At 42.2% G+C, this 288,358-nt stretch overlaps 7 protein-coding genes and 1 long non-coding RNA gene across 20 annotated transcripts; 4 read left to right on the top strand and 4 right to left on the bottom strand.

Moving 5' to 3' along the window:
• Positions 1-14,373: 14,373 nt before the first annotated feature.
• Positions 14,374-19,074, bottom strand: LOC126087203 (uncharacterized). Its single transcript, XR_007519683.1, has 2 exons — positions 18,991-19,074; positions 14,374-15,592 (listed from the first exon to the last, which is right to left on the bottom strand). It is a non-coding gene; the product is annotated as an uncharacterized LOC126087203 (long non-coding RNA).
• Positions 19,075-19,189: 115 nt separating this feature from the next.
• On the top strand, positions 19,190-46,073 carry LOC126087200 (putative oncomodulin-2). Of its 4 annotated transcripts, none has more exons than XM_049904410.1 (7): positions 19,190-19,277; positions 22,715-22,813; positions 24,730-25,611; positions 42,501-42,568; positions 43,465-43,597; positions 44,013-44,122; positions 45,781-46,073. In XM_049904410.1, exons 4-7 carry the CDS (start codon positions 42,508-42,510, stop codon positions 45,804-45,806), a joined length of 330 nt encoding a protein of 109 aa, XP_049760367.1. In that variant the 5' UTR covers positions 19,190-19,277; positions 22,715-22,813; positions 24,730-25,611; positions 42,501-42,507; the 3' UTR covers positions 45,807-46,073. The 4 variants fall into 4 exon arrangements, with proteins under 4 accessions (XP_049760367.1, XP_049760365.1, XP_049760368.1 ...); XM_049904407.1 differs by lacking the exon at positions 24,730-25,611 and adding an exon at positions 26,010-26,083 and having other exon boundaries at positions 19,196-19,277; XM_049904408.1 differs by lacking the exon at positions 24,730-25,611.
• A 13,878-nt stretch (positions 46,074-59,951) lies between these two features.
• Positions 59,952-101,755, top strand: CCZ1 (CCZ1 homolog, vacuolar protein trafficking and biogenesis associated). Its single transcript, XM_049902840.1, has 15 exons — positions 59,952-60,134; positions 61,027-61,124; positions 61,218-61,311; positions 61,593-61,670; positions 62,063-62,110; positions 63,180-63,263; positions 65,017-65,192; positions 68,832-68,913; positions 71,579-71,640; positions 71,933-72,044; positions 90,224-90,257; positions 91,180-91,297; positions 99,622-99,780; positions 100,077-100,204; positions 101,402-101,755. The coding sequence occupies exons 1-15, from the start codon at positions 60,021-60,023 to the stop codon at positions 101,455-101,457; spliced, it is 1,443 nt and encodes a 480-aa protein (XP_049758797.1). The 5' UTR covers positions 59,952-60,020; the 3' UTR covers positions 101,458-101,755.
• Positions 101,756-104,868: 3,113 nt separating this feature from the next.
• Positions 104,869-193,576, bottom strand: RSPH10B (radial spoke head 10 homolog B). Of its 9 annotated transcripts, none has more exons than XM_049902832.1 (20): positions 193,383-193,576; positions 190,688-191,039; positions 189,501-189,576; positions 177,959-178,027; positions 174,865-175,038; positions 166,273-166,358; positions 165,257-165,377; positions 159,316-159,492; positions 158,069-158,225; positions 157,739-157,860; positions 152,990-153,179; positions 151,800-151,914; positions 150,583-150,662; positions 148,892-149,040; positions 144,235-144,342; positions 133,644-133,787; positions 120,841-120,969; positions 118,931-119,024; positions 106,435-106,633; positions 104,869-105,146 (listed from the first exon to the last, which is right to left on the bottom strand). In XM_049902832.1, exons 2-20 carry the CDS (start codon positions 190,942-190,944, stop codon positions 104,975-104,977), a joined length of 2,619 nt encoding a protein of 872 aa, XP_049758789.1. In that variant the 5' UTR covers positions 190,945-191,039; positions 193,383-193,576; the 3' UTR covers positions 104,869-104,974. The 9 variants fall into 9 exon arrangements, with proteins under 9 accessions (XP_049758789.1, XP_049758791.1, XP_049758788.1 ...); XM_049902834.1 differs by having other exon boundaries at positions 193,438-193,576; XM_049902831.1 differs by lacking the exon at positions 193,383-193,576 and adding an exon at positions 192,507-192,873.
• Positions 193,577-194,258: 682 nt separating this feature from the next.
• PMS2 (PMS1 homolog 2, mismatch repair system component) lies at positions 194,259-241,473 on the bottom strand. Its single transcript, XM_049902820.1, has 15 exons — positions 241,218-241,473; positions 237,501-237,640; positions 236,132-236,218; positions 235,865-235,967; positions 234,726-234,909; positions 232,204-232,371; positions 231,648-231,745; positions 229,604-229,703; positions 228,046-228,130; positions 226,794-226,949; positions 222,406-223,291; positions 207,805-207,972; positions 202,942-203,042; positions 202,446-202,615; positions 194,259-195,512 (listed from the first exon to the last, which is right to left on the bottom strand). Exons 1-15 carry the CDS (start codon positions 241,325-241,327, stop codon positions 195,369-195,371), a joined length of 2,700 nt encoding a protein of 899 aa, XP_049758777.1. The 5' UTR covers positions 241,328-241,473; the 3' UTR covers positions 194,259-195,368.
• AIMP2 (aminoacyl tRNA synthetase complex interacting multifunctional protein 2) lies at positions 241,444-250,361 on the top strand. Of its 2 annotated transcripts, none has more exons than XM_049902823.1 (4): positions 241,444-241,674; positions 247,152-247,358; positions 248,940-249,171; positions 249,958-250,361. In XM_049902823.1, exons 1-4 carry the CDS (start codon positions 241,540-241,542, stop codon positions 250,344-250,346), a joined length of 963 nt encoding a protein of 320 aa, XP_049758780.1. In that variant the 5' UTR covers positions 241,444-241,539; the 3' UTR covers positions 250,347-250,361. The 2 variants fall into 2 exon arrangements, with proteins under 2 accessions (XP_049758780.1, XP_049758779.1); XM_049902822.1 differs by having other exon boundaries at positions 248,937-249,171.
• A 105-nt stretch (positions 250,362-250,466) lies between these two features.
• On the bottom strand, positions 250,467-284,248 carry EIF2AK1 (eukaryotic translation initiation factor 2 alpha kinase 1). The gene is made up of 15 exons (XM_049902821.1): positions 284,046-284,248; positions 276,011-276,169; positions 274,751-274,884; positions 273,426-273,463; positions 272,664-272,763; positions 272,084-272,164; positions 271,118-271,217; positions 268,850-268,907; positions 267,233-267,542; positions 265,287-265,398; positions 262,046-262,146; positions 254,289-254,403; positions 253,988-254,070; positions 252,756-252,989; positions 250,467-251,468 (listed from the first exon to the last, which is right to left on the bottom strand). The coding sequence occupies exons 1-15, from the start codon at positions 284,161-284,163 to the stop codon at positions 251,364-251,366; spliced, it is 1,848 nt and encodes a 615-aa protein (XP_049758778.1). The 5' UTR covers positions 284,164-284,248; the 3' UTR covers positions 250,467-251,363.
• On the top strand, positions 256,534-261,250 carry ANKRD61 (ankyrin repeat domain 61). The gene is made up of 3 exons (XM_049902824.1): positions 256,534-256,816; positions 257,765-257,859; positions 260,308-261,250. Exons 1-3 carry the CDS (start codon positions 256,601-256,603, stop codon positions 261,248-261,250), a joined length of 1,254 nt encoding a protein of 417 aa, XP_049758781.1. The 5' UTR covers positions 256,534-256,600.
• Positions 284,249-288,358: the final 4,110 nt, after the last annotated feature.

Below are 288,358 nucleotides of genomic sequence, written 5' to 3'. Positions count from 1 at the left end.
CCTCAGGGAGTTTGGATGTATCTATGAAGCTTCCATGACCTTGCCTTGGTCAAGTTGTGCAGGCTTCCCCAGTATTGTGTACTGTCTTAGCCTTCAAAATTACCACTTATCCATTGTCAATTTAGTGTTTTTCGCTTCCGCCCCTCCCCTCCTTTGTAACCATCAAAGATTGTTTCTTTCTTTTTTTTTTTTTTTTCAGTTGTGCTTTAGGGGAAAGTTTACAGCTCAAGTTAATTTCTCATACAAAAATGTATATGCATATTGTTATGTGACATTAATTGCAATCTCTACCCTGGGACAGCACATTCCCTCTTTCCACCCCAAGTTTCTTGTGTCCATTCAACTGGTTCCTGTTCCTTCCTGCCTTCTTATCCTGCCACTGGAAAAGAGCTGCCCATCTGGTCTCGTATATCTGATTGAACTAAGAAGCACTCTTCACGAATATTATTTTATGTTTTATAGTCCAGTCTAACTTTTGTCTGAAGAGTAGGCCTCGGGAATGGTTTTAGTTCTGGGTTAACAGATCATCTAGGGGTCATAATCTCGGGGGTTCTTCCAGTCTCTGTCATACCATTAAGTCTGGTCTTTTTAGGTGAATTTGAGCTCTGCTCCACACTTTTCTCTCTCTCCATCTGGGACTCTCTGCTGTGTTCACTGTTAGGGTGGTCATTGGTGGTAGCCAGGCACCATCTAGTTCTTTTGGTCTCAGGCTGGTGGAGTTTATGTGGACCTTTTATCTCTTGGGCTAATATTTTCCTTGTGTCTTTGGTGTTCTTTATTCACCTTTACTCCAAGTGGGTTGGGATCAAGTGATGCATCTTAGATGGCTGCTCGCAAGCTTTTAAGACCACAGGCACCACTCACCAAAGTGGGATATAGAACATTTTCTTAATAAACTTTGTTATGCCAATTGACCCAGATGTCCCTCAAAACTATGGTCCCCAGAGCCCAGTCCCAGCTACTCTGTCCCTCGAAGTGTTTGGTTGTGTTCAGGAAACTTCTTAGCTTTTGGTTTAGACCAGTTTGTGCTGACTTCTCCTTCACCTAGGATGATTCTTGTCTACTATCTAGTCAATGTATTCCTCTCCCCCTCCTCCCCATCCTCATAACCATCAAAGAATGCTTTCTTCTGTGTTTAATTCTTTCCCTGGGTTTTTATAATAGTGGTCTCATACAATATTTGTCCTTTTGCGACTGGCTAATTTCACTCTGACTAATGCCCTCCAGATTCATCCATGTTGTGATATGTTTCAAAGATTCATCACTGTTCTTTATTGTTTCATAGTATTCCACTGTGTGTATGTGCCATGGTTTGTTTATCCATTCATCTGTTGGTGAGCACTTAGGTTGCTTCCGTCTTTTTGCTGTTGTGAATAACGCTGCAATGAACATGGCTGTGCATGTGTCTATTTGTGTGATGGCTCTTATTTCTCTAGGATATTTTCCTAGGAGTGGGATTGCTGAATCGTATGATATTTCTATTTCTAACTTTTTAAGAAAGTGCCATATCGTTTTCCAAAATGGTTGTACTATTTTGCATTCCCACCAGCAGTGCGTGAGAGTTCCAATCTCCCTGCAGCCCCTTCAATATTTGTTATTTTCTGTTTTTTTGATTGGTGCCAGTAATGTTGGGGTGAGATGATATCTCATTGTAGTTTTAATTTGCATTTCTCTGATGGCTAGTGATTGCAAGCATTTCTTCATGTGTCTGTCAGCCGTCTGAATGAATGTCTTCTTTAGTGAAGTGTCTGCTCATACCCTTTGCCCATTTTTTAAGTTGGACTATTCGTCTTTTTTTTGTAGAGGTGTCGGGTTTTCCTATAGATTTTAGAGATTAGACTTTTGTTGAATTTGTCAAAGTCAAAAAAATTTTCCCAGTCTTTGGGCTCTCTTTTTACTCTTTTAGTGAAGTCTTTTGATGAGAAGTGTTTAATTTTCAGAAGATCCCAGTTATCTAGCTTATCTTCTTGTGTTTTTGTATTGTTAGTTATGGTTTGTATCCTATTTATGGAGTATATTAGGGCCTCTAGCATTGACTCTATTTTTCTTCTATGATAGTTATAGTTTTCAGTTTTATATTTAACCTGGCTCCACGACGTCTTCTGAATCCAGCTTGAATTTCTGGCAGGTCTCTGTTGACGTAGTGCTGCAGCTGCTTTTGAATAATCTCCAGCAAAATTTTACTTGAGTGTGATATTGATTTTTTTTATAATTGCTGCATTCAGCTGGATCACCTTTCTTGGGAATAGGCATAAATATGGATCTCTTCAGTTCATTGGCCAGGTAGCTGTCTTCCAAATTTCTTGGCATAGATGAGTGAGAACTTCCGTTTGTTGAAACATCTCAACTGGTATTCCATCAATTCCTGGAGCCTTGTTTTTCACCAATGCCGTCAGTGCAGCTTGGATTTCTTCCTTCATTTCATATATACGAGAATATATAATAGTTGTTTTTTTTTTTTCATTTTACTTTGTTGTTGAGAATATACACAGCAAAACATACACCAATCCAACCATTTCTACACATACAATTCAGTGACATTGATCACAATTCAGAGACATTGATTACATTCTTCAAATTGTGCAATCATTCTCACTCTCCTTTTCTGACTTGTTCCTTCTGCATTGACATAAACTCACTGTCCCCTAAGGTTCCTATCTAATCTTACAAGTTGCTCTTGTCAGTTTGATCCCATATAGACAGACCTTGAAAGAGCTCAATGCCCAAACCAAACCTGTTGCCATTGAGTTGATTCCAACTCATAGCAACCCCATAGGACAGAGTAGAACTGCCCTGTAGGGTTTCAAAGGAGCAGCTGGTGGCTTCAAACTGCTGTGCTACCAGGGCTCCCAACACTCAGAGAGACATTTTTTACTTATTAAGTTAAACTATTGTTTGGTCTTAAGAAGACTTCAGGGGATGTTTTTGGTTTAAGATTTAAAGATTATCTCAAGGCAATTGTTTCAGGGGTTTATCCAGCCTCCATGGCTCCAGAATGTCTGGAGTCTATAGCAATTTGAAATTCTCTTCTGCATTTTCCCCCTTTTGAACAATATTTGGTTTCATGTGTGTATGATTGACTTATTTCTCTCAGCATAATCTTCTCTGTGTTCATTGTCATGGATTGAATTGTGTCCCCCCACCAGAAATTCAGACCGGTATCAGAAGAGGACGTGGAACCAGGGATATCATTGCTGATGTCAAATGGATCCTGGATGAAAGCAGAGAATACCAGAAGGATGTTTACCTGTGTTTTATTGACTATGCAAAGGCATTCAACTAGGTGGATCATAACAAATTATGGATAACAGTGTGAAGGATGGGAATTCCAGAACACTTAATTGTGTTCATGAGGAACATTTACAAAGATCAAGAGGCAGTTGTTTGGACAGAACAAGGGGATACTGTGTGGTTTAAAGTCAGGAAAGGTGTGCATCAGGGTTGTATCTTTTCACCATACCTATTCAATCTGTACACTAAGCAAATAATCCAAGAAGCTGGTCAATACAAAGAAGAACAGGGCATTAGGATTTGAGGAAGACTCATTAACAACCTGCGTTATGCAGATGACACAAGCTTCTTTGCTGAAAGTGAAAAGGACTTGAAGCACTTACTGATGAAGATCAAAGACCACAGCCTTCAGTATGGATTGCACCTCAACATAAAACAAAAATCCTCATAACTGGACCAATGAGCAACATCATGATAAACAGAGAAAAGATTGAAGTTGTCAAAGATTTCATTTTACTTGGATCCACAGTCAACACCCATGGAAGCAGTAGTCAAGAAATCGAAGGATGCATTGCATTGAATAAATTTGCTGCAAAGGACCTCTTTGAAGTGTTGAAAAGCTAAGATGTCACCTTGAAGACTAAGGTGTGCCTGACCCAAGGCATGGTATTTTCTGTCGCATCATATGCATGTGAAAGCTGGACAAAGAATAAGGAAGACCGAAGAATTGATGCCTTTGAATTGTGATGTTGGTGAAGAATATTGACTATACCATGGACTGCCACAAGAATGAACAAATCTATCCTGGAAGAAGTACAACCAGAATGCTCCTTAGAAGCAAGGATGGCGAGACTGAATCTTACATACTTTGGACATGTTGTCAGGAGGGATCAGTCCCTGGAGAAGGACATCATGCTTGGCAAAGTTCAGTGTCAGCGGAAAAAAAGAAGACCCTTAACAAGGTGGGTTGACACAGTGGCTACAACGATAAGCTCAAGCATAACAATGATTGTAAGGATACCGCAGGACTGGGCAGTGTTTTCGTTCTGTTGTGCATAGGGTCACTATGAGTTGGAACCGACTCAACTGCACATAACGACAACAACAACAAAATATGTGTCAACTTGCCTAGGCCATGATTTCCAGTATTGTGTGACTGTCCACCATTTTGTCATCTGGTATGATCCTATGTGTTGTAAATTCTACCTCTAGGATCCACGGCACTGGGTTTTGTTTTATGATGTTAATGAGGCAGGATTAGAGGCAATTATGTTAATGAGGCAGGACTCAATCTATGGGATTAGGTTGTATTTGAAGTCAATCTCTTTTGAAATATAAAAGAAAGAAGTGAGCAGAGAGACAGGAGGACTTCATACCACCAAGAGTCAAGAACCAGGAGAATACCACATCCTTTGGAACCGGGGTCCCTGCACTGAGAAGCCCCTCAACTGGGGAAGACTGATGGCAAAGACCTTCCCCCAGAACTGACAGAGATAGAAATCCTTCTCTTGGAGTGGGCACCCTGGATTTGGACTTCTAAACTCCTGGACTGTGAAATAATAAATTTCTCTTTGTTAAAGCCATCCACTTGTGGTATTTCTGTTATAGCAGCACTAGATAACTGAGACATTCATCCATGTTCCAAGATGATTCAGGAACTCATCTTTCTTTATTGCTGAGTAGTATTCCATTGTCCTCATTTACTTTTAACTGGACAATGTTTTATTCAGTTGTTAATGATAATATTTGTTTTCATAAGGGTTTCACTCTATCCTTGTTAGAAATTTTGGTTTTGTGGATTGGATTTCTTGATTTAAAACAAACTCTCTTTTATCTTCCCATTCACTCCCTGCCCTCTGCTTTGGTGCTGTGATTTTCACTGTAGGATTTTTGTCCCCTCTGACTTACCTTCCTCTGGTGACATCTACAGGCAGTTGCAAGATTTATGCCCACAAGTAAAGAAGAACCAAGAGGCATGGAGAACTCAGGATTCCCCTGGAAATAAATATTCTGGTGCTCACACACACAAAAAATTTTTATAAGAACTTTCATAGTTACTTCTCATCAAAAGCCTTAATACTTAATAGTGGTGGAATAATTTGGAAGAGGGTAGTGGTGGTGGATGTACAACACGAACTAATGAATGTCACTGAATTTTGACATTGTGAAAATTGTTGAATTGGCAAAGGCTCTGTTACATATATTTTTCTTTTATAATTTTTATTGTGCTTTAAGTGAAAGTTTACAAATCAAGTCAGTCTCTCACACAAAAACCCTTATACACCTTGCTACACACTCCCAATTACTCTCTCCCTGATGAGATAGCCTGCTCTCTCCCTCCACTCTCTTCGTGTCCTTTTCGCCAGCTTCTAACCCCTTCCACCCTCTCATCTCCCCTCCATGCAGGGGATGCCAACATAGTCTCAAGTGTCCACCTGATCCAAGAAGCTCCCTCCTCACCAGCAACCCTCTCCAACCCATTGTCCAGTCCAATCTATGTCTGAAGAGTTGGCTTTGGGAATGGTTCCTGTCCTGGGCCAAGAGAGGGTCTGAGGGCCATGATCACCGGGGTCCTTCTAGTCTCAGTCCGACCATTAAGTCTGGTCTTTTGATGAGAATTTGGGGTCTGCATCCCACTGCTCTCCTGCTCCCTCAGGGGTTCTCTGTTGTGTTTCCTGTCAGGGCAGTCATCGGTTGTAGCCGGGCACCATCTAGTCATCTAGTTCTTCTGGTCTCAGGATGATGTAGTCTCTGGTTCATGTGGCCCTTTCTGTCTCTTGGGCTCGTAATCACCTTGTGTCCTTGGTGTTCTTCATTTTCCTTTGATCCAGGTGGGTTGAGACTCATCGATGCATCTTAGATGGCTGCTTGCTAGTGTTTAAGACCCCAGACGCCACTCTTCAAAGTGGGATGCAGAATGTTTTCTTAGTAGATTTGATTATGCCAATTGACTTAGATGTCCCCTGAAATCATGGTCCCCAGACCCCTGCCCCTGGTAAGCTGGCCTTTGAAGCATTCAGTTTATTCAGGAAACTTCTTTGCTTTTGGTTTAGTCCAATTGTGCTGACCTCCCCTGTATTGTGTGCTATCTTTCCCTTCACCTAAAGTAGTTCTTATCTACTATCTAATTAGTGAACGCCCCTCTCCCAACCTCCCTCCCTCCCCGCCTCGTAACCACAAAAGAATGTTTTCTTCTCAGTTAAACTATTTCTCAAGTTCTTATAATAGTGGTCTTATACAATATTTGTCCTTTTGCATCTGACTAATTTCACTCAGCATGATGCCTTCCAGGTTCCTCCATGTTATGAAATGTTTCACGGATTCCTCACTGTTCTTTATCGATGCATAGTATTCCATTGTGTGAATATACCATAATTCATTTATCCATTCATTTGTCGATGGGCACCTTGGTTGCTTCCATCTTTTTGCTATTGTAAACAGTGCTGCAATAAACATGGGTGTGCATATATCTGTTCGTGTAAAGGCTCTTATTTCTCTAGGATATATTCCGAGGAGTGGGATTGCTGGATTGTATAGTAGTTCTATTTCTAGCTTTTTAAGGAAGCGCCAAATCGATTTCCAAAGTGGTTGTACCATTTTACATTCCCACCAGCGGTGTATTAAGTGTTCCTATCTCTCCACAGCCTCTCCAACATTTATTATTTTGTGTTTTTTGGATTAATACCAGCTTTGTTGGAGTGAGATGAAATCTCATTGTAGTTTTGATCTGCATTTCTCTAATGGCTAATGATCATGAACATTTCCTCATATATCTGTTAGCTACCCGAATGTCTTCTTTAGTGAAGTGTCTATTCATATCTTTTGCCAATTTTTTAATTGGGTTATTTGTCTTTTTGCAGTTGAGTTTTTGCAGTATCATGTAGATTTTAGAGATCAGGTGCTGATCGGAAAGTTACATATATTTTTACCACAATTAAAAAAAAAAAAGCTTTAATGCTTTATATAGACTTTAACTAGAAATTTCCCTTCTAGGAACTTACAATTAAAAAAAAAAAATTGTGGGAGACTGTCATAGTTATCTAGTGCTGCTATAACAGAAGTACCACAAACGGGTAGCTTTAACAAATAAGTTTATTTTCTCATAATTTAGACTAGAAGTCCTAATTAATGGCTTCAGCTCTAGAGGCAGGCTTTTTTTCTCTCTGTCAGCTCTGGGAGAAGGTCCTTGTCTCTTCAGCTTCTGATTCCTGGTTCCTTGGAGATCTCCATGTGGCTTGGCATCTATCTTCCCCCATCTCCTCTTGCTTAATTTGCTCCTTATATCTTGTAAGATGGAAACCCTGGTGGTGTAGTGGTTAAGTGCTACGGCTGCTACCCAGAAGGTCAGCAGTTCAAGTCACCAGGTGCTCCTTGGAAACTCTATGGGGCAGTTCTACTCTGTTCTATAGGGTCGCTAGGAGTCGGAATCAACTCGACAGCAATGAGTTTGGCTTTTTTGGTTTTATATCTTGTAAGAGATTGACTCAAGACACATCCCACACCAATTCTGCCTCATTAACATGACAAAGACAACCCATTTCCAAATGGGATTATAACCACAGGCGCTTGTTGTTGTTGTTAGTTGCCATAGCATCAGTTTCAACTAATAGCCACCCTGTGTCCAACAGAATGAAACACTGCCTAATCCTGCACTATCTTCACAATCATTGCTAGGTTTGAGCCTGTCGTTGTAGCCACTGCATCAACCCATCTCGTTGAGGGTCTTCCTCTTTTTTGCTGACCCCTACTTTACCAAGTATGATGTCCTTCTCCAGGAACTGATCCCTCCTGATAACGTGTCCAAAGTACGTGAGATATACTTCGGTTTACCACACATATTTTAGGGGGAGACAATTCAATCCATGACACTGTCCAAGATCCGGGAAAGAACCATATGAAAGAACCAGGCAGAGCAACTGCAGAGTGTTCAGAGAGCCACGAATTAGTTTGTGTACTCAGCAGCCAGAGTGGGAAAACCTCATTATATTCGAGCATCAAGAAGAGTACTCAGGGTATTGCCTCCGTGGTGGGACAAAATTGCTCCTAGACCAAAGACTGCTCTGGTTCCACCTAACGAAGCTCAGAAGCAAGCCTCAGAAGGATCCAACTTGACAGAAAATTTAGCAACAGGTATTGGTGGTGGTTATACAATACGACTGGTGTTTCTGAACTGTACACATGGAAGATGCTGAGTTGGCAAATACTGTTATCTGTAGTTTTACAACTTAAAAAAAAAAAAAATCAACTATTTCCAAGTAACTTAACTATGTCCCAGAATAAAGCTCAAGATTTTTTCTTTCTGAATAGAAAAATATCCAGCAACCAACAAGGTAAAATTCACAGTATCTGGCATTTCAAAAAAAATTACCAGGCATGCAAAGAAGCAAGGATTACAACCCCTAATGAGGAGAAATAATCAAGTAAAATGGCCCAGGTGATAGAATTAGTAGATAAAGACATTAAACAGTTCTATACTATATTTGGGAGCCCTGGCGGTCCAGTAGTTAAGAGCTTGGCTGCTAACCGAAAGGTCAGCAGTTTAAATCCACCAGCTGCTCCTTGGAAACCCAATGGGGCAGTTCTACTCTGTCCTATAGGGTCATATGACTTGGAATCAACTCGACAGCAATGGGTTTGGAGTTTTTTATACTATACCTGACATGTTTAAGAAAATATAGAATAGGAACAAGTTAAGGGGAACCATGGAAGATATAAAAGACCCAAGTTGAACTTCTCGAGATGAAAAAATACAATGGGTGACTTTATTTTTTGGAGCAGTTTTAGGTTTGTAGAGAAATTGTGCAGAAAGTACAGAGAGTTCCCATGTACCTCCTCCCTTGCATACCATTATCATTAACATCTTCCAACGTAGATGCAGTATCGTTAATTAAAATCCATAGTTTACATTGGCATTCACTCTTTTGTTGCACATCCCATGAGCTTTGACAAATGCATAATGTCATGTGTCCACTGTTACAGTATCACACAGAATGGTTTCTTTGCCCTAAAAATGCCCTTGCTCCACCTATTCATCCCTCTTGCCTTCCCCAGAGCTTCTAGCAATCACTGATATATGTACTATTTCTATAGTTTTGCCTAAGAAGCCGTGGTGGTACCCAGCTGTTAACCAAACCTACAGTCGTGCTTTCTCCAGAGGAGAAAGACCTGGCAATCTGCTCCCGTAAAGATTACAGCCTAGAATAACATATAGGGTAGTTCTACTCTGCCACATGGGGTCGCTATGAGTTGGAACTGACTGGACAGCACCTAACAACAACAACATAGTTTTGCCTAAGGAGCCTGGGTGGTGAAAGTAGTTTGTGATCAGATGCTAACACAAATATTGGTAGTATGAACCCACCCAGGCCTGGTGATCTGCTTCCATCAAGATTAAAGCAAAGATAACCTTATGGAGCAGTTCTACTGCGTAAAACATGGGTTGCCATGAGTCAGAATCAACTCTACAGCAATGGGTTTTGGTGTTTTTTTTTGTAATAGTTTTGCCTCTTCCAGAACGTCAAATAGTTGGAATCATACAGTACATAGTCTTTTCAGGCTGGCTCCTTTCACTTGGCAATATGCGTTTAAGTTTCCTCTGTGTCCTTTTGGAGCTTGATAGCTCGTTTCTTTTGTTGCTGAAGAATACTCAATTGTATGGATGCACCACAAGTTTGTTTTTTCAGTTACCTAGTGAAGGAACATCTTGGTTTTTTCCAATTTTTGACAACTATGCATAAAACTGCTATAAATATTCATGTGCAGATTTTTATGTAGATGTATGTTTTCAGCTCATTTGGGTAAATACCTTGGAACATGGCTGCTGAATCAATGGCAGGCCTATGTTTAGCTTTGTGAGAAACTACCAGACTGTCTTCCGAAGTGGCCGCACCATTCTGTATCCCCTGCAGCAACGGAGGAGACTTCCTGTCGTCTCACATCCTCTCCAGCAATTAGTAACAGGTTTTTGTTGTTGTTGAGAATATACACAGAAAAATATATATACATCAACTCAACCATTTCTACACGTACAATTCAGTGGCCTTGATTACATTCTTCAAGTTGTGCAACCATTCTCATCCTCCTTTTCTGAGTTGTCTATCCCCCATTAACATAAACTTACTGCCCCCTAAGCTTCCTATCTAATCTTTGAAATCACTGTTGTTACTTTGATCCCATATAGACTGCTGTTGTTACTTTGATCCCCTATAGATTGCTGTTGTTACTTTGATCCCTTAAAAAAGCATAATGCTCAAGGCAGACAATACTTTTACTAGTTAAGCTATACTATTGTTTGGTTTTAAGAAGACTTCAGGAGATATTTTTGGTTCAAGGTTTAAAGATTTTCTCAGGGCAATAGTTTCAGGAGTTCATCTAGCCCTCGGCTTCAGAAAGTCTGGAATCTATGATAATTTGAAATTCTGTTGTATATTTTCCCTCTTTTGATCAGGATTCTTCTATAGAATCAACACATTTTGTTTTTTATAATCAACTTTATTTAGATGCCAATCCCTCCCATTCTGTCATGGGGTGGAAATTCAGTCTCAGTTATTCTTGGGGTTTTATGCTCAGTGACACTCTCTCCACTAACCCCAACCTCTGTCATTGTTCCTCAACCTCTGCACTATTAACTTTTGGGGAAGGGTAATTCTTTGTCATGGGGGATTATTCTGTACACTGTAGAATGTCTAGAAACAACTACCCACTAGATGTCAATAGCATCCTCCCAAGTTGTAACAACCAAACATGTCTCCAGACAGTACCAAATATCCCTTGGAGGCAAAATTACCCCCAGCTGAGAGCCACTACAAACGAGTACCTTCAAGTGAATTCTGACTCATAACAACCCTATAGGACAGAGTAGAACTGCCCCATAGGGCTTTTCACCACACACATTAAGCTGTTTTATGACTCTGAGCCTTTGCTTATGGTATTCCAAGAAACATGGAAGAATGCTTCACAAGAGGAGATATATAAATGACCAACATTTGAAAAAGTACTGAACCTCATTAGTCATCAGGAAAATGCAAATTGAAGCCACAATGAAATACTAATGCACACACACGCCATAGAAGAATGGCTAAAATTCCAACTACAGACAATTCCAAGGGTTGGCAAGAATGTGAAGCAAATGTGAACCATGCTGGTGAGAGAGTAGATATTATGTACTGAAGCTGAACATAAACATACTCTATGACCGTATATTCCATTCCTAGATATACACCCAACAGAAATGTGTACATATATGAAGCAAAAGATATATAAGAATGGTCATAGAAGCATTATTTGAAACAGTCCAACTAGCAGTAACTCAAATAACCATCAACAATAGGATGAATAAATATATTGTGGAATACAATAACAGTGATGAATATAAATGAGCTGCTGCTATATGCAACAACATGGTAAATCTCACAAGCATAATGAGAAATGACAGCAATGACACACATAAAAAAATCCCTGTTGCTGGATTTGAACTGCTGACCTTTTGCTTAGCAGCCAAGCACTTAGTCACTGCGCCACCAGGGATCCTTATGACACACATAAAGGTACACATACACAAAAGCACATCCTGTAGATTCCATTCACATAAACTTCAAAAACTAATCTATGATGTTAGATGTCCAGATAGTGATTATTTTTGGTAGGAGGGAGAGAGTAGTGACCAGGAGAAGGGATGGGAGCTTTTGGTGTGCTGGTAATGGATGTGGTCACTTATTTCATTAAGTTGTACACATAATTTGTGTACTTCATGTATGTATATATGTTACATTGGAATAAAATTTCATATACAAATGAAATAAACACAGTGCTGGGTATAAAAATAGCGGGCATAAAAATTCTTTAACAGCTTCTGAGGTAGATTAAAAATGGACACAAATTATTTTTAGCTCCTACTTCCAAGAGGTAGATTCAGACTGGCCTGATGATTTGCTTTGTCCAATAGAATGCAGTGGAAATGATCAAGCATTTGTTCCAAGTCCAGGTCTCAAGAGGTCTTACTGATCTCTTCATCCTCTTGGAATACTGAGACAACCATGCTGTGAAGAATCCCACTTTAGTCTCCTTAAGAATGAGAGACCAATCAAAACCAAAATGATATATCACCTCACCCCTATTAGAATGGCAATGATCAAAAAAACAAAAAAGAAGTGTTGGTGAGGTTGTGGAGAAACTGGAGCCTTCATCTATTTCTTGTGGGAAAGTAAAATAGTGCAGCCACTGGGGAAAACAGACTGGCAGTTCCTCAGAAAGTTAAACGTAGAACTACCGTATGATCCAGCAATCCCAGTCGTAGGTCTATGCTCAGAAGAAATGAAGGCAGGAACACAAACACTTTTCATAATGGCCAAAAGGTGGAAACAACTGAAATGTCTATCAATAGATGAATGGATAAACAAAATGTGATACACACATACAATGGAATATTATGCAGATGTAAAGAGAAGTGAAGTCCTGATCCATGCCACAACATGGATGAACCTTGAAAACATCATGCTGAGAGAAATAAGTGTCACAAAAGGATGAATACTGTATGATCTCACTTATAGGAAATAAGCAAATACATAGAAACAAAAGATTATTAGTGGTTACCAGGGAGGGCAGAAGGGTTAAGGGGGAGTTTTTGTTTGGGAGTCATTGAGTTTGTGTTAATGGTGGGGGAATATTTTGGAAAAGGATAGTGATAATGGTGGCAAAACAAAAAAACCCATTGCTGTTGAGTCATTTTCAACTCATAGCAACCCTATAGGACAGAGTAGAACTACCACACATAAGGTTTCCAAGCAGCACCTGGTAGATTTGAACTGCTGACGTTTCAGTTAGCAGCCCTAGCTCTTAACCTACAGCACCAGAGTTTCTGATAATGATGGCACAACATGAAAAATGTAATCAGTGTCATTGAATTGTAAATGTGGAAGCAGTGCTGGTGAATTTTTTGGTGTGTATGTTTTCACCACAATTAAAAAAAAAAAAAAAGAATGAGAGACCATTTGGAGACAGAGGCTTAGCTATCCTAGCTGTCTCAGTATTCCTGACTGAGACCCCATACATGTAAGTGGGTTTAGCTAATGAGCCATCCAAGCTGAGCCCAGTCCAAATCACTGACCCACGAAGTTGTTAGCAAACAAAAGGTTGTTCTTCAAAGGAGCTAAGTTTTAGAGAGGTTTTTTAAAATAGCAATAGAAAACTGATACAACCTCTCACTGTGTTTAGGACAAGATGTATTTCAGGGTCTTCACATATATTGTTGCTTCTGTCTGGACCACTCCCCCAATGACCAACGCATCCCAATGCTCCCCCACTCCAACACCTTTGCCTGGTTAATCCCCTGAGCACCTTTCATATCTCAGGTTAAACAGTATCTCCTCAATGAAGCCATCTCTGAACCCCAGCTGTTACTTCAGTCATACCAACCTCTTCTTTTCCTTCACACCGCTTGCCATATTTATTTGTGTATTTAGTGGTTAAATGTTTCTCTAACCAGCTGTTAAGTTCCTTCAAGGGAGGACCTTTACAGGCATACGTCATTTTACTGCACTTAGCTTTGTTGCACTTTGCAGATATTGTGTGTTTTACAAATTGAAGATTTGTGGCAACCCTGCGTCAAACAAATCTATCGGCTCCATTTCTCCAACAGCATGTGCTCACTTCATGTCTCTATGTTACCTTTTGGGAACTCTCACAATATTTCAAACTTTTTCATTATTATTGTATCTTTTATGGTGATCTGTGATCAGTGATCTTTAATGTTACTGTTGTAACTGTTTTGGGGCACCATGAACCACACCCGTAAGACCGAAAACTTAATCGATAAATGTTGTGTGTGTTCTGGACTGCTCCACTGACTGGCAGTTCCCCCATCTCTCTCTCTCCTCGGGCCTCCCTATTCCCTGAAACATGAAAATATTGAAATTAGACCAATTAATAACCCTACAATGGCCTCTAAGTGTTCAAGTGAAAGGAAGAGTCTCACATCTTTCACTTGAAATCAAAGGCTAGAAATGATTAAGCTTAGTGAGGAAAGCATGTTAAAAGTTGAGATAAGCTGAAACTAGACCTTGTACACCAAACAGCCAAGTTGTGAATGCACAGGAAAAGTTCTGGAAGGAAATTTAAATGCTACTCCAGCGAACACACGAATGATAAGAGAGTGAAACTGCTTTATTGCTGACATGGAGAAAGTTTTAGTAGTCTGGATAGAAGATCAAACCAGTCACAACACTCCCTTAAGCCAAAGCCCAATGCAGAGCAAGGCCCTGACTCTCTTCCATTCTATGAAGGCTGACAGAAGTGAGAAGGCTGCAGAAGAAAAGTCTGAAGGTAGCAGAGGTTGGTTCATGAGCTTTAAGGAAAGACACCGTCTCCATAACGTAAACGTGCACGGCGAAGCAGCAGGCGCTGATATGGAGGCTGCAGCAGGTTATCCAGAAGCTCCAGCTGCGACAACTGATGATGGCGGCTGCGCTGAACCACAGGCTTCCAGTGCAGACAGAACAGCCTTCTATCGGCAGGAGGGGCCGTCCAGGACCTTCACAGCTGGAGAGGAGACGTCAACGCCCGGCTTCAGAGCTTCAGAGGGCAGGCCGACTCGCGTGTTAGGGGCTACTGTGGCCGGGGACTTTAAGTTGAAGCCAACGCTCATTTGCCGTTCCAAAAACCCTAGGGCCCTTAAGAGCTATGCTAAGTCTACTCTGCCTGGGCTCTGTAAACGGAACAGCAAAGCCTGGCTGGCAGCACATCTGTTCACAACATGGTTTACTGAACATTTTAAGCCCACTGTTGAGACCTACTGCTCAGAAAAAAAGATTCCTTTCAAAATATCACTGCTCACTGACAATGCACCTGGTCACCCAAGAGCTCTGATGGAGATGTACAAGGAGATTAATGTTATTTTCATGCCTGCTAACACAACATCCATTCTGCAGCCCACAGATCACGGAATAATTTTGACTTTCAAGTTGTATTATTTAAGAAACATTTCATAAGGCTATAGCTGCCACAGAGATTCCTCTGGTGGATCTGGGCAAAGTAAACTGAAAACCTTCTGGAAAGGATTCACCATTCTAGATGCCATTAAGAACATTTGTGATTCATGGGAGAAGGTCAAAATATCAACATTAACAGGAGTTTGGAAGAAGTAGATTCCAATCTTCATGGATGTCTTTGAGGGGTTCAAGACTCATTGAAGGAACTAGCTGTAGATGTGGTAGAAATACCAAGAGAACTAGAATTACAAGTGGAGCCTGAAGATGTGACTGAATTCATGATAAAATTTTCATGAATGAGGAGTAGTTTCTTATGGATGAGAAAAGAAAGTGATTTCTTGAGATGGAACCTACTCCTGGTGAAGATGCTGTGAACACTGTTGAAATGACAACAAAGGATTTAGAATATTATATAAAGTTAGTTGCTAAACAAAGGATTTAGAATATTATATAAACTTAGTTGCTAAAGCAGCAGCAGGGCTTGAGAGGATTAACTCCAATTTTAAATGAAGTTCTACTGTGAGTAGAATGCTATCAAACAGCATTGCATGCTACAGAGAAATCCGTCGTGAAAGGAAGAGTCCATTGATGTGGCAAACTTCATTGTCGACTTATTTTGAGAAACTGGTACAGCCACCCCAACCTTCAGCAACTACCACCCTGATCAGTCAGTAGCCATCAACATCAAGGCAAGACCCTCCACCAGCAAAAAGATTACAACTCACTGAAGGCTCAGATGATGGTTAGTATTTTTTAGCAATAAAATATTTTTTAATTACATTGTCTATTTAAACATAATGCTATTGCACACTTAATAGACTACAGTATAGTGTAAAATGGATAAATAAAATGTGGTCCATTCATACAATGAAATATTATTCAGCCATAAGGAGGAATGAAGCTCTGATGCATGCTACCGCATGAATGAACCAGACATAAAAGGACAAATATTTTGTGATCCCACTTACATGAAATATTTAGACTAGGCAAATACACAGAGACCAAAGTTCATTCAAGGCTACCAGGGGTTGGTGGAGGAGGAAGTGGGGAGTTACTACTTCAGTCATACTGAGTTTCTGTATGAGTGATGAAAAACTTTTAGAAAAGGATAGTGGTGATGGTTATACAATATGGTGACCATAATTAATGTCACTGAATTGTACATTTGAAAATGGTTAAATGGCAAACTTTTTGTTACACGTATTTCACCACAATTAAAAAAAAACCTTGGCCTGAAAAGCTCAGAGAATGACATGGCCCCCATGGACTAGCTTCGTGATCTCTAAAAAGCAGTGGCTTTCGGGCCAGGTGGGGATTGCTGTTCTTTGTTCAATTAGTCAGGCTTCTCTTCTCCTCTGTGTTCTACGATGCTAGTTCCATTTGGTATTAATGTCATTTGGTATTACCACCTTTCATTTTGGGAGCAATTGCAAATTGTTAGAAAAGGCTCATCACCTTTAAGAAACAAAACCAGAAAGAAAATTCACCGTGCCCCGATTTTCTAGACAGTGTCCTCTAAGATCGCACCCAGGTGTTTAATAATTTATCCTTTTGGGCCAAGTTCTCATTCGAATAGATCAAAAACGTAAATAATTCAGGTATTTGTGAATCATACTTCTCAATTGTGCTGACGCTGGCCAAAAAGCACCTTTAAGCACTTACAAAGAGGCTCAAGGTGGCAAGATCGGGTTACTGGGTCATGATGACACCAAATTTGGTTAATGGGAATCCCAGGTCAAGTCCAATGGTGTCAAAATACAGCCACAGCCCGCTACATCTTGCAGGTCCTTTGAGTCTGAAATTCTGACTCGTAGCAACCTTTTAGGACAGAGAAGAACTACCCCTAAAGGGTTTCCAAGGCTATAAATCTTTTTTTTTTTTTTTAATAATTTTTATTGTGCTTTAAGTGAAAGTTTACAAATCAAGTCAGTCTGTCACATATAAGCTTATATATACCTTACTACATACTCCCATTTACTCTCCCTCTAATGAGTCAGCCTGCTCCCTTCTTCCAGTCTCTCCTTTCGTGACCGTTTTGCCAGTTTCTAACACTCTCTACCCTCGCATCTCCCCTCCAGACAGGAGATGCCAATATAGTCTCAAGTGTCCACCTGATACAAGTAGCTCACTCTTCATCAGCATCTCTCTCCAACCCATTGTCCGGTCCCTTCCATGTCTGATGAGTAGTCTTCGGAAATGGTTCCCGTCCTGGGCCGATAGAAGGTTTGGGGACCATGACCGCCGGGATTCTTCTAGTCTCAGTCAGACCATTAAGTCTGGTCTTTTTATGAGAATTTGGGGTCTGCATCCCACTGTTCTCCTGCTCCCTCAGGAGTTCTCTGTTGTGCTCCCTGTCAGGGCAGTCATCGGTTGTAGCCGGGCACCATCTAGTTCTTCTGGTCTCAGGATGATGTAAGTCTCTAGTTCATGTGGTCCTTTCTGTCTTGGGCTCATAGTTATCATGTGACCTTGGTGTTCTTCATTCTCCTTTGATCCAGGTGGGTTGAGACCAATTGATGCATCTTAGATGGCTGCTTGTTAGCATTTAAGACCCCATACGCCACAGTTCAAAGTGGGATGCAGAATGTTTTCGTAATAGAGTTTATTATGCCAATTGACTTAGAAGTCCCCTTAAGCCATACTCCCCAAACCCCCGCCCTTGCTCCGCTGACCTTCGAAGCATTCAGTTTATCCTGGAAACTTCTTTGCTTTTGCTCCAGTCCAGTTGAGTTAACCTTCCCTGTATTGAGTATTGTCCTTCCCTTCACCTAAAGTAGTTCTTATCTACTAACTAATCAGTAAATAACCCTCTCCCACCCTCCCTCCCTCCCCCCTCTCGTAACCACAAAAGAATGTGTTCTTCTCAGTTTATACTATTTCTCAAGAACCAAGGCTGTAAATCTTTACAGAAGCAGACTGCCACATCTTTCTGCCACAGATTGGCTGGTAGGTTCAAACTGCTGACCTTTTAGTTAACAGCTGAGTGCTTAACCACTGGGCCACCAGGGCTACTCTAAAGTGCTCAAAGCAAGTAAAAATTTCTGCCAGGAAATCATACTCTACACTCACTGTTCTTTCTCTCTCTCTCATTTCCCCAGACCACTCTTCCGTTTCTGTCCTGTCTCCTCAAAGCCCCCTCCATCCTCACTCCTGGCAGATGCCCTTGTTTGCTCCTTAGGAGAGAAAGTAGCAACAATCAGAAGAGAACATCTCCAGGGTCCCCAGACCACATCTGTCCACTATCAACATCTGCACCCAAACACTCGGCCTCCCGCCTTTATATAGATGAATGTCCATATTCTGTCTCCAGCCACCCCTCCTGTGTCCCATGCCCTCGGGCTCATTTACGGGCTTCAATTGCATTCCCTTCCTTCTCCTATATCATCAAATGTTCACTCCCTGGGAGGTATCTCTGTCAGCCTACAAACATGCTTTTATTTATCCTATCTTAAAAAATAATTATCAGTATGGTTGGCAAATAAGCTTATGAAAAGATGCTTAATAACATTAGTCATTAGGGAAATGCAAATTAAAACTACAATGAGATTCCACTACACACCAATTAAAATGTTTAAAAGACTGACCATGAAACAACGTAAACATCCATCAACAACTGAATGGATAAACAAAATGTGGAGCATACATGCAATGGACTACTACCCAGCCAGAAGAGAAATGAAGTCCTGATACATGTTACAACAAGGATAAACCCTGAAGACATTATGCTGAGTGGAATAAGACAAACGTATAGAGAAGGAAGTCTATTAGTGGTTACCAGGGGTGGGGGTTTGTAATCGCTATGGAGCACTGTTTCTGCTTATGTTGTTGTTGTTGCTAGGTGCCATCAAGCAGGTTCTGACTCATGGCGACCCTACATACCACAGAACGAAACACTGCCCGGTCCTGCGCCATCCTCACAATCGTTGCTTTGCTTGAGCCCATTGTTGCAGCCACTGTGTCAGTCCATCTCGTTGAGGGTCTTCCTCTTTTATGCTGACCCTCTACTTTACCAAGCATGATGTCCTTCTCCACAGACTGATCCTTCCTGGCAACATGTCCAAGGTATGTAAGATGCAGTGTCGCCATCCGTGCTTCTAAGGAGCATTCTGGTTGCACTTCCTCCAAGACAGATTTGTTCATTCTTTTGGCAGTCCATGGTATATTCAATATTCTTCACCAACACCACAATTCAAAGGCGTCAACTCTTCTTCGGCCTTCCGTGTTCATTGTCCAGCTTTCACATGCATATGATGCGACTGAAAATACCATGGCTTGGATCAGGTGCACCTTAGTCTTCAGGGTGACATCTTTGCTTTTCAACACTTTAAAGAGGTCCTTTGAGGCAGATGTGCCCAATGTAATGCGTCTTTTGATTTCTTGATATGCTGCTTATGGCGTGGGAAAATTGGCACTGATTGAGGGTAATGGTTGCACAGCCAATTAATGTAATTAATGTCAGTAAGTTGTATACCTGTAAAAAGTTGTACAGGCATAAATAATAAAAACACTGACCCTGTCAAGTGTTGGTAGGGATATAGGGAAACTAGAACTCCTATTCACTGCTGACTCACTTTTTCTAAGTCAACAGGAAATGAGTTGCCCAACTACTAAGCAGTTCCCATGGGTTCTTAGGTTACTTTCAACATGTCTTACTTCCTGAATTTAATTTTCTTTGGAAAACAGTTGGCAGTGTGTTACAATGTAAATGAAAGCATATGTCCACACAGAGACTTGGACACAAATGTTCACAGCGGCTTTGTCTTCAAGCCCAAAGCTGGAAACATTCCAAACGTCTATCAGCTGGTGGGTGGATAAACAAACCGTGGTATATTCATTTAATGGAATACTGCTCAGCAATAAAAAGGTCTGAACTATTGACACATACCGTAACATGGGTGGATCTCAAAATACACTGAGTGAAGTAGGAAGTTTTAAAAGGATTACATACTGCATGATTCTATTTACATAAAATTCTAGAAAATGTAAACTAATCTACTTGGGGAGAAACAGGGGATCAGAGGTTAAGGGAATCAGATGGGGGCTGGTGGGAGGAAGAGATTACCAAGGGGCACTAAGAAACTTTTGGGCCTGATGAATATGTTTACTACCTTGATTGAGGTGACGGTTTCACAGGTGTTATGGATTGAATTGTGTTCCCCCAAAAAATGTGTCAACTTGGCTAGTCCATGATTCCCAGTATTGTGTGATTATTCACCATTTTGTCATCTAATGTGATTTTCCTACGTGTTGTAGATTCTATCTCTATGATGCCAATGAGGTGAGGTTAGTTGCAACTTTTTTAATGAGGCAGGACTCAACCTACAAGATTAGTGTCTTAAGTTAATCTCCTTTGAGATATAAAAGAGAGACGTAAGCAGAGAGACAGGAGGACCTCATACCACCAAGAAACTAGTTCCAGGAGCAGAGCATGTCCTTTGGACCCGGGGTCCCTGTGCTGAAAAGCTCCTAGTCCAGGGGAAGATCAAAGACAAGGACCTTTCCCCAGAGCCGACAGAGAGAAAAAGCCTTCCCCTGGAGCTAGCACCCTGAATTTGGACTTTTAGCCTACTAGAATAAACTTCTGCTAGTTGAAGCCATCCATTTGTGGTATTTCTGTTATAGCAGCACTAGGTAACTAAGACAGCAGGTATGTACATATATCAAAGCTTATCAAATTGTATACTTTAAATGTATGCAATTTATTGTATGTCATGTATACCTCAGTAAAGTGGTTAACAAATTATTTTGACCTCACTTCCCTATCAGCTACCATCTTTCTTCTCTGTACCTCAGGGCAACAAAACTTCTTGAAAAAATTGTTCATACATTCTGCCTCCAATTGCTCTCCTACTTTTGCTTCTGCCCACTCCAATCAGGCTTCTGCCCCACTCTTTCGCCTAAACTGCTCTTGTCAAGACCAAATGACTACCACATTTCTAAATCCAGTGGCTTACTTTCAACTTCCTTGGCTGTTAGCAGTGGGTCCTTCCCTCCTTCTGTCTTCACTGGGCTCCCAGGGACCCACACTCTTGTTTCCTTCCTTGCTCACTTGTCCTTTCTCTCTCCTTTGTAGATTCTTCCCTAGGGCTAAGTCTTCTCTCCTCTGTTCTTCTCTATCCACACACACTCCATTTATGATCCTATCCAGTGGCAGAGGTTTACATTCTACACTCCTTATTTCATTAATTCTAGGACACACATTTTTTCCCCACATACGAGCGTCTCTGAAATTGGCATCAGTTTCACAATCAATGATATATCATTATTTAATGTGATTTTTAAAAATTTCTTAATGGTACATAAAATAATTATGTGCTTTACATCTTAGATTTGATTATACATATATGCCAATGACTTCCAAATTTATATCTCCAGCTCAACTCTCTCTCCTCAACTCCAGATTCATAGTTCTCTAACTGCTTACTCAGCATCTCTATTTGGATGGTTTTGTGGACTGAATTGTGTCCCCCCCCCCCACCAAAATATGTGTTAAAATCCTGACCCTTGTACCTGTAAACTGACCCTGTTTAGAAATAGGGGTTTTCTTTGTGATGTTAATGAGGCCAATTCAGAGTAGGGTGGATCCTGAATCTAATTACTTCTGAGTTACAGTAAGAGCAGAATAGACACAGAGACACACACAGGAGGGAGACAGATGTCAAGGAATGCCAAGGAACTTCCGGGGCTACTGACAAGGAAGGACCTCCTCCTAGAGCCACATCCTGAAGTCAGACTTCTAGCCCTCTAGACTGTGAGAAAATAAATTTCTGTCTCTTAAAGCCACCCACTTGTGGTACAGGTAGCCCCTGACTTACAATGTATTCGAGTTACAACCAACTGCACTTAACGACTGTCGTTTGTTTGTTTTTGTACATCTTATCATTAGTAATAGATACTATATACAATGGTGCAGTGTGTAATTTGCTGATGTTATCATTCTCAGGTGTTCCCTCACAGGTGTTCAGTGTTATGATTTATAAAGATACTGATAACAAAAGGCAATAATAGTGAAAACCAAAAAAAAAAAAAAAAATGAGGTATTCGACTTATGACAGAACTGACTTACAATAGAGTCATCGGAATGGAACCCCAACCTAAGTTGGGGCGACCTGTGTTTGTGTTAGAGCAGCATGAGGAAACTAAGATGGATGTCTAATAGATTTCTCAGACTCAAACTACCCAAAATGAAATTCTTAATCTTCACCCCTCAACTCAACTTGCTCCACCTGTGGCCTGCCCCGTCTCAGTTGATGGCCTCACCATTCCGCTGCTTGCTCAAGCCAAGCACCTTGGAGTCACCTTTGGCTCCTCTTTCACTCATACCCACATCCAGTCTATCAGGAAATCCTATTGGCCTTACCATTTCTCATCCCTTCCACTGCCACCACCCTGGCCTGAGACTGTTTTGCATACAGTGGCCAAAAAGATTCTGTTAAAACCTAAGGAAAATCATGTCACTCTCCCACTCAAAACCCTACTGTGGTTCCCCTCTTTTTCAGTGTCAAAGTCAGAAGTTTGCTGACCCTCAAAGCCCCACGTGTTCTGGGCTCTGTCACCTCTTGTTCGCTCTGCTCCAAGCACACTGGCCGTGTTTTTCTGTAAGTACGAGATACCAATGTTCACTGCAGCATCATTCACAATGGCCAAAGGTGAAAATAACCCAAGTGTCCATCAATGGATGAATGGATAAACAAAATGTGGAATATCTATACAATGGAATATTATTTGGCCATAAAGAAGAATGAAGTTTTGATAGACGCCATGACATGGATAAACCTTGAAAACATGATGCTGAGTGAAAGAAGCCAGATCAAAAGGGCAAATACTGTATGACTCCACTTATATGGCACATGTAGAATAGGCAAACGCAGAGACAGAAAGTAGATCAGAGGTTTTCAGGGGCTGGGAGGCTGGGGGAATGGGGAAGTATTGCTTAATAAGTCCAGTGTTTCTGTTTGGGGTGATGGAAACGTTTTGGACATGATGATAGAGATGGTTGCACAATAACGGTGAATGTAAGTAATGCCACTAAATTATATACTTATAAAGGGTTGAAGTGGCTAGTTTTATGTTATATGTATTTTACCACAATTTTTTAAAAAAGCAATGGAATAAAAATAAAGTGGAATAATTAAAACAAAAATAATTCGTAGGCTTGCACACTCGGTGTCAGCAGTGGGTGAATTTTGCCTGCAGGGCTCCTGTGTTCAAGATTTCTTGCCAAGAAGTTCTTGACCATTTTTCACTAAAAACCTGTCCTTGGAGTTTTTGCTATCCAACCAACAATGTGATTTATTTGATTAATTTATTGATTTTTGGCCAAAGGCAAAAAAAAAAATTATTTTATTTTTTTGTGAGAGCCCAAAACTGCTCAGGCATTTATGAAATGCTGCTTTTTTTTTTTTTTTTACTGGAGAGAAGAAACAAAATGCTCTAGGAAGCTGATTTTTTCATGAACGAGAAATGTGAGCAGCTCCAGCTCGGCTTACAGATGGGCTGGAGGCAGCATTTAATGGAGATCTAAGTGAGTTAATTAAGAAATCGCAATTAAACCCAGCATAATGACAGAGGGCGACATCTTTGCTGCAGTGCGCCCTGTTCTTGTCTGTCTGCCCTTCCAGGGGCACACGTGTTCCAGGGGCTTGCATTGGGCAGACATTCCCGGAGAATCAGGCCCCAAGGAAAACCATGCAATAAGACAAACTCCAACCAAGGGGTATTGCCATCCAAAAGCTATGGGGATCTCAGATAGCAGTGCCAGGTCCAAATCTAGATTGTTCTCCGACCTCAGGAGCCCCTCACACTCTTACCTGGACGTGGCTTGGCATAGACAGAAGATGAGGGCATTAAACCCCATCCCCAGTCTGACGTTTCCCAGCTGTCTGGCTTTGGGGACTTCATTTCTTAGAACATTAGTTTTCTTGTTAATTTATCCAATAATTTTATGGAGTGTTTACTATGGGCATTGGTGGTTCAGTGGTAGAATTCTCTCCTTTCTCACAGGAGACACGGGTTCAATTCCTGGCCAATGTACCTCACACACGGCTACTGCCCATCTGTCACAGGAGGTTTACGTGTTGCTAGGATGCTGAACAAGTTTCAGCAGAGCTTCCAGACTAAGATGCACTAGGAAGAAAGGCCTGGCTATGGGGACCTCCGATAGCAGTGCCAGGTCCAAATCTAGATTGTTCTCCTACCTCAGAGAATTTATTGGATGACTAACTATCTAACTAAATAGATGTTGTTAGTTGCCATTAAGTCTGTTCCTACTCATGGCGACCCCATGTGTGCAGAGTAGAGCGGCTCCACAGGGAAACCCTATAGGGCAGTTCTACTCTGACCACAGGGTCGCTATGAGTTGGAACTGACTCTAAAGAAATGAGTTAGGTTTTGGTTTTACCTGTGAATCTGACCTTATTTGAAAATAGGGTCTTTGCGGATAGAATTAGTTGAATTAACATGAGGTCATTAGGGTGGGCCCAATCTAGTGTGACTGATGTCTTTATAAAAACAGAAGAAAGACACAGACAGACACATAGAGAGAAGACGGCCATGTGATGACGGAAGCAGAGATTGGAGTGATGCTGCCACAAACCGAGGAATGCCTGGAGCCACCAGAAGCTGGAAAGACAAGAAAGGATCTTCCCCTAAAGCCTTCAGAGAGAGACTGGCCCTGCCAACATTCTAAATTCAGACTTGTGGCCTCCACAACTGTGAGACAATAAATCTCTGTTGCTTGAAGTGACCTAGTTAGTGATAATTTCTTATAGGCACCCTAGGAAATGAATGCACACATAAAGACAAAAGCCAACCAAATGCTCAGGCCCTCATGAACTCATGGACTTTTGCCATCAATTCTACTGAGTAATTGAGAGCAAATCTCAAAGAGAAAAAGAAAAAAGACATTTATATGAATCCTGTAGGCTCTTGGATGGTTTTAAGGCTTTAGAGAGAAAGGAGGAGAGAAGTCATCTTTTCCTGCAACATTTGTGGAAGCAGTGCTGTAACTTAGGCCTTCCTTTGAGTGCCAGGACATATTCCCTCAGTGTAATGTGGTTTTTCTTAAAATCTATCTTGACACAGTTTTGAGGGTCTGACTTGAGGGTGGTCAGTTCCCTTTCTTGAGCAGCTGAATAAATCCACTGTCCACCCACTCCACTTAATGGGCTCTCAGGCTCCTGGGTCACTAACCACCTACCCTGATGGCCCCAGGGCCAGGTACTCAGGCCCCGTGCCTACAGAATTATTCAAAACAGCCAATCCCCAGGAATCCTGAGAAAGCTAGTTAATCTCAACTTGCTTGCCGTATAGAAGCCATCTCCTACAGTTCCAGATTGCTGTTACCTGTCCTGTGTGGCCCTGCCTCGTGGTGTGCTGTGTTCTTACCTGGGGAGCTGTGAGTATAATGTTCTTGTTAGCTATCGTCCAATAGGACTCACAGTGACTCCATGTATAATAGAAGGAAACGCTGCCCGGTCCTGTGCCATCCACACAGTAGTAGGTAGTTTGAGCCCATTGTTGCAGACACTGTGACAATCCATCTTGTTGAGGGTTTTCCTCTCCTTCGTTGACTCTTTGCTTTTCCAAGCATGATGTCCTTTTCCAGGGACAGGTCCCTCCTGATAAAACATCCAAGGTACGTAAGAGGAAGTCCTGCCATCCTCACTTCTAAGGAGCATTCTGGCTGTACTTCTTCCAGGACAGATTTGTTCATTTTTCTGGCAGTCCGTGGTTTATTCAGTATTCTTTGCCAACACCATAATTCTTCTTTGGTCTTCCTTTTCAATTGTTCAGCTTTTTCGAGCATATGAAGCTGTTGAAAACATCACGGCTTGGGCCACGTCCTCTTTCGTGACAGTCATTTCCAGGTCTGTGTGTCTTACTATATCTGATAACATAAATCATGGGTACATTTCAAATACTCAGAATGCTCTGGGAGTGTGAGGCTTGACTCCCCAAAAGGGACCTGGGTTTACCCAGAAGCCAGCTGGTCCATTACTCAAGCCAGGAGCTGCTGCTGTTGTTGTTAGGTGCTGTCGAGTTGATTCCAATTCATAGCAACTCTGTGTACAACAGAGCGAAACGCTGCCTGGTCCTGCACCATCCTCAGTCGTTGCTATGTCTGAGCCTATTTTTGTAGCCATTGCATCAATCCGTCTCCTTGAACATCTTCCTCCCTTTTCACTGACCCTCTGCTCTACCGAGCATGATGTCCTTCTCCAGAGACAGGTCCCTCCTGATAACATATTCAAGGTACTTAAGAAGAAGTCTCGTCATCTTCACTTCTAAGGAGCATTCTGGCTATACTTCTTCTAAGACAGATTTGTTTGTTCTTCTGGCAAACCCACTGCCATCGAGTCGATTCCAACTCATAGCGACCCTATAGGACAGGGTAGAACTGCCCCATAAGGTTTCCAAGGCTGTAAATCTGGAAGCAAACTGCCCCATCTTTCTCCTGCGGGGCAGCTGGTGGGTTCGAACTGCCAACCTTTCAGTTAGAAGTGGGGTGCTTTAACCACTGCACCACCAGGGCTCCTTGTTTTTCTAGCAGTCGATGTTATATTCAATATTCATCGCCAACACCGTAATTCAAACACATCAATTCTTCGGTCTTCCAAATTCATTGTTCAGCTTTCACATGCATATGAGGTGATTGAAAATACCATGGCTTGGGTCAGGCACACCTTAGTCTTCAAAGTGACATATTTGCTTTTTAGCACTTTAAAGGGGTCTTCTGCAGCAAGCGCTACTGGGTGCAAAGTTCCAAACAGCTGGGCTGATTTTGGCCCATTAACATTCAGAACAGGGATCTAACAGAAAGCTGGAGGAAGAACAGAGAGAGAAGAGAGACTAAAACCCAGGAATCATTAGTGTTCCTCACAAGTGGGGCCCTAGGCCCTGTGGGTGTGCTGCTCACAAAATAAATAAATAAATAAATAACATACACACACACAAAAAATTGCTGTCGAGTTGATTCATAGCAATGCTATAGAACAGAGTGGAACTTTTCGATAGGGCTTCCAAGGCTGTTACCTTTAGGCAGAGCTGCTAACCAAAAGGTCGATGGTTTGAATCCACCACCTACATCTTGGCAACTCTTTGGAGCAGTTCTACTCTATCCTATGGGATGTTTTTTGTTTTTTCTTTAAATTTTTAAGAAAGCAGACTATATCTTTCTCCTTTGGAAGAGCTGGTGGGTTTGAATTGCCAACCTTTTGGTTGGCAGCCAAGCACTTAACTACTGTGCCACTAGGGTTCCTTTCTGTAAAGATTCCAAAACCCCAAAAACCTGTTGTCTTCGAGTAGATTCCAGCTTAAAGCAACGCTATAGGTCAGAATAGAAACTGCCCCATAGGGTTTCCAAGGAGTGGCTGATGGAACTGCTGACCTTTTGGTTAGCAGCTGAGCTCTTAACCACTGCGCCACCAGGGCTCCGTAAAGATTACAGCCTAGAAAACCCTAGGAAGCAGTTCTACTCTGTCATACAGGGTTGCTGTGAGTAGAAACCAACTCGATGGCACATAACAACAAGAACAAATCTTCTTAGATCCTCTTGTGAACCTGAACTTTATGTGAGGCCACTGGCAGCTTATATCCAAAGAGATTTCCACAGTAGTGCATCCCATCTTCTACCCACCATGGGCTCCCTCCCACCTGCACGGCCGATGGACTCCACTTACGCCATCCATCACCTGCAGATGCTAAACTTGATGGGCATTTTCAGCCCCCATCTTAACCTTTCAGAGGCATTCAACACTGCCGGCCAGTGCTTCCTTCTCAAAACACATTCACCCCTCTCGTATGCAGCTGATGTTTGCTGGCCCACGGTACAAGCACTGGAGCCCGGCACCATATGTCTAAATTGGAAGTGAAGCTAAAGCACAGTTGTGCTCTCCTCCAGGAGACCCTGGGTGGCACGAACTCTGCTTTTAACCAAAGGCTTGTGGTTCGAATCCACTCGGAAGAAAGGCCTCGTGATCTACGTACTTCTGAAAGATCACAGCCATGGAAATCCCAATGCAGCACGGTTTTACTCTGACACACATGGAGTTCCCATCAGCTGGAATCTACTTGACGGCAACTGGTAGTTGGTGCTTGTCTTAGTTATCTAGTGCGGCTATAACAGAAATACCACAAGTGAATGGCTTTAACAAACAGAACTTTATTCTCTCACAGTCTAGGAGGCTAGAAGTCTGAATTCAGGGCACCAGCTCTAGGGGAAGGCTTTCTGTTTCTTTTGGCTCTGGGGGAAGGTCTTTGGGGCTTCTAGGGGCTTCTCGATGCAGGGACCCAGGATCCAAAGGACACGTTCTGCTCCCCATGCTACTTTCTTGGTGGTTATGAGGTTCTTCTCTTTGCTTGATTCTCTCTTTTATATCTCAAAAGAGATTGACTCAAGATACAACCTAATCCTGTAGGTTGTGTCCTGCGTCATTAACACAACTGCCTCTAATCCTGCCTCGTTAACATCATAGAGGTTAGAATTTACAACACACAGGATAATCACATCAGATCACAATACTGGGGATCATGGCCTAGCCAAGTCGACACACAGTTTGGGGGACACAAGTCAAACCATGACAGTGCTCTTCTCCAACCTTGACAAACATATTCTCAGCAACAAGCCCAAAGCTATGGCTTTTTTGTTTAGTTTTGTTTTAATTTTTGGAAGAGGAGTAGGAAGATCCTCCCCTAGAGACTTCAGAGAGAGCGTAGCCTTGCCACACCCTGAATTCAGCCTCCTAGCCTCCAGACCTGTAAGAGAATAAACTTCTGTTGTTTTAAGCCACCAGTTTGGGACACTTTGTTACAGCAGCCCTTAGAAACTCAAAAGAGTCCCTGCATGGTACAAATGGTAAGCACTGGACTAACTGAAAGGCTGGTGGTTCAAACTCACCCAGAGGAGCCTTGGAGGCAGACCTGGCGATCTGCTTCTGAAAGGTCCCGGCCTTGAGAACTCTATGAGCAGCTCTACTCTGCACACATGGGGTCGCCATGAGTCAGAATAGACCGCAGCTGTTGAAGGAAACACATCATAGGGCAGGTCAGCCCTTACAGACATGGGCTGTGTGCTTTCCGGGATCCGTTATCCCTTTGTTCTTTGTTCATTTAGTTCTGAAACCTGCAAGCTGCCTTTTCATTCAGCCCTAAGACATTTTATAGTTTTTTGAAAAAATTTTATTTATTATGTTATTGAGAATATATACAGCAGAACATACACCAATTCAACAGTTTCTACATGTACAAGTCAGTGACACTGAATTGAGTTGTGGAACTATTCTCACCCTTCTTTTCTGAGCTCCTCCCCCATTAACATAAACTCACTGCCCCCTAAGGTTCCTAGCTAATCTTTTGAGTTGCTGTTGTCAATTTGATCCCGTATAGCTAGATCTTGAAAGAGCACAATACTCAAGGCAGACATTCTTTACTAGTTAAGTTGAACCATTTTTGGTTTTAACAAGACTTCAGGGGATATTTTTGGTTTTAACAAGACTTCAGGGGATATTTTTGGTTTAAGGTTTAAAGATCATCTTAGGGCAGTAGTTTCAGGGGTTCATCCAGCCTCCATGGCACCAGAAAGTTGAGTCCATGAGAATCTGAAATTCTGTTCTGCCTTCTCCCCCTTTTGATCAGGATTCTTCTACAGAATCTTTGATCAAAATGTTCAGTAATGGTAGCTGGGCACCATTCAGTTCTTCTGGTCTCGTGGGAAAGAAGGCAGCTGTTCATGGAGGCAATTAGCCCCACATTCCATATCCCCCTCCTATTCCTGACCCTCCTTCTTCCTTTGTGGCTCTGGGCTAATAGAGACCAGTTGTAACTTGGATGGCTGCTTACAAACTTTTAAAGCCCCAGGAACTACTAAACGAACTAGGAGGTGGGACAGAAGCTCTAAACACATCATTAGGCCAATTAAGACAATTGATAGTTTTGTATTTGGTAGTAAACAGCTATAACTTTGCCTCATGAAGGAGCTGGTTCCAAGGCCCCATGTGTAAATTTATTTAACAAATTATTTCTGTGTCTCTGTGAGTGGGAAAGAAAATCCTCGTCTGGGAGAAGTGTCTTATTTATAAATAAACATACTCCAGTAACTCTAGATTTTCCCCTCCTGTCACAGTTCGGAGACCTCAGCTAGAAGCTGAAATTCAGATTTTTTTTTTAGGTTTTTTAACTTGTCAGTCAGGAGTTGCTTTCCTGTGGGCCTTGGTATTTCATTGCTGACATTTAAGAATCTTGGCTTTTAATGTTCTCTAATAGTTTTTTTTTTTTTAATAGTTTCCTGTAACAAAACGTTTGAAACAACCCAGGTGCTCATCAACAGATGAATGGATAAACCCAGTGTGGTCCATCCATACAATGAAATGTTATTCAGCAGTAAAAAGGAATGAAGTTCTGATAGATGCTGCAACATGACTGAACCTTGAAAACGTTATACTGAGTAAAAAAAAACAGACACCTAACGGACCACATCTACCACGGCCTCCACCAGACTGAGTCCAGTACAACTAGATGGTGCCCAGCTACCAACACTGACTGCTCCGACAAGGATCATAATAGAGGGTCCCAGACAGAGCTGGAGGAAAATGTAGAACAAAATTCTAACTCAAAAAGAAAGACCAGACTTGCTGGCCTGACAGAAATTGGAGAAACCTTGAGAGTATGGCCCCCAGACACCCTTTCAGCTCAGTAATGAGTTCACTCCTGAGGTTCACCATTCAACCAAAGATTGAACAGGCCCATGGAACAAAACAAGACTAAAGGGGGCACCAGCCCTGGGGCAGTGTCTGGAAGGCAGGAGGGGACAGGAAAGCTGGTAATAGGGAACCCAGGGTTGAGAAGGGAGACTGTTGACATGTCGTGGGGTTGTTACCAATGTCATACAAAAACTAACTGTTTAATGAGAAACTGGTTTGTTCTATAAACCTTTATCTAAAGTGCAATTAAAAAAAAAAAAAAGCCAGACGCAAAAGAATGAATTTTGTATGATGCCACTTAAATATAAAATATCTGGAATAGGCAAATGCATAGAAACCCGAGTTTATCATCAGTGGTTACCAGGGACTGGAGGGAGGAGGAAATGGGGAGTTATCGCTTAAGGGGTACTAAGTTTCTGTTTGGGGTGATGAAAACATTGGAAATGGATAGTGGTGAGGGTTATACAATAGACAAATATGACTAATGTAGTTTGTCATTGAATTGTACACTTGAAAATAGTGAAAATGGCAAATATGTATATTTTGCCACAATAAAAATTAAATTATATAAATAATGACCAAAAAAGGCTGCAAGGCTAATAACAGCAATAGTTGTATTATTACCTCCATGTAAAAAGCGGAAATTGAAGCTCAGAGTAGAAGATTTGCTCAAGTTCGCACAGGAGTTCATTCATTTGTTCCACAAATGTATTTGTTGAATACCTACAATGGGAGAGGGATGTGCTGGCCACTGGGTGTATCGGGTGAGCAGAACAGACCCTGAACCTACCCTCAAGGGTCTCATTGTCCAAGTGGGCAGAGAGTTGCTGTTTGAGCCGCCACAACTGGACACGTGCAGCTATGACTTCATTATAGGGGGGAGGAGGCACAGTGGTCTGACAGCCTGTGAAATGGGGATGACCTCGTCGGGAAGCCAGGGAAGGCTCCCTGGAAAAGGTGATGCCTGAGCAGGGGGGTAAAGGCTGAGTATGGGATAACTACGCAGAGAGGAAAGAGAGTAGCATTCCAGGCAAAGAATGCAGAGCATTTCAAGGGCCATGGCTGGAGGGCGGGGGACAAATTCAAGGGACTGAAAAGACAGCCAGAGGGGAGGATGGTGGGATGTGAGGCTGGAGAAGTCAGCAGAGGCCAGATCATGTAGGGACTTCAAGGTCATGGAAAGGACTTTTTTCTTTATCCTAACAACAAATGGTAACCAGTAAGGGGCTTGAACAATGAGAGGAAGGGGGAGGTAGGCACTTGGTTTTAAGAAGAACTAGCTGGCAAGGTTGGGGAGAGCCAAACTGGATGGAGGTTGACCAGTTAGGAGTCTGCTGCAGTTGTTTCCAAAAGAATGATGGTGGCTGGGCTAGGGTGGGGACAGGAGAGAAGATGAAATCAAGAGATGTTTAGGAAGTGACATCTATTGAGAGAGTACGAATTGCTCGTGATCTTAACTTGGAGCCCCTGGGTGGTGTAAACAGTTATGTGCTCGGCTGCCAACCAAAAGGTTGAAGGTTTGAGTCTACCCAGAGGCACCTCAGAAGAAAGGCCTGGCAACCCACTTCTGAAAAAATCAGCCATTGAAAACCCTATGGAGCACAGTTCTACTCTGACAAACATGGGGTTGCCATGAGTTGGAACTGACTCAACGGCAAGTGGTTTTTTGTGCTCTTAACTACCACGTTATACATTTTGGAGACAATCTCAGACGCAGTTCAAGAGGTTTGTCTCCAACAGGTGAGCTGTTGGAGACCTGGGACAGGCCCGTGGGGACTAGGAGATGGGCCAGGCCAGCATGGCCGGAGAGAAGCCACAAAGCTACACAATTGGGAGGGGATTTGTGTGTGAGCACTGGGTAGAGGAGGTCTTCGGAAGGAAGAGGTTGGTGGGAATTTGGAACAGGCGACTGACTGGGGACAGCATCCAAGCTCCAGTAAAGAAGTTTGGTCTGAGTGTCCAGGGTCACTGGAGGTAGCAAAGGCCAAATACATAGCTCCCTATCCCCAGGTTGCCAAGTTTCCTCACTGCAGATCGGTCCCAGAACCTGCTCTCTCTTGGCCAGACAAAGCCTCAGAATTGACTTTTTTTCCCTTTTTTATTTGTTGTACTTTATTTTATTTTTTATTGTACTTTAGATTAAGGTTTATAGAACAAACTAGTTTCTCATTAAACAGTACACATATTGTTTTATGACATTGTTAACAACCCCACAACATGTCAACACTCTCCCTTCTCAACCTTGGCTTCCCTATTACCAGCTTTCCTGTCCCCTCCTGCGTTCTAGTCCTTGCCCCAGGGTATGCCCCTTTAGTCTTGTTTTTTTTTTTTTTTATGGGTCCAATCTTTGGCTGAATGGTGAACCTCAGGAGTGACTTTATTGCCGAGCTGAAAGGGTGTCCGGGGGCCATACTCACAGGATTTCTCCAGCCTCTGCCAGACTGGCAAGTCTGGTCTTTCTTTCTGAGTTAGAATTTTGTTCTACATTTTTCTCCAGCTCTGTCTGGGACCCTCTTTTATGATCCCTGTCAGAGCAGTCAGTGGTGGTAGTCGGGCACCATCTAATTGTACTGGACTCAGTCTGGTGGAGGCTGTGGTAGATGTGGCCCGTTAATCCTTTGGATTAATCTTTCACTTGTATCTTTACTTTTCTTCATTCTTCCTTGCTCCCAAAGGGGTGAGACCAGTGGAGTGTCCTAGATGGCCGTTCACAGGCTTTTAAGACCCCAGATGCTACTCACCAAAGTAGAATGTAGAACATATCCTTTATAAACTATGTTATGCCAGTTGAGCTAGATGTTCCGGAGACCATGGTCCCTACAGCCCTCGGCCTAGCAATTCCATTCCTCAGAGGGTTTGGATGTGTCTATGGAGCTTGCATGACCTTGCTTTGTACAAAGTGTGCTGGCTTCCCCAGTGTTGTATACTGTCTTACCCTTCACCAAAGTTACCATTTATCTATTGTCTATTTAGTGTTTTTCCATCCCCACGCCTACCTCTTGTAACTATCAAAGATTCTTTTTGTGTATTTATTGTGGTTTAGGGGAAAGTTCACAGCTCAAGTTAATTTCTCATACAAAAATTCACACGCATATTGTTATGTGACCCTAGTTGCAATCTCTATAATATGACAGCACACTCCCCCTTTCCACCCTGGGCTTCCCGTGTCCATTCAACCAGCTCCTATCCCTTTCTGCCTTCTCACCTTGCCTCTGGATAGGAGTTGTCCATTTAACCTTGTATATCTACTTGAACTAAGAAGGACATTCCTCACGAGTATTATTTATGTTTTATAGTCCAGTCTAATCTTTGTCTGAAAGAGTTAGCTTTGGGAATGGTTTTAGTTCTGGGTTAGCAGAGAGTCCCAGAGCCATGTCTCCTGGGGTTCCTCTAGTCTCAGTCAGACCATTAAGCCTGGTCTGCACCCTACTTTTCTCCTGCTCCATCAGGGACTCTCTGTAGTGTTCCCTGTCAGGGTAGTCACTGATGATAGCCAGGCACCATCTAGTTCTTCTGGTCTCAGGCTGATGGAGTCTCTGGTTTGTGTGGCCCTTTTGACTCTTGGGCTAATATTTTCCTTGTGTCTTTGGTGTTCTTCATACTACTTTGCTCCAGATGGGTTGAGACCAATTTATGCATCTTAGATGGCCACTCGCAAAGTTTTAAGGCCCCAGACGTCACTCACCAAAGTGGGATGCAGAATATTTTCTTAATAAACTTTGTTACGCCAATTGACCTAGACGTTCCTGAAACCATGATCCCCAGACCCTCACCCCTGATGCTCTGTTCCTCGAAGTATTTGGTTGTGTCCAGGAAACTTCTTAGCTTTTGGTTTAGTACAGTTGTGCTGACCTCCCCTGTATTCTGTGTTGTCCTTCCCTTCATGTGTATTCTCCTCCCCCTCCCTCCCTACCCCTGTAACCATCAAAGAATGTCTTCTGTGTTTAAAACCTTTTCTTGAGTTCTTATAATAATGGTCTCATACAATATTTGTCCTTTTGCGACTAATTTCACTCAGCATAATGCCTTCCAGATTCATCCATATTGTGAAATGTTTCTCGGCTTCCTCATTGTTCTTTATTGTTGCCTAGTATTGCATTGTGTGCACATACCATAATTTGTTTATCCACTCATCTGTTGCTGGGCAAGTAGGTTGTTTACATCTTTTTGCTATTGTAAACAGTGCTGCAATGAACATGGGTGTGCATATATCTATTCATGTGATGCCTCTAACTTATCTTGATGGATGGTGTGGCACTTCTATTTCTAGCTTTTTCAGGAAGCGCCAAACTGATTTCCAAAGTGGTTGTACCATTTTACATTCCCACCAGGAGGGTATAAGTGTTCCCGTCTCTCCACAACCTCTCCAACATTTATTATTTTGTGTATTTTGGATTAATGCTAGCCTCGTTGGGATGAGATGGTATCTCATTGTAGTTTTGATTTGCATTTCTCTAATGGCTAAAGATCATGAGCATTTCCTCATGTATCTGTTAGGTACCTGAATGTCTTCTTTGGTGAAGTGCTTATTCATATCTTTTGCCCACTTTTTAATTGGGTTATTTGTCTCTTTGTTGTTGAGGTTTTGCAGTATCTTATAGATTTTAGAGATTAGACTCTGACCGGATCTGTCATAGCCAAAAATCTTTTCCCAGTCTGTAGGTTGTCTTTTTACTCTTTTGGCGAAGTCTTTTGATGAGCATAAGTGTTTGATTTTTAGGAGCTCCTAGTTCTCTAGTTTCTCTTCTGGTGCTTGGGAATTGTTAGTTACATTTTATTGTTTATGGCATATATTAGGGCTCCTAGTGTTGTTCCTGTTTTTTTCTTCTATGATCTTTATTGTTTTAGATTTTATATTTAGGTCTTTGGTCCATTTTGAGTTAGTTTTTGTACATGGTATGAGGTATAGGTCTTGTTTCATTTATTTATTTTGCAGATGGATATCCAGTTATGCCAGCACCATTTGTTAAAGAGATGGTCTTTTCCCCAACTAATGGACTTTGAGCCTTTGTCAAATATCAGCTTCTCATAGGTGGATGAATTTACATCTAGATTCTCAATTCTGTTCCACTGGTCTATGTATCTGTTGTTGTACCAGTACCAGGCTGTTTTCACTACTCTGGCGGTATAATAGGTTCTAAAATCAGGTAGTGTGAGGCCTCCCACCTTGTTCTTCTTTTTCAGTAATGCTTTACTCAGGTCACCTCCCTGATCCAAGGTAAAGAGAGTTTCCCTGGGGTGTGGCCTGCACCATCGTTTATCTCTATAGATAAAAGGAAAGTAAAGCAAGAGAGAGTTAGGGACTTCATACCACTAAGTAAGCAGCACCAGAAGCAGAGCACATCTTTTGGACCCAGGGTCCCGGTGCCTGAGAAGCTCCTCAACCATGGAAAGATTGAGGACAAGAACCTTCTTCCAGAGCCGACAGAGAGAGAAAGACTTCCCGTGGAGCTGACGCCTTGAATTTAGACTTTAGCCTACTTTACTGTGAGGAAATAAATTTCTCTTTGTTAAAGCCATCAACTTGTGGTATTTCTGTTATGGCAGCACTAGATGACTAAGACAATGAGCTTCTTGGATAGATATCTTTGTGTCTTTCACGATATCAGGGAAGTATTCTGCCAGCAAATCTTCAACAATTCTATCTGTATTTTCTGTTATCCCCACCTGTTCTGGTAGGTAACTCCTAGGTTATTCCTCTTTCTTCATTTTTTTGAATTATTTTATCTGATTTTTCCTCAAATAAATTGGTTCAAGTGCTTTATCTTCAATCTCACTAATTCTGACTTCTGTTCCTTCAGTTCTCCTATGACATTCCATTGAGTTGTCTAATTCTGAAATTTTATTGTTAATCTTTTCAATTTCTATATTGCTGTCTCTCTATGGATTCTTGTAGCCTGTTAAATTTGTCATTATGTCCTTGTATAACCTTCTTAAGTTCCTCTGTTGCTTTGTCAGTGTGTTCTTTGGCCCGGTCTGCATTTTGCCCGATCTCCTTCCTGATCTCTTAAAGAGCTCTGTATATTAATCTTTTGAATTCTACCTCCAGTAATTCTAAGACCTTCTCTTCTTCTGGGAGGTTTTTGATTCTTTGTTTTGGTCACTTGCTGAAGCCATCATAGTCTGCCTCTTTATGTGATTCGATATTGACCGTTGTCTCCAAGCCATCAATGAGTTATTATATTTATTTTACATGTGCTTACTGTGTCCTAGCTTCTTGTTTTGTTTTGTTTTAATATACCCAAATAGGCTGGTTGTGTGAGTTACTTTGATTATTTGTGTCTTTGAAGCTCTCATGTCCTGTCACCAGGTGGTTAGAGCTGCTACTAGATACGTGAGCCCAGGATTCCGTTTACTTTTCTTGGATGGATTCAGCTCAGATGTCCAGGTCATCGGTCACCAAGTATGTGGTGCAGGCTCTCACCTACAGTCCTAGGCAGGCAGGGCTAAGTAGGGGTGATTGGAGTAGGTGCAGGTGTCCGGCTGCAGTAGGGGGTTATGTGCTGAGCAAGATAGGGGGCAGAAAGTTGCCCCTGAGTGCCTGGGTGGAAGGCATGTCCCTGTTCTCTAGAGCTCACAGGTGGGTGGGTTTTGCAGCCAGATTTTGGGTACCCAATGCTCTTGGCTGTAAGGACTGGGAGGCGCCACTTATTCTGGGACCATTGTTGTGGGTGGCTAGGTGGAGTAGGTGGAGCCACCAGTCTCATGCCCCTGATGTGTGTAGGTAAGGGCCCTACTTAATGGGCAGGGTGGTGTCAAATGGCAGGAATCTGCCACTTCCTCTTAGCTGTGGCACTTGAAAATAGGCTTCAGGTGTATACCCTGTTGTACTATACTAATGAGGGCCTACACTTTTGAAATGGGCCCACACAGGTCTAGGCAGGGATGAAAGGCATTCAAAGTTCGTAGACCCCTTATGCCTATTCTAGGCCAAGGGGCTGTGCCTGCGCTGAGGTCCTGGCTTAGGAGAGCTGGCAGATAATTTTTTCTTGTCTGTTATTTGTTAATTCATTCCCTCTCCAAAGCTGGGAGAATGGCTCAGGACACACAACGGGTCCCACTTCCAGCCCAGGGGGTGCAGCAATCAATCACTGAAGCCCGCCCAGGACCAGAGCAGAGTGGGGAGGGGGTGGGAGAATGGGAGAGGGGTACTTCCCAGCAGGGAAAGGGTTTTTCTGATCCCACACGGTAGGTTAGACACTGGCACTTAACTTTCACAGATCTAGCACCACTTTCCCCTGGTTCCACAGGCTTATGCTGACTCTCCGCCTCTTGGTTTCTCCCGATGTGGAAAATGTGTCCTGAGCACTACTGCTTGTCTCAGCCCGTGCTTGCTGGCCAATCCAGCCTACAGGGTGCTGGCCAGGTCAGGTCTGGCAAATCCTCGCTACTTCTGAACTGTCTCTCCCTCCCCCTGCTGCTCAATCCAACTCCTGAGCTTTTTCTTTGATGTTCAGGACTCCTAGATTGTCATATATAATCGATTTACTTGTTTTTCAGGTCTTCCTTGTAAGAGGGACCACAGGAAGCATGAGTACTTCACCATCTCGGCCCCGCCTCCTAAATTGTTCTTAACGCAACACACCAGGAAGGCCCTACCAATCGATTGGAACAGATACATGAGATAAAATCCTCTTGCAGTCCCAGCATAGGGAGAGAAATCAACAGGGGACTCTGAAACCTCTCCAGATGTTTACAGAGCACTGCACTTGATCCTCTAAAGAACACTGGAAAGTTGACAGAATGGGCATTTGTATTGTTCTTAATTTCTAGAGAGGCCCTGGTGGCGCAGAGGGGCTCTGGTGGCGCAGAGGGGCCCTGGCGGCTCAGAGGGGCACTGGCGGTGCAGAGGGGCCCTGGCAGTGCAGTGCTTAAGTGTTTGGCTGCTAACCAAAATGTCAGGAGTTCAAATCCACCAGCTGCTCCTTGGAAACCCTATGGGACAGTTCTCTCTGTCCTGTGGGGTCATCATGAGTCAGAATTGACTTGACAGGCAATGGATTTGTTTTTATTTCTAGAAGAGGAAACTGAGGCCCAGCATCACACAATTAACAAAGAACAGAAAAAAAAAAAAAAAACCATTGTTGTCAAGTTGATTCGGATTCAAAGAAACCCTATAGGAAAAAGTAGGACTGCCCCATAGGGTTTCCAAGGCTGTAAATCTGTATGGAATCAAACTGCCACATCTTTCTCCAGTGGAACCATTGGTGGTTTTGGACTGCTGACCTTTCATTTAGCAGCTGAGTGCTTAACCACTGCACCACCAGGGCTCCTTCAAGTAAAGAACAGAGCTGGCCTCTGACTAAGGTCTTCAGCTTCCAAGTCTTTCACCCGAGCAGCCACAAATTAGTAGCTAAAATAATGAAGACTAAGGTCCCTGAATATTTAAGGTCCCTGAGTGGCACAAATGGTTTGTGCAAGAGTGCTAACCTAGGTGCCTTGTTGCTTGAGATGACACGCTTATTAGGTCTCTGTGTTGTCTTCATTTTCTCGCAGAAAACATCATGAAAATCTAAAGTCTCTGGGTTTAATCCATGTGCTATTTTCATTTAAAACGGACAGATTTTATTTCTGCAGGAATTGTAAACACTCCCGTGGAAAGAAAGGGCTTCGGCTAGTTTCTATGGCAACTTAATGTCAGAAACCTAATTCAGAACTCTCGAAATTTATTTTCAGAAACTGCTTTTTAAGGGCCAGGCAAGTAGATGCTGGTCTGGAATAGTGTTTTCAAGTTCTTTTTGCTATATTGATTTATTTGTTCGTCAAATAATTACCGAGCAACTCACTCGAGGTCAGGCACTGTGCAAGGTGTTGAGTTGCAGAAGAAAGGCCTGGCGATCTAATTCTGAAAAACAAGCTGTTAAAATGCCTGTGGAGCACAGTTCTGCTCTGACACACACGGGGGTGCCAGGAGTCAGAATCGACTCAAGTGCCTGTGGAGCACAGCTCTACTCTGACACACACGGGGGTGCCGGGGGTCAGAATCGACTCAAGTGCCTGTGGAGCACAGTTCTACTCTGACACACACGGGGGTGCCGGGGGTCAGAATCGACTCAAGTGCCTGTGGAGCACAGTTCTACTCTGACACACACGGGGGTGCCGGGGGTCAGAATCAACTCAAGTGCCTGTGGAGCACGGTTCTGCTCTGACACACACGGGGGTGCCGGGAGTCAGAATCGACTCAAGTGCCTGTGGAGCACGGTTCTGCTCTGACACACACGGGGGTGCCGGGGGTCAGAATCGACTCAAGTGCCTGTGGAGCACGGTTCTGCTCTGACACACACGGGGGTGCCGGGAGTCAGAATCGACTCAAGTGCGAGTGACCCTGACAAGACAGAAATGACATCGGCTTGAGGTTCAGTGATTTAGGAAATGTTGCAGGTGTTCCAAAAGAGAACCTTTTTGTTGATGGACTAGGAAGAGTACAATGCTGGGCTCGGGCTGGTGGTGTTTTAGTTGTTGTCGAGTCGGTTCCAGCTCATAGTGACCTTATATGTAACAGAATAAAACATCGCCCTGCGTCATCTTCATGATCCTTGACACCTGTGAGCCCATTGTTTCCACTGCTGTGTCAATCCATCCCATCGAGGGTTTCCCTTGTCTTTGCTGACCTTTTCCTTGACCAAACATCATGCCCTTTTCTGGCAATTGGTCTTTTCTGATGACGTGTCCAAAGTAAGCAAGGTGAAGTCTCGCCATCGTCGTTTCTAAGCAGTATTCTGGTTGTTTTTCTTCTAAGACTGATTTGTTTGCTCATTTGGCACCGTCCACGGTATATTCAGTATTCTTTGCCAACACCACAGTTCAGATGCATCAGTTCTTCATCTGTGTTCTTTTTTCATTATCCCACTTTGGCATGCATATAAGGGGACTGAAAAGATGACCACTCAGATTGTATTCCCCAGAGAAGAGCCCGAGGTCCCTCTCTAGATCTCTTACGTTGTCTACTTCTAAGCCACTGTAGGAGCCCTGGTGGTGCAAAGATTAAGCATTCGGCTGCTAACCAAAAGATCAGAACCCTGGTGGCTCAGTGGTTAAGAGCTCGGCTGCTATCTACAAGGTCAGCCTCTTGAATCCACCAGTCGCTCCTTGGAAACCGTATGGAGCAGTTCTGCTCTGCCCTATAGGATCGCTATGAGTCGAAATCGACTCAGTGGCAACGGGTTTTTGAGTAAGCCACTGTGTGTTTCTGATTGCAACATGGGATCTGTGCTCGTACTTTTAAAAAACTTGAGGTCTCAAGTCCTGGCCGTACAATGTTTTTTCCTGCAAATTTCAGCTTTGGGGTTGGGAATAGTGGGTCGCTTTCCTCCTTTTGCATTTTTTAGTGTGTGGCATTCAAGAGACAGCCAGGAAATGCCAAAGTCACACCTTTCTAGGAAAATCACCTCAACGGTCACATTTCTTTTGCCCGACAAGTGCTGTGTATCCACCTAGTGACAAAGACTTGGAGTCTATGTCATTTCTGGATTGAGGTCAGCCTCACATGTCCACAGTTTCAGAGGCTGAAGACAGACCTGGCTCAAGCGGCAGCCACAAACACCTGGGGGCCCTTTGCAGTTTACGGAGCACCCCCATATGTGTCGATCTTAGCCACTGCTGTCTCTTTACTGGGCCGTTAGTATCTTCCCCACGCTTCGCCAACAGCGTTCATTTGCAGAATTGAAACCTTAGTTAAGGTTTATTGAGTTTTTTTTTAATTGGCTGTTCCCACCCACATTCCCTCAAGATATAAATAGAATTAAAAAAAGAGGTTTAGTTAGTAAGATAAGACATTCGAGCTATGTCCACTTGATCCTTGAAAAGGAAATCTAAGAGGCTGTTACTATCGCTTTTCCAATCCTATATAAGGTAGGTCAGCAATGCAGCACAACCACCTGTTTTTTAAAATTTTTATTTATTTTTTGCTTCTTTACTTCTTTTTCCTGATTTTTCTTGGGGGAAAATCTAAAAAGGTAAGTAGCTGGTGGGCCTCCCAGACCCCAGGCTCTTCTTCCCTACATGCATTCGCTCTAGGTTTGTACGTGCTGTGCTCAGATTTCTCTTTTCCCATGGAGATGACACCCAGAAGGATTTTGATCTCTGGTAGCTTGGCTTTTTATTCACTGGATTCCCATCCTTCAGGGCAGATAGAAGGTAGCATCTCTTCCCCAGAAGTTCTGCAAGCAGCCCGAGCTGTACGCTTTCCCGTGTAGAATTTGCAACGCTGCATTTGTCTGGCTGGTGTATGAAAATGTAATTGCATTTGTCACATGGTTTAATTCTGAATGGTTTGTAGATGACTGTGTAAGTGACTGACGATATAAAGGTGATTTTCTTATCAGAAAACTCCATTGCATAGTTATTTAGGTTATATTTTTTATTTCTGCTTTGGAGTGTATTCAAGAGAGGGTACTGGGATCTTTTCTGTATTTGGCTTTTAATTTGTGTATTCTATCCTATCACTTAATACAACACCGCACATGCTGCTTTTTAAAAATTCTGGACAAATAAGTAAGTGGTTTCTGTGGGCCCCAGGAGGGTGTGTTCCCCTGGATGTGGACGCCCACACTTGCCATTGACCCCATCCCATTTATTGGGTGAACAGGTGGACAATGAGCATCACGGACGTTCTCAGCGCTGACGACATTGCAGCAGCCCTGCAGGAGTGCCAAGGTAAAGGGAGACGTGAGCCAGAGAGGCAGGTGTGGACTCTTCACCTGTTCATACCTTTGGTGAAGCAACAGAAATGAAAATGTGAACTTTGCTGAAAATCCACAAAATTAGAGAATAACACTGTTATTAACTAGATGACTAATATTATGAGGACACGAGACCAATGTGATTACATTTCTGTAATCGTTGCCATCGAGTCAATTCTGACTCATAGCAACCCTATGGGACAGAGGAGAACTGTCCCCCAAGGTTTCCAAAGCTGTAATCTTTACTGAAGCAGACTGCTGACCTTTTGGTTAGCAGCCACCAGGGCTCCTTTGTAAGGCTAGAGAACCTTACTAGAAGTGACAAAAGACATCAGTGAATGTCATTTTGCCTGGTTGAATCCAGTAATTGCGTTTTTTGGCCACCAGTCAGACCAATGATGTTGGAATCTTGGATGCACTGTGGGCAGGAGATGGGCCTGGAGGAGGGAGAACAAGAAATGGACAAATCAAGTGGAGCGGGGGCAGGGGATGCTGTCACAGAACCATTTGGTCTCAGTTGACTCAAAATCTTAGACCAGTGACAGCTCTTCTTTGTCCCTTAAAAAAAAAAAAATGAAATAGAGCGTTTCTGTAGCTCAGGGAAGGAAACCCTGGTGGTGTTGTGGTTAAGAGCTATGGCTGCTAACCAAAAGGTTGGCAGTTCAAATCTGCCAGGTGTTCCTTGGAAATCCTGTGGGGCAGTCCTACTCTGTCCTATAGGGTCACTATGAGTTGGAATTGACTTGATGGCAATGGATAGCTCAGGGATTCTGTGATAAGTATTTTTAATAGCCTGTGTTTTCAGCATCTTGGTCCAAAAACAGACTACAACCCAATGAGCTTCAGAATAACTCATTCTCTATTCTTCAGACCCAGATACTTTTGAACCCCAAAAATTCTTCCAGACATCAGGCCTCTCCAAGATGTCAGCCAGCCAGGTGAAGGATGTTTTCCGGTTCATAGACAATGACCAGAGTGGATACCTGGATGAAGAAGAGCTTAAGTGAGCCTGGTCCTTAGCCAGTCTGGTGTGTGGGTGGGGGGCAGTAGAGGCCAGCTTTCTTAGAATTTCTTCAACAGCCAGGCTTGATGCTGGTCACTCAGCAAAACCTCATTAAACCAAAGAACGTGAGTCCGTTGGCCACACATCTACCCACCTAAAGCACTAACCCGGAACCCTCCGTTTGAGGGGTTTTCATTGGCCAATGGACTTATCAAAAGCAAGCGAACAACTCTTAAAAACAAAATGCCCATCATTGTTTCCTACAATGAAAGTTTCTACCTCTGCTTGCTAACTTTTGCTTGCTAAGACCATGAATGATTATTGCAAACAGATGGTCTACTCAAAAAAAAGAAAGAGTACACACAGAAACGGATAGTTTTTCAGAAAATCCCCCTCAATCTTTGTCATCCTGTAGGTTTTTCCTCCAGAAGTTTGAGAGTGGTGCTAGAGAGCTGACTGAGTCAGAAACCAAGTCCTTAATGGCTGCGGCAGATAATGATGGAGACGGCAAAATTGGGGCTGAAGGTATGCTCACACCTGTACGTAGCACAAAGCACGGCTGGTCAGGGAGTGTCCACGGGGCTTGGGCTGTGAAATCAGACAGATGGGGATTAAAATCCCCGTTCTTAACCGTGCTGAGCCTCAGTCTTCTCATCTGTAAAATGGGACAAAGGTGATGCACGTAAAGACTGTGGCATGATGCCTGGAGATGTCTCACAGAAGCTAGTTTTTCTGGTTATAGTCTGTGAATTGAAAATGCCCCTCACCTGACTAAGGAACTAGCTGATCCTCTGGCCAGTTACTTGCAAGACACCCTGAGGGCCCTAGCAAATAATGCCAGGAATTACCACCACTGGGAATTGAGCCCGTCTGAATGAGAGAAGGATTAGCTTTCCCAAGTGTATGTCCTACCAAAGACTCTAAGGACCGGAGTAGGAAGGCCTCTTAGCTTTCAAGGGCTTAAACAAATAATTTTTATTGGATATTAGCCCACTGAGTGGACAATATCAGACAGAGAGCAAATAATTCAGCCACCACGTGTGGAGTCTCCTGTGTGCAGAGCTCTGTATTCAAATTTTAACACAATCGCACGGCTGTAGGATTATTTTCACTTGCTTTTGTCAAGTTGCTGACGTGTTTTCTAGCTACTTTGTGCATGCCAGCTCAGGAGAGCTTATGTGTGGTCCTTCTGGCAGTGCTAATTTGAAATTAAAAACTGCTACTTTAAAAGCTTATTTTAAAAACCTATTCAAAATTATGCCACTATAACTTACTAACTTACTAGGCAGGAGTTAATGCAGCTTCTGTAGGTAGAACTCAGAGAAATCTTTTAGGTAATGGAGATTGATTTACGCATAACCACGAAAGACTTCCAAAAAGGCGAAGTTTACCAATAAATATAAAGCCAATCTCTAATGTTCCATTTCCGTCTTTAGCATTCACACAAGATTAGTACAGTAAAACCTGTGAAAGCTGGAACCTGTGTAAGTCTGGAATCTGTCAGAGAATGAAAACTCAAATATTTTCCACTAATAAAGTGGTAAGACTGCACCCTGTCAAAGGTGGAAAACTTGAGAGACCCAGAAACACAAGGCAGTCCCATTGAGTTCCAGCTCTCACAGGTTTCACTGTATTTGAGTCCTCCTTTTCTGTCAGGTTTCCTGCCTCACACAGGCTCTGACTTTCACAGGTTTTGCTGTATAAACTTTTGGAGATAGGGTTAGGGTTCAATATTGTTCTTAAAAATGAGACAAGTCTGTTCAAAGTCTCAGCCTATTAAATGTTTCCTGAAAATGCAACACACAGCTACAGAAAAGGAAAAGAAAACCTCCCATCTCTGTTTTAAAATTAACCAGACAAAAAGGTAAACGTTCACAGATGGTGCTAGGCAATTATAATGAAGTCATTCATGATCAGAAACAAGTAGGCAGGTGGACAATTCTCGCCCAAGGGGCTTTACTGTAAAGCTGAAGACAGCTAGTGCAGAAAGATGGGACACTTTGATCACCTTGATCTACTGTCAGCGGCACCCACTTCTTCCTTTTGTGCTCTCTGAGGGCGCCGTGCCTATCATCTGGCAAGTAGCTTCATCTCCTTTCCTCTTCCTTATCACTGGTTGGCCACAGCAGGTCTTTAAAGCACTGAGCCTTCTTCACTGAGTGTTTTCACCTCTTCTGTTCTAGAATTCCAGGAAATGGTGCATTCTTAAAGGCCCCAGTCTATGGCCATAGACAGAGAAAAGAGAGAAAGGGACAGACAGACAGCTGGAAGACCTCCAAAGCCCCAAGAACAGAAACCATCCCCAAGCCCCTGCACCCTACCCGTAATCTATTTATTAATGTCCCCTGACAAGCTTCTGCAATTGGTTCGTTGTTTGTGTGAGGTACTGACAGCGTTGGAGACTATTTTGGTGGTGGGTATGCCCTGATGACTTCTGTAAGGCCCTCAGTAGACAATGCCTTTTAAAAACCATCCAATAAAGACACGTTTCTCATCATCCATGGCTGTGTGGGTGTGTTTTTTCTCAGCAAGGTTCAGGGATGAAAGCAATTTGAAAACCAAGGGCTTGTCGAAAGAAGTCTGGTCCTACCAAGCGCTGAGCAAGCCACGCTGGTGTTGGGCATCAGTGAACAGGGTGACCAGGTTTTTTTTAAAAAAAGGTTACAAATTAAATGGCATTGTCACCCTAAAATTTTCTCAGCAAATCATCTGCCTCTGAAATTAACATGAAGAGATTTTGGCCAGCGTAAAATCTGCTACTGGATGTTAGATTGTCATGAGAGAGATTTCAGTAAAAGCAAACGGTGTAAGGCAGAATTAAGTTCAAGCCTGTGTTGTTGCTGTTAGTTGCTGTTGACCCAGCTCCAACTCATGGCGCCCTTATGAATATCTGAATGCAGCGTTGTCCAGTTTTGCTCCATCTTCATAATCCCTGGTATGTTTCAGTCCATTTTTGTGGCCACTGTATGTTTTGAGTGCCTTCTAAACGAGGGGGCTCTTCTTGCAGCACCATACCAGACAATCTGTTGTGATCCATGACGTTTTCATTGGCTAATTTTTGGAAGCAGATCAGGTCTTCCTTCCTAGTCTTAGTCTGGAAGCTGTACTGAAATCTGTCCACCATGGGTGACCCTGCTGGTATTTGAAGTACCAATGGCATAATTTCCAGCATCACAGCAACATACAAGCCACTGCAGTATGACAAAATGACAGATGGGTGGTGGCTATATGGGCTATAAAGCAAAGGAGCATCGCTAGACTAAACCAGTTGCCGTGGACTCCGACTCATGGAGACCCCATGTGTGTCAGAGAAGAACCAGAGCTTTTCAATGGCTGATTTTTCAGAAACAAATCAATAGGCCTTTCTTCTGAGGTGCCTCGGGGTGGACCTGAGCTTATTAACCATTTGCACCACATATAGACTCCATTACTATGCTGGTTTACTGTAAACAGACCCATTTTCAAGCTTTTTCTTCTTCTTCTTTAGAAAAACAAGCTATTAGAGACTCACCTGCTCTCACCCAATGTCCTGTCACCTCACCCACTACTTTCCTGGCACTCACCTGATACCCCTTAGATACACCTAGCATTGCCCTAACATTTGAGGCTAACCTCAGGGGTCCTGTTACGGGGTTTTCACTAGGGCTGGGAAACCTCCAGCCAGGAAATTCTCATTAGGCTGGCTTCCAGGTGGCAGGCTAAAGATGTTCTCTGGTTGACCTTGAGAGTTGAGGACACTTAGAAGTCATTGAGGCATTTTCCTGGAAGCTGGTTCAAAGTCTTACATTTCTCACCTGAACCCCAAACTTACAAAGTCCTGGGCTCTTTCATCTTGCTTTCCCCACACTAAATACCTTAGTGACTTTTGAATCCCTGTTTTTTAAAAGATTTATTTTATTTTTGGTGAAAATACACAGAGCAAAACACACACCTATTCAACAATTTCACCACGTACAGTTCGGTCACATTGGTTACATTCTTCATTTTGTGTCAACAACCTCACTACTTCTACCAAATTGTTTCCCCACCTTTAACTTAGACTCATTCTCTCCTGGTCTTCTCTTATACACTGTAGGTTTACTGTTGTCAATTTGGTTTCACATATATAATCTTTCAAGAGAGCAGAATTCTCAAAGCATATGTTCTTTAGTAATTGAGCTAAACTCTTGTTTAGTCTCAAGATGACTTCAGGGGATGTTGTTGTTGTTGTTAGGTGCCTTCGAGTCAGTTCTGACATAGCGACCCTATGTACAACAGAACGAAACACTGCGCTGTCCTGTACCATCCTCACAATCGTTGTAATGCTTGAGCCCATTGTTGCAGCCACTGTGTCAATCCATCTTGTTGAAGGCCTTCCTATTTTTCGCTGACCTTCTACTTCACCAAGAATGATGTCCTTCTCCAGGGACTGATCCCTCCTGATAACGCGTCCAAGGTATGTGAGATGTACTCTTGCCATTCTTGCATTCTGGTTGTACTTCTTCCAAGACAGATTTGCTCCTTCTTCTGGCAGTCCATGTATAGTCAACATCACAATTCAAAGGCATCAATTCTTCCTTGGTCTTCCTTATTCATTGTCCAGTTTCCACATACATATGAGGCAACTGAAAACACCTTGGCTTGGGTCAGTCACGGCGCAGTCTTCAAGGTGACATCTTTAAAGAGGTCTTTTGCAGCAGACTTGCCCAATGCAATGTGTCTTTTAATTTCATGGCTGCTGCTTCCTTGGGTGTTGATTGTGGATCCAAGTAAAATGAAATCCTTGACAACTTCAATCTTTTCTCTGTTTATCATGATGTTGCTTATTAGTCCAGCTGTGAGGAATTTTGTTTTCTTTATGTTGAGGTGTAATCCATACTGAAGGCTGTGGTCTTTGATCTTCATCAGCAAGTGTTTCAAGTCCTCTTCAGTTTCAGCAGTCAAGGTTGTATCACCTGCATAATGCAGGTTTTTAATGTCTTCCTCCAATTCTGATGCCCCATTCTTCTTCATATAGTTCAGGTTCTCGGATTATTTGCTCAGCATACAGATTGGATACAAAAAAAAACCAAACCCAGTGCCATCAAGTCATAGGTATGGTGGAAGGATACAACCCTGATGCACACCTTTCCTGATTTTAAACCACAGAGTATCCGCTTGCTCTGTTTGAATGACTGCCTCTTGATCTATGTAAAGGTTCCTCATGAGCACAATTAAGTGTTACGGAATTCCCATTCTTCACAATGTTATCCATAGCTTATTATGATCCACACAGCCAAATGCCTTTGCATAGTCAATAAAACACAGGTAAACATCTTCCTGGTATTCTCTGTTTTCGACCAGGATTCATCTAACATCAGCAATGATACCCCTTGTTCCATGTCCTCTTCTGAATCTGGTTTGAATTTCTGGCAGTTCCCTGTTGATATACTGCTGCAGCCACTTTTGAATGTATCTTCAGCAAAATTTTACTTGCATGTAATAATGATATTGTTCGATAATTTACACATTTGGTTGGATCACCTTTCTTGGGAGTAAGCATACATACGGATCTCTCCAGTTAGTGGGCCAGGTAGCTGTCTTCCAAATTTCTTAGCATAGATGAGTGAGCACTTCCAGTTTTGGTTAAAGGTTTAAAGAATATCTTAGAGCAATAGTTTTGTGGGTTCCTCCAGTCTCAGTGGATCCAGTAAGTCTGGAATCTTTAAAAATCTGAAATTCCATTTCACGTTTCTCTCCCTTTTGATCAGGAGCCATCTCTTGTGGCTGTGAGCAAAATGTTTGATAATGGTAGCCAGGCACCATCCAGTTCTTCTGGTCTCAAGATAGAGGAGGCAGTAGCTCATGGCAGCAATGAGTCCTGTAGTCTATCTCCTTCTCTGTGAAACCCTGCTTTTTAACAGGCTCATGTTAAAGCAGTTTTCAAAGTTAAAAAAGAAAAAAAAAAAGCAAACAAAAACCTATTGAGACAGTTTCAACTCATAGAGACTCTACAGGACAGAGTAGAACTGCCCCACATGGCTTTCAAGGAGCGGCTGGTATATTCGAACTGCCGATCTTTTTGTTAGCAGCTGAGCTTTCAACTGCTGTGTGACGAGGGCTCCAGTTTTATGGGGAACATAGGAACGTAATACAAGAAGGGTTCAAGGTGACTTTAAGGGGACAGGGATAGACATTCTTTTTTAATACGCTTTATTTTTTAGAGCAGTTTTAGGTTTATAGAGAAAGTGTAAGGAAGTAACAGACAGTTCCCAAAAGCCCCTTCTGCTTCTTGCACAGTTTCTCCTATGGGTCAACGTTTTTAAGAATCATGTATTTTTTTTTAATATGCATTAGAGAAAAGAAAAGTAATACAAATATGTGATTTCAATATTATTGCTTAGAATGAGGCGAAAGAGAATATCGGGTTTTTGAAAGTACATCCACTCAAAAAAGATTATTAAGTAATAGTAGAGATGGTATTTGGGTCAACAAAAACCATAGTTTTCAAATGATTCACAGTTGAGTACAGCTTTAAAATGAAGAACTCTTTGGGGAGGGTCAAAGAATGAAACTATTTTTGTGGCAGTCTCTAGTGTCACTTCTCCCTGCACACACCTGCACCCCCATTCTCTACCTTTTCATCCCCCATTCTGGCACACATCAGGCTAATTCCTCCCACCAACCACTAGTTGCCCCTGGTGTGCAAATGTCTCCTAGATGCATTTGTGAAGGCAGCAAGAGCGCCTTCCTGCTCCATACTAAGGACCTGTTGTTGCTGTTGTTGGGTGCTCTGGAGTTGATTCCAACTCATAGAGACCCTATGTGACAGAGTGTAACTGCCCCATAGAGTTTCCTAGGCTGTAATCTTTATGGGAGCAGATCTCCAGGTCTTTTCTCCCAAGGAGCTTCTGGGTGGATTCCAACTGCTGACCTTTTGGTTAGTAGCCGAGCACTTAACCACTGCAACACCAGGGTTCCTTTTACTGATGGATGACCTAAGAGCCTTGACGGAGCCCTGGTGGCACAGTGGTTAAGAGGTACCGCTGCTAACCACAAAGAAAAGGTCAGCTTCTAACCAAAAAGGTTGGGAGTTCGAATCCACCAGCCACTCCTTAGGAACCCTATGGGACAGTTTTACTCTGTCCTATGGGGTCGCTGCGAGTCAGAATCTACTGCAGGGCAACGGGTTTGAATGCTTAAAACAATCTGCATTTTGCCTCTGGCCTTCCTACCCCCGACAGGTGCTGGGAATCTTCCCCTACTTTGGTTTTCATTCCACTAAGCGACAGGTGCTGGGAATCTTCCGCTACTTTCGTTTTCATTCCACTAGGTGGCGCAGGATCGGGCAGAGTCTCAGTCTGTTATACACAAGGCTGCCCCAAGGCGGCAACTAGCAGCCCTCCCCAGCTACTCTGTCCTATAGGGTTGCTAGGAGTTGGAATCAACTCACAGCAACAGGATTGTTTTGGTCTTTCACGTGGCATTATGTTTTCAAGGTTCATGTATGTTGTAGCATGTATCAATGCTTTACTCCTTTTTACAGGCAAATAATATTCCATTGTAGTGCATACCAGTTTTTAATTATGCTGTCTGGATTTTGTTTGATTATGTTGTTTGGATTTTGTTTTATTATGTTGTTTGGATTTTGTTTTATAGGGTGTGCTCCTGGGGAGGGGAGGTCATTCCAACTCTGAGTGGAGGTCACAACAACTCTGGGGGCATTTGTGCATATTTGTTAATTAGAACTTTTGAGGTTTTTTTTTTTTTTTTGCCATTTTCCTAAGTTCGGATTTTATAGAAATATTAGCATTTCCAAATCTTTGGTGGTAACTCTAGTGGGAAACCAAAAAAAAATTTTCAAAAATTACCTGAGTTTAGTCATTATATAAAGTTCATACAAACAAAACCAAGCCAGTTGCCATGTTCTAAGGAGTATGTTCCTCTTGGGTGTTATTGTTTATTTTATGTGTTTGTCTATTGTTTGGCTGGGAGAGGGACTCTAGGAATGACTTCATTTCCAGGTAGAAGGGCCATAGCCTCAAGGTTTCCTCCAGTCTCTGTCAGACCAGCAAGCCTAGTCTTTTTTGTGAATTTGGTTTTTGCTCTACAATTTTCTCCTGCTCTGTCCAGGACCCTCTGTTGTGATCCAGTCAAAGCAGTTGGTAGTGGTAGCTGGGCACCATCTAGTTCTTCTGGTTTAGGGATTACGTAGGCTGTGGTTCATGTGCTCCATTAGCCTTTTGGACTATTTGCTCCCTTGAGCCTTTGGTTTTCTTCATTTTCCTTTACTCTAGACAGGAAGAGACCAATAGTTGTATCTTAGATGTCTGGTCACAAGCTTTTAAGACCCTAGACACTACTCACCAAAGTAGGATGCAGAACATTGTCTTTAGGTACTATGTCAGGCCTCTCTTCTGAGGTGCCTTGGGTGCATTCAAACCTCCAGCCTTTCGGTTAGCAGCCAGCAAGTTAACCATTTGCACCACCCAGGATGCCAAAGTTCATATAAAACAATTCATTTTTTTTTAAAAAAGTTCTATTCAATATGTATCTCACAGAAAAAGACCAAAAGGATAGCTAGCAAGAGGTTCACAGTAGTTATCGCCAGCCGGTAGGATTACAGAACAATAAGATAAGACTGAGTCTTTTTTTTTTTTTTTTAATAATTTTTATTGAACTTTAGTGAACGTTTAGTTTACAAATCAAGTCAGTCTGTCACATATAAGCTTATATACACCTCACTCCATACTCCCACTTACTCTCCCCCTAATGAGTCAGCCCTTCCAAGGACTGAGTCTTTTTTAAAAGTGGAGCAGAGTAACTAGAGAAAATGAAGAACATAGATGTAGAATTAACCCATTATCCCTAAGCCAAAACAGCAATAAATTGATTTTAACAACTCTCATGCAAACAATGTGTCTGACACTCAAATTAATAAAAGCCCTGCATACTCCTCTGTTCCTGAAAATTGTTCTCATTTCTTGACTTGTTTCTATTTTTATATATGGAGGAAAATTTAAAATGTAACATAAAACCAAAACCAAACCTGTTGTTGTCAATTCTAACTCGTGGCAGAGTAGAACTGCTCCACAGGGTGTTTTTGGTTGTAACTTTTTTTTTTTTAATTGTACCTTAGATGAAGGTTTACAGAGAAAACTAGCTTCTCGTTAAACAATTAATACACATATCGTTTTGTGACTTTGGTTGCCAATCCCACGATGTGTCAATACTCTCCCCTTCTCAACCTTGTGTTCCCTGTTACCAGCTTTCCTGTCCCCTCCTGCTTTCTCATTCTTGGCCCTGGGCTCGTGTGCCCATTAAGCCTCATTTTGTTCTAAGGGCCTGTCTAATCTCTGGCTGAAGGGTGAACTTCAGGAATGACTTCAGTACTAAGTTAAGAGGGCGTCTGGGGGCCATACTCTTGGAGTTTCTCCAGTCTCTGTCAGACCAGTAAGTCTGGTCTCTTTTGGGGGGTTAGAATTTTGTTCTACATTTTCTCCCAGCTCTGTCTGGACCCTCTATTGTGATCCCTGTCAGAGCTGTTGGTGGTGGTAGCCAGGTACCATCTAGTTGTGCTGGACTCAATCTGGTGGAGGCTGTGGTAATTGTGGTCCATTAGACCTTCCAACTAATCTTCCCCTTGTGTCTTTGGTTTTCTTCATTCTTTCTTGCTCCAGACAGGGTGACACCAGTGAAGTATCTTAGATAGCCACTCGCAAGCTTTTAAGACCCCAGATGCTACTCACCAAAGTAGGATGTAGAACGTTTTCTTTATAAACTATGCTATGCCAATTGAGCTAGATGTTCCCCGAGACTGTGGTCCCCACATAGGCTGCAACCTTTTTGAAAGCAGATCACCAGGCCTTTCTTCTGCAGGGCTGCGGTGTGGATTTGAACCACCAACCTTTCTATTAACAGTCAAATGCAAATCATTTGCACCAACCAAAAATACCAAACTAAACCCAATGCTGTCAAGTCAATTCCGACTCACAGCGACCCCATAGGACAGAGTGGAACTGCCCCATAGACTTTTCAAGGAGCACCTGGTAGATTCGAACTGTTTAACTTTTGGTTAGCAGCCATAGCTCTTAACCACTATACCGCCAGGGTTTCCAAAACTGGAAAAGCTCTTTAAAAAATCATAACAATCCAGGAAATGGATTAATACGCATAGAAACAACTTTATTTTCATGATCGTCTTCTCTATTTTTGCCTACTTTGCAGATGACCACCGACCCACCTCAAGAGAACATGCTTTCAGCAGCAGAATGATGCATATTCCTGACTTTGAAACAAGGGCCTAGATTTCATCAGTGATTGTAGGGCTGGGGAACTAGGCCCCTCTTATTTTTCTTATTGCTTATAAACTAAGGCTGTAACCGTGGCTCTATGTAGACTATTTTTCTTAATTATAATTTCACCTTACAGTTTGGCATGTTGTTTTTTGCCATCGAGTTGGCTCTGACTCATGGTGGCAACCCTGTGTATAAGAGACGGAAATGTTGCCTGGCCCTGTGCCGTCTTCACTATCATCAGTGTGCTCAAGTCCACTGTTGCGGCCACTGTGTGTTTTGAGTGCCTTCCAGCCTAGGGGGCTCGTCTTCCAGCACTGTACTGAACAATATTCTATTGTGATCCGTAGCACTTTCATGGGCTAATTTTTGGAAGTAGATAGCCAGGCCTTTCTTCCCAGTAGGTCTTAGTCTAGAAGCGCCTCTGGAACCTATTAACCAAGTTTTCAAAATACCGGTAGCATAGCTTCCAGCATCATAGCAACACGCAAGCGACCACAATATGACAAACTGACAGCTGGGTGGTGGGTAGTTTGGCATGGTAGTTTATAATTTAATGAAATGTGATTTTAAAGCTAGCTTTGCAAGTATGCTTAATTGTTGAGACTAATAAAAATTATTAGACTACTTCAAATATGTCTACTATTTTGCTTCAGCATCTGCACATTAGAAGCCCTGGTGGCTCAGTGACTAAAGTGCTCAGTTGCTAACCAAAAGGTTGGCGAATTGCACCTACCAGTTGCTCTGTGGGAGAAAGATGTGGCAGTCTGCTTCCATAAAGTTTATGGGCAGTCTGCTTCCGTAAAGATTACAGTCTTGGAAATCTTATGGGGCAGTTCTACTCTGTCCTTTAGGGTTACTTTGAGTTGGAATCAACTTGACAGCAACATCTGCACATTATGAAATGTTTATAAGATTTGTAAATATGAGAGTCTTCAAAGTAGTCCTTTCCAGCTCAAAAAAAAAAAAAAAGTGTAGCAAAACAGTGAAGACATGAAATGCTTGTCCATTTGTTCAGGTTTACAAGCGACGTAGTTAATTCTGTGCAATGACTGCAGCTTAATGTTGTATAATGATTCTTTAGGAATTTAATATCAAGCAAAAAGTTATCTGCGATCTCTTCTGCTACCGTTAAAGTGAGGTGTCACATTGCAGACACTTAAGACGACAGATGAAATTGGAATCACCAGGGCAGTTTCCACCTGGCCTGTTAATTTATTCACCGGAAAGACTATCATTTACTCAACGTTTTAACTGTTTTCAAAAAGTCACCTTTTTTTGGTAGTGAGTAGATTTTGACATTTTTTTTCCTAAGGGGTGCTACAATGAATGTAAATGGGTGCACACCTTACATTTTTTTTAATTATAAATTATTTCAAACATACAGATGAGAAGTCAGAGCAGCATAACCAACACCTGTGAACTACTGCCTCCCTTCACCAAATCTTGGCTTTGTCTGGGTGGTGGCTTTGCAACATGTCAGCTTGCTAAGGCTGTAGGCATCCACTCGGAGGGCCACAAGGGACATTGTGCCTGAGATATAGAGGGTGGCAGTGAAGCAGCAGCTGTAGTATTTTATGCTCAGGAGGTCTGCACTGGGTGGTGGTCACTCACCTGTTGGCTCGCCTGGTCCCACCTATTGACATGGGATCCTCCTTGAGCTCGCCAACTCCATGTGTCTCCCTTTATGACTAAGGGTGCCAGCTTTTCCTGGAGGACGCCCACATCATCAATGCTGGGGACACTAAGAGTTTGTCCACATGGGTTCCAGCTTGTCCTCACTGTCCCCCACTTTATATCCATCTTCCCTTTCTGACTTCCTGCCCTGCAGACGTCAAACTTCATTGTCAGATGTGAAAGCAACAGCCTTAGAGACTGTTCAACCAGTGCTGGCAGGGACATAATACCTGTAATTTATTTATATGTATTACATAACACATAATTGCATAGTACTCTGACTTACATACATAAGGACTAAGGTGTGTCTGACCCAATCCATGGTGTTTTCAATTGCCTCATATGCATGCGAAAGCTGGACAATGAATAAGGAAGACAGAAGAATTGATGCCTTTGAATTGTGGTGTTGGCGAAGAATATTGAACATACCATGGACTGCCAGGAGAACGAACAAATCTGTCTTGGAAGAAGTACAGCCAGAATGCTCCTTAGAAGCAAGGATAGCAAGACCGCATCTCACATACTTTGGACATGTTATCAGGAGAGACCAGTCCCTGGAGAAGGACATCATGCTTGGTAAAGTAGAGGGTCAGTGAAAAAGAGGAAGACCCCAAAGCCAACTCTTCAGACAAAGATTAGACTGGACTGTAAGACATAAAATGATACTCATGAAGAGAGTGCTTCTTAGCTCAAGTAGATATATGAGACTATATGGGCAGCTCCTGTCTGGGGGCAAGATGAGAAGGTAAAAAAGGACAGGAGCTGGTTGAATGGACACAGGAAATCTGGGGTGGAAAGGAGGAGCGTGCTGTCAATTTATAGGGGGAGCAACTAGGGTCACATAACAATGTGTGTATAAATTTTTGTATGAGAAACTAACTTGAACTGTAAACTTTCATTTAAAGCACAATAAAAAGAAAAAGAGGAAGGCCCTCAATGAGATGGATTGACACAATGGCTGCAACAATGAGCTCAAGCATAATAATGATCATGAAGACGGCGCAGGACTGGGCAGCGTTTCGTTCTGTTGTACATAGGGTCACTATGACTTGGACCTGATTCAACAGCACCTAACCAAAAAAATACATAAAAATCACATTAGTTATATGTTTACATATGTATATGGAGCCCTGATGGCACAGTGGTTAAGAGCTAGGACTGCAACCAAAAGATCGGCAGTTCGAGTCCAGCAGGTACTACTCAGAAACCCTGTGGGGCAGTCCTACTCTGTCCTACAGGGTCACTATGAGTCGGAATCGACTTGACAGCAATGGGTTTGGGTTCTTCTATGTTATATACACATATATATACACACACACACACACATATGTATATGTAGATACGTTTTTGTTAGCTGCCATTGAGCCAGCCCCCAACTCATGACAACCCCATGTACAATGGAATGAAATGCTGCCCAATCCTACACCATCCCCATGATTGGTAGGGATCGGGCCATTGTGATCCACAGGGTCTTCACTGGCTGATTTTTGGAAGTAGATCACCAGGCCTTTCTTCCTACTCCATCTTAGTCTGAAGGCCCACTGAAACCTGTCCAGCAGCCTAGCAACACACAAGCCCCCGCTGACAGACGGGTAAGGGCTGTGCATGAGGTACATCAGCCGGGGATCTCACCCAAGTCTCTCGAGTAGAAGGCAAGAATGCTACCGAACCACCGCTGCCCCTGTATACATTTATAGAGGTACGTATACAGTGAAGCCTGTAAGAACCAGCACTTGACAGGACCGCCTTGTTTTTCTGGGTCTCACAAGTTTTCCACCTTTGACAGGATGCAGTTTTACCACTTTTCTTTCACTCCTTTTAGTAGAAAATAGCTTTCCCTCTCTGACAGTTTCCAGCCTTACACATGTTTCAGCTTCTGCAGGTCTGACTATGTGTTCTAGTGATTCTGCATCTCTGGTTGAACCTAGTAGAACTTGCTTCAGATTTTAAAATTGTTAATAAAAAGAATCATACCTTTTTAAAGACTTTTTACAGGTCCTTATGTGACCACAGGAGGCGATGGAGATCAAGGACAATTTTAACTGCAGGAGGCAGATGACCCCTCATGATGAAGGTCACCTCTGAAGGACAGAGTCTCTGGCCTGCACATAAGAGAGAAAAGATGGGTTATTAATGCACTGGTTTGTTGTTTCTGCAAACAATGCAGAATGAAGTGGGCCTTTGTACAGATGGCCTTCTTGTTGTGTGCTATCTCGTTGATTCTGAGGGATGGCCACCCTACAGAGCTGAGCAGAACTGCCCCACAGGGTTTCCTGGGCTGTAATCATTTTTTTCACCCCCTTCTTATTGTACTTTAGATGAAGGTTTACAGAGCAAATTAGCAGTGCGTCCGCCCAGGCCACAGCAACCTCTTCCTTGCCCTGCCTTTGTTGCCTCTCAGGTCTGGCTTTCTCTCATTACTTCTGTGCTCCTTTTGGTACACAAGTAAAACATTTGCTGCTTCCTGCACTAAGCAGGGGTTACCGCCTAGACAATTGTGAGGCTATGACCACAGTTGCTGCATCATGCTTGACACAGAGGGGAACTCTACAAGGCTGTCACCTCCCCCAAGTCCACTGGGAAGCAAGGCACACATCTCTTCTACTCTGAGATCTCTAAACTTGTCTGGGTGTCTATCATCACTACCATACCTGCCTCACACCCACACACACCCTAGGACTAGGCTAGGAGAAGGGGAGCGTTCATCAATGTCTAAGCTTCCTTGCTTGGTTTGCTTTTGAAACCTATAAACATCTTCTTTCTCATTTGGATTTTGTTTTTGTATCATCCATTCCCTGTGGCAATTAATGCAACTGATTAAATGGGGGGGGGGAGACAAGCATATAAGGAAATAGAAGTGCAGGAGAGAAATCTTGACTGATACCTTAAAATGTTATCTCATTTATACAGTATTTTGTACTTTACAAAGTGCTTTCATTTATATCATCTAATTTAATATTTGCAATAACCCTTTGAGGTGGGTATTAACCTCATCTTACAGAGGAAGCAATCGAGGTAAAAACCTGTTAAGAGATTGGCCAAAGGTCATACAACTATAAACAACTAAGCCAGAGCTTAAATTTAGGTTTTCCAACCTAAGTCCTGGGCTCTTTCTCCTAGTCTTCTAGAAGCATTTGCCCTGAGACAAAGGAAAGAATTCTTGAACCTGAAGTTTTCAAACTATATTCCCCCAAGTCCCAGGGTTCTGTGCAGGTGTTCTGTGTTCCAAAGGGAGATGACGATGGTAGGTAGCTCCTGGGGTAAGGCCAGGGGAAGGTACTCTTGGCCCTCAGTACTACCACCTGGGCCCTCATTCGACCTGTGTCCATTTTATGTATTCAAAGTTCCGTACAACTTTTTTGGGTAGAGGGGCAGAAAGGCGGGATAGTTACCTTCAGGGTTTTGGGAAATTATTGCTTTAATTTCAAAACATGTATTTCTAAGGAAGAATTTTCATGCACCAGAGCAAGCAAGTTCAGGTCTTTCAGAAGGAAGAAGGCAATCATTTGTTGAATAATGATTTAAGTGCCAGACACATCATTAATTGTCCCACTGAATTCTTACAGCAAAATTCCCCCTAGGCAGGCATTTACTACCAGTCATTTTACAAATAAGAGATGGAGACTGGAGAGAGGCTAGGTAATTGGCCCAAGGTCCCACAGCTAATGGTGACAGAGCTAGGATATGCACCCAGACCTGTCTCATGTTCAAATTCCACAGCATCGCCTCCCTAAAGGTCTGTTCCTAAGCTGAAACAATGACAGACGAGGCAACCAGGGTCTTCTTGAGTTTGACGAATCGACCGGCTGCAAGGGCTTGAAGTCCAAATAACAAAAGTAAAGAGCCGTTCTAGGATGTCACCATTCCCACTACTCAAAAGCAAGTGAAATCCCTAAAGCCGGAAAGGTGCACCAAGGCCCAGGAATTGGCACCCGCTTCAGCCACACACGGCTCCTCACAGAGGCAAGCGTCTGCACACTAACGTGGACTCTTTCTATTCGCGACCAAAGAACTAGGGGAAGGGGCACACCCCGTCGGTTTGGTCCAGAGGGTAGCCTGAAGTCTCTAGAACAGGAATCAAGAAACATCTAAATGCCCAGGGGGACCCACAGGTGATGCAAATGAGGGCGAGTCTTCCAACGCAGGTGCTTAGTTAGCGCCTTCTGGCTTCCTTGTACCAAAAAGCTATACCCGCTTCCATTTCTCTTTAAACACGCAGCCCTCGTGTTTAGTCATAACAGAAATCTGGGAGCAAACAAAAAAGATCTCCTCTCTCCCCTAACTCTTATAAAAACACGACAACAGAGGAAACAGATGGGAATCAACCACCCCGGGGTGCCAGGAGAGGACGCTGTGCTCTTGGTCCTTCTTCCGGGCTGGCCATGACCACTTCCGGAGCGACGGTGCGCGAGGCGGAAGTGCAGGCTCCTCGCGGCTGCTGCTTCTGGGCGGGCGGAGGGAGGCTCGCGAAGCGGGGGCCGGGCCGGGCCGGGATGGCGGCAGCGGCGGCCGGGGCCGCGGCCTGGGCGGCCCAGGAGAAGCAGTTTCCGCCGGCGCTGCTGAGCTTCTTCATCTACAACCCGCGCTTCGGGCCGCGAGAAGGAGAGGTGCGTCGGCTTGCCGCTGAAGAGGGCCCGGGGGGCGAGAGAGCCGGCGGGACAGCGCCGGTCCGGGGGAGCGGCTGGGTGGTGCATGGGAGGCGGCCCCCGACTGGAGTGCTCGCGAGCAGCACCTGTCATGCTGCCCTCCGTGGGCGGCGTTTACCGAGCTCCCGCTTGGTGCCAGCTGTGGCGCTGGGGATACGCCTGGAACCAGAAGACACCGGGGGATAAAGGCTTAGTGTATTGAATAAAGGTTTATCAGGTTAACCTCTCCCGACGGGTTGAGTCTCTTTGCACAGGTGCTGGTCATTCAGGTTGAGCTTGTGTCTTTGTTACTGGAAGTCCCTGAGTAGAAAGGAGCGTGGAGCAGGAGTGGCGGATTGTAGCCTTAAAGTAATGCAAGCTTGAAGGACCCTCGAAAAGTTTTTTTTTCCCCCCGTCCAGATTAATAAGTAAAGTCCAGGAGTTGTGGTTTTTTGTATTGCCTTGTTTTGGTTTTTTGAAGTCGGGACGATTTCTTCCCCGAAGGATGTCCGGAGCTGTTTTGTTGGCAGCAAAGCACGGTCCTTTTGAAGGCTGTCAGTTCAAATGCCTGTGAACTTGCTGGATTTAATTTGCAGGGAGGTGTAGGTCTAAGCACGTGTGCGTACGCTGTTTCTTCTTCCCTTTTTTTTTTTTACACGGGCTGGTGTATTACACATTAGCCTGAGAGAAAAAATTTAAAGATTGAATTTTCAGAAAAATTGGCTAGTGTTACTCGAATGAAGTGGGACTTACATACCGAATGTCCCAATAGCCGTTCGGGCTGGTCGGTAGTATTTATACAATAATCTCTGAAAACAGCGTTTTCAATGGTTGTGCTGCTTATGTTAATGTCCTTCTGTTTTTTATACTTTAGGAGGAAAATAAAATTTTGTTTTATCATCCAAATGAGGTAGAAAAGAATGAAAAAATCAGGAATGTTGGATTATGTGAAGCTATTGTACAGTTTACAAGGTAATGCCTTTAAATGTGCTTTTGTAGAGCTGAGTGAATTCTTAAAATCTATCCTGGAGAATTGTCCCTAATATAGTCTTTTAATCTTTTTAGGACCTTTAGTCCCTCAAAACCTGCAAAATCTTTACATACGCAGAAGAATAGACAGTTCTTCAATGAACCAGAAGAAAATTTCTGGATGGTCATGGTAATTCCATATTCAGTGTATCTTTCTGAAGCTGTATAGTAAAGTAATGGATGATGTTTACTATTAGAATTTAGAAAAGTCCTCTGGCTATTGCATAAAAATAGGCTTACAGTAAAGTTGGCTGTGATTTTAAAACCAAGTTCATATTCATTGCATTTTTTTCTTGGGGGCTGTTTTAAGAAATCGTTTCTAGTATTACAACATGTTCAAGTTTTGTTTAGTAGGGGAAAATTAAAATTATATAAGCCAGTCATGTAATTTCAGCATATCAAACTTCGTAGGTTGTTCGGAATCCTATAATTGAAAAGCAAAGTAAAGATGGAAAACCAGTTGTTGAATACCAAGAAGAAGAGTTGTTGGTAATGTGTTATTTTTTCATTCCTGTTTTTAGAAAAAATGTAGCACTAAATATGTTGAGTGACTTAACTAGAGTTAAACAAGATCACCCTGGCAAAAGTTTCTCAGGGTACATAGCAAAGTTTTGAGTTTATTTGCATTGTGTAACTTGTTAAAATGTATACATACAGTATCACACTAATACCTACTACTGATCACCTATGTTCAAAGCCTTCCTGAAATGAGGATTCCTGAGTCACAAATATAAATACCCTTTCAGCACAACTATTACAGGCCCAAGTTTATAAGCATTAATTGCTTTGCCAAGAGTAGACCTTTGCTGTACAATATACTTTGTTTTTTTTTTTCCTTCGTCCATTGAATTAAGGCCTGTACTATGTTTTTGTGTTTATAGGACAAGGTTTATAGTTCAGTGCTACAACAGTGCTACAGCATGTACAAGGTGAGTGTGACATTCTTTTTAAAGTGAGAGTCTAACAGATACAAGCTTGTGGCTGCAACAGTGAACTCAAACAGCAAAGATTGTGAGGTTTGCGCAGTGTTTCGTTCTTTTGTATACAGGATCGCTGAGTCGGAACCGACTCGATGGCACCTAACAACAATTTACAAGCTCAGGGGTCTTTTAAAAATAATTCTCTGATGACTGCCAAGTGAGTACGTATTTGTCTTAAGGGAAATAGTGGGACTCTGAAAACAGGTATTCAGGTTTATGCATACATTAATTGGTAATTACTTATCAAACTGCCTTTTCTGTTCCGGACTTTGTACTAGGTGCTGTATCCCCACTGGTGAGCAGTACGATTGCACATACTTTTAAAATTTACAAAATATGGTGATATCATTTATGTAAAGTGAAACTTAGATGTGAGTGGAGATTAAAAAAAAAAGGCCAGGACAATTAGGTTGTTTCATAAAAATAACATCACCTAACAACGTACTTACTTTTTTGTAATTTATTTTATAATTCATGATTTTGTACGTAAACATTATATATTTAAAAAGAACTGGAGCGTTAAATCAGCTGAATTAATCTAAAAGGAGAAGGACTTCTCGTGTTGGAAAATTGAAGGGCGTCAGGAATTGACTTATATAATCTTTTACACCATTAGCTTTTTTTCTAAGTGACCTTTTTTTTATTATGGAGTCCCTCGGTGGTGCAGTGGTTCATGCACTTGTTAGCTAACTAAAAGGTTGGAGGTTTGAGTCTACCAAGAGGAACCTTGGAAGAAAGGCCTGGCAGCCTACTTATTAAAAAGCAGCCATTGAAAACTCACAGTTCTACTCTGACATACATGGGGTTACCATGAGTTGGAATCAACGTGACAACTGGTGTGTGTGTGTTTTAGTAAAGTTAATAACACTAAACAAAGGAAATTTGGAGAATACAGACACAAAGAAGAAACAAATCAGATAATCTTCTGTGGTTTGCGTTTTACATTGGAGTTATATTGCATATGCATATTTGTGTTCTGTCTGTTTAACTTTTTAAGCATTTTTCTTTACACCTTTAGCTTTTTAATGGTACCTTTCTGAAAGCCATGGAAGACGGAGGTGTCAAGCTCCTAAAAGAAAGATTAGAGAAATTCTTCCACCGGGTAAGTATTTTGAATTTCATTTATAATTTTAGTAGTATGCAAACAGATCTTTAGAGATAAATAGATAAAAGTTTGTTTCTCAGATACCAAAACCTAGAATTTGAAAGTGGCAAAGAGCCTAAGACAGAGCGTGGCAAAAACAAAACCTGTTGCCATCGAGTCAATGCCAACACATAGTGACCCAACAGGACAGAGTATAACTGCCTTATTGAGTTTCCAAGGCTGTAATCTTTATGGAAGCAGACTGCCATATCTTTCTCCCGAGGAGCAGCTGGTGGATTTGAACTGCTGACCTTTTGGCTAGCAGCTGAGTGATCAGCCACTAGGCCGCCAGGGCTCCTTGACAAAAACAGACCAGTAAAGAAAGTCATTAGGTTTGAATTGTTGAGGCTGTCTTCTAAACTTTTGTGTATAATCAGAGCATCGTCCTCTTTCTACATGGCTCCTTAAAGAGTCTTGGAGACGTCTTTTGATTTCATTCTTGTTCTGCATTTGTCTGACCGTGTGGGCTCACTCAAAAGCCATCTACCTTTCTGTGGATTGGTTCCCTCTCATTCTAATTAGCAAAATTTATACTCTTTCCTGAGTGGTACATTCTTAAGGGCTGACTGTTTGTTAACTGGTATAATCTATATCGACTGTAAGTAAAAGTTTTTGACAATGACAGACATTGTTATTAGTGTGATTTGTCCCAGGTGAATAAATGACTGTCCCTCAATAGTTGCCATTTTCTCTTGCGTTGTAAATTGGATTTTGCCTATCTTGCCCTGGACCCATTGTATCCGTTGCTATTGAGTCAGTTTCTACTCACAGCAACCCTAGACCCTAGAGGACAGGAAGCAGACTGCTCCATCTTTCTTCCCTGGGGTGGCTGTGGGTTTCAATCACCAACCTTTCAGTCAGCAGCCAAGTGCCACCAGGACTCCCTCCTCTCGTCAAATTCAATTTATCTTGGAGGGATAATCTCAAATTATTTTCCCTCTAAAACACCTTTGGTGTCTTTTTTTTTTTTTGTTCTCTTATTGTTAGGCATTAGTAACACTTTTTGTTTGTTTCTTCACTTTAATGACCATAAGTGTTCGCTCTCATACTGTTTGCTAATTCCCTGTTCTTATCCTCATTACTCTCCTCCCTGTGAACAAACTGTTCTTGCACTGTAGTCAGGACTTCGTGTCCTCACCACATGGCCTTTCTACCTGATTTTGGTAGAAAATGGTGCCGCCTGTCTATGACGTTACCATGTGGATTCCTAAATGACCAATCTAGTTTGAAACAGGTCAAACTAACATAAGGAATTAAATACTTTAAAAAAGATAAAACGCAATACTCAATAAACATAAATAGTTTTGTTTGAAGGAGCCCTCGTTACATAGTAGTTAAGCACTTGGCTGTTAATTGAAAGGTCAGCAGCTGAAACACATTAGTGGCTCTGTAGGAGAAAAGACATGACAGTCTGCTTCCGTAAAGGTTACAGCCTTGAAAGCCCTATGGGCCGGTTCTACTCTGTCCTGTAGGGTCGCTGTGAGTTGAAATTGACTCGACGGCATGCAACAACAACAGTAGTTTTGAGTTTTATGTTTTGAAATTGGTACTGATTTCACATCTGCTTGTTGGTCTTATCAGTTAGTGCTGTTAGTCAGTACGGAGTTGTACCGTAAATGTTAATCTAACAGGATTAATTATTTTCAGTTATCCAAGAGCAGGGCCGTCAATGTACTGTGAGTAACTTTTGTGCTTTGTGTTTTCCCTGCAGTATCTGCAAACACTGCATTTGCAGTCATGCGACCTACTTGACATTTTTGGTGGAATCAGCTTCTTCCCATTGGATAAAATGACTTATTTGAAAATCCAGTCCTTTATTAATAGAGTGGAGGAAAGCTTGAATATAGTCAAATACACTGCCTTTCTCTATAACGATCAGCTCATCTGGTAGGTGCACCCCACTTTGGCGTGTAAAGAAGAAAGTCTCTTAGGATGATAAAAACAGCAATGGCGGATTGGCAGCATGTTGCCAAATAGGAACTCATAGCAAGGGGCATGGGTGGGAAGCATCTTTACAGATATTATCAAAATAAAGCAATGGCTATATAAACCCAAACCAGGGTACTTTTGACTAAAATTAGGGTTGAAAATTAGTTTTATGAAAGCATCAGGTAAGATTTATAAATTGTATTTTTATGTTGGCAGTTTTCCAAATGCAGAAATCAATAATTTTTCATGCTTTTTATTTAAAAATATCCAAGAAATCAAAAGGGAATTGCCCCTGTCACAGAACTATGTTTGAGTCCTATAGTGGAACAAAAACATAATTTCTTCGAAGAAAGTGTTGATGATCAAGAAGCAAAGGTAAACTTCAGTGAAACCTGTGAGAGCCAGAACTTGACAGGACCACCTTGTTTTTCTGGGTCTCACATTTTCCGCCTTTGACAGGGTGCCGTCTTTATTACCTTTCTTTCTCATTTTAGTGGAAGATATCTGAGTTTGCCTTCTCTGACAGGTTTCCCTTACACAGGTTCCAGGTTTTGCAGGTTTTATTGTATTACCAAATGTCCTCAGCCACCTAAGACCAAACTCTGGGAACACCACGTGAGTGTGCTAAGACGGCAGCTGCCCAGAGGATCGATCCTGAAGAAAGCGTGTCCCTCTGTGCTATTTCCTGGTGGCTGAGAGGTGCTGTGTGAGACGAGCTGCAGAGGTCCAGGCTCCTGGTAGCACTTCTGCTAAGAGAAGTTCTTGAATGAAAGTACTGTGCGTCTGTACCAGCACCAGCGGTGGCGTACCTTAGTGCATTGCAGACTGCTGACTCCGCCGTTCATGGCTGGCCACTTTGGAGTTGCTGTTTCACTTAGAGTACGTGTGGATCTTGGAGTAGAATCAACAGAAGTCCACTTAGTACTGAAATAAAAACAGTTCCCAGAGTAACAGACAAAGCAAAAAGAAAAGTCAGTCTCGACGAAGTAGTAGTGTCTTATTATGCAGATGAAAGACTCGGTATGTGATGTAAGTGGAAGGAAAGTTTTTCGTTTTTGTAAAAGGAAAGATTACTTACTGTGCTTGAGAGACTTGGAGACCGTCTGAACTTCCAGCATGAGTGTGCTGTTTCCTGTTTGATAGCAACCATTGATGGAACCCTGAATTATCTGGGCCTGTCAGTGCAGGGTTTTGCTTGCATTATGTGTTTATGTTTTGTTTCTTGCACTAAGCAAGGAATTCTGTTTCAGTTTTTTTTTTAACTTTTTATTTTGAGATCATTGAAGATTCACAGGCCATTGTAAGAAATTTTCAGTGGTAGCAGCTTGTGTAACGATAATAATCGCATTGTGTTTTTTAGGGGAGGGCATAAGAATGGAGGGTGACAGATAAAGTGAGAGAGTCGCTGTGGTCAGAGTGAATGGGGATTTTACAACAGGCAAAGTGGGAATTGGCCTCCTTGGTATTTTGTACTCTGAACACCTGGCTTCAACTGCTTTTTTTTTTTTCCACTCTGAAAATTGACACTGAAATATTTAATGCCTAGCAGGTCTTACACAAGGAGCCTAGGTGGCACAGTGATTAAGTGGTTGGCTACTAACTGAAAGGTTGGTGATGAGAACCGACTTAGTGGCTCTGCAGGAGAAAGACCTGACAATCTGCTCCTGTAAAAATTACAGCCTAGAAAACCTTATGGGACAGTTCTACTCTATCACACGGGGCCGCTACGAGTCGAAAGTCGACTCAATGACACCTAACAACAGGTCTTTAGTGGTATAAAGCCCTAAGTACAGTGTACGTGGTAAACAGTAAGTGTTGTCTTTCATTTCCTTTTCTAGCTTTCTCCCCATGTCCTGTGGTCCAGAGCAGTGGTGTCCCACAGCAGTACAATGCAAGCCACACACGTAATTTTAAATTTCCTAGTAGACATGTTAAACTAAAAAGAAACAGGTGAAATTAATTTTAATAATGTAGTATTTTACCCAGTGTATCTAAAATATTACTTCAGTATGTAAGCAACATAAAAAAATTATTAAGCTGCTTTATTCTTTTTTTGTGCTAAATCTTTGAAATCCTGTGTGTATTTTACACTCACTTCGACTAGCCACATTTCAAATGCTCAGCAGCCACAATTCCTGATAGCTGCTGTTACTGCACATGGAAGAAACCCTAGAATACAAATTGCCCAGCCCATTCATTCTTCATATCTTGCCTTCTACTTATCATCCGCCTCCCTCAGTCCTTCTTATTTATGTCTTAAAAGGAAAATAGCATGCAAAACCTGTTTTGTTTTTGTTTCCATCTGTGTCTTCTCTCATCTCCATTATTTCAGCAAAAGTTCGAATTGGCAGTTCAGTTGGCCTGGTTGTCTGCCTTGTATTTCCACAGTTGATATTACTGTAGGAGAGAGTGTTTAAGGTGTTGAACCACTTCTCGTCTTTTGGCATTGCCTTTGGACCCAGAACTTCTCTTTCTACTTAGCAGAAAACAAAAGAAACCTGCTTAAGGGTATTAAAAAACAAAAACAGAACCTGTTGCTGTTGAGTGGATTCTGGCTCACAGTGGCCCTGTAGGACAGGGTAGGACTGCCCCATAGGGTCTCTAAGGCTGTGATCTTTACAGAAGCAGACTGCCACATCTTTCTCCCCCAGAGCAGCTGGTGGGTTTGAACCTCTGGCCTTCTGGTTAGCAGCTGAGTGCTTAACCATTGTATCACCAGTGCTGCTTCTTAAGGGTACTGGGCCCCCTTATAGTTTTAGTTTGGACAAGACATTATGAAAATGGAATCTGGAAAGAAGAGATGTAGTACAGTATAGGAAGAGAAAAAGGTGAGACCAGAAAGTTGGAAGCCTGGGAAAGTCCAGCGTTTATTTGCCAACACAGGCCAGACTTTATCTAACCTATACTGAGAAAAGAAGAGAGTGCCTCTGGAAGAAAGTGTAAAGGTCTGATTTATATAAAGTTAGATTTTCTTCCAGAATTTTCTCTATTATCTTGAATGGAAAAAACCCAGATACGAACTCATTGTTTAAAACCTGATTACGAATAGAGTCTGATGCCGGTAGTTCTCAATACCTTTTCCACATGCTACTTGTTCTTTTCTCATTTTAGATTAGATGGTTTGCCCAAAAGCTGCTTTCTTCCTCTCTCCTTTTGCTGACACTGAAGTCCAGAGAATTAAAATCGACATACATTTCTGAGACATAGCAGGATCAAGTTCCGTGCCTAGAGCATACCAGTATTTTTCCAGCGTGCAAGATGAAAGAATGCGGCGTTAACTGTAGAACCCAGAAAGCTCAGAGAAATCTTCTATCTGAAATGAGCATTGTGGTTTTTAATGCTTCCTAAATAATCTTAAGAATCAAACCTGTTGTGACTTTTTATTTAAAATGGTATGTAAAATAAAGGACTGCATCAGAGTAGCCTCTGGCAGATCAGGATAAAGTTCTAGTACCGAGACTGAAGTCTCATTCATCCTGTCCTTGAACTCCCATTCAAGGAAAGGGCTTATTGATATAATGATGAACTTTATCACAGAGCGATAGAAAGAGAGAGGACCAATTCCAAATATTTAACCATCCTTTTCTGCTGTTTCAGGAGTGGATTAGAACAAGATGACATGAGAATTTTATACAAATACCTCACCACATCTCTATTTCCAAGGCACATTGAACCTGAGGTATGATTGGGTACTAAAAGATAGCTATGTGTGTATATAATGTACATATGTTTATGTGTGTGTATTGGGGGAGGGAGGGGATGGAGTGACATGGTAATGGGTGGAATATTTGTGATTTGTATTTTATGTCAGTAGTGTGATATCTAGAGGAGGCCTGGTGGCGCAGTGATTAAGTGCTTGGCTGCTAACCAAAAGATCAGTGGCTCGAACCCACCACCTGTTTCACATGAGAAGGATGTAGCTGGTTCCATAAAGATTTACAGACGTTGAAATCCCATGGGGCAGCTGTACTCTGTCCTATAGGGTCACTATGAGGTAGAGTCAACTTGACAGCAGTGAGTTAGATGGATGAAAACTACTTACGATAAACTAAGTAAAGTAAAATTCAGGGTTGTATAGACACTGAGTTGGAATCTACGCAATGGCAGTAGGTTTGGTTTAGTGTGGTATTTAGGGAGCCCTGGTGGTGCACTGGTTAAATGCTTGACTCCTAACTGGAAGTTTGTTGGTTTGAACCCACCCAGTGTTTTCGAGGGAGAAAAGACCTGGCCGTCTGCTTCCGTAATGGTAAAGCCTAGAAAAGCCTATGGGCAGTTCTGCTCAGTCACATGGGGCTGCTATGTGTTGAAATTGATGCAACAGCACACAACAGCAACAGTGCAGTGTGCTATTTAATGATATTTAGTGACGTACCAGTTAGTAGCGCAGAAAACCACATTTGTCAGCTCTTCTTCAGTTTGTTACATTCAAATGCAATACCAAAGGTATGTTTTTTTGGACGAGGTATTTGTTGAGTTGGAGAAAAAAGCTGGGTTCTTAGGTTCTGGGAACTTTGAAAATTCAGGGATCTTTGATAAAACAGGTTAATCCTATAGTCTTTTCATCAACAAATACAAGCTCCAATTTTTAGTAAATGTCATGTTGGCCTGCGTAGCTTTTCCACTCTGCTCCTAAATTTCCCATCTTCTGCAGAGAACTTTAAATAGTATTGCAGCATCCTCTCCAAAGAATCTTTTTGGAGCTTTAATTAGGTTGGAAATGAGAAGTGTTCGTAGCCCATAAAAATCACTGTTTTGGCTCACATGCACGCCTTCGTTCTAATTTCGAAGGGCACATATTAAAACAATAGGAAATATCTCGCATAGATACTGACAGCAAGGTTTTAAAAAGGCTGTGCACACATCATTCTTTTCTAGGCAGTTTGTTGTTGCTGAGAACATGTCCAGCCAAACATACACTAATTCACCAGTTCTTCGTGTACGATTCGGCGACATTGATTACAGCCTTCCAGTTGTGCAACCATTCTCACCCTCCTTATTTGCTTTCTAGGCAGCTTTAATGCCGTAGTTAACATTTCTTGATGCTGCCGTATGCCAGACACTGTCCTAAATGCCAGTCTCATCGCATCCTGACAACAACCCGGAGGGTTGGGTACCTTTAGCTCCATCTTACCCAAGGGCATCTTACCCAAGAACTCCCAGCTAGTGAGTGGCAGAGCCAGGAGTTGATCCTGGGATCTGCCTCTGATGCTAAAACAACTACTTATTGCCACACCCGTTGGTCATGTTTTGTGTGGACACCATCCAGAAGGCTCACTTCAGAAGGCTTTTCAGTGTGAGGCAGTGCTGGTGCCCCAATAGCAGACCCCACTGGCCACTTTATTGTGTACCTGCAGGCTTAGGTTTATAGAATCAGAAGCCACACATAGAAGTGGCAGTGTGGATATGAAAGGCAGACTACGGGTTTTTTCCACTGGATTTATTACGTTTCTGAATTTTTCTTTTGAGGTTGTAAGCTAAAGTTTTATACAGACTAGAAGAGCATTAATGATTTTTAGAAGAATAACACGTTCTAGCTAATGTAACTGTTAGATTTGGATTTTTTTTTCCATTTCCTGTGCATGTTGACCAAGAGCCCTGGTGGAGGAATGGTTAAGCACTTGGCTGCTAACCGAAAGGTTGGTGGTTGGAATCCAGCTCTTGGGAGAAAGACCTGGTGACCTGTAAAGATTAACAGCCAAGAAAACCTATGGGGCAGTTCTCCTCTATTACGTGGGGTCACTATGAGTCAAAAATCGACTTGATGGCACCAAATGAGAACAACGTGCTCAGTGACATAGTTTGTCTTCCAGCAAAAGAAACTGGGAATGTGTCACCAGTATGATTCAATGAGGGGGCGTGATGTAACGGTTAGAGCAGGGCCTCTGACCTCAGACAGGCCTGGGTCTGGGTCCTGGCGCTGCCACTTAGGAGCTGTGCATGTTGGTTAACTACGAACTTCAGCTTAGTTTCCATATCTAGAAAATGGGAGTACATTCCTCCTTGGGGTGATGTGAGGTGAAATTAAGTAATTTATGTCCCGTGCTTAGCACATTGCCTCCAGATGTGAGCCACGTGGGGAGCTTCAGTCACTGTTAAAAAAGGAGCTAAATTGTACGTGGGGTTTAGAGCAGGATGAAGTTATGTTGTGCTGGTTCTGATTAAAATCAGTGAATTCCTTATGTTCCCCTGTAATCCCCCCTCTACTTTTTTTGTGTGGGAGGGAGATGGGGGAGTTGATACAGAAATAGGGCCTGGGATCAGCGAGTAGACATGAATGCTGTTTTTCAAAGCTTCGAGAGTAAAAATCCTAATAAGTCACTTCTCAACATTAAATTTGTTCACAGTTGGCGGGTAGGGATTCGCCAGTAAGGGCAGAAATGCCAGGAAATCTTCAACACTACGGAAGGTAGGACTTCTGTTCTTTGATGTATAACGTTGGGTTTTAGTATCTTCTCTGGTAAATATAAAGTCACAGACACTGAATTCTCTTTGTGCTATCTCATTGCAATAATCACAAAGGAAATTCTCTTGTTTCTGGGGAATTAAAACTTTTCATCATGTCCTGATTTGGTGTTTTGCAAGTGGCGTCTAGCTTCAAAAACAAAAAAACTGATGTATGTTAAATAGGAATGTATTCTGTTTCTTCCTGGGTGTGATTTACCTGATTGAATCGAGTCATCTCTGTGCTTACTTTTAAGGTTTCTTACTGGACCCTTGAACCTTAATGATCCAGAAGCCAAATGCAGATTCCCCAAAATTTTTGTAAATACAGATGACACTTACGAAGAGCTCCATTTAATTGTTTATAAGGTAACAACTGCTTTTCCGCCCAGCGTTACAGATTAGTACTGAAGTCGCTATTTCTTGCACGTGTACACACATCCATGAGTACAGACGCCAGCCTTCTCCGTGTCTCTTGGAAAAGGTGTTGAAAGTCCTAATTACTGTGAAGCTCAAAATGGGTGCCCTTCTGGAGTAGTACGTTTTATTTTCAGCTCCCTTCAAACAGTGTTATTAGTGGAACCATAACTGTCGAGGGCTGTAATTAGCAAACAGTTAAAGTCCTGCGTGCTCAGAAATCAAAGGCTGTCACAGGTTAGTGTCTGTTGATTAAATGCCTTCTGGACGTGGCCTTGGCCATACTTTGGTATCTTCTGCTTTTGCTCTGATTGTCAAGCTGTGAGCTCGCTAACTCTAAGGATAGGATTTGGTCTCTGCCGGGATAGTATATATATCTTAGGTTGGAATCTTTTTTCCAAAGACAGTTTTTGGTTTAAGAAAGAAGACTTGAGCACATGTGTTTGTCATCTTTCCCGCCTGGGACAACACTTAAATTTTAATTCATGAAGGTGTGAGAACTAATACTGTGAGAACAGGAAGGGGTGAACATCCAAGGGTGAGGGAGTCCTGCAGCTTTCTGGAAGAGGGAGAAGATGTAAGAGTGATGCCTGGGAGAGCAGAGCAGAGGAAGGTGCAGCTTAGGACATAAGTGGAGGGGGAGCATTAAGGCAAGAGCCATCTGCCCTGTGGAGCCCACAGAAGCTCCTGGCTTGGACACAGTCACCTCGGAAGTCAGGAGAGGGAAGTGACTGGGGAAAGAGGGAGGATAAGCAAATGTTGTACACAGACCCCTCTCCCTATCCTTAAGTCCTGGTGGTGCAGTGGTTAAGTGTTTGGCTGCTAACTAAAAGATCAATGGTTCAAACCCATCAGCCAGCCCGTGGGAAAAAGATGTGGCAGTCTGCTTCTGTGTGAAGACCACAGCCTTGAGAACCCTATGGAGCAGTTCTGCTCTGTCCTGTAGGATCACTATGAGTTGGAATCGACTCGATGGCAACAGGTTTGGTTTGTTTTTTTTTTCCCATCCTTGTACACGGTCAGGCCTGCAATGGCACAGCTATACTTGGGTGAAAACAGGTTTTTTTTTTTTTTTGTAGTAAAAAATATATAACACAGCATTTGCCATTTCACCATTTTTTACACGTACAGTTCAGTTCAGTGACACCAGTTACATTAATCATGTTGTGCAACCATCAGCCAATATCGCTCGTCAGTTTTCCATCATCATTAACAGATACTCAGTTCTTCCTAAACAGTGTTGTCCCCCCACCCCCGCACCCCCGCAGCCACTAATAAACTTTGGTCTCTATACATCTGCCTCTTCTACATATTTTGTGCAAGTGGGATCATACGGTATTCTTTTATGATTGACTTACTTCTCTCAGCATATGTTCTCAGGGTAAATGAGGGCCTTTAAAAAAATATTTCTTGTATTTTTGGTGAAAATACACAGAGCAAATCACTCACCCATTCATCAACTTGTGCTTGTACATTTCAGTCACATTGGTTACGTTCTTCACATGGTGTCAGCAGTTTTGCTTTCTCTACTCTGATTGTTCCACACCTTTACCCTAGACTCACTGCCTCCCTCAACTTCTCACTGTGCTTTAGAGCTATAGTGGTCAATTTAGTCTCATATATATCATCTTTTAAAAGAGTGCAGCACTCAAGGCATATGTTCTTTAGTAGTTGAGCTAAACTATTTTGTTTAAAGATGTCTTCAGGGCATGGTTTTGTTCGAAAGTTTGAGAATCGGGGCAGTAGATTTTGGGGTTAATCCAGTCTCAGTGAGCCCAGTAAGCCTGGCATGTTTAAGAATTTGAAATTCTATTCCGCCTTTTTCTCCCTTTTGATCAGACAAAACATTCCAAGGGTTTAAAAGGAACCAGGGGCAAAGGCCAAACCTCACTTTGGGTGAAGTGAATCCTGTACTGTACCCTAGTATACTGTTCACAAAGGAACCCTGGTGGCGCAGTGGTTAAGCACTTGGCTGCTAACTGAAAAGCTGGCAGTTCGAACCTACTAGCCACTCCATAGGAGAAGAGACTTGGTGATCTGTTGCCGTAAAGATTTCAGCCTAGAAAACCCTATGGCCTGTTCCACTCTGTCTTAACGGAATTGACTCAGTGGTACACAACAGCAACAGATACTCATAATCATCAGCACATCAACTTTAGAACATTCTGATCTCCCCAGAACGAAACCTAATACCCATTAGCCATCTCTGCCTGTCCCTCTCCCCCCAGTCCCTGGCGACTGATCTACTTTTTGTCTCTATATAGGTTTGTCTATTATGGACGTTTCATATAAATGCAGTCATGCAATATGTTATCTTTTGTGACTGGCTTCTTTCACTTAGCATGTTTTCCAGGTTCTTCAGTGTTGAAGTATTTTCTCAATACTTCATTACTGTTTATGGATTAATATTCTGTTATGTGAATATGTTTTTATTTATTCATTGATTAGTTGATGAACATCTGGGTCGTTTCTTCTTTTTGGCTATTAAGAATAATGTTGCTATTGACTCTAAAAAAAAAAACTGCAGGCTAATCTCTCTCTTATTGTGCTTTAGGTGAAATTGCAGCTCAAGTTACTTTCTCATTCAAAAATTTACACACATGCTGTTTTGTGACATTGGTTGCAATCTCCACAATGTAACAGCCTTTGCACCCCAGGTTCCCTGTGAGGTCAGTATCTCTTATGAGTATAAATGCAAAAACCCAACAAATTACTAGCAAGCAGAATCCAACAGCATATTAAAGGAGTTATACACCATGACCAAACGGATTTTTTCCAGGAATACAGGGATGGTTCAACATTAGAAAATCAGACACCACATCAATAGAACAAAGGATAAGAACCACATGATCATCTCTATGGATGTAGAAAAACCATTTGATAAAACCGAACACCCTTTCTTGAAAGAAAACCCTGAAGAAGATTGGAATAGAAGGAAAATTCCTCAGTATGATTCAGGACATACATGAAAAGCCAGTAGCCAACAATATACTTAACGGAGAAAGACTGAGAACTTTTCCCTTGGAAGTGGGAACAAGACAAGGGTGCCCGCTCTTACCACTTCTATTCAATATCACATAAGTAATTCTAGCCGGAGCAATAAGAGAAGAAAAAGGTATCCAGATTGGAAAAGCAGTAGTTACCTTTATCTGCAGAAGGTATGATCCTATATACAAAAAATCCCAGAGAGCCTACAAGAAAACTTCTAGAGCTAATAGAGAAATTTAGCAAAGTCACAGGGTCCAAGGTCAGCAAAGAAAAATCACTTAGGTTTCTGTATACTAGCAGTGAGAAATCTGAAAGTGAAACAATTCATTTAAAATAGCATTTAAGAATAAAATACGTAGGAATAAATATAACCAGGGTGTGAAAGACTTATGCAATGAAAACTATAAAACATCGCTGAAAGAGATTAAAGAAGACGTAAATAAATGGAAAGATGGTCCACCTTCATGGATTGGAAAACTTAATGTTAAGATGTCCATACTACCCAAAGCAATCTATAGATTCAGTACCATCCTGATCAAAATTTGAACAGTCTTCTTTACAGAAGTAGAAAAACCAATCCTTGACTTTATATGGCATGGCAGGAGGCCCCAGATAGGTAAAGAAATGTTGAAAGAGAAGAACAAAGTAGGAGAACTTATACTTCCTGAATTTAAAACATACTGTACAGCTGTGGTAATCAAAACAGCCTGTTACTGGTATAATGATAGACACGTAGACCAATGGAATAGAATCGAGAGTCCAGAAGTAAACCCACAAGTCTATAGTCAACTGATATTTGACAAGAATGCTAAGTCCCTTTGATGGGGGAAGAAGAGTCTCTTCAATAAATAACCCCCCCCCCCGCCCAAAAAAAATCCATTGCAGTAGAGTCAATACGGACTCATAGCAACCCTATGGGACAGAGTAGAGCTGCCCCATACAGTTTCCAAGGAACGCCTGATGGATTTGAACTGGTGACTTTTTGGTTAGCAGCCATAGCACTTAGTCACTATGCCACCAGGGTTTCCTTCAATAAATGGTCTGGGAAGATTTGCTTTCCACAGGCAGAAGAATGAAACAGGATCCATGCCTCACACCATACACAAAACCAAATTCAAAATGGATTAAGGACTTAAATGTGCACACTTAAACAATAATATTCTGCTGTCTGGCCCAGCTTTTAACAGTGTATTATCTAACATAACAAAAGCACAAACAGCAAAGGACAAAATAAATAAATGGGACCTCATAAAAATTAAAAACTTCTGTTCATCAAAAGACTTTACCAAAAAAGTGAGAAGACAGGCTGAAGGGTATCTTTAAAAGCTATATATCCAACAAGAATCTAATAACCAAAATACATATAAAACTTTGACAACTTAAAAAGACAAACAGCCTAATCATAAAATGGGCAAAGGACTTAAATAGACATTTCACCAAAGAATATTCAAATGGCCACCAAACACATGAAAAGATGCTCAGCATCATTAGCCATCAGAGATATAAATTTCATCATCAGCCATCAGAGATAGCATTTCACTCCCACTAAGGGGTTGTGGTCGTGTGGTGGTGAAGTGCTTGGCCGCTAACCAAAAGATCAGCAGTTCATATCCACCAGCTGCTCCTTGGAAACGCTATGGGGCAGTTCTCCTCTGTCCTCTGAGTCGGAACCAACTTGACAGTACCTAACAACAACAACAACAGGATGGCTAAGGTTAAAATAACAAATATTGGCAAAGTTGTGGGGAGACTGGAACCCTTATCCATTGCTGGTGGGAATACAAAATGGTACAGCCCTTGTGGAAAATAATGTGGCTGTTTCTAAACCATATGACCCAACAATTCCTCTCCTAGGCGTGTATCCAAAAGACTTGAAAGCAGAGACTCAAAAAGACTTGTATATCAGTGCTCATTGCAGCACTATGCACAGTACCCAATAAGTGAAAACAACCTAAATGACCGTGAACAGATGAATGGATAAACAAGATGTGGTAAGACATACAATGGAATACTATTTTAGCCAGCAGGAGAAATGAAGTCTTGATACGTGCTACAGTATGGATGGAACTTGAAGACATTATGCTGAGCAAAATCAAAATAAGCCAATCACAAAAGGAAAAATATTGTATGACCTCACTTATATAAAAAGACAAGAAAAGGCAGATGTGTAGAGACCAAAGTTTAGTCATTTTTATTTATTCTGCCAGGAGCAGAAGGGAGGGGGAAAGGGGGGTTAACAGTGATGGAAAAATTGCATTCATTAAGAGTATTGCACAGCAGGTTGTCATAATTGCTGTCAGTAAGTTGTACACCTGTAAAAAGATGAATTGGCAAGAGTTATGTGATAAATATCTTTGGGTTTTCTAGAGAAGCAAAACCAGTAAAACGTATGACTATATAGAGAGATTTATATCAAGGAAACGGTTCATGCAGTCGTAGAGGCTGAAGCATCCCAAGCCTATGTATCAGGATACAGGCTTCTCAATTTACACAGCTGCAGAAGCTGGCGAACCCAAGATTGGCAGGTTGGAGAGCAGGACTCCCACCCTCAGGCTGTGAAGATGGAGGAATTCCAAGATCTGCAGATTAAGCTGATAGCTCAAGTCCCAAGACCTGGAGGTCAGACGAACAGGAGGCAGTGCAGGGTCCAGAGTGAGCAAAAAAGCCAGAACATCTGCTTATATTTGGATGCAGGCCACACCCCCAAGGAAGCTCCCTTACAACTGATCGACTGCTCACAGCAGATTGAGTCACGGGGGAGTGATTACATATAAAGACTGAGAATCGTGGCCCAGCCAAGCTGGCACACAGTCTTAACCATCACAATATATTTACAACAACAACAAAAAGAGCAGCTGAGGCTGCTTATGTACACCCAAACACCTCATGGGATTTGGTTCCTTGGTTTGGAGGTTTAAGGTCGTGGCTTCATGGGACATCCCAGTTAATTGGCCTAATAACGTGTTTAGCGCTTCTGTCCTACCTCCTAATCCATTGCGTAATGCCTGGAGTCTTAAAAGCTTGCAGGTGGCCTTCCAAGACACTACAATTGATCTCTATTCACTTGGAGACCATTTGTTGTGCAACAGAGGAAGAAGGAGGGTCAGGAATAGGAGCAGGATATGGAATGTGTGGCTAACTGCCTCCATGAACAACTGCCTCTTGCCATGAGACCAGAAGAATTAGATAGTGCTCAGCTAGCATTACTGAACAGTTTGGTCAAAGATTCTGTAGAAGAATCCTGATCAAAGGGGAAAATGCAGAACGTAACTTCAAATTCTCATGGACTCCAGACTTCCTAGAGCTGGGAAGGCTGACTGAACCCCTGAGACTGTTGCCCTGAGGTAATCTTCAAACCTTAAACCAAAAATATCCCTGAAGTCTTCTTAAAACCAAACTAATAGTTTAGCTTAACTAGTAAAGAACACCTGCCTTAAACATTATGCTCAAGAAGAGACCAGTAGTTGTATCTTAGATGGCAGCTGACAAGCTTTTAAGACCCCAGACGCTATTCACCAGGGTAGGGTGCAGAACATTGTCTTTATGAACTATGTTGTGCCAGTTGACATAGATGTCCCCTGAGTCTGTGGTCCTTCACCTTTGAGTCTAGGAACTTCGTCCCTTGAGGTGTTGGGTTATGTCTAAGAAGTTTTCATGACTGTGCCCCTTGTGTGCTCTATTGTGTATGTTATATTTACATGCAGCACCTACAATTACGTATGTGGAAATATCCGCAACCAAACCTGTATCTGCAGGTGGACATGCTCCCTTATACCCTCCCGCACCTCTTCAGTATACCTATCTATGTATCCATTTGTAAATTATTATTTTTTGCTAAATAGGAGTTGCTTATTAAGGCTTATAGTCACCTAGAGGACAGTTGTTTGATGCTGCCTGTTACTGCACATGGCAATAAAAGCTCAGAGAAGGTGGCATCGGAGACCATGGAGAATGGCTCCCGAGCCCTGTCTCTGGTGCAGTGGGCACGTGCAGACATGGGGTGCTGGAGTACCAGGCAGGAGCACCGCTGCCGTGCACAAACCCTGGCTCAGCGGTGGCAGGTTTTTCAGTGGCTTCCTCAAGCCACAAAAACATGACAGCGTATCAGTCCTGAAAGAGTTTCGTTGTATGTTTTTTGCCCTTTATTTTTTTTTTTTACCCATTCAACAGGAAAAAAAAAAAAATCAGACCTACACAGTGAAAGTGACGCAGGAGCATCGTGGCCCCGTTTGTATGCCCAGCATGCCATAAAGCTCAGCATTACTGGTATGAAACTTAAATACCTGAGGCTTAAGTGAAGAGAAAAGGAAATTAAGATGGCCTGTAAAGATGGCCTGTAAAAACTACCACCACCTCAGCACTGAGCCAGAGCTAGAGCGGTTTCCAGAACCTCAGCACATCAAGTCACATCGTTGTTCATCTGTGGACAACAGAGCCACTGGGGGCTTGGTCATGTGCAGACCAAGGAACGGCTGGCATTCCCGAGAAAACACCACAGTTTTCTCCAAGTTTGAGAAATTAAAATTCGATTTGCCTTTTAGTCTAGTAGGCAAAGGGGCTCATTAGCCTTTAAGACAGATACCAACAGATAATAAAAATGGCAACCCAGAAGGTTCTCATCAACCTTCTGACTTCAGTATTTAAGGGAAGTATTTTAGCAGAATGCTTGAAATGACCAAACAATTCATGGTTTCTTACGTTTGCTATAAAGCAATAAGGGGCCGAGAACTAAGCCTCACATAGAGATATTAAATGACTAAATATAGTTACATAATTGTTGCCAAAATAAAAAAAATTCTTTGGGATGTATTACGTTCTTGTTTTTAAGATTCTTGTATTTTGCACTAGGTCAGTCTGATTGATAAGCCAACAAAAAACACCTTTATTAGTGAGTCTACAGTATTATACATAGAAAGATCCAAGAGCGCAGAGCCATCTGGGCAAAATAATCTACAAAGAACTCAGAGATACAACAACTCAACCCCTGCGCGAGAAGACCACACCAGGCGTACATTTCTTAAACTTTGTTTTTCAAAGTCAAATGTTAGAACATATACAAAACTGGCTTACTCTTAACTTTGTTTAGATTCCGCCATTCCTTGGACACCACCTCCCCCTCCTCCTGGCGCTTCTCCTAGTGGGAAAAGTCCTCAGCGATGGAGGCGGTGTCCTTGTAGGAAGCGATGATCTTCAGCACTTGCTTAGCTTCCTTCAAGGGCCCCTCCTGGGTGTTTTGGGACTTTGTGACAGGCTGCTTCTCCTCTGGCCAGGTGTGCCAGAGCTAGTTCTTGGGCATGCCCTTGACGAAAATGCACTTGACATCAAACTTGCCCTTCCACTTGTCCTGTGACCACACCCCTGCGGGGGTGCCGTAGTCCACCAGTGACATCATCTTAGCCACGCCACAGAAGTGCCCACTCCCATTGACACTGAAGAGCAGGTAGACGGCCCCTTGCTGCCCAGGGAGCAGAAGGCGCCGTCTGGGTCCTTGTTTCCGTGTTCCGTGCTGCACCAGTTAAACTACTTGATGGAGCGGTGGGTGTCGTCCTCTGAGTAGCCCTTGACGAACATGTGTCCACTCTTGAGGTTCCAGTCAAACTCATTAGGGTTGTAGCTACGGGCAACTTTCAGTTTCTCAAGAAGGGGGTGTGATTCTCCACTTGGGGCCAGGTTGGGCTGGGCATTTCCAGGAGAGTCACTGTCACTGCTGGCCCGTGTGCCCTGCCCAAATGCTGCATTCCTGTTGCACGGGGTGTTGTATACTGTGGCTGGGCCCGAAGCCGTTGCTGTGCTGAGCAGGCTGAACGACCTGCTGTGGCTTTGGGGCTGACTAGGGGAGCTGCCGGGGAGCTGGGGCCTTCGGCACAGGCGTCTTGTTGTCCCAGGTGCCGATGTCCATGTTATGCTTGATGGGCCCGCTTGTGGCTTTCACCTTGGGCTGTACTTGGCCAGCTTGGCAATGGCAGCCCTGGTTTTGAAACAGGCATGTTTACATTTTCTCCCACGTTACCAGAAAGAATGCAGGTCGTCGTGGCACTGCTCATTACAGACTCCATTGTCTTGACTGCGGTCATGAGCAAGTCCCCAATCTTCAGGCCCACGATGCACTGCCCGGGGCTGTTTCCCGCGGGGCTTTGTTGAGCGTGTCTCCGTGGAAACCCGTCTGTCTATCCACAGTCGTGCTGCCCAGGGTGGGTGTAGCTGCTTCCATATGCTGAGCTCTGAGCCTGCTGCCCTTGAGACCCACTTGTCCCTCACACCGAGAAGGCAAGGTTTTTGTGGAAGAATTAAATCCATGCTGATAGATGTTGTTCCCCAGGTTCCCGGGCTGCCCCCAAACAGCACCGTGCATAAAGTGATGGTCTCCGTTGCCGAGCTGTCTGTAGGTGGTGAGGTGCAGAATGGGAGGGCCCCCTCCGGTCAACCAGGGGGCTTCATCGAGGGAGTAAGGAAATCTGATGGACGACAGGTAGTAACTGGACAAGTAGGGGTCAGTTAGGTCATTGAGAGGTAGCTGTTACTCCAATTTGACTGTCCAGAAAGGTAGGGCTCAAAGTCATTGTGAACAGTAGCCTTCTGATGCAGTGAACCATTTTGTACTTTAGTATCTTGTTCTCCCGGGGTCCACGCTGGTTATTCGTGAACAGCCGGCCACTGGGGCATCTGCCAGCTGCCGGCCCCAGGTGCTGGCCTGTCACTTCTTGCATTCACGGCCCAGGCTCCCAGGCGGCAGCAGCGGTAAGCTGCCTTGCTGGCGGGTTGGCGGTGGGCAGAGGAGTGGCAGGCCCGGACACAGGTGTTCTAAGGAGGCGCAGACTCCATTTGTACGTTATTGTTTGTTAGTACAATGGTGCAGCGTTGTCTGTTATAGTAATTGCCGTAGTTGCCATTTATCCTTGCACTCCTCTCAGTGTCTTCCTTTGCTTTGGTCACGTGCTGACTTCCCCCACACCACGTATTCCCTTCACCAATATTATCACGTGTCTTCTATCTAGTTGGTAATTTTTCCTCCCTCCCCCTTGTGCCTGGTATCCATCAAAGCATGTTTTTTCTTCTGTGTGTAAACCTTTTCTTGTTCTATGATAGTGGTTTCGTATAATATTTGTCCTTTTGTGATTGACTTATTTCACTCAGCGTAATGTCTTCCAAGTTCCTCCATGTTGTGAGATGTTGAAGTCATCTTCAAACCATGGTTCACCTTAACTAACAAAAAATGTCTGCCTTGAGCATTAAGGTCTTTTAAGAACTATCTGGATGGGATCAAATTGATACAGCAGCTTGAAAGATTAGCTGGGAACCTTAGGGGTTCCTTAGTTAACATGATTTGCAAATATTTTCTCCCATTCTGTGGATCGTCTTTTCACTTGCTTGATGGTATCGTTTGCAGCACGTGAATCCTTAATTTTCGTGGTGTCCGATTTATCATTTTCTTTCATTGCTTGTGCTTTTTGTGTTGAATGTTAGAAGGCTAACATCATGAAGATTTACTGCTGTGTTTTCTTCTAAGAGCTTTATAGTTTTATCTCCTACATTTAGGTCTATGATCTATTTTGAGTTAATTTTTGCATATGGTGTGAGGTGGGGGTCCAGCTTTATTGTTTTGAACATGGATATCACCTGGTTCTAGCACTGTTTTCATCGCTGAATTATCTTGGTGCCCTTGTTGAAAACCATCTGACTGTAAGGACTTATTTCTGAACTTTCAGTTCTGTTACATTAATCTATATGTTACGTTGATCTATATGTCTTTATACCAGTACCACACAATTGTGGTTACCATAGCTTTGGTAGTGAATTGGAAATTGGGAAATGTGAGTCTTCCAACTTGGTTCTTTTTTCAAGATTATTTTGGCTATTCATAGGTCCCTTGAATTTCCAAATGAATTTTAGGATGAGCTTGTCAGTTTCTGCAAAAAAAAAAAAAAAATCTCTGGGATTTTGATATAGGGGTGGCTGTCTTAATTATGTGAGCCCAGTGACACAGCGGTAACGATCTCAGCTGCTAACCAAAAGGTCAGCAGTTCAAATCCACCAGCCACTCCTTGAAAACCTTAGAGCCCTGGTGGCGCAGTGGTTAAGAGTTCTGGCTGCTAACCAAAAGGTCAGCAGTTTAAATACACCAGTCACTCCTTGGAAACCCTATGGGGCAGTTCTACCCTGTCCTATAGGGTCGCCGTGAGTTGGAATCAACTGGATGGCAAAGCGTATGGTTTTTTGGTATCTTAGCTATGTAACGGAAATGCCACACCTCAGAAGTGATTAGGTTTAGGACATACTCTACACTAAGATGGCTCCATTAACATAATAGAGAAAATCCTATTTCCAAATAGGATTATCTCCACAGGTACAGGGGTTAGGATTCCAAAACATGTATTGGGGGTGGGGGCACAATTCTGTCCATAACAATGGTATTTGATCCGTTTATCAGTTGGGCGGTATTTCCATTTTAGCGGTATTAGCTCTTCAGTCTATGGACATGTGATGTTTTTTCACTTATGTAGTCTTTTTTCATTTCTTTCAACGGTACTTTATAGTTTCAGAGTAAAAGCTTTGTACTTCTTTTATTAAATTTATTCCTAAGTATTTTATTTGTTCTAATGCTATTGTAAATGGAATTGTTTTCCAGATTTCCTGTTAGGATTGTTCATGGCCAGTATGTAAAAATACCGTTACTTTTTGTACCCTGCAATTTTTCTGAATTCATTTATTCTGACAGTTCTAACAAATAGGGGTAGTTTTATTTCTTCCTTTCCAGTCTGAATGTCTTTTGTTCTTCTTGCCTAATTGTTCCAGTACAATGTTGAATAGTAGTGCCAAGAGTGATGTTAAAAATAAAACTCACCAAAATTTGAACATTGATTTATTCTGAGCAGTTATTCTGTATATATAGAGAGAGGCCGTTTTGATTCCAGAAAAAAACAAATGGCTTGAAGAAGGTGGGTACAATGGGGCTTATAAAGAGAACAAGAGGGAGAAGTAGAGAAGATCAACTGATACCAGTTTACTTTTGGCCTGGCTGCTGATAATTTGGCCCGCCACCTCTTTAAAGTATTAAAAAGCAAAGATGTGCCTTTGAGGACTAAGGTGGGCCTGACGCAAGCCATGGTTTTTTCAAATTGCCTCATATGCATGCAACAGCTTGACAATGTAAGGAAGGCCAAAGAAGAATCCATGCCTTTGAATAATGGTGTTGGCAAAGACTACAGGCAGTCCCCGGGTTATGAATGTCCAGCTCGCTTATGCACACCCCGTAGTTAGGAACAACACTCATAAAGCCTGTCATTTTAAAAATTTGAGGTACATACAATGGTTTATAATAACAAACAGGCGCTCCTTTGCGACAGGCATCAAAACATTATTGTTATTATGTTAAAGGTATTTTAGTGTATCTGGAAGTTTTTAATGTTTTTTATGCATAGAAAGTTATACTGTATTTTATATTAAAAGAAACATTTGACTGACATTAGATATGAACCATACCTAACTGTTCTGACTTAAGTACAAACTCGACTTAAAGACAGACTTAGGAACAGAACTCGTTCGTAATCCCGGGACTGCCTGTATTGAATATACCATGAACTGCCAGAAAAACAAACAAATCTGTGTTGGAAGAAGTACAGCCAGAATGCTTTTTAGAAGCAAGGATGGCAAGACTTCATCTCACATACTTTGGACATGTTATCAAGAGGGACCAGCCCCTGGAGAAGGACATCATGCTTGGTAAAGTAGAAGGTTAGCGAAAAAAAAAAAGACCTTCAATGAGATGGATTGACCCAGTGGCTGCAACAATGGGCAAAAACATAGTAACAACTGTGAGGATGTCACGGGACGACGCAGTGTTTTGTTCTGTTGTACGTTGGGTCACGATGAGTCAGAACTGACTTGAGGGCACCTAACAACAACCACCTACCTGCAGCCATCAGGCAAAAATTTTAGAGGTTTAAATTGGAGGTAATGGTTTGACAACTATCCTTTTCTAGCAGGCTAAGACAAATTGACATTGCTATGGAGCAGTTTCTGGCAGGCTTTTGCAGTTTGGGTCAGGTTTTTTATGGTTAATATTTGGTTTTGTGGATAAGAAAACCCAGAAATCAAAATAAGATGTCTGTTATTAATTTTCCTATTCAACAGTGAAAATTCTTGCCTAATTCCTGATCTTTGGGAGAAAATATGCAATCTATCACCATTAAATATATAGTTACCTTTGGGTTTTTTTTAGATCTCTTTTATCAGGTTGAGAAATTTCGCTTCTATTCCTAATCTGTTGAGTGTTTTTTTTCATGGAAGACTGTTGAATTTTGTCAAATGTTTGTTCTGCAGCTATTGAGATGATCTTGTAGTTTTTGATGTATTGCGTATTAGAATAATTAGTAGAGTAATTGATAGACTAGAATATTACATATTAATAGAATAAAGGATTTTCAGATGTTAAACCAACCTTGCATTCTTGGGATAAATTCCCTTAGTCATGGTGTATAACCCGTTTATAAATTGCTAGATTCTGTTTACTAGTATTTTATTGCTCTGTAGTTTTCTTTCCTTGCGATGTCTTTGACTTTGGTGTCAGGGTAATGCTGGCCTTATAAAATGAGTTAGGATCTGTTCCCTCCTAGTCTATCTTTTTGAAGAGTTTAAGAAGCACTGGTGTTACTTCTTCTATAAATGTTTGGTAGAATTCCCCAGTGAAGCCATCTGGTACAGGACTTTTTGTTGTTAGGAGGTTTTGGATTACTGATTGAATCTTCACTTTTTATGGATCTGTTGAGATTTTCTGTTTCTTCTTCAGTCCATTAGGTAGTTTATATGTTTCTAAGAATTCATCCATTTCATCAAAGTTCCCTAGTTTGTTGGTGTACAGTTAGTATTCTCTTATGATCCTTTTTATTTTTGTAGGGTTGGTTGTAATGTCCCTGCTTTCATTTTTTTAGATATTTGCATCTTCTCTTTCTTTGTCAGTCTCACTAAAGTTTTGTTGATGTTATTTATTGATCTTTTCAAAAAAACAACTTCCTGGTTCCACTGATTCTCTCTGTTGTTTTTCTATTCTCCGTTTCATTTATTTCTTTTCTGATGTTTGTTATTTCCTTTTTTCTGGTAAGCTTGGGCTTAGTCTGCTCTTTTTCTAGTTCCTCAAGTTGTAAAGTTAGGTTATTGATTTGAGATCTTCCTGTTCTTTAATGTAGGTGTTTACCACTGCAAATTGCCCTCTGAGCTCTGCCTTCTCTGCATCCCATCAGTTTTGGATCTTCTTAGCTGTCTCTTTCTCTAGTTCTCTCTGTTAAACTTCTGGTTGGTCAGTGGAAGTTGTTGCTGTCATTGCACTGTGGGTCTCCTTAATTACTCTCCACCAAAATATCCATTGTTTTGACAGGGCCCTTTAGGCTTGAACTTCCCCACCCTCTCTTCCAAACAACATGAGTCCCCAGTTGAGGATCTCTCAATTCTCATGGCCTGCCTCTCCCTCTCAGCAGAGACTCTGCACCACTGCTCTGGAGCTGGGATTGGGAGCAGTAGCCTGCCTTTCTATGAGTGACATTCTGCTTTACAAGAGGGGCAGCAGGTGGGTGTAGTCACTCCTGGTCTCGGTTGGCTCTCCTGGCATGGAACCACCGCCCTATAAGTGGCTGGGGTGATGGTGATTAGGGCCTAATATTCTCAACCTGCCATACCTGGGCCAGAGTTTCTGCCCTATGAGTGAGGGTTAGCTGAAGGAAGGGTATCCCAGACCTTTCTGTCTGGAATAGAGCTTCTGCATCATGGATGTGCTCAAGGCCAGCTCCACCCAGGGAGAAACTACAACCCTAGACTTTGAACAAGGGAGAGAGGGAGCCCTGTCTTCTTGGTGTTACTGGGCCTCCAGGTCCTGCTCGGCATGAGACTGAGACACAGGCCTGTTGAAAGCAGAAGAAGAAAACTTTGTTTGGTTGGCAAAGCAAAAGAGCTCACTGGGACTGGGGTCACCAAGGTGGCTTCCTGGTGGAGAGACACAAGGGTTAATGTAGGGTAAGAAAAACTGGGTGGGGATCTTTCTTCGGGGTATGTTCAGGAACGTGGTCCATTGGAATTGGTGAATAGTTTCCATGGTGATATTGTCGTCATCCGGTCGGCACAGTCACACTGGGACCCAGGACTCACAAAATGGCCGTGGTGAAGGGGAAGTGGTGGCTTAGCTCCTCTCAACTTTCCCACCCCATGTCAGTCACATCTCTGTGACAGGTCACCAGGAGGACAAGTTGGGGTTCTTTGCTCACATGTAGCACCTCAGACTGGTTTTGTCCAGTATTTGCCCCCAGCCCCTTATTTTTATTCTGGTGGTTCCCCTGGAGCTAGAATGAGGAAGTCAGGATGTTAGTTTGGCCCTACCCAGTCACCATCTAGTAGTTGCCCGTCTCGTTGGCTACACCTATGTGAAGTATAACTTCTGTCACCTGCCCTAGGGTGGCTCAAATGCCAGACTGTCACTGTTCATTCTGAGATTTAGTAGATTTTCTTGAATAAATATTTTTCCACTTACTGTATGTCCTTAGGACAATTTCCCTCTAGAAATGCAAATGGTTATTTTTTGTAATTTTCTCCAATTACAGGCTTTCACTGCAGGGAGGACCTGTGGAGTGCCTTGTGCTGTCGTTCGGGAACTGCTTCCAAAACTCCTTACATTTATGTTTCTTACATGCTTTATGTATCTATAAAGGTCCACAGTGACACGCGTAGGGGTTAAATGATGTGTCTGAGATTGGCTTCAATAGATACAGGAGGTGGATAGGGTAGGCTTGTCCAGGTGTTGACAGTTGTTGGGAATATGATGGTTCGTTATACCATTCTATGTACTTTTTTATATATTTGAAATTTTTCATAATAAAGTTTTAAAATAGACTTAAAAGACACATTTAAAAAAAAATCAACTTGCGGCCCAAGGTGTCAAATGCCTACAGAAACCCTGCAGATAGGAGGCATAGTAGAGCAAGCATCTGTAGTGAGTGGTTCAGACTATGACACACGAGATTACACGTGACCCCAAGAGGCCAGCCACTACTCGGATCCAGCCAGCCGGTGCCTCATGGGAGTGCAAATCCCATTAGGAGGCCCCAGACCTACTAATATTTCAGGAGAGGTTGGAAATTGAGGTTTTTGTATAAAATTAGTTGTTAACTAGATCAAAATTATTTTATACACAAAAAATGCATATCCTGGATGAAATTGGCCTGGAAGCCACCAGTTTTGTGACCTACTTAGGGGCAAATCATGATTTGATTACAGAATAGAGTAAATCTTACTAACTTTCCCAGAGTAAAAATAAAGTTATAGCAGATAGAGGTTGAGAGGTGGAAGTGGGGAGAGGTGGAGGGCATGTAGCTGCCCTCATTTATGGAGTAGCCTATGACTGATGGAATGAGAAATACCTGCTTGAAGTTGTAAGGTGACCAGTGGAGGAACTAGAACAGCTAGAAACTATACAGGGAAGAGGGGAAAGGCAGGTGGGGATGTTCTGCCTGTCATGATGTGAGGAGGAGGTCAGTACAGTGCCTGGGGTTGACCAGTGGTGGTATAGCCATGTTATCTGTAGCTACAAGTGGTTGCCTTTGGAAGCAGGGCTCAGGGAAGGAAGTCTGTTGCTTTCTTATTTTAAGGCTGTCCTGGGTGATGTAAGTGGTTTGCAATTAGTTACTAACCTAATGCTTGGTGGTTCGAACCCCCCCGCCCAGCAGCTCCACAGAAGAAAGACCTGGTGAACGGCTTCTATTAAGGTTACAGCCTAGAAGACCCTACAGGACAGCTCTACCCTGTAACACATGGGGTCACCATGAGTCGGGGCTGACTCGACCGCAGCTAACAACATGTTCTGTTTGACCTTTTCTAACACTGTACATTGTGTGTTAGTCTCCCAGGGCTGCCGTACAAAATACTACAAAGTGGATGGCTTTAAAGAACAGAAATATAGTTTCTCAGTTTGAAGTCTGAATTCAGGGCTTCGACAGGACTGTGTTCTCTCTGTCAGTTCTAGGGGAGGATCTTCATTGTCTCTTTCAGCTTCTGTGGGCCCAAGAGTTTCTTGGCGTTCCTTCACTATAGACAGACCTCCCGTGTTGCCTTCCTCCTGTGTGTCTGTTTTCATGTCTGTCCTTCCTTCTGTTTCATAAAACACCACTCACAAGGCGCTAGCATCAGGACCCATCCTATTTAATTTAACTGGTAACATCTGCAGAGAAAAACCCTATTTTCCAGACAAGGCCACGTTCAAGGATACAGGGGTTAGGACTTAAACATGGTCTTTTGGGGGGACACAATTCAATGCATAACATATTGCTTTGATAAATTTAAATTATAAACAAGTGGTTATTTTATTTACGATCTTGGTTGCTGTGGCTTGCTACTGCCTGATAATGTCATAACTGCAGTGCTTTACTGTATATTATAAAGTGAGACAAGAGGACAGTGATTTGCTGTTTTTTTTTTAACTCGTATTAATGGAAATTGTGAAACACACAAAAATAGACTAGAATAATGAGTCCCCACTTCCTATCACACAGCTTCAGTGATTTACAATATGCCAGTCTTTGATCTGCATTCTCCTAGTTTTGTTTTGTTTTTTTGGCTAGAGTACTTTAAATCATCGTGTCATTTCACTCATAAATACTTCAGTTTGCCGCTCTAACTGATCTTGTTAACTTGGTGCTGTCAAGTCGATTCTAACTCAGAGCGACCCTGTAGGACAAAGTAGGATTGCTCCATAGGGTTTCTAAGGCTGTAAATCTTTACGGAAGGGGACTGCCACATCTTTCTCCCGCAGTGTAGATGGTAGGTTCCAACCGCTGACCTTTCAGTTAGCAGCCAAGTGCGTAACCACTGTACCGTCAGGGCTCCTTCTCTAACCGATAAGTACATCTGTTTTAGCATAGCCAGCGAGCCATTGTCACACCTGACAGTAATATAGCCTGATGCCCTGTCCATATTCAGATTTCTCCAATTGACTAAGAAGTATCTTTTCACAGTGGTTTGTGCAAATCAAGATTCACACGAGATCACTGCATATGGTTATTGTACATTTTGCATTTTGGGTTTTTTTTTGCATTGTGCTCTTTGTATTGTAATGTGTGTCCTATCTTGTGCTATTTTATAACCTTTGGTTTGTTCCCTCTTTGCAGGCCATGAGTGCAGCTGTGTGCTTCATGATTGATGGTAGGTACAAGCTTGTCTCAGAACCTAGCCTGATTAGATAAGCCTTTCCCTTTCAGTTTGCTCAACTTTGTTCTTAAATGGTGACTGTTGTCCTAAGCAACCTAGAGGCTGTAGTAACACCCTCTTTCCCGTCTGGGACCTCTGCCATCTTAAATACCTATTTCTAATATTTTTTAAATTCTAGCTTTTCCACTTGCCAGCAGCGTGACCGTGGCACCTTTCCTTGCCTCCCTGTACTATGAAACGGGGATAATAATAGTTCCTGTCTCGGAGGGGTTTTGAGGATTAGATGAATTTAATATTTATAAAGCGCCTAACCAGTGCCTGGGCAGTGAGTGCTATGTGTTGTTCTTAGTTGCCATTAAGTTGACTCCCAAACACGTGGCAGCCCTGTGTGCAGAGCAGAACTGCTCCGTAGGGTTTTCAAGGCTGTAACCTTTTGGAAGGAGATCACTGGGCCTATCTTCTGAGGCGCCTTTGGGTGGGTTTGAACCACCAACGTTTTGGCTAGTAGTTCAGCACTTAACCATTTGCACCACCCAGGGCCTCCTGAGTGCTGTGTAGTGTTTGTTAAATAAATATTTTACCTTCTCAGATTTACCTGGGGTAGACAGTCAGTTTACAACACTCCCACCCCACGCACACGCCCACAGTGTGCTTAAATCTGTTTTTCACAGAAGATAAGCCTTTGACTTTTTTTGTCACCTTAAATATAACTAATTTTGATATATAACTAAATATAACTTCTGTTTGGTGGGCCGGGGGTGAGGAGGATATGATCATTTCATTTTTTTTTTTTTTAATTCTCCGACCAGTAATGTTTCAATTTGAGTAGTTATAAAGAATTGGAAGGTAAAATGAATATCGACCTTTGAAACACAGTATTATAACACTTAATGGTGTTTTTTACATTGCCCGGTAGCCTCCATACAGCCTACGTTGGATTTTTGCCGAAGACTGGACAGCATTGTTGGGCCTCAGCTCACAGTGCTGGCGTCTGATATTTGTGAGCAATTTAACATCAACAAAAGGATATCGGGGTTTGTACTTTGCTTCAAGTTTATTTTCACTCATTTAACTGGTTTTAGAAGAGTAAGAATGGTTTTTCATTAAGAATGTGAATGGTATTAACATTCGTGTGTTTTATCTGAATCTTGTTGGGTGCCGGTGAATCCATTTTGACTCATAGCAACCCCATGTGACAGAGTAGAACTGCCGCATAGGGTTTTCTAGTCTGTAATCTTTATGGGAAGGAGCCCTGGTGGCCCAGTGGTTAAGTGTTCAGCTGCTAACTGAAAGGTCAACAGTTCGAACCTACCAGTGGCTCCACGGGAGAAGAGACCTGGCGATCTGCTCCTGTAAAGATTACAGCCTAGGAAACCTTTGGGACAGTTCTTCTCTGTTCTTCAGGGTCAGTGTGAGTCTGAATCAGCAATACACAACAACAACAGTCTTTCCAGAAGCAGATTGCTAGATCTTTCTAGAGATTAGTAATAGGTGGTTAAACCCTGTTTGAGAAGTTTCCTGGCTTACTGTGCCTGACTGTGGCCATGATGATGGTTTGGGCTGGCTCTCTTAATACATTCATTCCCTTAGTTCACCTCCTGACCGGTGACACAGACGTGTGGGGTTTAGCGGTGTGCTATCTGCGGCTGTGGATTTGGCCTTGTGGGTGTCACTTAACCAGCCCAGGTTGTTAGAGTTGGTGCGTTTTCATAAGTTTACATTAGTGCTAACTAGCATGGTTTTGCTTTGCGGAGACTGGAAGCACTTTTGCTGTGCAGAAAGGCATAGGGTGAAATTGGCTGAGAAGTAAACTCTGAGGCAGTGGCACTAAATCTGCTAGCCTTAAACATTCCAGGCCGATCATCAGGACACTCAAGATTTAACTCACCTTGGTTCTCTACAACTCTGTGAAAAGTCTTGAACCTCTTTCTGCTTCTCTTTTCTCAGTGTAATAATCTAAAATTACTGGAACAGTGGGCAGATGGAATGCACTTTGAGAGATGAAAGCTGTTTATATGGGCTTCCCATGTTTGAGAAGTTTCTAAAATGCTGAAAATGTCTGTTAGAACCTTGTGTTTATAGTGTACATATGTTACATGTATATGCTCTTCTATAAGCACTAGCCTGTAGAGTTCAAAAACAGACTGAAGATGAAAGTACGTTTATGTTTTGTTACTGTTGACTGCTTAGTGTTAGAGAAGATTAGGCCAAGGGACAAGAGTGCCTGACCAGCCTACGTGTTGACAGTGCTGCCTAAGGATCTAATGTTTCGACCGTGAAACTGCCAGGTTCTCTCTTGAAGGAGGCATAAGTGAGTTAACTCTGTTCTGGGTCACGCCAATGATAAACTCATGGGTAGAGAGTGACCCCTGAGAAGTTACTGAGTATGTTGGCTGCTCTGCCCGTGGTTTCTGCAGATGTAACAAATTCCAGGCAACTGCTCAGCAGATACCCAGAGGTAAAACTTGCTGTTGAGTACCTTCCATTTTGCAAGTAAGGTTCACTCTCCTTGGGATTTTACAGGAGACAGGAGAGGGCCTTGGATATTAAGTATCCTTTCTGTTAGAAAGTAGTTTTCTCTCTAGCCTTTTATTATGAAAATTTCCAAACATAGAAAGTTTGGAAAACAATAGTACAGTGAACACCTACATACCCACTACTTAGGTTCTGCGGTTAACAGCTGCTATACAGGTATTGCCCGACTTCGAATGTATTCAGGCTACTGCAGACTGCCCTTACGACCGTTTAGTGTGTGTGTGTGTGTGTGGTTTTTTTTTTTTTTTTTTGAGTACATCTTATCATTAGTAATATGGACTACATACAGTGTCCCCATGCACTATCTGCTGATGTCATCGTTCTCTGATGTAATGTTCCCAACCCCCAAAGACAAAAAGCAGATTTATAAAGATACTGGCTATAAGAGGCAATAATCATGAAAACTTAAAAGAAAAAAAGTATTTTACTTTTTTTTTTTTTTTAATGTCAGAACCGACTTAACGATGGAGTCAGCCTAAAGGAACCCCGTTGTAAGTCAGAGACTCCCCATATATTTTTATCACACATCTGTATATTCTAGAGGACAGATCATTTTTGACTCTTAAGAAAACCACTGTGAAGTATCACTACCCCACTGAAAGGAGAGTACCCAGAAAACTCAGTGCTAAAATAACCTTGACACAGTTTGGGCCATGCTGAAAACCAGAGGTCCTGGAATGTAGTTGTTGTTCTTATTCTTGAATGTTGACCTTAAGATGGCTCTCAGTACAGCTGAGATTTTACATACAAGGAGCTGTTGTTTGCCAAGCAGTGAATATCAGCTAACTAAACATAAAAGCTTTGGCGCAGTGGTTAAGAGCTACGGCTACTAACCAAAAGGTCAGCAGTTCGAATCCACCAGCTGCTCCTTGGAAACCCAGTGGGGCAGTTCCGCTCTGTCCTGTAGGGTTGCTATGAGTCAGAATCGAGTTGACGGCAACGGGTTTGGCTACAAAAGTTAATGTACTTTTTTTCTAGAAATCTTTCTGACCCAAATCAAACCATTCTACAAGCCAGTCCTGAGACTTCTCCTTCCTCCAAAAACTCAGATCCCAGAGAAATTGAGATGGATAAGGATAGCTGTGAAGGAGGGGAGAAGCCCCCAGCAGCGCCGTGTGAGGTGGCGGCGGGTGTCAAGGGGATGTCATGTAAGATGGCCGTCCTGATTCCAGAGGCCAGTTTGAGGACCTGTGTACCCACCCTGTTCTCTCAGCTGCACCCCCACTAGAACGTACCCCAAAGGCTGTGCCCATGGCCTGTTCTCCTTCACTCATGTTTAAGTCAGTTTCTCAACTTCGGCACTGCTGACGCTTTGGGCCCAGTCACCCTCTGCCTTGGAGGCTACCCTGTGTGTTGTAGGATGCACAGCAGCACCCTGGCCTCCACCCACTGGATCCAGTAGCACGTCTCCCCGCCTTCCCCAGTGTGGCAACCAAAAATCTCTCCAGACATTGCCAGATATCCCTCAGGGGGGAAATCACCCCTTGTTGAGAACCACCAGATTAGGGGGACAGGTGCTTGGAATCTTTCCATTAGACTCTCGAGGCCACCGGAAGAAATCTTCTTTAGAGTGTAGCAGAAGCCCCGTTTTTATGTTGTGGCTGCCCCCCGGAGGACACGGAGCTGGCTTGGCCTTTCTGTAGTCTTGGCCCTTTGTGGCCCTGTTGTGAGCACCCCTCCTGTTACCTGTCCAAGGAGCCCAGTGCCCTCCTGTTCCTCAGGGTCGGGTGGAGGGACCAGGTAGCAGCAGTGTGCCATTTAGTGAGGTTTTTAAATTTGTTTTCATGAGAAATTGTGCTATGAGCAGCAGCTCCTTCTATAAGGCACAAGAATGTATCTGAATATGTGGGTTTCCCCTTCCTCACAATGGAGCCCCCCTCTCAGCCACAGAACAGCCCCTGCCTGGCAAGGTTCCTGTCCCCTGCCCAAGCAGCGCCCACTGAGCTTCCCCGCGCAGCGTCTGGCCTACCCCTAGTCGGGCCTTTCCTCAAGGCCTGCAGCTGGGGTTCTGCTCCCCGCAGATTTGTCCCCTAGTTAAAACAGTGCGACATGTTGAGGGTCTGGGGAGTGAGAGGAACAGCCATTACCCAGAAATCACCTGAGTCTTTGCTGATCCAGGTGGCTAGGCTCTGAGGAAAAGGAGCTCTGGTGGCATAAGGGTTAAGTGCTCGGCTGTTAACTGAAAGGTTGGCGAATTGAACCTACCCAGCGGCTCCTCGAGGGAAACACCTGGCGATCTGCTCCCATAAAGATTACAGCCTACGAAACCCTGGGGGCAGTTCTGCTCTGTCACATGGGGTCACTGTGAGTGGAAAATCCATTTGACCGCACCCAACAAGAGGTCTCTGAAGAAGAAACTCAGAAGTTGTTTTCTGGCCCCAGAACATGGCAGGCTTATTTCCTCAACTTCACTTTCTGTTACACCTGCAGTGAAGCGTGACAGTGCAGGTGCAGGACACTGTCAGGGGCTGGGCTCATGGCCTCCCTGGGACTCACATGCATCCGGAAGTTCTAGCCTGATTGCTGAGAATGTTAGTCTGTAGAGGCCTAAAAATCACCAGGCCCCTTTTAAATGTAAAAAGCCCGAGATCTAAGGAGCAGAGGGAGTTTATTTAAAAAAAAAAAAAAAAAAAGGAAAAGTATTTTACATGCAGTGACCTTAGTTGTGTAGTTTAACAAGGATAAAAGGTCTAAATTCATACTTGCCTTTAATTTAATAAACGTCTTAACCCTGCAAGCAACACAGATATTACTTTCTTAAAAAAATCACAGCAAGAATTAATCCCATTCATCATCTGGCCTTTAATTAAATTAAGAAGCTGGCGTCAGAAACACAGTGATCACAGAGTCTGCAGAGGTCTTTTCTAAACTTAGGTGGGAAGACTACTACCATGGGGGGGGGCTCCAGTTTCACAGGTAACAGCTCGGTTTTGTCCTAATGCGAATTTTTGTATACATGGGGGTTTATGCCTTTTTTTTTAAGGATGTGTGTGTGTGTATGTGTATAAAATAGCTTCCAATAGCTGTCAAAAGTGGATTTGATGAAGTTACTTCTTTTTAATTCAGTGTCTTAGATGGTACCTTGCTTTTTAAGTTGATTTTAAAGTATCTTGAAATTTGTTCTGTTTTGGGTGAGTAGTTTACAAGGTGTTTATCTATATAATGAAACAGTTCTCTCAGATTTCTGTTGCTGTAAAGCAATAGTGTTAGTGCAGTGTGCACAGACATTTTGGGTAGTTACACACCTGTCAGGAGCCTTGGTGGCGCAATGGTTATAGCACTCGGCTGCTAACCAGCAGGTCTGTGGTTCAAACCTACCAGCCACTCTGGGAGAAAGATGCCGGAGTCTGCTTTCATAAAGATTACTGCCATGGAAACCCTGTGGGGCAGTTGTACCCTGTCCTGTAGGGTCACTGTGAGTCAGAATCGACTTGATGGCAAAGCGTTTGGTTTTTTGGGGATGACACACCTATCAGTAAGACACTTTTTGAGCACATAACTCCAATATTGATGTGTTAATTGTAAGCTATGCCCATGTGTTACTGTATTGATGTTATGTTACATTATAACACAAAAACTGTTTTCAAACCTTGATAGAAATAAATGGTTGTAGAAGCGCTGATATTTCTTGCCTCTACCTCAGTGCATCATCCAGTATCAGCTCCACTTGGTAGCCCACTGATCAGATGTAGGAAAACTAGATACTTAAAGATGCAGAACTTTCATCTTTCCCCAAAGCACGATAAAATACACAAAAACTTATACACACTTTGTTATGTGACCCTAGTTGCTCTCCCTACCATGTGACAGCACACTCCACCTTTCCACCGTGTATTTCCCATGTCCATTCAACCAGCTCTTGTCCCTCTGTGCCTTCTCACCTCATGTCCAGACAGGAGCTGCCCACATAGTCTCATGTGTCTCCTTGAGCTAAGAAGCACACTCCATACCAGCATTATTTTATATCTTACAGTCCAGTTTATTCTTTGTCTGAAGAGTTGGCTTTGGGAATGGTTTTAGTTTGGGGCTAACAGAGTCTGGGGGCCCTGTCCTCTGGAGTCCCTCTAGTCTCACACCATTAAGTTTGGTCTTTTTACTAGAATTTGAGTTCTATATCCCACTTTTCTCCTGCTCCATCAGGGATTATCTGTTATGTTCCCTGTCAGGGCAGACACTGGTGGTAGCCTGGCATGTTTTTGAAGAATAGAACATTTTCATGTACCTAGTCATTAAATATTCAAATCTTTGGCATCTCAGCTCTATTAACGCTCCTTACTCACGGGAGAGCCCCTCACAATCTCTCTGGGCACCTACCAGTCACAGTACTTGGGTTTTCAGGCTGTGTTGTTGTTGGCTGCCCTTGAGTCAGCCTTGACTCACAGGGACTCATGCACAACGGGCTGTTGTGATCCATTTAGGGTTTTCATTGACTGATTTTTGAAAGTAGAATGTCAGGCCTTTCTTCCAAGTTCACCTTAGTCTGGAAGCGCCATGAAACCACTTCAATATCATAGCAACACCCAAGTTCACTATAGCAGCATGCAAGCCTCCGCTGATATATAGGGGGTGGCTGCATTCGAGGTCCTTTGGCCGGGAATAGAACCTAGATCTCCCACATGGAAGGCAAGAATAATACCACTGAGCCACCACTGCCCTCATTTCAGACAGTAGTAGGAGAAAAGGGTGAAGGGATAGGAAGACGTTGCTGACCGAGAGAGATGCTAATCATGGCAAAAAACGGAGGGTAATTCAGGAGGCAGAGAATCTGTTTAAAAATCAGTGGGGTACACTGAAAAAGCATAAAATATACCACTTAGGGCAGACTCCACCCTTCTGTACATTTTTTGAAGATAATACTATTGTGCTATGGTATTTTATATACCAAACCTATGAGAAGGCGTCAGCAAGAGTTCTACTAAACATAATGTGTGTACATACACGCACATGCACTATCTTTAGTATGTTCCTTTTTTTTTCTTTTTTTAACTGTGTTTTAGGTGAAAGTTTACAGCACAAATTAGTTTCTCATTGAAAAATATATTCACAAATTGTTTTGTGACATTGGTTGCAATCTCCGCAGTGTGTCAGCACTCTTCCTCTTTCCCTTTCCCCCGAGTCCTTACGTCCAGGTTTCTGTCCCTGCCTGCCTTCTCCTCTTTGCTTTGGGGCAGGTGTTGCCATTAGGTCTCCTAGCATGTTCTTTTTTAAGAAGGCAAGAAATTTGTGTAGTTTTGTGTTTGAGAAGAGTCCGTTGGTGTTTAAAAGGATGATGTTTTAGCTCCTTGGAAAGATAACAGGTAAATGGGGCTGCTGCTAATTCAAAGCTAGCACACTGTTGTTAGATGTTAACTTTGATAAGCCAATAAGGTTGTAGAATGAAAATTACCCTTGTGCGAGTGGGGCTCTCTTCTTCTCTCATTGACACTACCTTGCAAATAACTCTTTTTCTATTTCTGTTTTTACCCTTCATGGAGGGTGGGAATGGAAAAAGTCCACAGTTGCCCATCTTAACTACTTAAGTAACAATTTCTAATGTCAATTTCTGTTTGAGGGTATACAAGAAATAATTGAAATCTTCTTAAAAGGTGTGTTTGATATAAACAACGGGAGAAGGAAAGCCACACAGAGTGTTTTGGGGTGAGAAATTTAGACAACTACATTTACAACTCTTACCAAATAGCTTTAGAGTTTTTCATTTTTCCAGTTTTACTTGTAGTTATGCTTACTTTTCTTAGTTTAAAGAGCCTACTAAAGACAAATTCTGGTTTTGTAAGAAGTTTATTTTCCTGGAAACTAAATCATCCACATTCTTCCTTTGCCTAGGTGTAAAGTATTACAGTAGGTAGCCCACTTCTCCGGAGGTTGGCTCTCCGGCACCCTCAGCCCTCCAGAACACGGCCGCTAACCCTGACATAAGCAGAGAAGGCATCTGAGCCCCCGGGGGTGCTATGCAGGCTCTCCCCCAGACTCCAGTGTGTCACGTAGGGTGCAGGCAGAGGTGAGGTGAGGACCAGCTGTGAAGTGTAGCCTTGCCCAGAGTCCCTTTCAAGAATAAAAAGGTATACCCCACTGAATATGTTCATTATACGTAAGCAGAAAGAGATACTACATTTTAGAATGGTTTTCAGTTAGGGTGATTAGGAGGCATCAAGAAGAGTGGTGAGCTTCAGTTAAAATGGCAGATTAGCTTATGAGGAATACCTCGCTCGTTCCCCAACCCTGGGATAAATGAGGCATTACTCTCCTGAAACGGGTTGGCAAAGTTTTTTCTACGAAGGGCCAGATACGTCACAGCGACTACCTTTACTGCTTCAGAGGAAAAGCAGCCACAGGCAGTACCGTAGACAATATCATATAAGCAAATGGGCATGACCACATTCCAAAAAAACTTTATTTAGAAAAACAGAGCTATGGTTTGCTGAGCCCTTTCCTAGCAGATAAATGGTTTGTATTGATTTAGTCTGCATTAAAAAAAAGAAGTCAGTGAAATAACCGAGTGCCATTTATAAACTACTATTTATAAAATGCTACTTTCATTGAGAAAATGATCACGTAATGGTTAAAATATTTTTAGTGTTAAAAAAAAATAAACCTCAGCTCTCTGGAAAATTCCGTCATATTGAATAAATACCTCACTCCAGGGGATATTTTTACTACTAAACGAATAGGTTGTTACTTCTTAACTGAGAGTCTTGATTTGAAGGCCCAGCCATTGAAAATACATGGCCTTAGCCATAAGGTTTTAATGTTTTAACAGTACAGTTGTATAATTTGGATAATTATTCTTTCAGGATTTACCGTTTCATTGACATTTTTTCCACAGGTCTGAAAAAGAACCCCAGTTTAAATTTATCTACTTCAACCACATGAATTTAGCAGAGAAAAGTACAATTCACATGAGGAAAACACCCAGTGTGTCACTTACGTCCGTTCATCCTGATCTCATGAAGATTCTAGGTGATATCAACAGTGATTTCACTAGGTAATTTTAACCACGCCTCACATTAGGTGTCCCTTTTCTAGTAAGATAATTTATATGCAGGACATCCTTTTCAAAACCAAGGAACCCAAAAGCCCCTTCAGAACTTGATAACATTCATGGGCGCCAGTGTGAACAAGTACGTCAGTCCACCCACGAGTGACTGGCCACCCACCGTGGTCCGCCAGCTCTCTGAGCTTTCCCAGTGACCAGCTTCCCGTCTCTTGTTTTAGAATGTTTGTTTTTCACAATCTAGCTGTCTGTCTAAACAACTGTCCTTTGAAACTCTTGTCTTACAGAGTGGACGAAGATGAAGAAATCATCGTGAAAGCAATGAGTGATTATTGGGTTGTTGGGAAAAAGTCTGATCAGCGGGAACTGTATGTTATTTTGAATCAAAAAAATGCAAACCTGATTGAAGTAAATGGTAAATAGGATTTGGTTCTTGAGCAGAATTTTAATGCTACTGGTATTTTTAAAAACTGTCTTCTCAGTGTATTAAGAAACATGGTAAATACAACAAGTCCTGACTGTTGAGATTTCAAGCAGATGCCTCCAGTGCTTAAAGGACACCAGCATTTGATCCGTTTTATGTTTTTTTATAGCAGAGTTCCTTGAAAAAGTGTCTCACAAACTTCCCTGAATCATGGGAAAGTTGGCGATGGCCAAAAGAAAATTATTTTTTACAATGCTAAAAGAAAAAAAAGTCCCATGCCTTTCCATACCATGTATAAAAATGTCCTTTTAAAATTTCCTATGATAAATATTTTGAATGCAGAGCTGTCAGGCTCATATGGCAATTTACAGCTAGATCTATCTGTACCTCAGCAGAATAATACTGTAGAATTTTTTTTCCATCTTTCGTCCAAAGCAGTTGGTCTGGTCCTCTACACAGTGTGATCAGAACAATTGCTTTGTCTGTGACCCTGATAGCCTGGTTGCCATGGAGAAAATGGTGGCCTCGCCTTCCCTTGAGCTCCTTTGCTGCCTTTTATATAGACACAGAGCAAGGAGTGGTGCATTTAGGAAAAATGCACCCAAATGCAAACTGTAAACAAAGTTAGGTGTGAACTTTTTTTTTTGCTTATATCTTCTAAGACTTTTTTTTAATAACTTGATAGAGAGTAGAAGAGTATCTCTTTATAGCAATACTTGTATTAATAGTTATGTGCCCTGTAGACATCAGTAAACACATGCCTCATTTAAAATTTCATAAAATCAAGATAATTTATACCTCAGTGGAGCACTTGATCTCCAGTTCAGGATTGCAGGTCAAGTTTGTTATTGCATCAAATCTCTCAAGAATAACTGCTGTCTTCCTTATCCCCTAATCCATGGGTATCTTAGGCACTCTGGGTGCTGGGTTTAAGCTTCTCTGGCTACCAAAAAAGTACTGTTCAGTATGTTAAATAGTATTGAAGTCTTATGGGTTTGTTATTTGTTTCTTTTTTTTCCTTGTTTTTGTTAACATTTCTTACCTACGCTTGTTAGATTTAAGGTAAAAAATAATGCAGACACTTATCCCTAGCTTACTCCAGAAGAATTTAAGGGATGAATATTTATCATACAGCCTTTTAAGCGGTAATCTCTATTCCTTACTCACTGTTTTCTGTTCTTTTTGCAGAAGAGGTAAAGAAACTTTGTGCAACGCAGTTCAATAACATTTTCTTCTTGGATTGACTGATAACCGGCTCCCTGGGAAAACCTTTAAAGAAACAACTCAGCCAACGTTTTGTTTACCATTGCCAGTTATTGGTCGTATTGGTGACTGGATTAATGACAATAGTAAAGCAATACTTGCTTGGAAGAATCCGATTTCTACTCATTCTCTAAACTGATGATCCCTGGAGATTTTTAGATTTTAAATATTTATGTGGAATTAATTCAAGGTAGTCTGCGCCATCTCTCTCATTCCATTCTTTTGACATTATGTGAATATTTTACTGGAAAATAAGGCTAATAAATTGTTAAAGTTTTTAAAATTCTGGTTTTCCATTTAGTCCGTCTTCCATTGCCTGTTTGTGGCTGCACTACTGGTGGCCCCTGGCTCGCGCCCTGGGGTTTTAACATGCACGTCCCTATTCTAACCACTGAAACTTCCCACAGGTGGGCTCCCTGCCCTGTCACTAGACCTGGAGTGGTGAATAATGAATGGGGCCTTTGCCCAAGAGTCATTAGACTTGCTGCTTAGCCTGAATACTAAAGTGATTTTTCGGTGATAGAAAACACAAACGACCAATGTGTCCTGTCTGTCGCATAAACATAGGCGTTCTTCATTTGGTAGGTAGAACTCTTAGTAAGCTATAACTTGAACACCATCTTCACAGGTGATGTGAAGTCTGGGTGAATTCTAATTCAATTTAACCTAATTTCTGGTGGTCTGGGTATCCCAGGGTTTGAGTGAAAAGTAGCCAGGAGTATTGGGGACGGCTTCTAAGTGGTCCAGAAAATCAGGTGTTCTCCCAGCCCTAAAAGTGGCTCCCCACTGACCCTTCATGAGCTGTCCAGGGACATGACTTTTCATTGTCTTGTGGTACTTTCCTTGTTGTTCATTCTTAAATAGTTCACAAGTTCCACTATGACTTCCTGTTAACCCATGAGTTACTTAAGATTGCATTCCTAGTTTGCAGCCCTATTAGGCGCTGTTGATTGTGTGTTTTCCTTGTTGACTGCTAATTAATTGCACTATAATGAGATCATGGTCTATGATCGGTCCTTGGAAATTATTGCACTTTTTGGCTGAAAATGTGGTCAATTTTTTGTCAGTGTTTATTCCATTGTATTCTGGTTTCTAACACAGTCATGCATTGCTTACCATCCACAATACGTTCTGTGAAATAGGATGTTACGTGATTTGGACCTTTTACGAACACCATATTATATACAGGCAGTCCTTGGGTTATGCACCCAGCCCTGCCCACTGTTCCACCAGCCTGAGGAGCAGGAACAGCCTTGGCCCCAAAGCCCGCTGGACAAAGCCCGAAAGCTGTATCTACTGAATAAAGGAGGCTGGCTTTGCTAGGTGGGTGCTGTGCCGGCAGCCAAATCAGGGACTGTGCACACATCCAGGTGCAGGGTGAGGGGGCACGGAAAGGTGGTCATAGGGACCAGGTGTGCAGGTGTTGGGAGTGTGGCTGGTGGTGGTAGCCCCGGTGGCAGTGGCAGCCGCCCTGTCGGCGTGGCCTTTTCCTGATCATGTGCAGCCACCACCCAGAGCTGGGAGCCCGTGAGCACCCTGAGGTCTGCCAGTGCCCCAGCCGGCGCCCACATTAGGAAGTGAATAGCTGCACAGCTACTGGGCAGGTGAATGAAGCCAGGAGGAGGGGAAGGAGGAAGAGGAGTCAAAGGAGGAGAAACTGCAGGGATTGGGATGTGCCCTGGAGCCCTGCTGCTCGCCCTAGGGCTTTCGGGTCTTTAAAACATTAGGGAGAAATAATAAAAGGAGAACTGCTTTCCCTTTAAAACAAGAAAACCTTACAGGTCCACAGACGTGTGTGCAGTCAGATGTTGCCTGAATGGATGTTAGGTGGCGCGCGACTATGTATGTATTCAAACTTAGTTGCTTAAATGATCACTATCTTTTTTATTGTCCTGATCTGTTTCTTCCATAGTGGTTATAATTTCTCTCCCCATAATTGTCAGCTTTTTCAAGATGGCGATGAGGTATGCATCTTCTTGGTGGTGGGTCCTTTTATCATTGTCTTTTTTAGCTCTGCTATGCAAATGTAATGGAAACCCTGGTGATAATAGTGGTTAAGTGCTACGGCTGCTAACCAAGAGGTCGGCAGTTAAATCTACCAGGCGCTCCTTGGAAACTCTATGGGACAGTTCTACTCTGTCCTGTAGGGTCACTATGAGTTGGAATCGACTAGACGGCAGTGGGTTATGCAAATGTATGATTTAGATTCTCTTTTGTTAATATTGCTTGCTATTCCAGTCATCCTGATTAGATTTGCCTGGGACATCTTTTCTGCCTCTCTTATTTTCAACTCTTCTGGGCGATTTGGTTTAAGATGTTTTTCTTGTAAAGAGTAACGAGGTGGACATTGACTTTTTAATTCCATCTAATCTCTGGTTTTGTTCTTTGAGAAGGGAGTAGGTGAGTTTCATCTGTTAACACTGGCGATTACTGAAACATTTGAACCTTTCTCTACCCACTTCTATGTTTCCTGCTTACCGTTTGCCTTTGTTTTCTGTTTTTCTAACTTTTTGTTGGGTTGATAGTTTTCTGTGTTCCTCCTGCTAGGTTGGAGGCTATAGATTGTATTTTTATTCTTTTGGTGGTTACCCTTAAAATTTTAAAACAAGTTATTAACTATAAAACTTTCTAAAGAAGACTACAGGTGTTCCTTTAGCCACCTAGTGAGTGCCTGCCCCTTTTTGTTGCTCCGAGTTGTCGATGTTTTGCTGTTTTTACATGCAGTGTACAGCGGTGTGGGAATTGGTGAGAAAGGGCAGGGGAAGGGCCACTTGAGAGGCATGTCTGAGAGACACATCTGAGAGACAGGCAGGATTTGGAGGCAGGTGCTTAGAGGGCAGAGGTGGCCTACCAGGCCAGGGAAGTAGTGGGAGTTTCTGAAGAAACGTTTAATCACATCGTCCAGACCCCGCTGTCTTGTGATCAGTGTTATCAGATTCTAAACCTAATCACCACAACTATACTTCAGTTTTCTTAAAACATGTATTTAATGGACACTCCTTTAATATGCCTATGCCTGTATTTTCATTCAACTCAGTTTTCAAACTGCAGGAATTTCAGTGACCCATCCGTATGTTCTTGGGTGCTGTAGAGTTGAATCTGACTCATAGTGACCCCACGTGACAGAGTAGAACTGCCCCATAGGGTTTTCTAGACTGTAATCTTTTTGGCAGCATTCTCAGGTAATTTTTCAATCTTAATTTGTAATCTTTTCGGGAGCAGCTAACCCAGTCTTTCTCCTGCAGAGCCACTGGGTGGATTCGAACCACCAGCCTTTCCGTTAGCAGCCGAGTACTTAACTGTCGTGCCACCAGGGCTCCTCACCCATGTAGGAAACATGAAACACAGTGCACCAAGGTACCAGTATTTCAAAAATAACAAAGGAAGAGGTAAAACACAGTTTTATTGGTCAGTAAATTCATTATCAGTGCCTGTAGTTCAGAGCTCCTTTTACATTTGCGTGCTCTCTTGTGGCTGATTTATGTTATCTAGCAGCCTTTACTTTTTCTTTTTCTTACTTGTGATGGACTTGCTGGCCTGGGCCACCATGTCCTCTTTAGGAGGGCTGGGTGTCAAGTGCAAGGATGGGGCGTCTGCCGGTTCCTTTATCACTGTAATGTCGACCTCATAGTCTTGTCTTTTGGCCTCTTCCTCTCTCAAGATACTCAGCCTAAAAGCAAACATAAGGTATTTGAGATTTCAAAAACCCATTTGTATGCTGTGTAGTGTAGACTAGTCCTTACCTGTATTTCAGCTTTCAGTGTAAACAAAACTAAATTGTCATCCCTTTGCCTGAAATAAAAGGTGGTGCTCTATCTAAGCCGGTAACCAGTTGCCACTGATGCCAACTCAGGGCAACCCCATGTGTGTCAGAGTAGAACTGTGCTCTGCAGGGTTTTCAATGGCTGATTTCTGGGAAGTGGATCACCAGGCTTTTCTTCCAAGTCGCCTCTGGGTAAACTCAAACCTCTAACCTTTCAGTTGGCTATCAAGCGTGTTTAACCATTTGTACCACCCAGGGGTGTGTGTGCTATACCTAGACAGTAAAAAATAAAATTTTCATATATCTGAAGTGATTCATGAGCCACTTTTTTCTGTAACAATGTAGCAACTCTGAAGTGATCTTTTAAAATACCTCGTTTTTATTTTTGCTGTTAAGTATAGTGTGCTTTATTCGTAGGCCAACAGGCTTGAGATGATTTGTAAAGGGCCAGTATTTGCCTTCCGGACTGAGCCTTGACCGTCATCTGAGAAGGTGAGTGCACAGCATTTCCTGTTGTTTACGTGTCCCGGCCACTGCTCTAGAAGCTGTACAAATATTTGCTGACTTAAACAAAACAAAAAAAACAAACCTATTGCTGTCAAACCAATTCCAATTCATAGCAACCCTATAGGACAGAGTAGAACTGCCCCATAGGGTTTCCAAGGATATAATCTTTACAGAAGCAGACTGCCACAGCTTTCTCCCACAGAACCGCTGGTGGGCTCAAACCGTTGACCTCTTGGTTAGCAGCCGAGTGCTTAACCATTGAGCAACCAGGACTCGTTATTAGCTCACTTCATTCTCAGCAGTCCTGTGAGCCCTGTTCCTGTCTCACAGATGAGGTAACAGTGGAAAAACTTGCCCATGCTCACCCATGTGTTAGGTGGTGGGACTGGGATTTGAACCCAGGCAGCGTGGGCCTGTAGCTTGCACTGTTAGCTATGTCTCTTCACGTGAGCTTTGGCACACGGAGGTTATCACCACCTTAGGCGACCAGGAGAGAGCACCTAGACGCACAGACAGGGTTCCTCGAGGTAATTACTAGTTGTCATACCATATGAGAACATGACAACCTTAGAAAGTTGTATACTTTTAATGAAATGATTTGATCCTGATGTTTCTGGAAGCTGCGGAAGACTGGAAAGAAAGATAACTGAGCTCATGGAGGAGGGACTGAGGGATTTTGTAAAATCACCTTGCTTCCAGTTCATCGTTTTCAATTTTCCTCTGTTGCGCCATCTTAGCGTCACGTAATCTATTTTCCTTTATCTTCTCCTTTAGAGTTTCTTCATGTTTGTATGCTTGGAAGAGCGTGTTCACAAAAAAGACATACAAATGACTGACCCACATATTTAGTTTTTCCTTCTGATCATCCTTCAGTTTTTCAAATTTCTCTGGAAGACAGTTTAATTAAAATGAGCATTAATACGATCCTGCATTCATTTGCAGCCTGTGTTTACAGTCCAGCTCCGCACCTGCTCTGGTGCGCTCACTGCTGACCCTTCTCTGTGGAATGGAGTGATGCTATGTTCCTCACAGGGCTGTGACAGACTGACTGGGCGTCGGCAACGGCCTGGAGCAAGGCAGGTGCTCGGCAGACAACAGCCCTGATCCTCAACCTTCCCCTCAGTCTCTTGTTACCTCTAGTCTTTCTACATAGCTTATGTATTTTGGTTTTCTAAAATTAAAATTTTAGAATATTTATATTTTCTATGTTTTGGAGAAAAAAACTTTTTGCCCACATCTTTAAAGGTTGTTTTCATTTAAAAAAAAAAAAAAGGATTTTAACTCTGAATTGAAGTAGATAGGTAAAACTATGGATTTAGAAAGAAGTTGCGTCTCATCTCGTTGCTGCTGTTGGGTGCTGTCGAGTCGACTCCGACTCAGCGACCCCAGGTGACAGAGTAGAGCCGCCCCATAGGGTTTCCTAGGCTGCTCCGACTCAGCGACCCCAGGTGACAGGGTAGAGCCGCCCCATAGGGTTTCCTAGGCTGCTCCAACTCATAGCGACCCCAGGTGACAGAGTAGAGCTGCCCCATAGGGTTTCCTAGGCCATAATCTGGACGCGAGCAGATCGCTAGCTCTTTTCTCCCAGGATCGTGCCAACCTTTCGGCTAGCAGCCAAGTGCTTAACTGTTGCGACACTAGGGTTCCTCCTGCTTCTCATTTACTGAGGCCAAAAGATACTCAATTTGGAATACATTTAAAACAGTTGATTCTGGGAAGATAATGCTTTGGATACTTCTGTAATATCAATAGGATCTAGAATCTTTCAAGATGGAAAGCTCTTTTAAGACTGTCTTCCGCTTGAGCTGCTGTGCTCTGTGGTGGAAAGAGAGGATGGAAAAGCTTGATATCATCAGTCAGAACAAGGCCAGGGCTGACTGTGGAACAAGACCATGAGTTGCTCATAGGCAAGTTCAAGTTGACACTAAAGAAAATCAGAGCAAGTCCACGAGAGCCAAAGTATGACCTTGAGTACATCCCACCTGAATTTAGAGACCATCTGAAGAACAGATTTGATGCATTGAACACTAGTGACCGCAGACTAGACGAGTTGTGGAATGACATCAAGGACATCATACATGAAGAAAGCAAGAGGTCACTGAAAAGACAAGAAAGAAAGACCAAGATGGATATCAGAGGAGACTCTGAAACTTCTTCTCAAACGTCAAGCAGGTAAAGCAAAAGGAAGAAATGATGATGTAAAAGAACTGAAGATTTCAAAGGGCAGCTCAAGAAGACAAAGTAAATATTATAATGACATGTACAAAGAGCTAGAGATAGAAAACCAAAAGAGAAGTACACACTCAGCGTTTCTCAAGCTGAAAAAACTGAAGAAAAAATTCAAGCCTCGAGTTGCAATGGTGAAGGATTTACGGGGAAAATATTAAATGATGCAGGAAGCATCAAAAGAAGATGGAAGGAATATACAGAGTCATTATACCAAAAAGAATGTTGACTTTCAACCATTTCAAGAGGTAGCATATGGTCAGGAACCGATGGTACTGAAGGAAGAAGTCCAAGCTGCTCTGAAGGCATTGGTGAAAAACAAGGCTCCAGGAATTGAAGGAATATCAGTTGAGCTGTTTCAACAAACGGATGCAGCACTGGAAGTGCTCACTCATCTATGCCAAGAAATATGGAAGACCCTTTCCTGGCCAACTGACTGGAAGAGATCCATATTTATGCCTATTCCCAAGAAAGGTCATCCAAGCAAATGCAGACATTATCGAACAATATCATTAATATCACATGCAAGTAAAATTTTGCCGAAGATCATTCAGAAGCAGCTGCAGCAGTATATTGACAGAGAACTGCCAGAAATTTAGGCCAGATTCAGAAGAGTCTATGGAAGCAGGGGTATCATTGTTGATGTCAGATGGATCCTGGTTGAAAGCAGAGAATACTGGAAGGATGTTTACCTGAGTTTTATTGACTATGCAAAGGCATCCAACTGTGTGGATCACGACAAATTATGGATAACACTGCAAAGAACGGGAATTCCAGAACACTTAACTGTGCTCATGAGGAACCTGTACATAGATCAAGAGGCAGTTGTTCGGACAGAACAAGGGCATACTGAGTGGTTTAAAGTCAGGAAAGGTGTGCGTCAGGGTTGTATCCTTTCACCATACCTATTCAATTTGTATGCTGAGCAAATAATCTGAGAAGCTGGACTATATGAAGAACAGGGCATCAGGATTGGAGGAAGACTCAGTAACAATCTGTGTTATACAGATGACACAACTTTGCTTGCTGAAAGTGAAAGGACTTGAAGCACTTACTAATGAAGATCAAAGACAGCCTTCAGTATGTATTATGCCTCAACATAAAGAAAACAAAAATCCTTACAACTGAACCAATAAGCCACATCATGATAAATGGAGAAAAGATTGAAGTTGTCAAGGATTTCATTTTACTTGGATCCACAATCAACACCCATGGAAGCAGCAGTCAAGAAATCAAGACGCATTGCATTGGGCAGATCTGCTGCAAAGGACCTCTTTAAAGTGTTGAAAAGCAAAGATGTCGCCTTGAAGACTAAGGTGCACCTGACCCAAAAAAGAAAAAAAAAAAATTTTTTTTCTTTTTTTTTGACCCGAGCCATGGTATATTCAGTCACATCATATGCATGTGAAAGCTGGACAATGCATAAGGATGACCGAAGAAGAGTTGACGCCTTTGAATTGTGGTGTTGGCGAAGAATATTGAATATACCATGGACTGCCAAAGAATGAACAAATCTGTCTTGGAAGAAGTACAACCAGAACGCTTCTTAGAAGCAAGGATGGCGAGACTGCATCTTCCATACTTTGGACATGTTGTCAGGCAGGATCAGTCCCTGGAGAAGGACATCACGCTTGGTAAAGTACAGGGTCAGCAGAAATGTGGAAGACCCTCACAGTGGCTGCAACAGTGGGCTCCAGCATAACAAGAATTGTAAGGATGGCACAGGACTGGGCAGTGTTTCATTCTGTGGTACACAGGGTCGCTGTGAGTCGGAACTGACTTGACGGCACCTAACAACAACATTCTGCTGTATGAAGGTGGGGATGGGGAGAAGTTTTGGGACACCTACTATGGAAAGGTAGGATTCTGTGAATAGTCCACCCCACTGACTTCATCTCCCACCCCAGGACCCGCAGAGCCAGTGTGGAAGAATCATAGGAAGGGCCTGGATGACAATGCCAGATTTTACAAGGACGAATGGAACCTTCTTGTGCCCATTTCCCACGAGGACTCCTAGGTCCTGGAATGTGAATGTAACCTGTGGTAGGCATAAGGCTTGGGAGAGTGCTATACCTGAAAGTGTGTGGTGGGAACTGATGAAAGCCAAGTTGCTGCAGTTGTGGGCCCTGGCCCCAGCCTTGGGGTACCATGGCACTATCACAGGAGTCAGCACAGACTCAAGCCAAACTCCTTAGCCTCAAGGCCCCGACTCTGTTCCTTCCTGGCCATGTAACCTGGTCAAGTTAACATCTTGGTGCCCTAGTTTCCATCACAGAAATGTTGTAAAGATTAGACCCATTAGTACATGGAAGCACATAGTAAGGGCTTAGTAAGCCATGTCTACCAAAACAGATTACCACCTTACATGTTAATAAAGAAGATAAGTCACCATTTGGGAGAAAATATCTATAAAACATATGCCTAATAAAGGATACAAAAGAACGCATGACTCGATAAGGCAAAAAAAAAAAACCCAAATTTTTAAACTGATACTACTGAGAGCTGAAGAGTACGAGTAGAAACTAAATCTCATGTATTACCGATGGACATCTAAAATGGTATGGCAGGTTTGGAAAACCTGGCAGTTCCTTACTGAAACAGTTACGATGTGACCCAACAATTCCACTCCTAGGTATGTGCCCAAGAGAAATGAAAACGTGTCCTCACAAAGACTTGTACACAAATGTACGTAGCAGCATTATTCATGATAGCCCAAAAGTGGAAACAACCCAAATGCCCATCAGCTGATGAACGCATAAACAAGATGTGGTTTATCCATATGATGGAATACTATTGAGCAATAAAAAGGAAGTACGAATACATACTACCATATGAATGAACTGCAAAATAATTACGATGAGTGAAGGAAGCCAGGTGCAGAGAGATGGAAAGAACTTTTTGGAATGAGGTTCTCAAACTGTCATGGTGATGGTTGCTATATAACCCAAACCTAGTGCCGTCGAGTCGACTCCGACTCATAGCGACCCTATAGGACAGAGTAGAACTGCCGCATAGAGTTTCCAAGGAGCACCTGGCGGATTTGAACTGCTGACCCTTTGGTTAGCAGCTGTAGCACTTAACCACTACGCCACCAGGATTGCTATATAATAGGTGGGTTTTAAGGTATATAAATTATACCTCAACAGAGGTGTTACGAAGGGGGTAAAAGGAGCAATGTCAGCGTAAATATTTTTAAACCTTTTAAAAAACACCAGCCCTTAGCACCTCAAGTTCAGTAAGTCTACCCTACCAATTCTTCTGCAACCTTCCTGTGGAAGTCTTTTTAAGGGACTCATGTCACAACAAGGAGCCCTGGTGGTACAGTGGTTAAGCACTCAGCTACTGACTGAAAGGCTGGCGGTTTGAACCTCCAGCGGCTCCACAGGAGAAAGACCTGACAATCTGCTCCTATAAAGACTACAGCCAGGAAAACCCCATGGGGCAGTTCTGCTCCGGCACATGGGCTCCTGATGAGTCGAAATCCATTTGAGGGTTTTTTTAAGAACCACCACCACCACATAAAATTTATTAGGTAAAGATTCTAATTAAAGTCAGGCTTGCTCATTGCAGGAAACACTTATTTGTTCGATAGATATTTCTTAGGCAGCTGCTAAGTACTAAGTCCTGTCCTAAGAGCGGCAGTAGCCACACAGACTGAAGCATCTGCCTTCTCTAGTGTGATGGACATCCTTCCGGTCAGCGCTCCGTCAGCGTCCATGCCTAACAACTGCAATTAGCAGTGTAGTCTCTCAAAGGATTTCTAGTGGCTAGAATGGTATGGATAAAAACCATAAGACATGTTCCATAATCTACTTAACCAAGGTTATTTCCAGTTTTCAGATTTATAAACAATGCCATAGTGCATACCCTTGTATATATCTTTGCCTGCTTCTCCAAAATTACCTCGGAATAAAACCCTACAAGTGGAATTGCTAGCTGAAACACGGTGTGCACATTTTAAATTCTGACGCATGTCTCCTGGCTGCCCTTCAGAAAGGCTGCACCACTTCACAGTCCCGCCTGCAAGGTACGAGAATGTACGTCTCACTTCGCTCTCAGATGCAGCATTTTCTTTCATCGTTGACGGTCTCTCACTTTGCTGTTTTAATTTGCACTTCCCTTATTTTGCGTGAAGTTAACACATCTCTTCAGATGTTTGTGGGCTGTTTGTATTTTGTGAAAAAAATGACGTCCTGTTTTTGTATTCATTATTCATCTTTTTAAAATTTTAACATCTTAAGGGTATTAATCTGTTACATTTTTTTTGTTTTTTTACTTTGTTCTTGGCTTCTTTTTCCAAAAGATGATTTTGCTTTCCATGTAGTCAATTCCATCGGTATTTTTCTCTGTAGTTTTTGCCTGTTTTTATGCTTTAAAAAGCCTTTTTCAGTGTTGAGTATGTAAATGTTCACTTGGATGTACTGTTAATTCTTATCATTTCAAATTTTATAGTTAACTCTTTAATCCATCTAAATTTTTCCCTAATTTTAGCCAATGATCCCAGCTCCTTTTATTAAGTAACCTATCTTTTCCCTGCTCAGCAAAATAACCTCTTTATTATATAGTAAATGCTTATACTTGTGTGTGTTTACAATAATCTGCCTATTCTTTTGCCAGAAGGAAAATGTTTCGTTTATTGTAGTTTGATATTTTCAGTATGTTTTAGTATCTGGGACCACAACTATCCCCTCAGGTTTCCTTTTAATATTCTCATAACTGTTTTTGTCCGTTGATTTTTTTAGATGAGTGTTAGAGTCATTTTGGCAAAGTCCCAAAACTTCCATTGGGATTGGCTGGTACTAAATTTGTAAATTATTTTGGAGAAAATCTACATTGCTACAGTACTGGGTCTTTCCATCCAGGTATGTGGTATTTCTGTTTATTGAAGACTTTTCTAAAGTCAGTAAAGTTCAGTAGTTTTCTTCATAAAAGTCCTACATATTCTTATCTGTATTCCTAGATACTTTTTAGTTTTGGTTGTTAAACCAGTTGGAACTTCTTAATATTTTCCCTTTTATACATAATATTTTTGATAGTTTATGGGAAATTTTGATTTTTTTAACACCTGTTTTGTAAACCAACCAACTTACTTAACTCTTGTTAGTTCTAATGGTTTTTTTAGTTATCCTCTTAAGTTTTCTACATAGACAAGGAGATGATTCATTCATTCTTTCATTCAACAAATATGTCTTGAGTCCACAGAATATGCTTAGCATTGTTCAGGCTTGGGGAATACAGCGGTGATTATGACCAAAGGGGGTTGGGTGGATCATGACTGTTTTTCCAGCCTACTGACGTTTTTGTTCTTTCCCCAAAGGAAAAAGTATGGCCTTGTACTTTGAGACCTTTCACCTTTTACTTCCCTTTCCCTTTTTACCAGGACCTTTCTGTCCTGTGCTTCTGTTTAAATTCTAGAAGTTTCTTCTCAGTGTTGAGCTTTTCCTGGGAAGACTTTGGTTTGTTAATTTCAAGTTTCCTGTCCCCTTTAAACCATACCCTGGCTCAGTCATAATATGGAATGCTCGAAGTCTTTCCCAGTCTTGGTTGCTCTTCTCAGATTGGCCCACCATGTTTCCCCATGAGTTCTTGTAGGGAATTTTGCCTTCTCACGTCCTCAGGTCTGCAAGGCACTCTGCTGCTTCCCTCTGTCTTTTGTATCTTTACTTTCTCTTGCATCCTGTTTACATTCTGATACTATGCAGGTTAGTGATTTGTCCGTATTCACTCATATTTTGGCTTTCATGGTGACCCTCTGTCATCAAATTTAGTTGTATATGTTGTACGGTTTTTTGATTATGCTTAGTGGCGCTGTCTTTCTGGAGAGATCTAGGGAAATCAAACCCCTACACCACTGCTACCCTCATCTTCCCAGAATTCCCACTCAAGGTGGTTTTCACGTCACCCCCTGTTTCCCAGTTGAGAAACATTGGTCTGTTATTTTCATTTTTATCAAGTTTCCATATCTGGGCTATGCTAATTTTGTTAAATAAACTGAAAGTTCTTTTTATCTTATTTTTCGCTTTGGAGTTGTCTCTATTAAAAAAAAAAAAAAACCAACATTGCTTTCTTAGAATTTTTACAGAACTTGCTCATAAATACCTGTTTTGGGATAATTTTTCACAGTTTCTTCCCTATGGTTATTGGACTATTTGGGCTTTTTATATTTTCTTGAGCCTACTTTTGTTATTAACATCTTCCTGGAAAATCATTCATTTCAAATTTATTAGCTTAGAGTTTGTATGTAGGATTCTTACTAAAAAAGAAACATCACCTGTGGTTGTCTACTTTGTCCTTCGTAATGAGTATGTGTGTGTTTTATCACTTATTTTATGATTATACTGGGTCGAGGGTATCTGGTTTATTTATCTTTTTACTGAAAGAATCAGCTTTTAGAATCATCAGTTTTACTGTTTTTGTTTTCCGGTACAGAGTCCGTGAGTTTAGGTTGTTAATGCCTTCCTCCTGCTTTCCTTGTGTTCTGTTATTCTACTTTCGCCTCCTTGGGCTGAAGAATGTTTAGGTTACTATATTTTCTTATTTAATGATGAAGGCATTTAATAATATGAATTTTCTCTGGTTATAATATGGCTATGTTTTGTAGGTAATGTTTAAGCTATTTCAGTTTTCTTAGTATTCTTAGAAATGCGATTTTTCTCCAAGAATTATTTAGAAGGATAGAGGTCTTCATGATTGGTAGGTTTTTGTTGTGTTGGCAGAAGTGTTGTTTTCTTTCGTTTTTAATTTCCAAGTGGTTAGATGATACTTTACTTTTAAAACGAACATACCTGTCCTTCTTTACTAGAAATGCCTTCTTCATCATAAATGTACTGTGATCCACTATCCTCTGTGACATCTGATTTTAAGATTGCTTCCATAGTTGTTGTAGGCATTGAGTTGGTGTCAAATGTTACACTTCAGGCTACAAATTAATAAGTTTTATATTTATGGAATTATGTTTACGGTTTAAGATTTACTTGATATATTTGTTTATATTCATTTGCCTAAATAAACATCATTTGCTTATATTACTCATCCTGAAATTAAAGCTTTCAGAATAGCTTTGTTGATCATTTAGTGATGTCCCTAGATACCTTAGACATAGAAGGATAGACAGGAGAACCCAAGACACAACTATCTGGGACCTTCACTCCAGCGAATGGGAGTAAGCCATTCACAAGGACACAAAGTACACAAGGAAATGAAAAGAATTCTAAGAGATCCTTCTTTGTGCCACTCTTCAACCTCAGATTAAGCTACGATTAAACTATTAAGATCTCTGGGACAGAAGATTTGATAACATCTATCTTTTACTCAGCATTTGAAATGCCTTAAGACAAGAATACAAGGACCCCTGGTACAGCAATGGTTAAGCACTTGGCTGCTAACCTAAAGGTTGGCAGTTTAAAACCACCCAGCAGCTCTGTGGGAGAAAGACCTGGTGATCTGCTCCCCAACAGATTACAGCCAGATAACATGGTTTATAAAGAAAATGTTCTACATCCTACTTTGGTGAGTAGTGTCTGGGGCCATCTAAGATGCCCTATTGGTCCCACCCTATCTAGAACAAGGGAGAATGAAGAAAACCGGAGATTCAAGGGAAAGATTAGTCCGAAGGACTAATGGACCCCAACTACCACAGCTTGCACCAGACTGAGTCCAGCACAACTAGATGGTGGCCGGCTACCAGCACTGACTGTTCTGACAGGGATCATGATAGAGGGTCCTGCACAGAGCTGGAGAAAAATGTAGAACAAAATTCAAACTCACAAAAAAAGATCAGACTTACTGGTCTGACAGAGACTGGAAAAACCCTGAAAGTATATGGCCCCTGGACACCCTTTTAACTCAGGACTTAAGTTACTCCTGAGGTTCAACATTTAGCCAAAAATCAGACAAGCCCATAAAACAAACAGTGATACAAGTAGCTCAACTATGTATATGAGATTAAATGCCCAGGTGCAAGGACAAGAAGGCAGGAGGGGATGGGAAAGCTAGATAAATGGAAACGGGGAACCCAAGTTCTAGAAAGGCAAAGTGTTGACACGTTGCAGGGTTGGCAAACAATGTCACAAAACAATATGTATGTCAATTGTTTAATGAGAAACTGATTTTCTGTGTAAACCTTCACCTAAAGCATACACACACACAAATGAATAAGACAGTGCAAGTTAAAAAAAAAAAGATTACAGCCTAGAAAACCCTATGGGGCAGTTCTACTTTATGGGGCTGTTATGACTCAGAATTGACTCGATGGCACCTAACGATAGCAACAAGATGAAAAAGAATACTATGTGGCCGAGTGAATTCTGTCTTCTAGAGAGCTAGAGTTATGTCTCACAAAAATAATTTCCCAGTAGTTACCCCTCTGTATCCCCTTATCTAGATTAACTCCTTCACATCACCATAGTTTTACCATCCTTCCATGCCATCCTGATTTTCTAGTCACTTGGCAGCTTTTAAAATTCGGACAACTGAGTTATATACAACCCAGGGCTCTAATCAAGGTCAGAACAAGACTGAAGATGAGGAAAAATGTCTTCTTACATTCACCAGTGAACTCTCAAAACAACATCTGCAGCTGGAACGGAAGATAGCGAGTCACGGCCACTAGCCTGCAGCAGTCGGAGGAGGGGGCCTGGAGAAGAGATGCCACGATGCCCGAGGGAGTGGCTGTTACAGACAGAGTGTTAGCCACAGGCCCAGCACTTGGCACACATTAGGCACCCAGCAAGTATTAAAGGAAGGACCAGAGGGTCAGGGCAACATCAAGCCAAAGCCGGAGCTCAAGAGCAATTACCAACTAATAATATCAGTAGTAAAATACAGTAATTGGGGTTCATTTATAGTTTTATTTCTGTTATAGAAACTGTCCATCTTGAGTATAGGTTGCAGTTTGGGAAAGTCCTAAGTTAATTTGGTTTATCTGCTGGGATGCGGAACGCTGCAGGAGAGAAAGTGCACAGCCCTGGAGATTGGTACCTAAGGAAAGAGGAAGACTAGGAGAGTGAGGGGGTCACAAGTGAGTATTTGAGGAAGGTAATAGTGTTCATAAAGAGCCCTGGAGACACAAGGGTTAAGAGCTCAGCTGCTATCCTAAAGGCTGGTGGTTCAAACCCACACAGCAGCTTTACGGTAGAAAGGCCTGGCGAACTGTTCCTATAAACATTACAGCCTAGAATATTCTATGGGGCAATTCAGCTCTATCATACAGGGTTGCTAGGAGTGGAAAATCAACTCAACGGTGCCTAAAAACAACAACAATAGCGTTCATGACTCCTGAGATGAGGTTAATGAGAGTGGGCTTATAGGAGGTGACAACAGAGGAGTCACTGGCGATGAAGAGGAGCCACCAGAGATACGGTGAGGGGCAGCACCCACTTGGAGAGCTGTCAAGAGAGAAACGGAGGAGAGGTTTGGAGAAGACGTGTGTACACAGCTTTGCAAGAAGCTCATCAGTGAAGGGGCCCGGAGAAATCAAGCAGTACCCTGGGGGGACCGGGTGCGGGAGGGCACAGCATGTGTGCGCTGACGGGAGTGGCCATTCCAGGGGCAGGCGCCGTCACTGTCGGGTGGCCGCCTTGTGCCAGGCCTTTGAGGAGAGGAGAGCCCAGGAGAGAACCTGGAGGAATTCGCCATTTATGGAGTAGCGCCCCATAAAGAAGGTGCCACCAGAAGAGGGGGTGCACCAGGAGCCTGTTAGGTCATGGGCCTAAGGAGAGGGGTTATTTTAAGGAGGCCAAGGCAGCTGAGAGGACAAGCAGGGCGACGCTGAGAAGCCCCACTACATGTACAACAAGGAGGCACTGGGTGACCTTAAGGAAAGGAGGGAGTCCCTGGGTGGCACAGACAGTTACATACTTGGCTACTGGCCGAAAGGCTGGTGGTTCAGATCCACCCAGAGATGCCTCAGAAGAAAGGCCGGCTACTTGGAAAAGATCACAATCACTGAGAACCCTATGGAGTGCAGTCCTACTCTGCGTACGTGGGGTCATCATGAGTTGGAATCAACAGCAGCTAGTTTCTTTTTTTTAAGGAAAGGAGAGAGGTGAGGCAGCATCCAGAGTGGATTGTTGAGGAGGTGAGGTGGAGATGAGGAAATGCTGTCAGCAGCGATAGACAGCTCTAGAGACATTCTACTGTGGAAAAGGAGAAGAGAGAATATGAAGAGGAGTACAAGGGACTGAATCAGAATGTGCTTACTGCTGTTGTAAGGAGTCCCTGCGTGGCACATGCAGTTAAGCACCAGGCTGCCAACCAGAAAGTTGGTGGTTCGAACCCACTCAGAGGCACCTCAGAAGAAAGGCCTGGCGATCTACTTCCAAAAGGTCACAGCGTTGAAAACTCTGGCTGTGGCTCTACTGTGTACACGTGGGGTCACCATGAGTGGACACCGACTCGACAGCGGCTGGTTTTATTAGGGATTAAATAAGGGTTTGCTTGTTGTTGTTTTTAACTTGAGCACATTTCAAAAGCAAAAGGGATGAGACACAGAGAGAAGGTGACTGTTTAAGGCCGTAGTCACAGCGTCAGGTCCTGAGAGAGCAGGAGCAGCCCAGGCGGAGGCACAGCTGACCGCTGCTGACCTTCTGCCCTAACAACTTGGTTCATCTCGGCAACATGATGCCTCCAAACTTAACTCCGTCAAACGGGGGAGAACTGGAAGCCGCTGTACAAACCTAATTATTAAAAAAAAAAAACAAAACAGAAACCTAACCTGTTGCCGTGGAGTCGATTCCAACTCATAGCAACCCTATAGGACAGAGCAGAACTGCTTCATAGGGTTTCCAAGGAGCAGCTGGTGGAGTCAGACTGCCGACCTTCTGGTTAGCGTCTGAGCTCTTACCCGCTGTGCCGTCAGGGCTCCAATTATGTAAAAAGAGATGGTAAATTTCTGTAGACTTCATAGACTTTAAAGCAAGACTCTGCAAGTATTAAAGTTCTATGGTTAAAACACTCACCATTTTGAGATGAAAAAAGGGATACCCCTTTTCCTGCAGGTTTAAAACTAATTCTGGAAACTTTTTCTTCACTTATAGATTTCTTGATCTTGGCCTTTTATGTAAAAAAAAAAATCATAAAGTAAATTGTTTCTGCATCATTATGGACAAAAATGAGTTTTCTACATTATAAATAATTAGAAAGATTTCAATGAGGCCATTCTCTTTGAGCTAATTTGTCAATTTTTAATGTGCATGAGATGTTGATATTTGTACTGTTGAGAGAGTGATTAACAGTTATTGTATCTCCTGAAAGCCTTCTCCCACAAAACCTAAGGATTTGAAAATCTTTGCTGGGCTTATTGGAGAGTATTATATACAATTAACTGTGAAAGGTTGGAGGTTCAAGTCTACCCAGAGGCGTCGTGGAAGAAAGGCCTGGTGAAGTACTTATGAAAAATCAGCCATTGAAAGCCCTGTGGAGCACAGCTCTACTCGGACACCCGTGAGGTCGCAGTGAGTCCGTCGACTCCATGGCAACTAGCAGGGGCGCGGGACAGTCAGATATAAAGGGCTTTAATTGCCATAACCCCTTGCTATCCAGTTGATTCCGACTCCTAGCAACCCTACAGGACAGAGTAGAAACTGTTCCATAGGGTTTCGAAGGATCCTTGGTGGATTCGAACTGCTGACCTTTTGGTTAACAGCTATAGCACTTAACCACTATGCCACCAGGGTACCCTTAATTACCATAAAACCAAAAAAACCCATTGCCTTCCAGTCAATTCTGATTCATAGTGACCCTATAGGACAGAAAAGCCCCGTAGGGTTTCCAAGGCATAAAGTTGACAGACGCATACTGCAGAGCGCCTTTCAGTTAGCAGCCGAGCACTTAACCACTGCACCACCGTTTCTATCTCTGGCTAGACTTTGCCTCTGAACTTGTGTCTCCAGCCATGCCCCTCAGCTACGCCACCTGGACTGACATCTAACTAGGCATCTTAAGCTGGACACGTCCTAAAGCAGCCCCTTAACTTCCACCCCCCCCAACTTGTTCCTCCCCCAGCCTTCCCCAGCACAGTAAATAGCCAGCTTCTTTTTCCCGTGGCTCAGAGCAAAAATATTAGGCTCATTTCTGTCTTCTCTTTTCCTCTCAAACTCCACACCCTTTGAAGCACTTTGGATCCAAGCACTTCTCAGCACCATCACCTCTGACAGGACGGTTCCTCAAGCTTCCTTATGGTCTGTCAGCCCAAAGCCGAAGTCAGCCCACCATCTTACTCGGAGTAACCACCAGGTCTCACCTCGGCCAGATGCCCTCCTGATCAGCCCCACCGCCTCACTCAGGCATCTCATGGCCCCCTCCGCCAGGGCTGCAGTTGCTGCCACACTTCCCCTTCAGCAGCCCAACCACGCTCCCACCTCAGGGCCTGTGCACAGGACAGTCTCCTCCAGATAGTTACCTGGCTGCTTTCTCCCTTCCTTTATCTCATCCGAAGGGCTTCCTTGACTACCCCACTGTGCCGCTCCATCTCCATGGCCTCCCTTGCTTTTCTTCATATCACTTATTATACCTAGCAACTGTGAAGCAGACTAGCATGTGGTAACCAGTGCAAATTCTGGAGTCCACCTTCCTGGGTACCAAGCCCAGCTCTACTGCTTACTAGCTACCTGACTCACTGTGGGCAAGTTACTTAACTTCTCTTTTGGCTCCTCATAGAGGTAACAGCACTGAAATCATAAGGTTGTTTGGGGCATTAAATGAGCAAATACCAGGGGTGATTACTCTTATTGGCATGTTATCGCCGTCTGTCCTCATTGCCGCGTAAATGTAAGGCCCTTGTGTTCACTGCTGCATCCTGAGCCCACAGGAGGGTGCTTGCACGTAGTAGGTGCTCACTTTTTGTTCCTGGATAATTGTACATACAAACCTCTGATTTCCTGACTCTGCTAATATCAAACAAGAGTCCTAACTTGCTTGACGATGATTTGGCGCTGGCAAAGTGAATGATATCAGATTCGTGGCTTGTCACTGCACTTGGACTCCTGTTCTGAGTGCTCTGTGCAAAGACAAACATGAACATTTCGGGTTTACATGGAGATATAGAGAGAGACATACAGATACACGCACATACATGACTTCATTGCGCTATTTACAGTACACTGCACATACTTAAAGTGCACTCTTTGATGGGTTCTGGCATACGTATACAAGATAGTAAACATATCCATCACCGCCAAGAGTTCCTTGTGCCCCTCTGTAATCCATCCCTCTTTCCCCATCCCCAGGCAACCACTGATCTGCTTTCTGTCATTGCAGATTAGTTTGCATTTTCTAGAATTTTATATAAATGGACTCACCATATGTACCCTTTGTTCCCTGGCTTCTTTCACTCAGCATAGTTAAATTTTAAGATTCATCCATGTTTTTTTAATGTATTGCAAGTTCACTGATTGAGGACATACTGTTATGGATTGAATTGTGTCCCCCCAAAACGTGTTATAAATCCTAACCTCTATGCCTGTGGTTATAATTCCATGGGGGAATGGGCTGTCTTTGTTATGTTAGTGAGGCAGGATTCCTGTAGAGTATATCTTGAGTCAACCTCTTTTGAGATACAAGAGATTAAAGGAAAGCTAGCAAGCAGAGACTGGGGAAGAGAGATGCCAAGCCACAGGGAGATAAGGAGCAGAAGCTCAGAACAGACAAGGACATTCCTCCAGAGCCAACAGAGAGAGAAAGCCTTCCGCTGATGCCAATGCCCTGAATTTGGACTTCTTGCTTCCTAAACTGTGAGAAAACAAATTTCTGTTTGTTAAAGCCATCCACTTTTGGTATTTCTGTTACAGCAGCATTAGATGACTGAGACAGAATTTGGTACCAGGAGCGGAGTGCTGCTCTAACAGATAACTAAAATGTGGAAGCGGTTTTCGAGTTGGGAAATGGGTAGAAGCTTGAAGGGTGTTGAGGTGACCGATAGTAAAAGCCTAGATGGCCTTGAGACTGTTGGTGGAATTATGGATGTCAAAAATGATTCTGATGAGGGCTCAGAAAAAAGTGATGAGGAGAGCTATACAGAAAGTCTCTCTTAGAGAATACAAATGGCATGAGCAACAGAATGTCGCTAGAAATGTGGACGTTGAATGTGCTTCTGGTGGGGCTTTAGAAGAAAATGATGAGCATGTGACTGGACAGTGAAGGAAGGGCGATGCTTTTTATGCAGCGGCAAAGAACTTGTCTGAATTATGTCGATATGTTTTTTTTTTTTTTTTTGTTTAGTGGAAGGGAGAACTTTTAAGTGATGAACTTGGATATCTGGCTGAAGAGGTTTCTAAGCAAGATCTTAAAGGGTCTGCATGGTTTCTCCTTACCACTTGCAGTGAAATGTGAGAGAAAAAAGATGGACTGAAAAATGAACTGTGCAAAATGAAAACTTAAAGATTTGGAAAATGCTGTTGTACAAATTAAGGACACATGTCCTAGAATTTTCATCAAGGATGTGGCTACACAATCTGTTGCTAAAGAGATTAAGCCTGTGACTGGTGGATCTAACCACTTGTTGCTGTTAGGTACCGTCAAGTCGATTCCGACTAATAGCAACCCTACGTACAACAGAATGAAACACTGCTCAGTTCTGCGCCATCCTCACAATCATTGTTATGCTTGAGCCCATTGTTGCAGCCACTGTGTCAATCCATCTCACTCAGGGTCTTCCTCTTCTTCACTGACCCTGTACTTTACCAAGTGTGATATCCTTCTCCAGGGACTGATACCTCCTGATAACATGTGCAAAGTATGTAAGACATAGTCTCACCATCCTTGCTTCTAAGGAGCATTCTGGTTGTACTTCTTCCAAGACAGATTTCTTCACTCTTTTGGCAGTTTACGGTATATTCAGTATTCTTCGCCAACACCACAATTCAAAGGTGTCAATTCTTCGGTCTTACTTATTCATATCCAGCTTTTGCACGCGTATGAGGCGACTGAAAACACCATGGCTTCGGCCAGTCACACCTTAGTCTTCAAGGTGACATCTTTGATTTTCAACACTTTAAAGAGGTCTTTTGCAGCAGACTTGCCCAATGCAATGAATCTTTTGATTTCTTGACTGCTGCTTCCATGGGTGTTGGTTGTGGATCCATGTAAAATGAAATCCTTGACTACTTCAATCTTTTCTCTGTTTATCATGATGTTGCTTATTGGTCCAGCTGTGAGGATTTTTGTTTTCTTTATGTAGAGATGTAATCCATACTGAAGGCTGTGGTCTTTGATCTTCATCAGTAAGTGCTTCAAGTCCTCTTCACTTTCAGCCAGCAAGGCTGTGTCATCTGCATAACACAGGTTGTTAATGAGTCTTGCCCCAATCCTGATGCACCATCTTTCTTCATACAGTCCAGCTTCTCGGATTATTTGCTCAGCATGCAGGTCAAATAGGTATGGTGAAAGGATATAACCCTGACACACACCTTTCCTAACTTTCAACCGCACAGCATCCCCTTGTTCTGTTTGAATGATACCTCTTGATCTATGTACAGGTTCCTCATTAGCACAATTAAGTGTTCTGGAATTCCCATTCTTTGCAGTGTTATTCATAATTTATTATGATCTACACAATCGAATGCCTTTGCATAGTCAATAAAACACAGGTAAACATCTTTCTGGTATTCTCTGCTTTCAGCCAGAATCCATCTGACATGAGCAGTGATATCCCTGATTCTGAATCCGGCCAGAATTTCTGGCAGTTACCTGTCAATATATCACTGCAGCCACTTTTGAATGATCTTCAGCAAAATTTTACTTGCATGTGATATTAATGATATTTTTGGATAATTTCTGCATTCGGTTGGATCGCCTTTCTTGGGAATAGGCATAAATATGGACCTCTTCCAGTCGGTTGGCCAGGTAGCTGTCTTCCAAATTTCTTGGCATAGACGAGTGAGCGCTTCCGGCGTTGCACCCGTTTGTTGAAACATCTCAATTGGTATTTTGTCAATTCCTGGAGCCTTGTTTTTCACCAATGCCTTCAGTGCACCTAGGATTTCTTCCTTCAGTACCATCATTTCCTGCTCGTATGCTACCTCCTGAAATGGCTGAATGTCAGCCAATTCTTTTTGGTGTAGTGACTGTGTATTCCTTCCATCTTCTTTTGATGGTTCCTGTGTCATTTAATATTTTCCCCATAAAATCATTCAGTATTGCAACTTGAGGCTTGAATTTTTTCTTCAGTTCTTTCAGCTTGGGAAATGCCGAGTATGTTATTCCTTTTTAGTTTTCTATTATTTCCAGGTCCTTGCACATGTCATTATAATACTTTGTCTTCTCAAGCCACCCGTTGATATCTTCTATTCACTCCTTTTACTTCATCATTTCTTCCTTTCACTTTAGCTACTCAACATTCAAGAGCAAGTTTCAGAGTTTCTTCTGACATCCATTTTGGTCTTTTCTTTCTTTCCTGTCTTTTTAATGACCTATTGCTTTCTTCATGTATGATGTCCTTGATGTCATTCCACAACTCATCTGGTCTTCGGTCATTAGTGTTCAATGCATCAAACCTGTTCTTGAGATGTTTTCTAAATTCAGGTGAGATATATTCAGGGTCATACTGTGGCTCTCATTGGCTTGTTCTAATTTTCTTCAGTTTCAACTTGAACTTACATATGAGCAGTTAATGGTCTTTCTGCATTCAGCCCCTGGCCTTGTTCTGAGTGATGATATTGAGCTTCTCCACCATCTCTTTCCACAGATGTAGTTGATTTAATTCTGTGTGTTCCAACTGGGGTGCGGTCCAGGTGTATTGTCCTTGTTTATGTTGGTGATAAAACGTATTCCAATGAAGAAGTCGTTGGTCTTGCAAAATTCTGTCAAGCTATCTATAGCATCGTTTCTGTCACCAAGGCCACGTTTTCCAACTACCGATCCTTCTTCTTTGTTTTCAACTTTCGCATTCCAATCACCAGTAATTATCAATGCATTCTGATTGCATGTTCGATCGATTTCAAACTGCATAAGTTGGTGAAAACCTTCAGTTTCTTCATCTTTGGCCTTAGTGGTTACTGCGGAAATTTGAATAATAGTATTAACTGGTCGCCTTGTAGGCAAATGGATATCATCCTGTCACTGACAGCGTTGTACTTCAGGATGGATCTTGAAATGTTGTTTTTGATAAAGAATGCAACACCATTCCTCTTCAATTCGTCATTCCTGGCATAGTAGACCATATGATTGTCCAATTCAAAATGGCCAATACCAGTCCATTTCAACTCACTAATGCCTAGAATATTGATGTTTATGCGTTCCATTTCATTTTTGACGATTTCCAATTTTCCTAGATTCATACTTCGTACTTCCACGTTCCTATTATTAATGGATATTTGCAGCTGAGTCGTGCCACATCAGCAGATGAAGGTCCTGAAAGCTTGACTCAATCTAGGTCATTAACAACCTGCATTATGCAGATGACATAACCTTACTTGCTGAAAGTGAAGAGGACTTGAAGCACTTACTGATGAAGATCAAAGACCACAGCCTTCAGTATGGATTACACCTCAACATAAAGAAAACAAAAATCCTCACAACTGGACCAATGAGCAAAATCATGATAAACAGAGAAAAGATTGAAGTAGTCAAGGATTTCATTTTACATGGATCCACAACCAACACCCATGGAAGCAGCTGTCAAGAAATCAAAAGACTCATTGCATTGGGCAAGTCTGCTGCAAAAGACCTCTTTAAAGTGTTGAAAAGCAAAGATGTCACCTTGAAGACTAAGGTGTGACTGGCCGAAGCCATGGTGTTTTCAGTCGCCTCATACGCGTGCAAAAGCTGGATATGAATAAGTAAGACCGAAGAATTGACGCCTTTGAATTGTGGTGTTGGAGGAGAATATTGAATATACCATGGACTGCCAAAAGAGTGAACAAATTTGTCTTGGAAGAAGTACAGCCAGAATGCTGCTTAGAAGTAGGGATGGCAAGACTACATCTCACATACTTTGGACGTGTTATCAGGAGGAATCAGCCCCTGGAGAAGGAAATCATGCTTGGTAAAGTAGAGGGTCAGTGAAAAAGAGGAAGACCCTCAACGAGATGGACTGACATAGTGGCTGCAACAGCAGGCTTAAGCATAACAACAATTGTGAGGGTGGAGCAGGACTGGGGAGTGTTTTATTTGTTGTGCATAGGGTCGCTATGAGTCGGAACTGACTCAGTGGTACCTAACAACAACAATGGTCTCTTGGTAAATGTTTCATGTACACTGGAAAAGAGCATGTATTCCACTGTTGTCATGTAGGTTGAGTTGGTTGATTGTGTTATTCAAATATACTATATCGTTACTGGTTTCTGCCTGCTTGCTCTGTTATTAATTGTGGATTTGTCTGTTTTCTATCCATTTTTACTTCATGTCATTTGAAGCTCTGTTAAACATGCATACCCATTTAGGATTATTATGTCCTTTTACTTAACTGACCCCTTTATCATTACTAAATGATCCTCTTTATCCCTCCATAACATTCTTTGCTCTGAAATCTATTTTTTTGGATATATTTACTCCAGCTATCTTTGATTAGTATTTGTATGGTATATCTTTTCCCATACTTTGACTTTTCATCTATTTGTGTCTTTATATTTAAAGTGGATTTACTGTAGACACATAATAGGCGGGGGTTGATTTTTTATTCAGTCTGACAGTCCCTGCCTTTTACTTGGGGTGTTTAGATCATTTACATTGGAAGGGATTAGCTACCATCCTGCTGTTGCTGTTTGTCCCACCTGTTCTCTGTTTCCTTTTTCCTCTTTTTTTGCCTTCTTTTGGATTGAGAATTCTTTTATACTTTCTATTTCACATTCTTTACTGACTTATTAACCGTAACTCTTTGTTTTGGTGTTTTTATTGTTGCTTTAGTGTTTGAAATATACATCTTTAACTTTACAGTCTACTTTCAAGTAATATTATACCCTTTGATGGCTTTTTTTTTTCACTTATAGTATATTGTTGTTGATAACCTTTTATCAAGTCAGCCCCTGACTCATGGCGCCCCCATGCACAACAGAATGAAACACCACCCAGTCCTGTGCCATCCCCATCATTGGTTGTGGATCGGACCATTGTAATCTATAGGATTTTCATCGGCTGATATTAGGAAGTAGATCACCAGGCCTTTCTTCCTTGTCTGTCTTAGTCTGGAAGCTCTGCTGCAATCTGTTCATCATCATAGCAACACGTAAGCCTCCAGTGACAGCTGGGTAATGGCTGCACTTGAGATGCACTGGCTGGGAATCAAGCCCAGGTCTCATTGTAGAAGGTGAGAATTCTACGGGTACCACCACTGCCCGGTCTCAGTTCTTAAAACAGTGTACTTCCATTTCCCCTTTTCCAGCCTTTGGTCTATTATTGTCATACTTCTTCATATGTTATAAACCTCACAGATGCTGTTTGCTTTAAGAGTCAGTTATCTTTTAATGAGATTTAAAAACAAAGAAAAGTATTTTATATATTAATCCACACAGTTAATATTAGGGTCCAGATTTCCATCTGGTATCATTTTCCTTTTGCCTGGAGGACTTCCTTTAACATTTCCTGTAGTGACTGGTCTTCTGGTAATTCTTTCAGCTTTTATATGTCTGAAAAGTGTTTCACCTTCACTTTGGAAAGACATTTTTGCTGGGTATTGAATTCCAGGTTCTCAGTTTGTCTTTCTTTCTGTACTTTAAAGATGTTGGTGCCACTGCAACAAGAAGTCTGTTGTCGTTCTTATTTTGGTTCTTCTGTACATTATGTCTTTTATCCCTGGCTGCTTTTAAGACTTCCTATCACTGGTTTAAAGCAATTTGATTATGATGTGCCTTGATGTAGTCTTCTTAATATTTCTTCCGTTGGGATTTGTTGAGCTTCTTGGATCTGTGGGTCTATAGTTTTCTTCAGTATTGGAAAAATTTCAGATTATTTCTTTAAATAATTTTTCTGTTTCCTCCTGCTCTCTGGGATGTTAGTTATACATATGCTAAGCTGCTTAAAATCTCAGTTCTCTGATGCTCTTTTTGTTGTTGTTGTTGTTTTCAGTGCTTTTTCTCTGTGTGTTTTATTTTGGATCATTTCTATTGTTATGCCTTCAAATTCACTAATCTTTTCTAGAGTTTAATCTGCTGTTAATCCCATCTACTGTATTTTTTTTTGTAATTTATTGTTGTTGTTGAGAATATACACAGCAGAACATACACAAATTTTACAGTTTTTACATGTACAATTCAGTGACATTGATTCCATTCTTTGAGTTGTGTAACCATTCTCACTCTCCTTTTGTTCATTGTTGTCCACCATTAAATTAGACTTACTGCCCCCTAAGCTTCATATATAACCTTTCAAGTTACTGTTGTCAATTTGATCCCATATAGATCTTAAAAGAACATTATGCTCATGGCAGACATTCTTTACTAGTTAAGCCAAACTATTGTTTGTTGTTAAAAGAAGACTTCAGGGAATATTTTGGTTTAAAGTTTAAAGATTATCTCAGGGCAGTAGTTTCAGGGGTTCTTCCAGCCCCCATGGCTCCAGAAAGTCTGGATTTCATGAGAATTTGAAATTCTGTTCTGCATTTTCCCCCTTTTTATCAGGACTCTTCTATAGACTCTTCAATTAAAATGTTCAGTAATGGTACCTAGGCACTATCCAGGTCTTCCTGTCTCATGGTAAAGGACACAGTTGTTCATGGAGGTAATTAGCCACACCATCCAGTGTGTTTTTTATTTCAGACATTGTATTGTTCAACTCTACAAGTTAAATTTGAGTCTTTTTTACATCTTTAATGTCTCTCTTTAACATGCCCCTGGTTTCCTCTAACTTCTAGAACATATAGAGTATATTTATAAGTATTTGCCTACTAATTCTACCATCTGGGTCCTTTCTCGGTCTATTTCTGTTGACTGGTTTTTATTACATGTCCTAATATCTTGCTTCTTTATATGCCTGCTAATTTTTTATTGGATGACAACGTTGGAGGTCTGCCTCTACGCCTCCCATCCAGGCTGCCTAAGTAAAGGCCTTGGGCTCAGAGCATTCTCTGATAGGGAGGCTGGGAACAGGGTCACCTTCTCTCTCCCAGTTCCTTCTCATTAGAGAAGGCTTCCTTCTCTTCTGGACACGCGGTAACTTTCTCTGTCTCTTGCATATGCATGGGTGCTATATGGCACCTGATGAACGCTACTTCTATATCTATTCCCACAGGGAGTGAACGGGGTCTCTGATCCTGGAGCACAAGGGGAGGGGTATGTGGGATTATAAGAGCCGGCCTCAAGGGATGGACTGAAGTGGAAATGAGCTTTGCAAGGCCAAGCAAGTGCCCTCATGTGGTTGGCTAGTTCACTATAGTTTGCTGAGTCATCCTTACGTAAGCTTCTAGGAGGGAGCCACTACTGTCCATGACCATTATAAAACCTTTGCCCTCCCACCGTGGGATACAGAGACCTGCTTTGGTCCTGCTGCAGCCCAGGACTTGCCTCCTACGTCTCTCTCATACACTTCTTCACTGCCATCTTGGAGTTGCCTACCTCCTCCTTCAGTCTCTCAGCACCCTTCCAATTTTGGAGGCAAGCTTCACGTTACTAGTCCATGTCTAGACAGACAGACATTTTAAAGTTTACATTATGAGTGCTGGAATTTTTTTTGGTATTTAAATGTTTTTGTGCTTTTTTTCTGAGATGCAGTTAAGTTACTTGGAAGTAGTTTGATTCTTTTGAGCCTTGCTTCTTTTAAGCTTTGTTAGGTAGAGCCAGTGCAGCCTTTAGTCTAGGGCTAATTTGACAGTTAAGCACTGGGTTACCAACTGTCATGGATTGAATTGTGTCCCCCAAAAATGTGTGTATCAGCTTGGCCGGGCCATGATTCCCAGTATTGTGTGATTATCCACCATTTTGTCATCTGATGTGATTTTCCTATGTGTTGTAAATCCTCCCTCTATGATGTTAATGAGAGGGGTGAGCGGCAGTTGTGTTGATGAGGCAGGACTCAATCTACAGGATTGGATGGTGTCTTGAGCCAGTTTCTTTTGGGATACAAAAGAGAGAAGTGAGCAGAGAGATGAGGGGAGGGGGAGACTTCATACCACTAAGAAAGCAGTGCCGGGAGCAGGGTTCCTGCCCAGAGAAGTTGCTAATCCAGGGAAAGATTGATGGGAAGGACCTTCCTCCAGAGCTGACAGAGAAAGCCTTCCCCTGGACCTCATGCCCTGAATTTGGACTTCTAGCCTACTTTACTGTGAGGAAATAAATTTCTCTTTGGTAAAGCCATCCACTTGTGATATTTCGGTTATAGCAGCATTAGATAACTAAAACACCAACCAAAAGGCTGGCAGTTTGAACTCACCCAGAGGCACCTTGGAAAAAAGGCCTGGTGATCTACTCCCTAAAGGTCATACATAGCCTTGTAAACCCTATGGAGTGCAGTTCTTTCCTGACACATGGGGTCACCATGAGTTGGACTGACTCGACGGCAACTGGTTAGTTAGTTGGCCTACATACTGACGCAGTACCCTTATAAGTACTCATCCCAGTGCCCCTTATGTAAGGAGGGCTCTCCACTCTGGTTATTTGGAATGTGAACCCTTCCCAGCCCAGTGTGATCTTTAGCACTTATTCCAGGTCTTTCCTTGGCCTTCAGTAGTTTCCTCACATGTGCGCACATCAATACACTCAGCCGACAACTGAAGGGGAGCCTTCTGCAGATCTGTGTGTGTGTGTGTGTGTGTGTGTGTGTAGCTCTCTACTCTCGAGAAAACTGCCACATTGCCTCCTAAAACTATTGGAATGTGTGAAGTTGCTGCAAGCTGAGCATCTCTCTTGACCCCAAATACAGTCCCAAAATTATTGGTCAAAAGGGAGCGTGATTTGCTTGGAACATGACACCAACATCCAATTTCCAGGAAAGGATGATAGGAACTAGCCCCTGGGCCAAGTGACTATCACAGGGTATGAGAAGAACACAGAAGCTACATGGAATGTCATATTGAAAACTGGGCTTGAACTTGAACAGATGATTTTTGAGGATGTTCCCTGGATCAGCACGTTTGCACCCATATCATTGAAGCCCACAGTGGTGGCATCCATGAGCTCACGGATGAATTCAAGGTGGACATCATTCACCTAAGCATAAAGCCCCAGACTGAGACTGTGACCCAAGACCAGGCTCCTGAAGAACTTGGAGAAGCCATGAGTCATATCCTCAACCTGGAGGAGGCCTACTGGCTGATGTGGTGGGCAACGAGGCACTGAAATGGTCCATGAAGCCCCAGCACACAAGTCCAAGGCACATCCGAGAGGTTTGTGAGAGATGCTCCCGGACAGCAAACAAGAGCGAGAAGGCGCCTCGTGTGAGCAGCTCTGAGGAGCTTCCCAGCTGTGGGCGAGAAGGCGCCTCGTGTGAGCAGCTCTGAGGAGCTTCCCAGCTGTGGGCGAGAAGGCGCCTCGTGTGAGCAGCTCTGAGGAGCTTCCCAGCTGTGGGCGAGAAGGCGCCTCGTGTGAGCAGCTCTGAGGAGCTTCCCAGCTGTGGGCGAGAAGGCGCCTCGTGTGGGCAGCTCTGAGGAGCTTCCCAGCTGTGGGTGAGAAGGCGCCTTGTGTGAGCAGCTCTGAAGAGCTTCCCAGCCGTGGGGCTCAGCTGGCTCTGTCTTAGGTTCCTTGTGCTGCTGTCACACAAGCACCACAAGTGGATGCCTTTAAAGAACAGAAATCCATCGTCTCCCAGCTGAGGAAGCTGTGAGCTTGAATTCAGGGCACCGGCTCTAGGGAAGGTCCTCTGTCAGCTCTAGGGGATAATCCTGTCTCTTTCAGTGTCTGTGGCCCCGCCGTTCCTGGGTTCCTTGGCAATTGTCACATAGCATAGGTCTTCCCCCATTTGTTCTTCCTCCTCTATCTAGTCTACTCCTTTTATAAGTCAGAAATGATTAGGTTTAGGGCACACCCCACACTGATATGGCCTCATTAACATAACAAAGAAACCCTATTTCCAAATGGGATTATATCCACCAAACCTATGGCCGTCCAGTCAATTCTGACTTACAGCGACCCTATAGGACAGAGTAGAACTTCACCATAGGGTTTCCAACGCTGTAATCTTTATGGAAGCAGATGGCCACATCTTCCTCCCATGGTTTGGCTGGTGAGTTTGAAACGCCAACCTTTTGGTTAGCAGCGGAGAGTTTTAACCACGGCGCCACAGGGCTCCATCACATCCACAGGGTTAGGATTCCAACACATATTTTTGCAGGATGCAGTTCAATCCACAACATCACCCAGGACTCTTCGGCCCCAAATGATAGAGATTAGAAAAAAAAAAATCATTTCTACCTGCTAACCTAAAACCCCCACCAAAAAATGGTTTGTCTCAATTTGACCTGATGACTGGATCCTTCAGTAAATTGCCGACACTGTCCCTGTGCCCTGAGGTCTGCCAGTGAAGGCCAGAGTGGCCAGGCTGTTAACAGGCCCTGTCCTCAGTGACCTGGTAGGCATCTCATGTACTCTAGCAGCTGGCTCTTGACATCTCTCCACGGGGACAGGCTTTCTACCCTTGTAAACACAAGACGTGTAACTGAGGCACTTCCTAATAAAACACTTCAGGTATCTGGAGCCTTCTGGTCCACCTGCATGCCCGTGGGCACGTTGACCTTCACTGCTGTGGCTGGGAGTCTACCACCTGCACCAGGACCAGGAAATCCATTTTCCCCAACGCAAAACAAAAAAGACAACACGTTCCTTTCAAATGGTGATAAGAAATCTTAAAATTCTTTCCTGGATTTGAGACCAGAGGACTCCCTGAGACTATTGCCCTGGGATAATCTTTAAACCTTGAGTTGAAACTATCCCCTGAGATCACTTTGTAGCTAAAATAACAGATTGGCATACAAAAGAAAATCACCTGTGAGTACTGCGCTCCATTAAAAAATTATAAGACCAAAGGTCAGCAATTACTTAAAAAAAAAAAAAAAATGAGAAGATAACTGTCATGGATTGAATTGCTTTGCCCCTAAAATACCAACTTGGCTAGGTCTTGATTCCCAGTATTGTGTGACTGTCTACCATTTTGTTATCTGATGTGATTTCCCCTATGTGTTATAAATCCTATCACTACGATATAAAGAGATGGATTAGTGGCAGTTATATCGATGAGATCTACAAGATGAGAGAGTGTCTGAAACCAATCTCTTGAGATATAAGAGAGAGAAGCGAGCAGACAGGCATGGGGACCTCATACCACCAAGAAGCAAGAGTCAGGAGAATAGCGCTGAGAAGCTCCTTGACCAGGGAAAGACTGATGACAAGGACCTTCCTCCAGAGCCAACAGAGAGAAAGCCTTCCCCTGGAGCTGACACCTTGAATCTGGACTTGTAACCTGCTAGACTGTGAGAGAATAAGTTTCTCCTTGTTAAAGCCATCCACTTGTGGTATTTCTATTATAGCAGCACTAAATGACGGCAGTGGGTTTATATGACTAAGACAGTAACCAAGCAGGGAAACTAGATTATTGGAAATGAAACAACCGGAACAGAAACAATGAAAACATTCATGAATTGTAAAGAGTGTAGCCAGTGCCACTGAACAACTTGTGTAAAAATTGTTGAATGGGAACCTAATTTGCTGTATAAACTTTTGCCCAAACACAATAAAATATTTTTTTAAAAGTCTTTCCTGGAAGGATTACAAGAGCCCAAGGCAGTTCTGTACGCTCTGAGAAATCGCTTGTTACCTGATTTGCTATGGTCTGCGTACTCCCGTATCTGTTTCCAGACAGCTCTTCATTTGGAACACTGATACGTGATTTAGTCGTTTGGTCAGTAACAGTGATGAGTGCAAAGCTTAAAAGAGCTTCGAAGAATTCAAGGAACACCAGCTGCAATATAAGAAAACAGAGAATCGCCTTCATTCTGACACAACTGGAGGGGACCTAGAGCTTCACTTAGGTGTTCATTTCTATTCTCCAGAGACCATCTCATTGAATGTTCAAGGCATCAGGGGTATAGAATATTTTGTAGTAAAAACTACAGCATTTAAGAATTTACTGCGTATTTATATTCTAACATTAGATGTGTAAGTCATTTAGTCTTTGGGTAGAAACATGTTATTTTAGCTTACTGATGAAAGAAAATCATCTTCAGAGGTGTTCCCTGTTTTCCTTAACAGCTAGAGAAGCAGCTCCTGTAAGCCCAAACAGCAAGCACGTTTTACCACCTGTACGCTCAGCCCAGTGCCTGCACCCGGCGTCCCCCGTGTGCCCGACACACAGGCCTGCCTCTGCCTGGGGGGCCCTGCGTCATGGTGATGGCTTGGTTTGGACATGGCTGTCCTGTCTGCTGATCCTGAGCCCGTGTCCCTGAGGATCTGAGCCGGAAGAGGCCCACTCATCTGGCTCTGGGCAGGCCTCTGATCCCAGGGATTTGCTCAGAGCACCCCGAGCCGTGTCGGCTGTGCCAATGGTTTGCCGAAACCTTCCTGAAGGTGGGTTTAGCCGGTGAAATGAGACATAGGCTTTATGTGAGACATAATACAAGAGGAGGACGTTAAATTTTAGTTCCTTGAGCGCCTGCCCTAAATTTGACGACTTCTTCTGTGACCTCAACTAATATTCAGTCCCTGTCCCCCTCAAGGCTCCCCAAAGCACCCGTCAGTCACCTTGCAAACCAGAAAAAAACAAACCCTTTGCTGTTCAGTCTTTTCCAACTCATGACAACCCCATGTGTGTCAGAGTAGAACTGTGCTCCACAGGGTTTTCAGCAGCTTTTTTTCCCAGAAGTAGATCGCCAGGCCTTTCTTCCGAGGTGCCACTGGGTGGACTCAGCCAGCCAGCCTTTTGGTTAGCAGCTGAGCACGTTAACTGTTTACACCATCCGAGGACTTCCCGCACCTTGTGGTGGTCACAAACTCCCTCAGCTCTGCTACGGGAAACAACGGGCCCTAGTGGAGAGAATGTGGGCTCTAGAAACACGCAGAACTAAGCCGGAATTGTGGCTCGGCCATTTACCAGCTGGCCGGCCTTGGACAAGTCGCCGCACCTCGCCAAGCTTGAGTTTCCTCATCTGTAAAATGTGAGTATCACGTACTGTGTTGTGAGGATACGATGGGATAATGTGTGTAAAGGGCCTGTGCTCCTCAGGGTCACTCATGGTAGCTGTGGTGTCTTAGCTCTTGTGTTGAATAAAGGTGCGTGCCTACTAAGTCCCTCCCCTACCCAGGGACCTGCTGCCCCTGGCCTGGAAGTTTCTGTCACTTTAGAAGCATGACCCACAAGACGGTTTTGGTTTTGTTCTTTTGTAAAATAGACTGCTTATGCTGTTCCCACACCACCTAGCACTGCAGATGTCCTTCCAGTGGTGGATGAATGGTAACGTCTTAGGGTTGCAACTCTAACCTCCTCATTGTGTCCCAGCTTGCGGTTTTACCTCTCAGCTTTATAAAATCAGCTGAAAGCTTTTGTTCAAGATGAAGTAATCCCCAAGGTTTTAATAAGAGATAAATAGGGAGCCATGAATACAAATGTCCTGAGGTGGGCACATGGTGGGTGTATTCAGAGAGTGCGGCTGCAGGGGCAGAGCAGGAAGGAGCTGGCAGGACATGAACTCAGGTGGCTGTGCTGACACCATCAGGGTCTGGAGGGCAGCAGTTAGGGCTCTGGCCTTTCCTCTGGACAAGATGGAAGTCCTGGGGAGTCCTGAGCAGGGAAGTGTCAGTCTGACGTGGATCCTTGGCTGCTGCCTTGAGAGAGCAGGTAGGAGAATGGGGATGAGTTAGGGAGCTCCAGATGGAGGCTACCTTGGCTTTTCAGGTGAGTGGACAGTGGCTCAGACAGGTGGTCACTGTGGAGGTGGTGAAGTGGTTGGAGTCTGGATGGATATACTTGGAAAGTAGAGCCTACAGGACTTCCTAGATGTGAATGTGGGGTGGGAGAGAGAGGAGTCAGGGTGATGCCAAGGTTCCAGCCTGAACAGCTGAAGGATGAAGCTGCTGTCAGCCTCCGGAGGGGTGGGGAGGGCTGACTGGCACGGTTTGTGGGTAGAGATCAGAACTGCCATGGGGCCATGTGACATTCTGAGCTGGCTGTTAGAAATCCACGTGGATATTTAGAGTAGGCAGTCGGATGTACAAGTCTGGGTTGGAGATAAAAACTTGGGAGTTGTCCTCATAAAGATGATATTTAAAGCTATGAGACTAGGGGTGAGAGCAGCCAGGGACGGGAAAGAGAAGAGGGCCCAGGCCTGAGCCCCAGGGCGCTCCAACATCTTGGGACAAGAGGAGGAGTCAGCAAAGCAGTCTGAAAAGGAACCAGTGGTGAGGTTAAGAGGAAAACCCGACAGAATATGGGGTCCCTGAAGTCGAGGGAAGGATAGGTTTCAAGTGGGAGGTGGAACAAAGTAGATTCGTGGTTGCCAGGGGACAAGGGGTGGGTAGAATTCATAAGGTGTTTCTTTTTGGGGCGATGGAATTGCACATTTTAAAACGGTTAGTTTTATGTTTGTGCATTTTTTTATTGTGGTAAATCTGTATGTAATAAAATATTTACCATTTTAACATTTTTTACACGTACAGTTCAGTGACATTAATTACATTCGTCATGTTGTTCAACCATCGCCATTGTCGGAGCCCAAATTTTTCCATCACCCTTAACAGAAGCTCATTGTCCCCTAAGCAATGAGTCACCTTTTCCCCTCCTTCCTCCCCCCACCCACCCCTGTAATCACTAATAAACTTCAGTCTCGAAGCACTTGTCTATTCTAGATATTTCTTTATAAATGGGATCATACAATATTTATCCTTTTGCGTCTGACTTATTTTGCTCAGTATGTTTCCAGGGTTCATCCATGTCGCAGCACGTATCAGGACTGCATTTCTCTTTATTGCTGAGCAGTATTCCGTTGTGTGGATAGACCACATTTTGTTTACCCTTCATCTGTTGATATTTAGGCTGTTCGTACTTTTTAGCTATCGTGAATAGTGCTGTAATGAACACTGGTGTATAAGTACCTGTTTGCATTCCTGCTTTTGGGTATATACCTAAGAGTGCAATGGCTGGGTCATAAGGTAACTTTTTTTTTTTAGTTTTAGTAAGGTAATTCTACGTTTAAGTTTTTGAGGAACTGCCAAACTGTTTTCCGCAGCGGCTACACCATTTTACAACCCCACCAGCAATGGATGAGGGTTCCAGTTTCTCCATATCCTTGCCAAATCTGTTGTCTTCTTTTTTTAGTCACAGCCATCTTAGTCGGTGTGAAGTGGCATCTCATCGTGGCTTCAGCTTGCATTTCCCTAATGACACTGAGCATCTTTTTCATGTGCTTCTTTGCCATTTGTATTTCTTCTTTGGCGAAACGTCTCTTCTCCTTTGCCCATTTTTTGATTGGGTTGTCTGTCATTTTGTTAAGTTCAAAGGGTTTTAAATATTCTGGATATTAAGTCCTTATCAGATATATATGGTTCCCCAAAATTTTCTCCCACTATGCAGGTTGTCTCTCTACTTTATCGATAAAAGGCCTTTGATGAACAAAAGTTTTAAATTTTGATAAGGTCCATTTATTTTGTCTTTGTGCTTCTGCTTTTGGTGTCATATCTAAGAATCCATTGTTAAAGTCTTAAGTCTTGAAGCATTACCCCTGTGTCTCCTCTGAAGAGCTTTTATGGTTTTAGTTCTTACATTTAGATCTTTGATCCATTTCCAGTTAGTTTTCATAAATGGTGTAAGGTATGGCTCCAAGTTCATTATTTTGTTTGTAGAAATCCAAGTTTCCTAGCGCCATTTGTTAAAAAGACTGTTTCTCCCCCATTGGATGGACTTAGCACCCTTGCTGAAATCCGTTGACCATAGATGTACAGGTTTATTTCTGGACTCTCAATTCTATTCAATTGTCTATCATTATACCAGTACCAAACTGTTTTGATCACTGTAGGTTTATAATATGTTTTGAGGTCAGGAAGTGTGACTCCTCCTACTTTGCTTTTGTTTTCAAGGTTGCTTTGGTTATTTGGGGCCCCTTTGCATCCCATGGAAACCCTGGTGGCATAGTGGTTAAGCACCACAGCTGCTAACCAAAAAAGGTTGGCAGTTCGAATCCACCAGGCACTCCTTGGAAACTCTGTGGGGCAGTTCTACTGTGTCCTATAAGGTCGCCATGAGTCAGAATTGACACAGTGGCAACGGGTTTGGTTTTTTGGTTTTGCATCCCATATAAATTTGAGGATTGGTTTTTCCGTTTCTGCAAAGAAGGCTGTTGGAATTTTGATGTGGACTGTATTGAATCTATAGATTGCTGTAGGTAGTAGTGATATCTTAACAGTATTGTCTTTCCATCTATGAGCATAGGATGTCCTTCCATTTATTTAGGTCTTCTTTAATTTCTTTCAGTAATGTTGTATAGCTTTCAGTGTACAAGTGTTTTACTTCCTTGGTTATTTTTAGGCATTTTATTCTTCTAGGCATTATCGTAAATTGAATTGTTTAATTTCCTTTTCAGTTTGCTCATTGCTGATACACAAAAACCTGAGTAATTTTTTTTTAAACTGTACTTTAAGTGAAAGTTTACAATTCAAGTCAGTTTCTCAATCAAAAACTTATATACACAGCACACTTCTCCTCGTCACCCTGTATTTCCCGTGTCCATTCAACCAGCTCCTGTCCCCCTCTGCCTTCTCATTGGCCTCCAGACAGGAGCTGCCCACATAGTCTCATGTGTCTACTTGAGCCAAGAAGCACACTCTTCACCAGTATCATTTTAAGTCTTATAGTCCAGTCTAATCTTTGTCTAAAGAGTTGGCTTCGAGAATGGAAAAACCTGCCTGATTTTTGTGTTGACCTTCTATCCTGCCACTTTGCTGAATTCCTTTATTAGCTCTAGTGGCTTTCTTGTGGATTCTTTGGAGTCTTCAATATAGGATCATGTCATCTGCAAAAAGAGATAGCTTTACTTCTTCCTTCCTAATTTGGAGGATACCTTTTATTTCATTTCTTTTTTACCAAGAAAAGTTCGGTGCTGTGGCTAGAACTTCCAGTATAATACCGAATAGCAGTGGTGAAAGTGGACATCCTTGTCTCGCTCCTGGTTTTAAGGGGAAAGCTGTCAATGTTCCTCCAGTGAATGTAACGTTAGCTGTGGGTTTTCATATATGCCCTTTATCACAGAGGAATTTCCCTTCTATTCCTAGCTTATTGAATGGGTTTATTATGAAAGGGTGTTGGATTTCGTCAGATGCCTTCTCTGAATCAACTAAGCTGATCATGTGATTCTTTTCCTTTGTTCTGTTAATGTGGTGTATCATGTTGATTTTCTAATGTTCAACCATCCTTGCATTCCTGGGATAAATAATCATGGTGTATAACCTTTTCAATACGCTTTTGGATTCAGTTTGCTAGTATTTTGTTGAGGATCTTTGCATCTATATTCATAAGCGATATTGGTCTGTAGTTTCTTTGTGTTATCTTTGTCTAGCTTTGGTATCACAGTAACACTAGCCTCATAGAATGAGTTAAGAAGTGGTCCCTCCTTTTCTATTTTTTGAGAAAGCTTAAGAAGGATTGGGGTCACTTATTCTATCAGTGTTTGCTAGAATTCCTCAGGGAAGCCGTCTGGTCCAGGATGTTGTTGGGAGGTTTTTGATTACTGATTTATCTCTTGTTATGGGTTTGTTGAGATCTTCTACTTCTTGAGTCAGTGTAGGAAGTATATGTATTTCTAGGAATTTTATTTCATCTAGGTTATCTAATTTGTTGTACAGTTGTTTATAATATTCTTTTATGATCCTATTTTTATTTCTTCAGTTGGTTGTAATGTCCCCACTTTCATTTTTGATTTTAGATATTTGCATCCTTTTTTGTCAGTCTGCCTAAAAGTTTGTTGATTTTATTGATCTTTGAAAAAAAAAAAAAAACTTCTAGTTTCATTGATTTATTTTTATTTCATTTATCTCTGCTCTGATCTTTAATTTCTTCTGGTTGCTTTGGGTTTGGTGTGTTTTCCTTTTTCTAGTTTAAGTTGTAAAGGTAGATTATTGATTTGTCATCTTTTTTATATAGGTGTTTACAGTTAAAATTTTCCCTGTAGTCACTGCTTTTGCTGGATAAGTTTTGGTATATTGTCCTTTCATTTTCATTTGACTCTAAGTATTTTCTGACTTCTTCCTTGACCCATTGGTTTTTTAGTAGCGTGTTGTTTCCATATATTTGTGGACTTTATTTTGTTACTGATTTTTAATTTCACTCCATTGTGGTCATAGAAGACACTTTAAATGATTTCAGTCTTTTTAAATTGATTGGGACTAGCTTTGTGCCCTAATGTGGTCTATTCTGGAGGATGATCCCTGTGCACTGGAGAAGAATGTGTACTGTGCTGTACTGGGTACAGTGTTCTATATATGTCTGTTAGGTATATCTGGTTTATAATGTTTTCAGGTCCTCTTTCTTTATTGATCATCTCTCTAGATGTTCTGTCCATTATTGGAAGTGGTATACTGAAGTCTCCAGCTATTACTGTAGAGCTATTTCTCCCTTTAATTCTATCAGTGTTTGTTTTATATATTTTGGAACTCTGATGTTAAGTGCATAAATATTTGTTAATTGTATCTTCTTGATGAATTGACCCTTTTTATCATTATATAATGTACTTCTCTCATAACAGATTTTCACCTAAAGTCTATATTAAAATTACCACCCCAACTCTCTTTTGGTTACTACTTGCATGGAATATTTTTTCCATCTTTTCACATTCAACCTATTTGTATCGTGTTTTTTCTTTTTTTTTTTTTTAAATCCATTCTGTCACTCTGCATTTTGATTGGAGCATTTAGTCCATTTACATTCATGGTAATTACTGATAAAGAAGGACTTCAGCCATTTCATTACTTTTGCATGGGTCTTACATCTTCTTTGTCCCTAATTTTCTCTAATACTGCCAACTTTTGTGGAATTTTTGTAGTGAACCATTTTGATTCCCTTCCCTTTTCCTTTTGTGTACATTTTTTAGATATTTTCTTTCTGGCTACTGTAAGTAACGTATTTATAACAACCTGGGCTAAATTGATACTAAATTTCAGAAACATACAAAAACTTATATACCGTTCCTCACACCTTCTCCTTTCCTTCCCAGTTTATTACCATTACATCTTTATACATCACATGCCCTGACACACATTTATACTTATTTTTATACATTTGTCATGTAAAGCATGGAGGACATAGCCACCAGAATTACCAAGTAAAACTACCTTAAAACTTGCCATTATAATTGCTCTCACAATTACCTGTAATGGAATCTTTTTTTTTTTTTTTCTGTGTATGGCTTTGAGTTATTGTCCTTTCTTTCCCATCTGAAGCATTCCCTTTAGCATGTCTTGTAAGGCAGGTCTAGTGGTTACAAGCTCGCTGAGCTTTTGTTTCTCTGAGAATGTCTTAATTTTGTCCTCATTCTTAAAGAACAGTTTTGCCAGATACAGTATTCTTGGCTGACAGGTTTTTTTCCTTCAGTGCTTTAAGTATGTTGTTCCACAGTCTTCTGGCCTCCAGGGTTTCTGAGAAGAAAGCAACAGTCTTACTGCAGATCCTTTGTATTGACTGTTTGCTCTTCTCTTGCATCATTTTCCTGATTTCCTCTAGTTCAGTTCTCTGTGTTACCATTTAGTTCTTTGAGCTTGTTTAATATTGTTGTATAATATCCTTCCAATCTCTTCCATCTTGTTTATTTGGATGGGTGATGGTTTCCACTTTGTGTGCTTTGTGATTTTTTTTTTTTTTTTTTGAAGCTGAAACATCAGAATTTTACAAGTTGTTAGCTTTCTCAATTCTCTTAAGTATTTGCTGTCTTTGACAACACTGATGTCATCTTCAGGGAATTCTGCGACAGGGAGAACCTTCAGACTTTGCTTATCACTTCATTTCCCTCTGTGATAAACTCCTTTTCATTCAGACCAAGATTTTTGTCCTTCATTGGCTCCCAGAGAAGACACACTAATTAATCCATCATCCAGGGGGCACGACCTTCAGTCTTTGATTCTAACTCCATCCACTGCCATTAAGGCTGAGTTTCTGTCCAGACCGTGTTTTCAGTCCTTTAATGAACTACCCTCCAGCAGATACAACCCTTAGTCCTTGGGTTGTACTCCCTCCCATACTCTTTGAGGGCCCACATATCTCAGACGCGGAGATCGGGGTCTTTTCCCGTGCTCAGGCAAGCTGTGGGTTGACAGGACTGTGACAGACATTCACCTGCTGTGTCACCAGGAGATCCTGTCTTTTCTTGTGCAGAGACGAGCCACACGTTAGCTGGGGAAGCAGGATCTACTGCAGTAGTCAGTCTGTGTGCCACTGTGGCCGTACACAGCATTGGACTGGCCACCACATGGGGGTGGGTTAGGACAGTAGAAGAAGTGCTGTCCTATGATGTGAGACTTAGCTTTGAACTTGGTTCCATCTGCAGCTCCTTGCAGCTGTCCCCTGCTTACGGATTCTCAGTCCCACAGATTCCTCACTGCATTTCTTGGTGTATGTGTAGGGAGGGTTGGGAACCTAGACCTGCTCATACCACCATCTTCCTAGAGTGTTATCTGGATTTTATCTCAAATAAAAAGAATAGAAGGAGAGGATTTTGAGATAACAGGTACATAAAACTCTCTTTTCAAAAATTTTTGCTTCAAAGGGGAGAAGAGAAAGAGAAAAAAGAAGGCAGAAAAAGTGGGGCAGGTAAAGGATTTTTGTTATGGTTGTCTTTTGTGTGTTTCAATTTTTGTGGTAAAATATAACAGGAAATTTTCCATCTTAACCATTATTCAGTAACATTAATTACACTCGCCATGTCGTGCAACCATTACCACTATCTACTTCCAGAAGTGTTTCATCACCTCAAACAGAAACTCAGTGCTCCTTAAGCAGTAGCTTCCCACCCTCAGCCCCTGGTGACCACTAATCTGCATTGGTCTCCATGCATTTGCCTGTCCTAGATTATTTCATGTAAGTAGGATCATACCATATTTGTCCTTTTGTGTCCGGCTTCCCTCACTTAGCAGGATGTTTTCAAGGGTCACGATCAGTATCATGTATGATCATGTATCAGTACTGCACACTCCATGGCTGCATAATTCATTGTATGGATAGACCATGTTTTGTTTATCCATTCGTCTGTTGATGGATTATTGGGTTGTTTCTACCCTTTGGCTGTTGTGAATAGTGCTGCAATGAACATTGGTGTACGAATACCTGTTTGAGTCCCTGCTTTCAAGTCCTTTGCGTACATATGCAAGGTGTTTGAAGACGGGAGAAATAAGAGCATTTCTGCACGCATCCACTAGAGAGCGAGATTGAGCTCAAATGATGGAGGGCAGTATTGATGGTCTCAGTGTTACTGGCTACAGTAACAAGGGGAAGACAAGCAGATGCAAGCAAGCAGATGTGGTTGTGGCAGTATGGGAGATACTCTTTGGATGGCATCAGTTTTCTCAATGAAAATTGAAGATGAAGTGCTATGATTTAAAGAGAAAGAATGAAATAGTTACCCCGTGGAGTTGGGAGAGTGGTTAGACTGGGAAATGTAGTGTAATTACTGCACAGTGTGTTAAGGGTCCAAATGTGAGCATGGGACCAGACAGAGGAAGCCTCCATGTTCACCTACATGGGTAGAAAAGGCAGAGTGTTTAGAGGACTTAATCAGAGCTTTTAGTTTTTCCCTGGGATGCGTATAATGGCGCTTATGGAAGTCACTGTCAAAGGGCGAGGTCAGGTTATGACTTTTTTCATGGCTAGCCTGACTGTACCTCTGCTCCGTGCTCTCAGGAGACCAAAAAGAAAAACCAAACCCACTGCAGTCGAGTCAATTCCGAGAGCCTCTCCAAATATTCAGGGACAGCTTGAGGGAAGCTAGTCCACACTTGGAATCAGCCAGCACTAAAAACAGATCAAAGAGTTGTCCCACCTCATTTTGCATATGAAAACACTGAGTACACAAATAGGAAATGCTAAAACTCAAAGAAAAACCATATACCTAATTCACTGAGAGGAGAAGATCACCTAAGTGTCTTTCACAGATACAAAACTTCTATGAAAATACCAGAGAAAAATATTCACATATTGAATTATTAAATTATCCAAGAAACAGCACTGTAGTCTTATATTCTTTTGACCTCAGTATTTCCTGACATCTAAAATATTATTCTAATATTAATCTCTAGTTTTCTAATATAACCAAGGACATATATATACTTTTACGTATTTCAGTTAGAGTTCTTGTCAATAAAACTGTGGTTCTCGGTGTCCAAGGCCGAAGAACAAACAGCCTGAATTGGATCTGTATCCCCTGTGGCCCTTTACGAACCTCAAGTTCAAAGTTGCTGTCAATTCCATCGTGTATGAAAGGATTGTCTTCTGCTATGACTTCCACAAATTTGGTTGCTGTTAATTCTTTATTTATCATTTTAAAGTCCTGTAAAAGAAACAGTCACTGAACTTGGAAATTGAACTAGTGAAGTTACCCAATCTGAACAACACAGAAAACAGCCTGGGGAAAAAAACAGAGCCCGAGGGGCTTCTGGGATGAAAGATGTAGCCTTTGTGTCACTGGAGTTCTGCAAGGACAGAAGACAGAAGGTGAGGCTGAGAAAGTACTGAAACAATGGCAGAAAACTCCCCAAATTTGGTAAAAGACACAAACCTATGAATTCCAGAAATGGAGTGAACCCCCAAACAGGATAAACCCAAAGAAATTCACACCAAGACACATCACAGTCAAACATCTTAAAACAATCTCACTGAGAGTGGAAAAACAATTCTAATGACCGAGATTTCTCATCAGAAATCGTGGAGGACAGAATTAAGTGGCACAGTATTTTTCTAGTGCTGAAAGAAAAGAACTGTCAACCCAGAATTCTATATCCAGCAAACACATCTTTTAAAAATGAAGAGCAGTGGGAACAAGACAAGGATACCCTTTATCACCATTCCTATTTAACACTGTCCTAGCTAGAGCAATAAGGCAAGAAAAAGAAACAGAGGGCATCCACATTGGAAAGGAAGAAGTAAAACTAACCCTGTTTGCAGATGATATGATCCTATACATAGAGAACCCCAAAGTTTCCACAAGAAAACTACTGGAACTAATAGATACAGCAGTGTAGCAGGATACAAGATCAACATACAAAACTCAGTTGGATTCCTAGACACCAACAAAGAGAACTTCAAAAAGGAAATCTGGAAAACAATACCATTTATAATAGCCCCTAAAAAGATAAAATACTTAGAAATAAATCTAACCAGGGATGTAAAAGACCTATACAAAGAAAACTATAAGTGCTCTGCAAGGAACTAGAAGAGACCTAAAGAAATGGAAGAACTTACCAAGCTCATGGATAGGGAGACTCAGCATTGTGAAAATGTCAATCCCACCCAAAATGATCTACAGATAGAATGCAGTCCTGATCCAAATACCGACAGCATTCTTAAAGACATGGAACTAATCGCCAACTTTATATGGAAAGGAAAGAGGTCCCAGATAAGCAAACCATTACTAAATAGTAATAAAGGAGGCCTCACACTACCTGATCTCAGAACCTATTATATAGCCAGGGTAGTCAAAACAGCCTGGTACTGGTACAATAACAGACACACAGACCAGTGGCACAGAATCGAGAACCCAGATGTTAATCCATCTACCTACCGTCAGCTGATCTTTGATAAAGGACCAAAGTCCATTAAATGGGGGAGAGGACAGTCTTTTTAACAAATGGTGCTTGCAAAACTGGATGTCCATCTGTAAAAAAACAACGAAACAGGACCCATACCTCATACCAAACACAAAAACTCAGAATGGATTAAAGACTTAAATATAAAACCTACAATGTTTAAACTCATGGAAGAAAAAAATAAGGACAACACTAGGGGCCATAATAAATAGCATAAATACAATACAAGCCAAACTAAAAATGTACAAACACCAAAAGATAAACTAGATAACTGGGAGCTCCTAAAAATTAAACACTTAAATGCTTATCAAAAGACTTCACCAACATGGCCCCTGGACTCTCTGTTAGCCCAGAACTGAAACCATTCCCAAAGCCAACTCTTCAGAAAAGATTAGACTGGACTATAGGACATAAAATGATACTCGTGGAGAGAGTGCATCTTAGCTCAAGAAGATACATGAGACTAAATGGGTAGGCTCCTGTTCGGAGGTGAGATGAGAAGGCAGAAAAGGACAGCAGCTGGTTGAATGGACACAGGAGATTCGGGGTGAAAGAAGGAGCGTGCTGTCACATTCTAGGAAGAGCAGCTAGGGTCACATAACAATGTATGTATAAATTTTTATATGAGAAACTAACGAACTGTAAACTTTCACTTAAAGCATAATTTAAAAGAAAAAAAAAGACTTCACCAAAAGAGTAAAAAGAGAACCTACAAACTGGGAAAAAAAATTTTGGCTACGACATATCCAACAAGGGTCTAATCTTTAAAATCTGTAAAATACCTCAACACCTCAACAACAAAAAGACGAATAATGCGATTAAAAAATGGGCAAAGGATTATAAACAGACTTTACCAAAGAAGACATTCAGGTGGCTAACAGACACATTAGGAAATGGCTTGCAATCATTAGCCATTACGGTGCAAATCAACACTACAGTGAGATACCATCTCACCCTGACATTACAGGCACTAATCAAAAAACAAATGTTGACGAGGTTGGGGGGAGATTGGAACTCTTATGCATTGCTGGTGGGAATGTAATATGGTACAACCACTATGGAAAATGATATGGCACCTCCTTAAAAAGCTAGAAATAGAAATATCCTACCATCCAAATCCCACTCCTAGGACCACATCCTAGAGAAATAAAAGCTGTTACACGAACAGACAGATGCACACCCATCTTCATTGCAGCATTATTCACAATAGCAAAAAGATGGAAACAATCTAAGTGCCCATCAAGAGATGAATGGATAAATTACGGCACATACACACAATGGAATACTATGCAGCAATGAAGAACAGTGATGAATCTGTGACATCTCAAAACATAGATGAGTCTGGAGAGCATTATGAAATAAAACAATCACTTAGGAGACCACTATTATAAAAACTCAAGAAAACATTTACACACAGAAAAAATCTTTGCTAGGTTACAAAGGAGGGGTGGAGTGGTGAGGGGAAATCACTAACTAGAGAGTAAACAAGCATTAACTCCAGTGAAGGAAAAACATGACACTACATAGAAGTCAACTCGACCAAGGCAAAGTCAAACACCTTGAGGGACTGAGTTACTGGGGCTGAGGACCACAGTCTCAGGGACATCTAGGTCAGTTGGCATAACATAGTTCATAAGGAAAATCTTCTACATCCTACTTTTGGTGAGTAGTGTCTGCGGTCTTAGAAAGCTTGCAAGCGGCCATCTGAGATACATCTATTGGTCCTATCCTGTCCACAGCAAAGGAGAATGAAAAAAAAAAACAAAGACATAAGAAAAATATTAGTCTGAAGGATTAATGGGCCACATGAACCACAGCCTCCACCAACCTGAGCCCAGAAGAACTATTGGACTGCTCTGACAGGGATCACAATAGAGGATCCCAGACATAGCGGGAGAAAAATGTAGAACAAAATTCAAATTCACGAAAAAAATATGAGACTTACTGGTCTGAGAGAGACTAGAGGAACCCCCAAGACTATGGCCACTGGATAAACTGCTACCTCGGGACTGAAGCCACTCCTGAAGTCTACCTTTTAGCCAAAGATTAAACCCACCGCTGTTGAGTCACTTCCAACTCATAGAGGTCCCATAGGGTTTCCAAGGCTGTAAATCTCTATGGAAACAGACGCCATATCTTTCTCCTGCAGAGCCGCTGGTGGTTTCGAACCATTGACCTTTCAGTTAGCAGTTAATCACTTTAACCACTGTGCCACCAGGGGTCCTTAGCCAAAGATTAGACAGCCCTATAAAACAATAACATGTGAGGAATGTGCTTCTTAATTCAATCAAGTATTCAAGAACAAATGGGCAACACCTGCCCAAAAGCAAAGACAAGAAGGCAGGAAGGGACAGGAAAATTGGACTACTGGAAACGAGAGCCTAGGGTGGAAAGGGGGAGAGTGCTGACATTGTGTGGATTGCAACCAGTGTCAGAAAACATTTGTGTATAAACTTTTGAATGAGAAACTAATTTGTGCTGTAAGCTTTCACCTAAAGCACAATTAAAAAATAAAGATTCTCAGATGAAGGTAAACTAAGAATTTGTCACTAGCAGACCTACTTTAAAAGAGTGGCTAAAGAAATTTCTCTAAACAAAGGAAACCATAAAAGGAAAAAAGAATCAAAAATATAGGTAAGTACAATATACTTTCCTTTTCCTCGAGTTTTCTATTTTTTTTTTTTACAGTTGAAGCAAAACAGTGATGTGGTTCTAAATGTATATTAAAAAAAAAAAAAAAAAACCCTCTGCCATTCGAGTCGATTCCGACTCATAGCGACTCTACAGGGCTCAGTAGAACTGCCCCATAGAGATTCCAAGGAGCGCCTGGTGGACTCGAACTGCCGACATTTTTGGTTAGCAGCCGTAGCACTTAACCACTATGCCACCAAAACCAAGAACAATACCAAACATGTTGCGAGTGAGTCAGCTTCAGCTCATGGCAATCCCATGTGTTACAGAGTAGAACTGCTCCACAGAGTTTTCTTGGCTGTAATCTTCATACAAGCAGATCGCCAGGCCTTTCTTCCACAGTGCTGCTGGGTGGGCTCGAACTGCCAACTCTTAGGTTAGCAGTCAAACGCAAACTGCACGCACCACCCAGGGACCTATCCACTATCATAAACCATTTGAATTACTATCTCATTTCCCTTTCTTCTGCCAAAAGAGACCTAGTGAACATTCAATGGCTACGAAAACTCATCCCGGATTTTTACCTCATCATTTGCATATCAAAATAACTAGAAATATAAAAATAGCAAAGTTAAGAGATTACAAAAAAATGTAAGCAATCACTTTCAGCATCCAGAGGAAATGTCTCATCTTCATAGTAAGTTCTCCGGGAGGAAACGCATTTGGTCTGCAGTGAACGATGTAAATCTCCCAGCACTTATCGATGTAATTCATTGAATAGAGCGTCCGCTGTGGCTCACTGAACAGGCTGCCTAAATAGATCACGGGAAAAAAAACTTTGAAAAAAATGATCACAGGTTTATAATTTTGCAAAAGCAATGGTACTTATTGGTGGTTACCAGAGATATGGTAGGTGGGCGGTTGGGGAGGGGGATTCACTATCTAGATTGTAGATACTTGTTATTTTTGGTGATGGGAAAAGTAGCACAGAATGTGGGTGTCATGAGCACACCCTGACAAAGTAAACGATGCCACTAAGGAGTACAACGAGAAAAGACTGTGTGCACTAAAGAATATCACATAGAATTTAGCAACAGCACCAACAATAACCCAAAACCCAAAAATGAACCTATGCTCACATATCTACGTAGATATATATGAGTACATATGCGTATGGGTGGGTACAGGTAAGTTCACGTGTGCACAGACAGAAGTATCTATATGTATATGCACACATATATAGTCATACTGGACATAGTTACAAATACTTCTCAGACATAACCAAACACCTTGCAAGAAAAGTTTTCTGGGTTTGAAGGCTTAGGTCCTTAGTCTCATTGGGACAACTCAGTCAATTAGCAAAGTTCATGTTCTGCATCCGAGTGAGGTGAGTGGTGTCTGGGGTCTTAAAAGCTTGTGAGTGACCATCTAAGATACAACTATTGGTCTCTACTCATTAGAAGCAAAAGAGAAAGAAGGAAACTAAGGTCGCAGAGAAGAAGCTAGTCTACAGGGCTGATAGTCTACACAAGCTACAGCCCCGTCTACTCTGAGACCAGAAGAACTGGATGGTGCCTGGCTGCCACTATCAACCACTATGATCAAGGCCACAATAGATACACCCTGATAGAATGGGAGAAAAAAGTAGAACAGAATTTAAAAAAAAAAATTTTTTTTTTTATTGTGCTCTAAGTGAAAGTTCACAGTTCAAGTCAGCCTCTCATACAAAAATTTATACACACATTGTTATGTGACCCTAGTTGCCCTCCCTATAATGTGACAGCACACTCCACCTTTCCACCCTGGATTTCCCAAGTCCATTCAACCAGCTCCTGTGCCTTTCTGCCTTCTCATCTCGCCTCCAGACAGGAGCTGCCCATCTAGTCTCATATATCTACTTGAGCCAAGAAGCACTAGAACTCAAATTCTTAAAAAGTCCAGCCTTACTGGACCAGTTGAAACTAGAGGATGCCCTAAGATACGTTCTAAATCTTGAACCAAAACTATCTCCTGAGGTCACCTTTTAGCAAAGTAACAGAATGGCACACAAAATAAAGGCTATCACCCATGAGTACAGGGCTCCATTAAAAAAACATCTGTATGAGACCAAAAGGTCAACAGTTACCCTAAAACAAAGACGAGAAGACGAGGGGGCAGGGAGACTAGAGTACTGGAAACAGAACAAGAATGCAGTCAAAGAGAATTAACACATTGTGAAAAATGTAATGTCACTGAACAACTTGTGTAGAAATTGTCAAATGGAACCTAATTTTCTGTGTAAACTGTCACCAAAAACACGATAAAATATTATTAAAAAAATTATGGTATATGTAAATCCTACTGTTTGTATTTACCTTTCACCTGGCAGGCGTTTGGATGGATGTTCTCAGTCATCAGTTTTGTGAAACACATGAAGAGCGACGGGCTTCTATTTCTGTGATTAAAAACAAATCAGTATTACTCCTCCCTGGAGGAAGTAGAACTTAGGCAATTCCCTTCTCCTTGAGCGTGGGCTGTACTTAGTGACTCGCTTCTAACAAAAAGAATACAGAAAGGGAAAAATAGTACCTGTATAGAAAAGAATGGAGCCCTGGTTGTGCAGTGGTTAAGCACTCGGCTGCTAACTAAAAGGTCAGTGGTTCAAACCCACCAGCAGCTCCATGAGAGAAAAGATGTGGCAGTCTGCTTCCATAAAGATTACAGCCTTGGGAACCCTATGGGGCAGTTCTAACCTGTCCTGTAGGGTCACCATGAGTCAAAATCAACTCAATGGCCACAGGTACAGTAGAGAAGCCTAGCTCACACCACTTGAACCAAATGGTCATGGTTAATAAAAGACACATGGACATCATGTACTACTCACATGTGATGAGAAGGGCAGCTCACTTCTATGCTATTCTTCCCCAAAACCCATCACCTTAGTCTAATCATGGGAAAACACTAGCAAACCAAAATCGAGATACACTTGACACAGTAACTGTCATGAAAGACAAAGTCCAAGAAACTATCAGAGATTGGAGAAGACGTACAGCAAGGTGCAGTGTGGGACCCTAGAACAGAAAAGGCACATAAGTGGAGAAATGGGGAAAATCCTAAAGAAGTCTATAATTTAGTTGATGGAACACAGCAATGCCAATTCCTTAATTCTGGGGAAGCTGGGGGAAGGGTGGATGGGAACTCTGGACTAACTTGCCCAACACTTCTGTGAGTCTAAAATTGCTTCAAAACCAAAGATTGGATTAAAAAAAAGAAAAATTTTGCTCTGAGAAAGGCAGGAAACTCTCCCCTAAGAAGGAAGAGCTGATGCTGAGTATTTCTTGAATAAAACCCTGAGAGCTATTTGCCATATTGAAATGTAACTCAGATCTGAAGGGTATTCAGAGTCTTAACCTAGTATCTCATGACTTTGTGGTCAATACTTGTGGAAAACTTTTGTTTCTAGTCCTTCAAGAGTATGTCAAAATAATAATGAATGCAGAAGAGGATGACATTACAGATATAGTACAGGTTAGCTCTGCCCTTGGGTGCCCTTGGGTGGCAGCTCTCACAGGGGCCCAGAAACAGTACTTACTGGAATTCTTTGTGATGAATGTGATAAGCCAACTGCAGGAGATAATTCAGAAATGTTCTCAAAAGTATTGTTGTAAATGGAGAATGGATTTCTTCAACTGGTATGTTATTATTGGCTAAAATAAAAATTGGAGAGGATGCCTAGTATTTTCTGGAGCCTTCTATTTTATTTGCTCCTGGTATACAATTCAAAGAATTAATTATGAAAGAGTACTTCCTCCCAGAGAATATGCTGAACAGTATATAAGCATCCACCTAAAAATTAAGTACCATACCAAAGGTTTCTATCTGATCAGCTTACAAGAAACCTTGACCCAGTGTTTTTCAAAAATGATCCAAATCACACAGTTTGATTAATGTTCTAGTTATAAATGAATTTCATGTCTGTTTCAAACAAGTTTGAAGTAAACAGGTACTTTTTTCTAGCATTCTACTTACCAAGTAAACCTTCACCTGTCCTAGACTATTCCAAGTTCTCCTGATGCTGTTTGCTTTGAACCTTTGAACCTGACAATTTAGGACTTTTTTTTACTATAGATCAGGGTTAGGCATATTTCCTGAACCAATCTGTCACAGCTATTTGTCTCTGATGTTGTAGGGCAAGAGCAGCCACAGACAATACATAAACAAACAGGCGTGGCTGTGTCCCAATAAAACTTTATTTACAAAGAAAGGTGGTAAACTGGATTTGGCCACGGGCTGTTCTTTGCTGACCCCTTTAGAGGGTCTCTATGGGTTGGAATCGACTCAGTGGCAACAGGTTTGGTTTTTTGGTTTTATAGATGGTCTTTTACTGTTGCCTGTTATTTCATGGGAGTCTCCGGGTGGTACAGTTAACACACTCAGCTGCTAACTGAGGTTGGAGGTTCAAGTCCACCCAGAATTGCCTTGGATCAAAGGCCTGGTGATCTACTTCTGAAAAATTAGCCACTGAAAGCCGATGGAGCACAGTTCTACTCTGACACATGGGGTCGCTATAAGTCGGAGTCAACTCAACAGCAACTGGTGTTACTTCATGCAGTTGTCTCTTTTTAAGTACACTGTGAGCACCTTGAGAACAAGGCCACAGGGTGATTTCTGGAACTCCTCTCCCAACGTTTGCCTTCCCTCCTCCCTCAAGGTTTCTTAACTGGTTTAAAGATGGCTGCCTTACGTTATGCTACCCCTTAAGCCAAAAGACGAAATACTCACCACTTAGTAACCTGTCCATATCAGCAAGAGTTAGTTGATGGTGATGAAATTTGCAGTCTTTCAGAAATCTCCAGAAGTGAAGCTTTGTCATCAGAAAGGTATTATCTAGAGAGTGATCACAACCTAGACTGCTGTAAAAGCTATAGATTCTTCTTAGTTCTGTAATATTTCTTAAGATAGCAAATTCTACCTGAAAAGAAGAAAACAACACATATCTCAACCCTACCTAGATAAGAACAAAAGTAAAAGAAACATCTGTTTTCTAAATTAAATGAGATAAACACATGTAAGTTACAGCATTTACCTCTTACCACGGAAAGAGCTTAATACATGGTATCCTCTGCCCATCCAGCCCAGGACGATAAACCCCAGTTCTGAAGAACAGTGAAAACAAGCTCCCTACTCTATGTGAACACACCCGTCTGAACGGTAACAGTACAATTCTGTTGTCTAGAGATCAATGTTCCTCATGAACACAGATACAAAAATGCTCAACAAAATATCAGCAAATTGAATCCAGCAATTTATAAAAAGAATAATACATCAACACTGTCTTAGTCATCTAGTGCTGCTATAACAGAAATACCACAAGTAGATGGCTTTAACAAAGAGAAATTTATTTTCTCACAGTCTAGTAGGCTAGAAGTCCGAATTCAGGGTACTGGCTCCAGGGGAAGGCTGTCTCTCTCTGTCAGCTCCTTAGGAAGGTCTTGTCATCAGTCTTCCCTTGGTCTGGGAGCATCTCAGCGTAGGAACCTCAGGTCCAAAGGACACGCTCTGCTCCCAGCACTGCTCCCACCACAGACATGGTATGAGGTCCCCATGTCTCTCTGCTTGCTTCTCTCTTTTACATCTCAAAAGAGATTGGCTTAAGACACTGTCTAATTCTGTAGATCTCATCAATATAACTGCCACTAATCCATCTCATTACATCATAGTGATAGGATTTACAACATATAGGGAAATCACATCAGATGACACAATGGTAGACAATCGTACAATACTAGGAATCATGACCTAGCCAAGTTGACAGATATTTTTGGAGGACATGATTCAATCACCAACATCAAGTGGGGTTTACCATGAGATTACAAGGCTGGCTCAACATTTGACATCGATCAGTGTCATGCACCATACTGACGGACTAAGGAAGAACCTCCACATAATCATACCTATTAATGTCGTTGACAAAACTTAACATCCATTAGTGATAGACACCTTCAGTAAATCAGGAATAGAAAGGAACTTCCTTAACCTGATAAATGGCAAACTAACATCATACTTAATGCTGGAAGTCTGAAATAAGCAAAAGTCAAATTTATTGCTTTCCTAACCTTTTCTGTCCCCATTTTGCCTACTATTAGTTCCCCCAGACCCCCATGCCCTTATGCTGCCCACATCCCCTACAGAAGATAGCCCTGCAGCCCATACAGAGTGTGAAGACAGTATGTGGGGTCCCCATGAAGATGGAAAAGCCCCACCTGGGCAGCTCACTGCTCTCAGCATAAACTCTGCTTTATAAAATTTAGGTCAACTGGATAAACATTTATAGTCTGTCCAACTGAAAGCACTGTTCTAGACTAGAACACCATATCTGTCTTCATAAAGCCTAATTCTAGTGAAAACACAAGTTGTTAAGTGCAGTCTAGTCGATTTTCAACTCATAATGACCCCATGCTTTGCCGAGTAGAACTGCTCCACTGGGTTTTCTTGGCTGTGATCTTTATGGGAGCAGATCACCAGGTCTTTCTCCCATGGAGTTGCTGGGTGCATTCAAACCGCCAACCTTACACAATAAGGAAGCATCTAGACAGAGCCATGGAGGAGGGGAGAAGGACTCTGTGCAGGAGGCTTCCTGAAGGACGCCATACTTGAACTGAGCTTCAGAGAATGGAAAAATGAATAGGACTTCATGTAGAGTAGCCATCCCAAGTGGAGAAGGGCCTAGGAGTAGAACAGGGTAGGGTCCTCCAAGAAAACCAGGAGTCAGACTGTGTGACCTGGAGCAAGGCCTTCACCTCCTGCCTCAGCTCCCTTATCTGCAGAATGGGACAACAGTACCTGCTCCGTAGGCTGTCGGGAAGATTCAACAATGAAAGGCATTTGGAGCCATGCCTGCAGCAGAGTAAGTGCTGTCTATACACGTGCTAGCCGTCGTCATGTGAGTTCACGGTAAGGAGGAAGGGAACGTGACAGAGGTGCTCAGGAAGGTGGGTTGATGTCAGATCACAGAAGGCCCTGAATACCAATCTAGGAACATGGTCTTGCCCAGCAAAGGCAGCCTTTGGGGTGAGAAAGGATATAGCTCAAAGGCTTAGAAGGCCACCAAACACAGCCTGCTCTGCTGAGACTAGAATAACCCAGAAATGCTGCTCAAAAGACACCCACATTTTGACAGACTATTCCATTGATGGACAATAAATGCCTATAATCACGAGAAAACATCAGATAACCCCAACTGAGGGACAGTCTACAAAATGACTAACCGGTACTCTTCAAAAATCCGAACGTCATGGAGAAACTGTCACAGATTAGAGGAGAATAAGGAGACTAAATGCAATGTGGGGTCCTAGGTTGGACCCTGGAATAGAAGAAGGGTTTCAGGAGAAAACTGGTGAAATTCGAATAACGTCTGTAGGTTAACAGTATTGTAGCAATGCTAATTTCCCGGATTCAATAACTGTACCACGGTTATGTAAAATGCCACATTAGGGGAAGCTGGGTTGAAGGGTATATAGAAAGTCGCTACTATTTTTGCAACTCTTCTGTAAGTCTAGAATCACCTCAAAAAAAAAAAAAACCTATAGAAGATTTCATATCTAAATTGCAATATACTGTATTACAGAATATTGTAGTCATTAAAAACTTAAAAATACTCCTGAAGTGTGGAATGACAGGATTCTCTCATTTTTCTGTGTCACATACATTGTTTGGTAAGAGCATGTGCTACTTTTGTAATTATAAAACAGTTAAGATACATTTTTTTAAAACCACAATGTTTTTTTTAAAGACACACATGTTTTAACATAGAACTCCAAAGTAGAAAAATGAATAATACAAACAATGTGATCCCTCCCTTTTTGGTAAATCAATATATATTAGTTAACTTATTTACCTAAAAATTCTATTGTAGGAGAATATTTAATGACTGAATACCAAAAACCAAACCCAACCCAGTGCCATCAAGTTGATTCCGACTCATAGTGACCCTATAGGACAGAGTAGAACTGCTCCATAGAGTTTCCAAGGAGCGCCTGGCGGATTCAAACTGCCTACCCTTTGGTTAGCAGCCATAGCACTTACTCACTACGCCACCAGGGTTTCCAATGACTGAATAACTATCATTAAATATTTTGTGAAAATAGAGATCATGTGAACAGAATGGTCCCACTTCTGTGCATATGTGTACACAGAAAAAAACTGGAAAGATCCAAACCAACCCGCGGCCGTTGAGTGGACTCTGACTCGTAGCAACCCTATAGGACAGAGCAGAACTGCCCCACAGGGCTTCCAAGGCTGTAATCTTCACGGAGGCAGACAGACCGCGACATGGATCATTGTGGAGTGGCTGGTGGGTTTGAATCACAACCGACCTTCCGGTTAACAGCTGAGCACTTAACCACTGCACCACCAGGGTTCCTTACTGGAAAGATAGTCATAAGATCCTGTCTGGGTGGGGATTCTTTTTTTTTTTTTTCCTTACCTGTGTTTTCTAAATTTTCTGCAAGCATCACATACTATTTTTGTAATTGGAGAAAGCAAGAAAGGGTCCTGTCTGCATCAAGAATCTTGAAGCAGAGGGAGGAGGTCACGCTGGGAGCCTGGATTACAACGGTGACTGAGAAGGACAATGAGGGCTGGGGCTGGACAGATGCATCACCTTGGAGGCCAAAGGGCTGGGGGCCAGAAGGAAGAAAAGGGGGCAAAGATGCTTCCCATGGTAAACACCACAACAGAACAGCGCACAACATCCCCGACAACGGTTTCACGGAAGAAATGTACCATGAAAACAGCACCACCGTACTCAAATGTAATTTGTCAAAAAAAAAAAAAAAAATATATATATATATATATATATATATTTTAATCAAATAAGATTGAGGTACATCCAGCTTCCTCTAGCTCAGGATTTCCACATTTCTAAGTGTTGGAAGTTCTCCTGAGCCCTAGCTGCTCAATAATAGTCATAATAATGCACAGGAGAATTAATGTCTTGTGAGGCGGGGGCCACAGCCTTGGCCTTCAGACCCAACTGAGTGTGATGGAAACCTGACCCCGGCCAGCCCGGAGGCTCTGGGTAACTCCCTGAGCCCCTCCCTCTGGGCTTCCGTTTCCTGAGAAAGCCAGCTCACTCATACGGCTGCCTTGCAAATAAAATGAGATGGTATCTGTAAAGCAACTATCAGGCACACAGAAGATACTCAACATATGATAGCAATTACCAACTGTATTTCCCCAGGACTAGGAAGACTCTAGAGCCCCTTGGTGGTACGAACAGTTAATGTGCTTGGCTGCTAACTGAAAAGCTGGAGGTTCAAGTCTACCCAAGAGGTGACTTGGAAGAAATGTCTGGCAACCTACTTCCAAAAAGTGAGCCATTGAAAACCCTGTGGAGCTCCGTTCTGCTGTGACACACATGAGGTTATATGACTCAGAGACGATGGCAACTGGTTTGGTTTTGGTTTATGAACACCCTGTTAGTATTTAAAGCCTAAGATTCAAATTTATAACAATACAAATGGTTTTTACCTGCTTCTTTTCTGCTGGTCGGTCTTTCTCAGGGTACATAGCCAGCAACCAGCTGAGGTCCAGTTCAATGCTTGTTCCTAGTACAGGATTATTTTCGCTGCCATCGAGCTTTCTGATAATTTCTAGCAAATGAAGGCAAATAAATGGAATACTTGTAAAAAGCATTGAAAACATTTTTCAGTGTTATGTCAAAATGGCTTTCCACCAAAATGTGATCAAGAGTATTAAAAAGCCTCTTCAGAAGCAGCAGCTGCACATACGCTTTGATGAGTGCACAACACGGACGGCACAGGTTAACTTGTTTGAGGCTGACGGGTGACGTCTGCTTACCAGCACTGACGGAGAAGCCACGGCTGCTCCTGGTGGTGCCTCCTGAACACAGCTCCAGGTGAGTCGTTAAGTCAGTTTCAAGGCTTGGAAACTGTGCTATGTGGTCATTGGAAAATGGGCCTTCGTACACACGCCCATTCTTGAAAGTGAACCGCCCCTGCAGACAGAAAATGGTAACGTTTTGCAGTGCCGGAAAGTTTTCTTAGAAAAACATGGCTAAATGCACATCAGTGTATCCTTCAAGGGTTTGGAGTTTTTTGTTTGTTTGTTTTTAAGATATACACTTAGTCCACATGTAGCAGACTCCTAGAGCCTCCAGTGCCTATGAATTTTCTTTCTCCTCCTCTTCCTCTCCTCTCTATCTGCCCCACAGCTCTCCCCAACTTCAAGCACCTCTAGTTACAGACTGTGTCTTACTAATCTGTGCTAGTCCGTGGGTGGTGCAATAGTTAATGTGCTCCACTGCTAACTGAAAAGTTGGAGAATCGATTCCACCTAGAGGCACCTCAGAAAAAAGACCTGGCAATTTACTTCCAAAATATCAGCCACTGAAAACCCTGTGGAGTACAGTTTCTACTCTTGACACACATGGGGTCACCAGGAGTTGGAGTTGACTTGACAGCAACCATCGACAACAGTAACCAGTAGAGAGCCTGTCACAGAATAGGGATATTTGCCAAACCCAGGTGAAAAGCCAGTTACTGCCTCACAGGTGGACAATAGACCCCATTCAGCCAGATGAAACTAAAGACCCCTGTAGAGACCTCAGAAAAGGGTTTCTTCTCTCCTACTTAATGTGGTATGTGGATGTGAGGTCTGGAGCCACAGCAGCTATCTTGCAATCATGAGGGAGGAACAGCACAAGGGTTAAGCTGACATTGTGGGAGACAGTGTTTAGATGGGAGGCAAACCAGGTGACATCATGGACATCAAGGAATCACTGAATCAAACCAGCCCTGAAGCCATATTACCCTCTATCACTTAGAGCAGGTATTGTTATGACAGACTAGAGTTTTCTATTACTTGCAGCCGAAAGCCCCCTAACACACACAGACAAAAGTAATACATTCTAATTAAATAACCTGTACATACGTAGGAAATTGCTGACCTGTTGGAAAAAAAAGTTATTTTAAAATTCATGTACTCAACAAGTTACCCTATGCAAAATGGAGAATGGCATGCCTTTTACTATATTTCAGTTGCTTCATACAATCTTTAAAAAGTACTGTCCACAGGTCTGTACTCACCATGCCGTGTTTTTTATTGGAAACCCACTCTCCCTCATACATGGCTCCGCTTGCATAGTAAAATTTGCCGTGTCCATGCCGGTTTCCATTTACAAACTCTCCTATGTATTCATTTCTCAAAGGGTACTGGGAGTTGGGGATTCTCTTTAGAAACCACGTGTGCGTTCCAAAGCCATTCTGGAAAGAAAGCAGATGGCCATCGGAAACACTCAGATTATTTTTACTTAAAACTCTGTATGGGTGAAATCGACTGGCTAATCTGAAGGGGTAGCATGGGGAGTGAAAGGAACCTAGACTCGGGAGTCACACAGACGGGTTCAAGCTCGGCTCTCCTCCTCACCGACCAGCCTTAAGGCAGGTCGTTTAAGCCCTCTGGGTTCTTCATCTGTAAAATGGAAATAATCCCTACCTTGTAGATTGGATGTAAAGATTGAAGACGGTGCATATAAACTGCCTGGCTTGATCTGATAATGACTTTTAATTGTTATATATAAATAAACTGCCTGGCTTGATTAAAAAAATACTGGTTATTTTAATTGTTACATATAAACTGCCTGGCTTGTTTGATAAAGATTAAACTGTTATTTTAAATTTTATTTCTTTCTAAAATAGAGATTGATAGATAAAAGTTCCCCCTCCTCAACCTCACTTTCTAGAGGTAACCACAATATAATCAGATGTGTTAAATCAACATATTGTATGTACAGATTAATACAAACACAATCTTTTCCCTTATGGGATGGTTTTATAAGTGCCATTCTGTAACTTATTTTGCCTGTTACAGGTATATTGTGGACATATTTCCGTATCAATACACAAAGATTTCACTTTTCAAAACTGTCAAACAATATTCCATTGTCTGTCCAGAGCTCCGTACTTCCTGCTGTGCCTCCGCTGTGCGCCACCAGGACTCAGGGCAGCCCACGACAGGGAACAGGCACCAGGCACCAGCAGAGGCGCTCCAGGGGACCTCTCAAGTTCTCTCTCCAGCAGGAAGGCAGAGGACTCCTAAGGCTCAGAGAAAGTAGGGAAAAAAACTGCTTTGCTTTTTATTGGTTTCACCATTCTTCCTCATGCCCCGGGTCCCAGGAAATCCGACTGTGGCAGCAGCAATGACAGTGGCGGCTTTGGAGACACACAGGAGCCTCGAACTCTTAGGGAGGAGCTCTAGTTGGAGGAGCTGGTGGGGAAAATCCCAGTGTTTTTTTTTCTTGGTCTCCTGTCGCCTGGCCCCAGTCATAGACACAGTCGTGGCAAGGGCAGAGGAGTAACCAGTACCAGTTGCTGTCAGGCCAGCTGTGACTCATGGCGCCCCCATGTGTCAGAGTAGAACTGAACTCCACAGGCTTTTCAATAACCGATTTTTCTTTTGGTCTGGGAGGTAACCGTGACTGTGTTCCTGTCTTCGTCATCTAGTGCTACTGTAACAGCAATTCCACAAGTGGACGGCTTTAACAAACAGAAATTTATTCTCTCACAGTCTAGCAGGCTAGAAGTCTGAATTCAGGGTGCCAGCTCCAGGGGAAAGCTTTCTCTGTCTGCCGACTCGAGAAAAGTCCTTGTCATCAGTCTTCCCCTGGTCTAAGAGCTTCTCAGCACAGGGATCCTGGGTCCAAAGGACGTGCTTTGCTCCTGGCACTACTTTCTTAATGATCTGAGGTCCTCTGTCTCTCTGCTCGCTTCTCTCTTTTGTATCTCAAAAGAGAGTGAGTCAGGACAACCTAATCTTGTAGATTGAGTCCTGCCTCTTTAGCATAACTGCCTCTAATCCTGCCTCATCAACATCATAGAGGTATGATTTATAACGCATAGGAAAATCACATTAGGTGGCAAAATGGTAGACAATCACAAAATACTAGAAATTATGGCCCAGCCAAGCTGACATACATTTGGGGGAGGGGGGGAACATAATTCAATCTATAACAGTCCCCTTTGTGCTTTATTTTATATATATATGTGTAGCACACACAAACACGTATGTGTCTATGCCTAAAGATACACCTACCTATGCATATACATATGCACATATACACCTTACTGTACACACATATGTGTACATATCTACCTAAGTAACCACTCACATATTTCTGGGTTGTTGCTGCTGTTGTTGCCAAATGGCATGTTATGGCATTTGCCAATGAGGTCCCTTAATCGTATGTACTTCTTATTGTCATAATTTACCTTGGTTAAGTTGTGCACACTTCACCCACATTCAGTATTGCCTTTCCCATCACTAAAAATACCAGGTGTCTTATTTTTTACTGTCTAGAGAGTGACTCCCCCTCCTTCCACCTCCCATCCCTGGTAACCATCAAAGAATGTTGATTTCTGTACATAAACTTATTTTTGTCTTTTGTAGCAGTGGTATCGTACGATATTTGTCCTTTTGTGCTTCACTTATTTCACTCAGTATAACGTCTACCAGATTCATCCATGTTATGTGTGCAGACTCACCATTATTCTTTACCGTTCCATAATATTCCATTGTATGTATAGACCACATTTTGTTTATCCATGCATCTGTTGAAGGGCACTGAGGTTGTTTCCATCTTTTTGCTATTGTGAATAGTGCTGCAGTGAACATAGGTGTGCGTGTCTACTTGTGACACTGCTATTAGATCTGTAAGGTATATACCTGGGAGCGGGATTGCTGGATCATATGGTATTTCTATTTTTAGCTTTTTAAGGAACGGTCATACTATTTTCCATAGTGGTTGTACCATTTTATAGTTTCATTAGCAGTGGATAAGGGTTCCAATTTCCCCACATCCTCACCAGCATCTGTTGTTTTCTGTTTTTTTGATCAGTGCCATTTTTGCAGGGGAGATGGTATCTCATTGTAGTTTTGATTTGCATTTCTCTAATGGCTAATGTCACGAGCATCTTTTCATGTATTTTTTGGCTGCCTCAGTGTCCTCTTTGGTGAAGTGTCTGTTCATGTCCTTTGCCCATTGGGTTATCTGTCCTTTTGTTGTCGAAGTTTTCTAAATATTTTAGACATCAGACCCTTATCAAATATATCATTCCCAAAGATTTTTTCCCAACCTGTAGGTTCTCTTTTTACTCTTGATAAAATCTGTTGATGAGCATTTAAGTACTTGATTTTTAGGAAGTCCCAGTTATCTAACTTGTCTTCTGTGGCTCGTGCATTTCTAGTTCTGTTTGATAGTCTATTACTGAAAAAAATTAGGTCCCATAATTTTGTCCTTATATTATCTTCCAGAAACTTTATAGTTTTTGCTTGACTTTTAGGTCTTTGATCCGTTTTGAGTTAGTTTTACGTATGGTGTTAGGTACGGATCCTATTTCATTTTTCTGCAGATGGATATCCAGTTTTGCCAGCACCATTTGTTAGAGACTGTTTCTTCCTCATTCAGTGGGCTTTGACCCCTTGTCAAAAATCAGCTGACTACAGATGGGTGGATTTAATTCTGGATTCTCAGTTCTATTCCATGGGTCTGTGTATGTGTAATGACTGTTTTTTTTTTTTAAGTAGGTTGCCAGGCCTTTCTTCCGAGGTGCCTCTGGGTAGACTCCAACCTCCAACCTTTCAGTTAGCAGCCGGGCACGTTAACCATTTGTGCCACCAAGGGACTCCGTGTGAAAGAGTAGGGTAATAAAACCCCAGCTTTTTCTGGCTGGACGACCAGCTAGAGGAACTCCAGGGGTTCAGGAAGATTATGGAGAGGGAGGAGCTGGGGTAAGAGACCCCCATAAAGTTGTCTATGAGCTCCTGGGCACACCCTTGAGCTACATGTGAGAGTCTGCTGCTTAACGGCACACCAAACACATCAGTCACTAAACTACAGAATGGACGACTGCTAAGGTCCCAGACTGGACACTGGGTGGCACACACGTGGGACAGATCCTAACGTAACCTACATGTCAGTCAACCTAAGAACCAGCCCCACATGATCATCTGAAGAGATGCAGGAAAAGTCCTTGACAATATACAACATCCACTGATGATTCAGAAAAACTGGAAGCAAATTAGGAATTACAGAATGTTTCTTCAGCTTGATAAAAGGCATCTATGAGGAACCTAGAGCTAACATCACATTTGATAAAAAGCTGAATTCTTTCCTACTAAGATTAGAAACAATAAAGGATGTCTGCTTTGCCTACTCCTACTTAACATTCTACTGGAGGTCCTAGCCAGTTAGTAAGGCCCAAAAAGGCATACATATTAGAAAGATATAACGTTGACTATTCTCAGACAACGTGATCTTTACATAGATCGAGAGGCAGTTGTTCGGACAGAACAAGGGGATACTGATTGGTTTAAAGTCAGGAAAGGTGTGCGTCAGGGTTGTATCCTTTCACCGTACCTATTCAATCTGTATGCTGAGCAAATAATACGAGAAGCTGGACTATATGAAGAAGAATGGGACATCAGGATTGGAGGAAGACTCATTAACAACCTGCATTATGCAGATGACACAACCTTGCTTGCTGAAAGTGAAGAGGACTTGAAGCACTTACTGATGAAGATCAAAGACCACAGCCTTCAGTATGGATTGCACCTCAACATAAAGAAAACAAAAATCCTCACAACTGGACCAATGAGCAAAAAAAAAAACCATTTAAAATGGGACCAATGAGCAACATCATGTTAATCGGAGAAAAGATTGAAGTTGTCAAGGATTTCATTTTACTTGGATCCACAATCAACAGCTGTGGAAGCTGCAGTCAAGAAATCAAAAGACGCGTTGCACTGGGTACATCTCCTGCAAAGGACCTCTTCAAAGTGCTGAAGAGCAAAAGATGTCACCCTGAAGACTAAGGTGCGCCTGACCCAAGCCATGGTATTTTCAATCACATCACATTCATGTGAAAGCTGGACAATGAATAAGGAAGACCGAAGAATTGACGCCTTTGAATTGTGGTGTTCGTGAAGAATATTGAATATACCACAGACTGCCAAAAGAACGAACAAATCTGTCTTAGAAGAAGTGCAGCCAGAATGCTCCTTAGCGGCAAGGATGGCGAGACTGCGTCTTACATACTTTGGACATGTTGTCAGGAGGGATCAGTCCCTGGAGAAGGACGTCATGCTTGGCAGAATACAGGGTCAGCGGAAAAGAGGAAGACCCTCAGCGAGGTGGACTGACGCAGTGGCTGCAACAGTGAGCTCAAGCATAACAACGACTGTAAGGATGGGGCAGGACCGGGCAGTGTTTCATTCTGTTGTGCACAGGGTCGCTGTGAGTCGGAACCAACTCGATGGCACCAAACAAAACAACAACAACATCAGATGCCTGACTATATAAATTATATGAAATTAACTGTATAAAGTTTTTGTTTTCTGTGCAGAAAATGTGTAGCTTCTGTTGTTAGTTGCTGTGGAGCTGATTCCAACTCATGGTGGCCTCATGAGTGCAGAGTAGGATTGCACTCCATAGGGTTTCAAAGGCCATGACCTTTCAGAAGCAAATGGCCAGGTCTATCTTCTGTGGCACCTCTGGGTGGGTTCAAACCACCAACCTTTCAGCTAGTAGTCAAGCGCTTAACCGTGTGCACCACCCAGGGACTCCACGTAGTTTCTAAAGTGTAAATAAGTAATAGTTTCTGTCCTTATGGGAGCTATATGCATTATGAATTTGCCAGTGAAGGAACCTGGCATGTGTGAGGCCATTAGAGAAGACTAAATAATAAAACAGCAATCAAAATGTAAGGTTTAGAATATATTCAGTGTCACTGAATTGTACATGTAGAAATTGTTGAACTGGTGAATGCTCTGCTGTGTATATACTCAACAACAACAAAAATTATATTTAAAAAAAGGTTGAGACCAGTAAATAGTAATTTGAGTTTCTAGTAAGGTCGTCATGAGTCAGAGCCAACAGTGATTAACAATGTTTCAGATCACTACTATGTGCCAAGGCTCAGCAGGGCACTCACATCTGGGTATAAAACTTCTGAGAACCAGTGTGCACAGTACCTGGATCCCCCTCTCCCATTGCCCAGTGTACTCCTCATTGGTGGTCAGCCACCTCATTCTCCCCTCCCCGTGGCGCACGTTGTCTTCCCACTGGCCTTCATATATGTTTCCAGACTTGTAACTAGGACAAAATAAACAGATTAAAAACAATCAGTCATCTCATATACAACATTTACCTTTAGGACTTTCTCTTAAACCTTCTCCCTAAGTACCTTTTAAGAATCCAGCCATTGGGCCCATATAGCCTTCTTTGTATTTGAATTCAATGGATAGACATGTAGGTTGTAAAAATAACCATCCTGGGGTTCAGAATAAATCATTTAAGTAAACCTGGTTCATTAATCAGGTGACAGTGTAGGTTAAGAGTGGCTTTTTTTTTTTTCCCAATCTCTTAAATAATTCCCCACAGTACTCTTTATGATCAGTTCATATTTTGCTCCAAAATAGTTTAATCCTTAGAATTTGATTCCAACAGCTCAATCTAAAATCAAGCAAATACGTAAACAACTTTAGAAAACATACGCCTAAGAAAATAATGGTGATCCATGATTACAGAACAAAGAAGGGCAGTTTCTACATAGAGTAAAGTAGAACAGCATCCTTAGACATTATTAGGTATTTTTCTAAATTTTCAGTGGAATATTTTAACCACCTTGGAGATTAGATTGGGATTGATTTAAATATTTGACCCTGGTTATATGGTTAGATGTGTGTTCCCTTGTAATTTCTGCACCTTACTTTTAAATTATTGTTGTTGTTAGGTGCCGCTGAGTTGTTCCAACTCATAGCGACCCTATATACAACAGAACAAAACACTGCCTGGTCCTGTGCCATCCTCACAATCATTGCTATGTTTGAGCCCACTGTTGCAGCCACTATGTCAGTCCATCTCCTTGAGGGTCTTCCTCTTTGTTGCTGACCCTCTACTTACCTTTCAATATCCTGCATGAAAAAAATGTTTGAGTCCACAGACACTTTGTCACCCACACCCCAAATGTGGCAGCACTCATACCTACCATCTTATCCCCCAGCCCTTTTTGATGTTGTACACCCAGTCTCCCTCATACCAAGAGGTGCCATCTTGATTGTAATAAATAGAACCCTAAAAAAGATAAAGATTTTTTAAAATCAAGCCTCAAAAACAAATGCTTTTTTAAATTTAAAAATGAAAATAGAAGAGCTTAAGGAGTTTAACCTCTGCAAAAGACCATGCCATACTCAGGCAAGACATGTAACCTGTGTTATGCTCCTGTTTCTTTCTCCCTCCCACCTAGCCCCATACACCACCTTCCCCCACTTCTGCTGGCCCCCAGTGCTCAGGCCCACTGCCGCATCAGTCCCATACTACCCCTCCCCTCCCAGCACCTGACCAACCTGCTGAACGGTGGGAAATGTGACTGTACCATGCCCCGTCTGACATCCCTGCCCATCTGGCAAGGGGCTGTGGACATTCCCACACCACTGGACCAACATCAGGAGGCAGACAGGCCCCACCCTCAGCCACCCCGACAAACCTGTGTACACTGAAGCAGGCGCACCCTGTCTGCTGCTGCCCTGCCCACCTGGACAAGGAGGTGAGAACTATTGTGCTCACAGATGAGCAAGCAGCAAAGTATGGCCAGCATGCCCACCCTTATGTATCAAAACAAAGCAAAAAAGCAGGGCCAAACAAACATACAATCAATAAAGAAAATAATACCATAACGTCTTGGAGGCAGCAGGCAATATTAAAACATAAAAAAGTAGGACAAGATGACTCCAGCAAGTGGCCAAAATAAAGAATCAGATAATTTTCCGGTAGAAGAAAAGGCATTAGAACTACCTAATATGGAATTCAGAAGACTAATATTTAGGGCTCTCCAAGAGATTGGGAAAGAGATCAAGGAACACAGACAAAACCAATGAAAATATAGCCAAAACACAGACAAAGCAAAAGAAGAATTCAGGAAAATAATAAAAGAACAAAACACCAAAACAACTAAAATATTAGAAATCACACAAAAACAGCAATTAGAAATCCAAAAGATAAATAACAAAATTTCAGACATAGACAACACAGTAGAAAGTTTTAGGAGCAAATTCGAAACAATGGAAGACAGAATCAGCAAGATTGAAGAGAAGTCCACAGGTGCTACTCTAAGGAAAAATCAGAGAAAAAAAATGAAGAAAACCTAAGAATTACGTGGGACACAACCAAGAGCAAAAATTTGTGTATGATTAGAGTTCTAGAACAGAGGGAGAAAATGTAAAACACAGAGAAGATTGTTGAAAATTTGCTGGCAGAAAACTTCCCAAATATCATGAAAGACAAAAAGCTGCCATCCAAGAAGCTCAACAAACCCCATATAGGATAGACCCAAAGAAAAGTCATAATCACACTTGCGAAAACCAAAGACAAAGAATGACTCCTGAGAGCAGCTCGTGAAAAACAAAAAGTCACTTACAAAGGGGAAACAGTAAGACTAATCTCTGATTACTCAGCAGAAACTATATGGAGGTAAGAAGGCAATGGGATGGCATATATAAAACCTTGAAAAAATAAATTGCCAACCAAGAATAATATATCCTTCAAAACTCTCTCAAATATAATGGCAAAATCAAGATGTTCCCAGATAAGCAGAAATTAAGGGAATTCACAAAAACCAAACCAAATTTACAAGAAATAGTAAAAGGATTCCTTTGGTTAGAAAACCAATAACATCAGACAATAACCAAAGTCTATGACACAGGACAGCATCAACCAGATACCAGCCTAAGTAAAGAACTCTCAATAAAAACACACAAAGCTAAAAGACTTAAAACCGGGAAACAGATATCAATCCGTAAATCACGACAATGTCAAAACAGTGAAAGGGGGATGGTGTAGGCACAGAACTTCCAAATGGAGAGGAAGCCAAGGTGGTAGCAAGTAATAAAAGACTAGCTCAAACTTAGGAAGATAATGGTAAATTTGAAGGTAACCACAAAGAAAGTTAACAACCTACTTATTAAAATTAAAAAAGAAAAAAAAAAAAGACAGTAAATACAAAATCTATGATAACAAAAGAAATATAAAGAAAATCCACAAACAAAAGGAACTCAGCACAGGAAAGTAAGGCAAACAAAGAAAATGCCAGCACCACCAAAAAAAAAAAAAGCACAATATGACAGCAATAAACTCATACCTATCGATAATCACACTGAATGTACATGGCTTAAATGCACCTGTAAAGAGACAGAGAATGGTTAAAAAAGCACAGCCCATCAATATGCTGTCTACAAGAGACACACCTTAGACACAGACAAATACATTAAAAATCCAAAGATGAAAAAAATACATTAAGCAAACATTAACTAAAAAAGGGCAGGAATGACAATACTAATCTCAGATAAAATAGACTTTAAGGCGGCAAAATCAACCATAAAAGACAAGGAAGGATATTATATAATGATTAAAGGGACAATCCACCAAGAAGATATAACCTTAATAAATATACACACACCCAACAACAGGGGCCCAAATATGTAAACTCTACAGCAGTGAAAAGAGAAATCGAAAGTTCCACGATAATAGTAGGAAACATCAACACACCACTCTTGATAAAGGACAGAACATTTAGAAAGAAACTCAACAAAGATACGTAAGATCTAAAGGCCAAAATCAACCAATTTAACCTCATAGACATAATACAAACCACTCAACACAACAAAGTATACATTCTTTTCCAGTGCACATGGAACATTCTTCAGAACAGACCATGCTTTAGGCCACAAAGCAACCCTCAATAAAATCCAAAACACTGAAATAATACAAAATATTCTCTCTGATCACAACACTATAAAAGTAGAAATCAATAACAAGAAGACCAAGGAAAAACAATCAAATACATGGAAACTGAATAACACAAAAACAACTGGGTAATAGAAGAAATCAAAGAGGGAATAAAAAAATTCCTAGAAACAGATAAGAATGAAAACACATCATACCAAGACCTTTGGGACACAGTAAAAGCAGTGCTCAGAGGTCAATTTATAGCAATAAACACACATCAAAAAAGAAGAAAGGGCCAAAATCAAAATGTTAGTACTACAACTCAAACAAATAGAAATAAAACAGCAAAAGAAGCCCACAGTCACCAGAAGAAAGGAAATAATAGGTTAGAGCAAAAATAAATGAAATAGAGAACAGAAAAACAATAGACTGAACAACACTAAAAGTTGGTTCTTTGAAAAGATCAACAAAATTGACAAACCATTGGCCAAACTGACAAAAGAAAAGCATATAACCCAAATAAGAAATGAGGTGGGGGACATTACAACAGACCTATCTGAAATAAAAAGGATCATAACAGAATACTGTAGAAAAATTGTACTCCAACAAATTTGAGAAACTAGAGGAAATGGACAAAGTTCTAGAAACATATAACCTACCTAAACTTACACAAACTGAGATGGAAAAGTTGAACAGACACATAACAAGAGAAGAGATTGAAAAAGTAATTAAAAAAAAAAAAAAAAAAAACTCCCAACAGAAAAAGCCCTAGCCCAGACGACTTCACTAGATAATTCTACCAAACATTCAGAGAACAGCTCACACCAAACTAAGCATAGCAGAGGAAGGAATAATCCCAAATGCATTCTATGTAGCCAGTATAACCCTGATACCCATAAATATAATTTGTCACATAAATAAAACAGAAGAATCATATGCTCATCTCAATCCATGCAGAAAATGCATTTAATAAGGTCCAATGCCCATTCCTGATTTTAAAAAATTCTCAGTAAAATAGAAATAGAAGGGAAATTCCTCAGCATAATAAAGGGCACCTATACAAAACCAACAGCCAACATCATTTTCAATGTAGAGAGCTTGAAAGCATTCCTCCTGAGAACAAGAACCAAGACAAGGGTGCCCTTTATCACCACTCCTATTTAACATTGTGCTGGAAGTCCTAGCTAGAGCAATGAGGCAAGAAAAAGAAAGGGCATCCAAATTGGAAAAGAAGAAGTAAAATTATGCTTATCTGCAGATGATATGATACTATACATAAAGAACCCCAAAGATTCCACAACAAAACTACTGGAACTAATAGAAAGATTCAGCAGAGTAGCAGGATACAAGATGAACATACAAAAATCATTTGGATTCTTTACACCAACTGTGATCATTAAGGGTGTGTGTCAACTTGGCTGGACCATGATTCTCACTGGTTTGGCAGTTATGATGTACTTTGGCCGTCATAAGATGACGTGATCACTTCTGTGATGAGATTTGATATAATGTGATCACCTCCATGACAGGATCCGCTGTGAGTAACCAATCAGTTGCAAGGGAGTTTCCTTGGTGCTGTGGTCTGCATCGAATATAAACGGACTTTCTGGCAAGGCTTGTGGTTTTTGCTCACTCTGGATCCTGCAGCTGGATCCTGTTCATCCGACCTCTGGTTCTTGGGACTTGAATTAGCAGCTTACTTGCCATTGTGCCCATCAACCTTGGGATGTGTCAGTCTTCACTGCCTGCAAGCAAGAGCTGTCGATCTTGGGTTTGCCAGCCCCTGTGGCTATGTGAATCAGGAGAAGCCTCCAGCCTGACCCACCGACTGGGGATGTTCAGCCTCTAGAACCACGTGAGCCGCTACAACCTTGATCTCCCTCTGTATATATCTGAAGCCCTGGTTGCACAGTGGTTAAGAGCTCAGCCGTTAACCAAAAGGTTGGCAGTCTAAATCCACGACCGCTTTACAGGTTTTGCCTCTCTAGGGAACCTAGCCTAAGACACCAACAAAGAGAACTTCAAAAAGGAAATCAGTAAAGCAATACCATTTATAGTAGCCCTAAAAACATAAGATACTTAGGAATAATTCTAACCAGGGATGCAAAAGACCTATACAAAGAAAAGTACAAAACACTACTGCAAGAAACCAAAGGAGACCTAGAGAAATGGAAAAACATATCATGCTCATGGATACGAAGGCTCAACATTGTGAAAATGTCAGCTCTACCCAAAGTGATCTACAGATATAATGCAATCCCGATGCAAATACCAACAGCATTTTTAGCGAGATGGAAAAACTAATCACCAACTTTATATGGAAAAGACAGAGGCTCCAGATAAGCAAAATATTACTGACAAAAAAGAACAAAGTAGGAGGCCTCACACTACCTGATCTCAGAACCTACTATATGACCATGGTAGTCAAAACAGCCTGGTACTGGTACAAGGACAGACACACAGACAAATGGAACAGAATCAAGAGCCCAGGCATAAATCTACCCACCTGTGGTCAACTGATCTTTGACAAAGGACCAAAGTCTATCAAACGGGGAGAAAAGTCTTTTTAACAAATACTGCTGCCAAAAGTGGTTGTCCATCTGCAAAAAAATGAAACAGGACCCATATCTTATGCCATACACAAAAGCTAACTCAAAATGGATCAAAGGCCTAAATATAAAACCTAAATGATAAAGATCATAGAAGAGAAAATACGGACAATGTTAGAGGCCCTAATACTTGGCATAAATAGTATACAAACCGTAACTGACAACGCACAAATGCCAGAAGATAAACTAGGTAACTAGGAGCTCCTAAAAATTAAATATTTATGCTCAGCAAAAGACTGCACCAAAAGAATAAAAAGATAAAAAAGAGAACCCAAAAAATGGAGGAAAAAATTTCGGCTACGACATACCCGAGAAAGGTCTAATCTCTAAAATCTATAAAATACTTCAACACCTCAACACCAAAAAGAGAAATAATCCAATTAAAAAATGGGCAAAGGATTATGAACATACACTTCACCTAAGAAGACATTCAGGTGGCTAACAGATACAGGAGGAAGTGCTCACAGTCGTTAGCCATTAAAGAAATGCAAATCAAAACTACAATGAAATGCCATCTCCGCCTTACATAACCTGCATGAACCAGAAAAGAACCAATGGTGGAGAGGTTGTGGGAAACTGGAACTCTGACGCCCTGTCACTAGGAGTGCAAAATGGTACAGCCATCTTGGAAAATGATATGAGACCCGTATTTATGCCCATTCCAAAGACAAGTGATCCAATAAAAAAAAAAAAAAATAGAATGCAGAAATCATCGAACACTATCACTAATATCACACGCAAGTGAAATTTTGCTGATAATCATTCAAAAGCCACTGCAGCAGTACATCTACAGGGAACTGCCAGAAATTCAGGCCGGATTCACAAGAGGACATGGAACCAGGGATATCATTGCTGAGGTCAGATGGATCCGGGCTCAAAGCAGACAATACCAGAAGGATGTTTACCTGTGTTTTATTGACTATGCAGTGGCGTTCAACTGTGTGGATCATAACAAATTATCGATAACATTGTGAAGAATGGGAATTCCAGAACACTTAATTGTGCTCATGAGGAACCTGTACATAGATCGAGAGGCAGTCGTTGGAAGAGAACAAGGTGATACTGCGTGGTTTAAAGTCAGGAAAGTATGCATCAGGGTTGTATCCTTTCACCATACCTATTCAATCTGTATGTTGAGCAAGTAATCCGAGAAGCTGGTCAACATGAAGAATGGGACATCAGGATTGGAGGAAGACTCATTAACAAACTGCATTATGCAGATGACACAACCTTGCTTGCTGAAAAGTGAAGAGGACTCAAAGCACTTACTGATGAAGATCAAAGACCACAGCCTTCAGTAGGAATTACACCTCAACATAAAACAAAAATCCTCACAACTGGACCAATAAGCAACATCATGATAAACAGAGGAAAGACCGAAGTTGTCAAGGATTTCATTTTACCTGGATCCACAATCAACACCATGGAAGCAGCAGTCAAGAAATCAAATGACACATTGCACTGGGCAAATCTGCTGCAAAAGACCTCTCTAAAGTGTTGAAAAGCAAAGATGTCACCTTAAAGACCCAGGCCATGGTATCTTCAATAGCCTCATATGCATGCAAAAGCTGTGCAACGAATAAGGAAGACCGAAGAATTGACACCTTTGAATTTTGGTGTCGGTGAAGAATATTGAATATTATCTGGGACTGCCAAAAGAAGTAACAAATCTGTCTTAGAAGGACAGCCAGAATGCTCCTTAGAAGCAAGAATGGCGAGACTAAGTCTCACATACTTTGGACATGTTATGAGGAGGGATCAGTCCCTGGAGAAGGACATCATGCTTGGTAAAGTAGAGGGGCAGCAAAAAAAGGGAAGACCCTCAATGAGACGTTTGACACAGTGGCTGCAATGGGCTCAAGCAGGAGCAGGACTGGGCAGTGTTTCGTTTTGTTGTACATAGGGCCGCTATGAGTCGGGACTGACTCGACAGCACCTAACAACAACAACAACAAACTGAATAGTAGCACCTTCCATATAACAGAGGTATCTGGGTGGCACAAACAGTATGTGCTCAACTACTCACCTAAAAGTTGGCAGTTCGAACACACTCAGCAGCTCCACGGAAGAGAGGCCTGGTGTTCTGCTTCCACAAAGATTACAGCCAAGAAAACTCTATGGAGTGGTTCTACCCTGAAGCACTTGGGGTCACCATGAGTTGGAATCAACTCAACAGCAATGGGTTTTGTGTTTGTTTTCCATGTAATTGAAGGTCACTCTCTCTTTTTTTTTTTTTTTCTCTCTTAGGTACCAAAACCATTTTCATTTTGTCCATTTTTACATTTTACTGCCTCAGAGTATAAGTGAACACAATGTAACCTTTCCTTCTTGTTAGGTGCTGTTGAGTTGATTCCAACTCACGGCAACCCTATAGGATGGAGTAAACTGCCCCCAAAGCGTTCCCTAGGTTGTAATCTTTACAGAAAGGAGCCCTGGAGGCACAATAGTTAAGCGCTTGGCTGATAACTGAAAGGTCAGCAGTTCGAACCCATCCAGACACTCCATGGGAGAAAGAACTAGCAATCTACTCCCGTAAAGATTACAGCTTAGGAAACCCTAGGGGCAGTTTACTCCGTCCTATAGAGTTGCCAAGAGTCGCCATCGACTCAACAGCACACAACAGCCACCACCACCATACGACCCAGCAATCCCAACCCTAGTACAGACCCAAGAGAACTGAAAGCAAGAACTCAAACAGATATATGCACACCAATGTTCATTGCAGCACTATTCACAATAGCCAAAAGGTGGAAACAACCCAAATGTCCACCGACAGACCAATCAATAAACAAAACGTAATACGTCTGTACAGTGCAATGTTATTCGGCCAAAGAAAGGCATGACGTTCTGATACACACTACAGCATGGGTGAACCTTAAAAACAGGACGCTGAGCGAAAGAGGACAGACACAAAAGGTCACATGGGATTCCATCTGTACGAAACCTCCAGAACAGGCAAACGCACAGACAGAAAGCAGTAGTTGCCAGGGACTAGGAGAGGGTAGAGTGGGGCATGGCTGCTTCCTGGGTGCAGGGTTTTCCTTTAGGGTGATAACAATGTTCTGCAGCTGGAGAGGTGGTGGCTGCACACCATGAAACTGCACTAAGTGCCCTTTAAAATGACTGGTTTTGTATGACGTCAGTTTTGCCCCAGTTTTTAAGAAGTGAATGTCTCCCTGACAGCCCCACTGCCGCCCCCCGAGCTTGCGCGTCTGCTCACAGGTAGGACCCCGTCTTGCCGCACTGACCTTCCCGTGCCTCTTGCCCTGGCACCAGTGGCCGATGTAGGACACGGGTTGCGTGCTGCACTTGAATATCCCAAAGCCGTTCCGCATGCCGTTGACCACTTCTCCCTCGTAGGTGCTGCCGTCTGGCCACGTGTACACACCGTGGTTCATGGGGATATTCTTCACAAAGTCCCCCTGGGGCAAAACAGTCAGGAGGGGGGCAGGAGGGCAGCGGAGAGACCCTACACCCTGTGGGCTGTTCGAAACACTGCCTTGACTCCTGGTGCTATTCTTGCCTCCTCCGTGGGAACAATGAACTCACCCCTAGCTTCGTTCCTCTTCATTCCTTACCTGCACCCCCTATCCTTCACTGTGTAGAAGACCAGGCAGAATGAAAGCTCTGTAAGGTGTGTAGACTAAAGTCCCAGCAGCCAAGAAGGTGGCAGGGTACAGTGGTGGCTTCCAGTCCTGACCTTGGGAACTTTAAAGATAGACAGGTTCTTGTAACCTATCTCTAAGCCAAAAAAACCAAACCCATCACCGTCAACTCGATTCCAACTCATAGCAAGCCTGTAGGACAAAGCAGAAGTGCCCCATAGGGTTTCCAAGGAGTGGCTGGTGGGTTTTAACTGCCAACCTTTTAGTTAGCAACCAAACACTTAACCACTGTGCTACCAGGACCCCAACCTACCTTAAGGAGGCTGATTCACTGGGTTCCAAAGCTCCCTTTGGAGCCCCTGGGTGGTACAAATGATTAATGCGCTAGGCTGCTAACCAAAAGGTTGGAGGTTCAAGTACACCCAGAGATACCTCAGAAGAAAGACTAGCAGTCTACTTCCAAAACCTCAGCCATTGAAAACCCTATGGAGCTCAGTTCTACTGTGACACACGTGGGGTCGCCATGAGTGGAAGCCGGTTCAACAGCAACTGGTTCAAAACTCCCCCCGGGAGATTCTGGTATCAGCCAGGCTTAGTGCTCCCTCACGTAGACGCTGGTATCAGCCAGGCTTAGTGCTCCCTCACGTAGACGCTGGTATCAGCCAGGCTTAGTGCTCCCTCACGTAGACGCTGGTATCAGCCAGGCTTAGTGCTCCCTCACGTAGACGCTTCTCTCTGCCTGTGGTTCATCTGAGACTCCGCAGACACAGCAGTCGGTGGCCTGCCCCGTGAGCACCTTCCAGAGAGTGCGCCCTGCTGGGCTCAGGGTATCCGCCGAGTATTACAGGGCAAGCCTGGCTACCAGCCGTGGGTTCTCTCCCAAGAGTCTGAACTCATTGCAGGCAGCCGGTCAGCACAGACGGGGCAGCCTTGGGCAGCAAGAAGGCAGCGGCTGAACCCCTGGCCAGCTCCCAGGAGGGCCGGCTACCTCCCTGGAGATGCTTCTGTAGGAGGATCTGAGTCCTGCCCACAGGCCCTCCAGACTGGGCTGCGCAGGGGCTACTTGCCTGCATCCTAATGACCCTGCCTGAGACCACGTGGAAGGCGTTTCCAGAAACAGTGAACCACAGGGGACTCCTTGCCACTCGGTGATCAGAAGCCTTAAATGTCGGCCACTGGCTAGAGGCAGGATGTTGCAAAGGAAAGGAATTCTCCAGAAAGACTGGTGTTAGGACCCAATCCTCAGGCCCCGCCTCCACTCCCAACCTCAGAGACGCTCCTCCTTGCCCGACAGTGAAGGCTGACCCCGTTCTGCTCCCCTGACTCCCCCAGTCCAGCCCAAACTTGCTCTGCCTTCTTCGCACACCTCTTACTGGAACACATGCAGGACGTAAATGTGTCTTAAGTGTCTTCACTACCAGCTAATGAACACCAAGGAGTTAGCAGCTCTGCACCTTTGGTTTTTCAGAATAGCGTTTCATGCCCTCACCCATTTGGTGGGTGGGGTATAAACTGGCGCAACCTCTTTGGAGAGCAATTTGGTTCTAGCAATCGATTTAAAAACACACGTTCCCCTCAACCCAGCAAGAGGGTTAAGTGAAATCCATCCACATAATGGTATACAGGCAGTCAGTAAAAACAGTCCAATCCTACGAATGTGGCTTAATTTTCCATAAAAAAAGGTATAGAAAAGAGTGTATAATAAACTGTTCGTGTTTTTAAAAAGTAAGAGGAGTGAATGGATAAACTATGGTTACCCATTCAACAGAGTATTATTGGATGATAACAAAGAAATGAGCTATGAAGCTATGAGAAGACATGGTGGAACCTTAAATGCATATTGTTAAGTAAAGGAAGCCAGTCTGAAAAGACTACATACTGTATGATCCCACCTATATGGTATTCCAGAAGAGACTAAACTATGGAGATAGTAAAAAGGTCAGTGGTTGCCAGGGGCTGAGGGGGAAGGAGAGGGATAAACAGGTGGAGCACTGGACATTTGTAGGGCAGTGAGACTGTTCTCTATGATACTGTAATGGTGGACACATGACATTATGTGTTTGCCAAAAGCCCATGACTGCACAACACAGTGAACCCCAAAGTAAACTATGTACCTTAAGTGATAATAACCAAAACCCAAACCCATTGCCGTCCAGTCAATTCCGACTCATGGTGACCCTATTGGGCAGAGTAGAACTGCCCCATAGGGTTTCCAAGGAGTGGCTGGGGGATTTGAACTGCCGACTTTTTGGTCAGCAGCCTAGCTCCTAACAACTGCACCCCCATGGCTCCCAGAGGAGAATAATGTGTCCATGTTGGCATATCAATGGTAACACGTGTACCAATGGTGCAAGACGTTAACAGCAAGACATTAACAGCAAGAGAAGCCTTGTATCTGGGGACTCTGTACTTTCTGCACAACTTTTCTGTAAACCTGAAACTGCTCTACAAAATGAAGTATTTTAAAGAAGTAGGAGGGGCTAAATACATGTATGTGTGTGTCTCTGGGCACAGAATAGAGAAAATACTCTAGAACGTTCAAATGAAACTGTTCAGAACCGTTACCAGAGGGTCCAATGTAGTCACGAGTTACATTTCACCTGTATTCTTTGGTTCTGTGAATTTTTCTTAACTGGTGTGCCGAATTATATGTTTGTAAATAGCATGTTTAACTGTGGAAACCTGATCGTTAATTTTCACAATTACAAGTTAGAACTGTCATTTGTTACATGCTTACCTCATATTTCAACCCATCAGCCCAAATATATGTCCCTTGTCCATGCATGAGTCCTTCTGAAAACATACCCTGCAGGACAAAACACAGCCCTCAGTATGCAGTGGTTTACTTTACAGCCCACCTGCCGCGCACAGCTTCAGTTCTTAGAATGGAGCCTTATTCTCTCTTACGTATTACGTATAGGTGTGTGTGGATGGGCATGTCTACACAGTCAGCAATGTGAGTAGGATACTACTTCAAGCTAGCCTTGCTCTGTAGACTGTCTGGTTCTAAAAAGGATCTAAGGAGGGGTCCAGAAAAGTTTCAATTCCCTAATGGTTACACCAGACAGTCCTTTGTTGTCGTAAAAACTGACCTGCAAATTCTCTCTGAAGGATCCTGGGTGGTGCAAGTGGTTTGCAATCAGTTGCTAACTGAAGGCCTGGTGGTTTGAACCCACCCAGGGGCTCTGCAAAAGAAAGGTCTGGTGACGTTCCATAAAGATGGCAGCCAAGAAAACCCTATGGAGCACAGTTCTACTCTCACATGAGGTCACCATGAGTCGGGGGCCAACTCAACAGCAACCAACAACAGTGTGGAGTGATCCAAAGTTCTACTGATTTACTCCTTGTCGTAGTCGTCTAGTGCTGCTATAACAGAAATACCACAGGTGGATGGCTTTAACAAAGAGAGATTTATTCTCTCACAATCTAGGAGGCCAGAAGTCTGAATTCAGGGTATCAGCTCCCCAGAAAGGTTTTCTCTTTCTGTCAGGTCTGGGGTAAGGTCCAGGTCATTAATCTTCCCTTGGTCTAGGAGCTTCTTAGCCCAGGAACCAGGGTCCAAAGGACATGCTGTTCTCCTGGCTCTTGTTTCTTGGTATGAGGTCCCCATGTCTCTTTACTTGCTTCTTTCTTTTGTATCTCAGAAGAGATTGGCTTAACCAAACCAAACCAAACCAAACCCAGTGCCGTCAAGTCGATTCTGACTCATAGCGACCCTATAGGACAGAGTAGAACTGCTCCATGGAGTTTCCAAGGAGCGTCTGGCGGATTTGAACTGCTGACCCTTTGGTTAGCAGCCGTAGCACTTAACCACTATGCTACCAGGGTTTCCATTAACATCATGGAGATAGGATTTACAATACGTAGGATAATCACATCACAGGACAAAACGGTGGATAATCACACAATGCCGGGAAACATGGCCTAGCCAAGTTGGCACGTATTTTAGGGGGGATACAATTCAAACCATGACACTCCTGAGCAGTCGATGGGGCAGAAGATAAAATAAAACTTCAGAATCAAATTCTACCTGAGACTTTCTTTCCAAATTAAGCTATTGGAAAACATTATACTTCAAGAGAATTAACATACTTTAGGGTTTGCATTTCAACGTTCAAGGATTTTTTAAAAATTTATTTAAACTTATTGTATAAGACCACTATTATAAGATCTTGAGAAATAGTATAAACTGAGAAGAACACATACTTTTGTGGTTACGAGGTGGGGAGGGAGTGAGGGAGAGGGTTTTTTTTACTGATTAATTAGCTGAAAAGAACTGCTTTAGGTGAAGGGAAGGACAACACTCAATACATGGAAGGTCAGCTCAACTGGACCGGACTGGACCAAAAGCAAAGAAGCTTCCGGGATAAACTGAATACTTCAAAGGTCAGCGGAGCAAGGGCGGGGGTTTGGGAACCATGGTTTAAGGGGACTTCTAAGTCAATTGGCAAAATAATTCTATTATGAAAACATTCTGCATCCCACTTTGAAATGTGGCGTCTGGGGTCTTTAAAGCTAACAAGCGGCCATCTAAGATGCATCAACTGGTCTCAACCCACCTGGAGCAAAGGAGAATGAAGAACACCAAGGTCACACGACAACTAAGAGCCCAAGAGACAGAGAAGGCCACATGAACCAGAGACCTACATTATTCTGAGAACAGAAGAACTAGTTGGTGCCTGGCCACAATCGATGACTGCCCTGACAGGGAGCACAACAGAGAACCCCTGAGGGAGCAGGATATCAGTGGGATGCAGACCCCAAATTCTCATAAAAAGACCAGACTTAATGGTCTGGATGTGACTAGAGGAATCCCGGGGGTCATGGTCCCCAAACCTTCTGTTGGCACAGGACGGGAACCATCCCCGAAGACAATTCATCAGACATGAAAGGGACTGGACAGCGGGTGGGAGAGAGATGCTGATGAAGAGTGAGCTAATAATATCAGGTGGACACTTGAGACTGTGTTGGCATCTCCTGTCTGGAGGGGGGATGGGAGGATAGAGAGAGTTGGAGGCTGCCAAAGTTTTCACGAAAGGAGAGACTGGAAGGGCTGACTCATTAGGGGGAGAGCAAGTGCGTGTAAGGAGTAAGATGTATATTAACTTATATGTGACAGTCTGACTTGATTTGTAAACATTCACTTGAAGCTCAATAAAAGTTAATAAAAAAAATTATTTAAACTAAACATAGTTAATTAAAACCACTATCTAAAAACAGAAATTATTATGTGTGTAAATTTCACACTTTCTATTTCCCCTTACTGGGACACTGTATTAAAAGAAAAAAGTTGCCATCAAGTTGATTCCGACTCATAGCGACTTCATAATATGTCAGAGTAGAACTGAGCTCCATAGGGTTTTCAGGCCCTTCTTCTAAGGCATCTCTGGGTGGACTCAAACCTCCAGCCTTTTGGTTAGCAGCCTAGCACATCAACCATTTGCATCACTCAGGGACTCCCAGTAGAGTTAGAAATGCATCGATTTACATTTAGAGTGTCTATTGTTAACACACAGGACTAGTGCTAAAAACTGAACACACCGAACGTCTAAATGCAGAGTAAACACTGATAAAATTACTTCCAGTTCTTTCTTAGAATCACATGATTAGCAACAGGTAGGTGATGGAGAGAACCAAGACAGACGAGTCTACATAAACAATGCAGCAGTTCTCAAACTCTACTAGGCCTCACAACCAACCACCTGCAGGGCTTGTTCAAACATAGCTTGCTGGGCCCACCCCAGAGATTCTGATTTATCAGTGGGTTTGGGGTGGAGTCCAAGAACTTGCATTTCTAGAATTTTCCCAGGCGATGCTGTTGCTGCTACTGGCTCCAGGAGCCACACTTTGCGAACCACTGTGGTTCAGTGGTAGAGTTTTCACCATCCATGCAGGGTTTGATTCCCAGCCCATGTACCTCGTGCACAGCCACCCTGGAGTTGCCATGAGTCAGGGGCCACCTCAGTGGCAGCTAACAACACACACACACAACTTCACAACCACGAGGACAAATTATATTGTTAATTCAGGTTCACGTGGACTCATGACAGACAGGGCTGGCACAAAGGAAAAGTGCAGCCTATGGGTTTTTTTCCCCCTTTTTTTATTGTGCTTTAAGTGAAAGTTTACAGTTCTAGTTTCTCATATAAAAATTTATACATACATTGTTATGTGACCCTAACTGCTATACCTATAATGTGACAGCACGCTCCTCCTTTCCATCTAGAATTTCCCATGTCCATTCAACCAGCTCTTGTCCATTTCTGCCTTCTCATCTCACCTCTGGACAGGAGCTGCCCATTTAGTCTCATGTTTTTTTTTTATATACTTGAGCTAAGAAACACCATCTTCACAAGTATCATTTTTTTGTCTTATATTCCAGTCTATTCTTTGTCTGAAGGGTTGGCTTTGGAAATGGTTTCAGTTCTGGGCTAACAGAGAGTCTGGGGCCATGCCTTCTGGGGTCCCTCCAGTTTCAGTCAGACCGTTAAGTTTGGTCTTTTTACTAGAATTTGAGTTCTGCACCCCGCTTTTCTCCTGCTCTGTCAGAGACTCTCTGTTGTGTTCCCTGTCAGGGTAGTCATTAGTGGTAGCTGGGCACCATCTAGTTCTTCTAGTCTCAGGCTGATGGAGTCTCTGGTTTATGTGGTCCTTTCTGTCTCTTGGGCTAATATTTTTCTTGTGTCTTTGGTGTTCTTCATTCTCCTTTGCTCCAGGTGGGTTGGGACCAATTATGTATCTTAGCTGGCTGCTTGCTGGCTTTTAAGACCCCAGACACCACTCACCAGAGTGGGATGCAGAACATTTTCTTAATAAAACTTTGTTATGCCAGTTGACCTAGATGTCCTCTGAAACCATGGTCCCCAGACCCCCGCAGTGTTTGGTTGTATTCAGGAAACTTTAGCTTTTGGTTTAGTCCAGTTGTGCTGACTTCCCCTGTATTGTGTGTTGTCCTTCCCATCACCTAAGACAATTCTTGTTTACCAACTAGTTAGTGAATTCCACTCTCCCTTCTTCCCGCCCCCATAACCATCAAAGAATATTCTGTGTTTAAACCATTTCTTGAGTTCTTATAATAGCGATCTCATAAAATATTTGTCCTTTTGCGACTAATTTCACTCAGCACAATGCATTCCAGATTCATCCATGTTATGAGATGTTTCGCAGATTCATCTTTTGTTTTTTATGGTTGCATAGTATTCCATTGTGTGAATATACCATAATTTGTTTACCCATTTGTTCGTTGATGGGCATCTAGGTTGTTTCCATCATTTTGCTACGGTGAACAGTGCTGCAGTGAACATGGGTATGCATATGTCTATCTGTGTGACAGCTCTTATTTCTCTAGGATATATTCCAAGGAGTGGGATTGCTGTATTGTATGGTACTTTTATTTCTAGCTTTCTAAGGAAGTGCCAAATTGATTTCCAAAGTGGTTGTATCATTTTACATTCCCACCAGCAGTGTATAAGTGTTCCAGTCTCTCCACAGCCTCTCCAACATGTATTATTTTGTGTTTTTTTGATTAATGCTAGCCTTGTTGGGATGAGATGGTATCTCATGGTAGTTTTGATTTGCATTTCTCTAATGGCTAATGATGGTGAGCATTTCTTCATGTATCTGTTAGCCGTGTGAACGTCGTCTTTGGTGAAGTGCCTATTTGTATCCTTTGCCCATTTTTTAGTTGGGTTATTTGTCTTTTTGTGGTTGTGGTTTTGCAGTATGTTGTAGATTTTAGAGATTAGATGCTGATCGGATTTGTTGTAGCCAAAATTTTTTTCCCAGTCTGTAGGTTGTCTTTTACTCTTTTGACGAGCATAAGCATTTGATTTTAGGAGCTGCTGGTTGTCTAGTTTCTCTCCTGATGTTTGTGCATCGTTAGTAATGTTTTGTATTCTGTTTATGGCACGTATTAGGGCTCCTAGCGTTTACCTGTTTTTTCTTCCATCATCTTTATTGTTCTAGGCTTTATATTTAGGTCTTTGATCCATTTTGAGTTAGTTTTTGTGCATGGCGTGAGGTATGGGTCTTGTTTCATTTTTTTGCAGATGGATATCCAGCTATGCCAGCACCATTTGTTAAAGAGACTGTCTTTGCCCCATTTAATGGACTTTGGGCCTTTGTCAAATATCATTGTCAAATATCAGCTGCTCATAGGTGGATGAATTTATGCCTGGATTCTCAATTCTGTTCCATTGGTCTATGTATCTGTTGTTGTACCAGTACGAGGCTGTTTGACTACCGTGGCGGTATAATAGGTTCTAAAATCAGGTGGTATGATCCCTTCCATTTTGTTCTTCTTCAGTAATGCTTTACTTATTCAGGGCCTCTTTCCTTTCCACATGAAGTTGGTGATTTGTTTCTCCATTTCATTGAAAAATGTCACTGGAATTTGGATTGGGATTACATTTATCTGTAGATCACTTTGGGTAGAATTGACATTTTCACAGTGTTGAGTCTTCCTATGCATGAGTAAGGTATGTTTTTCTACTTACGTAGGTCTCTTTTGGTGTTTTGCAGTAGTGTCTTCTGGTTTTCTTTGCATAGGTCTTTTATGTCTCTGGTTAGATTTATTCCTAAGTATTTTTATCTTCTTGGGGGCTATTGTAAACGGTATTGATTTGGTGATTTCTTCTTTGACTTTTTTTGTTAAATAGAGGAATCCAACTGATTTTTGTATGTTTATCTTGTATCGTGATACTTTGCTGAAATCTATTAATTCCAGTAGTTTTCTTGTGGAGTCTTTGGGGGTTTTCTGTGTATAAGGTCTTATCTTCTGCAAATAGAGATACTTTTACTTCTTCCTTACCAATTTGGATGCCCTTTATTTCTTTGTCTAGCCTAACTGCTCTGGCTAGGACCTCCAGCACAATGTTGAATAAGAGTGGTGATAAAGGGCATCCTTGTCTGGTTCCCTCCTCAAGGCGCATGCTTTCAGGCTCTCTCCATTTAGGATAATGTGGGCTGTTGGCTTTGTAGAAATGCCCTTTATTATGTTGAGGAATTTTCCTTCTATTCCTATTTTGCTGAGAGTTTTTTATCATGAATGCATGTTAAACTTTGCCAAATGACTTTCCTGCATCAATTGATAAGATCAAGTGGTTCTTGTCTTTTATTTATATGATGGATTACCTGATTGTTTTCCTAATGTTGAACCATCCCTGCATACCTGGTATGAATCCCACTTAGTCATGGTGAATTATTTTTTTGATATGTTGTTGAATTCTGTTGGCTAGAATTTTGAGAATTTTTGCGTCTATGTTCACAAGGGATATTGGTGTGTAAATTTTTGTGGCGTCTTTACCTTGTTTTGGTATCAGGGTTAAGCTGGCTTCATAGAATGAGTTTGGGAGCATTCCATCCTTTTCTATGCTCTGAAATACCTTTAATAGTAGTGGTGTTAACCCTTCTCTGAATGGTTCATAGAATACTCCAGCAAAACCATCAGGGCCCGGGTTTTTTTCTTTTGGGGAGTTTTTAAATTACCTTTTCAATTTCTTCTTTTGTTATAGGTTTATTTAGTTGTTCTACCTCTGGTTGTGTTAGTTTAGGTAGGTAATGTGCTTCTAGAAATTTGTCCATTTCCTCAAGGTTTTCAAATTTGTTAGAGTACAATTTTTCTTAGTATTCTGTTATGATTCTTTTAATTTCAGTTGGTCTGTTGTGATATCACCATCTCATTTCTTATTCAAGTTATTTGCTTCCTCTCCTGTTTTTGTTTTGTCAGTTTGGCCAATGGTTTATCTGACTCTTATTATTAAATCAATTTAGGACATTCACCGAAAATCAGCAGTTTTCTTTTTAACAAATTAGAATAGAATATGGAACCCCTCCATGACACAAATGATTAAATGATTGGCTACTAACCAAAAGGCTGGCAGATTGGCTAGTGATTCAAATCCACCCAGAAGCACCTTGGAAGAAAGCCCTGGCAATCTACTTCCAAAAGATCATAGCCATTGAAAACCCCGTGGAGCACATATGGGGTCACCATGAGTTGGAATCGACTTGACAGCAACTGGCTTAGAAAATATGACAATGCATCCGCAGAGTAATGTTTCATGAAACATTTGTCCTTATTGTCGGTCTTTAGATACACACACGTGTACACTAGATTGATCTAAACATGTGACCAGTGTGGTCTGGGTATCCCTGGGCTTGGTGTTACCGAGATTCCACTGGGTCTTCCTCCCTCGCCCTGACACAGCCTAAACCGAGTGGACCCTCGGGAGCCCCCAGATAGTCAGTGTTCTGGGAACGCAACATCTGTACCAACGTAGAACACCAGTCCGTGCCTCACATGAGGGAACGGGAGCGGCAAAGTCGCACTTCTGCTACCATTTCAGACAAGTGTCCAGGAGTGGCCTACGCGAAAACACCGGCAGAAACACGTGGTACAAAACTCAGAGAACGACTTAACAGGGATCCAACTGATCGTTGCTTTTGTTAAAATCTCTCTCCCCCCCCGGAGAAATTTAAACTTAAAAATTTTTTTTTCTGGGCATTAGGTGAACGTTTACAGAACAAGTTCATTTCCCATTTGATAGCCGCTGTACATGAAGTGTTCCATGACACTGGTTTCGTTCCCCACAACGTGTCAGCACTCCCATTTCTCTCCCAGCTTCCCGGTTTCCTTCCGTCCTGAACTGCTACCCCTTCCTGCCTTCTCATCTTTGCCTTTGTGCAGATGCTGCCTTTTTGATCTGTATAACTGATTGTTCTAAGGAGCACTTTCATCTCGGGTTAAATTTAACTCTTAACACCCCCTTCACAGAAACAAAGAACTCGTGATGAAGACAGTTCTGGGGAAAGTTTAAATCATTAGGTAAGCCCTAACTAGCCTATAGGATGCAGACATACAAAATTAATAAACCAATCCAAGATGCTGCTAGCTGATTAAATGAATGACAGCCAAGCGTTTAAAATTTCCCTTTGGGGAATTCCCCAACAACCTGTACTATACATAAAAAACCAAACCCATTGCCATCAAGTAAACTCCAACTCATAGTGACCCTATAGGACAGAGCAGAACTGCCCCAAATGGTTTCCAAGGAGCGGCTAGTGGATTCAAACTGCCAACCTTTTGGGTAGCAGCCATAGCTCTTACCCACTGCTCCACCAGGGCTCCGTACTGTATATAAGCAAATCAAAATTGTAATGTGTCAAGCTCATCTCTTTGGAGGGGTGTTCCCTGCTCTCTTCCACCCAATAAAGCCTTTTAACTCTAGTTGACTCATTGATCAGATGTTTTCTTTTGACGCTTTTCATACAGATAATTTGAGTTGAAGGAAAATGTGGAAAGCTTACAAAGATAGTAGCTGGCAGCGGGTACGAACACAATTAGCTATCAGTGAAGGCGTTCACCACCCCCCTCAACAGCAAGGCCGGCCAAGCTGAATGACCAGGGAACTGTGTCCCCAAAGCACTGACGGGCAGCTTTAGGGTTGGGAGAGCTACAATCCTGTCTTCAGTTGCCTGGGACAGGGTCTATTCTGTAATGAGTCCAAGCAGTACTTTAGCACTGGGTGTACTTTCGAACTGTACGTACACCAAACCTGTTGCCATTGAGTCGATTCTGACTTGTTACAGAGTAGAACTGCTCCATAGGGTTTTCTTGACTGGAATCTTTCTTGTTGTTTTTGAGAATATACACAGCAGGACATACACCAATTCAATAATTTCTACATGTACAATTCAGTGACATTGATTGCATTCTTCAAGGTGTGCAACCATTCTCACCCTCCTTTTCTGAATCGGTCCTCCTCATAAACTCACTGCCCCCTAAGTTTCCTATCTAATTTTTCGAGTTGCTGTTGTCAGTTTGATCCCAGAAAGGTAATTCTTTAAAAGGACAGTGCTCAAGGCAGATTTTTTTTTTTTTTTAAATTGAACTTTAGATGAAGGTTTACAGAACTAGTTTCTCATCAAACGGTACACACATTGTTGTATATGACATTGGTTAACAACCCCACGACTTCAACACTCTCCCTTCTCAACCCCCGGTTCCCTATTACCAGCTTCCCTGTTTGCTCCTGCCTTCCAGTCCCTGCCCCCGGGCTGGTGCGCCCCTTTAGTCTTGTTTTGTTTTATGGACCGGTTCAATCTTCAGGTGAGGGGTGAACTTCAGGAGTGACCTCATTACTGAGCTGAAAGGGTGTCCGGAGGCCATACTCTCAGGGTTTCTCCAGTCTCTGTCAGGCCGGCAAGTCTGGTCTTTCTTTCTGAGTTAGAATTTTGTTCTATATTTTTCTCCAGCTCTGTCTGGGACCCTTTATTGTGATCCCTGTCAGAGCAGTCAATGGCGGTAGCAGGTACCATCTAGTTGTTCTGGACTCAGTCTGGTGGAGGCTGTGGTAGATGTGGTCCATTAGGCCTTTGGACTAATCTTTCTCTTGTGTCTTCAGTTTTCTTCATTCTTCCTTGCTCCTGCAGGGGTGAGACCAGTGGAGTATCCTAGGTGGCCGCTCACGGGCTTTTAAGATGCCAGAGGCTACTCACCAAAGTAGAATGCAGAACATTTTCTTTATACACTATGTAATGCCAATTGAGCCCTCAGGCCAGAAATTCAGTCCTGCAGGGAGTTTGGATGTATCTATGGAGCTGCTGTGACCTTGTCAAGTCAGACATTCTTTACTAGTTAAGCTATTGTTTGGTTTTAAGAAGACTTCAGGGGATGTTTTTGGTTTAAAGTTTAAAGATTATATTCGGGGATTCATCCAGCCTCAATAGATCCAGGAAGTCTGGATTCCATGAGAACTTGAACTTCTGTTTTGTATTTTTCCCCTTTTGATAAGGATTCTTCTATAGAATCTTTGATCAAAACATTCAGTCATGGTAGCTCAGGCACCATCTAATTCTTCTGGTCCCATGGCAACAGAGACAGTTGTTCATGGAGACAATTAACCACACATTCCAATTCCTCTTCTTATTCCAGGCTCTCCTTCTTCCTCTGTTGCTTCAGGCAAATACTGGCTATAATCTTAACAGAAACAGATTGCCAGGCCTTTTTGTGGTGACACTGGGTGGGTTCCAACCACCAACCTCTCGGTTAGTAGAGGAGTGTAAACCAGTTGTGCCCCCCAGTGACCTTGGTCATACATCAGGACTGTGTATAAACACTGCAGAGATGAGAGAAGACACTGCTTAGGTATGTGAAACACTTTGAATGTCACAGTAAAGGCGAGATAAGTTGCGGAATGTCATAAATATTCATGAATGTCTTAATATTACTTTCTACTTTAATGAATAGCCATTTTAATGGATGAATTTTAATGAATATTATTTTAGTGAGTATTATTCATGATAATGAACAGCATTTTGATGAATATTATTCAGCCATTTTCATGAATGCTATTCAGCCGTTACACGTGTGTTTCTGAAGAGTCTTTATGACATAAGAAAACGAACATGTTGAATGCTAAGGGAAAAAAAGTCAGGGTACTAAAACTCATGCCTTATGACCTCAACTACAAAAATTTGTCCTCCCAGAATAAGCACATATTTCTTTGATAATCGGAATGAATAAATGAATAAAAATCTTCAGTAGAACATTATTAATGAAGGCAGTAATCCATCCAACAACTATGAACAGTCACAAATCACAAATTAAAACACTAATCAATGTTAAAAAGCAATTATGAAAACTAGGCAGCAATACAGATTGGTAAAGTGAAAAAAGATTCAAAATGTTTTATCTACAGAACTAATATATGTATGTAAAAATGCTGATACATTTATTAGAAGAATAAAAGGGACAAAGCCAAATGGAAATGTTTATGGCAACAGGATGGTGACAGTGGGACTTTATTCTTCATTTAGTGACCTTAATGTTGTTGGTGTGATAAATAAAAACCAGGAAAGGAACAATTTGAGATGACCACTCCAGTTACATTGTTGCTAGTTCCTGTTGAGTCAGTTCCGACACATGGCAACCCCATGTGTGTCAGAGTAGAACTGCCCTCCACATGGTTGTCAAGGCTGTGACCTTTTGGAAGCAGACTGCCAGGCCTGCCTTCCGAGGCGCCTCTGGGCGGGCTCAAGCCACCAACCTCTTGGCTACCAGTCAAGTGCTTAACCATTTGCATCACCCAGGGATGTCCACTCTGGTTATACCGAACTCTCTCTCTACCTTAAGTACAGTCAGGGTTCAAGACAAAATCAGTACAAAGTACTTCCAGTTTCTTTTGAAGAATCAGTGGACATTACCGAAGATGTAAATCCAAAACCACCACCCCACACCCTCCTTCCCACCTTACCAGTTCCCAAAATACAAAACTCACGTGGTACACACCACCTCCCTGAAAGACTGCGAAGCCTTCACCCTCATACAGCCCACGGACTTTCTCCCCTTCGTAGCTATGAAGAGAGAAAGCTCAAACTCATGAATGATGCCAGTGAACCTCACTGACGAAGGGTTAAAAACATAGAATTAGCATCACTGACGGGGTTACAAGTAATATCTCTCACTCATTCATTCACTCAACAAACATCTCCCAAAGCCACTAAGGGCTCATCCTCCTCTAAGTACTAGGGACACAGCTGTGGACAAGCTTGGAACGTCCCTGCCCTCAGGAGCTTCCAGTCCAAGAAGAGGAGACAGACAATAAACAAGGGAGCAAATGACCAACTTAATTCCAGATTGTGTTCGGTTTCTGTGAAAGACAATTAGGTAATGGGACTGCGTGTAATGAGGAAGTGGCTACTATATACAGTCAGACCAGAAGGATACGAAACAGCCATGAGAAGGACCCTAGGAAGAGGATCCCAGGCAGAAGAATGGCAAGTGCAAAGTCCCTGAGGCAGGGAAGAGCCTGGCATCCCAACCTCAGCAAACAGGAAGGACAGCAGTACAGCTGGAGCACATGGAATGCGGGGCGAAGGAGAGAGAGGAAAGAAGGCAGAAGCCAGATAGGGTGGGCTTCGTGGGCTGTGAGAAAGACTTGGAATAAAACCCAAAGCTCTCTGAGGGCTCAGCAGAGGGTTTTCAGAAGCAAGTCGGACAAGAGCAGATTTAGGTGTTAAAAATATCATGCCAGCTGCTGTGAGGAGCCAAGTGAGGAAGCTACCGCAGTTGCACCTAGAGCTCATGGTGGCAGAGAAGTAGTGGGTGGGGAAGTGGAAGGGAAGAGAAATGGAAAGTTAAGACACATTCTAGACACAGAATCAGCAGGGCTTACTAATGGGGAAAGGAGAGATCAAGAACAAAAAAATCAGTGCCCGTGGAGCGAACTCTGACTCATGGTGACCACGTGTGTGTCCGAGTAGAACCTCACTCAGAAGAAAGGCCTGGCAATCTATGGAGCACAGTTCTACTCGGACACACACACACACAAAGTTGCCACGAGTCAGAGTCAACTTGATGGCAAAAAAAAATTTACACATGACGATTCCTATGCTTGAAGAAACGTAAAATTTCTAAAAATGACCGACTCAGAACATTAAACGTTAGTATAGGCATTAAAATCACCTTTCCACTATGAGTTTGGTCAGAACGGGCTCTTCATATTGAGTGGTGTCTTCATGCTGCTGATTTTCCTTTTTTGACTCTATTTTGGGTCCTGTTTCACTGGGCTGTTTTTCCAATTGTGAGGCGCCACTTGGGGACATTTCTTGAGGTACGGCGCTGCCATCTTGTTTGGAAGACTCTGGATAATCACTGATAGATGACGGGGAGCGGGCTGACTTGTCTCCTTTTTTATCTGCTTTTTTCTTTTCTTTCACCATTGCCTTCAGGAGACTTAAAGTTTACACATATATTTATGTGTCAAACAATCCCTTTGGTCTAGAGCAGTTTGTTTCAAAGCATTGATGAGTTTTATCTGAAAAATAAAAATTACCTCTAAATACTTGGTGTTTTCTTTTATTAACTCTTTAGATTTACAATACAATGTCATTATTCTCTTCCAAAAACCTGAAAAATTACAAGTATCACCAGTTTATAAAAATAGAATTTTCATATTGCTTTGTTCCTATTTTTTTTTTTCCATCAACGCACCTCATGCATATTGACCACCTGTCTGTCCGTGGAGGCTTACGAGTGCTATGATGCTGAACAGGTCTCAGTGGAACTTCCAGACTAAAATGGACTAGAAAGAAAGGCCTGGCCATCTACTTCCAAAAAATCAGCCCGTGAAAGCCCTCTGGATCACAGCAGACTGATCCACAACCGATCATGGGAAGGGGGAGTTGCAGGACCAGGCAGCATTTTGTCACATTGTGTATGGGTTGCCATGAGTCAGGGGCCAACTCAACAGCAGCTAACAACAACTATTTTTTTAAATTGGAAACAGCTATCTAACATTATTTCTTTTCAAATAGTGTTCTGGTGAGAACGATGACCCTACAAATGAAAAACGGCTACTTAACCTCTAAGGTCCTGCCTGTACCCATTGCAGCAGAGTCGCTTCTGACTCAAGGCGACCCCAATTTGCAGAGTAGGACTATCCCATAGGGTTCTCTTGCTGTAATCTTTACAGTAGCAGATTGCGAGGCCTTTCTTCTGTGGTGCTGCCGGGTGGGTTCCAACCGCCAACTAAGCACAAACTGCACCACCCAGGGACCTTCTGAGTCCTGTGTGCTGCCAATTCATACCTCCCAAGCCCTTCTCTTACTATGTCTGCACAGCGAAGTGTTTAAGAGCAGGGCTCAGGCCCCTGTGCTGCCACTTACCAGCCTGTACCCTTGAGTAAGCTACTTAATCTTGTTCTGCCTCAGATATCAAATAGGGGTAATAATAGGACCTTTTCCCCATATAAGGATTAAATGAGGTGATGCACAGAAAATCCCAAAAGTACAGGACAGGATGCACGGCCAGGGCTCCATAAATGAGGTGATCATTTTATGTCACGTCCCTGTTTTTTAACTTGAAATCACTGGCTGCCCACTCTTTGAAACAGTACTACCATTTATCGAATGCCTCTCACATGCCAGGCAAGAAACGGGAACAATTTGTCCAAGGACACACTGCTGAGGGCAGGGCTCCAAAGCCCCAGGGCTCTTTCCAGACCTGCCCCGAGCACTGATCCAGGACAACCTGCCCTCACGTCCAACTCGGTTAGGACTTTATTTTCTGGTCCTCTATCAGCGAAACTTAAACTACAAACAAGGCGGATTTCGTGTCTTATTGCGTGTGTCCTATCAGTTTTTGTCTTTTTGCCCTTCTCCCTGGCTCGAGATCTTGTAATTACAATGACTACATTGGTTGTAAGCAGCCGGTAGCACAAATGGGCTCCCCGCACTGTCCTCCCCTTTCGAAGGCCCTCCTTGCCTGTCACACAGTCACACACATGCTCAGGTTCGAGAAGGCTGGGTCCGTCTGGTAATGTCCGGTACCCGCAGAGAAGGAACCACCGGCCCAGGGCGCTGGGCCCCTCACTCACCTGCCCTGGACCCAGAGGCTCAGGAAGGCCTGGGCAAGGGGGCAGGGCCGGCCCGCGTCCGGTCTCCAGGCAACCGCGGCTGCCCACCACCGCCCACGCGGTGCTCTTAAAGGGGCCGTAGCCCTCCCTACCAGACCCCCATCCCGAATTTCCGCGCTCTTAGGGAAACTATCAACGGTCACGCCCCAATGTGCTTTTAAAGGGAAGGCCGCACCCCACCCCTCCGGCACCCTTCACAGCGCCGCTAGCCTTGCCGCCCACAGGGGCCGCCACAGGCGCGCCAAACACCGGCTCAAAGAGGCGGCCACCTACCACCTAGCCTGCTCTCTTAAAGGGGCAGCCTCCCTCTCCGCCCGCCCATCCCGCGCTCTTAGAGACCGGCGCTGGCCCCACCCACTCCATGCTATTAAAGGGACCACCCCCCCATTCCGCCCATCCGGCGCTCTTTTGGGGGCCGCTGCCCGCCCCTCAGGGCCCTGGTGGTGCTGTGTTCAAGAGTTTGGCTAATAACCAAAAAGGTCAGCAGTTCTAACCCACCAACTGCTCCTTGGAAACCCTACGGGGCAGTTCTACGCTGAGTTGGGATTAACTCCATGGCAAAGGGCTTCTATCTTATTTTGGCCCACTCCTCAAGGAGCCCTGCTGGTGCAGCGGTTAAGCGCTCAGCTGCTAACCAAAAGGTCAGTGGTTGGAACCCACCAGCAGCTCTGCAAGAGAGAAGATGCTGCAGCCGCTTCCCTAAACATTGTTGTTGCTGCGTGCTGTGAGGGGGTTTCAACTCACAGCGACTCCGGGAGCAACAGAAGGAAAATACTGCCCGGTTCTGCGCTGTCCTCACCATCACTGCTGTTTGAGCCCACGGTTGCAGCCACCGTGTCAACCCATCTGGTCGAGGATCTTCCTTTTTGCTGACCCTCTGCTTAACCAGGCATTCACACAGATTACACCCTTGGCAATCCTATGGGGCAGTTCCACTGTGTCTCATTGGGTCGCTCAGAATCAACTTGAGCAGGAATGGACCTCGTTCTGGTTTTGGACCCACCCTTCCCGCCCCGCGCTCTTAAAGGGACCGCCCTGGCTCCGCCCACCTCATGCCTTTAAAGGGGCCGCTGCGCCTGGTCTTGGCGGGTCCAAAACTCAGCCGAAAAATCAGTTATCTTGTCCTGGCCCAGAAGGCAGAGTGGAAAGAGCTGGGCTCTGGAGTTGGATGCACTTGACCAGGATACTCCCAGTTCGGCTAATTGCGGGGTAGCCTCCTAGCCTGTTTCTTCACCGTGAAACGGGAATAATTCACGCATTGGTTTTCCACTGCTGCCCTAACAATTATCACAACCTTGGTGGCTCACAGCAACACCAATTCATTACCGTGCAGCTATGTCAGAAGTCCGACCGGACGGTTCCCCGTGGAGCTTCCTTGCCTCTCCCAGCTTCTAGGGGGCCCTGTATTCCGGGGCTGGCGGCCCTTCCTCCATCTTCAAAGTCTCCCTGGCCCAGCTGCCAAAGGGTCTCCACTGTTAAGAACTGGTGTGATTGGACAGGGCCCACCTGGGGGACAGGGCCCACCTGGGTAACCGAGCCCACTCTCCAGTCTCAAGCTCCTTAATCACACCTGCAGAACCCCGTTTGCCAAGTGACACAAAATCCTCACAGCAGCCGGGGATTAGGACGCGGCCATCTTTGCGGGGATTATTGTTCTGCCTAACGTGCTGGGTTCCTGTGCTTATTAAAGGAGACATGCAGATGGCTCACCAGCATAGAGCCTGGTGTAGTAAGTGGCAATAATTACTCGTCGTTACATCGAAGGAACTTTAAGTTTAGGGATGCAAGCCCCTTCCTTAGGAGACCCGTGGTCTGGGGTGAGGTGAGGGCTGGGGGCCCACATGTGTCCTCACTGTACTCCAATTGCTTTTTGGACTCCACAGACAGCACTTGTCCATTTTTGGCAGAGTTCAAATGTGACACGACTCCATAAAAAACTGTTTACCAAGACTACAGGGATTGTATGCCCGGTATCGCTCAAGGCCAGTGATTAGAACAACCCAAGGTCACACAAGGAGCCCTTGTGGTGAAACGGTTAAGCACTTGGCTGCCAACCGAAAGGTCGAAAGGTGGACAGTGTTTGAACCCAGAACCCACCAATGGCTCCGAGGGAGAAAAGACCTGGCAACTGCTCCTGTAAGGATTTCAGCCTAGGAAACCCTATGGGGCAATTCTACTCTGTCACATGGGGTCTGTATGAGTTGGAGTCGAAAGCACACAGACACAAAAGCAAAGGTTACACACGAGGAAACCAAATCACAGCATGGAAGTTAGAGTAACATTCAAAATCTTTTATTTCCCCCTGCCTAGAACGGGGCTTTGCCATCCTGGCTGCACTGGGGAACATTTACGAATAGTTACCTGGGTCCCACTCAGTCTTTTTCTTCCAGTGGGCCAGTAGCCCCTTTGTGTTTTTACATTATTTTTAAAATTTCACGCGCATCACGGTTGAGAACCATGAACCCAAAAGGACTATAATTTTAAATCCATGAAATTAAAACAACAGGAATTTAATCATTATAAAAGGCTGAAAGTTGAGACTAAACTACATCAGACCGGAGCAGAGGCCTGGGGAGCTTCCATGGTCCTTATTTTATAACGTGTTCTTTACCGTGTAACAAAAAACTGTTGCAAGCAATACCCCAGGTAAGGTTTGTTAATTAAAACACTGCCTTTCAAAAGCAAAGACTCTGCAACACAATCTGTAATTCTGTAAAATAAGAACGGTGATTAGTTTTGGGAAACGACATCCAAATTGGCAATGTGTCTCATGGTTGGTCTCCCATGGGGGCAGTTCCAGGGATGGTCCATCTCGCCCATGTGAGTGATGAGCTTCTTCATCTCACTTGTGTTAAGAGCTGTTCCAATCATCACCTGAGCAAGAGACACAAAGGTTTAAATTCCTTCCAATTCAAACCCTTTGCTGAGAATTTGCACTTCCACCCCAGATACACAGGATCTACAGTTTAACAAGATCCCCAGGGGACTCTTATGTATAATAAATTCTGAGAGCCACCGCTCTATTAGTGGCTCTCAGAATTGGTCCCTAGCCAGCAAGATTAGCATCGCCTGGGAACTTGCTGTTGTTGTTAGGTGCTACTGACTCAGCTCTGACTCATAGCGACCCCACGTACGATAGAACAAAAACTGCCCAGTCCTGCGCCATCCTCACAATCCTTGTTACGCTTCAGCCCACTGTTGCAGCCGCTGTGTCAATACATCTCATTGAGCGTCTTCCTCTTTTTCACTGACCCTCTACTTAACCAAGCCTGATGTCTTCACTGCCCTCCTTCCCAGCCTTCCTTGTCGATGTCTTCCTGCTTCCTCCTGGACCCAACAATCTGTTTTCCACTCAGCAGCCAGCAGTTCTTTCAAAAGGTGTGTCAGGTCATCTTGCTGTTCTCTGTGCCTCTCCCCTCTCACCCAAATAAAAGCACAAGTCCGGCATGGCTTGGCCCCCAGCCTTTGCCAGCAGCTGCAGGCTGGGTCCCTTCACCTCCACTCCAGCCACGCTGGCCTGTCCCCTCTGTGCTGGGTGAGAAAGCAGGCGCCTGCCACAGGATGCTGGCATTGGCCTGTCCCTGGGCCTGAACACTCTTCCCCAGGCACCTGCCTGTCTCACTTCTTCTGATTCACCTGTCCCATCTCATCTCAGTGAAACAGCACTCCTCATCCATCACTCCCTGCCCACCCTCCACTCCCTGTGTGTCTGACAGACACACATTGAGATGAGCAGTCCGTGCCCACCCCTCACTGTCTCACTATCTGACAGACACACATGGAGATGAGCTGACCGCAGAGCAAGTGTAGGGAAACTGAGACCCTGAGAAACAAGGGCAGATGGGGAGAGGGAACGAACCTGACCCCACTGGTCACCTTCTTTCTTCCCGGAGGACACCAAGTGTCCCCTACGTGGCAGGTATGGTCCAGGGTGGGACACAGAGCAAGAAGACAAACTGTGAACCAGTTCACAGGGAACCAGGTCAGTTATGACACAGGGGGCTGTAACCATCTGTGGGGAGGGCCTGAGGACTGGCCAGAGCCAGGTATGTGGACAGCAGAGGTGGAGAAGCCAGGTCAAGGGAGTGTCACGCACAGAGGGTATGCGGAGGGAAGGAGACTGGCCTAGTTTTGTGGAAGATGAGGCTGTGGAGGCAGACAGGGCCAGTATGCTAAACATAGGCAGGCTTGGCCACAAGCACCCCCGGCCTGGGGGACTGGGACTGGAGGGAGGCACATTCTAGCAAAAGAGGCCTCTAGGATGTTGATGAAGGAGCCCTGGTGGTGCAGTGGTTAAAGTGCTCAGCTGCTAACCAAAGGTTCGTGGTTCAAACCCATTTTCTCCACAGGAGAAAAGATGTGGCAGTCTGCTTCTGTAAAGATTACAGCCTTGGAAACCCTATGGGGCAGCTCTGTTCTGTCCTATAGGGTCGCTATGAGTTGGCATCGACTCAACAGCAATGGGGTTTGGGATGTTGATGTGTCTGCCACAGTGGGGAGTGACAGTCTTAGGAGTCCCATTAAGAAGCAGCATTTTTTAAAAAGCCAGCTATTAGGACTGTGCAGTCCAAGCTCTAACGCTGGCCTACAAACCCCAGGCTTGCAGATCAAGGTTGGGTCTTTATCAGAGATATCTGCAGCTGGAAGTTGAACCTTGGTCTTCTCTGCCTAATCAAATGCTTCCCTTGGGTAAGGTCAAGCAATCCCATGGCTGTAATGCTGCCTACAAGTTTATTCTGACTCTCCCCTGGGCTCCAGACTCCAGTATTTGTCTATCTCCAGACACCTGTATGTGACTGTCTAACAGGATTTCAAATACAGGGAACAACTCTAACTCCACCCACCCCCAAGTGACTACTATTCAAATTTCCATAACAACCACTCAGGCCAAAGTTGAAGAATTTGAAGAGTTTCACCAATGTCTGCAGTCTGAAATTGATCGAACATGCAATCGGGATGCATTGATAATTACTGGTGATTGGAATGCGAAAGTCAGAAACAAAGAAGATGGGTAGTTGGAAAATATGGCCTTGACAGAAATGATGCCAGAGATTGCATGACAGATTTTTGCAAGACCAAGGACTTATTCATTGCAAATACCTTTTTTCAACAACATAAATGTTAACTATACACATGGACCTCACCAGATAGAATACACAGGAATCAAATTGACTACATCTGTGGAAAGAGACAATGGAAAAGCTCAGTATCATCAGTCAACAAGATCAGAGGCCAACTGTGGAACAGACCATCAATTACTCATATCCAAGTTCATGTTGAAGTTGAAGGAAATTAGAACAAGTCCACAAGAGCCAAAACACGACCTTGAGTATATCCCACCTGGATTTAGGGACCATGTCAAGAACAGATTTGACGCACTGAACACCAATGACTCAAGACCAGATGAACTGTGGAATGACATCAAGGACATCATACATGAAGAAAGCAAGAGGTCATTAAAAGGACAAGAAAGAGAAGACCAAAATGGATGTCAGAACAGACTCTGAAATTTGCTCTTGAACTTCGAGTAGCTAAAGCGAATGAAGAAATGATGAAGTAAAAGAACTGAAGATTTCAAAGGGCAGCTTGAGAAGACAAAGTATTATAATGACATGTGCAAAGACCTGGAGTTAGAAAACCAAAAGGGAAGAACACACTCAGCATTTCTCAAGCTGAAAGAACGGAAGAAAAAATTCAACCCTCAAGTTGCAATAGTGAAAGATTCTATGGGCAAAATACTGAATGATGCAGGACGCATCAAAATATGAAAGGAATACACGCAGTCATTGTACCAAAAAGGATTGGTCAACGTTCAACCATTTCGGAAGGTAGTACATGATTAAGAACGGATGGTACTGAAGGAAGAAGTCCAAGCTGCGCTGAAGGCACTGGCAAAAAACAAAGCTCCAGGAATTGACAGAATACCAACTGAGATGTTTCCACAAACAGATACAGCACTGGAAGTGTTCACTCATCTATGCCAAGAAATTTGGAAGACAGCTACCTGGCCAACCGACTGGAAGAGATCTGTATTTATGCTTATTCCAAAGAAAGGTGATCCAACCGAATCCGGAAATTACAGAACAATATCATTAATATCACACACAAGTTAAAATTTTGCTGAAGATCATTCAAAAACGGCTGCAGCAGTACATCAACAGGGAACTGCCAGAAATTCAGGCCAGATTCAGAAGAGGACGTGGAACCAGGGATATCATTGCTGATGTCAGATGGATCCTGGCTGAAAGCAGAGAATACCAGAAGGATGTTTACCTGTGTTTTATTGACTATGCAAAGGCATTCGATTGTGTGGATCGTAACAAATCATGGATAACATTGCTAAGAATGAGAACTCCGGAACACTTAATTGTGCTCATGAGGAACCTGTGCGTAGATCAAGAGGCAGTCGTTCGGACAGAACAAGGGGATACTGTGTGGTTTAAAGTCAGGAAAGGTGTGTGTCAGGGTTGTATCCTTTCAACATACCTGTTCAATCTGTATGGTGAGCAAATAATCCAAGAAGCTGGACTATATGAAAAAGAACGGGGCATCAGGATTAGAGGAAGACTCATTAACTACCTGCATTGTGCAGATGACACAACCTTTGCTGCTGAAAGTGAAAAGGACTTGAAAGCTCTAACTGATGAAGATCGAAGACCACAGCCTTCAGTATGCTTTACACTTCAATGTAAAGAGAACAAAAATCCTCACAACTGGACCAGCAAGCAACACCATGATAAACGGAGAAAAGACTGAAGCTGTGAAGGATTTCACTTTACTTGGATCCACAATCAACACTCATGGAAGCGGCAGTCAAGAAATCAAACAACACGTTGCACTGGGCAAATCTGCTACAAAAGATCTCTTTAAAGTGTTAAAAAGCAAAGATGTCACTTTAAGGACTAAGGTGTGCCTGACCCAAGCCATGGTATTTTCAATTGTCTCATATCCACGCAAAAGCTGGGCAATGAATAAGGAAGACTGAAGAAGAATTGATGCCTTTGAATTATGGTGTTGGCAAAGAATATTGAATATACTACGGACTGCCAAAAGAAAGAACAAATCCGTCTTGGAAAAAGTACAGCCAGAATGCTCCTTAGAAGCGAGGATGGCGAGACTGCGTCTCACATACTTTGGACACGTTATCAGGAGCGATCAGTTCCTGGAGAAGGACATCATGCTTGGCAGAGAGTCAGTGAAATAGTGGAAGACCCTCAACAAGATGCACTGATGCAGTGGCTGCAAGAATGGGCTCAAGCGTAACAATTCTGAGGACGGCGCAGGACCCGGCAGTGTTTCGGACTGTGGTACACAGGGTCACTATGAGTTGAGAGTGACTTGACAGCACCTAGTATCAACAACAACTCTAACCCCACCAACCCCCAAGTGAAAAAGCAGCTACTCTGACCTACCTCCCTTATTTCAGACTTGGCCCCCCTTTCTGTCTCTTCTCCACCGATGTGACCCTCCAGTGGCTCCCAGCACATGCAGAACCAACCCCAAGTCCTGCCCAGGACCATCAAGGCCTATGGTGTGGCCTCTGGACACCACCATGGTCTCCTCCTCTCTCCCCAGTCACTCAGTGTTATAGAAACATCAAAGCTGGCCTGCGTCTTGGCCCCACGTTCTTTACTTTTTCATAGCAAGCTGAGGCCTGTTAGCCCAAAACAAAGACCACTGGCATCAAACTCAAATTTGTACACATTACACTGTCTTAAAATATAGTTCAAATAAACAAGTTTTTAACCACTTAGAGCCTGCCTGCTTTAGATACCTCATGAAACTGCCCCCAGATCTGCTCTAGCCCTTGGTGAGCTGAAACCCTATGGTCATGAGAACCCTAGCACGCAGCTGCCCTTTGGGATCTCTACCCTGACTCCCCGCCTTGCTGTAGGAGGGCATCAGCAGTGGACACTCCCCCCTCCTCTTAACCAGGATTTTCATGTCCCCTTCCCCTCTGGTGGCCCCCTTTGTGAAGACCTCCTGCTGTGGAGGACCAACCCTCACACACCCATGGCCCCAGTCAATGGTGTGTTGTGCCTTACTGCTAGCTCCTGGTCCTACCTTTTTCCTTGACCAGCTCCAAACTCCCTCAAACCCACTACACTTGTGTCAGCGTCTGTCTTAGTTCAAGCACCCCAGGCCTTTGCATTTGCTCTTTCTTAAGAGGGTTCCACTTGCCTTTCAGGCTCAGGTCAAATGTCTCCTCCTGACCCCCCGTCTTCCTTGCTCGCCCCATTTCTTAGTGGCCATTCCCTCCTATCTTCACTGCACTTAAAGATATCTAAAATTGTTTATTTTTGCTCATGCCTATTTCTCTCCTAAAATGGAAGCTCCACAGGGGCAAGGACCTGTCTGTCTTGTTCCCTCTGTCCTACTACCCAGAACAGTGTGGGGCACACAGCAGGGGCTGAAGAGATATTTGCTGAATGCATGAAGGGTGTTTTCGATGGCCCAGGTGACAGAGATCCGCTTCCTGTGCGTTACTGTGACATCAGGCTCAGCACCAGGCATGGCCATCACCTGCACAATACCTGGCCCGGGGCACCCTGAGATTCCACTGTTGGCTAAGGGGATGCTGCAGCATGTGGTACAGTGGGATCAGGTCCGGCAGCCACGTTCATAAAATCCACAAGGTTCAGAGATGAACGATGGGCATGCTATGTGTTGAATGGTGTCCCTAAAAAGTCACGTTGAGGTCCTAACCCCTGGTACCTATGCATGTGACCTTTTTGGGAAGTAGGGCCTTTGGAGGTATCTGTTAACATGTCATGGTGGAGTACAGTGGGTCCTAAACCAACAAGAGAAGTGTCTTTATAAAAGAGGAGGAGAGATAGAGAGACACACAGGGGACAACAGCCCAGCCATGCAGAAGGCAGAGACTGGAACAATGCTTCTGTAAGCCAAGGAATGCCAAGGACTGGGGAGTCCCTGTGTGGAGCAAACCGTAAAGAGCTCAACTACTAGCCAAAAGGTTGGCGGTTTGAACCCACCTAGAGGCACCTCAGAAGAAAGGTCTAGCGATTTGCGTCCAAAAGGTCACAGCCCTAAAACCCTGTGGAACACAGTTCTATTCTGCATACGTGGGGTCACCATGCATTGGAATCGACTCGACAGCAAGTAACTTGAAAGGATTGAATTATCTTCCAGGCTTTAGATAGTGAAGAATGAAAATAGCCCATAAAAAAAGGAAATGCCTAGAACTGTCAGAAGCAAAGAGAGAGGCATGGAACAGACTGTCCCTCGGAGCCTCCAGAAGGAACCAATCCTGCTGACACCTTGATTTCAGACTTCTGGCCTCCAGAACTATGAGAGAATACATTTCTGTAATTATTACAGCAGCCACAAGAAATTAATACTGTGCATAAACAACTACTAGAATAAACGAAAGCTCAAAGATAGATACTGCTTCAGGGAAGGAAGAAAGATCAATAATTCTGGGTTAGAGGTGAAGGGTCAGACGTTTTGAGGTATTTTGCTACACTGAAAGAGAGCTATGTGGCTCTATACATACAACAGCCTATGGCACTTAATGGGGTCCTCAGGTGATGCAAGTGGTTAAGCACGAGGATGCTAACTGAAAGGTTGGGGATCTCCTTTTGGAAATCCCATGGCATACAGTTCTACTTTGACACACAAGGGGTCACCAGGAGTCAGAGTCGAATACAGGCAACTGGTTTGGTTAGCCTTTTGTTTTATAGCATTTAATAACATTGACCAAATCAGGAGCTGAACCCAAAACCTGTGCAGACTACAAGCTTGAGTGAACCCTCCAGGCCCGGCGGAGGCGAGTCCTCCTGTACTTACAGACTTCCGGCAGGCTCTGGAGGCGAACATCTGCCGTACTCGGGAAGGTCGGCACATGACCCCAGGGCAGTCACTCAGCATAAAGATCAGCTCATCGATATCTTGGGGTCCGAAGGTCCAGTTTTTACTAGTTGGCAAGGAAATCAACTTTACTCTTTCAGTGACTGGAGCTAAAAGGATAAAATTTGCGGAATTATCCGTTATTCAGAAAATGCACAGAGAAGAGCTCATGGGGAGGGTGGGGGCATGGGAACTCTGTACTTTCTGCACAATTTTTCTGTAAACCTAAAGCTGCTCTAAAAAATAGTCTATTTTAACAATGCATTTCATTGGAATACCAATTGAAATGAACATTTGAAAGAGAGGGCAGAAGCAAAAGCTTTTGGGGGGGTACCCTCTTTCAACTCTTACAAAATAGAGATTTATCTATATGACCTCGAAGATTGTTCCCAGCTCTAGAAAGACAGAATCATACAGTCTTCAATTAATAACCTACCATCTTCGTCGATCAGAAAGTCAAAGCCATTCTTTCTAAAAATTTCCAGATTTTCTATCAGAACAGCTTCATTGACTGCAGTTAAATTGAGAGTCTGAGGTCTGGAAAACAGAGAAGAGTCAGCCCATGTCTTGAAGTCAAACATTTCGTTATAGAGCAGAAAGTAAAACAACACTGTGATACTCTGAATTCATTACAAAAAGCAAAGCAAATACCAACACTTTATTCAGCGGAGTGCCCTTCCTGTCATACAACTTTCTGGGAGTTTCCTTTTAATTTTCTGAGTTCTTCCCAGAAAAAAAGTAGCTGCAGAAACAATTGTCATTTTCTGCTATCTTTCCCCACTGAATAGGTCTTTTTTTTGGATCCTGTCTTTACAGGATCACTATGAGTCAGAATCGGCTCGACAAGAACGGGTTTTTGTTTTGTCTCCTTAATAAAATAACATAAAAAATACCATTTTTCCTCCTTACAATAAAGACGACTTGAAAAGCTGAGTTACACCACTGTAGGCATTTAAAAGCAGAATAAATAGGTCTTGTTTTGCTATCCTGCTCAATTCATCCGCCTGCATCATTTATCCATCCACCCATCCATCTCTCCTCCTGGATTTTAATCAACCAGTTACCATTGAGTTGATTCTGACTCATGGTGACCACATGTGTCTCAGAGTAGAACTGTGCTCCATAGGGTTTTCAATGACTGCCTTTACAGAAGTAGATAGCCAGGCCCTTCTTCTGAGACACCCACAGGTAGACTCAAACCTCCAACTTTTGTGATACCAGCTGAGTGCGTTAACTGTTTGTACCATCCAAGGCCTCTGCATTAGGCTGGGTTCTTTGTTGTTGTTTGGTGCCATCAAGTCAGTTCCAACTCACAGCAACCCTATGTACAATACAACGAGACACTGCCTGGTCCTGCACCATCCTCACAACCATTACTATGTCTCGTTGAGGGTCTTCCTCTTTTTTGCTGACCCTCTACCTTACCAAGCATGATGTCCTTCTCTAGGGACTGGTCCCTCCTGATGACATGTCCAAAGTATGTGAGATGAAATCTCACCATCCTCGCTTCCAAGGAGCGGCACTCATTTTTAATGACTTCCAATTTTCCTAGATTCATACTTTCTACATTCCACGTTCTAATTATTAATGGATTTTGAGTTGTGCCACATCAGCAAATCAAAGTCCTGAAAGCTTGACTCCATCCATGTCATTAAGATAGACTCTACTTAGAAGAGGTAGCTCTTCCCTAGTCGTATTTTGAGTGCCTTCCAACCTGAGGGGCTTATCTTCCGGCACTATATCAGACAATGTTCCGCTGCTATCCATAAATTTTTAACTAGCCAATATTTTCAGTTGTAGACCTCTAGGTTTTTCTTCCTAGTTTGTCTTAGTCTGGAAGTTCCTATGAAATCTGACCATCATGGGTGACCCTGCTGGTATTTGAAATACCGGTGGCATAGCTTCCAGCATCATAGCAATATGCAGGCCTGCACAATATGAGAAACTGGTAGATGCGTGGTGGAAGTTGCATTCTCCAGAGAAGCAAAATCAGTAAAACGTATATGTATACATAGTGAGATTTATCTCAAGGAAATGGCTCATGTGGTTGTAGAGGCTGGGAAGTCCCAATTCCCCGGGTCAGGCATCAGGTTGGAGGCTAGTCCTTACTCACGTAGGTGCAGGGGCTGACAAACCCAAGATGGGCAGGTCAGACGGAAAGCTGCTGGCTCAGAGGCTAAGAGGCTGATGGATCCCAAGATCGGCAGGCAGTACAGCAGTCTGCTGGCTCAAGTCCCAAGAACCAAAGGTCAGATGACAACAAGCAGAATGCAGGATCCAGAGCAAGCAAGTTAGCTTTGCCAGAAAATCCACGTATACATTGGATGTAGGCCACACCCCATGGAAAATTCTCTTACAACTGACTGGCTGATCACATCAGATCACATCGTGGAGGATGTCTACATCATTACATAACTGCCAGACCACTGAGAATCATGGCCCAGCCAAGCTGACACACAACTTTAACCACCACAGCCTCCCTTCATGGATTTACTGAGTGTTTCCTAGGACAAACACTGCGAAAGGTAGGTGACAGAATGGGGAGCAAACACAGATGGGGTCTCTGCCCTCATGGAACAAGTGGATCTTGTGGGGAAGAAAGACATCAATCAGAGAGTTAATATAATTACAATCTACAGTGAGAGTTAGGAAAAAAAGACACCCAGTGCCCTAACAGCACACAGTAAGTGAGACTGGACCTGGGGATGGGGTCAAGGAAGTTCTGAGGAAGCAACCTCTAGCCTGAGACCTGGAGGTAAATGGGAGTTAGTTAGGTAATGGGGACGGGGCGGTGAGGGGGGAGACAAGTTTCCAGGCAAAGAACAGTTAGGCAAAAGCCCTATGTTGGACCTGTGGGATTTCCAGAGCCACCCATACAATCCTACTTCATCCTTGTTAATGGCCATATAGGACTTCATGGGGCCTGTCAAGGAAAAATGAAAGATGGCCAGAGGGGCTCAACTATAGGAACGAGGGGTAGAGGGGTTAGGAAAGGCCTTGAAAGACAGGATAGAACGCTCCTCTTGATCCTCAAATCCTGACATGTGGTCCCTCTGGGGTCCAAAACGTCTTGGGATTCTCTGGGTCAACTTGAAACACAACAAAACTAGACCTTATAAGCAAAATGGCTAAAAAATAAAAGGCCAGGAATATTCTATTATTATAAAGTAACTTACTAAATGTCTTTACTAGTACCATGTATTTACTCCTACTGAAGTCACAATTAATGTATTCCATAGGAAATAAAGGAAATAAATTACTCAGTAAAAAAAAAATTTTCCAAGCTGAGTGACTGCTTTATGGTCCCTTTCTCCATGCTGGGGTCTCCTTCTACTGGGATCCCAGTTTATTTTTCCATGTAGTTTTTCCCAACCAAACATCCACAATCTCTTCTCATTCCTTTGCTTAAGAAAAGGCTTCTGCTTTGCATGATGTACCTCTACACCACCTTGTAAGGTGATGAGTGTGAAACAGTCAATTGGGGAAATGACAGAGATGTCATATTGTGCAATGACAATGTGTCCATTGAGCTTCATCTACAGATGAGGACCGACACACAGGCTGGTGCTGTCTTCCTGAACATAAATTCTATGGACTGCAAACACTAAGTATTATAGGAGTCCCTAAAGGAGCCTGGTGACACAGTGGTTAATTGTTCAGCTGCTAACCAAAAGATTGGCAGTTTGAACCCACCAGCAGCTCAGCAAGAGAAAAGACCTGTCAGTCTGGTCCCATAGAGATTATAGCCTCGGAAACCCTATGGGTTAGTTCTCTTCTGTCACATGGGTTCGCTATGAGTCAGAACTGAATTGACAGCACACAACAACATCGTAGGAATTCCTGGGTGGTGCTCAGCTACTAACTGAAAGGTTGGAAGTTCAAGACTACTCAGAGGCACCTCAGAAGAAGGGCCTGGCAGTCTATGTTGTTGTTAGGTGCTATCAAGTTAGTTCCAACTCATAGTGGCCCTATGTACAACACAATGAAACACTGCCCAATCCTGTACCATCCTCACAATCGTTGTTATGTTTGAGCCCATTGTCTTAGCCACTGTGTCAATCTATCTTGTTGAGGGTCTTCCTCTTTTTTGCTGACCCTCTGGCAAGCATAATGTCCTTCTCCAGGAACTGGTCCCTCCTGATAACATGTTCAAAATACGTCAGGTAAAGTCTCACCATTCTTGCTTCAAAGGAGCATTCTGGCTGTACTTCTTCCGAGACAGACTCATTCATTCTCCTGGCAGCCCATGGTATATTCAATATTCTTCACTAACGCCATAATTAAAAGGCATCGATTCTTTGGTTTTCCTTATTCATTGTCCACCTTTCGCATGGATATGAGGCAACTGAAAATATCGTGGCTTGGGTCAGGTGCACCTTAGTCCTTAAAGTGACATATTTGCTTTTCAACACTTTCAAAAGGTCTCTTGCAACAGATCTGCCCAATGCAATATGTTGTTTGATTTCTTGACTGCTGCTTCCATGGGCATTGATTGTGGATCCGAGTAAAATGAAATCCTTGACAATTTCGATATTTTCTCCATCTGTCATGATATTGCTTACCGGTGCAGTTCTGAGGATTTTTGTTTTCTTCATTTTGAGGTGCAATCCAGACTGAAGGTGGTAGTCTTTGATCTTCATCAGTAAGTGGTTTCAAGTCCTCACTTGCAGCAAGCAAGGTTGTGTCATCTGCGTATCGCAGGTTGTTAACGAGTCCTCCACCAATCCTGATGCCGTGTTCTACTTCATATAGTCCAGTTTCTCAGATTATTTGCTCAGCATACTGATTGAGTTAAGTGTGGTGAAAGGATACAACCCTGATGCACACCTTTCCTGAGTTTAAACCACGTAGTATCCCCTTGTTCTGTTCAAACAACTGCCTCTTGGTCTATGTACAGGCTCCTCATGAGCAAAATTAAGCGTTCTGGAATTTACATTCAGTTAATATGCTCAGCTACTAACCGGAAGGTTAGAGGTTTGAGGTGTCACACAGAGGCACCTCAGAAGAAAGATCTAGCAATCTATTTCTGAAAAATCAGCCATTAAAAGACTCATGGAGCACAGTTCTACTCTGACACAAGTGGGGTAACCATGATTTGAGATCAACTCAACAGCAACTGGTTTATTTTTATATACTATAAAAATTGCTTCGATCATTTACAACAACAAAAAAAGTACCTGCTAAGATTGCTTATGTACAACCAAAAACCATTATATACAGACACACATATTAGACTGTTAGATGTTAAACTTTTTGAGTGAGGCTACACTGAAAATTCTGAACGCTGAAATGAACTCACATAATAAGCTTTTGGCCCTGGAGAACGGTGTGCTGCTGCAGCATCTCAAAGTTGTATTTCTCATCTGTCGCATGCTGGTCCACTATGAAGATATCCGCATTCAGTTTAGTTATTATAAATCCCAAGTTGAACTGACCAATGATTTCCATTTCTGCAAACATTGTTTTACTGCAGGCAGAGAACAGACAAATTATAAGGCATTTTAAAAAGTCTGTTTTTCTGATTATAAAACAGAACGCTGTAACAAAAAATTCAGACAGTAACACAAAATACAGAAAGTCCCTAATAACCCCACTTTCTAAAGAAAGCATTATTCATTCATTCATCCAACTTTCCAAGACAACATTAGCTATTACCAAATTGGCGTACACTATATCCTTCCACAGAGCCCTGGTGACCCAAGAATTAAGTGCTCAGCTGCTAAGTAAAAGGCTGGCAGTTCGAGCCCACCCAGCAGCTCCATGGCAGAAAGAACTGGGTATCTGCTCTCATAAAGATTACAGTCTAGAAAACTCTATGAGGCGGTTCTATTCTGTCATATAGGGTTGCTATGAGTCACAATTGACTTCACAACACCTAACAACAATACTACTATTAACAAAAATTGGTGTGTATCCTTCCAGACCTTTATCTTTACATTAAAAATAATAATAATTTTTTAAAAACATATGGAAACCAATAACATCTTGCTGAAAAACCACAGGGTAATAAAAGAAATTAAAAATGAAATAAAAAAAATTCCTACTATCAAACAAGAATGAAAATACAATATACGAAAACCTGTGGCACAGAACAAAAGCAGTGCTTAGAGAATTCATAGCAATTGAACTCAAACAAATAGAAAAAGATCAGAAAAGAAGCCCACAGTTACCATAAAAAGGGAATAACAAAGATGAGAGCAGAAATAAATGAAGTAGAAAACAGAAAAACTATAGAAACAATAAGACTAGAAGTTGCTTCTTTGAGAGATCAATAAAATAGACAAACCACTGGCCAAACTGACACAGAAAAAGAATGAGAAGATGCAAATAACCAAAATAACAAATGAGATGGGTGACATTAAAACAGAACCAACCGAGATATAAAGGATCATAGCAGAATACTACGAAAAACCGTACTCCCAACAAATTTGAAAACCTAGAAGAAATGAACAAATTCCTAGAAACATACCTAAACTAACACAAACTGAAACAGAAAATTGAAACAGACCCATAACGAAAGAAGAAATTGAAGAGATCATAAAAAAAAAATTCCCAACAAAAAAAAAGCCCAAGCCCAGACTTGCTTCACAGGAGAATTTTACCAAACATTCAAAGAACAGTTGACACTAATCCTGCTCAAACTATTCCAGAACGTGGACAAGGAAGGGATGCTCCTGAATTCACTCTGTGATTCCAAAGCCGAGCAAACATACCACTGGATTATAGACCAATATCCTAATGAATATTGGTGTAAAAATTTTCAACAAAATCTTAGCCAACAGAATTTAACAGCATACAAAAAAAAAAAATTATACACCATGACCAAGTACGATTCATAGCAGGTATGCACGATGGTTTAACATTAGAAAATCGATCAATGCAATTCACCACATAAATAAAACAAAGGAAATGAATCACATGATCATCTCAATTGATGCAGAAAAGGCAGCTGATAAAGTCCAGTATCCATTCTTAATAAAAGCTCTCAGCAAAATAGGAATAGACAGGAAATTTCTAAACATAATTAAGGACATATATATAAAACCAACAGCCAGCATTACTGCCAATGGAGAGAGACTAACAGCATTCCCCTTCGGAATGAGAACTAGACAAGGATGCTGTTTATTACCACTTTTATTCAATATTGTACTGGAAGTCCTAGCTAGAGCGATAAGGCAAGATAGGGAAACAAAAGGAATCCAAATCGGTAAGGAAGAAGTAAAACTATTCCTATTTGCAGAAGACACAATCCTATACATAGAAAATCCCAGAGACTCTACAAGAAAGCTACTGGAACTAACAGAATGATTTAGCAAAGTGACAGGGTAAAAGATTAACATACAAAATTCAGTTGGATTCCTCTACACTAACGAAGAGAACTCCAAAAAGAAAATCAGGAAAACAATACCATTTACAACAGCCCCCCAAAAGATAAAATAACCGAGGAATAAACCTAACTAAGGACGTAAAAGACTTATACAAAGAAAACTACAAAACGCTACTGCAAGAAACCAAGAGATCTCCATAAATGGAAAAACATACCATGCTCATGGGTAGGAAGACTTAAAATTGTGAAAATGACACTACTACCCAAAGTGATCTACAAATACACTGCAATCTCGATTCAAATCCTAACAGCATTCTTTAACAAGATAGAAAAACTAATCACCAATTTTATATGGAGAAGAAAGTGGCCCTGGATAAGTAAAGCATTACTGAAGAAGAAGAACAAAGTAGGAGGCCTCACGCTGCCGAATCTGAGAACCTACTACACAACCACGGTAGTAAAAAAACAGCCTGGTATTGATAGAACAGACACACAGACCAATGGAACAAAATTGAGAAGCCAGAAATAAAACCATCCACATACAGAGAGTTAACCTTTGACAAAGGTCAAATCCATTAAATGGGGACTAGATAGTCTCTTTAACAAATGGTGCTGGCAAAACTGGATATCCATTTGCAGAAAAATGAAACAGGATCCATACCTCACACCATACACAAAAACAAACTCAAAATGGATCAGAGACTTAAATGTAAAACCTAAAACCGTAAAGATAATAGAAGAAAAAATACGGACAAACGTAGGAGCCCTAATTTAAGGCATAAATAGACTATCAAGCATAACTCAAAAAGCACAAACAGCAGAAGATAAACTAGACAACTGGACCTCCTGAAAATCAAATACTTATGCCCACCAAAAGACTTTTCCATATATCCTAGAGAAATAAGAGCCTTTACACGAACAGACATATGCGCACCCATGTTCACTGCAACACCGTTTACAATAGCAAAAAGATGGAAGCAACCAACGTGCCCATCAATGGATGAATGGATAAATTATGGTATATTCACACAATGGAATACTACCCATCGATAAAGAACAATGATGAATCTGTGAAACATTTCATAACATAGAGGAATCTGGAAGGCATTATGCTGAGTGAAATTAGTCAGTTGCAAAGGACAAATATTGTATAAGACCTCTATTATAAGAACTGGAGAAATAGTTTAAACAGAGAAAAATATATTCTTTGATGGTTACGAGAGGGGGGACAGAGTCAGGGAGGGGAGGGGGTATTCACTAATTAGACAGTAGATATAAACTACTTTAGGTGAAGGGAAAGACAACACACAATACAGGAGAGGTCAGCACAACTGGACTAAACCAAAAGCAATGAAGTTTCCTGAATAAATTGAATGCTTCGAAGGCCAGCATAGCAGGGGCAGGAGTTTGGGGACCATAGTCTCAGGAGACATCTAAGTCAGTTGGCATAATATAATCTATTAAGAAAACAGTCTGCATCCCACTTTGGAGAGTCGCATCTGCAATCTTAAATGCTAGCAAAGTCCATCTAAGATGCATCAATTGGTCTCAACCCACCTGGAGCAAAGGAGAATGAAGAACACCAAGGACACGAGGTAATTATGAGCCCAAGAGACAGAAAGGGCCACGTAAACCAGAGACTATATCAGCCTGAGACCAGAACTGGATGGTGCCCGGCTACAACCAATGACTGCCCTGACAGGGAACACAACAGAGAACCCCTGAGGGAGCAGGAGAGCAGTGGGATGCAGACCCCAAATTCTCGTAAAAAGACCAGACTTAATGGTCTGAGACTAGAAGGACCCCAGAGGTCATGGTCCCCAGACCTTCTGTTAGCCCAAGACAGGAACCATTCCCAAAGCCAGCTCTTCAGACAGGTATTGTACTGGACAATGATGCTGGTGAAGAATGAGCTTCTTGGATCAAGTAGACACATGGGACTATGTTGGCAGCTCCTATCTGGAGGGTGGATGAGACAGCAGTGGGGATCAGAAGCTGGCGGAATGGACACAAAAAGAGGGTGTGGAGGGAAGGAGTGTGCTGTCTCATTAGGGAGAGAGCAATTAGGAGCATAAAGCAAGGTGTATATAAATTTTTGTATGAGAGACTGACTTGATTTGTAAACTTTCACTCAAAGCACAATAAAAATTAAAAAAAAAAAAAAAAGACTTTTCCTAAAGAGTAAAAAGAGAACCCACAGACTGGGAAAAAAATTTTGACTCTGATACATACATTCTAAAATTTACAGAAAATTCTAACAACTGAACAACAAAAAGACAAACCCAATTAAAAAATGGCAAAGGACAGGAAAAGACAGTTCACCAAAGACGACATCCAGGCAGCCAACAAATACATGAAGAGATGCTCACGGTCATTAGCCATTACAGAGACACAAATCGAAACTACGAGATACCACCTCACACCAGTAATGACGGCACGGATCAAAAAACAGAAAACGACAAATGCTGGTGAGGCTGTGGGGAGTTTGGAATTCTAACACACTGCTGGTGGGAATGTGAAATGGTACAACTATGCAAAACATAGAGTTTTCCTTGGAAACTCTATGGGGCAGTTCTACTCTGTCCTATAGGGTAGGACAGAATCGACTCAACAGCACTGGGTTGGGTTATGCAAAACAATATGGCGCTTCCTGAAAAAGCTAGAAAGAGAAATACCACATAATCCAGCAATCCCACTCCTGGGTATGTATCCTAAAGAAATAAGAGCCATGACACGAATAGACATAGGTACACTCATGTTCACTGCAGCACTATTTACAGTAGCAAAAAGATGGAAACGGCCTAAGTGCCCATCAACAGATGAATGGATAAACAAACTATGGTACATACACACAATGGAATACTACTCAACGTTAAAGAATAATGCCGAATCCGTGAAACAGCTCACAATATGCATGAATCTGGAGGGCATCATGTTGAGTAAAATAAATCAATTACAAAACAGCAATTATTGCACGAGACCACTTATAAAAGTCAAGAAAAAATTTTCACACAGACAGATACATTCTTTGATGGTCACCAGGGATGGGAGGGATGGGAAGGAAAAACTAACTACACAGTAGACATGTACTAACTTTGGTGAAGGGAGAGATAATACAAAACATGGGGGATGTCAGCACAACATAATCAAGGTAAAGGAAGACAAGGAAAGGTACACAAGAGTAAAAGGCAACAATGGTAAAAATTAAGACATATACAATCCTGTGAAAATAGTAATAACAATAATGTACAAGTAGAAACACAGGTAGATATGTAAGCTGAACAGAGGCAGGAGAGCATATGTAAGTACACCCATGTACATATATACGTGTACATGCTCCAAATATACTCATGTATGCAAGAGTGCACACAGGGGACACAGTCATGAAAATTTCTTAGCCATAACCATACACCTCCTGGGACTGAGATACTAGGCTTAAGTGACAGGGACCATAATCTTGGAGGACATCTAGGTCAATTGGTCTATCACAATCCATATAGACAATGCTCTACATCCTACCTTGGTGAGTAGCAACTAGTGTCTTAAAAGCTTGCAAGCAGCCATCTAAGATACAATAATCGGTCTCTCCCTGTACGGAGCAAGGAAGAGTGAGAAAACCAAAGACTGAAGGAAACAATTGGTCCAAAGGACTAATGGACCACATGAACCACAGTCTCCACTAGCCTGAGATCAGAAGAACTAAATGGTGCCTGGCTACAACTACCAACTGCTCTGATCGGGATCACAATAGAAGGTCATGAACACACACACAAAAAAACCAGACCTGTCGGAATTTGCCATCAAGTTGATTCCGACTCATAGCGATCCTACAGGACAGAGTAGAACTGCCCCATAAAGCTTCCAAGGAGCGCCTGGTGGATTTGAACTGCCGACCTTTTGGTTAGCAGCCGTAGCACTTAACCACTATACCACCAGGGTTTCCAATGAGTAGTGGCCAAGTGAGAATGGGAAAGACACCTCCTTGACACCTACTTCCAAGATTGGCATTCCTTGATGTGTAGCACGCTCCTCTGAGGGATTCGCTTTCCTCAGTCTCTCTTGAAGAATAGATGACTAGGATGGGCAAAATCAAAGGAAGCCTAGACTCGCACATAGTAGGAGAGAAACACAGAATAAAACTTAAACTCATAAGACCAGACTTACTGTTCTGATAAAGACTGGTGGAACCCCCAGGGCTACGGTCCCTAGACACCCTTCAAAAGACACCCTTCAAACTTGGAACTGAAATCACTCCTGGAGATCACAATATAGCCATAAAATAGACAGGTCTATAAAATGAGCAGTAATTCCAGTAAGGAATGTATACTTCAGAGCAATCAACAGCATGAGACCTAAAGGGCAGCATTTGCCCAAAAGCGAAGTTCAGAAGGATGGTAGGAACAGGAAAGCTGAGCAAATGAACACAGGGAACCCAGAGAAGAAGGGGGGAGAGTGCTGACACATTCAGGGGTTTGCAACCAATGTCATGAAACAAGCTGTGTATAAATTATTGAATGGGAAACCAACCTGCCCTGTAAACTTCCACTTAAACAACAATAAAATGTTTTTTTTTTAAAAAAAGAACTTAACGCTCAACAATTACTTTAAAACGAAGATGAAAATGTAAGGGAGCAAGGAAACTAGATTAATGGAAGGAGGACAACCAGAAAGGAAATGCTGAGAATGGTCATGAATTGTGAATAATGTAACCAATTTCACTGAACAATTTGCATAGAAATTGTTGAATGGGAATTTCAACTGCTGTGTAAAACTTCACTGAAGACACAATATTATTAAAAAATCAAACAAAAAAAATCATATTCTTCGTACCACTCTGCCTTTGTCACTTACCGCATCTCAGACATTTTCCAGACCCATACATATAGATCTGTGTCATTCTTTTTAATTGCCATATAGGAACTCATCGTACCACAATCTGTTTGACCATTTCTCTACTGGAGGACATTTCAGTTGTTTCCAATTTCAATAATACACACAAAGCTGCAACAGACATCCCTATATATGAATCTGCTCACTCGTGTGAGTAGTTCTATAAGCTAATCCCTAGAAATGGAATTAGATATGTACGTTTTTTACTCTGATAGAAAATCTGTAAAAGCGTACACTCCCACCAATGGTATAAAAGAGTACCTGTTTGCCAAAATTGGACATCAGTCCTTCTAGTATCTGCCAGCCCCAGCACAGATCCTGGGCAATGAGACAGAAGGACCCACCCCCTGGGTGCTCCGGTGGGTGGCTTCAAAGCGCCATTAAACACGATACAAGGCAGAGTCCAGACACCAGACATCGTCCTTAATCTTCACATGAGAAACAGAGGTTGTAATTCTGCAACCACGTAACTAAATTCTGTGAAGACTGATCTCCATCAATATCAGCCCTGTGGCTACAAGAAATCCGTCGTTTAAAGCTGTCATGGAAGCTGGTTCTCAGACAGGGACCTGAGCTACCACTTTGTTTCTGTAAGTGCTCCAGGGTGCGCAGGGCGCGCCATTCCACGCCACAGTTTCCTGATTGCCATCGTTTCTGCTCATGTACGGCAGCCACTTGGGCTCCCAAGGCAGGCACCTGTTTCAGCTAACACGTCATTGCAATCATCGCAGGTGACAGTGTGATTAATCGTGCTGCCTCTGCCCACCGTGGATTACTAGTGTCCTATGAAGGAGTCCTGGTGGCGCAATTGTTAAGTCCTCAGCTGCTAACCAAAGGGTTGGTGGTTTGAACCCACCCGGCAGCACTCTGCTGGAGAAAAGACCTAGTGATCTGCTCCTATAAAGACTAAAAAACCAGAAAATCCTATGGGGCAATTCTATTCTGTTATACTGGGTCGCTATGAGTCAGAATCAATCTGACGGCATCTAACAATATTTTCTATTAGCATTGAGCTCAACATTGAGTTCAAGCCCAAGGTCATGACCAATCCCCAAATCCTATCATTAAGGATCTGTCTCCTGGGACCATTCCTGGGACCAATTCTGTATCAGTCTGAATTCAACCAGGGAAAAAAAACACACTAGTAATTTGAACAGGGAAAATTTAACAAACTATTATAAACTAGTAAAAGGGGTGAACTACTAAGCTAAGAAATATAAGAGTAGCAAATGCAGAACTAGCTACTACCTCTAGGGCTGAGGGAGAGTACCCAAAGAGGGAACTCTCGGGGGAGGCCCCCCATCCACCAAGGCCCAGGTTCAGGCCTGTGGGTGCTGTAGCCCGCTGGGTGGCAGGGAAGTTGGCTGGTGTGCCAGAGAGCAATACTGGTAGCAAGTGACGGTACACTCGGCTGGCAGCTGTACTGCAGGAGGGAAGGAAAAAGAGAAGCAAGGAGAGGAGCCCCTTGTCCTTCTCCTGCTATGCCTTGCAGTGTCCTTCTGGCGCCTTCTACTGACAATGTCTGACACTGCACCAGGAAGGCAAAGCCGGGTGGATTTGGAGCTGAGAGGCACTACACTGGTGGTGGTGTTGATGGGTGCTATCGAGTCGATTCTGACTCATAGTAGATCTGCCCCACGAGGTTTCCTAGGCTGTAATCTTTATGGGAACAGACTACCAGGTCTTTCTTCTGCAGAGTTGTTGGGTAGGTTCGAACCTCCAACGTTCTGGTTAGCAGCTGAGTGCTTAACTGTTGTGCCACCAGGGCTCCTTGCACACTGGTAACTGGCACAAATACCAGCTCCCTGGTGCTGACTCCCCGCTCTCAGGACCTGTCCAAATGTGCTCTGGTTACCAGGTAGAGTCCTCAGGGGAAGAGCCTGTGCTGCCTAAAGACCCAGGGTTTCAGGGTTTTGGCAGGTAAATCTCCCCTTGTAAACTCAACACCAGGCACCTGGCTTAAACAAATGACAAAGCAGCAGCAAAACATGAGAACCTGATATATTTAGTTGTATAGTCCCCAGATTACGAACAAGTTCAGTTCCTAAATCTGTCTTGAAGCTGAATTTGTACGTAAGTCGCAACAGTTAGGTACGGTTTGTATCTAATGTCAATTAGTCAAATGTTTGTCTTAGTATATAATCTACCTTTCTATGCATTAAAATACATTAAAGAAACATTTCCAGAAACACTAAAACATCTTTAACATAATAACACAGTAATAATAACAATGTTTTGATGTGTGTTGCAAAGTAGTGCCTATTTGTTATTATGAACCATTGTATGTACCTCGAATTTTTAACATGACAGGCTTCACAGGTTGGTTCATAACTACAGGGTGTATTAAGTCAGACGTTTGTAACTCAGTGACTGCTTGGGATGTGAAATATGGATGTTTTAAAAAGCAAGAGCAGATAAACCCTACTTCAGTATCTCCAATTACTGCCTGATCCTTAACTCCAAATATGTTTCTCAGGTAAAAGTAAACCATACTCTTCCTCATCAGAATAAAAGTTGAGGCTGCCCAGCAGCTGCGGATCTGGGTTTCTCAAAGTAACCACCTGGTGCTGCTGTACTTGTCAAAATGCAGATTCCTGCCCCGGTCCCCGCCTCCCCCGCATCTACCAAATCACAATCTCAGGAGGCTGGCCACTGGCTCTGCATTTTTTTTTTTTAATTGTGGTAAAATATACACAACATAAAATTTGCCATTTTAACCATTTTCAAATGTACAACCCAGTGGCGTTAAATGACAACAGCGTGCAACCATCACCACTATTTGTCCCATCACCCCAAAGAGAAACTCTGTACTCCTTAAGCAATAACTCTCCACTCCTTCCTCCCCCTGGCTCCTAGTAACCACAAATCTATCTTCAGTCTCTATGCATTTGCCTATTCTAGATATTTCCTATAGATGGAATCATACATGTTCTTTTGTGACCAGCTTATCTCATTCAGCGTGTTTTTGAGGTTCATCCACGCTGCAGCATATATCAGAACTTCATTCCTCTTTATGGCCGAATAGCATCCCATTGTATGGATATGCCACACTTTATCTATTCATCTGCTGATGGACACTTGGGTGGTATCTGCTTTTTGGTGACTGTGAATAGTCTGCAAGGAAAATTTGTGTACAAGGGTCTGCATTAACAGACTTCCTAAGTGATTCTTCCGTGTACCAAAATTTTAAGAACCCCAACAGTAGGTGACCAATAAATGCTTGTTGAATTAATTAAAATCTCTATTAAAAGAAATTCACAGTTAATTTCACCTACTGAGGGGGCTAAAAGAATCCAAAGATAAAAAGATAGCTTGGGGTTAATTTGGGATACCTTATCGTATCTTTCCCATGAATAAGCAAGCCTTAATATTGGGGCTACTTGGCATGATTGAAATATTTAATCCCAGACCTAAATGGAAATTTTACTTTAAATTAAGCTGCAACTAGGTTTGAAGGCTGGCTCTGCCTTCTACAAAAGACAAGTTGGCTTCCTATGAAAGTTTTAACTGCTTGTAACACAAAGAGTAGTAGAGACGTGGGCCTTACTTCACGTCAATCATCTTGCAATCTCATTGCTCTCAGGCAATTCACCCTGGGAACGCTTGGGCCCTAACTCACTCCCTCCTAGCCAGATGGCAATGTTTACATTTCAAAAACTTTCAAGTTAGAGCTGATTTAATCTCCTTCCTAACCAGTCAACTTTCACATTTCAAGGACTAGAGGTGAGCTGGCTAGTGTATAGTCACTAAACCCCCCACAACAGGAATGTTTACAGGGCTTGCTTCCGAAATACTGTTCAGTCAATTTGTATTGGGAAAAAGATTGATATTAGGCTAGAAACTGACGTTAGGAAAGTTTGTAGTTTGACAACCCTTTGTAAATTTTTCCTTCCTTCCCCTGCACCCCCTTGATGTAAGCCCATTTTGCCTTTGTTTGCTCTGCCCAATAAATACCTCACCGCCCTCCCTGCAAGCCAGCAACACACACTACCCCTTGTTTGAGTGCCCATGTGATTCTCCATTTCGCAAAACAATCTTGTTTTTCCTTCAATAAAATTCTTTGTTATAATTCTAGCAGAGAGTCAGTCTAGTGTTTTCACTAGGACACCCTATTAATCACTTCCTTTGTGTAACTGTGTGTGAAGGAATCGGGATCACTAAATCCCTCAGGGTTCACAGTCCCTATATCACATCCCAAAATATCACTTCCACTAGTTACAGACTATTTAAAGGAAGAAGTTCCTGAAAACCTTTGGCACTATGAACATCAAAGGAAGAAGAAAATTTAATACTTGCATGGGTAGGAGGGAAGGGAAAAGGGGGACTCGCTGTCTGGGGGTCACTGAGCTTCTCTTAAGGATGACGAGAAAATGTGGAAACAGGTAAGGGTGATGGTTGAACAACAAAATGAGCACAATGTCACTGAACTGGACACGGGGATAATACTGCAAAGGCAAACCATTTGTTACACGATATATTCACAACAAAAAAAAAGTAATACTTGTTTGAGAACTTATAATCTTAATTAGGCAAAACTTGTGTGGTACAGACTAAAAGTTCCATAGGAACGCAACGTAATTACTGAGTTGTACACGACACAGCACATCTCAGTAACAGATGAAAGAAAACACACACAAAAAGTTTAAGAAGATAAAAGTTAAATATTTTAAGAGAATTCAGCACATTTTAAAAAAACACAATATTGCATACTATTATCAAAAAAAGTGGTAGCAGCATCATGAACCCAATTACTGCATTTTTACACAAGTAACGAAAGTCTTCTACGTTTGTTTGCCAAGCAAGCAGCCCCCCGTGAGGTATTTTCGTAAGTGTACTATGCTAATTTTTTTTACATCAAGGTGTAAAAAAAAAATTGGCATAGCAGAAAACAAAAAAACCAAACCCAGTGCCGTCGAGTGGATTCCAACTCATAGCCAACCCTGGTGGCGTAGTGGTTAAGTGCTACGGCTGCTAACCAAGAGGTCGGCAGTTCGAATCTGCCAGGCACTTCTTGTAAATGCTATTGGGCCGTTCTACTCTGTCCCATAGGGTTGCTATGAGTCGGAATCAACTGGACGGCAGTGGGTTTTTGGCATAGCAGAGCTGATGAAAATACCTCTGGGTCGGGGTATGGTTGGTGTCATGGTCTGAATTAAGTCCCTCAAAAATATGTATATCAATTTAGCTAGGCTGTGACTCCCAGTATTGTGTGATTGTCCACCATTTTTCATCTGATGTGTTTTTCCTGTGTGTTATAAATCCCACCTCTATGATGTTAATGAAGTGGGATAGGCAGCAGTTGTTTTAATGAGGCAAGACTCAAACTCCAAGATTGGATTCTGTCTTGAGCCAATCTCTTTTGAGATATAAAAGAGAGAAGCAAGGAGAGACAGAGGGACTTCATACCACCAAGAAAGCCACACTGGGAGCAGAGTGTGTCCTTTGGAACCAGGGTCCCTGCGCGGAGAAGCTCCTAGTCCAGGGGAAGATTGATGACAAAGACCTTCCTCCAGAGCCGACCCCCAAGACAGAAAGCCTTCCCCTGGAGCTGACACCCTGCATTTGGACTTGTAGCCTACTAGACTGTGAGAAAATAAATTTCACTTTGTTAAAGCCCTCCACTTGTGGTGCTTCTGTTATAGCAGCACTAGATGACTAAGACAGTCAGCAAACAAATGTAGAAGGCACATGCTGTTTGTGTAAAAACACAGCAATGTCACTGAATTGTACACTTAAAAATGGCTACAATGGAAAATTTTATGTTACATATATTTCCCTACAGGAGCCCTGGTGGCACAGTGGTTAAGCACTGAGCTGCTAACCTAAAGGTTGGCAGTTCAAACCCACCAGCCACTCCACAGGAGAAAGACCCGGTGATCTGTTCTTGTAAAGATTACAGCCTAGGAAACCCTATGGGACAGTTCTGCTCTGTTCTACAGGGTCAGACTCTATGAGTTGGAATCTACTCAACAGCACACAACAACAATAATATTTTACTACAGTAAAATTATAAAAATTAAAAAGAATCACAGCTCTGGGCTTCCTGGCAGCCAAGTTAAAAAAAGAAATGTTATGGGTACTGAGTCCTCATTGACTGTTAATGGAAACAGTCTTGAAGACCTGTCCCAGCCTCCTTTCAGCACATATATTCTCCAGACACTGGCTGAGGGAGTACTCTTTTCTAAAAGAATATGAAAGGGGAAAAAAAAAAGTGCTAGCAATTAGTGTTTTTTTAATTATCTGTATTATCGATATCTTTAAGCTGACTCTCTTTTATACTTAGCCTATTGTAGACAATATTCTTAAAATCACAGGTTTGACAATGTGCTATATGTAATTTTTCCTAATACTAAAATGGAAAATAAGCAACAATGCATTCCCAATCTGCTACGAGTTCAAAGCAGGGAGAAATCACTGTGAGATGAAAACTCTTCAGGAAGAGGGATGAAACTGGGGTCAAGAAGGCATTGATTAACATTTGGACTAATGGACAGGAAATGGCAAGAAAATTCCAGGAAAAATTCTTCAAAGTTTTCAAGCAGCAGAATAGCATGGTAAAAGGGCTACTTAAAGGAAATTAATTTTACAGACAAGTGCCTGGGTGGTGCAAATGATTAAGCACTTGGATGCTAACTGAAAGGTTGGAAGTTTGAGTCCACTCAGAGGTGCCTCAGAAGAAAGGCCTGGCAATTTACTTCCCAAAAACCTGCCATTGAAAATCCAACGGTACGCAGTTCTACTCTGACATACGTGGGGTCACCGTGAACGGTACGCAGTTCTACCCTGACATACGTGGGGTCACCGTGAACGGTACGCAGTTCTACCCTGACATACGTGGGGTCACCGTGAACGGTACGCAGTTCTACCCTGACATACGTGGGGTCACCGTGAACGGTACGCAGTTCTACCCTGACATACGTGGGGTCACCGTGAACGGTACGCAGTTCTACCCTGACATACGTGGGGTCACCGTGAACGGTACGCAGTTCTACCCTGACATACGTGGGGTCACCGTGAGTGGTACGCAGTTCTACCCTGACATACGTGGGGTCACCGTGAGTGGTATGCAGTTCTACCCTGACATACGTGGGGTCACCGTGAGTGGTATGCAGTTCTACCCTGACATACGTGGGGTCACCGTGAGTGGTACGCAGTTCTACCCTGACATATGTGGGGTCACCGTGAGTGGTACGCAGTTCTACTCTGACATACGTGGGGTCACTGTGAGTTGCAATCAACACAACAGCAAACAGTTTTTTAATTTGATGGATGTGAGAGACAATGAAAAGATGTTGATGAATGCAAAAATCATTGCCAACGATGTACTGGTAAGGCTAATGACCAATCTGTGGGGTCAAAATTGACTCCAAAATTAGAATCTGATAGAGGGTTCTATGAGAAGGAAGAGAGGGAGAGGACTGGTGAGTCTGTTTTGGGATGTGTCAAGTTTGAGGTACAGGGAAGGGCCCCAGAGGACTGTCTTGTCAGGCAGAGGGAGCTGATGCCACATCAGGGCCACACACAAGCACACAGCCAGAAGTAGAGACACCCTTCAGGGCACAGCAAGAATGTCGAGAGCGAAAGACACCAAGAGCAGCAAAACCTGAGTCTTGAGGAACAGTTTTCGGTTCAATCAAAGCAGGTAACTAAAAGAAGCAAAGTACTCTTAAGAAAAAACTTTACCTTATCTCTTTTCTTAGCTCATCTTCTGCTGCTTGATTTTCTCCAGGGCAGATCTTTGCCCTAAATCGCCTGTAATTCTGTTTGTCTTCTCTTTGCTGTCCTTGCTGATGTAACTGCTTTATTCGCTTAGCTAAAGAGGTCATGGAGAAGTCAAGAGGCACAATTTTCTTATTAATCTTAATGGCTACATCAACCAGAGATACTGAACTGTTTTCAGGATTAATCGACTTTTGAGGAATGTCAGAATTTGAAGAAATTTCTTCTTTTTTAAAACGCTTTATGTCTGAGGATGAGATGCTAGTAGGCTGAGGCAAAAGCCTACATTTATACCCAGTATCTTCCTGGTCTGTGTGGCATTCCACATCTGAAAAAGGACGGTCCATTTCAGGTGATCTCTCACATGATTTTACCTTTTCTTGCGAAACTCCGTCTTCAGGGGAGCTGGTTGCCTGGTCACTACTGAAGTGGCTGCCCATCTCTGGGGTACTGTCCTCCACCTCTGAACCCGCTGAGGTGCTGCTGTGCCCCGAGTCCTTCTCCATCTCCACCGTGTCCCTGTGGTTGCAGGGGCCCTCGCCTGGATGCACACCCTCGTCCTGAGGGCTACACACGCCCCTGCCAGAGACAGGCTTCTGGGAGTGCAGCGTGTCTGACGTGCTAGAAAATGGTACTCTTGTTTTTGGCCCAGGAGCTCCCCGTTTCGGCTCAGGAGTTCTCAGGCCCTGAGGCTGGGACTCTGCTGTGTGATGAAGAGAAAAGGCCTCCCTCAGTCTGGAAATAGTCACTGCCCGTTTTTCTTCTCCTTGAGTCCGGAACAAAGCAGGGCTCTCCTGTTTTTCTGGCAAAGGCTTTTCCATCTCCACCGCGTGCGTTTTCACGACTTTCCCTGAGTAGATATAAGTGAAGAAGAGGATAAGGTACTGGACTGAAATGGAATAAAGAGCACCGGTAAAGGTAGCTGCCTAGGTAAATGTCTAAGAGATGCAACAGTTAAACACTTGGCTGCTAACCAAAAGGATGGCAGTTCAGACCCACCCAGGGCTTTTTGGGAGAAATGCCCTGGCAATCTGCTACCATGAAGGCTACAGCTTAACGGTGCTTCCTCAAAAAGTTAGAAACAGAAATACCTTATGATCCACCAATCCCATTCCTAGCTATATATTCAAGAGTTTTAAGAGCAGTGACACCAATAAACATAGGCACACCCATGTTCATTGCAGCATTATTGACAACAGCAAAAAGATGGAAGCAACCTAAGTGCCCATCAATGGATGAATGGATAAACAAAATGTGGTATATGCATACAACGGAATACTACACAACAATAAAGAATAATGAAGAGTCTGCAAAATATAACATGGATGAATCTGGGGGACATTATGCTGAGTGAAATAAGTCAATTGCAAAATGACAAATATTGTATGGTCCCGCTATTACAAAAAGTCAAGAATAGATATACACGCAGAAAGCAATGTTCTTTGATGGGTATCAGGGATCAGAGGAGAGAGAGGGGGATTCGCTTTCTAGAGAGTGGGTAAATTTTTGGCAATGGGAAAGGCAATACACCAAATACCAGTGAAGTCTATACAATCTGACCAAAGTAAATGAAGATGCTAAGAAGTACACAAGAAAAAGAGAATACTTCAGTAAATATTACAACCCATTGTCATTGAGTAGATCCTGACTCATAGCGACCTTATAGGACAGAGAAGAACTGCCCCATAGGGTTTCCAAGGAGCAGCTGGTGAGTTTGAACTGCCAGCCTTTTGGTTAGCAGCTGAGCTCTTAACCACTGTGCCACCAGGGCTCTGTAAATGCTGTAATATATACAATACCACAACAACAGTAATAACAACCAAAAAATATGTGTGTGGTTACACAGGTAGGTACGTACACACATCTGTGTATAGGAAGGTGTATGTGAGTGCATGCCTGTGCACGTATAGGTGTTTCTGTAGGTATGTGTACATATGTGTTTGTGTGTGCTGCATATATCTCCACATATACAATAAAACACATAGGGGTCACTGTTAAGGAGACTTCCCAAACAACTCACAGGGTTGGTTTACTCAGCTGAAAGGCTTAGGACCATAGTCTCATGGGATAACTTCGTCAATCTGCATAGTTCATAAAGTTAATGTTCTACACCCTAGTTTGGTGGGAAGCGTCTGGGGTCTTAAAAGTTTGTGAGCAACCATCTAAGATACAACGATTTGTCTCTGTTCCTCTGGAGCAAAAGATAATGAAGGAAACCAAAGACTCTAAGAAGAAACTAGTCCATAGGACTAACAGCCAACCCGAACCACAGCCTCTTCTAACCTGAGACCAGAAGAACTAAATGGTGCTCGGCTACCACTACAATCCATTTTGACCAGGGTTGCGATAGAAGGTCCCAGATAGAATGGGGAAAAAATGCAGAATGAAACTCAAATTCCTAAAAAAGGCCAGACCTATTGGACCAATAGAGACTAGAGGGACCCGAATGACTATCATCCTAAGATGCCCTTTGAATTTGGCACTGAAGCTACTCCTGGAGGTCACCTTTCAGCCAATAATAGACTGGTTTACAAAACAAACAATACCACCTGTGAGTAATGTGCTCCCTTAAACAATCAACTAAATGAGACCAAACGGTCAACATTTACCTAAAAGCAAAAATGAAAAGGCAAGAAGGGACCTAGATCAGAGAAACAGAACAAACAGAATGGAAATAATGAGAATGCGGACACGTTGTGAAAACTGTAACCAATGTCACAGAACAATTTGTATAAAAATTGTTAAATGGAAACCTAATTTGCTGTGTAAACTTCACCTAAAACACAACAAAGTATTAAAAAAAAAAAAAAGATCACAGCCTGGAAAACCCTATGGGGCAGTTCTACTCTGTCACATGGGATCACTACATATATGAATCAACTCGACAGCAACTAACAACAACATGAATGTATTTTTTGTTTGTAATTCTATTTCCTCCTATCTGATTTAAAAAAACTAATACAGCAATAATTATAAATCTAAATCTGTGTTGATGGGCACACAATGTATAAAGTCGTAGTTTGTTGGTAGTAACAGCACAGAGAGGAGGGAGGAACAGTTATACAGGAAGAAAGTTTTTGTATATCCCTGAAATTAAGTTGGAATTAACCAGAACAAGATTATTATGTTAATTCTAATCCCCACAGCAACCACTAAGGAAATAACTCAAAGATATATAATAAAGGAAATGAGAAGGGAATTAAGAATTCAGTCACTGGGCACTTCTGCTCACATATCATGTCATCTACTTCCAAGTCAGGAAAAACAGAGGAACCATTACGCCCAAGACGGACAGCACTGCATAGCCCTATATGCCTTTTTTTTTTTTTCCTTTCCACCATTTTCCTAATCTGATTTTTATTGTTTTAATTTTCTTTTTTTTAAATAATTTATTTTGTTGTTGAAAATGTACACAGCAAAGCATACACCCATCCAATAATTTCTACATGTACAGTTCAGTGACAATGATCCCATTCTTCTAGTTGTGCCACCATTCTCGTTCTCCTTTTCCAAACTGTTCCTCCACCTTCAGACGAACTCTCTGCCCTCTAAGAGTCTTCTCGAAACTTTTGAGTCGCTGTTGTCAACTTAATTCCATACTGTTAGCTCTTTAAAAGAGCACAATGCTCACGGCAGGCATTCTTTACTAAGCTAAACTATTACAGTGGGACCTTTAAGAGTCAGAGCTCATGTAAGACAGAAACCTGTCAAAGAAGGAAAACTCAAACGAGTGATAGAAAAGTGGTAAGACTGACTACGCCATGTCAAAGGCAGAAAACTTGCAAGACCCCAAAAAACAAGGTGGTTACGTCACATTCTGGCTCTCACAGGTTTCCCTGTATTTGGTTTAAAGAAGACTTCAGGGGATATTTCTGGCTTAAGATTTTAAGGCTTAAAAATTATCTCAGGGCATGGCTCCAGAAAGTCTGGATTTCATGAAGACACAGAATTCTGTTCCACATTTTCACCCTTTTGATCAGGATTCTTCTATAGAATCTTTGATCAAAATATTCAGGAATGGTAGCTGCGGACCATCCAGTTCTTCTGGTCTCACGGCAAAGGAAGCAGTTGTTCGTGAAGGCAGTTAGCCACACATTCCATTTCCTCCTATTCCTGACTCTCCTTCTTCCTGCTGCTCCAGGTGAATAGAGACCAACTGTTGTATCTTTACTCCTCTCTTTCAACGGATTACCTTAAATCTGCAGCTACGTACTTTCTAGTATGATACACCATCTCTGTCCAAAAGAGGGGATTTTGTTCCACGTGGAAAAGGTTTACCTCAGAAAAACTAAGGAAAATGTCACAACAACTAAAAGTTTTAGAAGCTATTTGTACGCTTGCATTTTTCTCACCTTCAATATTCAACAGTGGCTGCTGACTGACGTTAAGTTTGTTTACGTCACCATCAAACATTCCTACCAAAGACGTCTTTAAAACTGCCAACAAAAGCTTCTCCTCTTGTAGTAAAATTTGCCTTTTATCTGGGGTAACATTGATATCGACACATTCTAAGGCCAAAAAGAAAAGACACTATTATGTTTAATCAACACTAGAAATTTGTCTACGTGTACTTACCAAAAGTACGATTAAAAACATTACAACATCCAGATTAATATCCATAAGCTATAAAATTAGCTTTCAGATAAACAAGGAAAAGACGGACAATTTTTAAAATACCCAAATTACGTGAGATTTAAACCGGTGAACTGCAAAAGGAAAATATCAAATAAACACATAAAAACGTGTACTAAATGAAAACTGCAAACTAAAATGAAATACCACTTATCGCCCTTGAATTTGGTTTAAAAATTCTAATACCTAGTACATTACTGGTGGATGTGTAAGTTGGTACAACATGTCTAGAATACGATATAGAAAAAGTCTTGAAAATCATCATATTCACTTACTCAATAATTCAATTAGGAATTTACCTTAAGGAGATGATAAAAGATATAATTTATTTATAAGAACAGTATATCTACTTTCAAAAAACTGAAAACAAGTATCTAAAAATAGATGAATTAAAAAATCAAGGTTTTCATATTCCATTATATTCCACACTGGAATACAATACAGCTATCAAAATGTTAAGAGTAATTTTTAATAACACAGGAAAAGAACATACACGCATCTAAGGATGAAGAGCACAATGCAGAATTACTCACCCCAAAGGATATGGGTATACATGTGTGTGTTTATTTAAAGGTGTGCACATATATTAGTACCTAGAAAAAATCCTGGATGTCAATAAACCAGAATCTTAACAGTTACTGTTAATGAACACTACGTAACACTTCTGTAATCATAAGAAACATGGCTCCATGAAATAATTTTCAAAATCAGAGAGGATATGCTAGTTTTACAGAATTTCATGGCATCTTTCTACTTTCTCCCCTGATTGACATGAAAAAAAAAATCACATTTTCTTAATAATGAAACTAGCAGAATTACCAGTAGAAGGCAGGAAAGCCTGTATGAAAAATAAAATTACCTCACCGAAATTTGTTACTACAAGTCTCTTTCTACTCATAACACGGCTCTAAACTTCATTTTATTCTTTTAGAAGTAAATCGCTAATTTTACTGCACTCTCAGCGGAACTCACCTGAATCAACAGAAATGTTAAGAACAACAAAAGGATACTGGTGTCGATTATACATGTGATAGACCTCATTCACAAGTCTGGAAACCTATACAAAAAGCAAAGAGTGGAAAAGACTAACTGTAGGCTTCCCCCAATGTTCTAACAACAGGCTACTATAACCAACCACCAAAGGGATACATTTTTTAACAGCTTTAAACCCCAAAACTAAACCCACTGCCGTCGAGTCAATTCCGATTCACAGGAAGCTCATGTGACAGAGTAGAACGGCCCCATGGGGTTTCCTAGGCTGGGATCTTTACAGGAGCAGATCACCAGGCCTTCTCTCCTGCAGAGCAGCTGGCGGGTTCGAAGTACTGATCTTTCAGTTACCAGCCGAGTGCTTAACCACTGCACCACCTGGGCTCCTTTTTTTTACAGCTTTACTGAAATACAATTTACACACAAAAACCTGCATATATTTAAAGTGTACAATTTGATAAGTTTTAACGTATACATTTATACAACGGTGAAGCTATCTTCACAATCAACCCAGAAAGTTTCCTCATGCCCCTCAAAGGAGTACTTTCAATCAGGGATTCCTAAAGCCGAATCTTTTTCCAATCCGAACATGCTCTTAAAGACATTTCAATAAAACGCAGGAGCAGTTTAAATGTTCATAAAACACATTCAGACGTACATAGATATGTATTTACAAGCTTTTGTAATAAGATTATTAAACAGTATTATTAATAAACCACAAAATCCACACTAATTACAATATAGGGTAAGAAACTCAGAAGCTGAAGCACGTCTGGTAAATAGAAGTGAACTTTTAAAATGTGACAGGAAAACAGAAAATATTACTGAGGGACACTGTTGCTGACAATGCAGAGTTAAAACTGATCCCCCAAAGGCATGTTTACTGTATCAAAAGGATCAGTTTGACTCTGAGGCAAAAGTAATCTGGGCCCTTATTTCCCTGGAAAATGAAAAGAAGAATACACGCAATTGAAACAATTGTATAGTAAGTACATTGGTTGAATTGTGTCCCCCCAAAATACGTGTTATAAATCCTAATCCTTATACCTCTGGTTATAGCCCCACTTGGGAATGGGTTTTCTCTGTTATGTTAGTGCGGCAGTATTCCTGTACAAAGGTGTGTCTTAAATCAATCTCTTTCGAGATATAAATAAGCAGATGAGGCAAGCAGAGATGGGGGAAGACAGATGCCAGGCCACATGAAGGTCACCAAGGAACAGACGTTGAAAAAGAAACAAGAACCTTCCCCTAGAGTGAACAGAGAGAGAGAGCCTTCTCCTAGAGCTGGTGCCCTGAATTCAGACTTCTAGCCTCCAAAAATGTGAGAAAATTAATTTTTGCTCATTAAAGCTATATACTCGTGGTATTTTTGTTAAACTAAGACAGTAAGAATGCCGAAAATAATTTTAAAACCATGTTTCTGAGTTAAAGTCCAAAGGTCCATATAAATTGCCTGTATCAGCAAAGTTTATTAGATAACAAATAAATAAAAAGTTAAAGGCACAAGAAAAAAAAATACAAAAAAAAAATTTTTAGATACCTTTGCTGGGTCACAAGGCCGCCGATTGATAAAGAAAAACTGTCTGTCAGTTGAACTTCTTCCAACACCATGAGTGCAATGTGAAATGAAACCTGAAATGCTATTCAATGTTAATACAGTCAGGGCAGGATTCCAGAGCGAAAAGGATTAGAAACACATATCATACGGCACACTCTCAGAGTAAAATGAAATGAGAACAAAACACCTGCTGACCTGCTAACAAGTACAAGTAGTCCCCGACTTAGGACGTATCTGAGTTACAATAAACTGCGCTTATAGCCATCTTTTTTTTTTTTTTTTGGTCCATCTTATCATTAGTAATTTGTACACATGCAACGTTGGAGTGCATGGTTTGTTGATGTTATTCTCAGGTATTCACTTGCAGATGTTCAATATTATGATTTATAAAGATACTGATAATAAAAGGCAATAATAATGAAAACTAAAAAAAAAAAATGAGGTATTAGCTTACGTCAGAACCGGATTTATGACAGAGTCATCAGAATGGAACCCCATTCAGGGACTACTTGTATTAATATTTCGGTTCCTGTGCATCTGTGTTCCATTCTGATGAATCATAAAAAGAACACAGACCTTCCAGAATACTCTAAACCAAAAAACCAAACCCACTGCCGTCAAGTCAATTCTGATTCACAGTGACCCTATGGTACAGAGTAGAACCGCCCCATTGGGTTTCCAAGGCTATTAATCTTTACAGAAACAGACCACCATACCTTTCTCCCACAGAGCAGCAGATGGATTCTAACCGCCAACTGTTCAGTGAGCACCAGAGAGCTTAACCACTGTGCCACCAGAGCTCCTGACCAGAATGCTCTACAAACCCACTCCAGACAATGCAGTGGGTCAGAACTGCTTGCTTCTGCTCCTCTCTCACCTCCTCTATTCATGTTTGGGTCTAACCCCAAAGTCACGTTCTCAGAACCCTCCTGCTGTCCCCACTGGCTGTCCAGGGAGTCCAACCACTTGTATTCAGGATCTTTGCCCACATTCTCTGCCCTTTTAAACTCTGCTCTCAGTTAACAACTTTTATCAACTAAGGTGTTGGTTGTTGTTGTTGGGTCCTGTTGAGTCGATTTTTGACTCATGGAACAGAGCAGAACTGCCCCAATAGGATTTTCTAGGCTATAATCTTTATGGGAACATATTGCCAGATCTTTCTCCCCTGGAGCAGCTAGTGGTTTCGAACTGCTGACCTTTCAGTTAACAGACAAGTGTTTAATTGTTGCGCCATCAGGGCTCCTCTGAGGTGCTGGCAAAGCATTTATTCCAAATGAAATCCATCCCAAGAATATTTACAATTCCATAAGAAAAATACCTCTAATTAACATAAACAAATCAATCTCCATCTATGTAGTTTCAGGCATCAGCCAAAGGCAAGTTCAGGGAGAGTAAGAACATGGACCGTCCGTCCCAGGGCCAATCCTGCTTGTGGAAAACATCTACGCTTCTTATGGTAAAAGTAATAATGCCAGACTGGACTTTCGGTGGAGCCCTGGTGGTGAAGGGCTTAAGAGCTCAGCTGCTAACCAAAAGGTCGGTAATTCAAATCCACCAGCCACTCCTTGGAAACTCTATGGGGGCAGTCTACTCTGTCCTATGAGGTCACTATGAGTCAGAATGGACTCAGTGACAACAGGTTTGATTTTTTTTTTGTTTGGACTTTGGGTAAGGCACAAATGAAAGGAAATGCATCCTCTACTGCCTTCTGCCAGGTCCCAATAAAGTGAAACGTTACACACAAAATAATTAAAAACTTATTCTAATTGTTCACTATAAACACAGCTTTTACTAGAAACATTAATTCCAAAGTAAATCCCCTGAAAACTACCAATTACCCAGAATACTATATGAATGAAGTAACTGAGTGCGTTATACAAGCCTCTTTCTCAGCAGTAATACTGCCCACAGTTCTACAATGGACATAAGAAACTATCAGCTTTAAAATCACTATCCTGAGCTTAAAAAAAAAAAAAACCTCAAGAAAACTGGTGGACTGGAATTTTCTTGGCAGCAATCTACTTACCAAAAGAGATTCTGTAGAGCTTCTGAAGAGTGCAGACCATACTCTTCACAAACAGACTCACTAGGGGGCAGCCGAACAAAAGGAATGAGGCTTTGCAACTAAAAGAAACCAAGACAAACAAGTTATTTCCTAATAAAGACTGAGAGAATCTAACTTCAGAAAGGACAATGAAATGGGTGTTTTTGTGTTTTCTTTCCTAGTGAAGCTATCCATGTTAACTCAAAGTTAAAGAATCTTGTTAACCTACTTTTTAAAGTGCTATCATTTTCTTTTAGTAAGAAGACTAAACATTTAAATTTCTACTTATTCATAATCAATACTTTGCCCAAGATACTTTATTTTTTCAGGTGGAAGGTAAAAGGATGCATTATTTTTTTCTCTGGAAGAATAAAATTACAAACATTCAGCTTTCAAACATTAAATAACTTTTGTGATAGGTACATAAGAGAAATCAAGTCTTGGATTTTATCCTCTAAGTATCACTCCTTGGAAAGAACAAGAAGTAAAAACTTGCCATAATCACTAGTGATGTTTTTGAGTAACTTGCCACTACTACCTGCTTCTGTCCAAACACAGATCCAATATTCTCCTTTATGTTGGAGTTTCCGCTGGTGCAGACTACAGGCTGCCGTTTTCCTTGTCCAATCTGATTGGTGCAACTTAAACGAACGCCTGTTGAAATGATACAGTAGGCGTGTAAGACTTGGATCATTTTGGCATACTCCTGTTTAAAAAACACAAACACCAGACTCAATATTACTTCAATCTTACAAGAATGACAGGACTCAAATTGTAACATCCAATTTGAGGTTCTCATATCACCATGTAAATAAGGAAGATTTTTCCTGAAAGAATGATTCATGAAGAGACATCTCCCTGTAAGGTATAAAATGAAACTCAAGGACTTTGGGTCCCAGTCACACTCCTCTTATTTCTAAAAGGTCCATGCCCACAGCTATAAAAATCAAAAAGGACATGCCCTCTGACCTTGTAGTCCCTCCTCTAAAAATTTATCCTTGTAGAAAGGCTGGCATAAACGTACCAAAATATATCACAAAAATGTGAAACAATCTATAATAGGGAAAAATTAGAAACTACCTAAGCAACCACAATCAAGGAGACTAATTAATTTAATTACGGCCTATCTAATCTAACAATGGCATGATAAAGAATAAAATACACTCACTCTTCACTTATCGACATGGTTAGGTTCCAAAGACCAGGTTGTTATGTGAAAAACTGCGTTATGTAAAAAGGGACGATGACCACATCAGATCACAAAATGGAGGATGACTACATCATTACATAACGGCCAAACCACTGAGAATCACGGCCCAGCCAAGTTAACACATAACCGTAACCATCACAGCCAGCAGTACTCTTGCCTCGTACCTCGACATTCATTACTGACAGAGGTATGTCATCAATACACAAAATAGTTGGATAGTAGTTTTACTATAGCCAGAAATGCAAAATGTCAGATAACAAGATAATCGATAACTGAAGAGTAGGTGTAGTTCAAACTGACTGAAAAAGATAACTATAATACACTAAGCAGAAAGTTAGGTTACAGAACAGTGTATATAATATGACCCTAATTACTTAATAAAACTAAACCCACTGCTGTCAAGTCAGTTCTGACTCATAGCAACCCTACAGGACAGAGTAGAACTGCCTCATAGGGTTTCCAAGGCTTTAGGGAAGCAGACTGCCACATCTTTCTTTCTCCCATGGAACGGCTGGTGAGTTTGAACCACTGATCTTTTGGTTAGCAAATGAGCTCTTTAACCACTGCATCTCCAAGGATCCTTAATAAATAAATTTATATGGCATGATTCTAATTGTTAAAAAAAAACCTATTGTTATATACAAGTATATATTTAAAGTCTAAAGGGTATAAATCAAACTCTAGCGGGTTTTCTACTTTCTACCGCATACAATCCTACATTACTTGAAAGCACTGCATTCCATATTACTTGCTTTCACTCCATTCATTAATCTATTTACCTTGAAATATTTCCCAATAATTATAAGCACCTGAAACTAAAGAGAGTCTGGAAAGACACTTTAACAATGGTTATCTCTGGCAAGTACAGGATTTTTACTCCTATATTTTCTGAGACACTATTTTACTCCTATATTTTCTGAGACACTAATTTTTTTTTTACCATAAAATGAATAATAATAATAAACTTTCCTATGTAGTAAATACACTTTAAAAAAGCTAAAAATAGCACAAATTACTAGTAAAGAAAGTTTTTAGCTGCATGTTTAACTTTTTTTCTGACTATAGAAAAATGTACTTTCAACGCAGAATATGTACAAAACAGAACAGTAAAAGGAAGACAGCAGAAAGCACGATGTTCTCACATCAAAGGATAACCACTAACATTTGTGTCTACTCTTCCAGCCTTTTTCCCATGCACATCAGGCTAGTTGTTTTGTTTTTACAAAACTGTAATTACATAATACAGACAGTTCTATAAGCTGCTTTTTTACCAGAACAATTATACAACATTTAGCTACATTTTTACTGCTTCGTTTTCCTGCAAACTCATGAAAATGGTAATAATTCATTTTTCTGGATGCCAAGGGAAATAATATTACAAAAAATTAAGGACAGAATCCAAAAATAATGTTATTTCTTAAAGGACTCATCTTACATATTAAAACCCAAACCTACTGCAGTCAAGTCGATTCAGACTCATAGCACCCCCACAGGGTTTGCAAGATTAAATCTCTACCCAAGCTGACTCCCACATCTTTCTCCTGCAGAGCTGCTGGTGGTTTCGAACCACCAACCTCTCAGTTAGCACTCAACTGCTTTAACCACTGCGCCACCAGAGGTCCTTTTTACATATTAGAACACTTAATAGACACCATTTCATGATTCTTTTCAAGGGAAGAAAAGGATAAATCATCCTAACATTAAGTCTTTGATGGGAAGAAGTGCTTCTCAAAAAAAAAAAAAAAAACGGAAGAGAATCAACTAACGAGTAAGCCTTAGTGGTTCTGTTACTACATATGCACATTATGCCATCAATACTTTGGGAAACTGGGATTCTGAATTGACTGTACCTTTTTAATATTCTTCTGAAATTCCTTATGGCGCACAGGGAGCGTATAAAATAACTGCTGCACGCTGACCGTGGTCCCTCTTGGCCGTGGGTAAGGGCTTTTCTGAACAATTTTCCCACTGTGATCAAACACCAGTCGAGTCCCAACCTTTGCAGTCGTGTGACAGGTAGAAATAGTTACATCACTGTAAGAAAGCACCAGGCGTACAACGTTCAGTGCGACTCACAGATGTTAAACCTCACAAACTCGTATCCTCGCTTTCCTTTCTCTCAAAACCTCTTAGCAAAAACGTGATGATCCTTCTGAAATAACGGAGGTTTCAAAGGGCGAAGAGTCATCAAGTATCTAAGGTTTAGCGCCTAACACAGAGTGAGGCAGAGAGTTCTGGAAACTCTTTGTTTTGATAAAAACCTTTTTTTTTTTTTTAGTTGAATTGCCAAACGATGAAGGATCTCAAAATTTATATACTCACAAACACAGATTTATTTATCAGGTTTACTACTTACTGCTGTTCTAACAAAATTTTAAAAGCGATTCAAAAGAGATTGTAGTTCATGCGCATAATAAGCATTTATAAAAATTTAGAATATGTTCTACAAACTAAATAAGTGGATTGGTTAAGTTTTTTTCTAAAATTTGAAAATAAATTAAAACCAGTGGTACCAAAACAGTTGCCATGGAGTCAATTCTGATCCTAGTAACCCCGTGTGTGTCAGAGTAGAACTGTGCTCCACAGAGTTCTCGATGGCTGATTTTTTTTTTTTAGTATATAGCTGGGCTTTTCTTCCAAGACATCTCTGCGTGGACTCAAACCTCCAACCTTTTGGTTATCACCCGAGCACTTAACAGTTTAAACCACTCAGGGACTCTAAAAGCTACCTATAATTTATTAACTACATGTTATTTGAAAATTGAGAAGTGACTGTTTTAAAAAGGGTAACTTTTTTTTTTAAATAATACTGTCTGCTTCGCTGGAATTTATATTTCAGAAGTATTAGCACTTAAATCGATAATAAGCCAAAACAATTCAGAATTTAGAAGGTAAAATAATCAGATCAAAAAGTGTGAACAATGATGATTCCAATTTTCAGAGGCATTTTTAGAAAAGGTCACGTCAATGGATAAAAAAATTGCATCACCTGAGTGCACAAAGTGAGCTCAGAGCTTCTCCCCGAAAGCCAAACGTTTCAACATGAGTGAGATCAGCAAATTCTTGAATCTTAGAAGTATGATGCTTCAAAGCTGAAAGATACATAAAATAAGTGATATAGCAATGAATACACATAGTATCTCCCAAAGTCACTGACTGTAAAAGGCTGTTCTGTGTGCTTTATGACAGTGTTAATTAAAATTCGGGGACACTCTGCTCAAATATTTTAAAACAGGATTAGAAAAATCCAACTTACTTAAGCCTTCAAAGTTTTCTTCTTCTACCCCGCATCCATTGTCTGAAACTTCAATGAGATCCGCCCCATAGTCTTTAAGTCTCAGCTCTAAAAAATGCAAAATATTTATTTCTCGAAGACCTACTCTATGCTCATAACCTTCATTGTCACATTATTTATAACTTACACAATGTAAATTTAAGGGTCATAATTACTTTTACTTAAACATACTATTGTCATTTGGTATAATAAGTGGGCTTGACTATTCACTAGAGCCCAAATGAAAAAGTTTTGTGTTTTTTTTTTTTCCGTATTTTCTTTTCCTTTCTTTTTTTTGAAAGGAATAATTGTAACATGGCCATTAAAGAGGATAGGCTCTGTAATCAGAGCTCCTGAGGTCAAATTTTCCTAGCTGTGTAACCTCAAAAAAAGCAAATTCCCTGTGCTTTAATTTCCTTGTCTATAATATGGAGATGGTAACAACAATAATAGTTACCATTATTACTGTTTCTATCTCCTAAGGTTGTTCTGTAGATGAAATGAGGTATTCCATGTATGGTTCTTAGCACAATGCCTACCTGGTACATAGTATTAAGAGCACAATAAAAGTTAACCGTTACTACTATTATTATTACTACCTAGATAAATACTAAGGAGCCCTGGTGGCACAATGCATACAGGCTCAGCTGCTAACCAAATGTCAGCAGTTCAAACCCACCAGCTGCTACCCAAGAGAAATGACCTGGCAATTTGCTCTCGTAAAGATTTCAGCTTAGGAAACCCTATGGGACAGTTCTTTTATTCTGTCTCATGGGGTCGCTGAGTCAGAACTGACTCAACGGCACCCAACAGTTAAATACTAGGCTCATAAAAACGAAAACCAAACCTGCTGTCACTGGGTCAATTCCGACTCATGGCAACCCCATGTGTTACAGGGTAAACTGCTACATAGGATTTTCTTGGCTGTAATCTTTACGGAAGCAGATCACCAGGCCCTTCTTCTGTGGTACTGCCGGGAGTTTGAAATGTCAGCCTTTAGGTTGGTAGGCAAGCACAAACTGTTTGCACCCTCCAGGGACCTTACTAGGCACATACCAAAACCAAAACCCATTGCTGTCAAGTCAATTCCGACTCATAGCAACTCTATAGGACAGAGCAGAACTGCCCTACAGGGTTTCCAAGGAGTGGCTGGTGGATTCAAACTGCTGACCTTTTGGTTAGCAGCCAAGCTCTAGGCTGCTAATAGGCACATAATACATGCTAAATTTAAGTTAAAACAATAATTTATTAGTTCATCGACACTTGACTGTCTTATCACACTAACAAATGTTCCTTGCCTAAAACGGCATAAGCTGATTATCTCAGGTGGTTTAAAATCCTCAGGACTTACCAATATTAGTGGCACCTGCATCCACACTGTTTTCTACCAACTCCTTCACGGCAGTACTTAGACTCAGTACCACTTGCCCAGAACAAATCTGATGGACTGACTTCCGATCGATAGGTTTGATGGCCTTCGCAAGTTCTGTACTAAAGAAATCAATTACAAGAAACAAAGAAGTGCGTAGTTATGTATTTTCATCCCAATTTTACCTACGGGAAATGATTCATCTCCGTTAGTGGTAACAGGTCTAATCTACTCATTTTATTGACATATATGTTTACTATTCCTAAGTATAAATTTTGTTCTATGATCCTTAAACATCTGTCAAGAAAGACTTCTTAACATCTAATTATACTGCAGTCTCTCTCAAACTCAGTGGTTCACTGGAGGAATTCTCATCCTCCATGCAGGTGGGAGGCCTGGGTTTGAGGCCCAGCCAATGTGCCTCATGGGTACCCACTACCCACTTACCAGTGAAGGCTTCTGTGTTGCTGAACAGATATCAATGGTGCTTCCAGACTAAGATGTACTAGGAAAAAATGCCTGGTGATCTACTTCTGAAAATCAGTTAATGACAACCCTATGGATCACAGTGGCCTGATCAGCAACCAATTACGGGGATGGCCCAGGACAGGGCAGTGTTTTCATTCCATTGTGCGTGGGATCACCATGAATCAGGGGTCAACTTGACAGCAGCTAATAACAACAATCTCTCACACTACCAGTCAATAATCCTTTGCAACAGTGGGATCTTCCTTCTTAAAAAACGAAAGCAACATTTCCCACAAAATTTGCAAAAGTAAGAACAGCGTTCAGGTCAAAACCATCTCAGAAACTAGGTACCAGTTGTATGATAACTACTCCAAATCCGGTCTGCCAGCTGCTGCTTTAGCAAAGAGCCTCAAAGTTCTTACTAAGTCTGCTTTTAGAGTTTTCCAACTGGGTTGTCTCTACTTTCTCCCTACTCCAAGCCATCCTTCATATTACAACAACAGTTATCCTTCTAAATCAACAATCTGGTCAAAAAACATCTTGGTTTTAAAATCTTATCCTTGCAAGTTGTTAGGCGCCAACTCATAGTGACCCTATGTACAACACAATGTTCCACTGCCTGGTCCAGTGCCATCCTCACAATCATTGCTATGCTTGAGCCCATTATTGCAGCCAGTGTGTCAATCCATCTCACTGAGGGTTGTCCTCTCTTTTTTCTGACCTTCTACATTACCAAGCATAATGTCCTTCTCCAGGAATTGGTCCCCCCTGATAACATGTCCAAAGTACATGAGACAGTCTTGCCATCCTTGTTTCCAAGGAGCATTCTTGCTGTACTTCTTCCAAGACAGATTTGTTCATTCTGTTGGCAGTCCATGGTATGGTCAATATTCTTCATCAACATCGTAATTCGAATGCATCAATTCTTCTTCAAGCTTCCTTATTCATTGTCCAGCTTTCTCATGCATATGAAGCAATTGAAAATACCATCTTTCAATGGGTCAGGTGCACTTGAGTCCTCAAAGTGACATCTTTGCTTTTTAAATACTTTTAAAGAGGCCTTTTTACAGCAGATTTGCCCAATCTTATTACTATATATATATTCGTACAGTAACACATGTATTTGTATATATAATACCTACATACATATAAACATATATCTCCTTTGATCTACCAAGTCCTTTATCAGGAATTTATCCTACTAAAACGTTGCATAAAGTAGGCAGTGATATTCTTTAATAAAACCTTGGTTAAATGAAGGCATAATCTGAGAATGGACCACATCCAGCTGTTAAAACAAATGAGACAGATCTACAAGTAACTACAATAACTGGAAAAATGCAAGTTGAAAAAGAATGTGCATAACATGATAAAATTCTATCTTAAATAGCTATACATATGTACCAATTACACACAAAGGTATGTTTGTACATCTACAGGAAAAAGCTAGATAAAAACACTGAATCATTATCTTGCAGGGAGATGGATTTTCTGCACACATTTTTTTCTCACATTATTTCAAAAATGTTTCCATCTTTAGTAATTATCATGTTACTGATGAAATTAAAAAAAGTATTTTAAAACAATGTATCAGTGCCTCACTGCCTAGTGAATGAGGTTTAAAATCTAGTAACTAGGTTTCAATCTACTTTATTTTCTCACTCCTTCAACCTTCCTCCCATCCAAGTCCCCCATATTCTAGTCGGAGTGGACAACTATGACTTGTACACCATGGCTCTTTCAACACTGCACCTTGACTACCGGGTCTCTCGACTGCTTCCCATTTCCCCCTCTACCTAGTAAAGTCCTGCCCATCTTTCGTGATATCCCGTTCAGTAGGTTTCTACTTAGAGAATGTAAGAATGTATTCCATATGGTCATTAATCTAGAGATTTCTAGGAAAAGGCTTACTAACTTGGGTATAACACAACATAGGCAGCTCTCAGGAGAGAAATCTTTGGGCATTTCCCACATCATCTAACACACAGTCCAAACCAGAACAACCAAACCCTGTAATCTTTAAGGAAGCATATTGCCAGGTCTTTCTACACAGAGCACCTGACGAGTCTGAACCGCCAACCTTTGAGTTAGCAGCAGAGCACCTAACCACTGCACCACCAGGGCTCCTTAACACACAGTGTTAACCACGCATTACCATAGAGTCGATTCCTAATCATAGCGACCCTATAGGACACAGCAGACCCCAGTAAACCCTTGTGAAATAAAGGAATAAACATTTTTACTCTTCACTCTACCTGAAGGTTCTCTTAGAGGAAACTCCACATGACCCCAACTAAAAGGGAAGGAAGTATCTCTAAAAATGAGCTTATCTGGCAATGCACCACTGGCGAAAGGTCCATTTCTGGTATTTATTTTGAGGAGTGGGGCTAGACAGGTAAATACAGTTGTTGAATGGGTGTCCGCAATCTTAAACTGACTGCAGCAATGCTGGCAGAAGGTTTGGAAAATTGGCCACCCTGAATTCAGTGTAACCTACCAGGCAGAAAACTCACATATTCAAAGAACTACAAAAGCACTGCGTTTTTTAAAAACGGTGCAACTATGCAAATTAACGCGTGCCTTGAAGCATGGGAAAAATTAACCTTAGAAGAGGAGGAAGAAGATAGACACACCAGGTTTAAAAATAAACAAATGCAAGTAGCTAAACAACAAACTGGCTCAAAACATAACGAATGTCATTCGTCAGTACTGCGCTCCTTAAAAAAAAAAATTAACAATTATTTTAAACAAAGATGAGAATGCAGGGGGCAGGGAAGCTAGATTAATGCAAAAGGAGCATCCAAAACAGAAATAGTAAGAATGTTCACGCATTATGAAGAATGTAACTAATGTCACGGAACGACGTGTTTAGAAATTGTTGAATGAGAACCTAAACTGCAGTGTAAACCTTCACCCAAAACACATTACTTTAAAAAGTACATCAACAAACGAATCCAGTCTGCTTGGATTTCATGCTCCGCACTCAAGTTCACAGACATCTGCCTGGGGGCTGGCCGAATCCCCCCTTCAGGGCACCGAGAGGGCGGAGAGGGGCTCCGACCCCGACCCTCTGGTGCCAAGCGCCCAAGGGGCACCGGAGTCAGGATCCGCTCCGGGCCTCCGCGCCGCGGGCTCGCCGAGCGCCTCGGCCACTTGCCCAGCCTTCCCAGGGACCGGGGACGCGCTGGGCCAAGCGACGGCGACAGGAAGGAGACCGACAGCCCCGCTCACCTGGAACCCTCAGCTCGCTCCATGGATACAGAACGCGACCAGCTTCTGCGACAGCCGCAAGGTTCCCGCTGCCGCTGCTCCCACAAGGGCCCCGCCTCCCAGCCGCCCATCGGCTGCCTCGGCGACTGTGCCCCGCCCTTTCCGGCCGAGGAGGCGGAAGTTTCCCTATATCCTTTTCGCTGATTGGTTGTGTCGAAAGGGCTCCAACCAATTAGAGAGGCCGGACGGCGCCTTCCCAAACGTCCGCAGTCCGTCGTGGCCTTTGACGGTTTCTGTGCGTTCGTGTCCGTCTCTGTCCAGCTTCCCTCCTTGGGTTGCCGCGATGCCGATGTACCAGGTAAAACCCTACCACGGAGGCGGCGCTCCTCTCCGCGTAGAGCTTCCAACGTGCATGTACCGGCTCCCTAACGTACACGGCCGGAGCGGCTGCCCTGCGCCAGACGCGGGCCACGTGCAGGTAGGAGAGAGCGGCGCGGCCCTTACCCCAGCCCCCACCTGCCTAGTGCGCAGGCGCTGCGACCCGGAGCCCCTTGGCGCCCTCCCCGGGCGGGTACCGCTGCGTCCCGACGGGCATGGAAAGGGTGCGGCCGCCAGCTCCCCGTGCCGGCCGGCCGGCTGTGGAGAGACCCGGCTCCGCGGGGGGACCCCGGAGTCAACGACTTTTTTTCGCTTATGGCTACTTAAACCGTTTTACTAGAAATTTTACCCACAGAAAAACAGATAACACGTAAATGCCTATTTTTGGTGAATTATAAAGTGAACCTCAGTTTAACCGCCACCCAGGTCAAGACGCACAACGTTGTCCGCACCCCTGAAGCGCCCCACCCTTCACACTTACAACGTCCCTCGTCCCCCCAAAGGTCACCAGTATGTCCTTGTTTTCCTCTCTGATCTTGCCACCTAAGTATGCATAACCAAACAGTGTAGTCTTGCTTGTTTTTGAAACTTATGTAATTGGAATCATAAACCATGTGTTTCGTTGTGTCTGGCTTTTTCTACACATTACTTTAAGAGTCGTTTTGTTGCATGGAAACCCTGCTGGCGCTAACCAAAAGGTTAGCAGTTCAAATCCACCAGGCGCTCCTCGGAAACCCTATGGGGCAGTTCTCCTCTGTCCTTTAGGGTCGCTATGGGTCGGAATCGACTGGATGGCAACGGGTCTTTTTTTGTTTGTTTTTTGGTTTGGTTTGGTTGCGTATAACAACGGAATAGGTATTTCCTTCGCAGTATTTCTTTCCGTTGCATGACTGTACCACCACTTATTTATGTATTCTCTTGCTCATGGACGTTGGGTTATTTTCCACTTCATGCTGTTAACGAATAATTCTGCAATGGATATTCTCGTACATGAGTGGGGTGTATGTGCAGGGATAGGGTATATGCTAAGGAATGGAATTGCTGCTGGCTCAGGGGGCATGTTTATCTTCAACTCTACTAGAGGAATTGTTTTTCCGAAGTGGTTTTACCAGGGTATGCTCTCACCAGCAGTGTATAAGGATTCCTGCTGCACTGTCCCTAAAGCTGGTGGTTGTGCTGTGGTATTCTAAGGTAGTTTCATTTGCATTTCTCTTGACTTCTGAATAAGTTGAGCACGGTTCATGTTTATTGGCTGTTTTGATTGACTCTTTTGTAAAGTACCTGCTCTAGCCTTTCACTTTTGTTGATTGTAAATACACACATTTAGCTTCCCAGCAGGAGCGACACTCTGCCCCTTCTAGCTGAAGATAGGATGAATAGATAACTTTCGCATTCATGGCTGGTTTCCCTTTGAGTGTCTTCCTTCTCCTTATCTTAAGGGTTTCCTACCTAGGCTGGAAGGGAGCTGGTTAGGTTCTTTTGAAACCAAATGACTTAACTGTTGTTTCACCACAGAGCTAAGACAAAAACTGCTTATAGTTAACACGGTCCAGTGTCTCCTTCAACTGGAAACAAAAAGAACCCAAAGTGAAGAATGTCACGTATCACTTGAGACCAAGCTTTTTTTTTTGTCTGCTGCCTAATTTCCTTTGGATTCTTTTTCTGTGAATTTGTAATTTAGAAAACACAAAATTCCACTTCTCTAACGAATTCTCAAGCAGATCGTAACAGTATGGATAGACAAATACTTAGAAATCAAACATATCCAGGGTAAATGAAAGCAATACAAAGGATAAACTATGTCTGAATACATATAAAATAAAATACATGGATAAACAGTATACTAAGAAAAGAGGATGATCCTCAATGAGGTGGATTGACACAGTGGCAGCAACAATTGGCTCAAGCATAGCAGCGACTGTGGGGATGGTGCAGGACCGGGCAGTGTTTCGTTCTGTTGTGCACAGGGTCGCTATGAGTCGGAACTGACTTGACGGCACCTAACAACAACAAGCCACAATTTAGTCTGAGCAAGGAAGACAACAGGCCACCATTAGAAGATACTGATGAGGTAAGCAGGTCTTGAGCATTCTGGCATTACTCTGATCAAAAAGGGCTGGATCAAGGAGGGCTCGTAACCAAAAACCAAACCCACTGCTGGTGAGTCGATTTTGACTCATAGCAACCCTATAGGACAGAGTAGAACTTCCTGATAGAGTTTCCAGTGAGCGCCTGGCGGATTCGAACTGCCAACCTCTTGGTTAGCACCCTTAACACTTAACCACTACGCCACCAGGGTTTCCAAGTGGGGCTCAGAACTCTTAAATTACGGGCTGGAATACTCATTTCAGACAGTCTTCAGTGTGGGTTGACGGAGGTTTTTGAAGCCAGAGGTGCATCTTTGCCCCTGGGTGGACAGGAACCCCCCCTGCCATTGGTGCAAAGATTATGTACAAATACAGTGATTAAAAGATATTGGAAGCAACTTAAATGCCCATCGACAGATGAATGGGTTAACAAATTGTGGTACATACAAGACAAAGAATGAGAAATCTGCAAAACATCTCACAACATGAATGAATTTGGAGGACATTATGCTGAGTGAAATAAATCAATTACAAGAGGACAAATACTTAATGAGACCACTATTAAAAAGTAATAACAAAAGGTTTATACACAGAAAAGAAAGAAAGCATTCTTTGACAGTTAGCAGGGATGGGAGGGAAGGAAACTTACCAAATAGATAGAAGACACATGTTAACAGAAAGGCAGTACACAATACAGGAGAAATCGGCACAGCATGACCAAGGCAGGAGAGGACACTAAGAGGAGCACAGGACTAAAGGGCAACTACAGTAATTACTCTAGCATAGACAATCCTGCAACAGTAGTATTAACAAACAGGAATTTACAAACGGATACATAGGTAGATATGCCAAGAGGGGTGGGAGGGGTAAGGGAGCACACCCACCGGCAGATACAGGTTCAGTGGTGGGTATTTCTACATACGTGACTGACTGTAGGTGCTTCTCATGTATTCATGTAGACAATAAAGCACACGAGTGACAGAAAAACCACTTAGACATAACTACACACCTCTCAGGATGAAGTTCCTAGGCTCAAAGGCAAAGGGCCATAGACTCAGTGGGCATCTACGTCAACTGGCACAAAAACAAAAAAAGATGTTGGAAATGTTAACTCAGGAGGATGATCACTGAGTAACACGAGTAGCCCTACCCATCATATATGTTGCATTCAGACTTCTTTCGAGCCAGCACCTAATTACTTCATTGGCATAGTGTTATTCTTTGTTCCACCCAGAAGTCAATTATCTTATATTTCCCTGCTGTTTGATCTTAAACAAGAGCAGCAAGCTAGGAGAGGTAAGAAACTGGTGATTAAGCTATATGTTTGGGTTTTTTTTTTTGTTTTGTTTTAAGCTATATGTAGGGTGAGTTAACCAGACAAGAGACAAGAGGGAGCAGTGTTCCAGAGTGGGCCCAGCATAGTAAAAGCCCCAGGGCAGGAGGGAACTTGGCATTTTAGGAACCCAAAGGGCAGCACAGCTAGGGTGAAGAGCCGAAACCTGTTGCTGTCGAGTTGATTCTGACTCATAGTGACCCTAAAGGACAGAGCAGAACTGCCCCATAGGGTTTCCAAGGAGCGCCTGGCGGATTCAAACTGCTGACCTTTTGGTTAGCAGCCGAAGCACTCAACCACTACACCACCAGGGTTTTAGCAAAGGGGAGAATTATGTGAGATGAGGTGGCTAGAGGCCAAATCACACAAGCTGTGGTTAAGCTGTGTTAAGGATTTTACTTTGTATCCTAAGAGCCTAAGAGTTTAGCTGGAGTGGGGAGGGAGTGGTGGTGGCAGGATCTGAGGTTTGTTAAAAATCTCTCTGGCTGCCATCTTAAGGGCTGGATTAGAGGGTGGGTGAGAGTGGGTGCAAGGTGATTAGTTAGGAAATACGCCAGGTAGGAAATGGCAGCCTGGACTTGGCAGGGACAGTGGAGGTATGCTTAGAAGCCAGTGGATTCAAGAAATTTTTAGGAGATAAAACTGACAGTACTGGGTTTAAAACTGACAGTACAGTGATGAATTAGGAACTCCAGTGGCACAGTGGTTAGAGTGCTCAGCTGCCAAGCAAAAGGTGGGTGGTTCAAACCTACCAGCTGGTCTGCAGGAGAAAGATGTGGCGGTCTGCTTCATCAAAAACTTATGGCCTTGGAAACCCTATGGGGCAGTTCTATTTTGTCCTGTAGGGTCGCGATGAGTCAGTCAGCTCCTCGGCCGTGCGTATAATTTTTGGTTAGTGATGAACTGACTGTGAGAGGAAGTATTAAGAGTGACTAGTGGAGCAGCCAAAGTTCCTAAAACATTAAGATTACCAGCCCATAAATGTAAACAAGTGTTCCTCCCACGGTCACAGCTTATCATGTGTACATTCATAATAAACTTGAGGTCCCGGCCATATTCTTGGCTATTCTGTCCAGTTTACAAGCATTTTCCTCAGGTTTAATATAATCTTCTCAACTCAAAATGGATTATCTATGTGAGAGCTCATGAATCTGGAAACAGGTTGTACAATGTGACTTTATTAGGAGGTGGCTTATAATTGCTTTTTAAAGTAAATCTATAGGTTTATGAAATTTATTCACAAGCAAATGTTCCTGGTCACTTACTGGAAACCCTGTTGGCGTAGTGGTTAAGTGCTACGGCTGCTAACCAAGAGTTCAGCAGTTCGAATCCGCCAGGCGTTCCTTGGAAACTCTATGGGGCAGTTCTACTCTGTTCTATAGGGTCGCTATGAGTCCGAATCGACTCAATGGCAGTGGGTTTGGTTTGGGGTTTCTTGTGTGCCAGACACTATGCTAGGCAAAGAGATGCAAAGATGCAGTGAGTGAGGGATATAAAACCTGTTGGTGTGGAGTCACTTGACTCGTGGCGACCCCGCATGTTAGAGCAGGACTGTTCCACAGGGTGAAGGACATAAGTGTTCCCTAATTCTGAGGTTATGCATTTCAGCAGTGAAAAGATCCTAGATGTTTTTAAGACATCAGAGTGCTACTACTGCTTGGAAAGTGATGTGAGTAGCTGATCATCTGACTCGTGGACCTCATGCCAAGCCAGAGGAGACTCATTAAGCTATCTATGCTCCCTGTTCCCTTTTTGTTAGCGTACATTATTGAGGTAATGTTTCCGTTGCTCCCACCTCCACCTCCGGCCTTTTTCTTATTTTAGCAAACTCTTTGAATTAGTATGATATTAAAAATAACAACCATCTGTGCTCATTTTCTGCATCCCTCTATTTTACACTGTATACCTGAAGTAGGAATCATACAAAGTGGCTTTCAGTCACAACATTTTTTAATTTGTTTTAAAAATTTTGTGGATCGATATGCAGGACCTGTTGGAGTATAGGGAAAATGAGATGATTCTACCATTTCGTTTTAATGTCTTTTTAAAGGTGAGAGGTTTGATAATGCGTGGAATAAAATGGAAGACAAGCGATCAAACTTAAACAAATTGCATGTATGTGAGAAGAAATGAACACTCTGATATTGGTTTGTTTAGGGAGAGTCTGACCTGTCTCTTCAAGCTCTCGAGTCCCGTCAAGATGATATTTTAAAATGCCTGTATGAATTGAAAGCTGCAGTTGATGGTCTCTCCAAGATGATCCAGACGCCAGATGCGGACTTGGACGTAACCAACATAATGCAAGCTGATGAGCCCACTGCTTTAATGACCAATGCGTTGGACTTAAATTCAGTGCTTGGAAAGGTGAGTTCATTTTGAAACTAAAAGCTAAAAAGTGTCAGTGTGACTAAATTGTTGCTAGTGTTGGAAAATTGTTCTTGTGTGATAAAAGCCTTGGATTTTTTAGTTTTCAAAGGTGGAGCAAGGAATGGGTTGTTTTTCTCTAAATGGTTGTGCCTTTGCACAGAATGGATTCATGAGGTATGAGTGAAACCCAGGCAAGCTCGCCAGCCCCTTCCTCACTCAGTCCTGGTGAAGAACAGGGAGGATTCATAGGCAGAGAAACAAGTGCAGAGCTCCAGCTTCCCACGCGTCCAGGCAGAGTACAGTATATGCCAGAGGCAGGCACTGTTCCAGAAGCCTCTGAGCCCTGGATAAACAGATCTTCGCTGTTTGCTGAGAGCTTCTCAAAGGCTCAGCGGTCAACCATGACTCTTCTCAACAGTAGCTCAACTTTCAGAGAAGTTGCATCAGACAGTTTTTATGATCAGCCTCTTGGCTTCAGCTCATTTAGGAGACGATCTGATATGCAGAGAATGTCTTGTTACAAAGCGCTGTTTACTTGAGGGTGCAGATCGCAGAACCCCTTCTGTACTCTCCTCTAGAACTGGGGTGCAGATCTTGGAACCCCTTCTGTATTCTTCTGTAGAACTGGTGGTTGATCTGGTACTACGTAAAGACCTAGATGTGAGAGCTGGTGTTGCAGTGTCTCACCCAGGGCTGTTTTTGATAACGCTCGTTACCCTCTGCATCATCTGTTCCTTCCTCTGTTCGCTCATTCATCCGGTGTATGTTTGCATGCAGAGAACTTCAGATAAGCCCTAACCTGGCCCCCAGGGAGCCAGTCCAGTGGGTGAGTCAGTGCTGCTATGATTGTGATGTCAGGGTGCTCAGAAGGCTTCCCAGAGCAGATGGGGCTGAAGATAAATTTGATTATCTCACAAGGCACAGTGTCCAGTAAAGGGTTGCGTTCACGGAACTGCAAAGCATTCAAATGGCATGATGCGAAGGACATGGGTCAGGAGGGGCCAGAGTAGAGGCCAGATGGTGGTAAGCTTGGTACAGAAAGCCAAAAAATTTGACCTTACATTCCATGAATTGCATTTATTATAAAGAGGGCAAGTACAGAAATAAAGTCTACACCTACAGTCGGTAAACGTGGCACTTTAGTTAACACTTAGTTGTTTAGACTCTCCCTTTCCCTCCAGACCAAAACCTTTTTTCAAGGGGCTGTTCATTGACACATAACTTAATAAACACAAGTTGGTATAGAAACTGTTACTTTGTCAGGTGGCCAGATGTTAGAAAGATTTGGTAAAGAGAATAATTGCACATGTTACTTTTTTTTTATCTCAGAGATAAATAGTATGTGTTCTTTTATCAATTTGCTAGTAAAGTGACCTTTTTATTCCTTGGGAGGCAGCACTTTAGGGATTAAGGGGTACAGTTGGCCCATATCCCAGCTCCACTTCATACTGAGCGGGGTGACCTTGAACAAGTTTTTTTACCTCCCTAGGACTCAGGTTTCTTCAGCTGTAAAATGGGATAATAATAGACTAGCTAGCACTCAAATGGCTGTCGAGATGATTTGCTTTCGCCCAGCAGGATTACGGAGCCCTGAGAGACATCGTGATCAATGCAAACCCAGCCGAGCCGCCACTCTCCTTGCTGGTGCTGCACAGACTGCTCTGTGACCACTACAGGGTCCTGTCCACCGTCCACACGCATTCATCGGTCAGGAGCGTGCCTGAAAACCTCCTCCAGTGCTTTGGAGAACAGACTACAAAACAGTCCCGTCATGAGTATCAGTTGGGTTTTACTTTAATTTGGAAGAATGGTAAGTGGAGAGGATGGGGTTAAACTTCTAGCCTCAGTAATGAAAACACTCATCCTGATTCTAATAGAGAGGCAGCTGTTGGGCCAAATGATCTAATCGAGAAAGCCTGGGGGGTCATTCTAGAAGAGGAACCCAGATGATTCTGGACCCAGAGATGCCCTCCTCCTCCTCCTCCTCAGAAGTCTGACTTAAATCACAGTTGGTTTTTTTGGGGGGAGGGGAGAGGGGATTCTGAGCATTTTAAGAAAGGGAATCTAGTCACTTTCCAAACTGAATTGTTACAGAGACATTGAAATTGTCTTTAACAGTTACCATAAAAGGATGGCAGGATACCATGTATTTATTAGGCAACTGATCCACATCTCTCCTGGTCAGTTTTATACAGGGGGAAGCAAGTTAATGTCTTTCGTTAATACTGCCCTCCATTCACACGTTATGAGGGCAGGCAGCGTCCCTGGCCTAGGAGATGGGACTCCTGGTTTCTCGTCCTCATTCTCGAAACCCTTAGGCTCAGGGGTTTGAGTAGATGCTCTGAGGTCCTTACCAACTTGAAAACTCAAAATCAAGTACCAGAATGGTTACTTTTTTTAACATAAAGATTGCATTTAAATCCTCTTAAATATTAAATCTTTTGCAGACTAAAGACATGATTTTCTTCATGAAAGTACACTTTCCCTTGTCGTCAGCACGAGATTACTAGTGACTTCCCCTTTCCATGCTGCTCAAGTACGTCCAAGGGGGGCTCCTCCTCTTGACATTCCATGGTGTCTGTTTTTTTCCTTTCAGTGCCGAAGACTCAGATGAAGTTCAGCATCCAAACCATGTGCCCCATTGAAGGAGAAGGGAACATTGCACGGTTTTTGTTCTCTCTGTTTGGCCAGAAGCACGATGCTGTCAACTTAACCCTCATAGATAGCTGGGTAGACATAGCTATTTTCCAGCTGAAAGAGGGAAGCAGTAAAGAAAAGGCCGCTGTGTTCCGCGCCATGAACTCTGCACTTGGGAAGAGCCCCTGGCTCGTTGGGAATGAACTCACCGTAGCAGATGTGGTACTGTGGTCTGTGCTTCAGCAGATGGGGAGCGCCAGTGGGACGGTGCCTGCCAGCGTGCAGAAGTGGATAAAGTCATGTGAAAACCTAGCCCCCTTTAACACTGCCCTTAAGCTCCTTAAGTAAATTTGAGTAAGTGATCTTAAAGGGTTTAGATTTTAAGAATGGTGCTGCTGTTTCGTGCCTATTGGTAAAGGACTTGCTCTTTTTATTTAGGCCACTTGTCAAGTATTAATAAAAGCGTCATAGCGTTTGTGGTTTTCATTTTACTTAAAATTCAGCAAAGTCACATGCAATACACCATGATGACTACCGGCTCTGGCAGGGATACAAAAACGAATACATCTGAGGAATGTACAGATTGGTTCAGGAGTCAAGTGGTATGTAATAAAGGAGAAAGTTCAGTGGAAACAGTGCAGGGGCAAAGGCAGGAAAGATGATATCCGAGTGCTTTAAGAACAATAAATCATGTGGGGGCAAGAACCATGCTTTGAAAGAGCATGGTTTGGGAATGATGCCAAGTTGAGGGTGGAGAGAACAGAGAAATGAGTTGGATCTTTATCTTAGAAGCCACTGAGAGCCAGCAGAAGTTTTTGTACCAGGGAGTGGACCGATCCGATGTCTTTGTGGTAAGCCACTTCGGCAGCTGTCAGGGATGGCAACGGTCCAGCTAGGCAAGTGTGCAGACCTGAACGTGGCAGCACCCAGGGGTAGGGAACACTGCAGTTTCTGCAGTAGAACCTGTTCAAGGAGGAGGACTTGGTAGCCAACAGGCGGTGCTTAAAAGGAGGAAGAGTCAAGGATGTTGTCAGAGACTGAGTGCACAGGAACACTAACATAGGGAATCCAGGAACAGGAGTTCATGGGATAGGAGGGGGAAGAGCAGAATATGTTCATTTGAAGGCACTGTAACCTCAAGATGCTGATTCATAAGAGCTACCTCAGAAAAAGCAGCTTGGTTTGAATAAGTCTTAAACAGGCTTACTGACTACAATAAAGGACTAGACCATTTATACCCTAACAGAAATTGAAAATTTACATTCCAGTTTACGATTCAGCTTAGACAAAGACTTTTTAAAGTCCACTTTCATAGTATTTCTACAGCCTCATTAAGGCTAGACAGGCACACTCCCAACTTTCCTGTCATCCTGAAACCCCTTTGTCCTGAGAGAGGAGACTCAGCTGCCTCTTTAGTTCTTCAATTTCTTTTTCTTGCTCTATTACCTTCATCTGTAGGGTAAGATTAACCTGTAAAGAGAAAAAATTTAAACCCCATTAAAATGGCTAACTTTCCTTACTTTTAAGTATACAGGCAGTCCTGTATATTTAAGTATTAAATATACATGTGCTTCTGGTATGAATGAATTTCAGTTATCACAGTTAAATAATGCCCATCAGCACAGTATATTAACTAACTGCATTAAACTCTTCGTCCACAAATCACTGTAAACAGCTGATACACATGGTCAGTGACCAATCACATCGCTTTTTTCAAAGTCTGTTAGTGAACAGTTGCTCCCCCCAAGAATGACTGCTGTCTCTTACCCTTCAGTATGTGTCCCTTTTTACTAGTAGGGAACAATACTCCTATTAGAACTTATAAAAATTTAGGACCAGTTGAGACGCGACTGACTCCCTGAGACTACTGCCCTGAGATACTCCTGAAGCCTTGAACTGAAACCATCCCGGAGCTACCTTTTAGCAAAGTAACAGGTTGGCACACAAAATAGAGAATACTACCTGTGAGTATATGGTGCACTATTAAAAAACCATCTATATATGACCAAGAGGTCAACAATTACTCTAAAGCAAAGATGAGAAGGGGGCAGGGGAACTAGAGCACCGGAAACAGAACAACCAGAACGCAATTAAAGAGAATACTGACTCACTGTGAACAATGTAATGTCACTGTAAAATGTGTATAGAAATTGTCAAATGGGAACTTAATTTGCTGTGTAAACTTTCACCAAAAACAATATTTTTTTTTTTTTTTAAAGGTTATATAGCATAGTTGGGGGGGGGAATGAAAACTTTTCACTGATTTAGAGAGATGATGCTAGAAACTGAACCTTGTAATTCTTAGAGTAGCAAGCTGGGAGGGAGTCCACTTGTTTACTTGGATATGAATACAAGTATGCTCTTGGCATAGGAGCCCTGGTGGCACAGTGGCTAAGTACTCAACTGCTAACCAAAAGGTTGGTGGTTTGAACCCACCAGCTACTTGGCTGGAGATAGATGTGGCAATCTGCTCCTGTAAGGATTTACAGCCTTGGAAACCCCATGGGGCAGTTCTACTGTGTCCTATCAGGTCACCATGAGTCTGAATCCACTCAACAGCAATGGCAGTGGTAGGGTATGCTACTGACATTAAACTTAGTACTTAACACACTGCTAGGGAACTCCAGAATGGGTTTAAAAAGTTTGCTTTCATAAATCTTATGCTAAGCTCAACTGATCATGAAATAGGATTCATAATTTAAAGAAATTCTATTTTAAGCTTCATATTTTTCCTAGAATAAAAAAAAATTTACATACATTTCCGGAATTCTGAAAAAGTTCACTTTGTAGCAGCTGAACGGCAGATGGTCGCTGGGATGAATTCTTTCTGGTTAAGTGCTGGATATACTTGGCTTGTACTGGACACTTTTTACTGAGGGATGTGGGTATCTGACCAATTCTTAAACCTGCTAAAACTTCTGCTCGTTCCATTTCTGTTCCAAATGGCTGAAAGAGCTCTAGCAGAATTACACCCAAGCTATACATATCTGACTGGAAAAAGAAAAGAGTAACTCAGTAATGAAATACAAGAGCAACACTTCAATTCATTGCACCATCTTCTGGAACTGGAGAGGACTGATATTCACCCACAGCTGTGGGTCACCTATAGGGGCAAGTGTCTATTAGCCAGGCCTACTGCCCTGGGTGAGAGATGACAGGTACTTTCACAAAAGGGACATCCATGGGCAGGACTGGTTGTCAGGTGAAGGGCAGGGAAAATCCCTCACCAACCACGGTAGTCACTACCTTACAACCGTCTTCCCCACTCCTTGAAATCCAGGCCAGACCCAGCCTGAGAAAAGTGATACGTACGCACCCTTACTAGTGCCATCTAAGGGGGAGCCACAGAGTCACTGGGTCCCACTCCGGTCTCACCTCTGCCCCCACTCCTAATTAAGCATTCTTAGTGAAGTTTCACAAACCCACTGCATAAAATCTGTGCTACTTTTCCTAAAAATAGGATTTTTTTTTTTTCTTCAGTAGATGGGATTTTAGAGGCAGCATGGTTATTTCTAGCAGCTCTTTCCCAATCACTAAAAAGCTGATTTGCCAAAAGGAAAATGTACTAGGCTGTTATTTTGAAAAAAGACTTTTAACAGTCCTTCAACCAACAATGGGAGCATTCAAGGAACAACGGGTTGGTTTTTCTTAACTCATTACAACTTTTCAGTACCTTCATTCTATTTCAAAGAAAGTCCATCAGAAGTGTCAAGCTTCCCTACAGTATTTATTATGTAAACTTGAAAAGAGAAGAATGAAAATAGTAAACTTAGAAATAGAAATAGTAAATAGTCTAAAGAGCAAAGAAGTCAGATTCAGCTGAAAAGTGAGACCTGTTAGGGCAGTTTGGTGCAATAGATAACCTACAGGTCCTCAGTCAGCCCCAAAAACACCTCCACAAGGGGAACTCCCACTGCATGTATTGTACTTTTTGTGTACAGCTTACAACTCCAGGAAAAAAAAAAAAGATAAAATGCGACGGACACTACCTTGGTATCATACTGGGATCCTTCCAACTGCTCGGGAGAAGCATACAGACAAGTTCCCACTCTGGAAGTATGCGTCGGCATTCCTGTCATTTGAAAAGCCAAATATTAAATACTGCATTGTTGACACCGTCAACATTAAAGAACACTTACTATGAGCAGGGCATTTTAGCTCCTAAGAGAACAACAGTTGCTTTTTGTCTTTATCTTACTCTTGCTATTAAATCTTTATGGTTCTCGTTAAATACTGATATATTCAATCATGACTTTTTTTTCCTTTAAATGGGGAAAAATAAAAACATACCCTTCCCATTTCTATTGGTCCAGTCTGTGTTTTTCTGTAGGATGTCAGTGCAGGCCAGACCAAAGTCTCCTATTTTTACCTGCTGATCAGGGCCATGAAGAAAAATATTTCTGGGCTGTAAACAAACAGAACGACAAGTTCATTCCTTGGTTTTCTTAAAACAAATAGTAAAAACTTGTGAATGCTAAGAGTTTTCAATTAAGGAGCAAGTAGCTCTCAAACTTGGCACACATTAGAATCAGCAGGGGAGCTTTAAAAAAATCTCGATATTCCAGACCAGTTAAATCCTAATTTCTGGGGGTGGACTCAGACATCGCTATTATTTAAAAGTCCCCAGGATATTCCAAGCTTGAGAAGCACTCATTTAGAGCACACTTTACACACAAATGTTTCTCACCCCTGACTCTGCATCAGCGTTAAAAACCATGACTGTCCTCTGCGACAAGTCAGAGACACTGGGCGGGGTGGGGGGAGTGAAAGGAGGGGCCTACTAGATACCTAGAATAGAAGCAGTTTAAAAGAGAATAAATCAGGCCCTGTTTGAATCCTGATTTGCACAAACAAACTAGTGAATCCTGATTGGCACACACTGTTAGGACCTGAGGGAAATCTAAATATGGACTTGCTATTCGACAATATTGAGGAAATACTGCTAACTTTGTTAGATGTGAAAACAGTTACCTAAGAAATGCCTTTAATTTGAGAGATGTCCACTGAAGTTTTTAGGGGTGTAATGACAAGACATCTGGCATTTACTCTGCCATTTAAAGGTAAAAAGATGAAGCAAATATGGCAAAATGTTAACTGTTAAATTTAGATCATGGAGAAGCTCCATAGACCCGTCCAAAGTCCCTGAAGGTCCAAATTACTGGGCTGAGGGCTGTGGGGACCATGGCCTCGGGGAACATCTAGCTCAATCGGCAGAACATAGCTTATAAAGAAAATGTTCTACATTCTATTTTGGTGAATAGCGCCTGGGGTGCTTAAAAGGTTGTGAGCGGCCATCTAAGATCCTCCACTGCCCTTACCCCATCTGGAACAAGGGAGAATGAAGACACAAAGGAAAGACACAAAGACACAAGGGAAAGATTAGTCCAAAGGACTAATGGACCACAACTACCGTGGCCTCCACCAGAATCAGCCAAGCACAACTAGATGGTGTGCCCGGCTACCACCACCAACTGCCCTGACATGGATCACAATAGGAGGTCCCGGATAGAGCGGGAGAAAAATGTAGAACAAAATTCTAACTCACCAAAAAAAAAAAAACGGACCAGACTTACTGGTCTGACAGAGACTGGAGAAACAAGAGAACGGCCCCCGACACCCTTTTAACTCAGTAATGAAGTCACTCCTGAGGTTTGCCCTTCAGCCAAAGATTAGGCCCATAAAAACGAGAATAAATGGGCACACCAGCCCAGGGGCAAGGACAAGAAAGGGGACAGGAAAGCTGGTAATGGGGAACCCAAGGTTGAGAAGCGGAAAGTTTTGACATGTCATGGGATTGGCAACCAATGTCACAAAGTAATATATGTATTAATTGTTTCATGAGAAACTAGTTTGCTCTGTAAACTTTGATCTAAAATACAATAAAAAAAAATTTAGATCATGGAAATACAAGGGTTCATTATTTTTGCTTTTACCTATTTAAAAATTTTTATAATAAAATGTTTTTAAACGTTTTGATGCAAGGGCCCCTCAGATCCAGGTTATGATAGTTTCCGATAGCTCCCATATAATTCTTACATATTAGCCAGAGTTGGGAACTATGAGCTTATACTATGAAGGTACACATTGGGCTCTAATTAAGCAAGCGTTGCCGACACAAATCATCTCTCACCTGAACTAGTCAGGCAGGGGAGAGTCCACTAAAAACTGAAGACTTGGGTTAAAAGTTTGTTTTCTTACTTTAAATGTAATAATTCTAATTGTCTACTTTATAAATTCCCCCATTTAGCTTCGTTAGTTGTTTGAACTATAGTTGAATTTGAGGAGAAAATGGAAATAATCTTATGTGTAAGATGATAGTTTGGACACATTTTATGACTGAGTAGAAAGGCCTAAAAAGTATGTTCAAATTTGGCACTATATATGATCAGGGAACAATTAATAACTCAAAATATATAAGTTTGAAAAAGTTTGGCTCTACCATAAAAATGAATTCTATTCACTGATAGGTCTTTGAAGCAACAATCCTGAAACAGTTCTAGAACTGAATGGAAGGAATCATCAATCACTAAGAGTCTGGAACTGACCAGTTCCATTTTGGCAGTATTCCCTGACTCCTAAGTCCTCACTCTCAAGTTTTTCTCATGGGAAACATAACCAGGAGAGGAGCCAGAGGTCTGGGAGTTGACAGCGCTGGCTCGGCGCAAGAAGCTACATCCACAGCGCTTCACACCAAACTCTGTGAAGCCATCTTGAGAGAAGACTGCACTACGATCAAGATGCTCCTACGAAATCACCCCGTCAACCAGCCCATCACCATTCTGGCCAACTCCACCAGCTACAGATTACTTCTGGACCAGGTACTCGCCCTTCTGCTCAGTCACATTCAGAAAAGGACCATGATGCCTAGGCAGGAACATCACTCTTTCTTGGAACTCACTAAGCCTCCTCACTGCCCTCACAAGGCCCAAGGCCCCCCAAGGACATCTGAGGCATGCAACACCTGCAGAGCAGAGTTCTAGGTTTGCAACACCTCCCTTCCAGTGAGCACACGTAACCTGACGTGAGAAAGGACTAGATCCTACAGGCCAGGAAGAACATCTTGGCTACACCAATGGTGGTTACATCGTGTGACAGAACTATATCCCCCCTCCTTTTAATACATATTTTCATTTTCTAAATTTCTATACAATGATTATTACTTTTTTTTTCCCCCAAAAAAGGGAGTGACCCTTTCTTCTTTACCGTATCCTCTCCCTTATCTTGTAGTCAGGCTGTAAGGCCACTACTTATACACATATTTTAAGAACTGGCATAAACAGCTCTGATAACCACAAAGAACATAGGCTGCATATCTTTGAAAGCCCTAACATTGCCTATTTTATTGCTGATACTACTACTTTGGTAGAGCATTGAAAAGCACAGCACCTGCTTCTCTATCACCCTGTGAATTAAGTTACAGATTAAGCAACTTAATAGCAATGCCCATTAATTTTACACTAAGAGCTCTTCACAAGAATCAACTTCCAAAGCTTTAAGTAAGTTATTTCTGCTGCCTTGGAAAATCTGCATTTCTATAAAATAGATTTTATCATTTGCAAATCCCTGGTTTTTTGGTCACTGAAAACAGGCAAAAAAAAAAAAAAAAAAAAAGGCAAATTTCAATATCCCTACTAGAAATATACTGAACCAATTGGATACTAAAAAAAAATTATTACCTTCAAAATGGCAAGCTACCACAAACATTATTTCCGACTGCTTAGGGTACGTGTAGTGAATTTTGCTGTTGTTTTCTCCCCCTAAAGCAGACACAGTCTATCATCCCCATTCACCTGGCAGCTGAGTATCGCAAAGCCCAAAGTCTGCTTTGTTTGTTAGAGCATGGCGCTGACCCAGAAGTAAGGTGAGTTCACGCGACAGGCCATCATTTCTAATGAGACATATGACTTAGATATTCCTTTTTCCAGTCAAGCCTGGTCCCATTCACAGCCATGGACTACGAATTTCCACGCTTTGAATGAACCAATTTCTTTACCTTCTAGATGAGATACTCTGAATGGTTGGAAATAACACAAGAACAGAGATCAGGCAACCAAATGAAAGCATACTGAGTGCTACGTGCTCAACCAGGTGTCGTAGAAATGCATTAAGTCATGGTTATTCCCCTCAAGGAGTTTAACAATCTAAGTTAGGTCTAAAAATAAGAAAATATACTTAGGCCACTGTTCTTCTTGTTTATTACTGTCCATGAGAGGACCATAATCTGTTCATCACTGTATGCCCACCAGAGCACCTCTGTGGTACAGTTAACGCATCTGGTTGCTAGCTCAAAGTCTGGAGGTTTGAGTCCATCCAGAGAGAGGCTCCTCAGAAGAAAACCCTAGTGATCTAATTTCCAAATTTCAGCCATTGAAAAACTTATGGAGCACAGTTTTACTCTGACACATATGGGATCACCATGAGACGCCATCAACTCAACAGCAGCTGGTTTTTTCTACCTCCACCAGCTAAACCAATGTCAGACAATAAGTGCCTGTGTTAGTTACCTACTGCTGCTATAACAGAAATACCACAAGCGGATGGCTTTAACAAAGAGAAATTTATTCTCTCACAGTCCAATAGGCTAGAAGTCCAAACTCAGGGCGCCAGCTCCAGGTAAAGGTTCTTTCTCTCTGTCGGCTCTGGAGGAAGGTCCTTTTCATCAGTCTTCCCTTGATCTGGGAGCATCTCAGCACAGGAACTTCAGGTCGAAAAGAAGCGCTCTGCTCCCGGTGCTGCTTTCTTAGTCGTATGAGGTCCCCTTCCCTCTCTGCTGCCTCCTCTCTTAAGAGATTGGCTTAAGACACTACCTAATCTTGTAAACCTCATCAATGTAACTGCCACTAATCCATCTCATTACATCATAGTGATAGGACTTACGACATATAGGAAAATCACTTAAAACGGTAAAACCATGGCCCGGCTAAACTGACAGATATTTTTGGGGTACACAGTTCAATCCATGACAGCGCCCAATAAATACCATTCGAATAAGAGGATAACGTGGAACCAGATATAACAGAACTTCTTGCCCCACATTATTAAAAGAAAATTAAGCCACAAGTCCTTACCATGCTTCAGAAGAGCCCACCTGATCTGGTAGCCCACCTCCCCAAATCCCCAGGCTGGCCTGTGGGTCCTCTTGCCCCATCACCCCAGCCCAGAGTTCTTCAGCGCACCCTTTCCTACCCACCCCTCAATCCACATGCCACCTCTGAGTGAGGCTTCCGTGCCTCTCTAGAACTTTCCCCCACTTCTAATATTGACTTCATTGTTAACATATGCTTCGTGTCTGTCTGCTGTACTGGACTGTAAGCTCTGCCAAGGCGGGGACTACTTGTTGTTTTACCATATCCTGAGCACAGGCCTTTCACTGAATAAATACATGTGAACTGAAAATCATCTTCTAATTTCAGCACAACAATCAGATTTTCATAACAAACCTTCCCTTTTTTCTGCCAAAATAAAGGAATTTTGGAGGCACTCCTGAGAGGTTTCAGCAATGGAGCAGGCGAGGGCGTCGCTGTAAATGCTCACGCTACCTGCGGTGGAGCAGGCAGTGAAAAGTAATTGGCTTCAGAAACTTCAGACTGGCCCTGGGGCTCCTGAGCCAACCCTTGTTTGTCATTTAGTCTACCTACCTCGAGAGTGCAAGTATCAGGTAGAAGAGCAAATGCAGTGCCAGTAAACAAGGTGCTGTCCAGTCAATTCCAACTCACGATGCTCCCATCCGTGTCAGAGCAGCACTGTGTGTGCTCCATAGGCTTTTCAACAGCTGACTTTGCAGAAGTAGATGACCAGGTCTTTCTTCTGAGTTGCCTCTGGGTGGACTCAAACCTCCAACCTTTTGGTTTGCAGTCAGGCTCATTAACCATTTGCTCTACCCAGGGACTCCGCAGAGCCACAGTGACCCAAGTGAATGGGAGTAGTGGCCCTTTGTGGCTCAAGTCTAAGGTAATACCAGATCATATCTGAGTCCACACAATTGTACTGACAGCCTACTAATTCAGCCCAGCACTGCGCAAGGCGGTGGAGACACAGAAGCAACTAAGATAGCAGTCCTGAAGGGGCCAACGGTCCTTGTGGGAGCAAAATGCGGAACAGGCTGCTGGAGGAGGCTGTACCACCCACCCCCATGCCCGGCCATGCTGTGATACATGCCACTCCCCTTTCCCCAAAAACCGTGATCCTGAGAAATGACACAGTAATGCAGGAAGCTGCTTTAAATCGTTGCCTTCTTAAGCATTAATTCTTCATACAGACACATTCCAATTGTGAATCTGATATAACCTGTGACCAATACCTATTCCAGGGACACAAGGGGCTTCACCGCCCTTCACCTGATGCTGTTGCATTGGCCAATCACCTCTACCACGGAGACAAAGCCGGGGGACAGGATCCACAGAATCCTGACCAACATCCAGAACAACGCTGTCACGTGTCTCCGCATCTTGTGTGAACATGGCGCGCAAGTGAATGCTCGAGTAGACAACAGCAACAAACACTCACCCCTGCACCTGGCTGTAACATACGGGACCTACCCAGTTCTCTCCATTTTGGCCCAAAATGGTGCTCACGTCGATGCTACTAATGAATCCAGCATGACACCCCTTCACATGGCAGCGGATATCTTGAATAAGGAGATGATGGAAACGCTCGTGGCCTGTGGCGCAAATGTCAACTGCGCGGTCTCATCTACGGGGAACACAGCCCTCAAGCTGGCGGTGTGCACCGCATCCAGCAAAGCAGGCCGACTGTTGGCAGCAGGTGTCAGCTGTATCCGTTTGCTCTTGATTCATGGGGCCAAAGTCAATGCCCAGGACCACGAAGGCCAAACGGCTATGCACGAGGCGTGTTTTGGAGGCAGAGAGGCAATAATCAATCTCTTGCTTGAATTTGAAGCAAATGTTAACATTTTAACGAGGAACGGGGAATCTCCAATTTACATGTACCTTCAGCGCAGCTCCAATATCAGAGACACTGCCCTTCTCACCAGGCTACTTTATCACTCCTATCCTTTGAGACTGACCAACCACCATGGAATTCTACCTGCAGGAGTCATGCTACCAGAATTCCACCTCTTGAGGGAAACCCTAATAAAGTTATCTCAAAAACCCTTATCCTTAGAGGATATCTGTAAAAGAAATATCAGGAACATTTACGGCGAGAAATACAAACAAAACTTGAAATATCTTCTCCCAGTAAAGATATGGAACTCGGTATACAGTTACGACTTAGCTTACCTCTTGAAATAAGGCTTCCAAGTTTCACGGTGCCGTAGAATTTGAGCAGCTCACATTCTCTAGGCTCTAGGCTACACATGTACTCAGAAAACACTCAGCCCATCACCTTGTGCACCCCAGACGTACAAACGATTGATTCCTAAACCTTTTGCATAAAATAAAGTGATTCAAATATTGACTTTCTTTTGTTCCTAAATTTTCTGTTAAATGCATTTTCTACGATTTAATTTTTGCCTGGAAAATTGAAACAAATTAATTTAAGACTCTGCGACCAAAGAAGTAAATATACTCTCTCTCTTTCTTGACCGCCTTTTGTGGATAAAAACTGGAATAGTCACTATAGATTTTTAAAAAACACAACAAAAAAATAGTGACTTTTAGAAGATTTTAAAAAGCCTATTTCTGTTTTAGTTTTTAACTTCCTGTGCTAAATCTTCTTTGTGACGGCTAATTACAGAAACAGCTTTTACTTGTAAGGTTGCAATAATACGTCAGCCTCCAGAGCATTTTTCTCAGCATTAAGTACACTTTGCATCATCAGTTAGTTCCCAGAGTACTCTTATCACCTGAAAAACAGTACTAACACTCCATAGAGGAATTTCAAATACCCAAAGATTACTAGTTTTAAGTTTAAGCTAAGTTTCATGCTCTGAACCGATGGGACAATGATGATTTCTATAAAAGGAACGACAACCTCCTAAGTAAATGAACTAGGGGGTGGAGTCTCCTGTAATTCAATGAACCAACGTCACGTCATCCCTGAGGAGCAGCTACCGTTACCTTCAGTGACTTACCTCCCCCACTTACCTTCAAGTCTCTATGCACAATTCCCATGTGATGTATGTAAAATACACCTTCCACCAATTCTTGAAAAATTTTTGTTGCAACGCTGACCATAACGTAAGGACCTTGAAGCAAAAAGAATAAATTTTATTTCTCTAATTTTTTTACTCAAATACACTGACATCTAGATGTTAATGTAGTTTTAAATCCATTAACATCGGGCACTTAGGGGACCTTCAGATTTTCAGCAACGATGGTGGTGGTGTTAGGTGCCGTGGAGTCGATTCCAGCTGACAGCAGCCCCACATGACGGCAGAACTGCCCATAGTGTTTTCTAGGCTGTAATCTTTACAGGGGAGCAGATCGATAGGTCTTTCTCCCATGGAGCCACTGGGTGGGAGCAGCCAAGTGCTTAACCGTTTATACCACATGGGATCGCTATGAGTCAAAATTGATTCAATGGCACCTAACAACAACTTTGTTATAAAGCTCAAACCTATTCCTTATAGAGAATAAGCTACAACTGTCTCCTCTTATGCTACCTAGTATTCGACTTGGGGATCTCAAATACTTAGGGGTGTGTGTGTGTGTGCGCACGCGTGCGTGCAAACAATGGTTCCAATTACAGGTACCCCTACCAGGACCCCCCACCCCCACCCCCTGCGCAACACTGATGTGAACAATTTCCTGGCTGGTTGGCGGAAATGCAAGTAAGGCTGATTTTCACACAACTATTCAGAGTAACTGCTTGCCTTTGGCTTGTCTTTGAAATAATGGTTCTGATTTTAACCTACCTAATGTATCAAAACAAAAACAAAACCCATTGCTTATGAGTCAATTCCAACTCATAGCAACCATACAGGACAGAGTAGAACTGCCCCATAGGGTTTCCCAGACTATACTCTTTACTGAAGCAGACGGCCACATCGTTCTCCTGCAGAGCAGCTGGTGGGCAAACCACGAACCTTTCAGTTAGCAGCTAAGCACTGAACCACTGCACCACCAGGGCTCCTTAATCCAACCAAGTGGTGGGCAATGTTAGAGAAATCAGTAACCATACACTGAGTCGAGCCAACGATAACGGCTCCCATTTCCGCGGGGCCTTCTATATGCAGGCACTGTGCCCTGCCCTTCACATTTAGGGCCTTCATCCTCACAATAACCCTAAGAAACAGGCACGAGCCATGCTTTCCAGCGGAGGACACAGACTGAGCAGTTACCGGACTCGCTTCGAGCCTCACGGGCGGTGAGTACTAGAGCCAGGACTCAGACCCAGTTCTTCGTTCATGGGATTGTTGGAAATGATCAAACACAAAAAATCTAATCATTGATGGAAAGCTAGCAGCACAGTGCTGGAATACTACAAAATTAAAACATTTTTATTTTAAATATTTTAAAAAGAAATAGACACCATGCTAACAGTATCACACATATTTTGCCTTCATTGTTCTGGCAGGTTGACTGCTGGCTGGATGGTATAAATTATAGAGTTCTCATCCCCATCCCATACTTCATGAAGGTCTCGTTGCTTACTTCCCAAAAAGGAAGTCTAAAGGTCAACAACTGCAAACAGTACTTTAACAAGCCATTTTCTTTTCAAAAAGACATCTGTGCACGCAACCACAGTGATCATACAGCAGCAAAGGATAAAACTTTGCAGGACGGTGAAAATGCCCAACCCAGTGCTTGCCACAACTGCACTGACCAAGGTCTTTCCGCACGCTTCCGACTACAGGGCAACCAGAGCAGCAGCGCTGGGGGTGCTGAGGGGCTGCTGGAGGGGAGGCATTCGGGTTCTGTCTATAGCTAGTCTAAGGTTCTGAGTATGTTAACTGGCCTATACTCTAGACCAAAGAAAGGGCTATAGTGTCATTAGAAGTGAAGAGAATGTGATTAATGATCAATATTTAGCTGAGTTCTTACTTAAAAATCAGGTCACTCTCAACTCCTATTTTGATAATCTAAAAAGTGAGCTTCAAATTTGGCTACACATTGGAATCAACAAGGGAACTTTTAAAAAAATATCAAAGGTCAGGCCCTGTCTCAGATCAATTATATATAATAACTGGTGTGGCCCACAGAACACTTTTTTTTTTAATTATTATTAATAGACTTTACTTTTAGAATTTTTTTAAACTCTAAATTGAGGACACAGTACAGAGAGTCCCCATAAATCCAACATCCAGCTTCCCCTATTACTAATATATCAGTATGGTACGTTTGTCACAATTACTGAACTAATATTGACAGATTATTAATTTATTAACTGAAGTTTCTACTTCATTCAGATTTCCTTAGTTTTTACCTAACGTCCTTTTTCTGTTCCCAGGTCTCATCCAGGATACCACATTATATTTAGTTGCCATGTCTCCTTGGTCTTCTCTTGGCTGAGATAATTTCTCAGGCTTTGCTTGATTTTGATAAGCTTGACAGTTGTTTTAAGAAGCACTACAGGTCAGGTGTTTTAAAGAATGTCCCAGAATTGGGGTTTGTCTGATGTTTTTCTCATGATTAGACTGAGGTTATGGCTTTTTGGGAGGAATACACCACAGAGGTAAAAGGCCATTCTCATCACCTCATATCAAGGATACATGCTATCAACATGACTTACCACTGTTGATGTTGACCTTGATGACACTGCTGAGGTAGTGTTTGTCAGGTTTCTCCATTCTCCAGGCAAAGTTACTCTCTCCCTCCCCAACACACACAACACCATTTTAGAAGTTCTCCAGGTGATTCTAATATGCAGCCGAAGCTGAGAGTCAGTGTAACAATAGAATATTTTTTAACATCAGCCTAATAGTATTTCCAGAACGATATGTAATAGGGGGGTGGGGGGAGGAGTGTCTGGCTTTTGAGGGAGACAAGCTTCTCGCCACACACCCTTCCATGAGGAATTTCTTTCTGTAAGAGTTATCACGTTTTCAGGTTAAAAAAGAAAGTAAAACCTGTATTTAAATTTTTCCCTTAAAAAGTTGACCAAAAAAAAACTTTCTCGACCAAAAATGATTACCCTCAATTCCAGCATATTATTGCTTATATATCAACAAACTATATATCCATTACAGAGAAAATTAAATCAACTTTCAAATATTTATTTGTTTTTAGAAAATGTTGAAAGAAGAGCAATTGCTTCTTTTGTTTAAAAAAAAAAAAGTTGTTTTATTTTAACCTAAAGCACCTGGAGGGGATTCCTGCATTAGCTGAAGATCTGGCTCTGCCTTTATTAGCCAGCACGGTCTCTAAGGATCCACATAGTACTTACAAGACGACTCGTCCACACACTCCCGGCCCCTCCTGTTCCTCTCGGTAATCCAGTCCCACAGCGAGCGCTCACACAGCTGCATCTGGATGTGCAGCATCAGGTGGTACTGCACCTGTGGGATGACACACCGTGGGCTGCCATCTTGTCACGATTAACTCACATCATTCATGGAGTCAACAACACTCACATGCCTACTCTAGGCCAGCACTGGGCTAACGCCTGAGATGGGGAAGACAGACGCAGGCCTGCCCACGAAGCCCAAAGCTAGTGAAGGGGGCAGATCAGTAAAGCTATTATTAAAACACAGTGTCACAGCAGAAGTAGGCAGGGGCGAGCCAGGCTGGAGTTCGGCAGGGGCCAAATGGCAGAAGCCTCATATGGGACACCGAGGAATTGGCCCTGAAACTATTTGGTCTGCTCACTACAGAAATGGTTTTTAAAGCTAAGATAAAGCATCAAATGACTGTGAGTCATCTGGTGTGGGATTCTACTGCTGTGTGTATACTCCAAAGCATGTTTCCTTTGGCCGGCTTCACACTGTACATAACAACTTGCTCAAGAAAAAAGGTAAGGAAAGATTAAGCTCATGTAGCCCATTTATTTTGGCATCTAGGTGAATTTTTCAAATATAATACAGATAAATGAAATGATTTTGATTAAAAGTCTCCCAAATTCAACTCCTGTATTCAAGCTAACCTGTTTTTATACTAAAAAAAAAAAAAGCACAAAGACACATCAATTCCTTGACAATAAATTAATTCTGCATTGTGTATATATAGATAGTACAGGTAGTCCCTGACTCACAACATATTCAAGTTACGACTAACCACACTCACGACCGATTATTCTCTTTGGCTTTTTTTTTTTTTTATACACCTTATTGTTAGTAATATGTACCACATACAATGTTGCAGTGTGTAATTTGCTGATAATCACTCAGATGTTCAATGTTATGATTTACTGTTCAAAACACTGTAACGTAGCAGGCTAAGACCTGGTCTATAATGAAATTAGTGTTGGTCTCAGGAGTCGTAACTGATAGAAAGTTGGGCAATGTTCAACTCTAACAACATACAACAACTGAGGTGCACACACCCCTGACAGCCATTACAACTCCAACTTCACTGTTAGGACGCTAACGTTGTAGACCATTGAAGACCAAAAATAGCATCATCTGATTCAGAGTTTCATACCCTCAGAAGCATCAGTTGTTAATTTGAACTGGAGTTGTTCCAATCCCCAAAGACAAAGATTGGATTTATAAACATACTGATAATAAAAGGCAGTAATAATGGACACTAAAAAAAAAGAAGAGGTATTTGACTTACATCAGAACAGACTTACGACAGTCATCGAAATGATACCGTTATAAGTTAGGGACTACCTGTATACACAGTTTTGTAACCCTAACCTGAAACATCATGTGTAAACTCTGTTAATACTCAACTTTTTTTAATACTAATACTCAATACTAGTGCAAATATGGTGAAAGCCTCACCAGCAGATCAGTCCAACCCTCAAAAGAGTATCCTGAAAAGTAAGCTAATAGTCCTACTGGGACTCATTCCTAAAATTATAATCCAAAATATAAAAAATCTTTGTGCATAAATAATTTTTGTAGCATTACACTGACACATAACAGAAACAAAACATGAGTGACACGTTCAAATCCAGGGTATGACTAGGAAAACACCTAAAGGAGAAAATGACCCAGACAGGGAGGGCAGAAAAGGACAAGTGGAATCACAAATGTGAAGGCCATATGGCAAGAGGGAAGATGGAAAGAATGAGAGACTGAGCAGGAGGGTCCAAGAGCTAGAGCAGAGAGAGGGGGTGAATACGACAGGAGAGGAGCTGAAGAAGAGGGAAGGCCAGAATTAATCATGGTCCTTTCTACAATTACTGTGGTAAATACCATATTGGTAGGTTCTGGGAAAGTCGCCTACCTCTGTCCGCCCAAACAAGTTTACATTTTCTTCAGAAGATTCCTCAGTGAATGTGAAATTCTCCTTCAGGTCTGAGTCATGCCCAAGCGGCAGCTGATGTTCAGTAATTGACAAGCCATGTTCTTGTAGTTCAACGGATGATTCAAATTCGCGGGCATCTCTTGGGACTAAATTGGTGGAACAGTTCACCAATCTGTTACTTCGATTTTCAAAGCCAGATTCTCCAAAGGCTTTTTCTTTGTCTGAGGTTAACTCAGCAAAGATGATGGATGAGCTGCTACTGTCATCATTTTTAAATTCGTATTGATCTCTGCAGAACAAGAAAGTAAAGACAAAAGGAATGTAAAAAAAGAACCACAGCAGCACACCACCACTTCTGAGGTATTCTTACCAAACATGCATGACCTCAATCTAAACACGTGAACGTATCAGGCAAACCTAAATAACAACATAACTAACCAGCTCTCACTGAAAGACAGGACTGACTGAGGAATTATCACAGATTGGGGAAGAATAAAGAGAGTCAACAATGAAATGCCAGGACGGATCCCAGAAAAAGGACATGAGGAGGAAAACTAGAGAAATTGGAAAACCATCTATAGTTACCAGTCTTGTACCTAAGTTAATTTAGTCCCTGGGTGGTGCGAATGGTTAAGTACTCAGTTGCTAACTGAAAGGTTGGAGGTTCAAGTCTACCCAGAAGCCCCTCAGGAAAAAGGCCTGGCAATCTACTTCCAAAAAATTAAGACATTGGAAACACTATGAAGCTACAGTTCTGCTCTGACACACATACAGTCGCCATGAGTCAGAATCCACTTGACAGCAACTGGTCTGGTCATCTGGTGTTTTAACTGACCTACGTTAATTTGGTAATCGTACTACGGTTATATAAGCTGCTAACATCAGAGAGCTGGGTAAAGGGTGTATGTGAACACTAGGTACTATTTTTGCAACTGTTCACTAGGTCTAAAATTATTTCAAATAAAAAGTTAAAATATTACAAAAAAAAGAAAGATCAACAGTACCTCAACTATTCTTTCCTTCAGGCCTGAAATGAATTTTTCTAGTAAGCTCCTGAAAAAAATGATATCGAATCTGCCCAGGAGCAAAATTTATTTAAAATACACAAAAATAAATTCGAAATGGATTAAAGGTCAAAATGTGAAAACTAAAACAATAAAATTCCTAGAAGAAAATACAGGGGCGTGACTATAGGGCCTAACTTCTACGAATGGATTCTCTGATATAACAAAAACACGAACAGCAAAAGACAAAATAAATAAATGGGACTTCAGGAAATAATACCAAGAAATATCTGAGAGGAGGAAATAAATTACAACATCTTGAAATGAAAATAAGCTCCTAGTAGCAAAAGAAGGAAAAGAGGAAGATCCTCAACGAGGTGGACTGGCACAGAGGCTGCAACTATGAGCTCAAGCATAACAACGATTGTAAGGATGGCTCAGAACCGGGCAGTGTTTCGCTGTTATGCATGGGGTCGCTATGAGTCGGAACCGACTCGACGGCACCTAACAACAACAGCAAAACACGAAGGAAAACCAAGGCAAGCGACAGTGGGTAATGCCTAACACGTAAAGCGCACACCAGTCCCCATACCTGTCGTCTTCCTGGTCGGAGAGCATTTCCAAAGAGGGCAGCTGAATAGAAGGTCTGTCTGTGGAACAAAAGCAAACCAGAACGACCTTCAAGCAGCTTAATTTTCCAATCTATAGAGAGTCAAAGGCAGAGCTAAAATATACAAATAATACCAAATGGGGCTACACATCTAACAATGTCATGACCTCCTGGCGAAGTGAAGTACAAGAAACATATTCAAACCACTGGCATATTTTTGGAGCTGGTTCAACTATACCAGGAGCTGGTAAACATTTTCAGTAAAGGACCTGATAGTAAATATTTTAGGCTGTGTGGGTCCTACGAGGCTCTGCTGTAAACCAATGAATTCTCCCAGGAAAGTGCAAAAGCAGTCACAGACCACACATAAATGAACGAGCGTAAGACCATGTTCTAATAAACCTTATTTATTGACACTGAAATCTGAATTTCATGTAATTTACACCAAATTTTTATTATTATTATTATTATTATTGACTTTTTTTTTTAACCATTTAAAAATGTAACAATCATTCTCAGCTTGTGGGATGCACAAAAACAGGCAGCAGGCTGGATTTGGCCTGTGGGCCACAGTATGCCAACCCCCTGAACTGTATCATCAAAAACTGCTTACCTACCCAATTAAAAAGTACACAAAGAATATGAACAGTCACTTCACTAAAGACATTCAGGTAGCTAACAGATACATGAGGAGATGCTCACCATCATTAGCCACTAGAGAAATGCAAATCAAAACTATAACGAGATTCCATCTCACTCCAACAAGGCTGGCATTCATCCAAAAAACACAAAATAATAAACGTTGGAAAGGCTGTGGAGAGCCTGGAACACTTCTACACTGCTGCTGGGAATGTCAAATGGTACAGCCACTTTGGAAATCGATTTGGTGCTTCCTTAAAAAGCTAGAAATAGAACTACCATACGATCTAGCAATCCCACTCCTTGGAATATATCCTAGAGATATAAGAGCCTTTACATGAACAGATACATGCACACCCATGTTTACTGCAGCACTGTTTACAACAGCAAAAAGATGGAACCAACCAAGGTGCCCATCAATGGATGAATGGATAAATAAATTAACGTATATTCACACACAATGGAATACTACGCATCGATAAAGAACAGTGATGAATCCGTGAAACATTTCATAACATGGAGGAATCTTGAAGGCATTATGCTGAGTGAAATTAGTCAGTTGCAAAAGGACAAATATTGTATGAGACCACTATTACAACAACTTAAGAAATAGCTTGAACAGACAAGAAAATATTCTTCGATGATTACGAGAGTAGGGAGGAAGGGAGAGGGGTATTCACTAATTAGATAGTAGATAAGAATGATTTTTGGTGAAGGGGAAGACAACACACAATACAGGAGAGGTCAGCACAACTGGACTAAACCAAAAGCAAAGAAGTTTCCTGAATAAACCGAATGCTCCGAAGGCCAGAGTAGCAGGGGCAGGGGTTTGGGGACCATGGCTTCAGGGGATATCTAGGTCGATTGGCATAATAAAATCTGTTAAGAAAACATTCTGCATCCCACTTTGGAGAATGAGGTCTGGGGTGTTAAATGTTAGCAAGAAGCCATCTAAGATGCATCAACTGGTCTCAACCCACCTGGAGCAAAGAAGAATGACGAAAGACGAATACCAAAGATACAAGGTAATTACGAACCCAAAGACAGAAAGGGCCACATCAGCCTGAGACCAGAAGAACTAGATGGTGCCCAGGTACCACCAATCACTGCCCTGGATAGGGAACACAACAGAAGATCCCTGACGGAGCAGAAGAGGAGTGGGATGCAGACCTCAAATTCTCATAAAAAGACCAGACTTAATGGTCTGACTAGGAGTAGATGGAACCCAGAGGTCATGGTCCCCAGACCTGTTAGCCCAAGACAAGAACCATTCTCAAAGCCAACTCTTCAGACAGGGATTGGACTGGACTATAAGACAGAAAATGATACTGGTGAGGAGTGAGCTTCTTGGATCAAGTAGACACGTGAGACTACGTGGGTAGCTCTTGTCTGGACGGGAGATGAGAAGGCAGAGGGGGTCAGGAGCTGACTGAATGGATGCAGAAACACAGGGTGGAGACAAGGAGTGTGCTGTCTCATTACGGGGACAGCAACTAGGAGTCCATAGCAAGGTGTATATAAATTTTTGTATGAGAAACTGACTTGATTTGTAAACTTCCACTTAAAGCACAATAAAAATTTTTTTAAATTACAAAAAAAAAAACTGCTTACCTTGTGGTTGGGCCACATGGACATGTTCTATCCAAGCAGTGTGGTAACCTACAATGTTAGGATGCTGCAGACCCGCCAGCACCTTCACCTCCCGTAGTACCTGAAAGGGAAAGTACTTAGGTCTGACTTTTACCGACAATTAAGTGTTCATGGTTGTTGTTAGTTGCCATCAAGTTGATTCGACTCATTACAACCCCATGAGCACAGAGTAGAACTGTAGTCCACAGGGTTTTCAAGGCTGTGACCTTTCGGAAACAGATTGCCAGGCCTGTCTTCGGAGGTGCCACTGGATGGGTTCAAATTGCCAACTTTTTAGCCAGTAGCTGAGTGTGTAACCATTTGTGCCACCCAGGGACTCCCAGTGTTCATGGTATCAAACACTATCTGTTCCAGAGCAAAAAAAATTAAAATTCCTCTTTACAAGGAATATAAACTATATTAAAATTAGAATTTTTTTGTGAGAGACAAATGGCAATTATTATAGCAAGTAAATAACTTACATTTTTTACATAGCATTTCATGTTTTTCAAGCTCACTTATAATCATTCTCTCATCTGACATCCACACCAGTCCTCTGAGGTAGGTAAAGCCACTGATGTGACCACTACTACAAGGGTGGGAGACAGAAGCTGCTCAGAGGACAAAGCAATATGCCCAGGACCACACAACATGTCAAGGAAAACAGAAACCTGAATCTGGGCTTGTGTTTTTTTGTAACAAGTTATACTGTGTATTAATAATTTATTTAAAACTGAACTTCCCCACCCTGAAATGTGGTCAGTCTGAAGTGCCCACACACACAAAGTCAAATAAGAACTTAGGTTTGATGTTTCCTATATTTTACTGTAACATGATTCTTAGTGAACCAGCAATCCATACCACTCACATACGCTTCCACACAGAACTCTTCTGAAAAGACTTAAATATTCAACTATGCAAAATATATATATATTTTTAAAATCATACCTTCATGCAATCTGTTTTAGTTGCACCCTTAATCAGGATTTTTTTAATTGCATAATACTGGCCATCTAATTTATTCCTGACCTATAAAGTAGAGGAAAACACAAAAGTGTATTCTGTTATTAAATTCCAAATGAATGAATAAAGTTCTTTCAATCTGAGTTTAGATAATCCGAACTACCCAAAGACAGAAAATGAAGCTAGACTACCCTTTCTCTATGCTCAGGGGAGTCATCCCTGCTCGGCAAAACTAGAAGCTCCTTGTAACTGCACTGAGAGCTCACCAAAAGGGCTATCTACATAAAGCCCAAAACACAGTAGCACGACTTTTTCCAGTAACACATTTTTAATAAAAATAAAGGATAAAACGAAAAACTCAAAGTTCCCAGGATCTACCTAAACAACCAACATGGTTAAAAAATAAACAAAACTTGCCTACTTCCCCGTAAATAACAAATCTTAATTTAAAAAATACATGATTTCTACAACTTTCCCTTTGAGTACTTTCAGTAATAATGAAAACAACTTCTCAAAATATACTTATTTACAGAGTAACAGGTCAAAATGACTATGTAAAAACAACCTTGTATACTCTTCCATAGCCACCTTTTCCTAAGATGGCAATCTCTTCAAATTCGTTTAAGTAACGTGAGGTTTGTGCTTCAAAGGCTACTTCTCTTGGTCTAGAAATTAAACACAAACATTTAACAAATCATTAAGACAGGAGAGAACAAAATTTTCTAGGACTCTTCAAGTTCACTGAATTACTAGCCTTCCAAGACCTCATTCATTTGGATTCTACTAAGTTGTGATAATTCAGAAAGGATGCACTAAAGTGAAATTTTTCAGTCTCTGTGAAGAAAACACTTGTTAGGCAAATCTACAGTGTAATAAAGATAGCATATGGATCACTAAGCTAATTTCAAGCATTTTATCAGTAATTAATATTCTAATTAGAAGTTACTGTCAATTTTTAAAGCAGAAATTCTAAGGCTGTCTAAACTTAGTAATAAATTTACTTAAACTTCTTTAAGGATCCAGACCCATTACGGAGTTTAAACTAAATATGGCCGAATTCAACGTTGCTGCCCTTACAGAGACAATGAGTATTCTGAACTTTGGGGGCTTATGGAATCTACACTGAATGGGGGACTAAGGGGACCAAAGTGGGAAACGAGAAGAAAAGCAAATCTCAGAGCAGTAATGAATTGCTGAGGACAGTTTTTAACTTCCATAAACTACATTAACTATCTATTTTTTAACCCCAAAACTAGTATTTTCTTAACCCCGGTTTCTTTTGGATAGTTTACTCTTTGGATAATCAAAACAAAATCTTAACACACACCTAATTTTCTGGATACGAGAATTCTCCTCACGAGGATCCTAAAACCAAAACAAGTAAAGCACTTTGAAAAGTTTCATGAAATAAGGAGTCTATCAAAATTCAGTGTCACATTAATAGCCCCAAATGTTCTAACGATATTAAAAGTATATATATATCCAATGGCTTTTTCAATATTATTTAGAGTTTACAATTGAAAATATTTTTTTCTCAGCCAAAACAGCACTAGTAAAGAAAACACATTCTTGCTATACATTGACAAAGCTGAGAGTTTAACAAAAGAGCTCTATCAGCAAATAGGTCAGCAGCTTTATCTTCAAAATACATACAGAAAGTAACTACTCTCACATCTCAGCTACCAGCCCATGCCAAGCCACCATCATCTCTTGCCTGTATAACTGTAACTGGTCTTCCTGCTTCTGCCCTGCCCCTTCATCTAGTCTCAACACAGCAGCTGGAGTGACCCTGTTAAAATACAAGTAAGATACGGCACTCTTCTAATCCAAAATCCTGCAATGGTTCCGATCTGACTGGGTAAAAACCAAAGATATTACAATGGTCTCATGTTCCCACTCCACCTGTCCCCTCCACCCCTTTGCCCTCCTCTCCTATGCTCTCCCCTTTGTTTGTTCTACCCTGGCCACAGGGCTGCCTTGTAGTTCTCACACATGCCAAGCACACGGTCACCTCAGGGCCCTTGCAATACTGCTCCTCTGACTGGAATGTTTTTTCTCAAGATGTCTGCATGGCTCCTTCTCTCAGACTTAGATCTGAATTTAAACCACACTGTCTCTCTGGTCACCCTCTATAAAATTCACACACCAAACCCCCCAAACATGTTCTAAACCCCTTCACAGCTTTATGTTTCTCCTTAGCACTTATCATCATCTAACACGTCACATATTTTCATTTATTTCGATTGTTTACTGTCCCCTCATTAGAACATAAGCTCCACAAGGGATTTCTGTCTATTTTATTCACTGTTTTAATTCCACACCTACAAGAGAGCCAAGCACATTGTGGTTGTTGTTGCCATTAAGTCAATTTTGACTCATGGTGACAGGGTAGACTGCTCCACAGGGTTTTTTTGGCTGTAATCTTAATGAAAGTAGATCACCAGGCCTTTTCTTCTGCAGTACCATCGGATGGGTTCAAACCAACAACTTTTAGGTAGTCATTCAATAAATATTTTTTGAAAAAACAAATTAAAGTATATATTTTTATAAACCAGTTTTATAATGAGAATCTCATAATACTTTATTAATATTGTTCTCTTGAAATCAACATATATTTTTGTAATACACAAAGTACATTTTTTTAGGGCTTACCTGACGAACTCTCTCTTTAGCTGACTGCATTAAATGAACAATAGCTCTGTTGTGATGTAGTCTCAGGGAGCTGAATTCATCACTACAGGTGAAAGAAGATAGCAGCCCCATCTTGATAAAGGTTTGACAGAGTACTATAAAAAGAATATGAAAAACTAATATTAGAACGGCCATCAATAAAATGGCAATTTAAAAAATACAGATATAAAAAGAATAACAACAGGAATACACACAAAAACCCCTACAAGAAAAAAAAAGTGATGTTTATACACATATCACTACTTGGGAATTGAGGGTTATAAAAGAGAAAGAGGGAGTTCTACTCTGTCTATGGCTATGAACAGGAATCAACGTGACAGCACCAATGAAACATACGTGTGAAGTTAACTAATGCATTTATTTATTTATAAATAAAAGCCACTAGTACATTCACTGACCAGGAGCACATCTATCATTCCTTATCTGATACTGTACAGCCATCATTTACCATGCCTGGTCTCTCAGTAAAGTGCTAAGCTCTGTTTTTGTTTCTAAAAAAAAGCAAGAAAAGTGTAAACGCTTCTTCTAAAATTCAAATACATTACACTTTAATATAATTACAGCAAAGCAAGAATGATGGCAGATGTGGAAACAAACCATTAGAAATGACAACAAAAGTGAATGTTAATTGTTCTTTTCTATTCTGGAGTATCTAAGCAATACACAGAGGCCTGGTGGCACAGTGGTTAAGTGCTCAGCTGCTAACTAAAAGGTCAGTAGTTTGAAGCCACCAGCTGTTCCGTGAGAGAAAAGACCTAGAAATCTGCTTCCATAGGATTACAGCCTTGGAAACCCTACAGGGTAGTTCTACTCTGTCCTGTAAGGTTGCTGTGAGTCAGAATTGTCTCAACGGCAACAGGTTTTAAGCAACATACAAAGAGAACACATTACGTGTGTGCAGATGTATAGACCAAATGCTAGGGAAAAAGTCAGCTCTGAGGCTGTATTGTCAAATACAGCCTTCCTCAGAAAAAGAAGTTTCTACAGAGCTCTCTTGGCTTTTACTCATCCAAGGAATACAGATACCATACAGGATTTTCTTCCCATAACAAAAGTTCCATATCTAGATTATCAACTGCCTAAGTGAATAATATCGAGAACATTTATTCATACTTATTTCACACCTAATTTTTAAATACCATCTGCTTCTCGGACCACAGCATTAAACAACATAATATTTTTACAAGCTTTATTTAGCAAGGTTAGGTTATTCTCACTAACATTTGAACACCTGTCTTGAACGAACTGGATTTGGCTCATGCACATGGCTCAAGTGCTCCAACAAAGAAACAAGCAACAGTTGGTTTGCAACGGCAAAAGGGAAAGTTGGCTGCTGCAGCGGTCCTTTTAACACCTGGAGTTCCGCTGGCACATCAGACTCTAAATACATGAAAAAGAAAAAAATTTAAATCAGTTAAATTTAAATCAGTCATTTCGTATAATGACAAAACAGCATGCTCTAATTAATAAAACACAAACTACTTAAATTTAAAGAAATAAAAATGAAAGAGCAGGTATGCTGAATGGGGTTTATCAAGAAAGGCTTTCTGGAAGTGAATTCTGAGTTGAATTCTGGAAGCTAAAGACACCATGGAGGAAGTAGAGGCAGTTTTGGTAGCAATGACATTTACAGAGGCAGAAACAAATGCATGAATAAATATTCAACCAAAAAGGCAAGCGAAGGAGAATAAGATGGCCCCCTCCCTTTGAGAAGACAGCCTAGGCTCAGGCATAAAGAAAGAAGTTTGGCAGAGGAGAGAGGGAAAGCGAGGAAGGATGGACACTTGAAGCACTTACTATGTATGTACCAGGTGTTTTACAGGCACGATCTCATTTAATCCTCACAAAACAGCATAAGGTAAACGTTACCATACCCATTTTACAGATGAGAACACTGATGCTCAGCAAAGTTAAGGAACAAGTGAATCAGGCAGATGAGACTAACTCCCAAGGTCATCCTCTTTCCACTATAAAAACTGCCCATACAAGAGGCTTCAAAGACCAAGGGGACAGACGGGTTGGCACTTAAGGCTGAAGGTCGTGCTAAGTTCTCACTTGCCCTTTATTTAATACACTATTGAACAGGCCAAAAACACAATGAAGGAAAACCGTTTGCAGAAAACTGTTCTGGCAACACGTAATAGCTAGTCTGGAGGGAGGCATGCAGTCAACAAGGTTAGGATGAGGCTAGTAAAGGTGGTCAGTTACAGAAACGCGGAGGGAGAACAGGTCCTAGAGACAGCACGAAAGAAATGGACTGGCTGAGGAGACTAAAGGCAGAATCACAGGTAAGGCAGAGATTGCAAACGCGAGGAATGGGAAGGTGGCGGTGGTGCAAATGAGTTCAAAAACTGGGAAGGGGGCTGTTAAGAGGAAAAATGACCCGTTAACTTTCAAGAGTTGTTGGTCCATTCCACTGGAAATATCTTGCAGATACAGGAAGCGCATACCCTACACCTTCTAAAACCGCCCCATTTCAAATTTTTTTTTTCTTCCACTCTCCTCTATAAACTACTAAAAGGTCTGGGAAGTTCCAAAATTTTCAAATCCAGACTACGTACATTCACCAACTTCCTCTCTGATCTACAGTTGCCCTTATCCGTTGCCGTTGAGTCAATTCCAACTCGCGGCAACCCTATAGGACAGGGTAGAACTACCTCAGAGGGTTTCCAAGGCAATAAATCTTTATGGAGGCAGACTGCCATATCTTTCTCCCACGAAGCAGCTGGTGTGTTCCAACTACTGACCTTTTGGCTAGCAGCTGAGCACTTAACAACTCTGCCACCAGGGCTCCTTTTCACAGGTTTCCCTACACCCCTCAAAAAGGCCTGCATTATGCAGATGTAATGTTCATTTTAAATGAATATTAACATACAGAAAAGGCCTATATGTATGACACCAAAAACCATTTTAAAAAAAAAGAAGAAAAATCTGCCCAATATAAAACCTTCTTTACGTAAAGACATCTTAAAGTTAAAATATGAATCACAAAGTGAGAGAAATATCTGTGCTCTATATGACAAGGAAAAAAAGGTTAATAAGATGTACACAGAGCTATTACAAGCGAGTAAGAAATAAACCACAATTAAAAATGCAAACGGGCTTAATGCAACTAGTAAATAAGATATGCATATTAAAATCATAAGTAAGGTACCAGAGCTTGCTCATCAGATTAGTAAACATTCAAAGACTGGAATACTCGGTACTGTCAAGGGCATAACAAAGCAGACATTTTCAAAACCAAGGAGCAAAAATGTCTACAAGCTTTGGCAAAACACTGTAAGATTTTAAATGTACAAACCTTTAACCCAGCAATTCTACTTTTGGAAATACACATCAGTGAGGAAATTAAACAAAACACAACAGAGATGTATGCACAAAATATTCAACATAACACTGTTCAGAATACAGAAAAATTATTAAATATGTTATAATATACACATATACTAGAATACTATGTAGCTATTAGAAATGATAAGGAGCCCTGGTGGCGCAATGGTTAAGCATTAGGCTGCTAACCGAAAGGTCAGCGGTTGGAACCCACCCAGCAGTTATTCGAGAGAAAGACCTGGCGAAGATCACAGCCAAGAAAACCCTATGGGGCAGTTCTACTCTGTCACAGGAGATCAACCATGAGGTGAAATCGGCTGGATGGCACCTGACAACAACAAAATTAGAAACAATGGCATGTAAAAATATGATCACGGATAGTCTATTTCAAGTCAAAGAAGCTGGCTCTAGCACAGAAATACTAACAAAGGTAGGTGGCACAGACAGTTTCATACATGAAAGTATAAACCAGGAAAACCTTCCTAGTCGTCGCTTTAGCAAAATGTATCAAAAAGCTTAAAAATTTTGTTTGTATTTGACCCAACAATCTAAAGAAATTATCAGAAACACTGACAAAAGATTTATGTACATAAAAGTCCAATCCGTTATTATTTATAGTGGCTAAAACAAAGGCCCGAACCTGATTTCCAACAATAAAGACTAAATAAATGACAATACAGAATATTACTTTGTCTGAAAATAATATTTTTAAAGGTGAATTCATCACAGAGGAAATACTAATATGTGACATTTAAAAAGCAAAACATAAAATGTTTATCATACTACTATGATCATAATTTTAAAATATTTTCATTTTATAACCACCATATAAATATGGAGCCCTGCTAACCAAAAGGTCAGCAGTTCGAATCCACTGAGCACTCCTTGGAAACCCTGTGGGGCAGTTCTAATCTGTCCTATAGGGTTGCTAAGGGTCGGAATCGACTCGAGGGCCGCAGGTTTGGTTTGGTTTTATATAAACATCCAAAAAAGCGGGAAAGAACATAGCAAAATCCCTGCCTCCCCTATTTTCAGTGACATAGCTACACAATTTTTTAAAAGAATGAACTTACAGTGTATACGCTGTTTTACAGTCTGCCTATTTGACATCGTAGATCATCCGTGAACAATCAGTTTGACCCTCGGTGCTGAGGACAGTGCCTGGCAGTTAACAGCTCTCAACAAGCATTTGCAAATGAACACACCAAATTGTTTACAGTGAGTTCACTACTGGGATGCGGGTATAGGTGACTTCCCCTTTTTTCTTTACACGTTTAAATTTTGTGAGTGATTTCTCCAAATTTTATTGTATTTCGATAAAACCAGATGGAAATCTTTAAACTATTTATAAATACTCTTCTTTTGACAAATAGTTTTAAAGTCAAAATTTTAAATGAAAATAAATTGTCTCTAGATACACCAAAATGTAAACAGTAATCTCTGGGTGATAAGATTTTGGATTTTTAATTTCTTTCTGTCATGGACTGAATCGTGTTCCCCCAAAATGTATGTCAACTTGGCTAGTCCATGATTCCCAGTATTGTGTGATTGTCTACCATTTTGTCATATGATGTGATTTTCCTACGTGTTGTAAATCCTATCTCTATGTTAATAATGCAGGATTAGTGGCAGTTATATTAATGATGCAGGACTCAATCTACGAGATTAGGTTTGGTCTAAAGCCAATCTCTTTTGGGATATAAAAGACAGAAGTGAGCAGAGAGACATGGGGACCTCATAACACCAAGAAACAAGAGCCACAAGAATAGCGTGTCCTTTGGACCAGAGAACCCTGGTGGTGCAGTGGTTAAGAATTTGTCTGTAACCAAAAGGTCAGCAGTTCAAACCCACCAACCACTCCTTGGAAATCCTATGAGGCAGTTCTAATGTCCTATTGGCTCAACAGCAGTGAGTTTTTCGGCATGGGGCTGTTACCCAATGCAATGGGTTTGCTGCTTGTACTGTTGTTAAGAATAATTAGAGTCAAGTGGATTTTGAAGCATAGTTTAATACTCGCAGCAAGTTGGAGACAGAGAGATCACTCTCAAAACACTGTCTCCCAGAACAAAGGGCTGGGAGAAGTTTTATAGTATGCAGTAAAAGGGAAGTTATACATATTCATTGGATTTCTGGGAAACAGTATGCATATTCAAAAAAGGGATGGGTTAGGCTTAGCAGAGAAGTGGGTGTTGGACCTCTCGCTTCTAAATTGGGTCTGGCTATTACCTGGTGATGTATATCCAGCATTTTTAGTTCCTTGACACAAGTGTCTTGGTTCCTAGGCAGGACTCATTATGGGATAGGGACATCTGGCGGTCAACCAAATCATTTCTAGGCCTGGGCAGGATTCTGGTTTTAGTTGGTTTGCCTAAAAAACAATCCTAAGAGGAAGCATTAAAGGAAATCTGGTTGCTTATCGTTTCAAATTTAGCCTAAGGTTGGAATACTGGTTTCCTCATGTCTGGCCTACACCACATCTTGTTTGCTTTGGAGTTTTTACAGCCTCTGTTCACAAGAGCTTTAATTTTACCTTGGGATCCTAGACCTGTCTCAGCAGTACTAGATAACTAAGATACCTTCTTCATACTTTTCCATATTTTCCACATATTCCATAATGTGATTTTTTTTTTTTTAATGCCAAGCTGTTAACAGTGGTGGGATTACGGGTAGAAGGGTTTTCCGTTTCTTTATACTCTGATGTACTTTCCTATTTTCTACAACGAGAAAATCCTACTTTTTAATAAAGAAAAACAAAAGAGAGTGGGTGGTCAGTGTCAAGAAAAACGACAACTTTAAAAAGATGAGTAGTTTTGGAAATCACTGATAATCCAAGAGAACGGTTTTGCCAGGGTTTTTGGAAAAACAGATATTCAACTGCAGGAAGGCATAAAACTGAAAGGAAATGAAAGCTGAAACTTAAAGTTTCACTGTTCTGGTCAAGAGCAGGAAGAAAGGGAAAATGGTTGAAAAGAAAGATGAGGTCAAGTTCCCTTATAAAAGGGTAAGAAATAAGATTTGGGACCTAGGTGAATTAAGAGTTCTAGACTTCTACCAAGTAGGAGGGAGCAGACAGAAAGAGGAACACCTAAATCAATCTTCTCAAGAAAGTATGATTAAAATGGTCCATTATTAAGTAAAATAAAAAGACTGGAGGATTAATCAGAGGTTAAAAAAAAAATGTGAAAAACTGATGTCAGATGAAGGAAGAAAATTAATGAGATTTATCAGATGCTTTTTTTTTTTAAAGGTCTACAGCTAGAGCCTGACAGTGGGCTGGGTGGGCACACTGACAGCCCTCCTTCTAATGCACACTGTTGCACAGAAAGAAAGCACAGATGTTCCACAAAGTTGGAGCCCGGGCTCTTGCTCAGCATGACTCGTATTGGCCAATAAATGAGAGATCAAGGTGGGAGAACAGGAAAGGCACCTTTATTTCATTGCACAAGGTAAAGGAATCAGCTGGAGCTGCTGCCACCAAGGCTGCTCCCCAAGGGTGAGGATACAAGTTACTTTTAAGGGGTTTACTAGTATGGAGTTCATACAAGTTAGTCAGCAACATTCTTAATCACACTACGCAGGTGCGATGGGGTTTACATGTAACTTCCAAGCAAAGGTAGGATTCAAATGCAAAGCTTGTGGGGAGGAAGCCCTGCAAAGGAAACAGGATTTTTAATGCAACACTGTGGGGGAGGCTCTGTCTCACAGTAACTCTGATAAAAGGTTCATGTTGGTTATAGGAGAACTCCTATGCAATAAATTGTTGATGAACACAGGTTTCAGAGTTAGATCTAGTTTTGAATTTTCTGACTCCACCATTAATAACCCTTTCAGGATTGGCAGTATATATAGCTACCACTTACTTTTTGTACCTCTGAGGTTCACTGGGAAGCTCCTGTCCCACTGATAGTACGTGCTGCCAGCAAGCAGGGCCCTATGTAAGTTTGAAACTGAAAAACCAGGCATGTGCCACAAAGTACTGTTTTTACAGGGTACTGTATGAGGTGGTACTTAATCAATGAATTTTTGGTAGGGAAAACACGAATTTTGAAAATTTTTATTTGCTACACATATGTACCTCTGGGCTCTGGGGGTAGAATGTATGTTCGTAAGAGGTACACGTATTCCTCTGTACCCTGCAGGTACGGTTTGTGGAATGAGGCATAAAACAAAAACCATATTACCTACCAAAAATTCAGACACAATGATTCAGCATGCCCTTCATCACCGAAAGCGCACAGTATCAACAAAAAATTAAAAGGAAAAAATATTTGGGTCACGAAAGGGTTAAGTGGCAGAGTGACTTCCTCAGGACACACAGAGAAATCATTTAACTGTTCTGTTTTTGTATCTATTAAAAATGCAGTAAAATTTTTCACAGGTCTTACTTTTCGTACAAAAAAATAAATTATATCTGGACATTCTAGGCCTCTTTGGAAGAAAAGGTAATAAGTAAACAAAACAATATTAATTAGTAACCCAGGAAAAGAAAATTTTTAATAAGTTTATCCAAGCTCACTCCCTTCAAGCATTATCTTCAGTTTGCAGAAACCCTTATCATGATGTCACAGAACAGACACACAGACTTGTGTGTTCACAGCTGGGACTTTTCCTATGACAACATTTTGAGTGTTATTGAGCTGCTGTGTACTACCTTGGAGCCCTGGTGGCGCAGTGGCTAAGCGTTCGGCTGCTAACTGAAAGGTCAGCACATACCCACCAGCTGCTCCTTGGAAACCCTACGAGGCCGTCCTACTCTGTCTCATAGGGTCTCTGTGAGTCAGAATCGACTTGATGGACACGGGTATACACTGCCTAGTATTTGGGGGGAAAAAGGGCCCATTAGAAAAATAGTTATTTTACAATTTTCCTCTGTAACAGCATACTTAAACTACCACCACAGTTTTCCTTCCCCTTATGGTCAAGAAAGGAGCTCTGGTGACGCGGTGGTTAAAGTGAGGGGGCTACCAGCAGAAAGGACAGTCTGTTGGAATACACCAGCTGCGTCTCAGGAGAAAGATGTGGTAGTCTGGTTTCATAAAGATTTACAGCCTTGGAAACCCAGTTCTTCTCTGTCGCTAGGAACCTACTGGACAGCAACGGGTAACGGGTATGGTCAAAAGGCATAGGAAGAGTAAGGAAGGAAATCAAAGAGTTAAGTTAAAATCTTTTCGACTGAGTTTACACCTTTAAATCCACCTGCAAAATATTGTAGCACAATTTAATTTTACAAATTGCCAAAGCAAATAAAGAAATTTGACAATGAGTCGGAATCGACTGGACCAGCACACAACACTGCCATTTTCATTGTAACACTGGATACTTTGAACTGGTTAGAGTCGATGTTTTAAGAACCTCTGACTTTATACTGAACAGCCTGGTTTACTGGATTTCTCCTAATAACCAAAACTCTTCAGAAACGTTTTTTAAAAACCGAAGAGAATGATAGTCCATACTGCCTCACTACGAGAAATCTGTAGTTACCCTGTCGGCGAAGCACAGGACACGAGAAGCTACAAACGAAAACTCTTAGCCCAAAGTATTAAGACTGTAAAGTCTCCAAAGTCCCATTCTAGCAGTGAACAAAGCTCATTCGGTCGACTGACAAAACCAAAGAGCTGGGGAGCTGCAAAGTGGCCTCAGGGCAGTCCTGACAGCACGTCGGACGCCCTCAGTCGGCGAGAGGAAGCCACGGTCCAGACAGGTAAACAAAAGCGCGGGCCCCAGAGACGCACTGTCTCAGTAAACGTTTACGCTCCCCTGCCGTCCTGTCACCACCCCCCGCGCCGCGCCGCCGGGTCCCGGCTCAAGCCGGAGCCAGGCGAGGTCGCCCGGGTCCTGAGGCGAACCCCACTGCTGCCCCGCCACTCCAGGACCGGGGGTGGGCCGGGGCAGCCGGAGCCCCGCTGCGGCACTCCAGGTCCCTCACCATCATACTTGGGGTCCGAGCCCTCGGCGGGGAAGTCGATGGCAGGAGGCGCAGGCACAGCCGCCGCCCCGGCGCCCTCCGCTTCGCGCTCCCGGGGCCCAGAGCTGTCCCCCAGCATCGCCGGCCGCGCGCGGGCCTCCAAAGAGCCCGCCCGCTCGCCCAGCGCCTCCGCAGCTCCCGCCCCGACTGATCGCCCCCGGATCCGGAAGTGGCCCCTCGCCGGGCGGAAGGCCCGCCCCGGCCACCTCGCAGCTGTCGGGGGCGGGCCCAGCTGGAGCCCCGCCTCCTTCCTCCTACTCCCCAGGGAGAGAAGGCGCCCGCGCGGTGGTGAGCTGGTGTTCGGGCTGCGTTCCGCGCGGCACTCTCCGCGCGGACTGGACAGCGGATGACCGGATACCCGCTGCGCCCCGTGTCAGCGCAACCTTCGCTTCCAGGTGCTCCTGGGACTGTGGGTCCTCGAGACCTGAGTGTCTGCAGCCGAGTCAGGTGGCTGACTCTTCACACCAAGACTCAGACGCGAGCGCAAAAATCAGGTGTCCTCAGACACTAATCCAAATGTTTCCTTTTTGTGGATTCCACCGCGTGGTGTTTTTCTGTCATTTGTTTCCCTCCCTCCCCCCCCCCCCAAAAAAATGAAAAGCATCTGCGAAACTTGTCTCAACAAGAACGGAACCTTCTTTCAACAGGTAGACCAAAGCGGGAAATGCCAACTACTGTCCAGAGTGAATCCAACCTAACAAAAATTCCATTTGTTTTGAGGCTGAACTTTGAACTGAAGTGTTTCCAAACTGGAGTAGCCTTTTAGAGGTGGCCCCCTGGCCACACTGAATCAGCTTTGGTTTGAAGCACTCAGCTTCAAAAATCCACCACCTTTGTCCTCTGTAGGTGTCCCTGATGACTTGGTCACCAACACCAAAACCAAACTTAGGAGGCCACCACCAAAACCAAACCCACTGCCGTCGAGTCCGACTCATAGTGACCCTATAAGAGAGTAGAACTGCCCCATAGAGCTTCCAAGGAGCGCCTGGCGGATTCGATCTGCTAACCTGGTTAGCAGCCATAGCACTTAACCACTAAGCCACCAGGGTAGGAGGCTACATGAGATTAATAGGGCTGGAATAAAGGCCTTTCAGGTTTTGAGCCTCAACCCCCGTGCAATGGGTAAAAGTGATATTGTTTAACTCTTTTATTTGAACATATTTTCCATATGGGGTCATACTGGATGCATTCAGTCTGACAGACACAATTAACAATAGAGTTTTCCAGATAACAAATATTAGGTATGTCCGTTGTTGCTGGATGCCATCCAGTGGATTTTCCACTCATAGTGACCCCATGTGACAGAGTATAACTGTCCCACAGGATTTTCTTGGCTGTAACCTTAATGAAAGCAGATTGCCAAGTCTTTTTCCCACAGAGCAGCAGAGCAGTTCCGTGGATTCCAACTGCCAACCTTCAGTTAGCAGCTCAGTGCTTAATGAGAGCTTAACTGTTGTGCCACCAGGGCTCCTTGCTGACTTGGAGCAGCACAGTCTTCCTGGAGGATAATTGATCTGTATGTAACAAGACAAACTCAATCTGGTGGGAATATAAATTGATACAAACTTTCTAGAAGACAATGTGGCAGCTTGTAATTTTTAAATAGGTATACTCTTTGACCTACATACTGGAGTGTATTCAAAGGAAATTCCAGTGGTGAAAAACCATGAATCTATAAGAATGTTCATCAAAGGGTCATTTATAATAGAAAAGAATTGAAATAAATCCAAATTCCCAATAGAAAAACGGTATGTCCGTGCAATGAAACAGTATGTAGTCATTACAAAAAATGAAAAGGGAGCCTGTTCCTCTCCTGCTTTTCATGACATCACACCATTCTGCTTCCCACCCCCCTGCACCACCACCCATTTTACTGGTCCTCCATTTCAGTATCCCTTGCTGGATCTTCTTTCTCCAAAAGTATAAATTCTGTAGGATCCTTCTCATCTCTATCTATCCACATCCTCCCAGAAGATAAACACATACATTGCTATCACTTTAAATACCATCTATAAGCTGACAATTCTCAAATGTATATCTAAAGCACTGACTTGTTCTCTTGGATGACTCAGGAAGCATCTTAAATTTATGTCTAAAAGAGAAGTCTTGACATTCCCCTTAAACTGGTTACCTACTACAACCCTTCATGTAAAGGCAGGTTATCCACTCACATGTCCAAGCCTAAAGCCTGAGAATCCATCTATGGTCCTCCTTCCCCTTATCCCTTCATACTCATTTCACCTACCAAACCCTATCATTTATACACACCCATACACACTTAAACACACACGGAGCCCTGGTGGCGCAGTGGTTAAGTGTTAAAGGTCAGCAGTTTGAATCCACTAGCGGCTCCTTGGAAACCCTAGGGAGCAGTTATACTCTGTCCTATAGGGTCGCTGAGTCGGAATTGACTCAACAGCAACTGTTTTTTTTTTTGGTTTGATTTTTTTTCACATAATTATATATATAAACCCAAAAACCAAACCCAGTGTCGTCGATTCTGACTCATAGCGACCCTATAGGACAGAGTAGAACTGCCCCATAGAATTTCCAAGGAGCACCTGGCGGATTCAAACTGCCGACCCTTTGGTTAGCAGCCGTAGCACTTAACCACTACACCACCAGGGTTTCCAATTATATATATATAGCGTCACTATGAGTCGGAATTGATGCGACGGCAGTGGGTTTGGTTTGGTTTTGGTTTATATATATGTATACACACACATATACTCCATATCAAAAATATATCTAGACTGCCTACAAATTAAAAAGAAAAAAAAATAGAAACATGATACACCATATAAACATGCAGTATCAAACATGCAGTTAACTGAAGTTGTTGTTGTGTGCTGTTGACTTGATTACGACTCATAGCGACCCCATAACCCAAAAACCAAGCCGTGGAGTCGATTCCAACTCATAGCGACCCTACAGGACAGGGTAGAACTGCCCCATTTGGTTTCCTGTTAATCTTTACAGGAACAGATCATCAGGTCTTTTCTCCGGAAGAGCCAGGGCCCCTTAGTTAACCAAAGAGGAACCCCAAATGGCCAATAAACAAATTTCACTATTACAGGTAAATGCAAAAGAAACAATGAAATGTGACCTAAAACTATCATATTTGCAAAATAAAAGTTATTCATACCAAGGGTTGATGAGAAGATGGGCAAAGAGGAACTCTTGGACATTGCAAAAGAGCAATGCGGCAATATTGAATAAAGTCAAATGGTGCATGCCCAAAACCGAGTAACTGCCCTTTAGGTTCTTCCTGTACACCCCCATAGAGGCCCAAAGATACGTGTATAAGACTGTTTACTACAACATAGCTTGTAATAACAAACCTGGAAATGGCCTAATATCTCTCAATAAGGATGTCGATAAACTTATATACACACAGTGGAATATTATACAACAGTTAGAATGAGTCAAGTAGATTCCCTTGTATCACCATGGATATTGAAAACAACACTGAGTAAAAAGTATAAGTTGCAGAAGGCTAAATAATAATAGCTAATGTTTACTGAGTACTGGTTCAATCCACTGTTCTAAGTGCTGTTATACATATTAACTCATTCAGCCCTCATAATAAACTTATCAGAAAGATGATATGATTATCCTATTTTACAGATGAAAAGATGAAGCCAAAGAGAGCTTTTTAAATACCTTGCTCAAGGTCACACAACTAGTAGGTGGTGCAGCCAGGATTTTTTATTTTTCACATATTGCCTTTTATTGCCATCTACATTTTTTATAACAGCATTGTGGAGATATAATTTACATAGCATAAAATTCATTCTTTCAAATTATACAATTTGGTCCATTTTACTATGTTCAAAGAGTGGCAACCATCACCACTATCTAATTTTCTAACATTTCATTACCCCATACAGAGACTCCCAGCAACTAGAATTTAAATCCATGCAATACGGCTCTAAGTTCAGCCTCACAATGTACAGTATGATGCCACCTATGCATAAATGTTTAAAGATACAAAATACTGTATGTTGTTTATGACACATTTGTAGTAAAAATGTGAAAATACAGATGAGACAGACATCTGACTTTAAAGAGTGACTGCCTGTGGAGAGGGAGAGAGGAGAATGGGATCAGAAAGTGTTACAAATAACAATTTAACTATATTTGTAATTTTTATTTCCTTAAGAAAAGCAGTTCTACACAACAATTGGTCTCTACTCACCTGGAGCAATGTAGGAAAGAGAGTCCAGAATAGGAGGAAATGGAATGTGCGGCTAATTGCCTCCATGAACAACTGC

The sequence above is a fragment of the Elephas maximus genome, chromosome 12, assembly GCF_024166365.1.
Source record: "Elephas maximus indicus isolate mEleMax1 chromosome 12, mEleMax1 primary haplotype, whole genome shotgun sequence".
NCBI classification, from domain to species: Eukaryota; Metazoa; Chordata; class Mammalia; order Proboscidea; family Elephantidae; genus Elephas; species Elephas maximus.
The sequence above is the reverse complement of the archived record's forward strand: the minus strand, read 5'-3'. Positions and strand labels throughout refer to the sequence as shown.

Coding starts and splice junctions, on each gene's coding strand:
- EIF2AK1 (XM_049902821.1), bottom strand. CDS start 284,163: ATGCTGGGGGACAGCTCTGGGCCCCGGGAGCGCGAAGCGGAGGGCGCC. Junction 252,990..253,987: donor GATCCCAGTATGATACCAAG/GTAGTGTCCGTC, acceptor TTCTTTTTCCAG/TCAGATATGTATAGCTTGGG. Junction 251,469..252,755: donor TTTTTCAGAATTCCGGAAAT/GTATGTAAATTT, acceptor TTCTCTTTACAG/GTTAATCTTACCCTACAGAT.
- ANKRD61 (XM_049902824.1), top strand. CDS start 256,601: ATGGGAAACATAACCAGGAGAGGAGCCAGAGGTCTGGGAGTTGACAGC. Junction 256,817..257,764: donor ACAGATTACTTCTGGACCAG/GTACTCGCCCTT, acceptor CCCCTAAAGCAG/ACACAGTCTATCATCCCCAT. Junction 257,860..260,307: donor GGCGCTGACCCAGAAGTAAG/GTGAGTTCACGC, acceptor TACCTATTCCAG/GGACACAAGGGGCTTCACCG.
- LOC126087200 (XM_049904407.1), top strand. CDS start 19,206: ATGCTGACCCTCTACTTTACCAAGCATGATGTCCTTCTCCACAGACTG. Junction 22,814..26,009: donor CACACTGGCCGTGTTTTTCT/GTAAGTACGAGA, acceptor TCAATTGTTCAG/CTTTTTCGAGCATATGAAGC. Junction 42,569..43,464: donor AGCCCTGCAGGAGTGCCAAG/GTAAAGGGAGAC, acceptor TCTATTCTTCAG/ACCCAGATACTTTTGAACCC.
- PMS2 (XM_049902820.1), bottom strand. CDS start 241,327: ATGGGCGGCTGGGAGGCGGGGCCCTTGTGGGAGCAGCGGCAGCGGGAA. Junction 235,968..236,131: donor AGAAAACTTTGAAGGCTTAA/GTAAGTTGGATT, acceptor TGTATCTTTCAG/CTTTGAAGCATCATACTTCT. Junction 203,043..207,804: donor CAGGGCCAAAAGCTTATTAT/GTGAGTTCATTT, acceptor TCTGTTTTCCAG/ACCTCAGACTCTCAATTTAA.
- CCZ1 (XM_049902840.1), top strand. CDS start 60,021: ATGGCGGCAGCGGCGGCCGGGGCCGCGGCCTGGGCGGCCCAGGAGAAG. Junction 60,135..61,026: donor TCGGGCCGCGAGAAGGAGAG/GTGCGTCGGCTT, acceptor TTTATACTTTAG/GAGGAAAATAAAATTTTGTT. Junction 72,045..90,223: donor TCCATTTAATTGTTTATAAG/GTAACAACTGCT, acceptor CCCTCTTTGCAG/GCCATGAGTGCAGCTGTGTG.
- RSPH10B (XM_049902832.1), bottom strand. CDS start 190,944: ATGGTGAAAGAAAAGAAAAAAGCAGATAAAAAAGGAGACAAGTCAGCC. Junction 153,180..157,738: donor GACCAGCAGAAAAGAAGCAG/GTAAAAACCATT, acceptor TCTTCTTTTCAG/GTAGAATTTGCTATCTTAAG. Junction 106,634..118,930: donor CCTTTTTTCATCTCAAAATG/GTGAGTGTTTTA, acceptor ACTGTCTTCCAG/AGAAATTTGAAAAACTGAAG.
- AIMP2 (XM_049902822.1), top strand. CDS start 241,540: ATGCCGATGTACCAGGTAAAACCCTACCACGGAGGCGGCGCTCCTCTC. Junction 241,675..247,151: donor CAGACGCGGGCCACGTGCAG/GTAGGAGAGAGC, acceptor TGGTTTGTTTAG/GGAGAGTCTGACCTGTCTCT. Junction 247,359..248,936: donor TAAATTCAGTGCTTGGAAAG/GTGAGTTCATTT, acceptor GCTTTCGCCCAG/CAGGATTACGGAGCCCTGAG.